The 252417-nt window shown below is 32.7% G+C and overlaps 2 protein-coding genes, 1 long non-coding RNA gene and 1 pseudogene across 10 annotated transcripts; 2 read left to right on the top strand and 2 right to left on the bottom strand.

The window, feature by feature from the left end:
• Positions 1-13479: 13479 nt before the first annotated feature.
• LOC146993373 (E3 SUMO-protein ligase ZBED1-like) lies at positions 13480-14988 on the bottom strand. Its single transcript, XM_085808242.1, has 2 exons — positions 14108-14988; positions 13480-14026 (listed from the first exon to the last, which is right to left on the bottom strand). The coding sequence occupies exons 1-2, from the start codon at positions 14986-14988 to the stop codon at positions 13480-13482; spliced, it is 1428 nt and encodes a 475-aa protein (XP_085664368.1).
• Positions 14989-53010: 38022 nt separating this feature from the next.
• On the top strand, positions 53011-59954 carry LOC146993372 (uncharacterized). Of its 2 annotated transcripts, XR_015038326.1 has the most exons (3): positions 53011-53190; positions 55427-55480; positions 59732-59954. It is a non-coding gene; the product is annotated as an uncharacterized LOC146993372 (long non-coding RNA). The 2 variants fall into 2 exon arrangements; XR_015038325.1 differs by lacking the exon at positions 55427-55480 and having other exon boundaries at positions 53022-53190.
• A 6151-nt stretch (positions 59955-66105) lies between these two features.
• On the top strand, positions 66106-228029 carry LOC118204066 (regulator of G protein signaling loco-like). 7 transcript variants are annotated; one of them, XR_015038324.1, is made up of 19 exons: positions 66106-66495; positions 94148-94291; positions 103801-105309; positions 113979-114727; positions 119785-119883; positions 126293-126493; positions 139566-139652; positions 146370-146516; positions 160164-160365; positions 165514-165734; positions 168270-168473; positions 176613-176810; positions 182107-182206; positions 189627-189805; positions 197925-198108; positions 199887-199946; positions 200060-200241; positions 200340-200413; positions 226397-226448. XR_015038324.1 is itself a non-coding variant. In XM_085807049.1 (17 exons), exons 3-16 carry the CDS (start codon positions 103839-103841, stop codon positions 200387-200389), a joined length of 4092 nt encoding a protein of 1363 aa, XP_085663175.1. In that variant the 5' UTR covers positions 66106-66495; positions 94148-94291; positions 103801-103838; the 3' UTR covers positions 200390-200413; positions 226397-226532. The 7 variants fall into 7 exon arrangements, 6 of the variants coding, with proteins under 6 accessions (XP_085663175.1, XP_085663177.1, XP_085663176.1 ...); XM_085807049.1 differs by lacking the exons at positions 199887-199946; positions 200060-200241 and having other exon boundaries at positions 226397-226532; XM_085807051.1 differs by lacking the exons at positions 199887-199946; positions 200060-200241; positions 200340-200413 and adding an exon at positions 207569-207600 and having other exon boundaries at positions 226397-226513.
• LOC118186210 (SCAN domain-containing protein 3-like) lies at positions 73245-74226 on the bottom strand (annotated as a pseudogene).
• Positions 228030-252417: the final 24388 nt, after the last annotated feature.

The raw sequence follows: 252417 nt of genomic DNA, 5'->3' as shown, positions 1-252417 counted from the left end.
TATTTTAAAATACGGGGCGCCCCTAAAAGTTATATCGGATAATGGTCCTCAATTTGTAAGTAATATATTTGAAGACATGTGCAAAAAATTGGGCATACGTCATTTAAAAATGGTCCCGTATCGGCCGCAATCAAATATAGCGGAACGGGTCAACAGAAATATAGTGAAAATTATCCGAAGTTATGTTAAAAATTTTCATAAAAGCTGGGATAACTATGTCAATGAATTTGCTTTCGCCCTTAGGACCGCAAAACATGATACAACGGGAAAAACTCCTGCTGAGTTATTTCTAGGCAGAAAGATTATAACACCGTTAGATAAATTATTTTATGTGCAACAAAGAGCCCCAGAATTTAAAATGGGTGATATAGAAAAACTAATTAAGGAGGCAAAGAAGAATACTGAAGTAGCACAGAGAAATCAAAAATTGTATTATGACTTGAAACGACGGGGAGTAACTTATAAAGTAGGGGATGAAGTACTAAAAATTAAGCATTCACTTTCTTCAGCACCAGAAGATAAAACTGCCAAATTTTTTCCACGATTTGAAGGACCATATGTTATAGAAAAAATAACTCACGCTGTTGTAGTGTTAAAGGCCAGAAATGGTGAAATCTGTTCCGCAAATATTGATCAAATTAAGCCCTACTTCGATCGTAATAAAATGCAAATCTTTTCAGATCTTTTGCAGGATCCGGCACGGCAGACACCGCAGGTACAAGTTCCAGAGGTGGGAAAACGACAAGTACAAGGGCAAGCCAATGAGAGACAGAAGCAAGTGAAAAGAAAATTGCCCCGCGGAAAAATTGAAGGTAAAAAGAAAAAGAAGCCGTTCCACCGTCCAGAAAACAGAGTTCACGAACACCCCCAGAATGAAGAAGGGAGAAGGACGACGTATGTGAAGAGGACCAGGAGAAATGACGGCAACTATAACCCGGCTTTAAAACGGAGGATCGACTCATCCGACAGAACTCTCCGCAGCAAAAGTCGCCGAACTGCGGAAGGGCCATCAGCGGCGGAGGAAAAAGTACAAGAAAAATTTGAACGGCCAACAACGAGGTCCAAGCAGGATCACGACAGAAGTTTCCCGGTTCCACCAAGACCAGCTGCCTTCAAACGGCCAAGACCACAAGCAGAGGACAAAAGGAAGGTGTTCAAGGGTGGCCGTACTGGTGAAAAACGGAAGCTTCCAGAGGAAAGCACTGAAGGGCGAGCCCATACAAGAAGGAGGATCAACCAAGCTACTATCTGCTATACCTTTAAAGACTGGGCCCAGAAAAGGATGTCCGAATATTACAAAGATAAGTAAAATTTTATGTTACTTTGCAAACTTAAGTTAATCTTTCATTCTTACTGCAAGTGGCAGATTTCAAGAAGTTTTACCTCATGCGAGGTCTACCTTTATCGCCAAAAGGGCGAGAAATGAGTTATAACCGATTTTCTTATTATGTTTTTCAATTACTCGCGCGTAAAACTAAAGTTGATGTATAATAGCGTTGTGTAAAAACTTAAATATTGTAAAAAGTTATTGTATAAATTTTATTTAAAACATTCTAGCAAGAAAGAAGTTTTAGTCTGAAAGACTTTTTGAAATATAGTATTTCAATGTAGAAAGAATTGGCACTTGCTTTGAAAAGAATAGAAGTTAACAATGTACTACTAATGTATGTTTTCAAATGTGTAAAATTAACGGCATGTTGACATGTTCTTATATACATGTGAACTGTTATTTTAAATGTTAAGAAATACCGTGATATGGTAAAAGTGAAAGTAATGTTAAAAATTTGTTATTCGTGTGACTGTAAAGATTAAAATCATGACGAATATGTGGTAAAGGTTGAATGATGTAGTTAGGCTCTCTGACGCTACACTTTAGAGTTAGCCACTTTTAGAATAGTACCTCAGGGTTTAGAGTTGAAAGTAGGGTGTGTTAAGAGGTCTCGTTATGTTGAATTTTAACACGTTAGTGTTTTGATTGTAGGAGGAAGTGTGGCACACGTAGACAGAAACACATTCGTGTTTGGTGTTCTTTTACAACACATGTCAGAGAGCACGGGGAGAGATAATTAAAATAGTCATGAATGAAATAAGAATGTTAAGAGAAGTATATTCTATATGTTATTTGCAATGTCATTCTGTAACATTTCATTAAACTAGTTTTCCTTCCAGATCTCTGGAAGGAACCAGAATTGAATAAAGCTCCTGTTTAGATGCAGTACAGATGAAAAAAAAAGATTGTTGTAGATCCTGGGAGCTGCTATTGTAACAAATTTCTTTCTTTTAAATTTTCTAGTTTCTAACGAAGTTATGATTGTAAAAGGTTGGCCTCGCGTTAGATTTTAGAGCTAAAAGTTTTCAACAAGGTCGTTTTAGACCTCAGTTTCAAACTAATTAACTCTGGCGGGAAGTATGTAAGGATCTTAAGTTTTACTAACGTTTATTTTATTTTAAATCTTTACTATCACTTCTTATTTTCTACTTCCGGCCAGAATTATAAGCGTTAAGGATTTTATGCAAAGTTTGTCCGGCGAACGCCAAGTATTTAAGTGTGGCCTTTTTGCCAAGCGAAAGAGAGAGGAAGCAGTGAGTTCGAAGCAGGCCGCTTACCTTAGAAGTTACGCAGTTGCTATTTGCCTTCCAGGCCAGAGGTTTTAATCCTCTTGATAAATTAAACGTATTGTAGTGTTCACAGTCTCTGTGCTACATACGCTTCCTGTTATTATAAGGCCAATCTTCCACGTGTGTTATTCTAAAGTTAAATTAGAGTTTAGTTTTATTTTTTATATCTTTTACGTTAGACCCCGAGTGGAGGGTCATTGTATTCCGAAGTACGGAAGTCATTGTATACAAAGAAAAATAAAGGGTTTTGTATACCCTTCGTCTGTATCCTGTCTACTTACTACAATTAGTGAACATAGCTTTAGTAAGCTCTCTGTTCCTAGTCAGGTCATTGTATGTTTCCGAAGAAGGTTAGAAGAAACACTGAACCTGATAAACCTACTGCTTAAACCATTATACTATTTTATTATTCATATTGTATATTACTATTGTAAAGCTGTCATTTTTTATGCTCTATATTGCAAACAACGTAATTTAATGTATTGATAAAAATAAAAAATAAATTAATTATTAACTTGTCAACAGTTATTTCGAAATAATGTTCAACTTGTTATTTCGTAAATGGAAATGAAAATATTGCTTTTTCCATTTTCACTTTGGATATTCTAAATTGCTCTAATGTGTACAGCATTGAATTATGTCCATTTTAAGGTAAATTTGCAGAAGATAATTTCTTATGAGTTTCCAAACATCTTTTCAAAAATGGGCTTTCTTATTTCCAAAGTGAATTGTGTGTCAATACAAATCATTTGAACCAATTATGGCATGACATCTAATTATCACTTTGGTATTCATGCTTGTTTCAGTATTTTATGGTGGCAATTATTTTGTTATTTATTTTTTAAGTGTTTTAATGCATTATTGAAAATATTTGTTACATATACATTTACAAAACTTTGAATTTTTAACAGAGATATAAAAGTGAAGCAGCTTATGTTTCCACTTCTCAACTTTGTTTATATAAGGGAATAATAATAATTATTGATTAAGATAAAAAATTGATACTTCTTAATTTATAAGCAGTGTAAAGACAGGAAATCTGAGATCATTAATTTCTGAGACATAAATAGCTTTCCAAGATGCAAATAAAACAGCAATGATCGTAAATATTAATGCTCCTAAAATATATCTGCTTTTCCTAACTGATTTTTGCTTTTTGATCCAAAACTTGTTTCATACAACTTTATTTTAACTAATTATGAAGAAACTTTATACTTGTTTCCTAAACAAGTATTTATGTGTTTGTTAAGTGAAAACAGGTTGATGTGTACATGGTTAAAGTGAAGGGAATGTGCAATGCCAAGTTTGTGCAATTCTCTGATTTTTTTTTGAAGTGAAAATAGGTCATTGTGTACATGGATACCAAGTTAAAATTAAAAAAAAAATGCCTTTGCTTCGTTAAAACAAAATGGCGTCGAAAAACAAACTCGCAGGGTTGGTCGCCAAAAAATCGCCGAGTTACCTTGAAGTAAAGATTCACTAAGGTCATTTTCAATAATAAAAATATATTCAAGAAACACTATGACACAAGATTGGGTGTTAATAAATCTATCACTATTGAGCGTTGAAGCTGAAATGGATGTTCAAGTATTGATAAATAATTTTGCAGAAATGAAGGTTAGACACAAATTTTAGTAAAGGATTTTTGTCTTTATGATGAATTTTGACCGCCAGCGTTATAATTACACTTATTGAGACGGGGAGGAATTAGAGATGAAGAGCAAGCAGTACAGGATGAGGAAAATTAAAAGGAAACAGAAAAAAAACTTTAGCATTCATATTTTTTTATAAAAATAATGTATTCAAGTAGTTGAGTGTACCGAAAGTTTTTTTAAAAGGACAGAAAAAAACTTTACTATACATATTTTCTACAAAAATTATATATTCAAATAGTTTTATTTATGAAGTTTAACAAATGTATCATTTACATTATAAAAATTCTTATTTATTACTTGTATATTATTTCATAAATCATGTTCGTAAACTGAGTGAATCACAGAGTACTATATATTAATGTAATATCTTTTCTGTACATTTATCAATTATTTTGTTTGTCAGTTTATAATATAACTAATTATTAATAAGTTTGCTAAATTAAAGTCTTAAATAATTAAAATCATCTGGCGTCAAATACCGAGACCAAAGCAAATTTGCATTTCAACAGCTGGTTAAGGGAAAATATTTTCCTTTTTATTCTTTCTTCATGTACCTTTTAACTGGTTCCCTAAGAAGGTGCTTTTATTTTTTAACAATTAATCCAGATGTGATAAAAATCATCATGAAAACATTGGCTTCAGGAATCCTTGATGTTATTTTATTTTTAAGCACGTTAAATTTATTGGGAGAGGCGGCCCAGGAAATGTTTTTGCATAGGGGCCCAAGAGTTCTATTTATGCCACTGTCTGGAACATCTAATCAAGAAGTTGCTGAAAAGTGTAGTAATGCTTCATAATTATTTTATGCTAATTCCTCATTTGTTTTTTTAAAAAATTAAAGGTGTTATGGCTACAATTTTGTGTGGTGATATAAAGAGTTAAGTAAGTTGGTTTTCAAGTCAGGTTATTATCATCTAGCAATAAATCCAAAAATAATATTTATTTGTATTAAAATCAACAGTTTTTCTGACTGTATGTATACATTAATATTTTATTTAAAAAAAGACTGTAGTTTGGTGTAAAAGAATTTTCAGTACATTTTGTTAGTTTCATTTGTATTATTACTAGTAATAATAAAATTTTTAGTATTTTCTACTCGTTGCCTGTTTCTTGAAATTATTTAATAAAATTACTCATATATAAAAATATTGGTTCTATAAATTTTTTGCTGTAAAATAAATTATATACATATGTAGTTGTTACATCATTATTATAAAAAATCATCTGGTGCAAAGTAAGAATATTTGAATATTTAGAAATTTATTTTATTCTTATTTTACCTTCTTTTTAAATTATATTATTTTCTTATTTTACCTTCTTTTTAAATTATATTATTTTTATAAATTTTTTATATTACTGGATTTTTTTCAACCAAAACGACGTAATTTGCAATTTAAATGTTTTACTTTAAATAAACTATAATAGCGGTGCTAAAACGATCAAGTTGCAATTGCAGTTCTGTTTACGAGTGACGGGGGGGGAGGAAAAGACGTGGGAAGGGTTTCAACTCACAGCGCAACCGCTGCACTGAATTAGCGCTGCAGTCAACCTATCTGGCGGCAGCTAGTAGTGCTGTAGAAGTAACGAGAAATTGTGTAGCCGTATGTATTCGTTACTCGGTGAACCAGTACTCGTTACTATCGTATCGTTACTCGTTACTTTCGGTAAAATCGGTATCCGTATCCTGAGCCTATTTTATCGGTCTACGGCCCTAGAAAGGGCCTTGAAACGTCGCATCGCATTGAATCACGTGAGCTTTCCTACCCCGCGGGAACTGGGTAGTGCTGCGATAGGGAGTTTTGCGTCACATTTTTGAGTAGAAATAATTCACTTTATTTTGGCTATTATTTTTTGGTGCACTGGATATGATTCATTATTAAATTTTCTAACGCTGTCAGGGCTTAGTTTTTAAAGTCAGAAGCGCCTACGGAAGGCCGTCAGGAAAATAGGAAAAAATAAAGAAAGAAAGGAAATAAATATGACAATAATAACATTAATTAGTAATTAAAATAATAAATTAAAAAACTTCATAATTAAAATAATAAAAAATAGTGATTAAAATAATGAATAATTAAAGTAACATAATAATTAGCAACTGAAATATAAAATACTTATAAGTAAAATTTAATAAAAATGTAAAGACAAATAAAAATTTAAATAATTCTTAAACTTATGAAGAATAGTTAAATAATAAAGTAAAATACCAGACCTTGTCTTATTGGCTTAGTACCGTTTCGTCCTTTCTCATTTCATCCAGAGCTCGAAAAAGTGTCATTTCGTTCGCTGCCTTCCCCCACCAATTCCTTCTTTCTCGTTTTATCCGCTGTTTGAAAAATAAGTGTTTACTTTACGATAAGACGAACGTCTGTTTACTTCAATTAAAATGGTTTAGAAGAGATGACTGTTTCTACTTCGACTTAGCTTTTGATTTCTGATACTATTTAATATTTTATGCAGACAAATTATGCTGAGCAGAATAATGAATTTCCGACGTGTTCAAAAGGTGTGTATCTGAATATAATAGGCCCACCAGCGGCCGAGCCGTAAAGACGCTAACACTGGTAGTTCGGTTCGAGGTTCGAATCCCTCGAATGGGCTGGCTGCATGGGCGTTTTCGTGGTTTTCCCCATGTGTGACGTGTATACGAGCCAGTTTCCCTTAGATTCCTCCACGAAGGCATCCCTCCCTTTAGGCAGATAGCCCTCGTGTGTTTAGCCATAATTGAATAATGCAATCCAATCCAATCTGAATATAATAACATTTTTGTTATATAGTATCCATATTTTTAATTTCACACATTTCTAAAGCAACAGAACCACGGTATCACTATTTTGGCACACACACCAAAAACATGTTTAATTAAGATTAAAGTTACATTCTTTATTAAAAGTAATGGGTCCTCTTTAAATGCAACCATTCATGCTTTTAGAGCATCTTACATGTGGTGGTCTTAAAAATGTGATGTTCACTACCAATGTTTGTTTATGTTCTCAAAAATACAGATTCCTTAGAAAGTGACCTCTTAGAGATGTCGTTTAAATAGATGATTTGCAATAATTATTTTTTAATAGATAATGGAATTAATGTAATTTAAAAAAAATGAGCGATTTATGGCTCTAATTTTTCTTTCGCAATTAGCTGTTATGCGAGTTTAATTCTTTTTTTATACTTTTTATTATACATAACTGAAATATTTACTTTGAGACAGGCACACACACACGTAATAATAGTAAATCCTATATATACAATAAACAAACACAAAAAATATTCTCTATTAAATTTTTATTTCAGCACAGCAGATTTAAATTATTTGGAAATTAATATGATATCTCTTTTTGAAAAAATCTCTACATATAATAAAAGAAAGTGTCTGTGTGTGTGTCTTTCGTTCGCGCTGCGCATAAGCTAATAGACCCACGGCTACGAAATTTGGCACATAGTAGGTGCATCTAGTTAAGAGCCAGTGCACCTCGAAGCAGTTTTTTCGAAATTAGAATTAGAATTTATTTTATTTTATGTTTTGTGACGAAATCGCGTCATTTTGAGACATAATGGGCTATAGGAAAGCGAGATTTTACTCTACACACTCCATTTTCACATCGTCATGAAACGTAGGCACTTAGCTATTTTACGAACTTAAAATAAATTCGTCTTTCAATAAATCGATTCAGTACGAATTTATTTAACAAAGGGAGCTTAACACCATTTCAACCGGATTTTTTATAAAAAGGTTTTTTTTTTTTTTTTTTTTTTTTTTTTTTTTTTTTTTTTTCTTTAAATGTACAGTTTATTTTTCTTTGATTTTTGGAAACATTAAACTTTCATCCTTGCAACTGCTTTTGCAAAAGAATTTTGGAAAAATAATAATATATTGTATTTTTAAAAAAATTTTTAAATGAAGCTTCCGAGTACACTTCTCAGATCTTTAAAAATGTGATTTTGGCAACAATTTTCCTGTCTTATTGTTGTTGATAGATTTTTGATGAAATCGCATCATTTTAAATTGTTTCATTTTTTTTAGAAATATGGGTTTGGCAACAATTTTTCATCGTATTTTTTATGGTATTTCATCGTTTTTAAGAGATTGGCATATTTCATTGTCATTCATATATATATATATATATAATACATTTTTATTTTGCCCTGCAGAGTAAAATTCCGCTCGGATTTTTTTTTTTTTTTGTTTGTTTTTGTTTTTTTCATGTTATTTTTTGTTTATTTCATTGTTTGTAAGATATTGAAACGTTCCGCATGATTTTTTCCCTTCAACGAAAAGTTGAATAATTTTTTATTAGGATAATTAATATTTTTATTAAGGGATATAGCTTATTTCATTGTAATTTTTTTCTCTTGAAAATATAAGATAAAATATCATTAATTATACTTTGATTTTCAGAATTTTTTGTTTTTTGTATTCTTTTATGTTATATATTGCTCATTTCACAGTTTTTAAGATATTGAAAAGTTTTGAGTGATTTTTTTAGGAAATAAAGTTCTTAACCTCCTTTATACCATTTGAGTTCTTAAGATTTTGCAAAGGGAAGTTGGTTAATTTATTTATTAGGATAATTAATATTTGTATTAAAGGATATTGTTTATTTCTTTGTAATTTTGTTATACGTAGTAACTTTTTTTTATGAAGTTGTTCTGCAGAGTAAAATTCTACGCAGTTTTTAAATTTAACATTTGGTGTTCCCTTCAGCCATTTTTCCGGTACATTTAAAAGCCAGACGAAGGCTGGCAGCGAAGCTCCTAGTTAAAAATGAAAATTATTTTCTTCGAAATCTTTTCTCAACTTATATCCTTTCATACGTTGTTATAATAATAATTCATGTGCACACAATAAAGTTCGTTCGAATACAAAAAATTGTTTTTGATTACATTTTTATTTCGGCACAACAGATGTAAACGGTTAAAAAACGCAGTTCCTTTTTCAGAATATTTTTTTCAGCATAAATCATCTACTTTTTTCTTGTATGTGTGAGGGCCAATAAGGGCCCGAGCGATAAAGTCGCTGAACACTGGTAGTTTTGTGCGGGGCTCGAATCTCGGTGGACGGACTGGATGCATGAACGTTTTCGTAGTTTTTTCCATGTGTAACGTGTATGCGAGCCAGTTTCCCTTAGAAAGTCCCTCCACGAAGGCACCCCTCCTCTTAAGACAGCTCTAGTGTGCTCCTCTTAAGACAGCTCTAGTGTAACAAACCAAACCAACTAGTATGTGTGTGCGCGCAGAACGCACATATGATGACTTTTTTTCAAGTGTTTTTAAGTTTAACAACAGTTTACACTGAGCAGCGAATTACTAAAAATTTTCTTAAATGAATAAAACTGTGCTTATTGCATTATGAAATAGTACTGATTGACAAATTTTGAGCTTTCTGTTATCCCTAAAAAAAGGTAACACAAATATTTTCTTACCTTTTAAACATTTCTTTTTTTCTTGATTCCTACTTCATTTGTATATTTGCAAATGTGTGTATCGATGTTTGGTACATAGTTGACATTTGCTATGTAATGTTCCCTATGTCAAGAAATGTGCCTCTCAAGAACGACTTTTTGAAAGGGGGGTTGAATTGGGGGAAAGTCCCCCGTCCGTGAGTAGGGGTATTGATGAGGGGGTGTTGAAAAGCAGTGGACGAAATGGGAAATAAATTGTCAGTAGGGCTGTCTAAAGAGGGGATGAGGGATAGCAGCGAATAAACCGGTACGATTTTAATCACAGGAGGAAACCGGGAAATCTTCGTCTTAATTGGGGATGTGGATGAAATTACAATTTCGCAAGAACTAAAGCTCAGCCGAGCATTTGCTAAATTTAGGCTCTGAATGAGCAAATAATATAATGACTCAAAGGATGATAGAAACAAAGACCATGATTTTTACGGCATACCAATGAAGAAAGGAAAACAATCAAAGCTCCACTAATGAGAATATAGAGAATGCTGGAAATAGTACTAGTGTGTGGATGGAAATTTGGTTACGTAGTCCTTTCGTCCAATTCTCCCCCATTGTCCTAATCTCAGCCCATGTGCTAGATGGAGAGAGAGAGATGGAGGATTTTTTTTTAACTCTATCTAAGTCTTCATTACTTCTGTTTTCTTATCTTTAACTTACTCTGATATCTACAGTTAGTAAACTATTTTTTTAAATGAGTTTCATTATTGTTAAAATACCTTGTTTAGATTCTTGTATATTTTATTATTATCTTTTAATTTTAAATCAGTTATTGCTTAATTTACATATTTTGATGATTTATTTACATATGTAAGCGATTTTAGGTCATAAGCGTTGATAAGAAACACAACAATTCTTACAATAAATAAGAATAGTAACATCCTTTTCATATATAAAATTTCCACATACATATAAAACAAAGTTTACTTTTATGCAATAACGAGGCATTATTTGTTTTTCATTCCCATATTCTCTCTATTCAATGTCAAACGCGATTACTGCAGAGTAATATTTCGAGAATGGTTATTATAGATACTTTTTGAGCTGGGGGAGAATTGAACTATTTGATTAGTGCAATGTAACATTTCCTGAATACCGAAAATTAGTCACTCACTGGGGAAAAAAATTACTAGACGAATATTATTTTGATTAAAGCCCTAAATAATAAGTTAGTATGCTAAAAATTTCTTTTCGTCTGCCTACATTTAAAGCAGAAATAGCTTAAAATTCCTTGCATCGAAAAAATTTGCATATTTTCATGCAAAGTAACTTAAGTAAAAGACTCGCAACTCGAGATTTTCCATATGCATAACGGGAAGATTATTCTCTTTCCGGTAAACAGCATTCTACGAATACAAATCTTCTGCTAGGCTGATAGTTTTCATGTATCCTGCAATTAATCAAAATTCAATCTTCCTCAAAGGTAGACACTCCAGTCAAAACTATTTTGCGCTAGTTCCCAATCAGATCCGCATTCGTCTTCTCAATTTATTTACTGTTATATCTTTATTCTTGAAATAAACGTAAGAAAACTTTGTCTGTTCAGGTAGTCATATCTAGAACGAGGTCGATCGTGAGCTACTAGTACATCATCACAACACTCTTAATAGCTCACATATAAATATTTTTTTTAAGGTAATATAAAAAATAATATAATAATGAATACATGATTATATACTAAATTCAAATCATAACTCGAAAGTCGTGAGATAAACACAGCAGTTATATGACTTAAATGAATACAGAGTCGGCATTGCGCGACTCTCTACTCTACCAGCGTTCTTCTGTCCACTTGATATCTTTGCTTTGGTCTATACAGCCGAAGATTAATTTATTTGCGGCAGTAGTTAGAATTTTGGGCTAGCTTGTTAGCTAATTAATTTAGAATTATTTGTTATTTACTTAAGTTCTGATTTTGCGTTATTAGCACATTGTGTGCGGATGAACTTGTGAGGCCAAGTAGGCGAGCTTTGTTAAATTCTTCTTGTAAGTGAAAGGTTGATTTATGGCTTGGCAAGATATACCTGCATGCAATGAGTTAAACTACAAGTGCTCTACAGTATTATCCATTCAACTGCTGATGAACACTAATTATGAAAAATGGTAACAATTTGTCGGAGTCTGAAAGCTGTTTGTCTGTTTTATAGAACGATTTCCACTTTACTTTGCAGCAATATCTTTGGATAAAGTTACGATTACATGATGTATCATCATTGGTATTTTTTCATTTCAAAACTGATTTGGCAGTTGCATTTTCTTTCCTTTAGAAGAATTATTCATAGTAGTAGAATAACTATATAAATATGATTCTTTATAATTGCTTTTTTTCAAGCAGATTTAATAAACTATCATCATTCAATTCATTATACTATCTACTTTATCACAAATAGGTGCGTATTTGAGAATAACTATGCACTTAGTTACATAATTAACATTAATTTACTGCTTTACAATGGTTACACTAATGTTATGTTTTCAGAATATCTAATGTGTTAAATGGTCTAAAGTCTATTTTGCTTGGTTTAAGGTTGCTTTCTAAGAACCATTATAAAATTTAATTAATTTGTTAATAAATTGAGTGTGAAATATTAAATTAATACAAAACTACTTATTTGTACATAAGAAACAAATACTTGAAATATTCTTACTTCAGGTTGTATTTTGTGATTATACATATGACACCGTGTGCAAAATATAATATCTCTGCTGAAAATTTCTAAGAACAAACATAGAATACTATTATGAAAGTTGGTAAAGATAACATATGAAACCTTTATTCTCCTAAAAAGTACAGCAACAAATTTTTTAATAGAATGCTATATTATTTTACACACTGTAAATTTAGAAATAATTATATATAATGTTTAAAATATATAAAGAACATACATGACAGGCAATGTATTCATAGATTGGTTGTTATATAAAATAGTTAATGTGCATGTTACCTTGCTTATTTTAAATTTTATAAAATTATTTTAAAAAATCTTTCGCGGAGCCGGATTGATAGTCCTGAAAAAACATGCAATGAACATTTTTGTTTTGTTTTATTTTTTGAGATACAACACCGTAAACAACGTACACTAATTTATTTACAAATGCATTCCTTTCTTTTGATCTCCAGAATTTTATTACCCATTTCACATGAGTATTCTACAGATTTTTTATTCACTTCGGTATCTTTTCTGAGAATAAAATCTAGAAAATTATTACAGAAAATTATACATTATTAAGTCATTTATTTCTAAATAAAAATGATAATATCAACTCAGATACATAAAGAGGCATTTGAGTGAGAGACGAATAAAACCAACCCCTTAACTTGTTGATATAAAAAACTGCTCACCAAGAGTAGTCTCCGGCAGTGTCTTATTCTGACTGGGTCAGTTTCTTCAATTACCGGTTGGTTTTAGCAAACTTTGTACATATAAATATTATATATTATACATATTTTACACATTTCTGTATTTTGAACTATTCTTGTTTTGTTATTCTTATTCAGATCCCTTTTTATGTTGGCCTATTGATAAATCAATGATTATGATTATAATATGATATGTAAAGCATTATGTTTGTTCAGGTCGATCATAACAATTCCTAACATTGTTTTAAATGACATTCGATTCGACAACATTAGGAAAATTATATATGGACATTAAAAATTAAAAAAACTATGAAACATTTTATGCACATTTTAAAAAACTTACAAAAATAATTAAATTAAGCATTACAGAAAGAACAATTTCATATTATTTTTAGCGAAGTAATCTTTTGTTCATGTTTAAAAATAAAACTTTTTCCATTCGTTTTGGTTGAATGGAACAACGTTTTTCACTTTGTATTTGCCCCGATTTCGAAAACGTTCTTTCGGATGGTCCCGAGGTAGCCATGATCGATAAATATTTCTCTGCTAAAATTGAAAGTTCGGGGTAGAGTAATGCCCGCGCCTGCCACCATTTTAATGGGCACTCATTCCTAGAAAGAATGCGTTCCTCAAAATATTGCCTCATAGTGACGATGCTGGATACAGTTGAGTTTGAGACGGAGTTTGATGTCACTCTTGCATCAAAGTCTTTCCATATTGAGTCCTCGTTAGTGTCAGTGAATATTGCTGGCGTGACTTTATTTGATTGCACTGTCTGCTGTTTGTCAACATTAAAATATTTTTCAAGTTCAGTTTTCAGCAGAGTTTTAGCACACTCATAATTTGATTCATCAGCTAGTCTGAATGCCAACTTCTTAAACCGCGGGTCTAATAGTGCTGCTTTAGATAATATTGGGTTTCTATAACAATTTTTGAACCTGTATTTGAATTCTGTTATTATTTTATTAGATAGATTTTTTCCAATTTCTGTATTAATATTTAAATTTAAATTTTCAAACATGCTAATTACACTTTCAGTCGCAGCTAAGACCATTGAAACAGTAACCTTATTTTCAGACGACATTTCTTCGGTTAGCTGCTTAAATGGTCTTAAAATTTTAATTACATCTGGAAGAGCCTGCCAGTCACTTTCTGACAGATTTGCAACTGGATTGTGTAGGAGTCCAAGGGCCGCTTCTAGAGGCTCCTGAAGGATACACATTCTTTCTAGCATATCCAGGGTGCTGTTCCATCTGGTCACTATGTCCATTTTTAATTTAAGAGGCTTTTCGCCAGGCCTCAGCTGCTTTTGCACTTCAGCAAATTTTTTCGTTGCCAACGGACTTCTGTGAAAATGCTCCACGATGGTTTTTATTTTTTTTATGAGGCAATCTAGTTCAGCGCCTTGATGTCCCGCACGCACAATTAAATTAAGCGTATGCGCGACACAAGGCAAATGTTCAAAATTGGCCAACCGTATGGCTGCTTTCATATTTGCTGCATTGTCTGTTACGCAGACAAATATTTTATTTTGTAAATTCCAATGGGACAGCAAGTTACATAATTCCTTCTTTATATATTCGGCTGTATGTCGCTCATGACATTCAAAACAGCCCAATAGTGCATACTTCAGCTCCCAATTTAATATATAATGGGCAGTAACGGCCTGATGTGAAGTCGCTGCTCGCGAAGTCCAAGCATCGGTCGTAATTGATACAAAGTTTGCACTCTGCAATTCTTCTTTTAATCTGCTTTGGACTTCAAGGTACTGAGCGTCCAGGAAGGTATTACTAAATGTGTACCTTGAAGGTAATTTGTAACCAGGTTCTAAATAATTAATTAGCTCTTTAAAACCAGTATCTTCAACGACAGAAAAAGGCTGTAGGTCTTTGACTATCATATTAAAAATTAAGTCATTTATTTTTTTTTTCCCGTACTACACTTACGGGGCGTTTAAGGAAAGTACTCAGCGTCGTTTGTTTTAAATTTGTTTGAGATATCAGTTCTATTGAATGATTAATATGTTCAGTACTTGCTGCTGATGTTGATGACACAGGAACTTCTTGAATTATTGTATCCGACATGGAGCATAGAATGACGTTTTCGTAAGTTGACCTGCGTTTTTTTATGAGGTGTTTTTTTAAATTTGTTGTTGAGCCACCTTTTACTGAATATAGCGAGTGGCAAATATCACATTTTGCCTTCTCATCGGTAGCCTGTGTAAAAAAATCTCCATAGCCGACTTCTCTTCCTATCCATTATAGATTGCACTGTAACATAAAATAATAAAAGCTCGTTAAAAATGTTAGTGAAAATAAGTATCAAATATAAATAATAAATGCAGTCTATATACGTTGAAATCAGTAAAATCTCATTCAGTCAGTCTTAAAATAAATTACTTATATTTGCATAATGAAACTCAGAATCGTAAGAAGTGAACGTGCGCCAAGCTATATATTGGCTAGAGACTGAAGGTCGTAAGATCGATCCTCAATTTGACTACTTGTATAGGCCTTACACCTACCTTGTACTTGAGCCAACGGTCTCCATCACTCAATATTTTCTCTTTCAGATACTGTATTAAATTATGTTCCTATTATTATTGCTAAAATAGGTAAGCCTGATGATATTTAGGCCTGATAACGAATCTATGTAAGTTATTTTTTTAACACTTCGATTTGAAATGTCTGTGAAGATTATTAATTTAATCTTCGTTATACTTAAGCAAAATTTTTTTGAATAGTATTATTATTTATATTTTTAATTACGATTGTATATACTTTCTAACATCCCTTCAGGAAGCTATTAAAATTTTATTCAAAAATAGTCTATCTGATAATTACTGTTTAACTTAAATTAAAATCTTAAAATCTAGAATATTTCCTTACGTTGATACCGATATTTAATGACAACAGTATTATACTTAAGGAAATACATCTTATTGGCTGGTACTGCGTGAGTCAGTAATGAAAATATGAATAAGCATCTAATTTCTTCCATGTAATCTTTAAAGTAATTTTTAAGAGCAATAATATTACTAAACTAATCTTAATTTTCATTTTACACAATAGTTTTGGTTCTAGACACAACACAATAAAAACTTTAACATATAACGTAACAAATTACTTTTATATGCCATCAGAAATTCATAAACCCTAATTTTTATTGATTACACACGATATTGATCCTTAAGCGTTTGTTTATATTTTACTTTCCTTTCAGCCATCATAAACTTCTCATTAGTTCAAAAACCGCTCTATTTTCCTTGACCATAAAATTTTTGTTACCTTGAGAAAACATATAATGACGTTTTCATTAACTAAGCACAGTTCAGGACAATAAACAAAGGCCCCATTCAGATTCCACTCACTGATAAGGAGAGTTCCCCCCCCCCCGCAGTGCAAAACCCATCTAGGTAAGAAAGGAAGGAACTCTGCACTACAAGTGAAGCACTGCTCCGAGGCTTCTTTCTCCAGATCGGGGGGGGGGTTATGGAAATTTCCTGTTATGTTTTTACCACCAATCCTCGAATTCCATATCACAGATTATGTTCTTACTGCATTAATATAAATATTAACGAGACATAGTGCACAATAAAAATTAAGCTTTATTTAGGAACATCGCGCATACCCCCCGACAGCCTGCCTGTTTCGCTCTGCTCGCTACTCATAAGAAACTTCTCCTCTAGGGTTGCCACACTTATCGGAGGGCGCAAGGCGCGCTCCTTATCGCCATCACCACAGAGTTTCCTCCCAGTTCCTTTAATGGCTATTCAAAGGAACGACATAGGTTATGAAATTATCTCAGAGTATCCGAACTGTCGGGTATTTTTACATGATTACAAAATTAGAATATAAAATTAGAAAAGATCAAAATGAAATTCAATATATAACAAGGTACTGACACATATAATAAACATGAAATAACAAGAAATATGTTAAGATATGAATTTAAAAAAAATGTTTTAAATTGTTATGTAAGAAGCAAGTTTCTTAGGGAAGTGAGCATGTCTTCCCGATCTGGTGACAGTTTGTGTCTTAGAGAGTTCGTTTGCAGATTTATTCTGCTGAACTGTCTTTAAGTCTTTATTTGTTTTCAGTTCAGGCAAATTAGAGTCCGAAAGCAAATAGGCTGGTTTCACACGGTCTATAGACACAGTAGATTTCAGACCGTTAATATCAATTGTGAAAGTTTTGTCCGTTCTAGAAAGAACTTTATGCGGACCTGTATATGGTTGGCACAGAGGTGGCTTTACTCGATCGACACGTAAGTATACATGCGTACACGACTTTAAGGTAGCACTTACGTAACATTTTTCTTGGCAATGTGCAGATGTTGCTATTGGATTCAATTGTTGCATTCTATGCCTAAGATTCGTGATAAATTGTGTGTCATACGGAGATATCTTAGATGACGTTATCATATCACTAGGCAGCTTGAGAGTTGTGCCGTACACCAGTTCAGCACAAGATGACTGTAGATCCTCCTTTACGGCTGTCCGAATACCAAGCATAACAACTGGTAGTGTTTCAGTCCAGTTATTGGTCTCGTGAGCCTTGAGAGAAGATTTTAAATGTCGATGAAATCGTTCAACAATGCCGTTGGACATTGGATGATAGGCTGTTGTTGTGATTCTGTTCGTACCCAAAATGCGCGTGAATTCTGCAAAAAGTGCGGATCTCATTTGAGAACCTTGGTCTGTTGTTATGATCGATGGGCAGCCAAAACGAGATATCCAACAGCTGAAGATGGCTCTGCAAATGGTTTCCGTTTTCATATCCGGGATGGGAATGGCTTCAGGCCATCTGGAGAATCTATCTATTAGAGTCAAAAGGTACACGTTGCCTTCTGATGGAGGTAACGGTCCGACGATATCCATATGGATTTCTGAAAAACGTGCATCAGGAAGAGAGAATGTGCCCAGTGGTGCTTTAGTATGCCTAGTAATTTTCGATTTTTGGCAAGATTCACAGGATTTCACCCAATTTTTGATATGACGTTTCATATCGGGCCATACATAACGAGAACAAATAAGCTTCGTAGTAGCTGCAATTCCTGGATGTGACAGATTATGTAGATGATTAAAGATGAGTCTGCGAAAGGAATTCGGAACAAATGGACGAGGAATGTCTGTTGATATGTCACAAAGAATATTACCATCAGAATATTGGCACGGTTTAAATTCCAGTTTCAAAGATGATGTGTTGTTTTTGAGAAGGTCTTGTACCTCCGGATCATGCCGTTGAGCTTCCGAAAATTTTTTAAAATCCAAAAATGGAGATTTTGTTATGGAATCAATTTCGATTCTTGAAAGAGCGTCAGCAACGACGTTTTTTGAACCTTGCACATGCCTAATATCAGTAGAGTACTGAGAAATAAAATCTAAATGGCGCAATTGTCGAGGTGAACATTTATGAGGGTTCTGTTTAAAAGCGTATATTAACGGTTTTTGATCCGTATAAATTATAAAATTTCTGCCCTCTAACATGTGTCGGAATTTCTTAATTGCAGAATAAATAGAAAATAATTCCCTATCGTACGCGGACCATTTCTGTTGACTTTTACTGAGTTTCATAGAGAAAAATGCTATAGGTTCCCATGTTTGTTGAGACAACTGCATAAGTGTGCCGCCGATTGCGACGTCTGAGGCATCTACCCAGATGCTTAGCTGGGCTCCGGGAATAGGGTGTCTCAAAAGGGTAGCCTGAGCAATGGCATTTTTGGCAGCAATAAAGGCTTGTTCAGCATTCTCGTTCCAATTTAATTGTGGGGATGAATCCTGAACACGAGAACGAGATTTCTTTTTATTAATATAGCCTTCTAACAATTTTATTAAAGGAGAAAGAATATGTGCTGCTTTAGGTATGAAACATCTATAAAAGTTAAACATGCCTAAAAATCGGCGAAGCTGAGTGAGAGTGGTAGGTTGAGGAAAATCTAAAATACATTTGACTTTGTCAGGAAGAGGTTCAATTCCGTTTTCACTAAGGTGAAAACCTAAGAAATCAATAGATGTTTGACCAAAGGTGCATTTTGAAACATTTATGCAAAGTCCATATTCCTGAAGTTTGGAAAATAAAGCTTTCAAATGCCTGCAATGTTCCTCAGAATCTTTAGAGGCTATGAGCAAGTCATCGACAAAAGCGTAAACGCCTTCTAAATCCCGCGTGACTTCATCTATAAAACGTTGAAAAGTCGCAGATGCATTGCATAAGCCGAATTGCATACGGATACTTTCGAATAAACCGAATGGTGTGCATATGGCGGGTTTGTGGATGTCGGCTGGGTTAATTGGTATTTGATGGTATGCCTTAATCAGGTCGACATGACTAAAAATTTTAGTACCGTGCAATGCAGCAGTAAAATCGGCTAAACATGGAATAGGGTATTTGTCTTTTATTGTTTGAGCGTTCAATGCTCGATAATCTCCTACAGGTCTCCATTCCAGACTTCCCTTTTTTGGAACCATGTGAAGTGGGGATGCATAATTGCTGCTCGAAGGTCTCAAATGCCCCAATTGCATCATTGTTTGAAATTCTTGTTTTGCTATTTTTAAGCGATCTGGAGCTAACCGACGAGGTTTTGCAACCACAGGTGGACCTTTAGTTATGATATAATGAACGGTGTTGTGTTTAACAGGTTGGTTAGGATCTGGTAATCTAGTAACTGAAGGAAATTCTTTTAAAATTTTGTGATATGGTGTATCACTAAATACAGTTTTTACTGAATAAATGCTTGCATTTTTCAAGCAACCGACGGTTTTAAAATGCGTTTTTAAATCTTTGAGACATTTGTTTCTGAGATCAGGCACCAATTCAAAGAAATGGAGAAAATCTGCTCCAAGAATGGGTGTACTAACATTTGCTATAAGAAAAGTCCATGTAAACTGTCGTCTTAATTTGAAATCCAAAGAAAGTGTTTTTTGACCATAAACATGAATAGTAGAAGAATTAGCAGCGAAAAGTGTTTGTTGGGACGAATTCCGTTTTTGAGAATTATTTGCTGGAAGTAAGGACACGTCAGAGCCGGTATCGACCAAGAATGAAAGGTTTGTTCTACGGTCACGAACGAACAGGCGACGTGAAACTTGAGGCAAAGAATAAGTCGCCTCTATTCTTTGCTGGTTTCGTTTCCCTGCCATGAACAAGGTTTTGTACATTTGTCATCTCTACACTTTTTCCCAAAACGTCTATGATACCAGCAAACAGAATAATCTCTCCTTTTGGAATTGCTTCTTTCCTTATTGCGATCTCCGCGATTTGGCGAGCGACCACGAGAAAGAGAAATGCGATCAATACGTTTGTTTAATTTTTCTATTTGTTTAAATAATTTATCCTCAAGAGACTGATCGACTGTGCGAGAAACGGCACAAGTCCCTGGGGTTGGATTTACTTCTAAAATTCTGTCGGCAATTTCTGCAGCTTTATCTACAGTTAAATTGGAAACCGCTGCCAAAATAGACTGAACAGTCGAAGGCAAACGTTGAAGGAATAATTCTAACATTAAGTTATCAGGAACATTTAAAGATGACGTTTCATATTTCTAAGCAAATCGGAAGGTTTTCGAGAGCCTAATTCCTCTCCAGATAATAATTGGCGAATTTCTTGCTGAGAAGATTCTCCCGAACGATTTATTAACTCAGTTTTAAGCTTTGCATATGGATCAATAGGGTCTGGTTTCATAAGTAAATCCCGTACTATTGATGCAATATCTGGAGGAAGATGAGAAACTACATAATTATATTTAGTAATGGATTCTGTGATAGGTTTGGGGGTGGCAAGAGCAAAAGTACTTTCACACATAATAAACCATAAAGATAGGTCTGATCGGTTATAAACCGGAATTTGGACGGCATAAACATCAGACATTGTGCAAGGTTTTTAAGCCAAAATAAAAGCAAAAATTTAACTAAAGAAAATTAAATTAAATGATAAGTAGAAAACAGAATTATAAAATGATCTATAATTAGTACTCATCTGTGATTCGGAGGATGAAAACCGATGTAATCCATTACTTCTGGTTTGGAGATCTTGAGTGATGGCTTGTAGTCAAAACCGAAAGTGCTTGAGAACTGTTCATACGATTTAACACAGTCCGGGTTACCATTATGGAAATTTCCTGTTATGTTTTTACCACCAATCCTCGAATTCCATATCACAGATTATGTTCTTACTGCATTAATATAAATATTAATGAGACATAGTGCACAATAAAAATTAAGCTTTATTTAGGAACATCGCGCATACTCCCCGACAGCCTGCCTGTTTCGCTCTGCTCGCTACTCATAAGAAACTTCTCCTCTAGGGTTGCCACACTTATCGGAGGGCGCAAGGCGCGCTCCTTATCGCCATCACCACAGGGTGTTTACATTCAGAAGCTTCCTTGACAGCGCTTTGATAGTATTTCGACACACGACAGTTCCATACAAATCAAAAAACGGAACACTTTCGCATAAAATAAACATTCATTGTGTGATGGATAATAGCAATTTGTACAGTTTAATGACATTTAAGCAAAAATCACATCTTGGTTATTTTTCGATAACTAACAACAGCGATTTTGATTATAAATTTGTTTTATAAAATTGTAAGCTATTGAAGTACAAAAATATAGATTTTAGCAAAAATGTTCTTAAAGAATGTGTGTGTGCGATTATGGCAAAGCCTCGAGGGCTATCTGCCTAAGGGAAGGGATGCCTTCGTGGAGGACTTTCTAAGGGAAACTGGCTCGTATACACGTTACGCATGGGGAAAACCACGAAAACACCCATGCAGCCAGCCCATTCGCGGGATTCGAGCCTCGGACCGAACTACCACTGTTCAGCGACTTTTCCGCTCGTCCGCTGGTGGGCCTGCTTAAAGAATGAAAAATACCTTACGTTACCTTTAAAACTGTATACGCCTTCTGATACCCTTGATAGAGTATTCGCTGCTTTTATTTTACGCTCCAAACGCCAAATTTTTTTAAATAAAATAAACTTTTTTGTTATTCACATATCATTATAACGTGTACTTTTTAAAAATTTTTAGAGAACAGGCTTTATAGTTGCTCATTTTGAACTCATCATTTTATTTTTATATAATTGAAAAATAATCACTTTGGGTTTCGAAGAAAATCTGATCTTTGAGTGGGTATTAAAAATAACGCATGTAATTTTCATTCAAATTATATCTATACATATTTCTTATGTAAAAATTTCGGGTTTATGCTAAATTATTGTCAATTACTTTACTCGAAAAATATAGTGAATGCACAGAAGATTTATACATGCCGGAAATGAAAAATATGAAATATGTATGGGTATTTATGCAAATGCTTGCAAAATGCATGTATCTGCCTTTAACAAAATACGTAAATATTTATCAAATTATTAATAAATGTGTTTGAAATTAAGGATTTTTTCATTCACAAACTCCTGTGAAAGTTACTGTGAAAAAATCTAATTATTCAATGCATCTAAATTTATAATAACCTTAACATTGAAATGTACAAATAAATTGAAATCCTGTTGACAAATCCGTTTATAAAACTATTTAAGCAAGAATTTTTCGTACAGGAAAGCAATCTGTTAAAAGGTATTGTAAAGTAAATTCTATGAGATGCGTACTTAAGAAAGTAGTAAAAAAAAGAGTTTTAAGAATATGTATTGTTGAAATTAAAGGTAGAAAAAAAATCTGATAAATATAATTAAAAGAAATATTCCTTTACATGTTAAAATAACTCTTACATGTTTTAAATAATATATAAAAAAAACTAAAGAGTTGGTTGCTTTATGAGTTCCGCTTTAAAGGTATCAAAGGCATGTTGAACATCTTCTAACCATTTAAATTTTTCCTTTTTTTAAGTCAGTTTCGTCAGAAGTCTCTTTAAGCAAAATTTAGAATAAATTTACGATAACACCCAATTAATTTCAAAAATCTTCTAACTTCCTTTTTGTTTGAAGGGAGCTTATATTTTTGAACCACTCTTAGATTCCTATCGTCCGGTTGTATAATTCCTTTGGACAATTTATATCCCATATACTTCACAGTGAGCTATAAGAATTTGCATTTGTTGGTTTGAGGCTATGCATATTTAACCAGTCAAAGAAAAGTTTTCAGTTTTTCTAAATAATCCTCAATGCTTTTGAACCATTTACAATATTATTGTCAATATAAATTCTTATTTGTAATGGGAACAAGCCGGACAGTGTCCATTAACCGCTGAAAGGATAGGAACTCGAAGCGTTTTTAAGACCGAACACCACTCGAGACCATTCTTAATGTCCTGTGGCAGCGAAAACCTATATTTGAAGATGCCCGACGGGTGCATCTTCATCTGAAAGAAACCTAAAGTCGAGGATAATTCAAACAGCCCCCCAATCCTTTCATTAACCATAATGTGTTCGGAAGGGAGAAACTATCTGCCACCGTCTTTTCGTTAGCTTCCTGAAATCTGTGACTAATTTGTGGGTATTTTCGGGCACTATAAGCAGAAGTGCTTTCCCTAATGATGTCTGAGATCTGTCTATTTAATTTATCCCTCAGGTGACATGGCACTTTGACGCGCTGAAACGTTGTCGCGTAACTTAATGTTGTGGGTAAATGTGATAGATCAAAATCACTTCTCCAACTTTCAAAATCTTCTCCTACTTATTTGGATTTATTTTAATTATGGGAAAGCTTTTGAGGGCAGTCTGCCTAGGGGATGCCTTCGTGGAGGCCTTTTTAAGGTAAAATGGCTTGTATACACGTTACACATAAGGAAAACCACGAAAACGCTCATGCAGCCAGCCCATTCGCCTGAAATCGAACCCAGATCGGAAATACCAGTGTTCAGCGATTTTACCGCTCGGCCGCTGGTGGGCGTAATGAGAAGGACTTGTGATTTTGGAGAAGCAACAGCCTCTTGAGATGGGGGAACAGTCCTTGTGTAAAAACTGACAATAACAACTCCAGACGGTGTGCTTCTGAAATTGGATCTTTTTGTCTATCCAAGATTACAGTGTTATACGATAAAGCTTCGACGCGAGCTGCATTTTGTCAAACTGATTCCCGAAGCTTCTGAAAGGCTTAGATCAAGGCTCTGTAAAGCGAATGCAAATTTTGAGTGGTAGAAAATCTATGTTTAAGAGATTCTAACACAAATTTTAAATCCGTTTTTCTTCGTAATCTGGGATTATTGCGAATGAAACTCACGACTTCTCCTGTTAATGTTATTCTTTGGCCATCAAAGTTTCTGAGTCAGATTACCCGATATGCGAATCTATAAGGTTAACTCTATCTATAAAATTTTAAAAATAACAATCTGAGTCGGAGCCTGAAAACTGTGGACTCTAATGGATCAAAGCCGAAAACACGACTGAAACGATCCTCGCTTGTTACCCCGAGTACATCTTTTTGTCTAACTCTTCCCATTTCTTAAGTTTCTGAACCCACATAGCACCAATACATATTTCTAAATATAATTTGTACTTAACTTTCTAGCAATGTTTTTGAGAACAACTCAGTACCAAACAACTAAAGCAAAAATCATTAAACAATAGCTAAAACACATATACATAAGTTATAAACCACTAATGCAATGGATTGAATAAGTAAATTCCTAGTTTTCAATAACATATTTAAACAGTCAACGCTCTCTCCAATTATGATGAGACTCTAATGTTTATCGCTTATTTTGGCGGCGCTCTTCGCACTACTTCATCACTACAAATGCTCAACCTAAATTAATACAAGCGAACAGCCATAAAGTTAGGTACTTGTTTCTAATGAGATGATTCGATTCGATATTTAAATAGGTCAGTTCTAAAGTTCAATCCAATATGCACTCGTAATAAAAATAAGTACTTGCAAACAATACACAAGTTATAGCAATAGTCATAACAATGAATGAACACGTTTTAACAATGGATGAACTGAATAATTAGGTAACGAACTTTCATTAAATTAAGTAAATAAATAACTAATTTTCAGTCGAATATTCATACACAACACAATAATCTTCATAAAATTATTTGTAATTAATTAAACTAACCATAAATTAATTTTATCTGTCCACTCAGATTTACATTTAACTTGCAAATCATATTCAGTCTGGTAATTAGGAACTAATATTATGGTGAATTTTTGGGGTGAAAAATATCAGTCACAAAATTGTGAAACATATTAAATCACTTTTTCCGAATGAATAATTAAATAATCAATTACAACTGGAAATAATTAACAAAAGGTTCTTTCACATCTACAATTTACAGTTCCTTACGGGAACATTGAAAGTTAGCATAACCGCAACATTACAACACTTTGATAAATAATATACAATTAACAATACGTTATTGTGTTGTAGTGGACAGAAAACATATTCCTAAATAGCCACATATCCTAGTTATAAATTATTCATTTTTATGTATAGAGTCCTAAATAACATATTAACACCTTAAGATCACAATAAATATAGGAATAGAAACATTTCCTTAATCTCGGATTTAACTCTTTAATACATATTAAAATATCAATAATAGTTTATATATAGATCACTAAAAGTAAGAGGAAAAATTGTACATACCTTTTCAGACTTTGTTCCCACACAATCAATAAAATCAAATTTCTCAGCTCTGAAAGGTCACTAAGAGTCAGGCTATGGATGAATTTTTATATTAAGTCCTATATAATCATCGACTCATACAGTCAGTCTTTAATTGTAAGGCTGGTTCACCGCGGTCAGGAACTTTTATCGCTCAGTCGATTTTCAGCTGGAACTCTCCTTCACAATCTTTTTCTCTCCGTCTTGACTTAAAAGTCTATAAACAAGTACAATCCATCTTAAAGTCTATAAAACATGACATGATAAAACAGGAGCCTCTATGAATCAGTCTAATCTAAGTCATCTCTCCTTAAGTCATTTATTGAATATCTGCAAACCATCTGTAATCATTCGGACAGGAAACTTTACCAGTCCAAAACTCATTTCGTAAAGCAAAAAGGAAGAGAAGCCCATTTCACCATCTTTAAAAACTATATTTCTTGCGATTTTTTCAATTTTCTAACTCAAGGCCCAAGCAAAAGGACAGGCATCATTTTTCCAAAATCTTCCTATTTTCCTCACTTTTCAAGATAAAGCGACATTTCATTTTCAAGTCTCCAAACCAAATACAGGAAGAAAAAAAAAAAAAAAAAAAAAAAGAAAGAAAAACTCAGACTAAAAACTCTTTTCGACGAAATTTTTCCCTATTTAACTCCCGACCTAATTATTAATTAAAAGTCATCTTCTGACACACCACGCCTCACTTGAATTTAATTGGCGAATTCCAGTTTATCACAATCTACTGTAGGCCAAACATAACCACGCAGAAATTAAAATTAGGCGTCGTGCAAATCTTCACAGTGTCCTAAAAGCGAGGGGCTAAAATTTTCCTCTTTTCGTTTGCCGTGGGAAATTCTCAGTGATTCCCGTTCTGACAAAATGTCTCTTTGAAAATAATAGGTTTGTCTATTCTTCTGTTTGCTGTTAGAGTAATGTAATATGGAGACAGAGTAAGATCCGATTAAACAATAACTGACGCCAACGTTAGATCAAGTTTTTTTTTTTTTTTTTTTTTTTTTTTTTAACAAGGCCGCCGTATCCGTTTACCTCCTCTTACGACGAGAGGCTATTTGACAATTTTACACATAAGAAGCTTTTTTCAAAGTACTCCTGCCCCCAAGAACAACCCTATGGTCAACTTCTCATTAACGGAGGAGCAAAGTTACTCTCTGTTGAAATACTCAGAAGAGAAAAGGGATATTTTTCTTTTATTCGCAATCTAATTGTTTAATTCTTACTGGCGCTCCCGCTCAGAAAAAAACCCTTGAAGCCAAATTCGCAACATATCAGGGTAGGTGAGGATAATTAGGATCATAGTACTCTAGTGATACGTACTGTTTGTTGTCTGTGAGATTTTTACTTTCTTTTCATTCATTAGATGGTAATACTAATCAATAATAGGTTTGTCTATTCTTCTGTTTGCTCTTAGAGCAATGTAATATCGAGACAGAGCAAGGTTCTATCGTCCAAGGTCCGATTAAACAATAACTGAAGACAGTGCTAAATCTTTTTTTTTTTTTTTTTCTTTCTTTAACAAAGCCGTCGTATCCGTTTACCTCCTCTTAGGACGAAAGGCTTTCCGACAATTTCATACATAGAAAGCTTTTTTTCAAAGCGCTCCTACCCCTGAGGAAGAACCCCGTGGTTCATTTCTCATTAAGGAAAGAGAAAACTTACTCTCTATAACATACTCAGAAGAGAAAAAGGATCTTTTATTCCCAATTTAATGGTTTAATTTTTACTGGCGTCTCCAGCTCAAGCCCTTCCTTTGTCGGCCTTTCTTGTGGAGGAATCCACAACACTGAGGATAAACCTTGAAGCCAAAAGCGTGATATAACAGATCTTTTCCTCTTCTGAATTTAACAGGGTGGGTGAGGATAATTGAGATCATAGTATTCTATTATGATATATACTTTCTGAAACTTTCTTTCTATTCATTAGATAATAATACTAATAAATAATATTTTTTCATGTTGATTTTGCATTATCCACATGTTTTATTTTCATTCTCAAATACCCTTGCTCACTTGACATTTTTATTTCGATGTTTAGAAACATTTCATAGTTTATTTCATAGTTCTAGACTTTTATTTTATGTTTTAAAAACTTTATTGGAATTATATTAAATTGGGACAGCAAACATTATTGAATTTTGAGGAGGAAACTGATAAGTGATGATAGTTTCTTATGAAAGAGACTAAAGTGATGATTCTAATGTGATTCATATCTTGCAAGTTTGGGGGAAAATATTAGCCCAAAAATGCTGTTAGTCTCGAAACATTAATTTTGCATTGTTTCACTTTTCATTCGAAAACCCCCAAGATATTATTCTGTCATATCTAATCTGTTACTAACTAACAAAGATCTGATGTAAACACCACACACGGCATCCTTGTAGAGCCTTTTAAATTGCACACATTTTTTGCTGCACTTCATTTAAACGTTTTTCATTGAATTAATCTAATATAATAACTGATCTCACAAGGCAAGTTAAAAATGACATCAAAAGCTCCAAATCTTGAAATTAAATAACATGGTCAATTTTTGCCGCACGGAAGTCAAATTTTTTGCATATTTGTTTCTTCATAACGGGTATCAAACTGTCTCAAAAATAAGTATAGGAATGAAAAGATCGCATTAAAAGTTAGATTTCGTTATTTTCCTAAAATATATTTATTTTAATTTCACATTACTAAATATACATATTTCCGTCATTTAAAATATTTCTGCATTTATTTTTTCTGCACTTCATTTGAACTTGTTTCCTCAAATTATTCTAACTTAATTAACCGATTCCTGAACGCAAGTTGTGAATGACATCAAAAATTGTAAACTTTAAAATTAAATATCCCGGTCGATTATTGTTGTACGGGAGTCAAATTTCTTGTATTTTTACTTTCTTATAAAGTAAAAAGGAAGTACTGTGATTGCGAAAAATTTTGGGTATCATATTTCAGCGGAAATCTCCACTTTGACCACTCCCGAATTCATTTAAATGATTTTTTTTTTTTTTGGTGTGTGTGTGTGTGTGTGTGTGACATGTGTACGTACGAACGTAATAAAGATTCTTTCTTCCAAAATGGTTGTTAGATGAATTGAAAAAGAATTTTTTTCATGACGTCTGTACGTACGTATTCATGTATGCATAACTTAGAAACTATTAGTCGTAGAACGTTGAAATTTTGTATATAGGATTATTATAACATCTAGACGTGCACCTCCTTTTTTTATTGCAATCAATAATACCAAACGTACACACACACACACAGAGTCGTAGCTAGGGTTTTCAGCGCCCAGGGACAACTGAAGATTTCGCGCCCCCTTCTGCTTGCAAGGATGGAAAACATTTAATTCTAAAATGTCGTAACATCAGTTTGGCGCCCCTTTGATTCTGCACCCGGGGACAGATGCCCCCTTGCCCCTCTTTAGCTACGCCCCTGCACACACACACACACACACACACACACACATATATAATGAAAGTAGAAAGATAACATGAACTATATATATATTCTCCCCTCCCTGACCTGGCTGTTATTTTCGCAATCGTTGGTCGTAGTCATACATTCCCAATTACAGAAGTGCTTTAACTCATGAAAATATTCATGATTTGCAATGTCAAATTAAAATAAAATAAATTCTGAGCAGATAACGAAATCTATCTTTTAATGCTGTCTCCCTATTCATATACTTATATTTGGGAAAATTTTATACTCGTTATGACAAAAAAAAAAAAAGAAAAAGAAAAAAAAAAAATGTTTGACTTCCATACGACAAAAATTGATCGGCATATTTTATTTAAAAATTTGCAGTTTTTGATGTAATTTTCAGCTTGCCTTGAGCGTCTGGTGAATTAATTAGAATAACTCGAGGAAGCAAGTTTAAATACGGTGCAACAAAAATGCAGAAGTATGTTAAATGACAAAAATATTCATATTTTGTCAATGTCAAATTTTAAAAAGAATTAATTTTGGACAAATTATGAAATCTAAATTTTAATGTTGTCTTCTGGTTCCTATATTTATATCTGCCAAAGTTTATACTCATTATGAAAAAATAAAAATACAAGAAGTTTGAGTTCCGTAGGACAAAGATTGGCCGAGAAATTTAATTTCAAAATTTGCAATCTTTGATGCCATTTGTAACTTGCCTTCGGGTATCGCTTAATTAAGTTAGAATAATTCGAGGAAATAAGTTTAAATGAAGTGCAGCAAAAATAAGCATAATTTAAATAGTCGTAGAAGGAAGTCGTGGTATCCATATCAAATATTCACTTTTCATAATGACCATAAAACTTTCCCAAATACAATACAGAAACTGGGAGACTGCATTAAAGATTAGATTTTGTTATTTGTCCGTTATTCGTTGTTTTGGTCGCTGCTTCCCCCCATTTCTTTCATCAGAACCGCTAATGACGAAAATGTGAATTTTCCCCGATTTACCCCCTTTCCAAAAACTCTTTGTTGAGACAAGGAATGCTATATGATAAATGTCAAATTGCTTTTTACACTTAACAATATGATCGATAAACACATTTGCACATGTATAGGTTAAGTACGAATTAATAAAGAACGTAAAAGAAATTTAGAAATTTAGAAAAGGTAGGAAAATTTTTATGTTACTTTATTAGAGATAATAGTGAAGCACTAAATATTTCAATCGGTGTTATTTCATAATAGGTTGTAGGAAAAAATGTCACCCGGAAAAAAGGGAAACGGAAAGAATATCCCCGGAAAATAAGGAACGGAAAAAATGTCCCCCTTCGTTTGCAATGGGAAATATAAGGCATGTTTAGAAAGATCGCCAAGCTGGGTGATAAAAGTTTTATCTCAACAACCGTAACTTCGGATGACCGGAAACATGTGCGAGTAGAAGCAAGATGTGTTGGCTGCTTATTTCTCCCATGGAGCCTACCTCCATAGTTTCTTCTCTAAGGTTAAAAATAGAGAGTTGTTTAGAGAAGGAAGCTTTCGCGATGGACGCCAGGGGGGAAAGGCGGGTTGTCCAGCGTCGGTCATTGTCAGGTCTTTAGTAATTACTTTCCTCGCACTGCATGTAGTTGTAGCCTTAAGCTGCGGTTTAGTGAAACATTTATTGACGCACAACAGAAAACTAATTCATCCTGAGCTTTGGTATAAGAAACAGTTGTAGATGCAATTTCAAGTTACGGTTTGCGATAAGAATAGGACTAAATTTTTTACCTAATTAATTTTCGCATAATTTTTTTTTTTTTTTTTTTTTTTTTTCTCATTTGATTTTAATTAAAAGTAACGCATCTGCACAGAAAACATTTGTTTAAATTTGCACTTAAGTTTGAAAACAAGAATACCACAGTTATTAAAATTAAGAGGTTTATTTCAAAATTATTAGTCTCTGAGGGACTAATGTTTTCATTTTGCGTCGAATCACTCTGAATGTCCGTTTCACTTTTCAAACTGTTGCCACCAAATATTGTGATAAAGCAACCGTACCTACAGCCATCGAGTTTCGAATGACGTAATCCTACTGCGAATATGGGCAACTGGAAGCCCAAATTTGAAATTTGGAATTCGTTTTATTATCGATTTTATATTTTGTAACGAATTTTTGATTAACAAACTCAAGAATTTCAAAGCGAGCCATGGCAATGTTGTACAGAAAAAACATTTTTATCTCCAGCGCGTGAGACTGTGAATCGGAAATTCTAAAAATGTGCTCAATTTAAAATTATTTTGCGATACTGCTCTTGAACTGAATTTTATGGTTTAAGTGCGAAGAATATGATATTTAATAAATAAAGGTAACACACAAAATGTTAAAAAAAGGCCCCTTTGGACGTAATTTAAAATCTGAAACCTTTCAGATTTTTTATTTTACTAAAATTTTAAAATCTAATTAAAATGGATCCCATAACCACGCGATCTGGATTTAAACATTTAATATGCAATGAACCCTCTTATAGCGACCTCTTCCAAAATAATTTCTCAGAGTAGAAATTAACACTTGTACCGAGCATTATCTCTTTAAGATGACCACTTCCACCAAAGACCAAAATAATTAGAAACGTAGATGATCGTATTAGAGAGGATTTAATGCATTTTACAATGCACCAATGCGTAACCTACTCAGAGCCGGACCATCTAGTAGCCCATAAACGATTGGCGACCATCTCCTTAAGACGATCACTTCCAAAAGTGACCGGCATTTCTATAGGTATAAACAAACACTTGCACTGAATATCATCTTTCTAGGGTGGTGATCTTCACAGATATCAAAAATCAACTAGAAACATGGATGGATTAGGATTATTCAATTATGGCAAAGCGCACGAGGGCTATCTACCTAAAGGGAGGGATGCCTTCGTGGAGAACTTTCTAAGGGAAACTGGCTCGTATACATATTACACATGGGGAAAACCACGAAAGTGCCCATGCAGCCAGCCCGTTCGCGGGATTGGAATCTCGGACCGAACTACCAGTGCTCAGCGTCTTTACCGCTCGGCCGCTGATAGGCTGAAATCTGATGGATGGCTGATGGATATCTTAGAAAGGATTTTTACTTATAGTAGTTATATAAATTACAATTACGTGTAGAGCTTATGGAAACTTAAAAGCGGCCGAGAGGTTAAGTTGCTGAATACCCTGGTTGTTATATCTGGGTACGATTCCTAGCAAAGCAGCTTTTCGTGGTTTTTCCCCTATATAACGTGGTTACGAGCTAGTTTTCCTTAGGAAGCCCTCCACGAAGGCAACCATTCTCTTAGGCAGATACCTTTCGTGCGCTTTGTTATAGTCAAGTAAACCAAACCAAATTAAAGAAGCTTATTTATTCTACTCTCCAAATTGAGATCCAAATAAGTCATACGTGGGAGCTTTTCGTATTCATAACGTAAAACGTATCAAAATGGGGAAATTAAATAAATTTAATTATTTAACTTGGTTATCTAGAATTCCAGTTTTTAATTTATCTCTTGTTTCCAAAAATCTGTGCATGAATAAATGTGTAATAAAGCATAGACAGATAACTTTGAAATTCAGAGAATAACTTAAATGACCTTTGACCACTAGCAGCCGAGAGGTAAAAATAGTTGAATATTGGTAGTTCGACTGCCACGCCACGATAATTTCCTGGTAAGCAGCACATCCGCCATGGCGTTCAAACCATGGCGGATGTGCTGCTTACCAGGAAATTTTCGTGTTTTTCTCCATGTGTAACATAAATACGAGGCAGTTTCTATCAGACGTATGAAATAATTTTTGTCAACTACTCGCTATAAACAGTCCTCCATGAAGGCATCCATATTCCCTTCGGCAGATAATCTTATGGTACTTTGCCATAACCTAAATAATCTGAATTGATGATTATGCTAATTTTTTCTCATACTGAATCCTGTGATGCTTTAATTAATGTTTTATTTATCATAAACTGTGTTAACTGCTTTAAATTAACCAAATCAGGATTTTTTTCTGTTAGATTTCCTTTTTGAAATTTTTCACATCATTTTAGAAGCCTAAATATGTCAGATCGTTTTAGTAAGACGTATTATTTGTAACTGTTTTACATATAAGTACAGAGAATCTCATGACGGCGAACTCTAAAAGTGTTTCCTACAACATAAATAAACAGGCTTTTATACATTTGCCTCTCTAATGCAACCATCTACTATATAAGTGGCCTAAAAATCGCTTGAAGCCGCCGTTAGTGGTCGCATTAGAAAAGTCTCATTATATTTGCATTTTTGTGGCATTTAATAATTTCAGTTACATGTCTGCCTTATAAACTATAATATTGATTTTTCAAGGTCGTGTAACAACTTTCAATATAAATTAGAATAGTAATAATCTTTTACATTCCATTCGGATTATTGTATTCGTATGAAAGCCTTGAATCAATTGTTGATCATTATTTTGTACGTATGCTATTGCAAAAATTTAAAAATTCTTAATTATGATATTTTCCAATATTCGGGCTTTAAATGCCCAAGTTATTTAATTTTATGCCAAGATTTAAACATTGTGCATTTACAACGAGAAGATCTTAATTATGAAACTTTTTAACATCTGGAGCTGGTTAAAACTGGTTGAAATGTGTTGCAGTCGCAGTTCGTATGCAAAACCATTCTCGCACTGATTTGTTTTATGCTTAATTTATAGCAATTTTATTAAGTAACCAAATTTTAGATTTATATCATTTTTTTTTAAATTGTGAAAATAAACAAAAAGAAAGGAGAAAATTTTTCTTTCTTACATTATCAGTATTTTCAGTTCATCTTTTATGATAATTAGTGTATTTTTCAATTTTCCTCAACTGTCAAATCTTGTTGTATTTCTAAATATCTTTAGATTATTTACAGTCCCTGCAATTTTAGAGGTTTTATGTTAAACTCTAAAATAGTTATTAGAATAATTATTAGAAGCATTTGATGTAATTAATGACGTACGTCGCCCATAGATTCGCAAATTTTGAATTTTCAATATTGTTGCATGCACTTGAGCAGAAAATTCGTCTTTTCTAGCAAATTGCAAATTTTAAAATTCAAAAAATTCAACTCCATCAATCCAGTTTTCAGACTCAATTAAAGGCACTGAAGTTATTTAACATTTAAGAACTCTCGGTGATTTAGAATTCCCCGGAATTGGTACTCAAGAAATGATTTCAAAAATGCTCTTCTACATCTATTAATAATTGTTCTATCCCTTGAATAGCTAGTATCTACTGCATTTTCTCCTCATTTCTTCTTTGGTGGTTATTTGAATCATAGCAAAGCACGGGAACTGTCTGTCTAAGAGAAGGGATGCCTTCGTGGAGGACTTAACGAAGTATGAGAATGGGAAACTTGATTGTATTTACCTTACACAGGAAGAAATAACTAAATTATCTTGCAACCAGCTTGTTTGCTGGGATTTGAGCCCCTGTCGAACTGTCAGTGTTAAGCGACCGCCAGAGTCGTAGCTAGGGTTTTCAGCGCCCAGGGACAACTGAAGATTAATTCTACAATGTCGTAATATCAGTTTGGCGCCCCTTGGATTCTGCGCCCGGGGACAGATGGCCCCTTTGCCCCGTTCTAGCTACGGCCCTGGCGACCGCTGGAGCGCTGATGAGCTGCATTATGTATTCTGCTTAAGAATATAGAACACAAATGACTGTCAATTTTATTACATCATCAGTGTTTGGTAACTTTCCCTATGAAAATAAAATTGTTAGAAATATGAGTGAAAAGACATGTAAATATTTTGAATTTGGATTCAATTTAATCCCCTTCATGTAACATATAATGCAGTTTACGTAATAGCATTTAAAATTTTTGAATATATTAACAAAAAAGGATACGGCAATGCTGTTACGGTATTCGACAAAATATGTCTCGTTTAAGTATATATATATATACGTATATATTCTTTGCAGAAGGAAGAAAATTATAGCCAATGCAGAAAATTTCTAAATTCAATTTCGCCAGATAAATTTTACATAAAATGAAAAAACAATTTTCAGTACATATAAATAATTAATTGAATGAATGTAAATTTTTACTGCGGAATACATAAACTTATTTTCAGCTCAATGTAAAACTGTTCCCACGCAAAACTTATATTATAAGAAAAAGTTAAATGTCTGTTATGTCGAATATTTCTTCACTTAGATTGCAGAGACATTCGATATTTTATGGAAGCAGGAGACTTGAAAAATGAGCAACCCCTCTCCGGGAATCGAACCGCGGATCTCTGGAATACGCCCCCAGCGTGCAGACCACTACACCACGAAAGCACGTCAAGAAGGCTCAAGTCTAAAATTTATGCATATTTAGTATTAATTCTATATTTTGCATATTAACATTTTAAAAATACCTGACTAAATTACTCCTGGACGGTTGTGTATAAACCTATGGTTTGTTTGATCAAGTGCGACTCATTTGTAAAGTATTGAATGGTGTACTCGCTTGCAAAACCTTGTGAATTTTGTTTTTCTTGAAAAATCGGCAATACTAAGTATGATTGCTAAATATTACATTCTTTTTAAGGGAACATTATAGTATAATAATAAGAATATTTTCTCCTGGGATATACTTTTATCAATGATATGTTACTGTAGCGCAGTTTTGCTAAATTCCTATAAATCAGTTCTAATTATTCTAAGCTGATTTACTAAGACTTGGAATGATGCTCAAGGCCGGCGCTAGACGTTTTGCCGCACGGTGCCTGCTTTACAACTTCAAAATTCTGCCGCCCAGCTCTTTCCAAAGTTCTAAAAATTTTGCGTTCTCTCAATTCTGCCGGCCGGTGCGGCCGCACCGATTGCATATGCTCTGGCACCGGCCCTGATGATACTAGGAATGACTAGGAAACGATATTTCAGATAATACTTATTATCTGAATTGTCATTTCCTCATAAACATGATGCTTATTAAAAATTACAGATGTTTTAATTAATAACAACCTTAAAAACTGGTTGTTAGTAGCTTTAATTTTGACTCCATACACTTCAACAATTAAAAAATCCAAAAGATAGGAAGTTTCCTTGTCAGCTCTTTTTGAGGCCTTTTCTAATACTGCTAAAATTCTGCATGATATTTGTTTTAGAACTGCTAACAAACTGCTAACAAAATTTTAAATACAAAAGTTATACTGCAATTTTAAGTCTGAAAAGTAATTAATTCAGACTTGAAAGCTCTTGAAACATAGAACTTGAGCTCAAAACAATAAGAATAGAATTTTGCATTCATTTTTTTAATTATACGATTATTGCTTCATTGATAACAATGTTATAAATAGTTCATTTAGAATTACACTACAATTGCTGCATTAGAATCCATATTTCTTACTAATTATTTAAACATGAAAAATGAGAACTATAATATTTATATGTACTTTTTAATCTCCAAAGTCATAATAAAGTTTTCTCATAAATAGGAAATTGACTGTTTTCAACAGTTTTCACCTCTTCGTCAAGATGCATTTCTTTTACGGTCCTAATTAAAAATTACAGAACAGCAGAACATAATCTTCTATCTCATGAAATTTGCTAAAACAAATTCTTTCGCATTAATTTTGAATTTTATTTAACTCTAATTTATTCAATATTTCGAGTTCTGGATAATCAAATTAGCGGTATCATTCTAAAGCTGCAAAATGTAATTAAGAAGCTCAGCTTCGTTTTTAATGATTCATTTTACCACGCCACTGGGGGGAAAAAAAAAAAAAATCTGAGTTTTCAGATTTTCAATTACGTCCAAAGGGCGTTTTTTTAACATTTTGTGTATTACCTTTATTTATTAAATATCATGTTCTTTGCACTTAAACCATAAAATTCAATTCAATAGCAATGCCGCAGCATATCTTTAGAATTTTCCATACACACTTCCGCGCGCTGGAGACAAAAAGGTTTTTCCCAGCCGTAGAGTGTTGCCATTGCTCCCTTTTAAATCGCTGAGTTTGTTACTCAAATATTCGTTAAAGTTTTGCAAAATATAAAATCGATAATAAATCAAATTTCAAATTTGGTCTTCCACATGCCCATATTCGTAGGAGGATTACGTCATTCAAAATTCGATGGCTCTATGTACCGTTGTTTTATCACAATGCGAGAAATATACATACATTTATGCAGATTTTTCATTATTTAAAGGAAAATCTGAAAGCTTTCATATTTCATATTGCGCCCTTAAGGATTTTTTTTAGCGTTTTGTGTGGTACCTTTATTTATTAAATAAAATGTTCTTCGCGCTTTACCATAAAATTCAATTCCACAGCAATATCACAAAATATTTAAAAAGCGCAAAATTTAAGAATTTCCAATACACAGTTTCGGGCGCTGGAGATACATTTCTTTTTTCGTACAGTGTTCCTGTTGCACGCTTTTAAATCGATGAGTTTGTTAATTAAAAAATTCGTTAATGTGTTGCAAAATTGGGAATAGCTAATAAAACAAATTCCAAGTTCGGAATTTCAAGTGCTCATGTTTGGTTGGAGTACTGCGTTATTCAAAATTGGATGGCTCTAGGTACTGTTGTTTTTTGAAAATGCGGAAACATTCATGCATTCATGCAGAATCTTCATTATTTAGTTTCTTTAAATATAATGCATGGCAATAATATTTTGTAGCAACAGTTTGAAAAGTGAATCGACGCAGAAAGTGAAACCACGCAAAATGTCGTTTTGAGACTAATAGCCCTTGGGCTTAAAAATAAATAAATAAATAAATAAATAAATGTTAGATTAGCAAGTTAAAAGTCAGAAATAACAACATTTAACCGATAAGAAAATCAGAACTCTTTACTATCTCGCTCGAAAAATGCAATTTTGAATAAAATAATAATTTTGCTTCTTTATTAAATTATTCTTATAACAGGGCTTGCATGAATGGATTATATTCTACTATAAGAAATTTTTTCATACCAATAAATTGCCACAGTTAGAGACAGAAAGTACAGTAAACCCTTTCTAAGATAACCACAGGTTCATAAGATTTTGGGCTTTTGTGAATTAGAGAAATAGCTCTCAGCACCGATGTCCAAGTTCTCAGAAATACTGATCATCATAGGAAGAAAATCACCAGAAGAAAGTTCACTATTCACATTCGGAAGTGCATTATTCTATAAATGAAAGTACATTAAGCCGATTCGATTGCGTGTATGGCCGTATCTATTTATATATAGGAAAAATTTTAATATAAAATAAATATAGTGTAAAATATATGTTACCGTTAAAGCGTATAATTAAGTTATTTCCTCGAATAAGTAAGTATTTGGCGGGGGGGGGAACTAGCCAAGCCGGTTTAGCTAATTATTTTAAAATAACTATATTAATTAGTATAGAATATAATATTCTATAAACTAACTAATGATAAATGCCGCTCAGACGGTGTAGTGGTTAGTGGAGCCAACTTCGATACCTAACGGCTTGGGTTCGAATCCAGGGGAATGCATAGTTCTAATGGTCCGTCCCTTCATAGGAGGCAAAGGTGGCCCACCTATTAGGTGACTGCATAATAAAGTGACAACTGCTTCTGGCCAAGTCGAAGTCGGCTGAGGGACCATCATTCATATTAAAAAAAAAAAAAACTTAATAACAAAAAAAAAAAAAAAAAAAAAAATCTCAAAGGTTTCAGGTTTTAAACTACGCCCAAAGAGGGCGTTTTTTTTTTAACGTTTTGTGTGCTACCTTTATTTATTAAATATCATATTCTTTGCACTTAAACCATAAAATTCATTTAAATAGCAATGTCGCAAAAGAATTTTTAAAAAGCATATCTTTAGAAGAATTTCCGATACACAGTTCCGCGCGCTGGAGATAATTTTTTTTTCGTATAGTGTTGCCATTCCTCGCTTTTAAATCGTTGAGTCTGTTAATCAAAAATTCGATAAAGTTTTACAAAATATGAAATAGATAATAAAACAAATTTCAAATTTGGGCTTCCAGATGCCCATATTCGCAGGAGGATTACGTCATTCAAAATTCGATGGCTCTGTGTACCGTTGTTTTATCACAATGCGAGAAATATGCATATATTTATGCACATTTTTCATTATTTAATTTCTTCGAATATAATGCAGGACTCTAACATTTGGTGGCAACAGTTTGAAAAGTGATTCGCCGTTTATAGTGATTCAACGCAAAATCGCAAAACGAAAAGAATGGTCCTCCAGAATCAAAGTCTCTTACACCTAATGATAAACCGTTAAAGTGGGGGGGAAAAATGACACTATAAAATATCTGTCGTTTTATAAATTAACTGATGATAAACCGTTAGTGTTTAGAAAATTATATTTCATATTACGGATAGATTAAATAATAACGGAATGCATAATGTAATATTATTGCTAGATTCGTTAAACCGTAATAAAAAATAACGAACTATACTACGCCAATAGTTCTGTTTAGCAGCTTTCGTGTGCCGTCTTTACTGACAATTCGTCATTTATCAACACTTTAATGTGAACAAGCTGTTAGCTTCCAGTTAGGGATGGATGAAATTTAGTTTAAAGACCGGCAATCATTATTTAACAGAGGAGAAACATTTGCTCCCCGTGAATTCTTTCCTTCCGGGTGAGGTGGGTCGGTTTCTTTAAGGAAACGGGTGAAGCAAACCACGGGGGAGAACATACGATTTTCCCGCAGGCAAGTTGGAAAAACCTGCTATCGAAATGACCTTGCTCAGCTGCAGCCAGCTCAACGTCTTACCCTTAAAACCTCCCTCAAGAGAGCCCGCTATAACCCTGCCCGTTTGGCAGGTTTCCCCATCTCCAATCGGCGACATTATTTGGCGAGATTTTAGAGTTCCTTTTTTTCCGTTCCTTATTTTCCGAGTGACATTTTTTCCGTTCCTTATTTTCCAGGGACATTCTTTCCGTTTCCCTTTTTTCCGGGTGACATTTTTTCCGCACACCTCATAATATTATGAGTATAGCTTCATTCATTTAAGAAATGGCCCACCAGCGTTCGAGCGGTAAAATCGCTGAACACTGGCATTTCCGACCTGAGTTCGATCTCAGGCGAAAGGGCTGGCTTCATGGGCGTTTTCGTGGTTTTTTCCACGTACCTGCTTACAAGCCACCTTACCACGAACCATACGAGCCGGCTTTCCTTAGAAAGTTCTCTACGAAGGCATTTTTCCTTTTAGGCATATAGTGCCAGTGTGTTTTGTCATAATCAACTAAACCAAATCATTTAAGAAATATATCAGTTGATCACTGCTCAGTGTACATTTGCTGTTTGCTTACAAAACACTTTGTAAAGACATTTCCATTATTTTGCTAATAATTCTGGAAGGCTCATAAAATCCGAAATTATTTTACACTAGCTAACAGAGAACTTAAGACTTACGTCTGCTTAATGCAACAAAAATTTGCTTAACTTGCTTTCATGTCTCTGGGAAACTTAAGTACGTATATGCAGAAATAAATATTAAAATCTATCACGCATATTTGTAAGGATGTAAAGCATACTGTTTTGGTTCACGATAATGATAAATATGCATCATGTTACGACAGTTTTAAAAGATTACAAATAACTATACATATGCTAGACTTCTAACAAAATTTCTGTTACAATATGAATACGCATTTATTATTATATGAGCCGATAAATTCAGTATTCGTTATTTTTAGATTCTAGGTATACGACAATTTTTTTTTTTTTTTTTTAAATTTTCGTCTTGTTTTTAAAATTAATTCACTTCCTTTTCTTCAATTTATTATAAAGGAATAGGGGTTTAAAGTTTGATTTATATATAATATAATATAAATTCATCATTCATTAATAATATTATGTATAACAGAAAAATTATTATTAATGTTTCAAAATTTAATTTTTTAAATGATTTGTCTTACATTTGTTGTTTATTTGTTGAATGCGTAACTAAATATTTCAATTGTACACAATAAAGATTATACAGAAAACAATTCAGCTAGCATAACAGCTAATTGCGAAAGAAAAATTAGAGTCTTATTGCTCTTAATTCTTAGTACAAGCAGCCATTTTTAAATTGACGTTAAAATAAATTAATTCTATTATCTATTAGAAAATAATTATACTCTATCATTTATTGACGACTTCTAAGAGGTCGCTTTCTGAAAGAGACCCGTATTTCTTGAGAACGTAAACATACTTTGATAATTGAACATCGCTTTTTTAAGATGGCAGAGCAAATGCACAGAGCTCCCAAATCATTCTAAAAGCATAGACGGTCACGTTTAAAAAGGCTGACTACTTCTAATAAAGCATGTATATTAATGTTCATTATACATTTGTCACAATTTTACTTTCTTTCAAAACAGCGATACTATGGTTCAATTGCTTTAGAAATATGTGAAACTAATAAAATGGGCCCTATCTTTTAAAAATCTAATTATATTCAGATACACACCTTTTGAACATGTTTGAAATCCATTATTCTAATCAGAATACTTTGTCTGCAGAAAATATTGAATCAATATTAGAAATCAAAAGCTAAGATTAAAGTAGTAAGAATCATATCGTCTAACCCATTTTAATTGAAATAAACAGGTGCTTGCTTTACCGTAAAGTGAACACATGTTTTTCAAACAGCGAATGAAACGAAAAAAGAGCCCAGCAGCGCTCGAGCGGTAAAGCCGCTGAACACTAATAGTTCGGTCCAGGGTTCAATTTCCGGTTAACGGCTGGCTGCACGGGCGTTTTCGTGGTTTTCCGCATGTGTAATTTGCATATGAGCCAGTTCCTTTAAAAAGTCCTCCACGAAGGCATCCCTCTCCGTAGGCAATAGCCCTAGTATGCTTTGCCGTAACCAAATAAACCCAAACCGAAAACAAAAGGGAATTGGTGGTGGAAGGCAGCGACGAAACATCGTTTTAGAAGAATGGGCTACATAACCAAATTTTTATCCATGCTGTGGTAAACAGTACATTATATGCTGATCAAAAGCCTAAATTTAGCTAATGCTCGGCTTAGTTCTTAAATTGCAATTTCAGCTACAGCCCCCAAACAAGACGATGTCTTATTTGGGGATATATTATTAATATAATATAATGGACATAATATAATATAATGATATTATTATTATATTATGTCTTATTTTATTTCATTACTTAGTTATTCATCATTAATTTAAAAATTAATTAAATTTTCTTTGTCTTTAAATTTTTATTTGTCTTTAAATTTTTATTGAATTATAATAATAATAATTTAATATTCTAGTTGCTAATTATTTTATTATTGTAATAGTTATTTTATTTATTTATTTATTCATCTTTACTGATGGCCTTCCATAGAGCTCCAACACTTCTAATTTTAAAAAATAAGTCCTGACTGCAACCAACGATTGCGGTTTTTATTTTCGCCTTACTTGGCTTTTATTTTATTATATATATATATATATATGTACTTTACATTTAATTATAGCCCACCAGCGGCCGAGCGGTAAAGTCGCTGAACACTGGTAGTTCGGTCCGAGGTTCGAATCCCGCGAACGGGCTGGCTGCATGGGTGTTTTCGTGGTTTTCCCATGTGTAACGTGTATACGAGCCAGTTTCCCTCAGAAAGTCCTCCACGAAGGCATCCCTCCCTTCAGGCAGATAGCCCTAGTGTGCTTTGCCATAATTAAAATACACCACACATTTAATTATAAGGACATATATATATGTACTTTACATTTAATTATAATTTATTTAATATATACATATACATATTTACGTTTGGTAGTATTACCGATTGCAATAAAAAGGAATGTGCACATTTAGATGTTATAACGGTCCCATATACAAAATTTCAACGTTCTACAACTAATCGTTTTTGAGTTATGCAAAATGCATACATAGGTACTTACACATCACGAAAAAATCCCTTTCAGGTATCAACTTAGAGTAAATGGGATTACATTTAACAATCCGTTTTTGGAGGGAAAAAAAAAGAGTCCTTCATTGTGTTTGTACGTACAGACGTCGCCCAAAAAAATAATTCACATGGATTCCGTAATAGTCAAAAATGGATATTTCCGTTGAAATATGATACCCAAAAGTTTCCTGGATTACAATACTTACTTCCTTTTTATTTCGTACAAGGAAGTAAAGAACCTATATTAACCTACATATTCTTATATAAACAATACCTCAGTACAGTATATAAATATTTCAAATCAATAAAATCTCACCATGGTACGCCCAAGGAAAAAAAAAAATCAATAATCATCTAAATTTTCAAATTACAAACATAATATGCACTATAAATCTTAATGTAAAAAGAAATACAAAATAACGCTTCACGCTATCAAAATTGCTCATCTTTTTAAATATCAACTAAATAATATTTCAACTAAAACACATAATGTAAACAAGAGTTTTCCCGATGCCCAAAAGAATTCAAAATTATCAATGAAAAATACGAGCGCATTGTGACGCAACTGTATCATTCGTATTCGAACAGCAACCGCATCATTCGTATTCGCACGATAACTGCATCATTCGTACTCGAATAAACCGCATCGTACGACAGATGCGAGTAACGAAATGGATTTGTGAGTACCGAATCGGTACTTCGAGTCGACCGATGTACCCGTTACTCAGTAACGAATACATGCGGTTTGCTCCAGCTCTAGCAGCTAGTATTAGGGGAGTGACGAACTAGCGTCTACGGAGAGAAGGCAACTTTTGGGATCGTGATCTGATCCTCCCGTGCGCATCTCAATTTGCGCATATGCTGCCGTGCACTTCGTGAAATTTTGTTTATTTACGTGAAGTACTTTGTGGTTTTGAAATTTTGCGTCATGTGTTGAGAATGGATGAAATTGTATTACATCTGTATTTGATCTACGGTGAAATACAGTTCAATTAATAAATCGGTGTTTGTTAAAAAACACCAACTTATCACATAGCTGATGCAACAGAATGTGCTCATATGTGTCGTAAATAAGCTTTTTAATACACTTTAACGCATAAGCTTAGTATAAGCAATAAAGAAATTTCAGGAACAAATAATAGACACTCTCTATCATGGTCCTGTGATTACCTGCTAAGAAATAAACTAGCATAACGTATATTTCCTCATTATTTGCACATGTTTTAGCAATAATTTACAGAAGATAGGCATGCTTAATTAACAACAATCATAGGTAATATTTCATTATTATTTAATGTATATAATTAGTTTAATGTTTAATGTATAAAAAGAAATAAACTTTTTTAATGAAAAGTGCACTACTTAATAACTTTCATTAGCAAAAATTTTAAAAAATTAATTTATGCTTGGAGATAAAAAAATAAAATTTTATATTAAAAAAATTTTTTTAAAATTAATTTATGCTTGGAGATAAAAAAATAAAATTTTATATTAAAAAAATTTTTTTTTAAATTAATTTATGCTTGGAGATAAAAAAATAAAATTTTATATTAAAAAAAAATTTTTTTAAAATTAATTTATGCTTGGAGATAAAAAAATAAAATTTTATATTAAAAAAAATTTTTTTAAATTAATTTATGCTTGGAGATAAAAAAATAAAATTTTATATTAAAAAAATTTTTTTTTAAATTAATTTATGCTTGGAGATAAAAAAATAAAATTTTATATTAAAAAAAAATTTTTTTTTAATTAATTTATGCTTGGAGATAAAAAAATAAAATTTTTGCTAATGAAAGTTATTAAGTAGTGCACTTTTCATTAAAAAAGTTTATTTCTTTTTATACATTAAACATTAAATTAATTATATACATTAAATAATAATGAAATATTACCTATGATTGTTGTTAATTAAGCATGCCTATCTTCTGTAAATTATTGCTAAAACATGTGCAAATAATGAGGAAATATATGTTATGCTAGTTTATTTCTTAGCAGGTAATCACAGGACCATGATAGAGAGTGTCTATTATTTGTTCCTGAAGTTTCTTTATTGCTTATACTAAGCTTATGCGTTAAAGTGTATTAAAAAGCTTATTTACGACACATATGAGCACATTCTGTTGCATCAGCTATGTGATAAGTTGGTGTTACAACTGGCATTTCAACTATGAATTAAATTATTGACATTTCATCATCTGTACAAGAGCAATGAAGTGCACTGTTTTTCCATATATCCTGACTGTACTGTATTTTAATTATATCATTAAGTCGTGCATGTGAGACAAATGCATTAAATTGTTATTACAATAGCGTGAAAACAAGAAAATTAAAGTCAATTTCTTTGAAAAAACTGTTACTTTTTGGAAAAAATAAATACTTTAGACATTCATATTCATCATGTTATTCTCAATATATTTACAATGTCAAGCTAATAATACCTAAGTATTATTTGTGATAATTTATCATTTTAAAAGAGGTATATTATATGTCAAGGACAAGGTTGACAAAGAAAGTATAAGAATTCTTTCTGTAACTAAACATGATTCACTACTCAGTACTAAAATAAAGAGGTTTATCAATCCATGAATAACGTGTTTTTATGTACATCATCTTACTGGATGGTTGCTGCCAATGAAGCGACTGTCTGTGTAACAGCTGGAGAACAAGGTGCTCAGAAATATCATTGAAGCTCTGTGTTTTGTCTTAAAAAACATACATCAACCTGGATTTTAAAATGAAATTAATAGACATGAAGCTTAAATAGAGGTATCTAATTTTAAAATAACTGTAAGAGCCATAGCTGCAGTTTACTTAACAATTCAGATATTTGTGATTTTATCATTGAGGAGCCTTTCAATGGCTAAGGATTATGTAACATAACAGTATAGTAGTAGACTACAGTTAGTAAATTTGCAACATTTTTATTGCTAGTTCATAGTTGAGATATTAGTAAAGACTATTTCAGGTTGAATGTTAGCTATAACATTCTACCTGAACTGCCTACAGTACTTCGATCTTGCATGTATTTTCACTTACTGTCTCCAGAGGCAGTATTTTTTGTTTTTACATCCAGAGCTCTTTGATAGTGTTTTTTCCACACATGACAGTTCAACACAAATTGAAAACGGGGGACACTTCTACATAAAAGAAACATTCAATTGTTGGATGGATAATAGTACTTTGTACAGTTTGGTGGCATTTATGTAAAAATTATGTGTTGGTTATTTTTCAATAACTTGCAACAGTGATTTTGATTATAAATTTGTTTTAGGAAATTCTAAGCTACTGGATAACAAAAATATAGATTTTAGCAAAATGTTCATGTTATGCGTAAAGAATGAAAAATACCTTAAGATACATTTAAAATGTCAAAATTTCGGAAAAATATAACACTCTTTAAACCTCAGTTTCCTTACATCTAAATAGTATTAAGTGTGAAAATTTGTATAATTTATATATTTTTAATTACTTGTATAATGTATGCATTTGTGAATTCAGATCAATTAGTTGTTTTAACTGTTTTAAAAAATGAAGCAATATTATGCAGAGTAAGGAAATCAAGATTGTGATCCGATGACAATGAGATTAATGTTTAAATGTGAAATGGAAAGTTGTTATTTATTATATTATCAGAGAATTATTAAACTGGGCATAATCGCCAAGGAAGGTATTGAATGCTACGTGAAAATATGTTTACTAAAAAATTTGAATTTCATAATAAATGTATCCAAACACATGTTTTGAGTCAAAAGTTTGAAACTTGATGGCTGAGTGTAAATATAAAATTATGGATGTTTAAATACTTTGTAATTAGGCACATAGGTCAGGTTAATCTTTTTAAATAAGGTAAGGAATGCAAGAGCTATATGCCTAAAGGCAAATATGCCTTCATGGAGGAATTTCAAGGCAAAACTGAAGTTTGAGTGCATATTAAAAAATAATACATCTAATTTTCATTCAATTTATACATATTTCATATGTAAAAAATTCTGATATATGCTACATTACTGTTAATTACTTTACTTGAAAAATATAGTAAATACACAGAAATTTAAGATTTGCACATTTCGAAAAATATTAAATATATGAGTATACATTATCCTTGTAAAAAGCATAAAATACATAAATATTTATTAAATTATTATAAATATATTTGGAAATGAAGGATTTATTCTTTCATAAACTCCTGTTAATGTTATTGTGAAGAAATCTAGTTATTAAATATATCTAAATTTATAATGATTATAAATATTATTTAAATATATAATAACCTTAACATTTAATTGTAAACATAAATTAAAATTTTTGAGCAGGAATTTTTTATTTGCTATTTCAGCAAGAATTATTCATACTGGAAAGCAATCTGTTAAAAAGTGCTGTAAAGCACAGTCTACAAGATGTGTACTTAATTTTATCTATCAAATGCCTGGCTATTGACCATTAAAGTGCAGAGCACATGTCCAGATGAGCAGTGTCCATGACTTGTCCAGAAACACACAAAGTACATAAAAGTGAGGTAGACAGATGTGTACTTAAGGAATTAGTAAAAAATAATTTTTAGAATATGCATTGTTGAAATTAAGGATATAAAAAAATATAATACAGTTAAAAGTCTTTAATCCGGACTCGTCGGGACTTCAGTGATTCCGGATTAGGGGTTTTTCCAGGTTATAGATCATAAATTTAAATCTGGTAAGATGGCATGCAGAAATTATACAATTAAAAATATGAAACCATAATTTCTGTGTTGACACATGCGCAGAAAGTTTGTAGCTTTGAGGTCTGGATTATAAATCATTCTGGATTATGGACGTCCATATTAAAGACTTTTGACTGTAAGTATCAAAAGTATTCTTTCCTTACATTTTGTAATAAATCAGTTACAAGTTTTAAACAATATTAAAAATAAACTTTTTTAATCCATTTCAAAAATACTCATAGAAAGTTAAGTACATGGAAATCAGTAGCCATATTTAACGTATTTTACTATGGAAATAACAGCTGCTCTAATTTGAAATTAATCGAACTGAGCATTAATTATAAAGTAACTCTGATTTTTAAAGGATGCCTCAGAAGCTAAAAAATCATTCTGCATTTGAGAAGGTATTTCAGGAAGAAGCTCTGTAAATAGGAAAGAAATAATGCATAATTTTGATTTTAGTATTATAATAAACTTTGATCTTAATTTTTGTAATCATTAACCAAATAAAATCAAATTAACTTAAAATTTCTTTGTAATGTAATTAACAAGAACTTGTGAAAATATTTCATTCAAATTAAAATTTTCTGGGAAAGTATAGCATTTAATTCCACTCAGAATAAAACATTGTTTTAAAATATTTTCTTTTTACATACTTATGACTTTGAAGTATTATGGAAAAAGAAAATATATATATTTATATGTATATTTACGATGTAATTACAAAATGTTTACCGCCAATTATGTTAAAACCTATTGATCTTAATGGATAGTCACTGAATAGTTTGGTTTCCACGAGAGGTGCACTACTGCTTCAGGGCAGTACACGAGGAAAACCAGTTAAGACCTCTCCTCTTATTTCTACCTCCATTATTTAAATTGAGGATTTTGGATCTTTAGAGAGTGTTTCTGGCATCTGTGTTGGATGGTCAGATTCTTCCAGCTCTAGTATAATTAAAAGTATCAGCTTTGTGTTCTCATGCCACCGATACTTTAATCTGATGTGCCAGTAAATTAGTGGCTAGCTTAATAATTAACTATGTAGTCTTAGACTACTGATCAACATTTTTCATTTATTTGATTGTTCGCATTTATTTGCATCGCCACTAGCCGTGGTTATGCTCTAAGTTCAGGCCATGCTCTGTTTTGTTAAAAGTTCAGTTTAAATAAAAAGGTTGTTTTAAAATCTTTCATAAAGCTTTGTCATAATATCTCAAGTGATAATTATATTAGGGTTATAAGACTAAAATTCCATTATTAGACCAAGAATAACCTTATAACTTAATGGAAGTTTAAGATATTCATAATGACTAAATGTGTAAGTTTTTTAAAAAGTTAATAGAGACAGAGCTTAAATTGCACCGGAGCCTGGCTCCGGTACTTCTTAGTTTTTGGAATAAATCATAAATATAGCCAGAGGCCTAAATAAAAAGGCTCCGGCACTTCTTTTATGCAACTGAACAAAAATTTGACCTCAAAAATTTTATTTTTTGCAGTAAAACTGTATTACAAATCGCTTAGTAAATTTTAATTTATCTCTTTACATTTTACTTAATTTTAATTACTTTAATAATTTAGTTTTTGAATAATAATTTATTTAATTAAATAACAATCATTAATTTAAAATAATTGATAATTATTAATATTAATTAAATAATAATGAATTAATTTGGTATTAATTAACTATTGAATTTTTAAATGATTGTAACAGTCATTTAATTTATTTATTTACTTTTCTTCCCCTTTGCTGACAGTTTAGCATAGGGTTCTGGCACTTCTAAGTTTAGAAATTAAGTCCTGAATAAGGATATTTATTAATTATAGGAACTTGATAAGTAACCTTCACCAGCAATTTAATAGCCAGTTGATTGTGTTGTTGCCAAAGTAATTTTGTCATGATTTGAACATGGTTATCTTCCACTGTCGGGGCCATTCCTAGCGCGGTGCAGCTGTAAAATTATGCAACAGCTGAACACTCGCGATACCACGACTAAATATTTTTAATTCATTGTACTTGTCACATGTAAATACTTTTTATACAATTTGTCACATATAAGTACTTAGTGAGTATGAAATAAAAATTCAACTAATCATTAAGAATTTTTTTTAAAAATTTGGGCACTGTATTCTTAGGAAAGTACACAGGCAGCCAATGGCCTAGGGATGGCCCTGTCCACTGGTGTAAATCTGTGGTGTTAGTTCAGCTGACAAGTATTTCATATTTCTGGTGTATAACTCTCAAGCTACGTTCTGCAGTAGAATTGCTTAAAAGTAAGAATGAAACAGGGATAACACATATGTCATTCATTTGCTGCACAAAGTATAACTCAAGATATTTGAAGTTAAAGCTCAGTTATATTCACTGCATTGCAACATGTCGAGAGAAAGGCAATTTTTATCCTTACCGTCCTACACCAGGGATGGCCAACACACGGCTTTTACTTTTTATGCAGCAACTACTGAAAAGTATATCATTTTTAATAAAATTCCCAGCAAGTCTGTAAATTACTTCCAGAGAACAGGCTCTAAACAATAATGATATTGCTAATATGAGCTCTAATCAATCATGCATACTGCTTTATTTCAAGCCTTTCACATTAACTATTACAGACTTTGATTTAATATTGAAGCAAATAGACATAGAAGATATGCAAATTCTAGTGATCTGTTTGCTCTAATGCGTACCAATGATGGTGATATGTTACTTAGGGTTATCATGTTTTAGGTTTGAAAATGCTAGACTGTAGGAATCTGCAGGAAACGGGAAAATGAACACTTGCCCCCTCCTCCAGAATTGAGTAAAAAAAATATTTTTGCATCAATATAATATTGTATATTTCATAATCTGCTATAAAATCTTCAAAATGTGTGCGTGTGATTATGGCAAAGCCTCGAGGGCTATCTGCCTAAGAGGAGGGATGCCTTTGTGGAGGACTTTCTATGGAAAACTGGCTCCTATACACGTTACACATGGGAAAAACCACGAAAACGCCCATGCAGCCAGTCCGTTCACGGGATTCGAACTTCAGACCAAACTACTAGTGTTCAGCGACTTTATCGCTCGCTTGGCCGCTGGTGGGCCCAAAAATCTTCAAATTAAGTAGTTAAATAACAATGTGTTGATTTGATTGTTGGAACTGGAATATGGCAAAGATCATGTGGGGGAAGAAATACCTTCATGGAAGACTTTTTAATCAAAACTAGTTTGTTGGTTTGGTTTATTTTATTATGGCAAAGCACTTGATGGCCATCTGCCTAAGGGGAGGGATGCCTTTGTGGAGGACATTCTAAGGGAAACTGACTCGTATACACATTACACATGGGGAAAAACATTGAAATGCCCATGCAGACAGCCCGTTTGAGGGACTTGAACCTTGGACCAAACTACCAGCGTTCAGTGACTTTACCGTTCGGCCGCTGGTGAGCCAAAACTAGCTTGTATTCATATTCATAAATACTTTGGGTGTTAACTGACATACTTTATCTTTCAGATGTGCAAAGAAAACAGACAAAACTTCCTGCTCAGTTCTGTTTGTAATAATAAATGCACAGGGAAAGCCGTGAAGCAAAGCATCAAGTAAAAGCAGTGTGATTAATTCAATTCTGTAACCGTTCAACCTATGTGTACCATTTATACATATATAGTCTGATCCCAACTTCTGAAGAAAGTGCCTCTGGGAGTCATTCATTTTCATTAATGTGAAATCATCATTTTAAAATTCAGGATAACTTTCTAAAATTCTATTTTAAGGCTTATAAAATAAAATAGAGTTGTTATCCTCACTAGTAATTTCATTAACCCCAGGCATTTCATTAACATTTATACAATCATTTTTATGCCTTACAGCATTTGATTGTGTATTATAAGAATTTTCGGTACACTTCTGTTACTGGGACCAGATTCAGAAATGTATACATTCATATGTACACATATATATGCATACATGAACACATCCATCCAGCCATACATGCATACATTTCTGATTCTGGTTCTGATAATGGAAGAGTGCCGAATTTTCAATATTCCATAAATCATTCTTTGTCAAAAGATGCAGTATCATATACAGAATCTTGAATTTTATCTAAAATTTCATCAAAAGATACTTTTCCAGCAATTTAAGTTACATAAATTAACATTAGAATGGTATAACTGCCGTTCTAATTTTGTAAGAGACAGATGCCCTATACCCTTTCTATGACTTACAATGGGTTTTTCTATATAAGCAGTACATTTTCCATTATTAAACTGGCTTACTGGGCAATAAGCATTAATTTTGTTACTCCCTTGTATTTCTAAATGTCCCATGCCTTGCACTTTAGATATAAAATAATGTCCTGAATGATGGCATACAAAATAACTATCTTTTACATGTAATGGGTCATGTTTCTTTTTAAATTTAAAAAATTTAGATTATGTTTCCATTTCAAAATTATCCTTTCAAAACATGAAATCATTAAATACAGAGAAATCTCTCTCTTCTTTTTCAATGACTATTTCATGTTCCATTTGCAAATGTAATGAAAAGTTTTCCTTTGGAAAACCTTCATTACATAATGTGCATTTATATAATTTTTTAATGATGAACACTCAAGGGCAGTAAATGCACTATCTGATTGTGAAAATAATAAATTTTTATTATTGTTGAACTGACGACTATATAAACTGCATTTAAATTGGAAAACTTTATTTTTACTTGCTTTGAGTAATGTTGTTTTTTGTGATATATGCAATTTCATGCAGTGACATTTTAGATTGCTGTTACTTGAGAAACATTTTTCTGGAATCAGGGCAGCTAAAACTTTTTTGACGTTATACTGGATTTTGAAGCAAAAGTATATGAAATCGAATTACCATTGACAACTTTATAAAATGCATGATCTGAATTGGAATTAAATATTTCAGCAGTAGAAATATGCTTTTTATTGGAATGTATGTTCTTCAAATGATGCTATAAATTGCTGGCATTTGAAAAACACTTTTTGCAAATAGAACAGTTGTAAGATTTTGAAATTACAGTTTTCTGAAAGATGTTACCAATCGTAATCAAAGCGGAAATGTGAATTTCAGATCTATTGTCTTGAATGATCATTGATATCCCCACCCAGCTCATTTAAATTGGTGCTATATATTCTAATATTCTGAAGCAGAATCCTCACAATATTCCTAAGTATTTGGCCGTGAGAAGGGTCTTTTATTGAGAGATTCTTCAGTTCATTATAAATATGTGAAAGCAAAATTCACATACTAACGAAGCATAAAACGCACGAAGTCAAATGCAAAATGTAAATAGACACATTTTTGACGTATCTGTTAACGTCACATGATGCGCAAACTGAGATGCGCGTAAGACGGGAGGATCAGATTCATGATCCCAAAAGTTGCTTTCTCTCCGTAGACGCTTGTGAGTGACGACGCTTCTTTTGAAACAGCTTTGGTGTGGTGTAACGAAATGTTCCAGTGAAAACGAAGGAAATATACAGACATGTAATGTAATGTGTACAACTTTATTTACTTTATCCTATGGATTCCCTCCGAAGTAATCTAGAGCAACAGGTGTGTGTAAAATATATTTTACTTTTCAGACAAAAATACTTGCTTTTTTAAATATAAACCACAATTTTTTTCCCATTTTCAAATTACAGCATTTGGTTTTTATTCTTCTAATAGTAAGTTTACTTTAAAATTCAAATTTGTGTTATATTTTTATTGTTCAATGCAGATGCACGATTCTTCAGTGACAGTAGGCATGTTTACCATGTGAAAATTAACTAGTTCTTGAATTATATAGTAATTAATAAGCCCATCTATGTACAAGCAGATAAGCCTGCTGAACACCGGTATCCCAGTCTCTCTTTAAATCCAGGTGAAAAAACTAGCTGCATGAGTGTTTTCTTCATTTTTTTCAATGTATAACATGAATACTAAGTTTTCCTTAGTCTTCCATGCAGGCATCCCTTCCCTTAGACATTTATTATGTGATGAAACAGTTAAGAGAAATTTTTAGATTAATATTGTACATCGTTGGGAAAATATAAAAATGAAATTAAAGGTATTTCAATGTAATACAATAAATAAAAAATTATATGAAACCCTGAATTGTAGTAAGTGCTAATTCTAATGTGATATTAATGTAATATACACATCCAGAGTAAAGGTTCATTTATAAATTATGCTTTGTGTTCTGCTCATTATATTGTGCATTTACAGTACACTTTCTGCTTCTTAAGTGAAAGTTTGGACCCATTCTCGTTTGATATCAGTTATGTTCAGATTTATTTCATAAAATTTCAAAAAAAATTTTTTTGGCTATTAAAAGCTACAAGTGCAGAAAAAGCTTAATTTCTTTACTGTAACTGTGTCATGCTTCTTTGCTGATAATGAAAGTCGTCTTTCATTGCATATATTAATTATATCTTTTACCATACTGGTTGCCATCTTTCATTGTGCATTCTTCAATATTTTTTGGTACTTACCTATTAACACAAACACCTGGATCAGTTTGGTGGCCTTTATAAATGAAAAGAGAAAAATACTTATCAGGAGAAGTATGTTGTTTTTGCAGCTTGCTTTTAGCATAACCAAACTATCAATATTTATCTAAGTTGGCAAAATGTTATCAACATATCAAAGGAAAAAACATTTAACAAATTTTAAAATACTAATTTGAATTATTAAATAAAAATTATATAATAGTTTAAAAAAATACATTTTCCACAAATTTTTTAGCACTTCCGCCAAGTGATCTGTTTTCACTTAAAAAAAAAAAATCAGAGAATTACATAAACTTGATACTGCATGCCTTGTCTATGTACCAAATTCATCTCAAGTTGTTTCCATTAGAAATTTTTGTACTAAAATATTCTATTCCTGCAGAACTTTTAACACAGCTTCATCTTTTGATGGTAAGCTCCACAAGCAGTATTTTAAATCTGATATTAATCTGAAACAACTATTCGTATCTAAAATCCATTGGAACTTGAAATACAACATAAGGAACACATATGAAAATGATGACATTGCTTGAATGAAAAATTGTCATGAGCATGTTACCTGAAAAATTTTGATACATGATCGTTGCCAGAGTTTGGCACATTTTTGAAAATTTGGTAACTTTTATTAAGTGGTTTCAATAATATGTATTATTATTGTAATTGTATACTTTTCCCCTTTCCCTAGAGTGCAGCACAATACCACAAGTTTTCCAGCCAAATGCGGTATATATTTCAAGTTTCTATACATTTATATAAATTTTAAGAGAGTAAAATATTGACAAAAACTGCATTAAGTTTTCAACTCTTGTTTTGTTTTTCATTAAAAATTTGCTACCATTATGTATAATTCATTTTTTTTAATGTAAATGTTTTTAAGTATTTGTAGGATAAAGGCAAATTACACTTATTCATTCTTTCTTTGATATAATACATGTAGCTCTTTACCAGAAATCAATGTTTATCAAATTATTGTGCATAAATTAAAAGTATGCATGTTTCTCTTAAGTCAGTTATGTTTCAGGAACTATCTTTAATGAATTGTATAGAAAATTGTGGACGAGGTGTTAGGTGTACAGGAACGTGGTATATTATAAACATGTATAGTATCTCATAGTATATAAACTCATAACTTTTATTATGCAGTATGCTTTGTATATTATTTCTGAAAGCATGTATATTTCAATCAAGATTGTTGAGTAAATTTTCTTACTTTATGCTATCTCCGAAAGCATGTATATTTCAGTCAAGATTGTTGAGTAAGTTGTGCTTATTTTATGCTTTTTTCTTTTTTACATTAGAAAATTCCACACCTTTATCACGAGGAAATCTGCAATGGCATTTAGGAATGACAAGTTTGTATCTATTACGTAAAATCTAATGTTTTCTGGATTCTTCTTTTCCTTTTCCTCCCAACAGAAAAACTTTAATGGTACAAATCAGCGGTTTTCAACCTTTTGACTATAGTGTACCATCTAAGCAAAAACTGAAAAACATTAATACCACCACTAATTTTACAATGATTATTTTTCAATTCCTCAATAGAAATATTAAAAACATATATATATATATATGTCATAATAAAAGCAAAGGAAATGAGATGGAGCAATGTCGATGCGTAGTTATCCTATATTGAAGAGGAAGTAATCTGATTGCGTCGTATGCTAGTAATGCTAACTTGATAATATCTAAAGAACTTGGCAGTTGAGGCAGTTTTAATTCCATTTTTATTTCCAATTGATATTTGTGGCCACAATCACTTGGCACTAGTCGTGTCTTTCCACAGAAGATTTACATTTTTGATATTGTTGGGATAGAAAGCAAGCCAGCGAAATCACATCTTAGCACAGTAGCGAGCAAAAGCTGAAGTGCGTCGTTATGAAAGATGGAAGCACGCGAAGAGAAAAGTTTTGGTTTACAAGGTCAGTTTCAGTTCTTAATTATTACGTCATCAGAGTTGCGCGGGCCATAGAGTGATCTAGAAATGACGCAATGCAGAGAAGTTATTACGATTTTAGAATAAAGAGGAAGAATTAATGTTTTTAGTTATTCTGATTCATATAATTTTATCTTACATATTCCCCCCTTCAAAAAGAAAAAGGTGTAACGACAGAGAAGCCTTTTGAAAGAGAAAGAGTTAAAGCACTAGCAAATGTAAAAAAAAAAAAAAAAAAAAACATAAATCATAAAATTTTTGTCCTGTAAAGTATAATTTATAAATATCAATTTTTTAAATAAATTTTTAATTTTTAAAGTCCTATTGAATTTTTCAGCATTTCAGTCCAAAAGTCTTTTTGTTTGAGAATTCACATAATCATATTTCTTCAGGGAAGGTTCTTGTTATTACAGAATCTCACAAAATAAACTTTTAAATAATCATTACTTATAATTTAATGTAATGCACATAAATATTTATGATACTTATTTCTATACTGATAAATTATAATTTAACATGATAAATAATAGGATTAAGATTTTCAGAATTTATGGTTTCACCGTTATCATCTTTCATTTAAAATTCCTGATTTTACCAAACTGGAAGCCTCACAATACTTCTAAACAAACATATCCATCAATAGGGCTGTCCTCTTGAGCTAACCAGTGTGTTCTCTGCACTGGTGGCCCAGGGTGCCTAGGCAGTTACTTGAAAAGGCCTCCGTTCCTTGCATTAAGGTAACTGGCCTTTGAGAACTGCACTAATACATTCCATAATAAAAAAATATAATAATAATATAAAAAAATTAAACACTCATAAAATGAGGGCCTCCAACATTATCTTGCATGAAGAGGGTAAAAGGAACAACTGTACAGAGGTAATAACAGGCCTCTGAAGGAACCAATACTCCCTCGACATACACTATACTTAACATACAATCACCCATAAATTTAACCTGCATTTATCATAATTTCATATTACGTATCTGTAATAATTTTACTTATTTTTAACATCTTTATTTTTAGAATAATTATAAAATTCGTATTCAAAATTCTCAACAAAATTTCAAAACATAAAAACTTATTTTAATATCCTTCCCTATGAATAATTTAAATAGTTTAAAATTCCGTTACTTAATTTGCTCACACATAATTATGAAAAATTAGAAAAATTAATGAACAAGAATTTCAGATTTTCTCAAAACAAATTGCAGAAATTTTAACCAAAGTGAAATGAAAACTATAGAATCCGCAGCACATTAAATAATTTAGTTCCTGAGCTAGATTCACACGAATAGAATAATTTTTGAGCTGCTGAAAAAGCAGAAGTGCAAATAATTTTCTGTCGCACATACTTGCAAACACTTAACTCGGATCGACCTTGAACCCGCTGTAATGCTTAATTCCTATACGGTAATTCACTGATGATTTCTTTTTCACTAGGCATTCGAACTTCTCAATTTATCGAGAGATTACTTTCAATCTGTAAACACTACGCATGATTATTTTTTTTGAAGCACTTGCAAAACACGACAGCAGAAGAATGATCTGTTATTTTTTAAACACTGAAAAAACAAATTTGATGATTCACTTCTTTCACATTATCTTGGATTTATCACAAAACGATGATTTGAAGAGCTGAATTAAATTTTTCATTGAGGTTTCAGGCTGAAGGAAACTATCCTTACCGGCTTAATTGTCATAATAAAAACACAAGGAAAAGACGGAACACTGTAGATGCGTGATTAGACCCATATTGAAGAAGAATTTTGATTGCGTAGTATTTAAAGAACTTGGCAGTCGAAGCAGTTTTAATTCCATTTTTATTTCCAATTGATATTTGTGGCCACAATCACTTGGCACTCTAGTCGTGCCTTTCCACAGAAGATTTACATTTTTGATATTGTTGGGATAGCAAGCAAGCCAGCGAAATTACATCTTAGCACAGCAGAGAGGAAAAGCTGAAGTGCGTAGTTATGAAAGATGGAAGCACGCGAAGAGAAAAGTTTTGGTTTGCAATTTGGTGATTAGTCGAGAGGGATCTGCATTATGGGTTAAGTAAGATCGCATGATTAATTTGAATGACTCAATGCAGATAAGTTATTACGATTTTAGAATAGAGAGGAAGAATTAATGTTTATAGTTATATTATAATTCTGATTCATACATTTTTATCTTACATATTTCCCCCCTTCAAAAAGAAAAAGGTGTAGCGACAGAGAAGCCTTTTTAAAGAAAGAGTTAAAGCACAAGCAAATTAAAAAAAAAATATAAATAAATAATAAAATTTTGATCCTGTAAAGTATTCTTTATAAATATCAATTTTTTAAAAAAAATACATTCTTAATTTTATGAGTCCTATTGAATTTTTCAGCATTTCAGTCCAAAAGTCTTTTTGTTTGAGAATTCACATAATCTTATTTCTTCAGGGAAGGTTCTTGTTATTTCAGAATCTCACAAAATAAACTTTTAAATAATCATTACTTATAATTTAATGTAATGCACATAAATATTTATGATACTTATTTCTATACTGATAAATTATAATTTAACATGATAAATAATAGGATTAAGATTTTCAGAATTTATGGTTTCACCGTTATCATCTTTCATTTACAATTCCTGATTTTACCAAACTGGAAGCCTCGCAATACTTCTAAACAAACATCAGCGGTTTTCAACCTTTTGACTATAGTGTACCATCTAAGCAAAAACTGAAAAACATTAATACCACCACTAATTTTACAATGATTATTTTTCAATTCCTCAATAGAAATATTAAAAACATATATATATATATATATATATATATGTTTTTAATATATAATATGTTTTTAATATTTATTAATTATATATATATGTTTTTAATATATGTACACATAAAAAACTATTAGATTAAAAACTGATGATTACTTAATTATCAAAATTAAATTTAATTAAATTAATTATTCACTTGATTATCAAAATTTCAGTTATAATACTTTAATATTTAATTTCTTTATGTCTGCTCTTATTTCATTTAATGGTAAATTAGGATCCACTTTTTATTTTGGTGAGTATTTATATTTCAAATTTAACATGGAAAAAATCATTTTTCACACAAACAGGTTGTGCGAAAAGACAATACAAATTTGATAGCTTTATTTGAAATGCCTTTAAATTCTTTTTTTCGGTTCAGCCAAAAGTTAACAAGTGTGTCATTTTCCAAACCTTCGAGTCAATTTCGATCAAAGGAAATTTCTATTAATTATTCTTTTCTTTATGTGATTTTTGAATTTAATAGTTCAAAATACTTTTTTTCTTTGCGTACCACTGGCTGAGAACCGCTGGTATAAATTAATTATAACAGATGTAAATTAATATTTCTCATACAAAAGAGTTATTTCAATTCTTTATCGCGAACATTATATACAGAGTATGTCTTTTATTAACAACAAAGTTTTAAGAATTTAAAATAATAATCATTAAATCCTCTTGATCTATAAACAGTCTTAAAAATTATAAAGGGAAAAAAATTGATATAATAAATAAGTTAAAGAACTCAATATTATGAATTGTTCCTTTTTAGAGAAGTTTCATTGTTTAATTAATTATAAAAAGTGTTTTACATTATGAAATATAAAAATTAAGAATATTTGAATTTGAATGAATATTTTAAAATTTTCCCTCAGATAGAAGCTCAACTATTCGAAGCAGGAGACCGAAGAGGAAAAAGGAAGAGAGATGATATTACAGCTGCAGAAAAGGAAATAATTGAAACGCAGAAGAATATATTAATGTACTGTGTGAAATATGTGACTTGTATAAGCAATCAGTTGCAAATCAGACTGCTTTCATAGAAAATCAAAATATAATTATTAATTTATTAAAAAAATAAATCATGCATTTCAAATATTACAGTGTTTTCATTGTTGTATATATTTCTGCAGTGTGGGATTCATATTTTAATTGTAAAATTTACTACTTTCTTAATTTTATAAAATTTTGTGATTATAAAAATTATTTAAAAGAAATTCACAGATCCATTATATGACATAAACATTATAATAATTCTAATACCACTATCATAAGTCTCGTGAAAATATTTATGCATTTTACATAGCAATTAGTACCTTTTTCCTGGAGGAAATGGGAATAAGACCTGTAAGAATCTTTAGTCAATGTATTACAAATTTTAATTTTCAGATATAACACGAAATGAATTAAATTGTTTTTCAATTATGTTAATAAGTTATATGAATGAGATGTGGTATTAAAAATTTCATTTCTTTTTATCACTGAAGAAATAACATTCGCATCCTACAGCTCCATAATGATGGCAGATAAAATTGGCATTCTAATTTCGAAGTTCTAAAAATACAGAGATGACAACTATTAAAGTATGGCTAATGTCTAGTTTACAATAACAATGTTGAGTCGCCTACTACAAAATTAAGTGAATCAAACTGTATTTATTTTCCCCCTTCTCTTTTTTTGGCTGAAAAACAATTTATTATACACTCATGATTTTACTTAAATGTATTTCTTTTAATGGCAAACCCACCGAGGTAAGTATGCAGTAAGTTATTATAGTGAATGCGTAATGATGATATAAATCTAAATTCAGCAATCTTTCCCTTACTTTAATGTTTTAAAATCTAGAATTAAAGGAAAAATGTATGTTCTTTAAATAATACAAGAGGATATGGAGGCATAAATCATAGGCTGTTTATTCTTTACATATTATGCTAATCAGGAATTGGAGCAAAACCCTGCTTAATCGAAGAATACGCTCACAGGAATGGTGGAGGAAAGTTGAACTGTCCAATATTTGTTTTGCCCACCCCCAAGAAGACATAAACAGTATAGAGTGAAATAATTGTTTTTAGGAAATACATTTAAATATCTTTGACAGAATATGTCAGTTTTAATTTGTACTATAATAAATAAGCATGAAGTTCTTATGCTATTAAATGTGTATTGTCACATGGAAATTTTCTATCTTATCCCACGGAAGGGGACGAAAGGGAAACATTTGACTTTTTGGAAGAAACTGAATTTCGATGCAGTAAATCTTATAAGTTTAAGATAAATTAAGTGCAATGCTAATTTATAGTGACTTACTATTGTAAATCATGACTGGCATACCAACACTAAAATATATATATATATATCGAGCCTATTAAGTTATTTCTGGTAGTCAAGAGTTTTTAAACATAAATGATGGAAACAAGAAATTCAGAGGGAAGAACAATAATGATAAAGGTTGTCAGTATGCATTTGAAACCAGGACAAATAAAATTATTTAGGATTATTATTATCAATTAAAATCAGAGTTGTGAATTTAGTTACAGGTTCAAATATAAACCATGGCTTGTGGGTCCCCAAGAATATATTATGAAAGTAATTTTTTCATAACATATTCTTTATTATCCATGAAGGGGGTTTCACCTTTGCCAGAGGTTCATTGTTGCCCACTTTGGGTTTTTATCATCGAGTTTTAAAATTTAAAGATAATTCATTGTGCAATTCAATTTCAACATGCACTGACTGAAAACTTTCTGAAGGTACCAACTCATCATCTTCAAACACATCAATCTCAGGATTTTCAACACAATACCTTAAGCATATATTATGTAAAATGGCCACCAGATATGACCATTTTACATATTTTGCTTTGTGAATACAATAGTGTTCCACCAGTATCGTACAGTACCCTAAATCTTGATTTGATCTCTATAGCTGCACAAACTTTTCTGTGCTTCTCATTATAGAGATATTCCCGTGATAAAATGGGAATATAATCCACTATCTCCCAAAGATATGCACGATGCGACAAAATACTATCTAGATTTTGTTTGAGTCCACTCCATATAAATGCATCATGAGTATTGCCTGACCATTGTCCTATAGCATAGAGAACCTTCAGACCAGCATCCCATACCTAGAAAAACATAAATCCTAAGTCAAAAGAAAGTTTCATCTGAAATTTTAATACACAGATTTTTTAACATTAAATATAGTTGATATATTAATAAATCAGTCTTTTTAAGGAGTTTACTTTCCATTTTTAACAAAAATATGTCACTGTTTTTTCATTATTCAAAAATATGCAATAAAACGTTAAAACACACACACACACACACACACAAAAAAAATCATTACAGCTACCCTTTTTTCATTAAATTGTAGTAATTATAGTAAATAGGTGATTCTAAAATTTATTTAATATTTTGTATTATTTAATATCTATACTTCACTATAATTATAGTATAGATAGCTTTTTGTTATTATTATTTGAATAATAATGAAACATTCTTGCAATAATTTCAAATGACTATAATATTATACTTATTATCATATATTTCTTACCTTTTCACCATTAATGGAAAATTTATTTTTCCAGTTAATGAAGACAAAACAAAAATTAATATCACCACACTCACAACATCTGCGGTTTCATTTGTATGTAACCCAAAATAATTCTTGGTAAGCTAGGTAGAATCACATTTGTGATTGCACTCCAGTTCTTTTACAGCTGGTCGAGAGAATTAACATCTACTGTATGTGGAAATAGCGAACAAAACAGTAAGAAATTGGAACAATTACCTGTGGACAACTTGTATTCATAGCATTCTAAAATGAGCTTTTGGTAAAATTTGACCGCAAATAAAACAGTTGTAATGAACGAATGTTTTTTCACAAAGTGGGTCCAATACTTTCACAGCAGGGTTTTTTCATGTATTCTGCAGAGAGACTGATGTATGGTTTGTTGTAACTGCTGTATACAAATGTCTGGCTCAGAATTCCACAGCAGCAATTGGCACAACTTTCATGGTTGATGGTATATATGGAGGTACCAAAAATTAGTATTATCACAGTAACTGCAAGATGGCTTATATTTCTAAAACTCAGTTAACACATTTCATGCAGAAAGAAAATATTATCCAGTTTCATACTTAAATCAAGGTCACTGAAATGTAAAAGCAATCTGCTTAAGAAAACAGATGCCTCTGTAGAGGACTTTCTATGGAAAACTGGCTTCCATTCCCATTATACATGGGCAAAACCAATGTTGTGTAATATAATAATCTATTAGTACAGTAAATACATTTAATTTCTTTGCATTTATTTATGTCATGCTGCTTTTCGTGTAATTTAGTATGATAACCTTATAAGTTTATTTAATTATGATCATGGTCTATGGAAGTAAGGTAAGTCACCTTTTGAGAGAATATCAAGTTATTAATATTTATGTGAAAGTCTGCAATAACTTTTCATATCATAAGAGATTTACGAATGTGCATATAACTTACATGTGTAGTTATTATGCAAGATCTATAGAAAGTATCCATAATTACCATGACATAAATCACACTGTACAAACAGGCAAGACATTATACATTAGGAGAAAATTAACTAATATTTTGGGGGATGAAATACTATTTTACACATGGGAACTGTTTAAACAGCTGAGAAAAATTCGTGCTTTTTCCCCTACAGTTACAGAATATATATATATTGTTTCATAAGAATAAACAGCAAAGTTAAATTTAAATAATTCTCATGCGCCATTGCTGCAAAGAATGAAATTTCAATTTAACAGATATTCTCTATTCATATAAGTTAATTTAAATTATGAAATTTTAATTGCATACATATCAAAGATTAATTATTGCTGCAAACTAATTTACTATATCACTGAAATTCTGAGAGCATATGTAAATTAAATGCACGTATCTAAAACCATGAAAAAATATATAATATTCCAAAAAACTAATCCCAAATATATACATATATATATATCTCAAAGACAGGCATATGCATAATTTCTGTTAGAAAAACAATTTCTCCGAGATTACGTTTTAGAGTAATTAAAACATAAAATTAATGGTGATATTATTACTGCATTCCAAAATTCGCAGTAATTAACGATTTCGATCATTGCTACGAAAAAAAAAAAAAAAAAAAAAAACGGGATGAAAAAGAAAGAATCCTGATACAATAACATTAAAAATTTGTGTGTTTACGTATAAAAATATATAATATTCTCAAATAGGTCATTTAAGCATAGTCTTTGATTCGGAAACATTTCCAGAAGTATTTCAGTTTTCATAATCTAAAGTAAAAACTAACCTGCTTTTGCAGAGAATATCCATTGGCAGTTGCCTTCAGAAAAGGTTTCAATTAATTGAAGCAAACCGATTTAATCTGAATCAACTGATGAATTCACGCTCCGACATTTCAAAAGCATTACGACTGTCTCTTAAATGCCAAGGAATTCGATCAGCATTTCTCCGATTTCTTTAACGTCTGAGCAAAATCACTTCAGCCATCTTGTTTACAGTCGCTGTTAAGAGTTTGCGGCAGGTCAGGAGTAGCCGCAAAATTCCTCTATGGTAGTGACGTATTTTCAGTAGGCGTGTCCGAAAAGCGTTGCACTTGAACGGTTTTGCAATGCAAGTGCGATTGCCATGACAAGCTTTGCACTTGAATTCGCCCCTAAATCCAATGTAGTTATAAGTTCCCCTTGACATAATTCAAACGAAACAGATAATGGTATCTTTTCAGCATGACGTCATAAACGGCAACCAAAAAGAACAGGGGTGGTGGCTGGGGCCAGGCGCTTGTGTCAAAAATTCGAAAAGTGGGGTAGGGTTTGGAAATACGCATCCCGTACATAAATCTGAACCAAAAGTTCATCTCTGCCGAAGCGTTCTTTAAGTTGTGCGATCACCTTTGAATAGTTTTCTTTAGTTGGCGGAAAACTGGTTACGAGTCTTGACGCTTTAGAATCTGCTACCACACATTGTAGAAGATATTGAAATTTATCTTCATCGACAATGGAGAGGTCATTGTGAATTTTTTCAAACTGGGACCAAAAAGCAAGAAAGTCTTTCGGTTCTCCACTAAATTTTCGCAATTCAAGTTTCGGAAGCTTGAATTTCCTTTTTTGCTCGGTTGTTGTTCCTTCCGTAACCGAATTTGCCTTCTTTGCATTTTCTAACAGCGAACAGATCAAGCAGAACTTGTCACGGTATTCTTCTGCTTTCAAAAAATCTTCAGAATATTCATCTTGAAGAGCATCATCACTTAGCAACAAATTCGAAACTTCTTCTTGAGTTGTTTCCAAACGTGAGAATTTGTCTTGAATCTGCCGAAACAACGTACTGACTTCGTCACTTATTAAACTTTTATTTTGGATCTTCTGAGCTATATCGTTGCAGCATACCGTAAAAGCTGTTCTCAGCGACTTTCGTTTTGCTTTCAAAACTTTTATATCCATATTTCATCAAAAATATAAAGTAGCGGACGCCAAATTTACTATGTTGCAACTCACAGGGCTACAACGTGCAGGTTACAAATTAAATAATCACAGCAGGGATTATTAATATAAAGATTTAATACGGATATCTCACACAAGCTGAAAACGTTACATTACTTTAACTAGTGCATACATATAACCGAGTGAAAAGGGAATTTCCCCGCTTAGTTCTCAGTTAAAGAAAAAATAAGAATAATAAAAAATAGTCCAATCAGATGCGGCGCTCCTTCTGTTGACCTTCGCCGAGCCGTTATGTAATCGTCTGTCTGCAGCGGCCGTCTCCAACAGTCGCCGTGTCATCAGCATACATTGCTAGTGTAGTGTTTGGGGTGGTGGGTACGTCATTCGCATAACTATTGCAAAGGGTAGGCCCTAGTTGAGACCCCTGAGGGTGGCCAGCTGAAATTAGACGGTTAGTGGAGTAAGTGTTAGAAAGGTGAACGACAAACCAAAGAGCTCTAAGTGAAAGGTCACTCTTTACCTACATGTTGCCACGTTTCCTTATTTCGATGCTTTCTTTAACCTTGCTTTCGTAAATAGCTGAAACCTGAAGTTATAGGTTCTCTCTTTTAGCTGAATGTTTTCAAATAAATATTTTTATTTATATCCGTATTTGAATGGGATTGGAAAATGTACCGATATGGATTGCTTTAAGAAAATATTCAGGAGCATCTCAAGAAACTAAATAAGCTTGGTTCTGTTCAAAGTAGTTTAGGATATTCCTAGGCTTATTTGGAAGAAATAAAAAATAGTAGAACTCAATTGTTCGGAGGTTTCGAGTATAATTTTAAAATCAAAGATAGAAGGGTTTCTGTTTTTGTGCAAAAGAGATTAACTCGATGTCACGTGACCATAAACGGTCATCTAATTTCTATCAGCCAGTGGGTATGAAGATTCTAAATACCTGGCATTCTTTGGAGGATGGTTGGTTGTATGAAATTTGGAGAAGTTGGCGAGAGGTGCATTGTTTATTTTCTTTTTCACCTTGATAATCGAATATTGATGCCATCTGCAAATTCTTCATGATGTTCTGTCAACGAAATTTCAAAATGTTAGAACTGTCATGTAATTTGGGATTGAGATAATACGTCAGTTTCTCTGTTAACTAATGGTGCATTTTTTTGTACGAAAGTAAGTTTGAAAGTTTTGTGTGTTTAAGTAACATTACGAAGTTTCATAAATCGTGAAAGTATGCAATGCCAGAAAGATATGCATTTGGATTTTGTAGCATGCTAATATGAATTATTCCAGTATGTTCATTTAAATTAACATTTCTAGAGCAATCTATTAGCGAATCGAGAGGCAGTTTATTACATACGTTATTGAATTTAATGACTGTTTTTCTTAGCTGGAAAACATTAATTATGCTAGAAATAATTAGCAGTATTTTTCGAATTTGTATGATTTACAGTCTAATGCTGTTCAAGTAAAATTTTAGCCATCTCATACGTTGAATAAATTACTGTTAAATAATTGGTTGCTGATAATGTTTTATAAGGTAAATTTGATGGGAACGTTAAGGAAAAAAAATGTATTGTTAAAAGCTTTTATCGTTTGTTATAACTAATGATTGTATACTCTATTTACTCGCAAAAATTTTCCCTTTTGCCTTTTTTCCTCCCAATTTTTTCTAGCATATGATTTATCAACTCAATTTATAAGTGTGGGTTCTTGTGTAGAATTGGGTGCCCTTTCTATTGGCAACATTTTTTTTTTTTTTAATTTTGGGGATGAAACTTCACTTCTGGTTACCTCAATAGTTTTACGTTTGTTTTAGCTTCCTGATTTTATTTAAATGAAAATAGATTGATGTGTACATGGACATATTTAAAGCAGTGCGCAATGCCTAGTTTGTGCAATTCTAGGATGTTTTTTTAAGTAAAAACAGATCGATGTGTACATGGACACAGATTTTGTGCAATTCTTTGACTTCTTATTTTGGTTTAGTGTAGCGTACATCTTGAAATTGTGCCTTCCTGGTGTCGATCTTGACGTCAAAAAGGAATCGCCAATAAACAAGGGGCACCCGTGAAATGTGAAACAGTGCACAGATAAGAAATTATTTTGTGTAGGTAAAAAGACATTACTGAAATTGGTAAGTCCTTTGAAATATATAGAATAATAATGTGTTTTTATGTGCCGTGTTTATGATTTAAGCCATCTCTTAAAAGAAAGTATCTGCCATGTGTTTTTCTCCTCCCAGTTTTCAAGTTATAAAAGTAGTAAAAAAAGGGAAAATTATGTGAGTAAATATGCTGTTATATGTAAATGTGTATATGTACATATGTACACTGCACAAAACAGCGGTATTATGATTTTGGATATAAACTGTGGGTGAGGAAATGTTTCGGTGGCTGATATATGTTGTATAAATGTTGTAAGATTGAGAAAAGAAAACAAACAAGGAATAGTAAAATTGCATTGATGATATTTGTCAATAAACAAAAGATGGACAAATTGGGCGGAACAGCTTGAGTATAGGACCTCATTGGCGATTTTTTGGCTTGGCGACCAGAAATGTCGCCAAACCATGGAAAAGCCGTTAAAATTTAAAACACCAGTTAGAAAGCACGTTTTAACCAGAAAAAAAATTTAGAATATTTGTTTAAACAGTAAATTTGAAGGTACATAAGTAAGTAGGGACATATTTTAAGCAGTAATATTGAAAATACAAGCCTTGTAAAAGCAGTTAAAATTGAAAATAGATGTTAGAATGCGCATTTTAACAAGAAAAATTTTAAATACAAATTTAGAATGTATATTTAAACAATGAAACTGAAAATAAATAAATAATTAGAGGCATATTTTTAGCAGTCATACTGAAAATACAAATTACAGGCTGTAAAATCGAAAATAGGAGCTCAGAATACATGTTTAAATTAAAAATATGAAAATAGGAGTTAATGCATGTTTAAATTAAAAGTGAAGAAAAGTTTGAAAATGCACAAGTACATGGAGGGATATTTTCAGCAGCAATATTAAAAATACAAATTTTAAGTTATAAAACTGAAAACAGGCGTCCAGAATACATGTTTAAATTAAATATAAAAGAAATGCTGGAAATTTAGTAAAGTTTACAAAATTATGGTAAATTTACAATGAAATCCTGTACTCTGTCCAATTTATCTCCCTTACAATTTCTAGAAATTTGTTGAATACATCAATATTTTGCTCCTTCGAAGAAAATGACACTTTCCAGTTTAAAACACGCGGGAATGCGACAGGGTTGCCGACATGGTGTATTCTAGAATTTACTGGGGTACCAGAGAAACAACCATCCAAAAAGTGCGCCAAGCCAAAAATCGCCAATGGGGTCCTATACTCAAGCTGTACCAATTGGGCATGTGATGCAAACAAAAAATGCGATATCTCATATACAAATAAGTTTCAGTAAGAAGTATGGTTTCTCCTGATCAAAAGCAAAGTTGCACACTTACAAGGCATGGAATCAATGAAGTTATCAGTGAGGGACTCGCTGATAATTTTCAGGTATTTTCTCCCACTCCTGTAGAAGAAAGCTTTCAGACTGCTGAATTGTTTCTGAGGGTGATAAGCGACTAGCAACCCTTTTTCCTAGAATGTCTGGGGAACTTGCTGGCCAATCCATTTAAAGAATTCCTGGTAAAAGTATATTTTAGGGTACCTCTTGGCAAAACTTGGTGATTTTTGGCACTACATGGATACCAAGTTTATGCAATTCGACTTGTTATTTTGGCCTGCGTAGCGATGATTTTTGGTGCAAGAATTGCTGCTTCACAAGCCAAAATAACAAGTCAAAGAATTGCACAAACTCTGTATCCATGTACACATCGACATATTTTCAGGGGACAGTGAACGTTCAAATACTTTTTTTTAAATTATTGTCACAGAATTATGAAATTTTGCATGCATGTATATTTTACTATAATTATATCAAATATCTTTGAAAAAAAAATTTTGGATCATTGCAATTTAATTTTTTTCAAATTTCTTTTGAATTTTTAAAAATTTTAGAAAATGCTCCATGCGACTTAATTTTTTTCTGTTTCTTGTTATATTTGCTTTATTTTTATTAAAAGTGCATTGCAAACACAACTTAGTATCAATTAGTGAATTGCATAAAATGTTAGTTTTTAATTAATATTTCTTTCACATTACCTGAATTTTTGATAAAATTTCCCGCTTTAATACATTTTAATTGGACTTTTATCCCCTTAATGAATTCGCATTCAAAAATGGATACTGATTTTTGTTACATGTATAAATGGGAATCTAAATTACAAATTATAGTCATTTTGAACAGAAAATAAAGCACATGGAGCATTTTGAAGATGTAATAATCGCGAAAATTTCATTATGAGAAAAGTACATTTTAAAAATATTTTTACACTTACCTATAATATTTCCTTCTTAACATGTCCTAATATATGATTTTATTTAATATAAAATATTTTAACATTATTTTACGTATGCATAAATAATGTTTTTACTAATAAAATCGTAGAATGGTAAGAAATGCTTAATATTATGTTAGAAATTTTCTCGAACACTTTCAGTAAATTCATCCAAAGACTTTTTTTTTTTAAACTAAGAATCACTTTAAAAACGTCCGGCACCATATGTTTCTCCTTCCTCATTTACATTTTCATTATGTTTACCTTTCTTAAATAGTTTTTCTGGTAATTCTTCTTTTCTTGTATCCAGTCGAACCCCTCTTTTTGCTTTGATGTATACGACATTTATCTTGCCTCTGCCCAATAGATATTGAACATGAATTTATATCTTTATGTTCCATACCTAAAGTATTTAAACGCTCAAAATTAAAGTCACTAATTGCTGTGATAAGAGCTATTTCGAGTCTGTTTTAAATACAAATGTTTCTTTCGGGCAGTTCTTCCAAATGTCGCTATGTGAACTCTCGTTAGTGTTTTGTATTTTTTCAGATATGGATCATGCTAAAAGCTGATTACTGGCTAGTCATTGATACAATGGCAATATTTTGGATAAAACATTTACTGTTGATTTGTTTTTCATCATTGAATGAGATTTAGGTTTTATATTTTTAGCAATGCTAAACTTTCAAAAAAAAAAAAAAAATTATATGACATCTTTTGGGTATTTATAATGTCTGGGTAACTCATCCGTGAAACAAACTTGCATAAATTGTAGTCTTCATACCCTTACACATTTATATCTTACTAACAGTAAAAATATTGTTGCGGAAATTAAAATAATGTTTCTCAAATGTTTACCTTTTTATTGACATTTATGTCACAAAAAAGGTAAATAAGCATATTTAAATGCTTATAACTTCTTTAAAAATAATTTTACATAAAAGCGGTTTTGGCTAATCTTTGGAATATGATAACAGGTAGTTTGGCGACATTTTGGTAAGGCGATAAAGGTTACTAGCTAGGACTTTAGCAGCGTACATGGATAAAGTCAAGAGTGTGTGCAATGCCATTTTTGTGCAATTCTGGGATGTTTTTTTAAGTGAAAATAGGTCGACGTGTACTTGGATGATACCGTGTATGTGCAGTTCTTAAAAACGTGGCAAGCAGTAAGCGATTCTGCACTTTCTCCCAATTTCGCACCTCATCTTCGTCATGATTAAGCACTTTTATTCCATAAAAGTTCTAGCATAAGCATAATTCGGCTAGCAGATTGTTGGAAAAAAATTTTGAGTAAAAAAAAAAAAAAAAAAAAAAAATGCCTTTACTTCGTGAAAACAAAATGGCGGCCAAAAAAAAAAAAAAAAAAAAACTAGCAGGTTGCTGTAGCAGGGTTGGTCGCCAAATTTTCGCCAAAAAATCGCCAAGTTACCACAATCCAAAGATTAACCGCGGTTTTTTGTGGACGATAGAGTTAAAAACGGAAGAATATTATCATATGAAATTTTTATTTCCCAATTTTTGGTCGATTTTTGCTAAAATCATCATCTATGTACACATCAACCTATCCCCGAATTGTGCAAAAATGGCTTTGTACACTCCCCGACTTTATCCATGTACACATTGACCTATTTTCACTTAAAAAAACATCAGAGAATTGCACAAACTATTCTTTACACACTTTCTTGAGTTTGACCATGTACACATCAATATATTTTCACTTAAAAAGTCAAAAGAGCAGCCAATTCTACAGTAGAGGCAAACAAAAAATACATAATCTCAGTAAACTACATTTTAAACTAAACAATAAAATATCACATTAAGGAAAAATCTGTTGTGTATTTTAGTCCTACACAAAGCAAATATCCCCTTACCTTATTGAGAAATTCGTTCATCTTCAGTCTGTGGCACACAAAATTCCTTAACAGCATCCAAAAACTTCCTAAAATTATCTGAACTACAATCCGTATATTGGCGTCGCCATAGAAATTCGCAAAAATAAACTACATAAAAAATATACTCTGTAGTTTCAGACAATGGCTGCTAAGTAAACCTTCATTTACACACCAGTCAATTAATGCACTTTTCCCTTTTCGTTCCAAATCGTACAGAAACTTCAAATTAATCCTACTACATTCAGCCATTGTACCATCTAAACCCGGGATCCCCAAACTATTTTGGACAAGTGATCCCTTTTCCAAAATGAACTGTTACCTCAGACCCCCATGGCCAAATTACCTACTTTTAAGATCAACCCCCTTATTCATAATGGTCCGCTAACTTAAAACAGCTGCTACAGAGTGTTATTTTTCATTCTGACTTAGGTCAATAGAAGAAGACAGAGTGAGAATTAGCAATGCTTTAAGTTAGCAGACTATTATGAATAAGGGGTCCTATCTTTAGTTTTTTCCTATTGATACAAAATACCTAGGTGCTAAGGTTCCAATTGGAAAACTTTGCACTTGGTTAAGTGAGTAAAGTTGACTTCATTTTCTCATCAAAATTTAACAAAATAAAAAGACATACAATTCAGTAAATATCAAGTTTAATTTATAATGGTAATAATTACAAATTAAGTACTTAAAGAATCTTAAGTAGATAGGAAATTATATTTAAAAAAGTATTAATTCGCAAAGAGAAAATAAAACATTCAGTGTGATGGATGAACCTGGTGACTATCTACCAATCTAGCTACATCCGGTTCAATATTGGTGAGTTGCAGCCTTAAATCTCCACTTTGGCTGATTTTCAAACGGTTTCTTTGTTTCGTCAAAATGTTTGTTATTACACTGAAGCTTTTTTCAACTAGGTATGATGATGGAAAAGCGATAAGGTATTTTTCAGCAATGTTCCACAATGTAGGATACTGTGTTTCAATTTTGCGTTGCAACCAGAACTTCTGATAGCCGTGGTTGAACTTCTGCTTAAGCTCTTCGTCTGTGCTGATGGTAATCAACTCTTGCATTATTACATTGGCTTCTTCTATGGCTGTGGTATTCTGCTTAAGCTCTTCATCTGTGCTGATGGTAATCAACTCTTCTTGCATTATTACATTGGCTTCTTCTATGGCTGTGGTATTGAACGGATTTATTATCCATTGAGGAATTTGTAAATTTAAAAGATCCTCAAACCTCTCCGTAAAATCCTTGTGTAGTGCGTCCAAGTGAGTGACATATAATAAAATGTCATCATCTTGAAGCATTTCTGGTAATTTTGACAAATGCGGAAACTGCGAATATTCTTTTTTGCCTAAATTTTGTTTATAAAGGATTAGTTTACCACGAAGGCTGATATTATTGATTTTGTTTTAATCAAGTTAAGATCGTCACTCTGCAGTTGCAAATTAACTTTGTTGAACATTCCAAAGATATCAGTCAAGTAATAAATATCTGTTTTACAATTGTTCAGATTTTCTTTCAAATGCGGATCTTTTTCTTGTAAAAACTCCAACACAGATTCAAAAATGGCTGAAAATCTTTCTAAGCAAGAGAGTCTTGATAGCCAGCGAACTTCAGTGTGCAGAAGTAATCGAGTAAAGACTTCGTCGTTTTCCTCACATAGCTGAGCAAATAACCGAGAGTTCAAAGAATTGCTTCAAATCTTGTTGATAGCATTTATTACATATTGTAAAGACTTATGCAATCTAGGACTCAGCTTTTTTGCTACTAAATGCTGCCTGTGAATCACGCAGTGAATGACTAGTACATCAGGCAGTTGTCGCTTTAAGTGAGTTATAAAACCACGGTGACGACCAACCATAGACGGTGCACCATCAGTCGCAACAGAAACAATGTTCTTCCATGGAATAGCTTTGTCAGTAAAAAAATGTTCCACGGCCTGAAAAATCGATTCTTTTCTGGTATCAGTCTCTAAATATGTAGCAAAAAGCAGTTCTTGGCACATATTTTCATCTTTGATAAATCGAACATATCCTAACAACAGAGCTTCATTGCCGGGTAATGTAGACTTGTCCAACTGGAGAGAGAATCTGTTGGTCTGTAAGAACTTGCATAAAATGTTTTCCACATCGCGTCCCATCTCGTCTATGCGTCTCTGAACGGTGTTATTGTTCAAAGGTATTCTCTTTAAAATATCATGTACGGGTTTGTGCAATACATTGTTAAGGACCTCTGCAATGGCTGGTAAGATAAGCTGCTCTCCAATTGTGTGGGGTTTGCCCGACTTCGCTATTAGTAAAGATATATTATAGGACGCTCGTAAACCATCATCGTCTTTAATAGATGATGACGCAAACATCGATCTTATGGGTGGCCTTTGTCTAGTTTTTCTTTAAGTGCTTGAAAAAATGACAAGGGCTTACATGTACTCTTGATAAGTGGTCATCCATTTTTGAAGGCTTCATGGCATCGTTACTGAATACTTTTTCACATATGAGACACATCGGCAAGTGTTGATTTGATGGAGATGCAATAAATCCGAACTTCAAGTAGTCCAAACTGTATTGTCTGCATTTTGTTTCCGTGTCCGACATCATAAAACTCTCAGTAATCAGTCACTTTACTTCACTTAATTAGCTATGTAATAACTTTGTAATCTCTTGAAATAAATCAGTACTTATATGAGTTATTATCGTTCAAGCTCCAACGAATTTCAAAACGCAAATGAACTTTCAACCTAAGTGCAAGCTCGTTATATAGTAAAATATCAGAAGCATGTTTGGACTTGATCATGAATTCGTTCGTGTTAAATCGCGTAAATGTCAAATAGAGAGCAAGTCAAAACACGCTTGAAAGACGTACACTCGAACTCATTATCTTGCACAAACTTGTCCACACAGATTTGCCGAGTTCTTCATCTTGTACGAGCTTGAGACTTTACATTACTACAACAATGCAGTTTCCTACAAAAATATTAATTATTCTTAGTACACGTAACACAACATAAACAATACAGTACCTACCTATCTTGAAAGTTTTAAATAGGAACTTGTGTTAATTTAATAGGGGTCGATTTTTAGACCTCGTCGACCCCCAAAATCAGTTTTTGTTTATGTCGACTCCTAGGAAACCGGTCGATATCGACCACTTTGGGAATCCCAGATCTAAACAATGAAACAAGCAATGTACTTCCTAAGCAACACACACCACTAAAGCCCTTGCAAAACATCTCACGATTCAAAATTTCCCAGAATTATGCAAACAATTACATCATAATAGGGTTTCCATAATATTCAACTCTTCAGGTTTCATAAATGATACAACAACCTGGCGATAACCAAAACAACAACTTGGAAATAAATGAAACAACAACTTCGTGATAATACAAGGGGTACCTTAAAGTCAACTCTAACTGAATTCCTTTGTTCTAAAGGAAATTGTTTACTAGCTGAGCACGATGTGGCCTGGTGTTATCATCCATGAGAATAAATTCATTCTTGATTATTGCAGTATAAAGGACCACTGTAGGTCTGAGGATCTCATTCTGATATCACTGAGCTATTAATGCTCCATTCTTGATATTATGCAGGTTGGTGCAGCCGTTGATAAGCATATCTCCGCCAAATCAGACACTTCCATGCACAAATGCAGGAGTATTCTGTATACCCGGTTCTCTCCAGATGAGAATCTGTGTTATTGTCACGTTGTACATTAAAGTGGGACTTGTCCGTGAAGAGCATGTTGTACCATTTATCTTGTCTCCATCTGCGATGCTTCTGTGCCTACCTTCTGTGGGCAGTATGGTAGTCCTGCGTCAATAAAACACAAACCATTGGTATGCAAGCATACTAATGCACATGGTGGAGTGAATTTAGAACAGTTTGAATCCAAACTCTGATACCAGTAGCCCTCTGAAGTTACTGTTGCAAGAAAGTAATATAGTGTGGTTTCTTCTGGCTGTTAGTGATAAATACTGATGCTCATTTTGTGTTGTTATAGTTGTTTGTTCAAATCTTCGGCAAATATTTCTGTTTCTATAAACTTATTCCATAGTTTGGAAATGACACTTGAAGAAGCTTTGCTTCCACTACGGTGGACTGTGTTTGAGTTGCATCTAAATGACCAATGGCCCTCCAGGCTACTAAGTTACCTTGCTGAGACATTGTATTCACTGTTACAAAGCATTTATCTCATGTTAATTGTTTTTAATCTCCTCATACAGAAGGAATACTACTGGTTGCTTTTTACTCCTTATCTAAAATGCATAGTTTTTAATGTCATAGACAAAATTTGCATATTCCCTGCTTTGTAAACATAATAAATTTCCTTTTTAACCTCTTCTGTTTAAGTACCAAGTGTTAAACTTGGCGGCGGAGAAGTTATGTTATTGGGATCTATGGTACATTCCGGTCTTGGTAATATAGAGTTTGTAGATGGTATAATGGATCAGTATAAATACCTTGACATCTTGAAGCGAAATTTGGCATTGTCAGCACAGAAACTTAATATACAAAATTGTTTTAAATTCTACCAGGACAATGATCCAAAGCATACTGCAGATAGTGTCAGACTCTGCCTGTGCATCACCCCAATCACCTGATCATAATTTTGTTGAACATATTTGGCAGGAATTAAAATCGGAAATTCGAAAACAGAGCATTTCTTCGTGGCAGCAACTGAAAGCAGCGATTCAAGAGAAGTGGCATAATTATAAGTCCAGAAATAACACACACACACACACACAAAAAAAAAAAAAAAAAAAAAAAAAAAAAAAAAAAAAAAAAAAACTTGTGGAGTGAATGCCCAAAAGATTAAATGAAGTGAAAAAGTATAAAGGTTATCCTGCAAAATATTAAGAGGCAAAAGCAATGTATGTTTTTGTCATTTTTGGCTGTTACTAAAAGTGTTCAATTATTTTTGTGAGAGTATTTTTTCTTATTAAACAAATAATACTGATTTTTGAATTTAATTTTCAATCTTTTCAAAAAGGTATTTACTATAAAAAATGTTTAATTTATATTTATATAATTAACATAAAAGACTTTCTTTTTGTTTTTGTTTATTTTAGCTTTTATGTTTATTAAAGAATACAAAAAAATCAAAGTTCCCAATTATTTTTGTGAGCCACTATATGTGCTTAACCAAATAACATTGCTATGTCTTTTTCTTTTTTTTTTTTAATCACACATGTATATATTTATATAACCTTATTACATGTATTTTTTTCCAATTTAAATATATGTAAGATAAAAAATATGAAAGCAAACTTCTAAATTTAATTCACTATAGCCTCTTTTATTTTTTATTTCATTTGGAAACTTCATCGTTCTGTCCTAAAAAGAGCGCTTAAGTCTAAACTGCATCATTCAAATTAATCATGCAATCTTACGTAACCCTTAATGTAGATGCCTCTAGACCAATCACCAAATTGCAAACCAAAACTTTTCTCTTCGCATGCTTCCATCTTTCATAACTACGCACTTCAGCTTTGCTCTCTCTACTGTGCTAAGATGTAATTTCGCTGGCTTGTTTTCTATCTCAACAATATAAAAAATGTAAATCTTCTGTGGCCAAGCGATTGTGCCACAAATATCAATTGCAAATAAAAATGAAATTAAAACTGCCTCAACTGCCAAGGTCTTTAGATATTACCAAGTTAACATTATTAGCATACTACGCAATCAAAATTCTTCTTCAATATGGATCTAAGCACGCATAGACACTGCTACGGATTTTCCTTGTGCTTTTATTGTTTCATATATGTGATGAATCAGACAGAGACCTGGTAATTTTGATGGCGTAGAACATAAGATTGTTGAATTGGTAATGAACAGCAAACTTGGCAGTTTAGGTGGATTAGATGTTCATTTTTATTTCACTTGACATTTGTAACCACAATTTACTTGGCACTCTAATCGTGTTGATTGAAGAACATTTACATTTTTTATACTGTTGCGATAGCAACAAAGCGTATATCCACTTACCTTATTTAGAAATTTCTTCGTCTTCAGTCTGTGGCACACAAAATTCCTTAACAGCATCCCAAAAACTTTCTAAAGTTATCTGAACTCGAATTCATATATCGACTTCGTCACATAAATTCACAAAAATAAGAGTAAAAAATATCCTCCGCAGTTCATACAGTCTGGAAAATGGCTACTAAGTAAACCATCATTTACATACCAGTCAATGCTCTTTTCCCCTTTCGTTCCAAATCTTACAGAAACTTCAAATTAATCTTACTACATTCAACTGTCTAAACAACAAAACAAGCAGTGTACTTCCTAACTAACACACACCACAAGCCCTTTCAAAACATCCCATAATTCAAAATTTACTGCAATCATGCAACCAATTGCATCATAATAGAATTTCCATAATATTCAACTACTCAGGTTACCATAAATGAAACAACTTGGTGATACATGAAACAACAGCTTCGTGATAATACAAAGGGTACCCCTTCAGTCTACTCTAACCTTTTTATTTAACTCATCCCATTTACAATGGTCATTATCTTGATGGTGCCTCTTCCAATTGCTGGTAATGGCTTTCCATTTGTTACTGTGATGCTATGGAGAAGCTTAAATTTTTCGTCTGTAAAGTAGTGACTGTTATTGACGACATGCTTTGAGGCCCCATTATTAATAAACCAATCATCAGAATTTATTTCTGCAGAAAATATTGCCTCATCTACAGCTAGAAGTGTCATATTTCCAGCAACACTGTTCTTAACCTCTTTTGTTTGGCCCTGTTTGTGGACTAGGTTTTCGTGGTTTACCATCAGCTATCAATTTTTTGCATGTTCTGACCCAATGTCCTCTCTGGGGGCAATAATTACATTTGCCATTCTTTTTCGTGTTAATAGATGATTTCCATTTAAATTCCAAATTTGCTATTGATGCTTTCTGATCTAAAGTTTCTGAAAAATGTGGATCTTTCCTTAATTCTCTTTCATGGGTGCACAATTGTGTGGTTAATTTGTCTAAAGTTCTCTTTTCATCACTAAGAAGTAACCAACTCAATTTGAAAGTATGATAACTGGGAGGAAGAGTATCCAATATTTTACAAATCAACAGCATTTCTGGCAATCTGTTTTCTTCCTTATTTTCAAGTCCACTGTTCAGTTCATTCCAGAGATTTTTCAGTTTTGATAAATGAGCTGCCATATCATCATATGACCAACTGAATTTGAAGAACTGTAAACATATGTTATAAAGTTGATTATCGGACGAATCTTCGAATACTTTGTGAAGTTCCAACCAAATGTCTCTTGCGCTGTCAAATCTCATTACCTTTTGTGAAGTATCTTCAGTCATGGAGTTCGTACGAACCATCATAGCGCAATTATTGGCTTTATTAAAAACCTTCACGTCATCTCTGAATCTCTTTTGAATCTCTTTGGCAGCCGCATGATCAGACTTCACTGGCTTCTTCAATTTTCCTTCCAAGGCTTCTAAAGTGTTTTCGTGATAATTTGATACGAACTTAATTTGATATTTCCAAATAGGCCAATGTTTTTGTATGACAATCATAATATGACTTCTGCTTAGTTCTTTCTTGGTTGATATTTTTCTTTTATGTTTTTCACAACTTGAGGTTTTAATAATTCTTCGTATGCAGGAAGAATCATTCTTGTTCTTCTATGCATTAGTTGTTGAGCTGATGATCCTAACATCTCATGAGTTGGAGTGTTCCTGAGAGCTAACAATGCTAAATAAGGATCAGCCTGATCTGCTTGAGCTTTTTTTAACAATTTCTTCGCCGTTTGTATTGAACGCTGTGCAGGGATGTAGCTAGAGTTTCCAGTGCCCGGGGGACAACTGAAGAATCTGTGCCTTTTTCTGTGTGTCAAGAATGGAAAACATTTTATTAAAAAATTACGTAGCATCAATTTGGCACCCCTTGGATGCTGCACTGGGGGACAGATTTCCCCCCTTTCCCCACTCTAGCTACGCCACTGACGCTGTGATAATCCTGCGTGACTGCGGATGATATGGACTGCTCATTATATATTTAAATTGGTATTTCTTGGCAAATGCCACAAATTGTTTACTTGCAAATTGAGGTCCATTATCAGATATCACTATCAATGGTATGCTGTGTCCTGAAAAACGAGATTTCATATAACTGATCACTGTCTGACTTCGAGTATGTGGTAATTGGGAGATTTCAGAAAAGTTGGAATATTAGTCTACAGTTAATAAGTATACACTTTTGTTAATCTCAAATAAATCTGTTCCAACTTCATACCAAAGTAAATTGGGAACTTCATGTGGTATCATAGACTTTCTTATGTTTTTGTTCTGGTATTCATTACATATCAAATTTTATATCTGCTTGTTTCAATAAGTGGCAAAAATAAAACATCTCTAGCTCTTTTCTTACATTTTTCTATCGCAAAGTGACCCTCATGAATTAAATTTAACATCTCCTTTTGCATAGATAAAGGGAAAATTGTCCTACCTCCTTTGAAAAATAAATCATTTTCCACTGTCAACTCATCTATATAGTCCCAAAATACTTTGACTTAAGGTTCCAGCTCATGTTTTCTTTCTGGGCAACCTCTCAGAATATATTTCTTTAAGCGCTGTAGCATAGCATCATTTTCTTCAGTTCATAAATTTTGTTGTCAGATGTTGGAATCGGCGTACAGACCTTCTGTACCATCATCATTATCTTCTTCTCTTGTGTTCAGATATGCTCTACTTAAAGTTAAAACTACTTAAAGCTCTATTAATAAATTTCCCCCTTTTTGTATCATACATATAGAGTATATTTTTGTAAATTTAACAGCATTCTCTACAATCGCTGTGGTGCTTTAAAAAGAGGTTTCTTAGTTATGCTTTCTAATGGTCAGTGATCAGTTTCAACTGTATTACGTTTGCCATATATATTGATAAAATTTAGAACATCCAAAAGTAATAGCTAAAAGCTCTTTTTCTTTCTGAGCATAATTTTTCTGACTTTTTGTTAGAGCTGTGGAAGCATAAGCAATTGGTAGACTTTCCTGTAGTAAAACAGCACCTAATCTTTCATAACTTGCATCTATATAAAGAGTTACATCCTTATTAACATAGTAGAATTTTAATACAGGTGCTTTTACAACCAGTTCTTTTAAGTGTTTCGAAAGCTTTTTGATGTTTTTCAGTCGAGTGCCAGAGAATGCTTTTCTCAAGTAACTGTCTTATTGATGCCCTAATGGTAGTTAGGAATAAGTTTGGATAAGTAATTTGTCATTTCTAAAAATCTTTGTAGCGAAGGTACATCTGTAGGTTCTGGCATTTTAAACCCATTTTCATTTAATTCATGCCCTATATAATTCACACGATTAACTTTTATTATACATTTAGCCTTATTGAACTTCAGATTATTTTCTCGTGCTCTCTGGAGTACTTTTTTAGGTTGTAGGTCATGTTCCTTTTCATTTGAGTCCTATATTAAGATATCATCTATTATGCATTCAATGCTTTCTGGACCTTTTATTATTTGGTTCTTTGGCAAATTTCTGGAGCTGAACATATGCCAAATGGTAATCTTTTAAATTTGTATCTGCCAAAGGGTGTGTTGAATGTACACAAATTACTACTTCCTTCGTCAAGCTGGATTTGCCAAAAAGCACTATTAGCATCTAAAACAGAAAATATTTTTGCGTTTGGTATTCTAATGACAACTTCGTCAATGGTTAACAGAGGATAATGTTCTCGCTTTATAGCTTTATTTAAATCTCTAGGATCTAAACATCTTATTTTGTTAAGTTTGACAAGTGACCATTGTATTTACCCATTCAGTTGGTTCTCTTACTTGCTCAATAACATTTAAATTTTCCATTCTTTGTAATTCTTTCTTCACTTTATCTCGTATAGCCATGGGTATTTTTCTTGCAGGATGAATTGCTGGTGTTGCATCTTGTTTTAACTAGATTTTATATTCTCCATTCAAACAGCCTAATCCTTCAAATGCATCTTTGTATTCCTCCAGTATGTCTTCAGTATAAACAGACATTACTTTTTGAATCAAACTTGGTTACAGGTATGATTTTAATCCTAATACAGAAGGTACTTCTTTGTCAGTCAGTAGCTTGGAATTCTGCAACATAATTATATTTTTCCATATTGGCAGTTAAGTACTACTTTTCCTATAGTATCCATTTTATTTCCAGAGAATGTAACATTTAAGTTCAGACTTCTGTATTGGAACATTTGGCAATTTCACTTTGCTTTTAGAAATAGCATTGCACATTGCTTCAGTATTCTAGCTGCAAATGTAGTTTATTTTTATTTACATTAACGTCAACAGTCCATTTCTCTTATTTGTTATCTGATATAAGGATTAGTGTCCCTACATGAAATTCTAACTTTCTCAGAGTCATGATTTATTAATTTAATTTGTTTCTTTTTTTTTGTTTACATTGACTGCTTCAATTTTTAATTTTATAGCTTTCCACTGATTCGCGAAATGATTTGCCTTTTTAGACTTATGACAGATATTTCCATATGCTGGACACTTTTGATACTCATGAGATATTCCATATTTAGAACAAACTATTGTCTCTTATTTCTCGGTATTTATCTCTTTGTATGTATTTTTATTATGTTTATTTAGTTTCTTTTTCACAAAGCACAGCTTCCTCATCTTTTACGATTTTCATTTGATGTGCATTTATTTCTGCAGATTTGCATGTATCAAGAGCTTTTTCTAATGGTAATTCTGTTTCATGTAACAATTTTGCTCTCGCTACATCATCTTTAATACCACAAACAATTTTATACTTTAGTAGACTGTTTGTTAATTGTGCAAACTTGCATGTTGTAGCTTTATTTCAAAGGTCAGTTACATACTCATCTACGGTTTCTGATGCGGTTTCATTTCTAGTAAAGAATAAATGTCTTTTGTATGTAATATTTTTCTTAGGTATACAATATTCCATAAATTTTGTCTTAATTTAATTTCTTTATCTGCTTCTGTAAGAAAGGTATTATATATTTCAAGACCGCGAATTCCTATTACATGAAGAAAAGTATTAACTCTTGTCTACTTTATTATGCAATCCACTGGCTACTTCATATGTTTTGAATGATTGCAGCCATCTTTGCCAGTGTGAAGCAAGATTTCCATCAAATTTCATTGGGTATGGTGGTTTTAAACTTTCCATTTTTAAAAGAAAACTCTCCTGACACCATATACAATAATGAGGGAGCACTTTTAACTTTTTAAACTATTTATTTCTAATCATAGAATATTATGTATTGCAGAGAATTGCAATACCAGCATAATTCTATTTTTATATGTATCCAAAAGTATTGCCAGTCACAAGTTACTAAATATTAAATGTTGTCATTTACAAATTACTAAATATTAAATGTTACTTAGTTTAGATCGGCGGTCGTCAACCCTTGTAACTTCACGAATCACTACATATATAATTATATATTTGGCAGATTATTAATATAAATTTAAAAATGGTAAATACATTTATGCAATGATAATCAGCAAACTTCACATATTTCGTTCACATTGAAAAATTACATGAAAAAATACAAAAATCTTGCCTTGTTGTACAGAAAGCTTCACATTTCCATATCACTGAGAAGGAACCTCACAAAAAGCAAGAACAAACCGGCAAATGCAAAGCAATATCAATAAACTGACAGTGTTATACCGCCAATTTTTAGACAGTGTTATACAGTAGAATTTCAGAAATCCGCAAAGCTTGGGACCAAAGGTTGTGCGAATTTTAGGATTTTGCGGATTTCAGAACAGAAAAGATAAATCATAATATTCAGACTAAAAGTGCAAAATAAATAAGACATATTGGATACATTTAATTAAATTATTATACACTATTACAATAATTTATTATGTGCATTAATTATTACATATATAAATCTATTATATTATATGTATTAGTATTCATTTACATTAGTGCTTACAGGGATATTTAAAAGCATTAGGGATGTATTCAATAGACATAAAAATAAGGGATATTAATAAAGTATAAAAATTTCATTTTTTCCTACATGTTTCAAACATTTTTCTGATGGAAGTTTGTTTTAAAACTTTAAGGTGCTCCAGAGTAAGAGAGTCATAATCTCTTGCTCTGTGAGACAGCTTTGTTGTTCTAAAAATTTTAGGTATTTTTCACCAAGTTCCAGACCCTCATTAAAAGATATTTTCTCACTTCTATCAAATTCACTATCTGTGTCGCTGTCAGAATTGTCTTCTTGCTCTGGCGAGTTCAAAACAGAGCCAATGATTTCATCATCAGTCATCTGATATGCCAGCGTTGGCTTATATGAACACATCATCCATTCAACAATATCTTCTTGCAAAGCCTCCTCATTTATTTTTTCTTTTGAAAATAAAAGCAATTCTCTTGCTTTAATCCTTGCTGTACTGACCCTAAAACCAGAAAAATCACTGTCATCACTCTCAGTTTCAATAAACAGAGAAGATGGCCATACATTATGCCAGGCATTTACTAATGTCATTTGGGAAACAGAATTCCATGATTCAGCTAATAAATAAATGCAGTCTTTGATGGTGAATTTTTTTTTTTATAATCACAAAATGGAATAGAAGGGTCACCTGAAGAATTTTTTTCAGAAACTCTGATTTATAGTGGCATTTAATACTGTGTATTATGCCCTGGTCCATTGGTTGGATGAATGATGTAGTATTTGGGGACAAAAAAAGTGCCATGACATTATCATGTGTTAAAATACTTGCATCTGGATGTGCAGAGCAGTTGTCTAACATTAGTAAAATCTTGCAATTTGATGGTAACCCCACACTGTTACAATGCCTTCTAGCCTCTTTAATGAAATGCTCCATGAGCCATTCAGTCATAAGTTGTTTTGTGAACCAGGAATTTTTATTACTCCTGTAAATCACAGGTAAGGATTTTACTCCTTTCAGAGCTCTGGGATTGGTGCTCTTACCCACTACCACTGGTTTACATTTGTAAGTTCCAGCTGCATTGCTGCATACTAAAATGGTAACTCTTTTTTTATCATCTTTCAGCATTGACGATGCACTTTCTTAGCTTGTCATAAATGTCTTTCTTGGCAAACAGCAAACATCGCCAAAAAAGTCCAGTCTTGTCCATATTAAAAACCTGTTCTGGGCTAAGATTTTCTTCTGCCATTAACACAGAAAACTCATCAATAAACTCCTCTGCAGCATCTTTATCTGCTGAAAGTTTTTCCCCACATGCTTTCAGATAATGTATACTGTGTCTCTGTTTAAATCTGTTCAGCCAACCGCTGCTGAAATTGCATGGCTCCTCTATTTTTAAATCAGCATGAATCTGCTTCGCCTTTTCTCTCAGGAACTGTCCTGAAATCGGTACTCCATCACTCTGCTGCTGCCGGAACCACTCGTACAAGACAGCATCGAGGTTTGCCGATTTTGCCTCATGCAAAGATTTCTGGTTACGGATTCCAGTGTTAGAATGACTGTTGCTGTAAAATTTCAACAGTTTTTTTTTCCCCCATATATCATACACAGTCCGTGTCGCTATTCCATATGATTCTGCTATAAAGCGAGGAGTAGCACCTGCCTCCATCTTTTGCAGAATGTCCACTTTTTGCATTACCATCAATGCAATGTGTTTACGTTTTTCAACGTTGCAAACAGTAAAATCACGAGTGCGTTTCTTATCTGTCATTGTATTAACAAGCTCTGAAATTTAAAATATTCTAAATTGATCCACAAAATATCTGGATAAAAAAAAAAAAAAAAAAAAAAAAGGCAGCATTAAACTAATCTCGTGAAATAAAGTTTAGAAAGTACAACAACATGAATCGTGAACTTGAAAGAAGAGTTGAGTGAATCGTCTGTTTCTTTACCTCGATGCAGATTGCAGGGAAAAAAACACTTTTATTTTATCATAATGTCAATAATTTGCTATTTTCGTTATGACTCATTATTATTTGGTAATTATGATGTCATTATTCGGTAAGTATTTTTTTCGATATTTCGTACTCCATGTTGTGGTTTCCGGAACCTATAAACTCAATGTTTATATTTTGAGAGGCAACGCGGATTTCAGGAGTAGGCGGATTTTCGGGATTTGACTGTACCGCCAATTTTTAATAATCGTAAACATAATAATCATCGCTTACTCAGCAATGGTGTCATCGATGAACAGTTAGACAAAACAAAAACAGAAACTTCCAGTGAAGCAATTATAATCAAGAATGCTGATGGTTCTCTTAAAAATCCATCAAGAAGCCTATTGACATGGAGAAAAACTTTGTTATTAACAACCACGATAACATATGTTTGTAATTCAAAAGAAAAGAGAATTCCAGTTTGCACTATTATTGATAATAGCAACATATCCATGGATGCCAACTCTTGCTTTCAAATATCACTAGATACACCTGCAAAAATAGCTAAAATAGAAAAAAGTATAATCCATATTCCACAATAAGGGTTGTTACTCATCGTTTTTTGAACTGAATCTTCATAAAAATATAAATAATGTCCCAATTTTTCTGTGGACCATTAAAACGTTTTCAGGTAATACCACTTGGCGACCGCTGGTTTAGATGACTTAGTTAGGTACTTAGCTTAAATGATTTTGAAATTTTAAGTAATTGTTTTTTTATTTATTTTTATATTTGGAGCTTAATTCCTATATTTATTAATGCAAGTACAGTCAAAAATCGTTAATTCGGTAAAATTAATGCCGCGGCGCGCAATGAATTGGAAGTTGATCTGTCAGCACTATCCTTATCTTCAGGGCAGATGTTTTTATTTTATTTGGCTTATAATTCCTTATTAAATGTAGTATCTCATCTCAATGTACTCCATCTTTGATATGATTTAAATCAAATGCCTCGTCATTATAATTTGCTTCCGATAGCGAAGAAAGTGACAGAGGTTATTGAAAACGAAAAAATTTCAATTGACAAATTAGTCGGTATTCTTGACACAGCAATTATAGGACTTGAACAGCGGAACTTTGTAACTGAACAAGAAATTATGTCTGTTTAAAGAATTAAAGAGAATGTATTATCACATAAAAAACGAAGCAACTTAAACAACTTATATTGAAAGAAATGTTTAATAAATTAAACAAATAAATATTAAGCTTTTTTTTTTTGTAAATTTTGATACCCTTTAGATCATAATTGTTCTTTATTTCATAAATTACGGTTTCATATTTTTAATTTTATGATTTCTGCATGCCATCTTACCAGATTTAAACTGATAATCTATAATCCGGAAAAATCGAAAATCCGGAATTGCCGAAGTCCTGACGAGTCCGTATTAACGACTTTTGACTGTATACATTTTTCTGTACTCCTGTTATTAAAACTGAAGGATAGAAAAAGGAAATTACTACTGTTTATAAGGGCTGAAATATGTTCATTTTACTATGCTTCGCCATATAATGTATAAAATCTAACTCAGGTTATAATGTAAAACATTTAATCTGGAATTACTAAGAAAGGATATCAGTTTCTTCTATTGAAGCGGTTTCTGAACTGTAAAGCTATCTATGTTTACTTCTTCAGTTTGATTCAGAGATTAAGATGAAATTTGACTACTGCACTTTAATTATTCTGTGAATTGTATCAGTTAAAAATAAAATTTTTAATGTAATAGATGATATAGAAATTTTTAAACCTTTATTTTTAATCAGGTATATCTATTTCAGTGTTTAACATTATTTACCATAGGTGAAAATTATTGCTGAACACCATAAGTGCTGAAACAAATGAACATAATTAAACAACCTAGGCAAAGTACCACCACTCCCATATACCGCAGTGCTTTGGAAGGGAAAGCCAGACTTTTGTTTATGTCTATAAAAGCCTATTCCCTTTCCTTTCAGTAAAATAAGAGAAAAGGTAAAATAATAAAAAAATTAGTAAAATGAATAGGTCATTCAGAAAATTAAGAAATGAAAAAAGAAATAACAAGTGCAGCTGGTGTGGAATATAATCTACTACTGGTACATGAATGCTCTGCATAGGAGGATACATAAATTGCTCTGCGTAGAAGGATACATAAATGTCCCTCATATTCTAAAGGCTATTGTTGTCATGTATGTTTGACATCTGTCTCCTTAAGTGAGTTCTCATTTGCCATTTACACACATTATTTTCCATATAGCATTTTGTCTCTATATGTGTCTTTATGTATATGTTGCAGTGCAGAAATTGAAGTACAAGTATAAAAAAATATATCAATAACAGTGAGAGGGATTGTAGATAATTTGGTTTGGAAGTAACATTGATGACATGTAGTAACACTGATAGCAGTCCTAAAAAATAGCGGGTGGTGGAAACCTCAGTAGTACAGGTACAAGAATAAAACAAAGCAAGAAGTACTGATAAAAAGTCTTAGATTATATAAGATAGTATTGCTTCTTGGGAATTCTTTTTTGAGAAGTGAACAATGAATATAAAAAGCAAAATTTTTAATATCTTATTCTAGAGAAACCCAGAATTGAGAAATCATTATATTCTCAAAAGATTCTTCTTTTAAATTTTTGAAAATTCATTTTATATCTTATTTTAGATGCAATTATGGCAATGATAAGGAGAAAGTGTGGTACTTTTGGATTATGTACACCCTCCACCATAAAGTTGATAATTCATTGGTGAGTAATTTTTTGCCAAGTTGATGTACAAAAGGCAGCAGTCATTTTCAAAATGGTGGTGCATTAAGAATTCCAAGAGTAGTCTAAAAATTCCAAGCGTAGTCAATCAATAAAATTAAAAAAAGTAAGAAACATCAGTAATAAAATTCTTTTTTTCAAGAAATCCTTCTTTTTTTAATGCTGCTGTTTTGCATGTGAATACAGCGATCTGCCTTTATTTAAAAAGCCACCAGAGAATTATACAAACTTGGCTCCGGACAACTTTCGCATCGTGCATCGGTCAAAACAGACATGTTCAACTTATATACCTAGATGCCACATAACTGTATTGGCGACATACTGCTTTTCCTCATGAATTCATTTTATGACTTTGTGATAGGAATGTGGATAATTAGGAAGTACCAGAAGTGTGGCAAACTTGTTATTAGATAATTTATATAATTTGGATTTATGTATTATCACGATCACCTTGGTAGATGTGCAGAATTTTTAGAATGTGCCAAAGTCTGACAGCCCTGCACATAACAATTTTTTAGGCAACCATGCTGATGACAAATCTTCAGTCAAGCAACATCACCATGTGCATTTGTGTTCTTTTTATTGTATTCCAAGTTCCAACATTTTTATTGACAAATCGTGATTTTTTTTTTTTTTGCCTTAAACACAATTTTAAAATATGTACTTTTGAAATTTGTTAGCAGTTGAAGAAACTATGGTAAAGCTCTTGCAGAAATGCAGAATTTTAGATGCTTACTCAATACCACAATTACTTTGTAGGTTTTTTTTTTTTTTTTTTTTTTTTTTTTTTAAGCAGATGAAAAGGTGAAAGTTGCTTATTGAGTGCAAGTTGATTGTTTTCACGAATTTATTTTATAAAATTTCCTATCCATATTTGTTGTAAATTGACAAACATTGTCAACATATGAAAAAGGAACATACTTTATTAATTTAAAATACCAAATTTTAATTATTAAATAAATATTACATGATACATTAAAAAACAAAACACATTTTTATGCAAATCTTTATGAATTTTTTGGTTCTATTTTTCTTCCCAAATACACAGCAATCTGTTTATACTTAAAAAAATCATCAAAGAATTGCAGAGATATGGCATCATGCAAACTCTGCTAACATCAACATCAAAATTTGTCTTGCGCTGTACTGCACAGGGAAATACAACAATTTTAATTATAATTCTCCTCAAAATATCTAATTAAATACAAAATTCGTGACATTACCCTATACGGAAGATAAGACAGTAAATAACACTCAGCCACATTCAAAATCAGTAAAGTCAATTAACACATGAAGAAGTGCTAGCTCAAGTCATAAAGAAAGCATTTAGATGTCATTTAAAATTAGTGCTTCATCTGAAACCAAAAATGAAACAAAGTTCAGCAGTAAACTGAAAATAAAGACTCTCTAAATCTGGGAAAATTATGAAGCAAAATTAGCATCCAAAATATCAAGACCCCAAAATCGGTCAAAACTACTTTGAGAGCATGTTATCTGATGACTTGGACTCTGAGAATAGGGAAATAGAAGAACTGGAATTACCCCAACATCTCTTTCCTCATCCAACTATGCAGCAGCATCAGTGGTGCAAGCATTCATCATGGCTATCTTAATTATTGTGGAACTGCCACAGTTTCTGCCATAATCTCTCAAACATGATAATATCAGTAACTTAATTGATGTCAACTATTTTGCTTGCTTAGCGGCGCAAGAATTGTTCTCAGAGTCTGATCAGAAAATTATGCTTTGGAGGCATTTGTTGGAAAGAAATGCGGATAGTGCTAATGGTTGTGTAAGCCTGCTAACTGCTCACAAGTATCCTTCAGATATCTTACAGCTGACAACTTGCCTGCAGGCAGTTGCTTTTCAGGTGAATATAAGCATGCTGATCAGTTTATTCATTGTACTTGTTTTCAGATGAAAAGCATCAAACAAAGCAAATTAAATGGTCTTGTGAAACATCTGCCTTCACTGTACATATTTTTTTATGATTTTCATGCACATAATCCTCTGTGGGGCAGGAGAGATACTAAAACCCTTATCACATACGATATTTGTTTGGAACAAAACGTTTCCCGGAACAAAACGTTTGGTGGAACAGTTCTGAGAAACGCTCTTTGGCGAAATAGGGTTACCATTTTCACTTGGTAAACAGGCTGAAAGCCAAACAAGAATCAGTTATCGCTCAGATTGGCGAAAGTGACGTTTCCTTTCAAGTGACGTTTGCTTCTTCATGTTGTTGTGTATCGCTCACACTCTTTTTGTTTTAAACTTATTGTTAGTAATGGAAGATAATAGAAAAGTGATTGCTGTCAAGTTAATCACTTTGATATCCACTCTGGCACTTCAAGTAACGAATAAACACACTTCTGGTTATAGCAATCAGTTACATCAGTAAAAGCCAAATTCTGTATACACTAAGAATAGTTTAAAACGTGTGCTGGATAAATCTATTTATCAGACATTACTTATGTGTATTTTCTGTTGTCTGTATTCCAATGAAAATTTGATGGCTCACTGGAAAATTTGTGACTTGGTGAAAGCATTTTCTTGACTAACCTTATGGCTCATAATTACTGTTCTCTCCATTCAAACAAATAAACAGACACACACACACACACACACAAAAAAAAAAGGAGACCTTCTATGACAAAAATCTATATGGCTGATATTTACATCATCGCAGCCAGCAGATACTATTCAGCAAAATAAAGATCAAATAAAGCATATGAATACATGAGCAATGAAACGTGCGAGTTGTTTACTGTCCCATAGAACACTCGGCAATATACCTAAAACACATTAATTATACCAACTCTAGAAATTAGGTGGTGCACATCATGAGTTTGTTTTATGTGATTACGGCAAAGAAGCCTCAAGGGATCCCTTTGTAGAAGATTTTTTAAAACTGGCTCATGTATTAGTTACAACTGGGGAAAACCAAGAAACGCCCATGTAGCCAGCCTGTTCGTAGCATTCTGAGACAGAACTACCAGTGTTCAATGACGCTTCGGCCACTAGTAGGCCTGTGCACTTAATTGGAAAGTACAATTCATTATGTAAACACACATGAAGGTGGTAATCAGTTGTGGAATTTTGAAGTAATCAAATGTTATAAATGCACAGCTGTTACATTTCTTATTATTTATTAGTCATGTTTATATTACGTAGATCATACATATGATACAATTATGAATTAACCCAATAACAAAATGTGTACACTTTTTAGTACTCAAATGCTCATCAGTTATTTTTCAACTGATTATTACATATCCATAATAATTTGCAAAGAACTGATGACTACAGTTGCTGCCAGTTACATGATCCTTATATGAATTAAAAATAACTTCAAATAAACTTTTGGCAATGTTCATTTTTGTATTTATACATACATATATATACACATCTAATAAGTCGTATATTTACATACAGATAGAGAAATGCAGTGGTTTAGAAGCTGTTAATATATATTTATTAGTATTAATGTAATGAATAAGATTTGTTTTTCATCATGCATAATAATAAATCCATAAGTTTCCAATGTTTCAGTATGTAGCATTTACAGTAAAAGTATAGTTTCTAATGTATTTATAATCCAAAAAGTATTTCATTAATAACATGAAAATAATAGACAAATTTAATGAGTATTCTCATTATTACATAAGCTATGCTTTTCTTTTTTATGCTATTTAAAATGTGTCACTGATTTTGCAATTAACAATTTAAAAGATAAGTAATTAGGAGAAAAGCTGTGCATATACAAAAGGATTTAAAAAAATTATTCAACTTAAATTTAAGAAATAAAATTCTATTGTATAAAAGTGATAATACACGATCAGCATGAAATATGACAAATTTGGCAAACTTTTGGCGACGAACAATTTGTAAACAAATCTGAACTGCAAGAACGTCGTAAAATACTGTCAACTCTGAAATTTCCACGATTATATATTTAATGAATATATTAACATTTTAAAAATGACTTGGGCAGTTATATTACAACAAAAGAGCAATAATTAAATCGTCCTCTATTTCCACCATCCATGACTTCACAGTGAGAGCCATCGCCATATTGAAAGTTACCCGTGATCCTTCAGAAGCAGAACTTTTGTCTGATTGGTTGAACGTTCGAGGAACATGTCTTCAGCCGGAACATTTTCGGAAATGTTTTAAAATGTTGCTCGAAGCCAGGACATGTTCCTTCTAGCTAGACGAAACATTTCTCGGAAGCCTCCCGCTTAAAGCAGTGCTACTAGAATTTCGTTTCTTGGAATTGTCCCGCATAGCCGCGCGTTCCTAGAAGTGATAGCCTCTTAACACATGTGGAAAAGCAAATAGAACGCCTAGAAGATCATTGTCATCATCATTTAGATCATCATTATTGTTAGCATAATGTTTTTGCTTTTTGGTCATGCAGATTTGATCTGTTGCTGATTAACCGATGAGGCGTCAGGGTATTGTTACAAAATGTCCAGGCACTGTAAGATGGCTTCCTCGCAAAGCAGTTTTAGGATTACCATAAAATGGCAAAATAAGGCAAAGTTACCACATTTGGCGAGAAATTGCCCATTTGGCGACAAAATTGGCGATATGCCATGGACGGATGGAGAACATTTTTTAACGAATTCTTTCTGGTTTAGCCCAGAATGTTCTCGAACACCAGCCGAAAGCTATATAAACCCTGCTGGTCCACAGTCAGTTAGAGTGCCTCGTCGAGAGGGCGAGTGTAGGTGCCTCGGCTAGCGAGCTGATTGTCAGTATCGAGTTGTCGTGTCTAGCGAGTCAATCCCTGTGGAGTCGATCGAGTTGACAGCCGGGCAGCGAGTGCCGAGTGGGTCATTGAGTTCATCGAAGGAGTCTCTTAGTGTATAGCAGTTAGTGCATCATCGAGAGAGCGTGTTGAGCTCCGGGAACAACTGAACCGAAGAGTCGGTGGTGGTGTATTTAATTATGGCAAAGCACACTAGGGCTATCTGCCTAAGGGAAGGGATGCCTTCGTGGAGGACTTTCTAAGGGAAACTGGCTCGTATACACGTTACACATGGGGAAAACCACAAAAACGCCCATTCAGCCAGCCCTTTCGCAGGATTCAAACCTCGGACCGAAGTACCAGTGTTTAGCGACTTTACTGCTCGGCCGCTGGTGGGCCCTGAAGAGTCGGGAGCAGTGCTCTGTGTGTCGTCGAGTGCATCGCGAGTTGTAGTGTGGAGTTAAGCCAACGTTGGAAGTTATGCCACATAACATTCTGAACTTGTCCTGAGGAATAATCTCTGAAATAAACTTACTATACTATGAAATAGACTTACTAGATTTGCTATTATCGTAAAATAAGTGAAGCAGGAAATTTTTCAAAAATGGCAGCAGCAATGGGATCACAAAGAAATGACGGGTTGCTGTGTGTGAAGCTGGAAAGTACCTTTATATCAAGTACTTTTTTATCATGGCATATACCTTTTATAGCTCCCCATATACCGTATTTGTATGCTTAGTGCATCATGACCAAGAAGATTTGTGCCATAAAATACCTGCACCACCAAGCCTTCTCAACAACATGTTCTGTTTTCCACATGCGAATATTTTATCCAGCTACTTGTGCAAGCTTTGAATTTAAAGCCCCTATCAATCACCTTTTAGCAGACTTAATTAATAGAAGGCACCTTATAATTGTCTTTTTAAATTTTCCTGTCAGTGGATTATTCTAGTGGCATTCTCAAGCTATGAAAGTATTTACATATCCAACTCAGTTTGTTCTTGTTATAAATAAGACGCTTCTGTAGCATGGTCTTATTGTGTTCAGGCAGTTTGTAAACAACTTTTGTACAATATCTTTGTAATTTTAAATTATTACATAAATTTCATATTACATTATTTTCTTTCAGAAAGACTAGGGAGTACTCGCTATTAAAAAAGTCCGAGATGAGGATCTGGGAAATAGTGAAAAGTTTTGTATCAGCTAAGATGTTTACTGTGGCCCAGATTTTCAGTGTGAAAATGTAATGTGTCAGCACCTGCATCGAACAGAGGTAAATTTTATTCATGTTATGTGTACTGAAAGTTTAAAAATTCTATATTTCTTAAATATTGTTTGTAATGTATGGATGTTGTTAGATTTCAGTTTGTATGTTTTACTGTTGTATATCAGCATAATTTCTTATTTGTATTTTAATTCATAAAATTTAAACTATAGTTGCCAACATAGACTTTATTTTTAAGCTGTTTTAAAATTTGTATATGTAAGTAATGACATATGAGAAATCTTATGAATGAAATTAAAATTGAACACTAAATTTTTCTTAAAATAAATTAGAAGTGTTGAGTTCAGAAATAAATGAGTTTATTGTTGGACAAGTTTCATTGGAAGGGAGATAAAATAACAGAAAAAATATTGCAGTTTACCCAAAAGGGCAAGGGTTTCAAATTACATTATGGAAAAAAGTACAACCCTATTGCAAGAATATAAAATGTGATATGGATCTGCATTAAAAATTACGTACAGATTTTATGTGCACAGTTGTTGTTTCAGTTATTTCTTCTGTATATTGTACATGGCCAGATTTTGGCTCAGCCAAATGGGTCCAGATTTAAGGTAGTAAATTTGTAAAACTTTTTTTTTGAAGAATTTTTCTAAATTTTAAATATTTTAGTGATATGGAAATGATGAAAGAAACAAAATAAATAATGCAAGATGCCAATTTAAAGCAGTGTAGCTATATGCAAACATCAGAGAAACTTCACCATTAGCAAAACAGCTTTATGTAAGGTGCATTTACATTGATTCATCAGGGGAAATTAGGGGCGACTAGGTCTTTGTAGTTGCTATCTAGTTAATTATTTTACAGCTAGAAATATTTCAGGAGAGAAAATGTCTACAAGTCATCTGTATAGATGAATTTCTTTTTTGCAGAGTTCTGCAGTGCTGTATGTGATACTGACAACTGATCACTGATAGTTCTGTGCAGTGCTGTACTGCACCTACTTCTACTATCTATCCATGATTCGCAAGTGTTTCCCAGTCATTGCCAAATTAAAAACCTGCCAGTGATAAGTTATTAAAGTGTTTCTTTTTTTAAAACTTTATTTTGTGAATTAATAGTATTTTTTAAAGTTTGTTATTTAGAATCTTAAATGGAGCTAAGTATTCTACGCCAATGAAAGAAAATAAAAAGGGAAAAAGTGAGTTTTGTAATCCATTTTTCAAAAATGAAACTGTCAAAAGTCGTTAATTCGGACACCCATAATCCGGAATGATCTATAATCCGGACCTCAAAGCTACAAACTTTCTGCGCGTGCGTCGCGTTGACGCATGCGCGTAAAACCTTTACGGCTACAAATTTTAGTGTGCGCGTGAGCAAAATACGTTTACAAATGCGCGTTTAATGTATAACAGATGGTATAAGCTAAGCTCTAATTATCTATTTCAGTTAATGTTGCAGATTGCGTTGTTCCTTAATCTTCGAATTGGATCCGGCTTATTATTTTTTGCAGACTGTTAGAGCAATTTTATAAAAGTAAGCTTGAACTTTCGATTATGTCAAATAGAATTTCCGATTTATATTTACTAATATGTACGGATCTACAAAGCAAAAGTATGTTTTGGAGTCCATTAAACAAAAAGTGGAATTGCTGCAAAAAATGGATAAAGGCATATCCTTTGTTTATCTAAACTTTGTTTATCTTTAACGCCGCGCACAATGTTGTTGAATGCAATGAAGTTGATCTGTCAGCACTATCCTTATCTTCAGGGCGGATGTTTTTATTTTATTTGGCTTATAATTGCTTACTAAATGTAGTATTTAATTTCGATATACTCCGTCTTTGATATAATTTAAATCAAATGCCTCGTCATTATAATTTGCTTCCGATAGCGAAGAAAGTGACAGAGGTTATTGAAAACGAAAGAATTTTGATTGACAAATTAGTCGGTATTCTCGACACAGCAATTATAGGGCTTGAACAGCAGAACTTTGTAACTGAACAAGAAATTACGTATGTTTATAGAATTAAAGAGAATGTATTATCACATAAAAAACAAAGCAACTTAAACAACTTACATTGAAAGAAATGTTTAATAAAGTAAACAAATAAATATTAAGCTTTTTTTTTTTTTTTGTAAATTTTGATACACTTTAGATCATAATTGTTCTTTATTTCGTAAATTACGGTTTCATATTTTTAATTTTATAATTTCTTCATGCCATTTATCAGATTTAAACTGATGATCTATAATCCGGAAAAATCGATAATCCGGAATTGCCGAAGTCCCAACGAGTCCGGATTAACGACTTTTGACTGTACTTGCACTGGAGGAATCTCAGGTTGTGCCATGGAAGGAAATTTAGTAGCTGTAAAATATATATATGAACGTTACATGAATGACAGCAGAAGATTTGATAAAAGTGAAAAATCTTATTCAGATGCTTGGCTGCCCAGGGCCCCCACCAGTGGCCAAATATTGTTACTGAACATGGGTAGTTCAGAGTGGGGTTCGAATCTGTATTAATTCATAGTGCTTAAAGAATTTATGAATTTAATATTAGTGAACTAATTATTAATGCATTTAATATATTATCATTTAAACACAATTTTCTATGGAATGCGCTAAATTTCTTATAAAGCTAGTTAAAAGGATTGTACAGCTAAAAGGCCAGTGATCTTCTTTCCCAGGTTCCTACACGCTTGGGTCATAGGTTGGCAGATAGCTGCGTCTCCCACTTTCCTGAATTTCTAAACTGTACACTTGTTTTGCTTGTTGAAGGCAAGAAAGTTTCGGTTTTGTCTGAACTGTGCAAAACGTTTTGATTTGTTTATCAAATAGAGAGGGGAGCATATTTTTGAAAGGGAAGTGAATCAAAATTCTTGATATGACACTTTGAGGGATATTCAAATCTTGGGCAATTTCCATTTGTGTTTGACCTCCCTCGATTCTACAAATGAATTATTCACCATGTTTGACCTTCTCTTAAATGATTTCTTTCAGCCATAACTATTGAACACTGATCACGCTTAGAAACCACATTCACTTAAAAGACTCTACAAACTGGAATTCCGATATGCATCCATTGTCAATCACTGAATTTGCATATTTCCAGGGCTAACATATGCACGAAAGTACAATTTTGTGTTCAATTGTATTTAATTAACATAAATATTACAGCATTGGGCATTGTTTGCAATATTTAACTTAATTAGCATATTTTTCTCATTATCCTTTAAATTTAATGACCATTGTAGCAATGTATTACAAAATATAGTTGGATTTGTGTATTTTTGGTATTTATGTCAAATTAGCTGTTCATTTTTCAACGTTATATGCTTCAGTTTTTTTTTGTTATATTCTTTTCATTTTTAGTAATTTAAATTCATTATTGAAAACACATCCTCTTTTTTTGAACAAAACTGAAATCAGCATTTGCTTGAATTCTAAATTGATTCATTAAAAAATAACACTTAGAAAAGAAGCAGCTATAATAAAATAGCTAATTTCTTGCAATAAGCACAAGTAAATAAGCAAAAAAGTAATCAAAGGAAACTATCTGTCAGGCTCCGTGTTCTCTTCGAACTCTTTTCTTTTGGTCGGCTTAGGTTAAAAAAAAAAAAAAAAAGTTTATGCTAAAATTAAGTTGCCTGGTGTATATATATGTATATATATTTTCACCTAAATGTAAACTTTTTTAAAGGCGGGCAAGGTACTAAAATCTAAGTATAAGGTGACATTGGATTAGATTTTTAATTCTACGTTATGCCTTTATTTGGTGATAGGAAAGCACACAATGTGACTGTATGTTTGTTCTTTCAAGATTATACATGTGAAATTAACAAACCATATGCTAATGGGATGTTAAAAAGAAAAATTTGATTTTTGAGATTTTAAAAGAATATGGGAGTCAAGGAAAATAAATTTGATAAAATATTAGAAGAAATCTATCTCACATTAAATGAAAAGGCTGACTAATCAAGTAGCACTTTTGATGTTTCATAGATGTTTTGATAAATATTCAATCTCGAAAAAACCAGTCTGAAGTTATATGCCATGGGATTGTAAAGAAAGGTTGCAAAATTATAGTCTAAGACAAACAAAACAAAACAAACAAGCAAACAAACAAACAAACAAAAAAAAAAAAAAAAAAAAAAAAAAAAACTAATTGTGTGTCTAAAATAAATATAGGCTAGTTAAAATTTTGAACCTTTTTATATATATATATATATATATATATATATTGGGAGAAAGCTTTATAAAGAAAGTCTAGTGATTAAAAAAAATTGGAGAAACTGGCTCTCATTTATGTTACTGGTGGGAGAAATCCATGAAAATTCCTATACATCAGTTCATTTCAGTGAGTGCATCCAAGTGCATGTGTTAACCAGTTTACCAGTTTTATTGCTTGACTGCTGGTAGGCATGCATCTCTGAAACTTGTAATTCATTTCAGTTTGCTAATTAAAGCTTTTTCAACTGTACCTCGTCTGTATCCTCGTAATTGGTCTTGTGGTTAGTGCTGCTGGCTACTGTTTCATTAGGCTTGAGTTCGAGTCCTAGAGAAGATATGGATGTTTGAAAGTGTATAATATCAGTGCAGCATGGGGATACTCAAAATGCTGATATTGCTCAAATTGAGTTGAAATTGTTTTCAAGTGGTTAATGATAAGGGAAGAGGCGTGAAAGATCCCGGACTGCCTCCTGGTATGTTCTTATTCAAAACAGAGTGCAGCAAGACTACATCTACACAATTATTGGTGAAATTTCTTTTGTCCTGTCCCACTTATATCTCATCTGTGCTGTATGCTCAGTCCATAGTTACCAGTTTTATTGCTTAGCTGCTGGTGGGCAAGCATCTCTGAAACTTGTAATTCATTTCAGTTTGCTAATTAAAGCTGTTTTAAAGTAGATGACTGCTTTCATCTTTTTGTTTTTTCAACTATACCTTGTCTGTATCCTCATAATTGGTCTCGTGGTTAGTGCTGCTGGCTGCTGTGTCATTAGGCTTGAGTTTGAATCCTGGAGAAGATATGGATGTTTGTAAGCGTATAATGTCAGTACAGCATGGGGATACTCAAAATGCTGATATTGCTCAAATTGAGCTGAAATTGTTATCAAGTTGTTAATGATAAGGGAAGAGGGGTGGAAGACCCTGGACTGCTTTTAAAAAGCTTTATTTATCATTTAAAGTAGAAATGAAACATATATGAAACATCTTTCAGAATCTATAGTCTAGCCTAATTTTCCATAGGTTTAAATTTCCATCAGCTTTTGTCATTCTTTCATTTTAAGTTATTGTTTGTGCATTTTAAACCTAAAATAAGTATCTTTCACTTTTTATTTATTTGTGTGTTTTAGAATTTTGGCACGTGAGTTAGTCAGCCTGGCAACAAATTCTTAATTTTCTTAATTGCATTTTTAAAATTTAAAAAGTTGCCATTTGGTAGTGTAATTGTAACTTTTTTTTTTTTTTAAATTTTGGCTTTAAGGCTTTATGGGCTTTAAAGTTGCTTGTAAAAGCTGTATATGAATAAATTACTGAATTAATATGTACAAAAAATAGTGCATACTGTATACAAGCTAACAAACCTGCATGATGTGATACTGCATCTATGAGTTAGCTTGTCTAATTTCTAATTGTTTAACATTTTTATTCAGTTCTGTGAATCTGTACATACTCATGATCATGTTTCCAAAGTGAATTAAAATTTGATTCTCAAACATGCGTTGCACCCTTTCTGATGTGATCATCTAATTAATTTTAACTTTCCTTTTTGGCTGAAAAATGCCACTCCGTGTATATTAGACATTGTGAGAATTTTAGTTTAAAACTAATTAAAAAAAATTGTCATTTCTGAACTCTGTATAAAATTGGTTTTTTGATTTAGTTCTTAGAATTAAAAGACTATATGTATAAATTTTTCTAGATATTACTTCAATACAAAGATATTATTACAGTATGATACTTTGATACTATTACCTCATTTGTTATTGCATATACATTGTTCACCAGATATTAAAGTTATATTCAAATCTGATATAGACAAGTTTTTGCAACTATATCTTGTTTGATTTGGTTTATTTGACTCTGGCAAAGTGTACAAGAGATATCTGCCTAAGAGGAGGAATATCTTCATGAAAGACCTTTGTAATAGCTTATCTCCACATTACACAAGGTGAAAACCAGGGAAACATTTATGCAGCAAGCCTGTTTCCTGGGATTCCAGCCCTGATCAAATTAACAATGTTAGTAATTTTACTGCTTAGCCACTTGTGGGCCCTCAGTATCTTGTTCGCAACCCGAAGTCTACCTATGTGTTAGTGTTTCAAATGGCTATATATACAAAATATGAGAAAAAATATGGAATGTGTTATTATTATTATTATTATTAAACAAATGCTGGGCACTTGCTCATAATGGCATTGGCCATTACTAAGGCCAGAAGCGGTGCCCATTTTTATTGTGGAGGCACTTAATAGGTGGCCACCGTTACCTCCTATGAAGGGACAGACAATTTTACATCATTGCATACTCCAGGATTCGAGCTTGAGCCCTTTGGTAGCGCAGTCGGGCTTCCCTAACCACTATACCGTCTGCGCAGCATTATTTTTTATGTAAAATTACATTTTTTCATTTTTTAGCAGTCTTAAAGATAGTTGAATCCATTTCATTGAGCATACCTGCCAACTTTTACGAATTTTTTGTAATTTTTATGAAAATGCGTTTGTTTTTACGATTTTACGATCGTAATCCATTTTTTACCTTTATCAAGTGTTTTTAGTGATTTTTGTTGAAATTTTAGAATTTTTTGCAAATTGCATCGTGTTTTACCGCCAACTACCGACTACTTCGAATCCAGTAACCTGCGGTTTCTCCCAACTCGCCGCTTAACCAGCCAATCCAATGCGCTGAACTTGTTTCTCCCACTCTTTTCTTTGTGGGCGCCAGATTATTTTTTTCGTGTTCGCTTCAGCAGCAAGGGAATTACTCAGCTCGGACTCAGTGAGCATAGATTGTCGCATTCTGTTTTTTTTGTTTGTTTTGTTTTGTTTGCACGTGCTACGAATTTTCTTAATACGTCGCTGTTACGAAATGAGTTAAAAAAAACCGTATTCTCAATATTTCCGGCCTGCCTACAAAGCCGAATTTCCAACAATTAAAGAATCCTTCAAAGGAAATAACTATGCATTTTGCAACGTGTGCGTGTGTGACTTCATAATAAGTCACGGTGGAAGAATCGATATTGTGAAGCATGTTAAGTGCATGAAGTTAATGCTTCGGCTTCGACAACGTCAAAGAAAGTGGATGATTTGTTTTCAAATTTGGCTACGAATTCGGATGCCGATGTCATTTTGGCAGAGTGTTTGTTTACTGCATTCCTCATTGAACATATTAGAAGACTCCTCAAAGGTCAACTTTGTTAAAGAAGTTGAAGGGAAGAAGAAACAGTCTTCTATTAGCCGGGAGGAAAGGATTTTCTATCTTCTTTCTTCGGATTTGAACAAAGCATATTGTAGTTTTGTGTTAAGTACCATTAAGATTTTTGAAAGTGTAAATACGCTTCTACAATCAGCTTCGCCAAAATCTCCCCTGCTTATCCAAATTCTTAATGATCTTTTGAAAGAACTTTATAGTAAGTTTGTAAAACCGTCCGTTGTGAAAAACAGTGTGTTGATTCGTGTTGCCTATAAGAGTTTAGCAAATCAAAAGGATGACAGTGATCTTATAATTTGAAATCAAACCAGGAAACTTGTAAATTCTTTGAAAGATCATGAGAAAAAAGAATTTTTTCAATGTGTTAGAAAGTACTTTTCCTCAGCCTGTGATTACATTGTAAGGAAGTTTCCTTTGCAAAATGAAGTTCTTTTAAATGCTGAAGTGGCAAATTTGAAACAAATTGAAAATTCATCTTTTGTAAAGATTCGTTTTTTTTTTATTGATAAATTTCCATTTTTGTTAACAATTAAAGAAAATAAATGCCATAATGATGCTTTAGGTGTACTACAGAACCAATTTTCTGCTGCACAGTTTGAAGACTTTGCCAGTTCTGGAGAAGATAGACTTGATGTCCTCGTTGGTACCTTAAAAAGAATAAAAAGAGCTGATGGAACACCAAAATATGATACACTAGCAAGAGTTTTATGTGCTATTGTCGTAATTCCACACAGTAATGCTGAGTGCGAGAGAGTCTTCAGTGTTGTGAAGAAAAACAAAACTATATTTCGTTCTTCAATTTCACCAAAAACTCTAGAATACATTTTAATTGCTAAATATTATGAGGAAACTAATTGTTATGACAGGAAATTTTTTAAAGAATTTTTGGCTAAAGCCAAAAAATGCACTCTAAATTCATTGCAATAATTTTTTGTGTAGCATTAAGTTCTTGTTTTATGTTTCCTAATAAATTTTTTAGTTACTACTTAATTGAGATTTACTAATGTAAGCACAATTTTCTTTTTTCTATTTGTATAAATTGTTATTTTTTTAATATCAAAGCATGATATTAATTCTTCATGTTCTTCTGAATTTTAATCTTTAGAGGTTGGCAGGTATGCATTGAGACAATTTTTTAATGGTTTTCTGCCGTTATTTATAATATAGTGAAAAGTGTTAATTTCTATCAGTTGTTACAAAGCTTCCAGCATAGGAAAACCAGTCATAGCTATCAGGTTAACATGTTTTAGATACTGAAGAAAATCATGATGTAGACAGCTAATTGGTTGATTAATGCAGAACCGGGAGCTTTTACCAAGTGAGAGTAAAAAAATATATACTTTTCTGTCGATGGTTAATGTGGTGAAAAGTTCTTCAGATTTATTGGTTGAAAAAATAGTTCTTTATGTTGTAAGCCCTTTCAATAGAATCAGCTGAGTATTGTTTTAACAGTATGTTTGCACAGTTTTAAAATAACTAGTAGTAATTCTTAACATGAAATACTTTATTGCTTGGAAAAATATTTTTTTGTAAATATGAGGTTTCTGTACAGTACCAAATCCGTAATCCAGACTCATCGTGACTTTGGCGATTCCGGATTAAGAGTTTTTCCGGATTATAGGTCATCAATTTAAATCTGGTAAGATGGCATGCAGAAATTGTGCAATTAAAAATATGAAACCGTAATTTATGAAATAAAGAGCAATTATGATCTAAAGGGTATCAAAATTTACCAAAAAAAAAAAAAAAAAAAAAAAAAAAAAGCTTAATATTTATTTGTTTACTTTATTAAACATTTCTTTCAAGTAAGTTGTTTAAGTTGCTTCGTTTTTTGTGCTAAATGTGCATGCGTAAACATTAAACACGTATGCGTAGCATTAAACGTGCATGCGTTAAACATACAAAAAAAAAAAGCTTGTGGCTTTGAGGTCCAGATTATAGATTATTCCGGATAATAGACGTCCGGATTACAGACTTTGTACTGTATTATTTAACATTTTTGAGTTTTTATGATTATGGTTCTTTTGCTTTTAAAGTTCAATTAAGTAGTTTTTTAGATACTGAATTTTTATTGAGACTGTTTTTCTTTTTGCTAAATTATTTTTTATTTGACTTTTGTAGGCCATCTTAAGTGCAGCATTTAAGTGCTGTTGTTGAAAATGCATCAGCATAGACGGCGGAAAAAGAGACCAAGTTATGGTGTAAGAACTGTGGAAATATCCAGAGGAAAAAATGGGTTTGGATTCACTATTTCTGGTCAAGCTCCTTGTATTCTCAGTTGCATTATAACAGGTAGTCCTGCAGAAAAAGCTGGCCTTCGACCTGGGGATTTTTTAATTGCTGTTAATGGACAGAATGTATCAAAGGCACCTCATGATGATGTTGTTAGACTTATAGGCAATTCAAATGGAGTTTTAAAGCTTCAGATTGCTGAAAACTATTATTCAGATTCTTCTGAGGAAGAATTTATATCTATTGTGAAACTGCGGCCAAAGTATCCTAATAAAGTTCGTAATAGGCAACATCAGAGCAGTGTTTCTCGGGCTGAAAAAGTTGTTCAAGACTTGCAGACTGGTGCTTTGTTTGTTGACCATATTCATGGTAGTAGTGTTGTTGAAATTTCTCAAAAACAGCGTAATTCTAAAGGCCAGTCTGTGGGTTTAGCTGCATCCAGCCGATCAAATAAACTGTTATTAGATTTGATTTTACAGCAGAGGATTCAAGATGCTAGTAACAGACATTCTTTGCAGAATATTCCTCTTCAGCAGACTACATGTGTCCCTTCAGTTTCTTCATCTGAGAAAATAAAGCAAGTGTGCCCTAAAAAGAAAGAAAACAAAGTAATAAAATCTCGTAGTCATCCTGAGCACTTAAATACTTCTGCTTCTGCTGATGAAGTATTTCATTCAATATTTACAGAACAAGATTTGAATAATATATTATACCCTGCTCTGTTTTCATCCCAGAATAATGAAGAACAGAAAGGTAATGAAGAACAAGCTGTTTTAAAAGCTGTTGTTGGTTATCTAGGGACAATAGAAATGCCAAAAGAACCACAGCTTCCTAATTCAAGGCTACAAACAATTCGTAACTGTATTCGTCGACTGCGTGTTGAAAAAAAGGTCCATACTCTTGTATTAATGTCAGTGTTTCCTGAAAGTATTATTCTTATCAATCCTCAAGGTGTCACTTTAGCTGAATTTTCTGCTGATAAAATAACTTTCAGTGGAGTTTATAGTGATGATAAGAAATTTTTTGGTCTTGTTACAAATCATGGTATTAGTAGTGATGAACTTAGTGAGGGAAGTCAAGAAGACCCTGGCTCTGTCAGCAGTTCTTGCCATGTATTTATGGTTGATCCTAAGTTAACACCCCATCATCAACACATGAAAAGAGCCAAAGCTTTTCACATAACTTGTACATCTGATCCTGTTACTAATAAATGTAAAGAGTTCCCTGAGTCTGCTGATAGTATTCTACAAGCTGTTGTTGGTCTATATAGAAGTAAATTGGGTTTCAATAATGAATTTGTGCATGGCTTAGAATTTCATGTGAATATGTCCCCTCAGCCTAGCAATACTAGCAGCAATAGTAGCAACAGTGATAGTGGAATTGGATTTCGTGATGAAGGTAAGTGTATTAGAATTTATTGTTAAAAAACTGTGGCATTATAATCTCATTAAAGTTTTTACACATAGAGAAATAATCTGTATTTTTCATTATAATGTTACAACACATTGATTGATTATTCTTCTGTGTCTCCATTACTTATTCGTATCATTTGACATTTTAAGTAATGCCTTTTTATAAATATCTTAAATGTGAATAAACATTGATATTCAGTTACAAGGAAACAGATTTTAAAGGGAAAATATATTGCTTGGAAGTTTGTGTCAGTAAACATTGTTTGAAGGAACATGTATAGTGATATGATACATGTCTTTATTCCTCAATATTATGTACCTGTTGTTGTCTGTCATATAGGCTGAAGATCCCATCTTCGAGTTCGAGTGTAAAAAAACTATTGAAGGAGATTTCTGATTTTTTAAAAAAACTTTCAGTCATTTGGTGAAATTTTGTAAAGATTTCCAAAGTTTATAGTCTGAGATAACTATGTATGAAGAATATGTCTGAAGTTTACAGAACTGGTTTGCTTAGACCATCGGTCCAGGTGAACTTGTTCAGGTGCTCGTGCTACAGGAGTGGAAAATTCTTATTTTCTTTCAAAATATTTTCTGCTTTTAATTTGGCAAATAAAATTCCCAATATTTAGAGCTCAAATCTGTTTGCTATTCCTTTTCATTTGATTGAACTTAATAAAAAAGTGTCCTGTAAATGTTGCGACAAACTTCTGGGGCAGGTAGGGCACACCATAAGGATTAAAAATTGCATAGGAACCCATGGTCGGAAATGTCAGGGGTTAGTGGTAGCAGAGGTAGAAGATGGGAAAGGAAACAACAGAGTGATTAATTTGAAACATTTATTGGACATGAATACAAATGGTGTACCACAGCTTGAATGTTATAACAGATGCTCGAAGTTTGCACATCAGATGCCACCTAACACCAACAGACCATTGATTGTCAGACATGTTCAAACACCGAGATTTTCTTTGATTGTAGCAGCTGCGCAGGTGAGTCTTACCACGGGATCCATTTCAGACAGAACAGGATCGTGACACATGACACTTTGACGGCTTCCCTAAAAAAGAAATCAGAGCTCTATAAATCCGGTGATTGTGGGGGGCCGGTTCACGCCCAATCCATCGATGCTGGAATGATCTGTTCAAATGGCTACAAACATTCAGTCCAAAATGAGCAGGCACCCCATCATGTTGGAACCACATGTTGCGCCTAACATATGGTGGAACATCGTTCAGATAATTCAAGAAATTCAACCTGGAAGGTAAAAGGTACGGCTCGACTACGCAGTCGCTGACCAAACCCGCCCACATATTACCCGTATTGTTGTGGGGTTTTTGTTGACCCCACAAATGTTAATTGTGGTGATTGAATATGCCATCCCTATTGAATATGGCCTCATCCGTGAACAAGACATAAGATGAGAAATTAACATTGCAGCGTTTTCTTGCAGAAACCACTGTGCGTAACACACACGTTCGGATTATTCATTGGAGAGCACTAATTGAACCCTTTGGAGACGAAAGGCATGGAAGGACTCCGAGTTCAAGACACATTGGACCAGTGTGTACGACAAGCGTGTCTTGAATGTGAATAATACAAGACATTCTTAATTTAGAGGCAATGGCAGGTATGCTGGTTCTTTGATTATTCTCCACCATTTCCAACACACTTTCTTCCCTAACGACCGAGCGATCGATCATGGCCTGCCCTCACTTGTCCTGCCACTTCTTAACGACCCATAGTCATACAGATTTTGATGCAGGCGTGCAAATGAACTGTGGTGTGGTTGATGTCTGCCGGGGAAGCATTCCCTATAAATGCATGCAGCAGCTCATCCATTACCCTCAGCTATTCCATACATTAAGTTCATGTCTGTAAGCTTTCCGTTCGTATAGTGTTCCATGCTCTTCCTATGGTGCCTACCGCTTGTATGAGGCAATCCTCGCTTTCCACTAGCACTCTCCTGTGCAACAACCTCTGGCGGTGTACATTGACGTTTCTGAGCATGGGTTCCTATGCAATTCTTAATCGTTATGATATGTCCTACTTTCCCCAGAAGTTTGTCGCAACATTTATGAGACACTCTGTATATACAAATGAATTTGCTATAAGTATAGTGTAATAAACACCTGTAAATTAAAATTTTGACTTATTTTAATACTGACAACTTTCATGAAGAGAAATTCCTAAAAAATTTAGCAGTACAGTTTTATTAGTAATTTAAGCATAATTAAATTCTTTTAAAAATTTGTTCATATTGTTAAATATGTTAATAGTAAAATTAATGTCAGCTGTTGTTCTGTAAGTATTGAGGGTATCTTCTGATATTTCATAATTCTAAATGCGGAAGAAAAGATGCAGAGTTATTTTTTACGTCTTTACTATGAAGTGATAAGCACAGCAAAGTGATTAAATGAAAATAAATTGTTTGAACCTACAATTATTTTTCAAGCTGAATATTCTCCATACTTTTTTTTTTTTTTAGGAATGGTAGATTCCTTCTTATTCTGGCGGCTTCATTTATAAATGGCCTCCCTATTAACCAGCTATGTTTTTGTCAACATTTTTTCCCCCATATATCAAATTTATACTGCCATTTATGGGAGACATGCAGTATATTATACTGAGAGACAGTTTATTGCTTCATGTTGAAAGTAAGTTTAAATAAAAAAAAGCACTCACACCCTCCCAATGGAAAAGTCTTAGAAACTTTAGGATATTCTCAGATTGTAAAAATTAAATATTAAGAAATGAAAATACAAAAATGTAAAAATTTTGGGAGAGGGGGAACTGCAATCTTTGCATTTAAATTTTAGTTTAAGGCATGAACTAGCTTAAGCTAACTAGTTATGATAGGGCTGTTAGTTTAAGAATTTATCCCTAGAAATTTAAGATACAGGGAAAATTCTGTATTTAAAACAATCAGTTCAAAATACATGTGCAGTGTGATAAGAGCATTATTCTGTCATAAGTTGTTGCTACCCGGAAGCTTAAATAAAACCCACCACGTTTAATGAAGAAATGATACTTACGTATTATCCCATTGACTGTGAAAATGTTGCCAAGCAGCCTGATATAGTGCAGATGAATATACATATATAGATATCTCTCTCTATATATTATACATATATTGTATGATCTTAAATTCATTTAGTGCGAAAACAAGTTACTACTACTTGCGCAATTGCTGCAAAGTAAGTTAATAATAATTTATTTCCTAAACAATATTGATAAATTGATTATATTATCTCCTAAGTTTAATTAAAGTAGGATTATTTTAAAAGAGTGAATCCATACTAGTAAGTTATATTTTGAAAGATGTTTTGAAGTTACTTGAAAGTAAAATGTTAATAATGTTTTAACGGGGACTGGAATAAAATCATTATGAAGAACAAAATTTCAATTGTAAAAGGAAAAATTAAATTAAATGCATGTAATCATTATCATTGATCGGAAATTAGTTGACTTTTCAAGGGGAACAAACCAACTTCCATTCAACGAACAATAATTAATAAATAAATACGTAAATACGAAGGTGTTTCGTCTTTACTCGAGTAATAAGGTTAAGCCAAACTGGCAGTTCTAGTCAGGCCATATCTTTCCACGAATAGAAGGGATTATGAACCAATGCTGGAACCCAATCAAATTTGTTTTATTTTTTAAAAAAAGGAATCTGTTATTGCTATTTTTAATATGTATTTTCTCACATTTAAGGAATATTATTATTTTCGTTTTATTTTTAAAATAAAACAAATATCTGCATTATTTCTTCATTTAAATTCGATAAAAATCTGTTTTCAATGATAATTTGTAAGAAACACAATTGTTCATGCTGCCATCTAGTGACTAAAATGAAATTTAAAAGATGTCGGACTTAAAACTTTAAAATAAGTTTTGTTCTCATTTTAATCTTTTTGATATTTTTTTTTTTTTTTTTTTAGGATGTGCTTAAAATGATACTGTGGAACTACTCTGATATGCGCCCTCAAGTCGCCAAATTTCTCGCCAAACATTTTTGGCGAGAAACTCCTTGCTGCCATATTGTTATCTAAATTTTTTGTCTACATTTCGAATTTTAAGCCTAAAATGTCTCCAAAAACACAGTTTTCGCGAATGCAAAAACCACGTTTTGAACACGCAATTTAAGCTGAAAATCCAAAACAAAAACAAAAAATTTAGATAGCAAAACCGTGAAGTTTCTAACCAAAATTATTTGACAAGAGTCCATGTACACAGCGATATGTTTTAACTTAAAAAACATCTACGAATGGCACAATCTAGGCAACGAACGAATCTACGAACTACGCACACCTCGCTTTAATAAATTAACATAACAACAATAAATTTCAAAGAATACCATGTACACAGCATCCTGTTTAAACTTAAAACAACATCTACGAATTGCACAATTTAGGCAACAAACGAATATACGAACTACACACAACTCACTTTAATAAATTTCAAAGAATACCATGTACACAGCATCCTGTTTCAACTTTAAAAAAACATCTACAAATTGCACAATTTAGGCAACAAACGAATCTATGAACTACGCACACCTCACTTTAATAAATTAACATAAAAACAATAAATTTCAAAGAATACCATGTATACAGCGTTCTGTTTCAACTTTAAAAAACATTTACGAATTGTACAATTTAGACGGTACGCACTAATCAACAAAATAACTAAAATAAATATCAAACAATTCAAAAAAACAACAATAATCACAGAAATTTATTCTAAAAAAACAATGAACATAACATTCTACAAAATAAGAACAAGAATAAAATAAAAAGCACTTACCATTAATGCTTTTTCAAACAGCAGAAATGCCAATTTCATCCCGCCTTTAACATGCTGCCACGTAATCACTATCATATTTATATGACAGCCAGACACACTATCCAGAAAATTCATACTATGGTTCACAAATAAATAAAATAACAAATAATCACAAATCCCTACTTCTATCACGCACAGTCACTAAAAATAATCTCCCATACCCTCTTTCCACACCTCCAAATACCCATTGCCCCTCAACAGGATGGCCACGGTGATATTTCCTTTTGCCGAACTTCAGTTCAACAACTTTCACCATTATATCTTAACCTCCTAGCTTCTCAGACACAAAGCATGACGCGAACCAACAAACTCCAGCGAAAGATTTTTCAACGTCAACAGGGTTGCCAAGCAACATGTAATCGCGCCAAAAACCAGCGCAGAACACATATCGCCACATTTGGTGAAATTAGGGCGTATATCAGAGTTGTACCGATACTGTTATAATTCAGTATTCTTAAGAATATCTTAAAATTCCATTTAAAAAAAGTTTCAAATTAGACTGTGTTTTATAAATATTTTAATCTTTTTTTTATTTTTGTTTTTATTTTTATTCAGAAATAACATAAAATTTAATATCGTAAATTTGTGAATTTTGAGGATGTCTTAAAATGTTGTAAAAAGGGTGATATGTTTATCAGTAAGCAGCATATGTCATACACTATGGGAAACAATCACTGCTTTTATCAACACCTGTTTATAAAAAATGTCCCTGTCTCATAGTGCATGGCATGCTGCTGATCTAGCTGATGAAGTGTTTGGGTACTGAATACATATTGAAATAATTTCATGTGCATTGAGAATACCTTATTGTGATGCATTTATGAAAAGTATTTTTTGAAAGTGTTGAACCAGTTTACTATTAACTGAACATTTAATCCTCCAAGTGGTGCAGTATTTTAGATCCATCATAAATACTGGTATTTAAACAGCATTTATTAATTTAGTTTGTATAATTACAGTCAAAAGTTTTTAATCTGGACGTCCATAAACCGGAATGATCTATAATCTGGACCTCAAAGCTACAAATTTTCTGCGCATGCATCAACGCATAATGCATTAACGCATACGTATAATACCTTTACGCATGCGCGTTTAATGTATAACGGACAGTATAAGCTAAGCTAAAATGATCTAATTATTTCAGTTAATATTGCAGATTGTGTTGTTCCTTAATCTTCTAATTGGATCCGGCTTAATATTTTTTGCAGACTGCTAGAGCAGTTTTATAAAAGTAAGCTTGAACTTTCGATTTTGTCAAAAAAAATTTCCGATTCTGGAGCTACCAAAACATCTACAAAGTGAAAGCATGTTTCGATGTCCATCAAACAAAAAGTGGAATTGCTGCAAAAAATGGATAAAGGCATATCCTTGGATTCTCTAATCATTCCGAAATATGTTTATCAATTTCATGCTGCTCTGCGGGGGGACAGGGGGACGATGCGGCGCGCTATGAACTGGAAGTTGAGCTATCAGCACTATCCTTATCTTCAGGGCAGTTGTTTTTATTTTATTCGGCTTATAATTCCTTATTAAATGTAGTATTACATCTCGATGTACTCCGTCTTTGATATGATTTAAATCAAATTCCTCGTCATTATAAATATCACAAATACATATCAAATAGTTTTCTGCTTAAAATTTTCTAATTTCGACTATGCATAATGTATGCTTTACGCATGCGCGTGTTGAAAGAAATGTTTAATAAAGTAAGCAAATAAATATAAAACTTTTTTTTTTTGTAAATTTTGATACCCTTTATATCATAATTGCTCTTTATTTCATAAATTACAGTTTCATATTTTTACTTTTATTATTTCTGCATGCCATCTTACCAGATTTAAGCTGATGATATATAATCCGGAAAAATCGATAATCCGGAATCGCCGAAGTCCCGACGAGTCCGGATTAAAGACTTTTGACTGTACTTATTTTAGTCTGTATTTTCATAAACTTACATTCATTAAGATTATATCTACATTATTAAAGTAAGAAAGCCAAATATCTTAAATTATAAGCTATTATATGCCAAGTAGCAAAACTTCTGATAACCAGATAAACCCTGTCAAGCTCAGATGGTTAAATACTTAGTAAATTCATGAAACTTATACAGTCAGAAGTCGTTAATCCGGACTCGTTGGGACTTCGGCGATTCCGTATTATCGATTTTTCCGGATTATAGATCATCAGTTTAAATCTGGTAAGATGGCATGCAGAAATTATAAAATTAAAAATATGAAACCGTAATTTATGAAATAAAGAACAATTATGATCAAAGGGTCATAATATTATAAGGGTATCAAAGGATTATAAGGGTATCAAAATTTACAAAAAAAAAAAAAAAAAAAAAAAAAAAAAAAAAAAAAGCTTAATATTTATTTGTTTACTTTATTAAGCATTTCTTTCAATGTAAGTTGTTTAAGTTGCTTCGTTTTTTATGTGATAATACATTCTCTTTAATTCTTTAAACAGACATAATTTCTTGTTCAGTTACAAAGTTCCGCTGTTCAAGTCCTATAATTGCTGTGTCGAGAATACCGACTAATTTGTCAATTGAAATTTTTTCGTTTTTAATAACCTCTGTTACTTTCTTCGCTATCGGAAGCGAATTATAATGACGAGGAATTTGATTTAAATCATATCAAAGATGGAGTACATCGAGATGAAATACTACATTTAATAAGGAATTATAAGCCAAATAAAATAAAAACATCTGCCCTGAAGATAAGGATAGTGCTGACAGATCAACTTCCAATTCATTGTGCGGCGCCGCGGCGTTAAAGATAAACAAAGTTTAGATAAAAAAACGTTAAAGTTTAGATAAACAAAGGATATGCCTTTATCCATTTTTTGTAGCAATTCCACTTTTTGTTTAATGAACTTCTCAACATACTTTCGCTTTATAGATCATTTATATATTAATAAATATATATCAGAAATTCTATTTGACATAATCGAAAGTTCAAGCTTACTTTTATAAAATTGCTCTAACAGTCTGCAAAAAATAATAAGCCGGATCCAATTCGAAGATTAAGGAACAACGCAATCTGCAACATTAACTGAAAGAGAGAATTAAATAATTTTAGCTTAGCTTATACCGTCCATTATACATTAAACGTGCACTTGTAAATGTATTTTGCGCACACGCACGAGCATATTCTCAGCCGTAAGGGCCTTACGTGCACGCATCAAAGCGACGCATGCACAGAAAGTTTGAAGCTTTGAGGTCCGGATTATAGATCTGAATTAACGACTTTTGACTGTAGTATTTATGCTGTTTTAAATTTTTAAGATGATTGACTATTTTGTGTTATTTTTCTGCATAGTATAGCCATTCATTAATCATACAGCTAATTTGCATGCACTTTTTTGTATAAAATTTTTCTACATTAATTTCCTTCTTTAGAAATTATTACCCTATATACCAGAATGCTAATGCAAGTAGTAGCGGAAGTATTTGAAACTGATTATAACCTCAAAAGTGAAATGTGGTGCATCACTTCAGTCAACAGCTGTAAACAGATGCTCTCTATTGAATGATCTAAGTCAGCAGTTCTCAACCTTTTGACTAACGTGTACCATCTAAACAAAAATTGAAAACCTTTAGTACCACCAGCACTCCTGTACAAAGCTCAGATCTTATAAATTTAAGAGTATTAGAGAAAAACTTAACCACGATGTTGGGGTTTTAATTTTTGAATTTAATAGTTAAAAATGCTTTGCTTCTTTGCGTACCACCAGGTGAAAACCCCTGATCTAAGTTATGTTTCAAACTACTTTTTAGTTAATAATTTGTTTCTTTTTATTGTTCAGGTAATGCAAGTGACCGTGTATTTGTTGTTGATGTGGATAATTATCATCAGTATAGTACAAACAGTTTAGATCGCCAAGCCTTCACAACTCCTGGATTTGGTTTACTTGAGTCTCCTCTTCGTTCATTTTCACTTTCTCAGGACAGTCCAATGCTAGCTTCAAAAGTAGGGAATCATTCTCAATCAAATGAGCTGAAAGCTCCAAATAATCAAACTTCATGTCAGTTTGACCGCTTAACTGTAAGAGCAATGCCTGATCCAGTTGGATTTGAGAGGAACTGTAATAGTTATAATACTGAACATATCGAACAATCTAATTCTTCTAACACAAGAAATAGTTTACATAATCTTATGCAGACAAAACAAGATGTCTCAGGATGTGTTAAAGGGGGCCAAAATACTAATTTATTAACATCATCTACTGGAGAGAATCTGCTAAATGGAACTATAATTACCGATAACCAAAAGAATGCATCATCAGTTGAAGTTCAGATTAATAAGTTGAGTCCTAAAGTGTATGGCCTCAACTTTCCTTTGAAATCGGTAGATGAAATGGGTTTTTGCAATACATCAGCTGATTCTGTTGGCTGGGAATGCGCATCTTGTAGTACAGAGGAATTGCAGTCACAGTCTAGGCATTTGATGCTACCAGAAAATCAAGATATAACTGAGCAAGAAGAAGACGGAAGTCAAGATGTTCATCCTTCCACGCAAGATGATGATTCTGAGAGAGAATCAGAAATATTTGGTGTAAGTTTTTAACAGTTTTAATTTGATGTTTTGATTGTATAATCATATTAAGAGGTGTATGAATTGTGTTTTTTTGCTGGCAAATGTGGGATATAATACTTTTAACTATGTTTTTAAGGTTAGCTGAACTGTGCTTAACAGATTCATCGTGGCAGTGGTGTGCCTTTGTCCTACTCCTTGTGCTAAGAATGTTAAACTCAGTTAACACTTATTTATTTTGCTTTAGAAAATAATAATCAATTGTAATCAAGAATAATCCCTATAATAATTTAAAACTTATTCATATATATGGACATAAAATACAAAACAATAAAATAAAAGAATAAAAATGGTAAATCTTGCAGAAATTAAGAATTTTTCCAAGCTACAATATTTTTTAAAGAAGTCCCTCTAAATGCTGGCTTTGATGCGCATATTTTGCACAGATATTGCGTTTTTTTGTGAAATTTGGTAGCAGTTACACTTGGCACACTTCTGTGTTAGCATAGCTTCAATTGCTGTTGCAGGCATTGTCTCAGGAACTGGTGTATCCTTGTATTCAGTAGAATTTAATAGCAAACATAATATTTTTTTTTTTAAAACCAGATCTGAGATTATTTTTTGCTAGCCTTTTTATAAAAATATAGGAGTGAAAAACTGCCGCATCTAAATATTGGAGAACGACTTTTCTGTACCATCATAGTGTTTTTTAAACGGCAAGTAATAGGAAAGCAATTGATGAAGTCTATCGATGCCACATGTGTTTGTTGTTATTTAGAACAGTAATCTCCAAACATTTTTGATATCCCTAAGACGAAAATAATAATAAGTCGTATCCCATGTAATATATAATATAGTAATATAACATAATGCACTTTAAAGCTGCTGCATTTATGATGTTGATCTTCCCAGGCAGTAGTGAAACCAGACGCAGTGACCAGTGGGAGAAACTTGCACTCAATCTGATACATGACCATAGACTCATAATTAATCATGAGCCTTCTTCTTTGGCATACCCTCAAATATCACTCTCTGTACCCTCTGGCATATGCTTACTGTACTTTGGAGACCAGTGATCTGGAACATTATTTGGTTTGGCGATTTAACCTCCTTTTTCTTTTTCTTTTCTTTTCTTTCTTTCTTTCTTTCTTTTTTTTTTAACCTGAGGTCCAGCATGCTGTTTGTAAGCATAAAGAGATTTTGTTATCTTTTCATTTAATCACAGCGGTGTGATGCTTTCTGTGCATGACTGTTTCATCTCAATTTAGATTTGCATTTGCAACTTCTTTGATGAGGTATTTTCTGTTTGATTGCAGTATTCCGTGTAATGTCGTTTTGATTTTTGAGCAGCTTATTTGCCAGAGGAATACTTGTGTGGTAATTTCATAAAGCAGATATCCTTTGTTTAGAAGCTTGTACATCTGAACTACAAATTCAGATGCATTTCATACCACAGCACACAAGTGCATTCCATACATAACTGCTCTGCTCAAAAAACGTAAATTGTTATATCATACTTGGGCTATTTCCTTGCTGCAGATCTATCATTTCTTCTATGGAAGTTCCTTACCTGGTGTGTAAAATTTTTAAAAGCTATCCATTAGAGCATTGCAAATATTTTGTAACTTTTGCAGCCCATTCCTGTTAGCTTCTACGTTATTGCTACAGTGCGAGAAGAGTTCAAATTGGTACTTTGCCATCGTGTCGTAAAATCAGTGTTGCTAACATTGAATTACTTCATCAATAGTCTTCAAGAAAAGATTTCTTGATAACACCCCATTGCAAAAATAAGTCCAAAAATTTCTGCATTTTTACAGCATCAGTTAGTTTAATAATGTATGTGAGTTTTTGGTTTGGCTGTTAATCCATGTATACATTGCTTCGTATGTCTTTTATTTTCTGATAAAATGGTTTTCTTAATTTCTTTAGTGACAGGTAAATGAAAAGTACTGTTGGTTACGAGGAGGCCAATAGGTCTGTACATTCAGGATGCATTATGCCGCAGCTGTTGTGAAAAATAGTATCTAGTCAGCATGCAATTCATTGCAATTTTGCATCATTTGTAATATAAGTTTTAAGCTACTAGACAGTCATCAGTTTCATTACTTTTTAAAATATTTTCTTTTATTCTATCAACATCAATAAAAAGTTAAGCTCAACATCAATAAGCTTAAAGCTGCTTTTCCTATCTGAGGCAATATCTTCAAGCTATTCATCTGATAAAATAAGTTGTTTTATTCCCTCATCAACTGAAAGTAGCTTTTGTTTAATCTTTTTTTTTTTCTTTTTGTTAAAGTAACATATAATACAGTACAAAGTCCGTAATCCTGACTCGTCGGTACTTCGGCGATTCCAGATTATAGATCATCAATTTAAGTCTGGTAAGCTGGCATGCAGAAATTACACAATTAAAAATATGAAACCGTAATTTATGAAATAAGGAGCAATTGTGATCTAAAGGGTATCAAAATTTACAAAAAAAAAAAAAAAAAAAAAAAGTGTAATAGTTATTTGTTTACTTTATTAAACTTTTATTAAGCAATGTAACTTTCTTCACTATCGGAAGCACACATGGGTAAAATCTTTACTGGCTTTACACGCAAGCGTAGTGGACGCGCACACCAAACACACATGCATAAATGCTTTATGCGCATGCGTAAGTTTGTGGCTTTAAGGTCCAGATTATAGATCATTCCGGATAATGGACATCCGAATTACGGACTTTGTACTGCATGTATAATGAATGTACAGTGTGTTTATAATTAAAGAACAAAACTGTTCATCTGATAAAATCATCATCATCATGTTCATCTGATAATTAAAGAACCCTATTTCAATGCTTCCTACAAGCAAAACTAATGATCAGAAAATTATGAAATTTTGTGGTGGATGAAAGGATGACAATGTCTTTTAGTGAAAAAAAAGTTACAAATAGTATCACCAAAAGTCGTTTTACTTGGAAAACCTGTAGTAAAAATGTAAATCTTTATCGACATCATGCAGCAGCTGTTATGAAACCTAGAAACATTCGCAGAGACTTTGGTTTTGATGTGGTTGTTGCTTACAATGATGGTGAGTTTACAAGATCACACTTTGTTAGTAAAATTGTTTTCCCAAAACAGTAATTCCGCAGTGGCTGCTCTACAGAAATTTCAGACTTTGAAGAGGATTGATTCTAAAAGGTACAGTGAATGCTAAAAACGTTCAGAAAATGATAACGAAATTTGAAAGAACAGGATCATTTTTTCTTCCTGGAAGAGGAACCAAACCTGTTTCTGCAAAAACAGTACTGGAGATTGCACTTCAGGTTGTAGAGGACACAGCTTCAAACTTTTAGGCTAGCACCAGTATCTGGCATATAGCACAGGTGCTGGATAGACCACATTTAACTGTCAATAAAATCTTTTGGAATATCCTCCAATATTAACCTTACAAACTTTCACTAGTGTAGCAGTTGCTTCCACATGGTTTTGACGCTTGACTCTCGTTCTCACTTAAACACAGCGTCCCCCAACCCAAAAAAACACATTTTTATGTCCAACGCGTGAGACTGAGTATCGGAAATTCTTAAGAATTATGCTCTTTTATATATTTTGTGATATTGCTGTTAAATTGAATTTTATGGTTTAAGTGCAAAGAACATTATATTTAATAAATAAAGGTATCGCACAAAATGCTAAAAAAATGTCCCTTTGGCCATAATATAAAATCTGCAAGCTTTCAGATGTATTTATTTATTTAATTTTTTTTGCTGAAAGATATTCTCATCCTTCATTAAGTGTGCCACAAAATTTCACTATTTTCTGGAAACTGGTTTCGCTTGTAGGCAGCTAAGAAATGGGGTTCTTCAATTATAGACACCTTATACAAGAAATGTAACCCCAAAGCTAATTGCACAACTACAGAAATTTCACTGAAGATCCTAATATTGTGCTGTTGGTGCCATCTCGTAGAAATTTTGTGAAAATATAACATGGCTTGTGTAGGGTACTCGTTATCTCATCTCTAAGGCTCAGCAAATATTCTTGGAAGACGAGGTATCTTGTATGTAGTGATGAAAGTGTTAACCCCTTAATTCACCTGTAAAAATTAAGTAAGTGATCTATTTTCTGACAATTGTTTTAATCTGTATTTTAACTCAACATCTTTCTTTAACTCAAAACTGAAGCAGATACATTTTGTTGTATTTATATCTGAAAAATGTATTTACTTGGGTGTATAAAAATAATTTAGTTCAGTGCACCTGAGTTAACATGGTTGAATGCATCAAGAAGTTAAAACAGCTATAAGGTAGCAATACTTCCACATTTAATACACTGAAGTTCCTGACATTTGAAGTCTTGACTTTTGATTAGGTAACTTGCTACAAGCATAATATTTGTCTGCAGTGCAGAATATGTGCTTTCCTTGTAGAGTAGATAGCTGTTCTTTATATATCTTGGAAACAGAGTTGTTTGTAAACCTAATTTTAATCTAAGGAGGATTTTTGCCTAATTTTACTATTGATATTGCAACCAAGTAAGGAAATTCAGTGTTTCTGTTTTATTTAGGTTATTATGTTTATTATTCTGTTTTATTTTTGTTTTATTCAGTGTTTAATTTTTTAAGGTTAATAACTGACAGTTTTCCAGTTTCATGTAAGCTATTTTGAAATTGTACCAAAAATATGATGTTTCAAAATAAATTTGATAATCCATCTGTTCGACTAAATTCTGTCCAAACAGCTTTATATGCTAGAGTTTAATATTTGCCTATTATAAAAACTATTCTTCACAAATGCAACTTAGATGGCAAACAAAACTAAATATCCTTAAATGGTTTGTTTAAAAATCCAATGAAATTTTATTCATTAAAGACTTCAAAATGTCTTAGCTGTAATGAAATAGCTGAGTACCAATTAAAGACAATTTATTTCATCAAGAATTGATGTAAAGTGGCAGTGTAACTTTGTAATAAAGTAGTAATATAAATTATTTCATCAATTTTGTAAAAATAAATTGCATATTTAAATAATTTTTAATCATTGTTACTTATTGTGCCTTTTGGAAACTGTGTTTCAAAAATTGATTTCCATGTAGATGGAACATGGGCTAGAAGTTACTAGAAAGTGGGCCAGGACATCATCATTACGTAGACACCTTGGACGTAAGAGAAGTTTGCATAGGAGTACTCATGAGGTAACTTTGCATATTAGTGGTGTTATAGTGTTTCTATAAATTTTGATATTTGACATCCAAAGATATTTTTATTCATTATCTGAAATGAAAGATGTATACAGAAAGATAAAATACAGTATTCTAATCTGTTATAGTTGCATTTTGTAAAAGTAGTTAAGAGGAAAAGAAAGTTAATTGAAATTAAAAATCTTTTCCATTTTTAATGTAACTGTAATCTTCCTGCTCATGTGGTTAGTAATTGTTGTGAGTTAGTAGAAACATGGGTGGTATCTTCAGAATGGTAGTTTTAGCTTTAGGAAATATAGATCATGGATAATTTGATATGTAAAAATGTATGTCTGAAGTCAATGAATTGAGGGGAAAAATTCTTTTGATTGTAAATTTAGAGCATTGGTTCTCAACAGTGTTGTACCTCTCACATACAGCGAGGATAAGTCTGGCAACAGCTGCAGGAAGAAAAGTTGGCAGTGCTGGAATAGCAACAGCGGATGATATTCTATAGATTTTAGTTTTGATTTTGAGTCGATGTTTTTTGCGTCTTTTGCGATACTATTGCGTTACAAAATTTGAGTTTTGGGTGAGTGAAATGGAATCCACTGCCCCGCTGCGGATATTAGTAAAATATATTTAGAAAATTAGCTGCGTTGAAGAGGATGAAACCCTTGTGTTTGAATTTATGGTATTTTACCTTCTAAAGTTGCGTCGAGTTCAGAAATTATGCCAGGCTTATTCACGCTGGTGCAGATAAGTTCAAAATTTTGTTTATTGTGTTTATAGTGTATGATTTGCAAATATATGAATAGAAATCTATTAAATTAACATTTAAAATTCTGGGATGGTGTTTTAAAATTTTAGATGTAGAGTATTCACATTGCTATGTCGGAGCCAATGGCAGTCAGGTGTAAAGTAAAATTGTTTTTGCTCCGCGACACAACAAAAATGGCGAGCCAGCCAGGATTGCGATCCTGATTCGAATGTGTTGGGATTATTATATTAATATAGTTGAGAAAGTATTGTGTTTACTATATTATATTATTGTAGAAGTAAATATTAATTTAAGTGTTATTTGGAAACGTAATGCGTTTTATCGTCTGCAATGTTGAATTTCGTATTTGTATTCGAATTAGTTTCAATTTTCAATTGAAATGCTATGCGCTAAATCGTCTGCAGTGTAAACGTAGAAAAAGTTATTAAATCTTCTACTGTGATATTCGAAATAATTTTATTTTGCTGTATTATGAATGTTATGACATATTGTTATTCACTTTTATTATATTGAGTTATATTTCTGGAATTGCTGAGTAAAGACGAATTTTGAGGATTTGTCGGATTGGTGATAACATTACAGATTTTGAGTTTCAAGTGGGTCTGCATTTAAAGATAAAATGGATGTTGATATGTTGAAGAAAAAGCATACAACGGCACGCAATGCCTTTACTAGGACGGCTAAGATTCTAAAAACCGAACTTTGTAAAGATGTTCAAGCGGATAGAGATGTATTGAAAGACAAAATTTTGAAGTTGCAGATGATAATTGCTGAGTTGAGATCTTGCGATTCAGAAATACTAGATTCAATGATTAAGGGAAAAGCCGCTGAAGATGATCTGGAAACAGAGGTCATAGGCTGCGAAGAATATTCAGATGAGTTTATCACACTTAATCATCGGGTGAAAGAGAATATAGATAATGCGGTTGACCGTAGTGTCAATACGAGTTCTAACACGGATAGTGGTATAAGTGCTTCGAATGGAAAACGGTACAAGTTGCCGAAAATTCAAATTAAAAAATTTGATGGACAATTATTAAGTTACCTTACATTTTGGGGTCAATTTAAAAAGATCCATGAGGATAAGGAGCTTAATGACATTGACAAATTCCATTATTTAGCTCAATCAATGTTACCCGGAACTTGGGCTAGTGAGTTGATAGATAGTTATCCTTTAACGGCTGAAAATTATCCGAAAGCCATTTCTGCGTTTGAGGAGCGTTTTGGAAACAAGGAAATTTTAACTGAGATATATGTGAGGGAATTGTTAAAATTAATTATCCAAAATGTACGCTCACAAGGGAAAGATCGGTTGCCGCTAGTGTCACTGTTTGACAAAATCGAATCCCATCTCAGATCTCTAGAGTCTTTAGGCTTAGCCCTGGATACTAATGTTTCCTGGTTATATCCCATGGTCGAGTCTTGTCTGTCTGCTGAGATGCTTCGAGTATGGCAGAGAAGCGTTTTGTTCAGTAAAGAAGGATCACATCTCACAAATCTCCTGGAATTTTTGCGTAAAGAGGTCGAAGGAGAGCAGAGAGTTAAACTAGCGAGGTCTGGATTTGAAATTTCTTCTACTTCGCGCAATGAACATTCTAAAGATGTAAAAGTTAAGACCCAAAAAACCAATCGCTAGCGCAGCAAGTCTAGTGGCTGTCAAAGAACAAAAATGTGTTTTTTGCGGAAAATCTCACGAAAGCAAAGAATGTTTTACAGCTCGATCGATGAGCTTAAAGGAAAGATTAGACAAATTAAGAGAATTAAAATGCTGCCTCCGCTGTCTTAAACCTGGGCATTTTGCGAAGATGTGCCCACAGTTTATTCAATGCTATTTGTGTAGGCGATCTCACCCTATAATTTTATGCCCTGAGGTATCAGAAAACAATGCTGACAATAAGGAAAAACGAAATGAGTCAGTAATGGTACAAAGTACAATGTCTTCTCCCTTATGTATGAATGAAGTTACTCTTATGACGTTAATGGTTGAAATAGTTGTAGGCACTGTAAAGAAGGTGGTCAGGTGCCTCTTGGATTGTGGATCCCAACGATCTTACATTTTACAATCCACAGCTGAAGCTTTAAATCTGAAAAGCACTTCCTCTGAAACTTTAACTCACACGTTATTTGGCGGAACAAGGACTGAGTCAAAAATTCACAAGAGATATTCTATAGGTCTAAGCCCGGTTAGGAAAAACAAAGTGTGCCAATTTAGTTTTCTGGATCAAAATACCATTTGTGGAGGCATACCACGCATACCTAAAGGACCGTTATTGAAGGAATTAAAAAGACACAGAATTTGGATTTCAGATGTCGGTGAGGGTCACCCGGAAATAGAAATCCTCATAGGGAGTGATATTTATGGGCAAATACTTACTGGTGAAGTAATTCAGCTTGAGGGTGGTTTGACAGCCATAAATACTAAACTGGGATGGACGTTGTGTGGGGAATCGAAAGGAACGATTATTCAAAGTTTTAAGGGTACCCCATCTATGTTAGTAACTAATCTTCTTATTCAAGACATGGAACCTTCCTTTATGTGGAAGTTAGAAACTATCGGCATTGCAGATGATGCGCAAAGCATTTCCAGGGTCGCAGAAGATCAAGCAGCGAAAGAGCAGTTTCTTAGGGGCCTTCGCAGAACTGGAGATGGTAGATATTGCGTGAGTTTACCTTGGGCTCTAAAATTCCCTCCTGATATTCCCTCTAACTGGCATATTGCAGAAAAGAGGCTCTTAGCTACTATAGTGAATAATAGAAGTGATATAATGTGCAGGATATTTTATTGTTATATATTAATATTGATAATGTTTTACTGTACCAAATTTATCAGTTTTCACTGAAATATATGTTACAATGACATCTTGCTCCATGTTGCATTTGCTGTTTTCACTTATCTGTATTATATCCTGGAACAAATTAGCTGCAAATGTGGGGGTATTACTTTATAGTTTTATTGCAAGTTTAATACTTTGTATTTACATGACTATAGTGGTTTCTAGATTCACTCTTTCATGGCTGATCCTTGATAACTTTTATCTTCTTTTTGTGAGATCAAATGCTGTTTCTGTTTGCAGTAAATTGCAGTATCTTATTTAATTGTGACATCCTTGTTATAATTGTATTTCATCTTTCTTCTACTCTGCAATAGCTGAAAATGCTTCTAACATTGATCTAAAAAATAAAATTTAATGATTGAGAAAAATAAAATTTCACATTTAGAAGAAATTATGTTTCTATAGTTTTCAGACATGCAGTTCATTTAATACACTCGCAGAATTCTCAATGTAATATGCCAAAAAATTAGTTTAAAAATCAGTAGTTTCCTAAAATAAGCTGCAGTTTAAAATCTTCTCATTTTCAGAAAATAATGGTTATTGAAGTTTATAAATAAATTGTGGTTTTGTGTACCATTACTTCCATGTCTTGCATATTGTAAAACTTAGACTGTATGTAATAGTCATTTGAACAAAATATCTAAATAAAATGTGAAAAAAAAATGTGGTTTTTTTTTAAACAGATTTTAAGCTAATGGCACAGCGTTTTCTAACCTTAGGTAAAGAATTTCATTGCAGTTTTCTTTTTCTTTTGTGTGCACGCTAAGAAACTGGTTTTAGATTATATTTTAATGATTTTTTTAAATAATTACCTCCCACCAACCCAGGTAATTTTTCTAGTCCAAAAATTCGATTGAGAGTTTTGAGTGAATAAGCACAAATTAGGATCCCTACAACATGCTTTACTATTTTTAGAATGAGCTATCTTTGTGTGTAATGGTTTCTTTTTGTCTACAATAACTCTTATAGAAACTGACAAAAATTTCCATAGAAATTTCCATTTTCGGTATTTAAGCTTTCTTCATATAGAGAGTTGATTAGGTGTTGGGTAAAGTTAAAGAATTGGGCGTGATATTTTGCTTGAACTCATAAAAACCTGTTTTACTCTAGGTTTGCTATTGAGGTGCATACTAGCATTCTTACAGCAAGGGTTCCCAGCAGTTGGATAATCTTCCCTAAGGGAGAATTTCATGGTCTCTGTAAATTGTTCAAAGCAAGACTTGTAGACATACACTGTAACAAAAATCAACAAAAAACAGCCAAGGCCTAGTTGAAATAACATGAAAACAAAGGGCTGAAAAAGTTTAATTTAGGCATTATGTGGGTGCAGTAAAATCATTAAAAAATTTTGTAGTTTATTGCATATCATAATGATTTGTATATTAATAAGTATATAATTATGTGTAATAAAATTTAAGTATTTATAAATGTTTGTATAATATATCTCTTGTATATATATCTTTCGTAGTTTATTGCATATCATAATGATTTGTATATTAATAAGTATATAATTATGTGTAATAAAATTTAAGTATTTATAAATGTTTGTGTAATATATCTCTCTGGTATACTATTTTTCAATTTTAACTTTTATTTGAAATAACCACTCAAGGAAAAACTTTGGGGGGGGGATGACATTCTGACATTATGTGAAAAGAAAGAAATGGAGTTGTAAAGATTGAGAACCGCTATTCTATCTGCAGGAAGAGACTGTATTTCAGCTTGTGTTACAGTCTGAACGCGTGAAACTGTATTTTATAAAATGGGCAGTTAAACTGTATTTTTTTAGCATGGTGAAGAAAAAAGTAATAACTGGATGTCTTCAGTGCAGTGTTGTATCATTGATAGCTTGTATATGTAGAAGATAAATAAATTAACAGGGAGAAGTAAGAGGATACTGTTGGAATGTTTTTAAAGTAATTTTTGTGCATTTTGCTTACTGAAATATTTTGCAGATGTTACATTTTTGAATTATTCTAAATGTAGAACTTTAGTGTTAGGCTTAAAAGAAACTGAAACTGATATTCAGTTTGTGAAAATAGTTTTGACCTTCTATCCCAGATGCAACAAAAAAGAAAGTCTCATATTCAAGTATCACCATAATTAACAAGTATTTTTCCATGATTAGCTTAAAAAATTCTTGTGGTTACTTGTTTCAGTGAAAGGACTCTTTGTAGGTTTTTTAAACAAAGCCTGTATTTCGTCGTAAATAATCAATATGCAAATGCTAGTCCAAATAGGCATCTAAAGTACCTTTGACACCAAGCATGAGGAGTATGAAATGGCTGATATAATTTACTTTAAAAGTAACTAAATAATTATTTCAAAGTTGCATGTTATTAACTTCCTTCCTGCCATGATAACAGTAGGACTTGTCAATTGTGCAGTTTCTAAAATTTGTTAAACCTGTAATTTTCTTCAGAATGTTGTATTCTTGGTTAAACATGGTTGCATGCACTCTCCCTTCTTCTCCTTATATATAATAAAATACAAAGCCAATCTTTTTCCTTCTATGACTTTTTCCTACAAGCAAATTGTATACGAGCCAGTTTCCCTTAGAAAGTCCTCCACGAAGGCATCCCTCCTCTTAGGCAGATAGCCCTCGAGGCTTTGCCATAATCACACACACACCTACAAGCAAATTAGTCACCTTATCTTTTATCTGAATATAATTACCAGAAGTTCTTATAATTTATCTATAATAGCAGTTAAACTTGTTATTATTTAATAATAATTCAAACAGATAAGTTTGAATAACTGAAGATTTCCATGTTGCTTGATTTATTAATGTAGCTGTTTTATTTTATAGGCAGGTACCGTGTCAGATGGAGAATTAGCCAGTGGCAAGGTTTCAACATCAAGTAGCCTGTTGGCATTGGATCGCTTGAGTGATACTTCTCATCGCAGTAGTTGTGCTTCAGAGCGACCTATTGACGTTGGTAGAGTGGGCAGTTGGGCTGCTGGATTTAATGTTCTTCTAGAAGATCCAGCTGGATTACATACATTCAGTGTAAATATTAACAATCATTACAGTAGAAATTGGAAGTTTATAAGATTTTTTTGTGATTTTTTTATAATTAACGTATACTTTTGCTGCTCCTGAATTAATTATTTTGTAGGAAAGCAATTTTCATTAAATATTTTTGCGCGTTGTATCACTAGTCTGTCTTGTGTGTGTGTGTGTGTGTGTGTGTATATATATATATATATATATATGTGTGTGTGTATATATATATATATGTAACTAGTGCCAGATATCTATGTATGCGTGCATATATACTGTTTTTATGTAGAGGGGGGTAAAAAATGTTAACCATGATACGTTTATTGCAAAATGTTGCCTTAAAAAAGGGGGGAATAAAACAAAATTTCAAAAAAATGTCATGTACTTTTTGATTTTTTTTTACACCTCCCGCAAAGTCAGCAACCACTCGCAACTTAATGCAAAAGATAACAGCCATTTTCAAAAATGTTTCTGGCATAAGAATTATATAAAACGGCAACTATCAGCAAAATTAAAAATGCAAGAAACATTCATAATGACACACTTAAAAAAAAATTTTTTTTTTGCATTGTTCTTCCCATACGCACAGCTTAAGAAAGATTAGAGTATTTCAGAAACTCATCTTTGTGCACTCCTCAGCACTACACACACTGTTATTCTCTTCATGTAGGCAGCAATTTATTTTTGCTATAAAAAAATTGGAGAATTGCACAAATTTGGCATTGCACATGCTGTTATTTTCCCATGTATGAAGTTACCTGTTTTACTTGAAAACACAGTGAATGGCATAAATTTGTCATCTGTTCACAAATTTTATCCATAAATTTAATCTTTTATGAAGCATAAATTCATTGAACGTGAATTTTTTCATTTTCTGCTGTCGTCGAAATGCCATATTTTTGAAGAAATTTAGTGCTATATTTTCTCCAGCCAGCAGACTTTACAGACAAAAAATAAACTAACAGTTAAACATAAAAGCAAACACTCATGAGGGTTGTCAACACAAGGAAAACAAACATTAATGACCAGCATTTGTTTGTTTGCAGGCAGATGCACACCTGGGTTGCCACATAAATTCACTTTGGCAGTGTCATAGCATGGCGACATAGCATGTTGTCTCATAAATACTTTTTAAAGGCGTGCAGATAATCGGAAAGTACCAAAATTTTTTTAAGGAAATAAAATTAGGTGTAATTGAAAGTAATAAATAAGTAAATAATAAGTAATAATAATAAGTAATAATAAATAAGTAAATATTTATAGTTTGTAAGTAGTTATGAATCCATTATAACTGTACAGTGTTTGATTTTCTTTTAATGCATTACCTGTGCATAATATATTCATTAACTTATAAATAAAAACATATGACAAATGTCACAGGTGCACACAGATGACTCAAATTGGGTCTAAACTATGCTAGTTAACCTTTGTGCCTGTCATACAAGTTTTAATCCTATCTTCTACTGCAATCCCAGAATACAGAATGAACTTAGTCGTAAAATAAAGTAAAACAATTGCAATTTATTGCAGACTTCAGGCTGAAATACAGAATAAGCTTAAAACAGATTTACTTCTGCTTGTCGCAGGAATAACAGCCAACACTGAACACTTATTACTTAGAATTCATAAATTAATTCATAGCCTAGCACTCAGCTTTGTAAATTTTATGAAATCATTATCTAATATGCAACTGCAAAAGGGAGACTTATGAGCTTAGAGAATATCCACATGCATTGTGTAAAGCCACAGGGAATAGTTTTAAGGTTACTCCTGTTGCTTTCTTATTCTCTGAAACATGATTTTTACTCTATGTAAAACTCCTCTTGTTTACATATTCTTGTGGAAGCAGACAAAACTAAGACTATAGACAGAATTTAACTATAGTGAAACATGTTAATTAAAATAAACCTTGCGAATCTTTCCAAATAGAGGTTGTGAATCAAAAAGGTGATATATTTAGCAGATGGTTTAACCTATATGACATTAAATATGGTCATTTTTATATTTTATGATGTTAAAAATAACTATGTTGTTAATTTCATCATGTATTGAGTGATATTGTATGTAATATAATTTTTTATTAGCTTTTTTCCAGAGTTATTACACATTTCTCATTTGCTTATAGTTCTGGTCAAATTTGTGAAAAATGCAAGTGTGATACTACAAAAATAGCATAAAATATTGCATGGATTAAATTATATAAAGAATTTTTTTGCTATGTTTTACAAATTGCATTTTTCACCCACTTCTTTTTTAAACTTTTTCTTTTTAAACATTTTACTACATAAACAATAAAAGTGTTGGACCAGTAATGGAAACCAGTAATTCCATGACCAGTAATGGAAACGTTTTACTGTGTGAGGAGTTTTTATATTAAAGGGAGAGAATGGGTGTTTGAATTTTTAAACAGCATTGTGTTATGGAACACACTATTCTGTTAGCTTTGGTTTTATTAGTTCAATTTATTAAGCTGAAGTTTTTCAAAAATAAGGACATCTTTTGGTCAGAGCATAGAAAAACATTATTTATTAACTTAAAATATGATTTCTGCAATCAGAAAGCATCAGTTGAATGAGGTGTCATGAAAAGGCGTCTTTTTAGGGTGTTTATAATCCAGGAAAAATCATAAGTTTTTCTAACTTAATGTATACATGAAAAAAAGTTTCATGTAATTTCAAGCAAAATTAAATTTATTGCAGGAAAAAAAAAGCTGCTTATGCTGTGCAGAACAGCATGTATGTAATGAATTCAGTAGATTGGTCAGTGTAAATAGGTCTTAGCATTAAATTAAATTTGACCAACTTATACTAGAAAGGTATGTGATTTGAATCTTGGAAAACTACTGATGTTTTAGCTGACAAGATTGCTTTTTTTTATATACTGCAGAATGCAGGGTGTCCAGAAAAGGAGTCCTTGATTTCAAAATAAGAATCTTGAAAACAAAAATTGATTGAGAAATATAACAAGTGGTACATATATTGTGAAAGGTGCAAGATTGTTATACAGAGGTTTCAAAATAATACTTACAGAAGGTGCCAACAGATGGCACTGTATGCTGTACAGCTTGTATCTGTTGGCTTAAGTTTTTCTTTTTTCCTCATGCAAATTTGATTAGAAGCCAGTCGGTGGTAAACTGATGTGGTTGCTGATGATTGACCATTGACTGATTGAAGTCAGGAGGATGTTTATACAGCAGAGTTAGTGAATTGTGTGGTGTGTTCATTTTTTTATATTGCTTTGATTTTATGTAAAGGCTGCTGTTGCAGTCTAGTTATTTGTAATTCTAACAAAGTATGTTTTCCAATAGATTAAAAATTCTTCCATGCTAATAGGTTATGGGCTGAGCAACTCAGTGTTAAAAGAATGCAAGTGGCCATTATTTATAAAAAGCGTAGCCAAAAGGCAGACGTATTTTAGAAGTCGATTCAAGCTGTTATACATGTAATAGAGGCTAGCACTACTACGAAGAGGGGTCTGAACTGTTAAACCATGGTAACTGGAATCCATGGAAAGTTGACATAAAGATACTGTTGCTGGATAAAAATTGTTGGAACTTGATTGAAGATAAAGAAGAATAGGAAAAAGGCTTGCAAAGCAGGCTTTAACATTGAGAGAAAATATAGCCTTTGCTGCATTATACTACAGAATTAAAATTAAGTGCGAGCCTGTGATACAAGAAAGTTAAAGTGGTAAAGAAGCATGGGAGGTTCTACAGAAGCAATTTGAATAAAAAACAAGAGCAAGAGTAGTCCAACTGGATGAATTTTTCAACATTATGTTTTAGTTCTCGTTTCATCAATAGATGGAGCCAGTAGCTGAATTCCTGTCCAGCTGTTTTTATCTTAATCACTATATCTTATCTCGTTCATTTGCGCTTTGGCAGCTGAGGATGATGGTTCGGTAAAACCATCCAACTGAGTAGTGCGAGAGTAGTCCAACTGGATGAATTTTTCAACATTATGTTTTAGTTCTCGTTTCATCAATAGATGGAGCCAGTAGCTTAATTCCTGTCCAGCTGTTTTTATCTTAATTAATCACTATATCTTATCTCGTTCATTTGCGCTTTGGCAGCTGAGAATGATGGTTTGGTAAAACCATCAGAACTAGTCCTGTGAAAATTTGCAAATATAATGCTGATTTTTATTGTTTGACTTTTAAATTAATACTTGTTCGGCAGCACAGGAATTAATAGGAATGAAAAATGTCTTAAAAGATAAAGCTTTAAAGTTTAGTTTGTTTTACGGTAACAAATCTGTTTCTGATTTTTCTTGATCACCGGTGCAAGGCAGTTGAACTAAGCACATTGATGCCTGATATCACTTTATTAGAAGATTTGTGAGTGATGGAGTGTTTAACCTCAAATACATCTCCAGCAAAAATTATGTTTAACTGTTTACAGTATTCAAAAAAGAATATTGTGTGCAGGTAACAGAATTGAAATGTATTTTTTTTTTAAATTGTTCTATTGTTGGCTAATGTTTTTTTTTTTTTTCTTAAGCAAATTTGATCAAAAGCCAGTCAGGTTTAAACTAATGTGGTTGCTGCTGATTGGCCAATGATGTGATATCATCAGATTGGCTAGTGACTTGTATCAGGGGGGGGAAAGCGTGTTTATATTGCAGTCTTAGTGAACTCTGCGGCTCACTCGTTTTTTTTCCTTGTTTTGGGTTTAAGTCTGCTGTTACCTTGTTGTTTTTATTCTGAGTTTAAAAGTTAATTTTGTTTCGTATATGTTCTTGTATTTCTGAATAACATGAATCAGATCTGGTGAATGTGGAGGCCAACCTATGCCTGCACCAGTGAATTTGGAATAATCCAACACAATGATTATTCTTGAAGCATTCATCAAGAAAGCAAAACATCTGTTTAGTGCAGTGTGGTCGGTCTCCATCTTCCATAAACCATTTGATGCTAGCTGTGTGGCGACAGATTGTTCCAATATTTTGATATAATGCTCTGTAGTGATTGTTTCTCGCAACAATAAAAAGCCTATAATGCCTCTGCTACTTAACACAATCCAAATAATAATTGGGAAAATGCAGTGATTTCACTTCACACATATGGGGATTTTTGGAATTTCAGATTCATCAGTTTTGCTCAATTACGAATCCATTCAAGTGAAAGTGTGCTTCATCTGTGAACCAGATACAGCCAAAATCAAAACTGTCAGTATCATTCATTGTATGAATCTGGTTCTCAAAGTCTGCTCTTTGTCACTTAGCTCATATAGGTGATTTGGATTTTGAATGGAAACATGTCTAGGCTGTTTCTCAGTATTTTCTGCATGCTGGGATTCTTCAAACCACTCTCTGCTGCTATTCTTTAGCTTAATTTCCTTAGATTTTGCTGAATAATTCCTGAAACAGTGCCAACATTTCATGAGTAACTGCAGTTTGCCTGTTATTCTCTTGTATTACAGTAACAGGAACATGTTCAATGGAACACGACTTTCGTGCATTAACCTTTCATGTTAACAATGGTGGAACTGATTGCTCTCATGCCTTTTGGAGTGCTATTTACACACACTATGTGTTATGTTTATAGCACCATCTGTTGGCAGTTCTTGTAACTATTATTTGGACACTTCTATATAACATTCTTACAGCTGTCTCAATAAATGTACTGCTTACTGAATTCCTGTATCAATCCCCCGTGAGATTTTAAATTTTGAAATCAGGGACACATTTGCTTGACACCCTGTGTATCAGAGATCTTATTATGAATCATTATTTTAAGTATTAAGTAAAGAAATAGTGCAGAAATGCTTTTCATCATGAGAGTGGAACATATTCCTTAAAGAAAAATGCTTCTGAAAACGTATTTTGTAGGCACATATCTGGTTGTAATGAAAGTTTTCGGCCCAAAAATGCTCTTAATAAAGTTTGGAAAAAAAAAATCAGGAAAGCTGTAGCTGTAGTGTGGGTAGTAATCACAACCCAAATCTATGATTTTTTGTCAAGGTTTTGGGAGTTTTCCAGATCCTTCAGCCTGGAAACTTGGTGGCTGTGAGCCTCAAAACATGTCAACCTCATTTTGGACGTCCTGTGCAGAATGGAAGATAGCTTCAGCTAGATGTAGCTGCAGGTGTGAAAAATGGTAGAAGTCTGAAGGCATGATGTTGGGGCTATATGGTGGGTGTGGCTAAAGATCCCATTTGAGTCCATACAGAGTCCAGCTGGTGAATGCAGACACATGTGGTGTTGCATTATCTTGATGGAACATTACCTTTTTGCGCCGTAACTTAGTTTGACGTTTTTCCTTGATAGCAACGTCAACATTGACTTACACTACTGTCGAGGATTTTATCCTTTACCAAATACTCTTTTGTGGATAATACCACAGCAGTCCCACCAGATAAAAAGCACGATCTTTTTGTTAGTCAGATAGCGCTTTGCGATGCTGCCGACAGCTCATCAGTTGCAGACCAACCCACATTTTCGGCATGCAGTCCAAAATTTTGTCCTTCATCGATATTCGATCAGATTAGTACAGGCCCAAACACATCTGTCCTTATCTTCTTGAGTCAGCTCATGTGGCACCCAGCGATAGAATATCAAGTTATGCATAGCACGACTAATGGACGGGGCACTAAGGTATAAGCTCTTGAGTGGTTGCATACTGATCTTCTATGAGTTCTCGCAGGTGGCCTTCATCAACATCAGCCTCTCAGGGGGCTCACTTTTGTGAGTACGGGTGTGGCAATCCCGAGGTACCCTAGCCCTTCAGGGGATCATCTTGATGAGACGGGTGTCACGATCCTGGAGCCCCAGTGATCTATCCTCTTTTCCATCTCCTCTCCTCTTAACTGGAACTTTTCTCCTTCCCTTCTCCCTTGTGGTTTCTCTCTACGGAGTTTGGGGCTCGTCACGAGAAACTGGAACAACCCTTGCGTCCAATTTTCAAATGGCGAGAAAACTGCCCACGTGTTTGCCGTGCGTGGAGACCCATGTTGCTGGAAAGGAGGGTCCTGGTAGTTGAGGGGCGAGGTACTGTCCCCAACACACTGCTTTGGCTTCTGCTTCAGCTAAACGGGAGGCACCTTAGTCGCCCTCACGGGTGTCAATCGGCTGGTCACTAGTCTTTGTGTCAGTGGCTTGGGGTCAAGCTCTCAGGAGTACCTGCTTTCGGGAAAGCCGACTGTGGGGCTTCAGTTTGCGTATAGGTCCGGCTAGCCCTAACACAGGAATCTGTGTTCCCTTGTTGGGCTTCGTGGTGGGCGGGGCCGTCGGACCCGAATCTTTTCTTTCTTAAATATGGCTTCTATGTTTCTCCTCAAATCAAATGAAAACGACCAAAGTATTGAAATAATTGATAAATCTCTTACTAAGAAAATACGTACCGATGCAAATGCCAAAGTAATCACTGATAATCCATGCTTCCTTGTAGTCTCGAGTCCCTCTGGTGAACTGCAAAAGATGTCCCCTTTCGTTGTAAGCAAATATATCCGTTCTTGCATAGGTGAACCAAAGAACATAAAGCGTCTCTGTTCTGGAGACCTGCTTATAGATACTGTCTCACCAACCCAATCAATCTGCTTCCCTTTTGTCACAAACCAAACTTGGAAATGTAGCTATAACTGTGTCAGCGCATAAAACTCTGAATTATTGTAGAGGTGTTATGTCGGAAATCGACCTTCTGTGTGTTTCAGAAGAAGAGTTCGTTTCCGAGTTAGCTGACCAAAAAGTCTGTGGTGCTAGGGGGATCAAGATGTGTAAGGAAGGTCAGTTGACTGACACTAAACACGTGATCCTGACCTTCAACTCGCCTGATCTGCCGAAAAATATTAAGGCTGGATATCTAAACTGCCCCGTAAGGCCTTATATTCCAAACCCCATGCGATGCTTCCAGTGCCAGCGTTTTGGCCATTCCAAGATGTCCTGTCGTGGGACCCTGATGTGCGCTCGATGCTCGTCGGTTGGCCACGATAGCGAAAATTGCACCGCTGCAGCACTGTGTATAAATTGCAAGGGCAACCATCCAGCATTCTCTCGTTTCTGTCCGAAATGGAAATTAGAAAAGGAAGTGCAGACCATAAAAGTTTCCAGGAACATTTCGTATGGCGAAGCCAGAAGACAAGTTCAAAGCACACAGCCTATATCAAACAAATCATATGCCAATGCCGTGAAATCAACCCGCACAATAGCCACCCAAACTTCCATAAGTACACAGACTCCACCAAATAAAAACCAGCAGCCTGCAAGCAAGAACAAAGAAAATCCAACACATATCATAAAAAATAAAGAAATGGCAATCCCGAGCAAACCCAAAACTGTGCCTCCAAAAATAGAAACCAAAAATAGAAGTCCCAGCAAGAGTTCTGCAAATGAAATTATTCCTGAATCTGCAGATTCAGACAGTATGGAAGTGGAAGACGGTCTAGAAGTTCCCGATCATCTGCTTCCGCGCAAAACTAAAAAGGAACACAGGAACAACAAACATCAATCATAATGGCCACCCTCGTCTTATGGAACTGTCGCGGTTTCCACCGAAATTTGCTTGACATCAAAGCCATAATCAATGCTTATCATCCTGTATGCTTCTCAATACAGGAAACAAATCTAAAACCAGAACAACAGGCAAAACTTCGGAGGTTTTCTTTCGTCAGGAAAGATAACATTGCAGGTGAGCGTGCCAGTGGAGGTGTAGGTCTCCTTACCTCACTGGATTATCCCTCAAACGTGCTTTCTTTGACGACATCCCTCCAAGTTGTCACTACTCAAACAGATTTTGATATTGTTGTTACAGTCGTTTCTCTGTATTTGCCTCCAAATGAGCATATTGATCAGCAAGATTTAAATGGTCTTTTAGAGCAGCTGCCTGAGCCTTTCATCATAATAGGAGATTTTAACGGCCATAGTCCGCTCTGGGGTAGTAAAGATACAAATTGCCGAGGAAGACAAATTGAGCAGATGATCGAAGATCATAGCCTTTGTCTCCTGAATAATGGGCAGGATACTTACTTCCATGAGCCTACAAAGACATTCCATGCTCTCGACCTTGCCATCTGTTCACCATCTCTGTTGCCTTATTGCACTTTTAATGTGGGAAAAGATCTTTACAACAGTGATCATTATCCCATTTTTGTGTCTCTTGCACGAAGAGGAGCAAATCCCATGACGAGACTCCCTCGGTTTATACTGGACAGGGCAGACTGGGAACTCTTCTCTTCCATTGCAGAGCTCACAGATCAAATGGTAGAAGATGGGCATATCGATGACGCTGTTGAAGCTGTTACTAATACTATTATCCAGGCAGCTATGCTCTCCATTCCTAGAACATCAGGAAAACTACTAAAATATTCAAAACCATGGTGGAATCGCTACTGTCATGAAGCACTGAAAAAACAGAAAAAAGCATGGGGCATTTTTCGTAGATATCCGACTTTGCGAAACCTCATAGCCTTTAAAAGAGCCAAAGCAAATGCACGAAAAGTAAGAAGGCAGAGCCAGAGGGATTCCTGGATTTCATATGTGTCCACAATAACATCCTCTACACCTAGTAAGCAGGTTTGGGAAAGAGTTCGAAAAGCATGCGGAATGTATAAAGACCACTCACTTTCCTTTCTGGAAAAAGATGGCCGAGTGATTAGCTCCATAGAAGAAATTGCAAATACTATTGGTGCGACATTTGCTGCTGTTTCTTCAAGCAGAAACTATTCACCTGCATTTCTCTCTATCATGCAACACTCTGAAATAAATCCCATCGCATTCAACTCTTCCAAATCTGAGCCGTACAATAGAGACTTTACTATGGTTGAATTAAGGAGAGCTTTGTTGCAGACACATAGGTCTTGTCCGGGTCTGGATGGCGTGTATTATGAAATGCTTAAGCATCTGTCCTGTAAGTCACTCAGTGCCCTTCTCACACTTTACAATAGAGTGTGGAAGGAGCGTACATTTCCCAGTGCATGGAGGAGAGCTGTAGTAATTCCTATTGGGAAGCCAGGGAAAGACCCGAGGAATCCCTCGAACTATCGGCCAATTGCCCTTACTAGTTGTTTTGCAAACTGTTTGAAAAGATGGTAAACAGCCGCCTAGTCTACTTCTTGGAAAAGAATAATATTATATCGCCTTATCAAAGTGGTTTTCGAAAGGGGAGAACAACCGTAGATAACATGCTCCTCCTAGAGACTTCCATTCGGAAAGCATTTGTAAGAAGAAGCCACCTTGTCTCGGTATTCTTCGACATTGAGAAAGCTTATGATAAGGCATGGAGATACGGTATACTTCGGGATCTTCACGAGAGTGGCTTGCGCGGCAACCTACCAATTTTCATTCAGAATTTCTTGAACAGTAGAACTTTTCAAGTAAAGGATTGGCTCTGTTTTTTCGGATGTTTTTCAACAGGAAGAGGGTGTGCCTCAAGGCTGTGTGCTAAGTGTAACGCTGTTCATTTTAAAAAATAAACTCTGTACTGAAAGAACTTCCTCCCACCATCTTGGGATCTCTGTATGTTGATGATCTGCAGATTAGCTGTCGAGGGGTAGACATGAGATATGTAGAGAGGCAAATGCAGATGGCTCTGAATAAGATTCAAGAATGGTCCGACAAACAGGGATTTGCTTTTTCAAAACAGAAAACTGTGTGCGTGCACTTTTGTAGGAAGCGTGGTCTCCATCCTGAACCTGAGTTATATCTGAATGGTACAATTATTCCAGTTACGCCGGAAGTAAAATTTTTAGGAGTGACGTTCGACCGAAAATTGACTTTCCTTCCTCATGTTTTAAACCTGAGAAGGAAGTGTCTAAAAACACTAAATATTTTAAAAGTGTTGGTGAACACCTCCTGGGGTGCAGAGCGTTGCTCCATGCTTCGCATTTACAGAGCGCTTATCCGCTCTAGACTGGACTATGGCACAATTGTTTATGGATCCGCTCGGTCATCTGTTTTGTTAAAACTGGATCCTGTTCACCATCAAGGTCTGCGGATTTGTTCAGGAGCTTTCAGGACTTCTGTGCAGAGCCTATGTGTTGACTCTAACGAACCATCACTTTATCTGAGGCGTGAGCAATTGTCCCTTTTGCAATATTTTAATATTCTATCTCAACCTGAACATCCCAATAAGCTGTGCTTACGTGATAATGAGTGTAACACATTATTTGAAACACGTCCATCCTGTGTTCCTACTTTCCCTTTAAGAGTTCGGCCTGTCATTGAGGAACTCTCCCTCTCTGATATGCACCCCCAAGCAGTACAGAATTTTGAAATTCCACCTTGGGAAAATTCACGGATCCAGCTTCTTGATATTTTCAAACATCACGTAAAGGCGAGCACTAACGAGATCGTTTACAGACAACTTTTCGCTGAGCACAGGCACAGATATTGCAGTTATTATCCGATATACACAGATGGATCAAAGTCAAATGATCATGTCGAGATGGTTTTTGTATTTGAAGATTACATTGAGAGCAGATGCCTGCACCATGCTTTCTCAGTCCTAACATCTGAACTAACTGCAATATATTATGGTCTTTTTTACATCTCAAAGCTCTGCCACAAAAAGTTCATAGTTTATACAGACTCGTATAGTGCTCTTAAATCCTTGGAAGCTTTTCCCAACACTCAGAACCCTGTGGTAGTGGATGTTCTCAAAATTCATAGAAATTTAACGATTCGAGGATATGAGGTCCTGTACTGCTGGGTTCCTGGACATGCTGGAATAAAGGGAAATGAGCTTGCAGACATCGCAGCCAAACATGCTGTTGAACCGTCTACTCGCCTTATCCCTTTTAGAGACATCTGCTGTGTCATCAAGGGAAAGATACAAAAAAAAAAAAAAAAAAAAAAAAAAAAAAAAAAAAAAAAAATGGCAGCAAATTTGGGATGTTCAGCATCACAACAAGTTGAGAAACGTCAAGCCTAGAATTGAGCATTGGGATTCTGCTGGAAACCGTAAAGAGGACGTTCTTTTGACTCGGCTCAGAATTGGTCACACTAGAGTCGCACATAACTATCTTCTCAAAGCTGAAAATGAGCCTGTTTGTTTTAATTGTAATGTTTGTTTATCTGTTCGTCATATTTTAATTGAGTGTCCATGTTTTAATAGTCTTCGCCAGAAATATTTTAATAGCTGTGACTTACCTCTCGACCGTTTAATCGGAAGAGAGGTCAATTGTAATTTATTTTATTATTTAAAAGAGATTGGCTTTTATCACCTAATGTAATTTGTTTTGAAAATTGTGTCTTGAATGTGTGGTTTTAACTTGTTTTTATATGACTTCATCCTCTGGATTTGATACATTTGTCTACTTGTTTTTATTTATTGTATTTTAATTTCATCAATTGTAGTCACCCCATCTCGCGTTTGGCGCACTATAATCAACTTTGGTTTTGCGCCATAATCTCTCACTCACTCACTCACTCACTCATCAACATCAGTAAGCTGGCCAGAGCACTCTGCTTCTTGAATATCATAGTCCTTGTTTTTGAATTTTCAGTACCAAACCTTCACAGTGTCATATGATACCTTATTTTCTTAAAGCTATACGCATGATTTGATGACATTCTGTAGCTGACTTTTTGCAGTGGAACTGGAAGTAAATTATAGTTCTGATCTGGTATCGTCATTGACACTTGTATTTGATGATAACGAAATTTTTTTTACAAATTTTGCAACACAGTGTTCTAAAATATCTCTTTCTTTCAAATGCCAAAAATTGTTTGACGAAATATGATTAAGCACACTAACGTGAACTCTTTCGAGTGGACGATATTTGCAGTGGTGGGAAACTTTTGTTAAAACTTGATATTTTGTGTTTATATACCTATTTAAACTGTAAACAAATTGGAATGCATCTAATTATGTTCAGTTTTTTTCATCATTATTGGAAAGGGCTTTGCTTTTAACAGTACTGACTCATGTGAACAGAGGTATTTCTTGTAAGTATCTGTTCTATGCTGAAAAGGTAAAAAATTGCAAAGCATGCTTAGGCTCAGAACTGTAGCATAAGACTGCTTAAGAAGTTACTTAATATGCATTTCCCCTAAAACAGAAAATTTATACTGAATTATGATTTTTTGTGTAACTGTGTATATTATATAAATAAATATTTAAACAAAATGATTTCTCTAATTTGCAGGAGTTTCTGAAAAAAGAATTCAGCCAAGAAAATATAACTTTTTGGATAGCATGTGAGCGTTACCGACAGTTAAAGGATCAAGCATTGGTAAATGTTTAAAAAAATTTAATTGAAGTTCTGAAATATAGTATTACATTTGTACGGGTTCATGGATTTGGAGCGATTGATGACAATTTTTTATGAAGAATCAAAAGACAATTTGTTTAGCCAGTGTTATTCGGGACAATTCCAAAATCATGTTTACAGTCGAAAAAAAAAAAAAAAAAAAACTGCAACAAAGACAGTGAAACAATCGGCAACACAGCCTTCAGGCTATAACAGTGAAGACAGCTTTATGGCAAAACATTAAAGTACAACTTCCGACTCGATCGATCATTCTCGGAGCTCAACACACTCAAGATAAAACTTGATGGCATACTCTCACAATGCACTGAAGATACACTCAACGATGCACTGACGGGACACTATTCCGCATACAAGCAGGGTTTATATAGTTTTTGGCCTGCCTTTGAGAACATTCTGGGCCCAAATGGTAAGAATTTGTTCTGGAATGTTCCCCACCCGTCTGTGGCATATCGCGAATTTTGTCGCCAAATGGACGATTTTGCGCCAAATCTGGCAACCCTAAACCCGCTTTCCAGGGAAGCTGTCTTACTGCTGTTGGGCTTTTTGTAACACTGCCCCCTCCCAAGGACTGCACGTCCCAGGCAATACAATCCTTGGTCAGAAGCCAAATTCGATACAAACAAAACATAATAAAGCAGACAAATAACTAAAGAAACAACTATTTACACTAAGTTACAAGTGATATACACAACCACACAACAATTTTAAATTATACAAATTAAAGTTCAGAATGAATTTCATTCTCGAGCCTTTCATTAAGTACCTGGGTTAAATACTTTTTCACTGCAGTTCTCAGATGTATTTCTGTTTTGCATATTACACTTTGAAGATTCAGTCCTTTCAGATTTTTCATCCACAGAAAGCTCTGAAACAGTTTGTTCACCACTCTGTAGTTTATTCGCATCATGTGTACAGTTCTCCTCGGTATTTTTAGCAGTTGGTATATGCTTATTTTCCTCTGTCTCCTGCGAACCAATTCCAAATTTTGTGTTAAAGTTTTAAATGGAACATGGTAAAAAACTATGTTACATATTTTATTTAAGTGTGTGCAGGATTCTGATATCTAGTGGCTGATTGGCAGATGTAGTTTTATGGAAAGGGTAAACCAGGATGTTACCATTTACTAACACAGGGCTCATACGGTCCTTAAGAGTCCTTAAATGTCCTTAGATTTTTTGGAATCGATTTTTGGTTCTTAAAAGTCCTTAATTTTGGCCAAAATCAGCAGAAGGTCTTTAATTTCAACCATCTGAAATTTCTGTCTGTTTTTACAACTGCCATTTTGAGTGTGAATTAGCATTTTAAGGAAAGTTTTTGGCGATTCACTGATTCACATTAAAATAAAACATTTTTATTTTTCGCTGTCATATTATAAAGCTTCATTTTGGCAATTTATTATACAATATTTTGAATCTGAAAAATAAACAAGGTATAATGCTATAAAGCACAATTTACAAAACAGCTCTTAGCAAAAGCAAAATTAGTAATTAATTAAAAAATGTCTTCTTGTTAATTTTTTGAGAGTAAGAGTTTTTCCCATGTAATTGTCTCAGAATATTCAAAATTCTCAGAATGTGCATCAGTTTTCTCCATAAAATAAATTTTACACTTTTTCTCTCCTTTTTTTTTCCCCCAAAATATTTCTGGCTTTTTGCTGTTACAGAATTGGTTGGGATAAGTTTTCTTTAGGATTTTAGACATTGCAGCTTGGAAAGTTTAGAAGGATTTGAAGGCAAGATTTATAGACACATGATTCTAGCAGATTCGAGAAATATGTGACAAAATGGAAAATGTCTCCATGGTATCAACATGTAATGGATGTATTTTACAGAAAGTTTGTGATGAATTTCTTACTTTTTGGAGAACGTCTGGAAGAATAATGAAAACATAATATTTGAATGTTTTACTTCTGATATTAGAATCTTTTTCTTAACGTGTTTATCTTCCCTTTATTTTCTCTACTGTCACTAGACACAAGCATGGAAAATATCAAAAATGCTTCTAAACTTATCACATGGCCAAGCATTATAGAAAGAGATTTTTTTATTAATAAAGAAATTGAAAACTTACAATTTAAAAGATTCATTTAATATGCCTTAATGCATCATATACAGAGCTGGCACTAGGCATTTTCCCACCTGATGCAATCTCTGTGGATTCTAAATTCTGCCTAGTGCCTTTCTAAATTCTGCTTCCAATGCCTGCTCTAAATTCTAAAAGTTTTGCCATTTCTAGATTTCGTTGTTCAGTGTGTCACTAAATTTTAAAAATTCTGCCACACCAGCTCTGTAACCGGCCTTTACCATATATATTTCATATTTCTTCTAAATGTTCATATTACTAAAGAAATAAAATTAGCCACTTTTTCTATACATTCTAAATGCGTTTAGTGTTTTTTTTAGGATAACAGAAATCCTTAATTAAATCCAAAAATTTTAAAATGGAAAGGAAATTTGTTGAAGAAAGAAACTGAATACATAAAGAAAATTATTCTTCAAAGATATGTGCAGTTATCATTATTAAAATTACCCAATTGTTTATGATTTCAACCTGTACTATAATTTCCCATTTCTGTTTCCTCATATGATTGATTAGCCTGAGCCAGATTAAATTAAAATTAAATTGTATAATCTGTGACCTCTAGTCCACACTTTTAGTTTGAATTTGACTGTTCTGTTTAATTACGTCACCGTGAGCTGTAATTGATTTTGTTAGCATCAAAACATGTCTTTATGTTTTAAGTTCTTTTTAAATAAAAGAGGCTTATTTAAACCTTTGTCTGATATTGTAGTTATTTTTAGCCATAGCGATAATTTGCTTCACGTCTGTCAGGGGTTTTGGACTATTTAACTTTTACCAGATCAAGTAAACCCTAATAGGTACATTGTGAAGAGATCGACAAGTTAGGAGATAAAGCATGCAGAAACTAGTGAGAGCATTAGTTTGCATAATCAGACAAATATAAAGATGCTTAAAGAAAAGGAAATCGATATAAACTAACCAAAATATTTGGGAAGGCTTCGGATTAAAATGACACATATTTTATTGAGTGTTGTTGTTACAAAATATAAATGTTTTGTAGCTTTTTAATGTGTAATTATACTAATATCGTTTAAGAATCAATATCATAAATCACATGTATTTTAAACTGGGAAATTTTATTAGATTTGGATTTTAATAGGGCTTTTTTAACAATTATTGTTAAAAAATAAAATTTAACAGTGGTCAGGTAATTCCATAATGACTAATGTTATCTAACTACCTAATTTAATTATTTATAACTAACTGCTTCCCCTTAAAAATTATTTCTACATATTAAAGCAAGTTATTGCCTTTCATTAATACTCATACTTTCATTAATAATGTGGTCACAAGATAAAACACAAAAATGTAAAAATTCAAGTAAAACTTATTCTTTGCATTTAGTGAGACTTAAAATAATACAAAACAACTTATCACCTCTGGTGCTTTAATGGCTTATTGGAGCCTTAAAGTATATTAACTGGGTTACAACCCCTGGAACTCTACACGAAGCCATGTCACTAACTGCATCAAACAGAGCCTGACTAACTTTCAGCACTTGCCAATCGTGCCTACATCAGGCATTTCGTGTTTGTTCTTATCAACAAGTCAGTGACAACATTCAGTTTTTTTGTTATGAATCATGCTGATTATGATCTTACTTCTCATTGTAATCTATGCCATTTGACAAAATCTACCTGCTATTTACTAAACCTCTAGACTGACCAAGTATGTGACAAAATGAGACATAAAAAAAATCAACATAAAGCTAACTGTTAGTAAAATATAAATGTCACTTATCTTCTTCAAATATGTCCAACCATTATAAGTGTAAAATATTTAATGCTACTTGTAAATTGCATAAAGTTTATTTTATTCTCAAACTTTAATTAATTTCAATCTTTCAATGTTAATTCATGTTTAATAATAATGTGTCATACTTAGGGATCTATTTTATTTTTAGGATGATATTACAAAAGTGAAATTCAGGCATAGATAATATTTTTAATTGAATTTATTGAGTTCCCATTTGCTCATAGGTCCTTAATTTTTTTCATTAATGGTCCTTAAAAATCTTCCGTGTGCAGAAATGTGTATGAACCCTGTAAAACATTAATTTTGATAAGATTATTAATAAAAAATTGAACAAAATAATGAGCTGATTCAAATCAAAGAGTTAAGGAAAAGCAAATTTGCTGAACTAAGTTCTTCAGAATCTAATTCTTTCCCTTCTCCACTATTACATCAACAGAAAGAAACCAGAAGAGCAACATCTCACTGCAAATAAATTCGTCTTGGAGCATCATTCATTGTTTAGGTCAGATGAAAAATATCATGTCTCACAACCACTCAAGGGGAAAAGTATGGGCAGTTAATGTCAGTACATTGTCACTCAATGTATTGATGGCTATTGTATGATTCCCTTGCCAGCAGGTATTTGGAAGTGACAAGAGAAATCTCGGGAGGAAAATTGCTGTTATGGCACACCTGCTTTTCTTGAATGTTATATGCTCCATTCCTAGACTTTAAAATTGGAAAAAAAAAAAAAAATATTGCTGGTAGTCTGAAGGTCTGGATATTAGGTCATTCCATAAATTGGAAATTTGATTTTGGAGTATATAAAGCAATGTTAAGGTAAAATAAGAAAATGTTTGAAGTCATATCTGTTTGAAACCTAGTAATGTAATTACATTTGTTTTTGCATTGCATGTAGTTTTATGACTTTGTTATAATGGAATCTCACTGAGTTTACTGTGAGAACTGCCCAAATATTTTTCTTATTTAATGGGCCCTGTTCAGACCTGTATTGTATTTTGGTACGTACGCATTAATGAAACCACCTTAGTAAAAGTCACCAAATTTTCATAATGTGCCAAACTCTGGCAAAACTCTTTTTTGCCTTAAACGTAGTTTTAAAATATGATCTTGTAGAATTTGCTAGTAATGGAGGAAATTGCAGTAAAATTTCTGCAGGAATGCAAAATTTTCTTGAAAAGTTTCTAAAGGGAACAATGAGGAAATGCGTTTTTTAGATAGCCACTGTTGCCAATATTTACACTAAGCCAAGTCTCCACCATTCTCTGTTGTGTTTTTAAATAAAAACAGGTCACTGTGTATTTCAGAATAGTAAAAAAAAAAAAAAAATAAAAAATAAAAAGAATGTGTTTTATTTTTTAATGTATCAAGTAATCCTTATTTAGTAAGTAAAATTCATATTATAAATTTCTAAAGTGTGTTTTCATATGTTGGCAATATTTGCCGACTTACAATAAATGTCAGTAGTTTTAGAATCTTTTAAAAAAGAAATGAACCAAAAAGCACCAGCTTGCATCCAATAAGTAATTTCTAGTTTCATCAGTAAAAAACTGCCAAATTGAGCCAAGGTGGTTCCGTTAATACGCGAGTACCATATTTTGTTCTTAAAGCTGCCCATGGCTTATACAAATGCCATATAGATATTTGAAAATCAAAATTTAATTCTTGATATTAATCTGATTTTGCTGCAAACTGTAAACATTTTTGTTTTTACTGAACATAGCATACCAGCTGCGAAGCAGTAAAGTTGCTAAATAGTGGCAATTCGGTCTGGGGTTTGAATTCCTGTGAACAGGCAGGCTGCATGGACATTTTAGTGGTTTTCTCCATGTGTAATGTGTATACGAATCAAGTTTCTCTTAGAAAGTCCTCTACGAAGGCATTCCAGCACTGATGAAGTTAGCCCTCATGTTTTGCAATAATCAAATAAATCAAACCTTTACTAAGCATACTCAGCTGGTTTATTTTTCATATATTAACATAAATATGACTGTAAATATGACTTCATGTTTACAGTAACTCATGCATTTAGTTTATATATGTTAATGCGGTTGTCAGCAATCTTTTTTTGGATGAAAAGCAACCAAAATTTGTGTATTAAGAAGTCGTTTTTGGGTCAGTGGTATTTTCACTTTAAAACAGTCTTTTCTGGTGAATAACAAGATAAATTTTATTGTGATTTATTGAAATTTTATTTATTTGTGAATAACAAGATATATTTTATTGAAAAAGTAGTTACAAGAGGCTTTAAAAAGTTATAATTCTAATTATTATTAACCAAACATAACTGCATCAGTGTCATTTCTCTTTTCAGTATCAATGGGCAATGCTGAACTTGTGATGTAAATTTAGTCGAGTCTTGCTTATAGTTAGTCATCTTAAGACAAATATAAACATCTGAATTTTCAGTAGTTAAGCTGCTTCTGTTCTTCCTTAAAATCATTTTTATGTGTGAAAGTATTTGCTCACATTTATAGATTGAACCAAGCATGGACATGGCAAAGCCAGTTTTTTTGAATTATAGGTTTACGGATAGGTGTTGCCAAATTTATTGATTTTTTCCTTCAAATTTATGTTACAGTTTTTCAAAATGCTTTTTCATTACTACAATTTTGTAATCAAACAAAAATGTTGCTTATTTTCAGTTTATTTTTTTATGTATTCTTCAAGTGCTTTCATAGTAATGCTTTATATTTTCTCTATATTGCATACTTTATTTTCGGCGTGGGTCATAACTTGCCAAGGTCTGAGTTAGTGACTGTATTTAGTATAAATCTATTTACTGTTATTTGATTAAAGTAGTGTAATAAGTGCTATATTTTAAAACATCATCCCTTCCAGATGGCTCAGATGGCTAAAGAGATATATACCAAGCATCTATGCATAGGAGCTTATGAGCCAGTAAATGTTGATAGCCATGCCCGGCAAGTTGCACAAGAAGGTTTGGATTCACCGACTCCTGAACTTTTTCTTCCAGCTCAAAAACAGGTATTGAGATTGCTAATTATTGTAAAAATTTTTATTTTCAAGTATCTACAGTGTTTCTAGGGAATTTTTTTTTTAACTTTGTGTGGTTCAGATAGTTTAGTAATGGTTCCCAGACAAAAGCCCACTGGACGAAAGCACACGTGACAAAAACCGACTGTAATAATTGCCCACGCGACAAATACCCACGTCGATGAAAGCACACATTGATAAAAAGCCCATGCTGATAAAAGTGCACATTGATAAAAGCCCATATAATCAAAAGGGACTTATGGTTTTTATTACTATAAAATGTATTTATAATTTTAATTATAGTAAATAGAGTATTTGGATCTGAATTTTAATATCTCAGAAATATGTCTGTTTGTATGTTTTATTACTACTTTATTTGTTTAATTTATTAGGTTGAAAGCAAACTTTCTGCTCTCTGATTAAGTGATTACCTATGACGTTTAGATGAGAAATCTGAAAATGCATTTTATTATTTATTTACTTATTTAACTTTGGTATGTGTATGTGAAAATGAAAAATATCATTGCAAAGCTCTTCATATGCTATTTTTAAGGTAACATGGCTGAGATTAAATGTAATTATGTTTCATGATTAAAACTATTAACTTTTTTATTTAAAAACACATGAATTTTGTTTTCTTCCTTTTTAGTTGTTCCTTTAATTCCTTTAATTTCTATTAATTCCTTTTTAGTTTAGTAATATTAAAACAGTTTTATGTAATTAAGCACAAGGAAAATTGGCTAAGAGATATTTTATGCTTTACTTTAGACTGAGCTTATCAAAGTTTAAACATATCTCTGATTGAAAGCTTTTTTGAATGTAACAATTATAATTTGGCAATTTTCTAGAGATATTTTCTTTTAGCTTTCTGAATAAATTAAAACTGTGAGCTGACCCTGTCAGAAAATGAATTCCAAGTGTAAATTCTTAATCTTTCAACTACAGGAGTTTGGAATAATGTTTTTAATTTTGATTTTATTTATTTTTTTGGCGGGGATGAAGCACTTTTTAGAAGTCAATATAACTACAAGTTTAATTAAAATAACCTCAAATTATAGTAATAAATATGTAGTATTTTATTAGAGTTTATGAAGATTACAAAGAACTAGGCGTATAATAAAGCATATAATAAAATTATGTACATAAATATATATTTATAGAGTCATCAGGTTCAAAGTTCATCAAAAGTTAAGTATACATATTAGTATATAAATTCATCATTCATTAATAGTATTATGTATAGTAATAGAAAATTAGTATTAATGTTTCAAATTGTAATTTTTTAATAATTTGTCTTGCATTTTGCTGTGTATTTGTTAAAGACATATGGATATCAGTTATGTGAAACGAAAAGTATACAGACAGCAGCTAATCTTATGTAACAGCTTTCGAACAGTGAATGAAATGGGAAAGGGAGAATAAGTGTGGACGAAATAACACTATTTCGAACTGGACATGAAAAGAGAAAGGATGGAATGGCACTAAGCCAAGGGAAGGCATGCCTTCATGGAGGACTTTTTAAAGGAACTCGCTCATATACATGCTACACAAGGGGATGATCGCAAGATCACCCATGCAGTCAGCCTTTCCACCAGGATTTTAATCCTGGACAGAACTACAAGTGTTCAGGGTTTTTACTGCTTGGCTGCTAGTGAGCCTTGAGCCTACATGAAAAGCTTAAGAATTGGATGACTGACACTTTTTTAATGTACAGCTTTTATTTCATTTTTATTAACTTTTATTCATTTAACTAATTATTTATTTCTTTCGATATTTATACTTTTTTCTCAGATTTATTTTCAAAAGAACAATGTCTAGAAAATATCGCGAAGCGAAAATAAATCATCAAATCTTAGATGAGATGTGTTCTACTACTCATAAAATTTTTTTTTCACCTTTAGAATGTGTAATGTTATTATCATACTGCTTATCTCATTTGTACTTATCTCAATCAATGCTCAAATTTTTTTTCCATGTTGAAATCAATAGAATTAAAAAAAAAAAAAAAAAAAAAAAATTTTTTTTTATAAAACTTACCTTAGTAGAACGTAGAATTTTATTTAATTTTATGTTTGAATCTTAACTTCAAGAATACAGCTAGGAAACAAGTTGTAAGGTCTAATCGGTCACAGGAGCATTCAAAGTGTCAACGGCCTTCTGTAAGATTGCTGGTAACTTCTCACTGGTCAACAGGGCCCACCCAGCGACCGAGCAGTAAAGTAACAAAATACTGGTCCCGCCCAGCGGCCGAGCGGTAAAGTAACGAAACACTGGTAGTTCGGTTCATGCTGGTTGCATGGGCGTTTTTGTGGTTTTCCCCGTGTGCAACTTGTATACGAGCCAGTTCTCTTAAAAAGTCTTCCACGAAGGCATCCCTGAGCTCAGGCTTTGCCGTAATCACATAAACCAAGCCAACAAGATGTTCAGTAACAATAGAATAAGGATAAAGGTTGAAACCTTTTATTCAACAAGACTATTTACAAGAGCACACCTTATGCTTAACATATAGACCACTGCTTGTTGTGTTGTGTATAAATGAAGGGGCCACCTAATATTTACCCAAAGTAAGTTGCATTAATCCTGACTAGAAAACCAACATTCAACCAAACCAACTACACTGACTAGAAAACCAACAACCTTCTGGCGTCCTCGAGTCATGATGAAATTGTGACTCTAGCCAACAATCTTTGCAAGTTCAACCACTGCCGGGCGTTAAATCAGATCAAGTAAAATGCATTACATTACATGATATACATAGCGATACAAAGTTGTACAGGTGGATGTTTTATGGCATGCTTTATGGCGTTATTTATTATAATGTGTACAGGCATCATGTTTCAGGACATTACATATTGCAGTAGATACAGGCATGATGTTCCCGCGTTACAAATCATTTTTGCAAACATGATTTGTTTACTTCAGTTTATACTATCAAAATTAAGTTAGAACTGTAAAAGTGTTTACAAAACTTACTTCATTCTGCATATTTATGCTTACTGCTTATATTTAAGGATTGATACTTTAACTACTCAGTATTGATGAAAGAGTTGCTAAAGTATCAGTACAACCATACAACAAAACTTAAATTGTTGTATTGATATTTTAACAACTCAATCGATAAAATATTGAGTTGCTAAAGTATAGGAGCAACTAATAAACTTATCATTTCAAGGTAATAAATTAAATAGTGTAGTAATTCAAGATCAGCCTAACAGGCTTGCTCAGACAATTAACTTATTGGCGCACTTAATGCAACAGCCGCAAATGGTTAGCAGAAGTCGGTGTAGCCAATACTCGCATTCCCTTTCAATCTCAAAAGCTTTGCCTGAAATACTCTTAACTCATTTGCACCCTAAACACGTTTTCTCACTAACTTATTTATATTCTGGTGAGGAAGCGGAACGTATAATTGACAGTAAGGGTTGAAATAATACATAAAAGGATAGTATTTTTTCCCCCTCCTTCCAGCATGCCTTCATGGTGTAACGGTTAGCACACTTGGCGCGTATTCGAGAGGTCCAAGTTTGAGTCTCGGAGAGGGCGTAGCTTATTTTCATGTCTTCTGTATTAAAAAAAAACCTAATGACTCTACAGTAAGAACTAAAAATCTGTAAAGCATAAAATTCTATATTTAATTCAAGTTGGCTCACTCTAGATCAATGGTTCTCAACAGTTTTCCCCTCATGTACCCTTTTCACCATAGCTAGATGATCATTCAGTCTCTCCTTCCCCAAACTTGAAAAGTGCATATGCAGTTATTTAAATGTAGATTTTTTAGTGCATTTTATAAATTAAACAAGTAAAAGTATAAAAATGTTGATAAATACCATAATTTGAACAAAAGTGGTTTTTATATTCATAAAGTAAATACTTAATAGGTAAACAAAAGGTTGACTGGATGACTACCTGAAACTAACCCCTTAGGGGTATTCCTCCTGATTCCTCCTGAAACCCCTTAGGGGTATTCCTCCTGATTGAGGACCCATAGGCTAGACGACTGAATTAGTTTTTAATTGTGACTGAATGTACAACTAATTTAATTTGTCATACATCTTTTATACTAACGTTTGTTATATAAAACTTCGGATTACATGCATGTTTTTTGAAAAAAAAAGTTAAGACACAAATTTAAAAAAAAATGTTTAAAATTTGATGGTGAATTCAAAAACATTTATTTGGTAGCCAGACCTAATAAACCTAAGAGATCAAATCTCAATTATACTTTGCTTGTTCTTACTAACTTCTGTTTAATGAATTATTCGTTCAGAAAACAAGATATTAGAAACTTCTGAACTCATTCAATAAGGGGGAAAATTATACAAAACATAGCTCCATAATCGTGCATTTTTTCTACCGGATCGCCAACACATGAGGTTTATAAAAAATATCTCCTACGAGTTATGTGGCCATTATTTCTGTGTTCTCAGAATACGAAATTCATAAAGGGAAAACAATGCATTTCGAGGTGATGAAAATAATGACCTTAATTTGATATTTTTTCTAAATAATAAATTTGTACAATATGTGTTTCTTTTTCTTAATCTAGGCGAAATAACATTTAACATGGAATAACATTATAAAACCCACAAAAGTGTGAGAGTGAAATTCAGTCTCAGAATTCCAGTGACATTCAGTTTTTACATGCTCTTTAAATTTGCTTCACTGAAAGTTTTTGTATGTAAATATTTATGGTAAAGTAAAATGAACTGATGTTTTTGAGCGTTTACAGTTAAACAAGTAACATATTCTTTTTTAATGTCCAAGATTACTTTTCTTAAAAAGCTGGACTCATGGTTCGTACATCCTCGTGTTCTAGAGTTCAGATTATTTCGTTATTTAAATTATTCGAATAGTTAAATCTTTTTTCAACCAAACGAAAGTTAAAATGAAAAATATTACTTTTATGTAGACTTTAATATACGTAATAATTAAATTTTTTAGAAATAGTTTAATAGTTTTACTCTTAAACAATGGTTTTGCTTCGGTATAACAGACATGTTTAATTAGTTCATCAAAAAGTTGTTAGAGTCACTATCGAATCAGGAACTAGCATCTTTCTCCACTCTGCACACATTCTAATGTACAGCACACATTTTCAGGAAATGCAAAATATTACGAATTTTAATTATTATGATTAAAAATGAAATTTTAAGTGGGAATAAAATTGATTTATGTAAAATCGAAGTTATGCAAATTAAACTAAATTATTTGAAACCAAGCTTTTAATTGAATATTAAAACAGTATTTGTGATAGCCCACATGAATGTTTTCTTAATAGAATATGGTACTTTTATCCTTTTTCTTGAAATTAAAGTTCAGCTTTAATTTTCCATATTAAATTTATTATATATGAAATTTTCTGAATTTTTAAATTATTCATAAATTATTCTCTGTATATGATGAAAATTTGCATACAATTTATAATCCTTATTAATTTTGTAGAATTAAAAGAAGGAAAGTGTGGCCGGTATTGCCTTTCACCTCCCTTTGTCGGACTTATACGAGGCCACTTCCCTTTGTCGCGTAAATATAACAAAGTTACACATACATGTATATGTTTTTAATTGCATTATTTTGACTGAATCTCTGTTCTACATACGTACAGGGTTTTAATTAAGCCAGTCTGTAAATGAAATGTGTTCCGCTACTTAAATTTATTGTTCACTTATTTGTTATTAACTTATTTTTTATTTTATCTTCATTCATGAATTTGCTTTGTGCAGCTGAGAAAAAGGAAAAAATATTAACTTTAATGTAGCATATATATTGGCATGGGTTTTTGTCAGTGTGGGCTTTTATCAATGTGGGCTTTCATCGGTGCAGGTGTTTGTCACATGGGCAGTTGTCACAGTGAGGTCTTTTTTGTGGACTTTTGTTGCATGCGCTTTCGTCCAGTGGGCTTTTGTCTGGTCACCTTTAGTAATAGTGTAAATATATCAAATTTTTATGACATGTAGAACATTATTCATGTTATGAAGAGTTAATATAGGCTGTAGTGATTGAAATATAAATATATAAAAAGAGTAACACCAAAACAAAAAATTAATTAAAATTGTTTTTTGCAGTAGGTAGATTATTTTATGTTCAATAAACCCATGAAATTGAGCTTTTTTCACCTTTGGAAAGATTTGACTTCTGCAGTACTATAATTAATTGAATTCTGCAATACTATGTAAAATGATTTTCATCTCTGAGACAGTATAGGACATCACCATAAGGTCATGCCCCAATGAAGAACATCATTTCAATCTCCCTTTCACCGGGAGAAATTTGTGATGGGAAGTTAAAATTCAGATTCAGCTAACCCAAAAAACATAAGCCTATTTTCAGAACTACCATCAATTTTTTCTGGTAAGATCCCTATAAGGTATCTCTTACGTGGACTGTATCTTATTACACCAAAAAGTAACACCATTTTTATAATTATCAAAAAATAGTTTTATCAGTAAACTACTACTACAAATTCTGGAAGAGATTTGGAAAAGTGTTTCAAACAAAATGCATTGCAAATTCTATTGAAAGTTTTATACCAACCTTCAATAAGTTAAATAAAAAAATTGAATGGATACACAGGACATACATGAGAAATGACTTATGGAGATCACATGGTTTAAATTTAATATTGTATTAAACAAAATATTTAATAAATATAACACTACAGTCATAAATTGTATCATGCTATAACTGTAATGGTATACCGTTATATGGAAGTGGTACTTGAAAATGAAAATTAACTTTTATAAAGTTATTATATCTATGCTTTGGGTAATTTATAAGAACATCCCTCTTGCTGTGATCCAAATGCCTCAGAACTTCGCTCCCCACCCATGCAAACGTTTGACTTTCAGACGTTTGACCTTTTCTAATTTTTTGTAAATATAGAATGTAATATAGTATTTTGTTCAGGAAGGAAAAGCGTTAAATGTTTTTATGTCTGATACACTTCAAAGCGCATTTTCTATTTTCAGGCCACAAGGGTGTCTTTTTGATTTTCCCATAAATAAGGTTGTAATATATGATTTTGTTCAGGAAGAATATCGTTTTATTAAAAGTAAAGTCCTGACACACCTTGAAGCCTTTTTTTTTACTGCTATCTGGCCACTGCACCTTGTAGAAGTCCCTTAAAAAAAAAAAAAAAAAAAAAAAAAAAAGTTAATAAAAACTGTAAGCTCGCAGAGTAGAGAAGAAAAACAAGCTCGGTAGCCAGTAATGGTGAATAATAGTGTGCCTCACATGAGTGGCAGTATAATTTATATACCAATCTTAAAAATTGTTAAGTAATATACTCTTAACTTTCAGTTTTGATTGAAATGCAGGAAATATACATATGCAATGATGTAGTGGAATTGACTTGTTAATTCCAGCTGCTCATATGCAAGTAGAATGACAGAGCTGTATAGGAGGATTAGACAATACATTTGACAACACAACAGAATAAAAAACTGTAGCAGATGTGGAATTGATTCATATGTAGTTTTATTCTCATGATTAAAACAGATTCACATAATGAACATCATGAGTACTTTATGCACCTGCACAATTTCGAAAGCTTACATTGGTTTTTTAGACATAGAAAAACCATGCATAACTAGCAGAAGCAAGCAAAGCAGGTAAGAAGGGAAAAGAGACTGTTAGTGGCAATATTTATTGGACAAATTTTCTGAAATCTGATTGGCTGAGAACTGTACTCGGTGCAGAAGAGGGGGGATGTACCCAAATTAAAAGAGGCTATTGCTAATTTAAAGTGTTATTTATAGTTGCATAGTTTTTATCTTACATATTCCACTTCCCTTCAAGGAGTAAAAGGTTTGACAATAGAAAAGTCTTTTTAGAAAACTCTTAAAGAGCAGTAGCATTGGAAGAAAAATGTTGTCCTGTGTATATATATATATATATATATAAAAGAATTTCTTCAAGGACGTAGCCTTTAGGTTTCAAGATGCTCCATCATTTGGTTCATGAACTTTCTGTTATCTGAATATATAAAGCAACACATAAACATGTTAAGTTGGAAGTGTTATTAACAAAATATTATGTAACATATAAATTGAATGTAGAGTCCAATTTGAATGTCTGTAAAATACAAGTTTTTAAAGTTATTAAACCGTTTTCGTCAAATAATATAAAAATTGTTCTTAATTTAGAGTAATGTTCAGAGTTCTTGAAATTCATAATAAATTTGAGTATCACATAATAAATTTAACAGTTCTTGTCCTTTTTGAAAATCTTTTGTAAAAGCTAAGTGTTGTAATCAAGATAAAATTAGAATATTTCTGTTATGTATTTATGAAATTCCATTAAAATTAATACTTATTTACTCATTATAAAGATTTCCTTATTGTAGAATAAGATACTATTTAATGTACAGAAACGAACAAAATACAATATAATAATAAAGTAAACTTTGATGAAAAATGTCCGGGTTCTGTATAAGCGATTCAGCATAACTTTCTGCTGATTGCTGTGGGATGCTTAAATACAATTGCATGTAAAAACCTCTTCTCATTATGCAATATTTGCATTATGCAATATATGAACTGCAAAAATAATTCTGCTTTGCATTTTCACTATATGTATTCATTGACATTTAGAATTGTATTAACTCATTGACATTTAGAATTGTATTAAACATAAAGTTTTGATTTATTGTATATTTGAGTTTGGGCCAACAAATTTAGTAAACAGAATTTTTACATAACCCTGCAATAATAAAAAAATTTAAATGTGTGTATAGCGTGTTTTTATGTAGTAGCATCTGGTGGAAATACTATTACACAATTAGTTCATGGCCATAGCTGGCTGTTCTAAAAATAATAAACTAAAAAAAAAACTAAAAATAATAAATTTGATATTAGGAATATTCCTAGGAGGATAACAGGCATGTGTGCTGCTTGTATCCTCCCTAAGGAAAGGATGCAAGGAGTAATATATATGTAGTTTTCAACTCTCAGTTCAAATTATAGCAAAATCATAGTGTCATCTTTTTAAAATCTAGTATTTTATCCAGATTGCAAAATGTAGGTTAGAGTTTTTTTCTTTCGTCATCTCGGGGCTTTGGGAATTATATATAACAAATTTTGACTGGAAAAACTCTGGGGAGAAGGAAAGGATAACATAAAAAAGGAGCCAGATTGAGAGAAAATAAAATTTGGAAGTAGTCTGCCATAGTGAAGTTTAGAATCTTCATAATGATATTTGTTTAGAAAAGGCTTTTCAAAACTTTTCGCATAGTATAAAATTTTTGAAAACCATTACTGATTTTAAATAGTTACGAAATCAAAAAATTTTTGTAACGTAACTAATTTTCATTATAGCTTTCACTTTAACATCATTTGAAAAGTAGTAGTATCAAAATAATGTTTTTTAATTGTATAATTACATTTCTAATAACCTTGTTGTACTCAAAACTGGGATACCCTGCAGCTTTTTCCCAAAAGAAACATATCTATCTTTTAGGCAAATCCACATTAACAAATTGATGTGTTAATTCACCTGTGGTTGAAGGGTTGGTAGGCAGTTACTTATAAAGGCCTCCGTTCCTTGTTAACAGGCAGCTGGCCTTTTTTGAACTGTGCTAAAACATTCCATTATATTAAAAAAATTGAAATTCATTAAATATATAAAACGTAAATAAAAATAATGATTATATATGGAAAAATTAGTATTTTTTTCATAAAGTGGAAGCCTTCAAAGTATATTCACTTCATTCTAAAAATAATTAGAAATTCGCAGACTTCAAATTTTTGAACTATAATTTCATTCTTAAAATAATTAAAAAATTCAGAATATTAATTCAAAGGTATTTAAACAATAATGCAAAAATATATCAATCATGTTAATAACCTTCTCTAAATAAAATCTTAATTACTTAATTTGTTAAACTAAATTAGCAAACTCCGAATTTCTAATACCATAAAACTTCTGATATTTTCATAAAATAGTGCAACTTTTTGTAAAGTTCATTGTAGCAAGAAAAATATTACATACATAATTCAAAATTATAAGAATTAATGAATTTATGGAATGAAATAGAAATGAAAAAAAATGAAGAAACAAAAAGAATAGAAATGGGGAAAAAATCATTAATATCAAAATAATGAAATCAAGTGTACTCATAAAGTTTATAAATGCAAAACCATTTAAAGAAAATACTGAAATATAGTTTTAATTTCATCAACAATGATTTTTTATGTTTTTCCAAAGAGGAAAATCAAAATTTAAACAAAAATACTTGATATGAACTTTAATGTCCATAGCGTATTTCCCAATTCTGTATCGCTGAAGTAATTGTAATTTCACCCACTGATGTTGAAGGGAAATATAGAGATGTATTCCTCTGTTAACCATAAACCAAAATGGGAAATATAAAGTGGATGAACATCACTTTGAGCAGGCAAGTGAAATCACTTTCGTGTAAACCCCAATGACCTTGAAATCAACGTTAATTCTTTATCTCTTGAAACATTAAATCACTGATTATTTAGGGAACACTTCTTTTCATTTCTAAAAATTGAAGTGGAGGGTGAAATAACTTGAAACTGACTTCGCTATGAACTGCAAAAATAATTCTGCTTTGCATTTTCACTATATGTTAGAACATTTGGACTTGCAGAAAAAGGGCACATTTATTTGAATTTTGTAGATACGTTATTAAAATCCAATTGGGGTCAAGACAGTATCCTGTTGACTAAATTATGATTCAGTGTAGATGACTTGTTTATTCCCAGCTGTGTACATAAAAATGACAGAGCCACATAGGTATCTTGAGGACTAACAGATATATGTGATGACATGAAAACACAGGAAAACATTAGCAAATGTGGTATGAATTCGTATGTAGCTTTGTTTTTGTAATAAAACAGATTGATTTCAATATTATGGGTGTTCTATTCACCCGCATGATTTTGAAAGCTTACATCTTTTTTAGACGAGGAAAACCATATGTAAACTAGCAGAAGGAAGGCAAATCAGGGAAGAAGGGAAAACAGACTGTTAAATTAGTAGCAATGATGTTTATAGCAAGAATTTTCTTTAATCTGATTGGTTGAGAACTATATGCAGTGCAGAAGCTTAAGATGACATAATGCAGAATTAATTTCGGGTAGGGTGCAGTTTTGAAAAGTTATTGCTATTTTTTAGATTTGAGAATTAAAAAGATATTGCTAATTTAAAGTGTAATTTATCATTATGTAATTTTGTCTTACATATATAAAGTTTAGCCCGTGTATGTTGTATATGTATTGATTCTGAACTTTTTCCCTACAGTACAATTTATGAATCTTGAAACATATCTGTGAACAAACTGTAAAAATCAGTTCTCTTAGTTTTAATCACATTCTATTTTTATAGCTGTATTAAATGTAATGAAACATATAATGTAAACAATAACACAGGGGTTGAATCTAGAATAAAAAGTAGCAGATCATATTCTTGAATAAATTAACCTGAGTTTATATGAAAAATAGTTTGCTTCCTTGACCTACAAGATAGCATTATAAAAGTACTGTAGCTATTAGCGTACTACTTTCATATACTGTAGCTTTGTTGATAGGAAAAATACTTCTACAAATTGCAACAACAGATATTTTGGTTATTGAAGTTTTATCCACTGATAATATCTGTATCAGGAATATGCATTTCACTGAAACTAGAGTGTAAAAAAGGGCTAACATGTGTTTTCCATGGAAATATCTGTAGTTAGTCCTGAAATAGACTTTTTTTTTAGAGTGTTATTTTATAGCACAGCATAAAAGCATAAAAAAATTAAAAAAATTACAGGTTTCTTTGAAAATAGAAAAGGTGTGTTTTTATACCAGAAACCAAGGTTATATGCAAAATTTCTACCTTACAGTTAAAGCAAGAGCTATATGTTTGACTTATGCCACTCTCTACCATATTCACTTAAGTCCTTACCTTGCTTTTATTTTCACAGCCATTAATTATAAATTTTTTAAATTAATTATTTTAATTAATTTTCATTTTGTTTTTGGCGAAATCTAACTTCATTCCTCTGGTCTGTGTAGGATTTAGAAAAATTTTGTACTCCTCATAAAATATAAAACACAAAACATTTGACTATGTTTGGTATGGAAACAAATGCCAAAAGAATTTTCATGTTTTTTGTTAAATATGTTATTCTAAAGTAAAATAGAAATGACTTCATGAGAAACTTCATGAGAAAAAATATGTTCTCATGAAGTTTTTTACATTAAAATCATAATCTGGTAAAAATCCTAAAAACTTATTAAACTACAAATATTTTTCAGTTGTATTCGTTTTAATAATATTACGAGTTGGCTGCATGCCTATACTGAAGCCTTCCAGTATTTTGAAATTCTACCAGTAAGATCTCCAAATGAGAAAAATTTTATTGATCATTATTTTTCACAATTATCTCTGTAGAAATTTTAATCACTTATTCTCTGTACATCAGAAACCATACTCTAAGCTGATATTTTTTTTTTTTAGATACATTCACATACAAACATTTTGCTCTTCAATCTTTGTATGCCACGTATATATGATCCCCTACTTTAATGCCAAATACCTTAATTTGTCATATGTGAATCAAACATTTTTGTGTTTTATATTTTATACTGTGTACAAAATTTTCTAATATATAAGTATAGTGACTGGAAGAATGTATAAAAAGTTGCATTTCTTAATTTTTGCAAAATTCATTTCTTTAAGGTAAAAATTGCAATATGTAAAACTTTTTAATCATTTAAAACATTTTTGTAGTTAGAAATGTATGTCTGTGACCTGTGGTTGAGAAAATAGAGGCTGAGTAAGGACTTCTGTGGACACTATGTATAATTACATAAGAATGCCATCCTCTAGCCAAGTGGATTGGACTGTTAGAATTTTATTAGTATCAGGTTATTTCTGGGGAAGAAACAAACTGACTACGTATTGGAAATCCACTATCTCTCAGAAATGAGCTGCTTTCAGAAAGTCCTCTTCAAAGGTGGTTTTCCTAATAAAAGTAGCCTTGTAAGTGTTTTGCCATAATCTGTGTAGGTAAAAATTCTTTTAGTTAAAACATAATACAAATCTGTAGAGGGTTAGAGCTCTTAACACTTGATCAGTGGAAATAATTCATATGATAAAATTCTTCTTTTGTTGTATATTTGTTTTAAATTTATAAATCACTACACCTGTTATCCAAATTTTTCTACTAGTTGTAAACAAAGAACCCTAGTTCAAAAATTTTTTTGGTTAAATGTTCTCCTATTTTATAAAAATTGAAAGGTAAGTTGATAATGTATATTTTGATCGAGAAAATTTTGTTGAGCGATGTTCAGCGATAGTGTCATACAATTATTTGATAGGGATGGATAGTATAAGCATTAGATGCTGATGAAATTGATAATTTGAGTTTGAGAAGATGATAAATACAGCATAATTATACATACTCAAATAAAAAATACAGCAAAACTAGCTTTTTATTTCTCCATTGCTTATTCCTTTTCAAAATGATTTGTGTATTTTGGAGAAAATATACATAGATATATGCAAAATGTGTTTCCATTGCATTATTGTTATAGTTAATTCTAAAGTAATATTTTCTGTGTAAATCTGAGTTACGAGAATTATTCAGAAAATAAAGTACCTCTTTAATTTCTTTGAATTTTTCAGATATTTAATTTAATGAAATTTGATTGCTACCAGAGGTTTCTTAAATCTACGATGTTCAAAGAATGCATGCTGCGAGAAATGCAAGGGCAACCATTGCTATATCCAGGACAAGTTCTTGAATCTGGTAATTCTTGTGAGAGTGATAAACAGAAAGTTTCTGTGGAATTAAAAAAAAGGAAATCTTTGATTCCCTGGCATAAATGTAAGTTGCATATCTTGAATGTGTTTGTATTGAGTTAAATATCTGCTTACCTTTCCATGCACCAAGCCTTTTGGGATCCACATCTAAAACAATGCATTTATACTATTAGTTGATTTATTTATTTATTATTTTTTTCATGTGCTTCGGATCATTTGAAGGATTTCTAGATTAGATTGTCAAAGGAACTAAGAAAACAAAGTGGTATTTTTATGCAATGGGTTAAAGGATGTATTAAGTGATTTATGAAGTCATATTTTTTAACAAGAATTTTTACAAGCTGTTAAATATTGTAAGTACTCTTCCCACACAGATTCTACTTACCTTCATATACTTTCTGCTGTGTCTCTTGTTCTTTTAACTTAGTGTAATGTAAGACTTCATGCTGATGTAAGGTAAGGTTCGTTCACACTAATGGTGCATGAATAGGTATACGTTACCTGAGATCCTACTCATTTCATGTATATTTCCATAAGCAACTGGCGGTCTAGCTTGAAGATATTCATTGGAATCAATGGGGCTTTTGAAGATCATGCTCGTAACGTGTGCCCAGAAGGGAAAATCCATGCACGTCATAGTGACCAGGGGGGGGCAAGAAGTATGTTTATCTTGTTTGATCCATTTGGTACTGCAGCATCTGGATAATTTTTGAAATTTCTGTTGAAGTTAGTTGGCACTGCATAATGTTGGAATTACGTTCATGTGCGTATAGGTGAAGGAACGTCAAAAGTTCTGACAAGATATTTTATAGAAAGATGCTTTATGCATAGCAATTCAAGTGACTAGGCAGCAACTCTACTTTGTAGTTGTGTACTGTACCAGCCAAACATTGCATGCCATGGGGATTATCATGAGCCTAAAGGTGGGAATGATTGGTATTAAACATAACTCATTTTACAAACATACCATTATTATTGAATAAAGATGCATGAAGGAAGTTCTGAATTTGTTGCAGCTAGGTGTAGGTACCAGCAGGCAAAATTAACACATAGATGATAACTGTTCAGTTTCAGTGGCTATACTCATTGTAAATTATGTGGATATCTTTCTTTCTCATTTAATTCCAAATGGTTAGTTGGTAGCAGAATTAATCTCAAACGTATTTATTGTGTACATCTGAAATGTTTTTTCTGTGTGTTTCCCTGCACACATCACAGGTACAAGCACAAAATGTCCACTCTCGTGCAGTTTCCAGTTAATGTGCACCAGCATGTAGTTGGCAGTTTGGCAGCTGTTTACTTTTTACTCATTTTCAGTATATACTTTGAGTAGCTGCTCCAGCTGCAGCCCCTCAGATAAAATGCATGTTGCCATACTCCACTTTCATTTAATAAAGGATATTGCTTGAAATCTGCATTTTTATGCTACCAGATTATTTTAGTCTTCGGATTTCTAGTTGCCACCATCTCAATGCACCATGCTCAGTGCACCTGCTTATTTTGACATTCTGTACTTGGGTTTATACTTATGTTAAATAGTTTAGATATCGTCCATATGTAAGATAAGCATAAAACTTTCATTATAAGTAACATCAAAAGACTGCACTGTCTTTTATAGGGCAATAATTTGAGTACTTTCTTGACTTATAAGTCTGTTAAGATATAACACGCCGAACAAGTATTAATTTAGAAGTCAAACAACAAAAATCAGCATTATGTTTTCAAATTTTCACAGGTCTAGTTTCACTGGTTTTACTGAACCATCATCCTCAGCTGCAAAATTGCTAATAAACGAGATAGGATATAGTGATTAGATAAGATAAAAAAGGGGAAAAAAATAAACGGGAAAAAGGGAGAAAGAAGGAAACCAGAAGCTTTCGGTTGCCCAACATTGTTGGTCTGAAAATCACACTTTCAATTTTTCTGCAGTCAAAATTATTCAAAAAACATCTTCCATTGGTGAATTAGATTTTCTAGAGGCACTTCACATTCAACAAAATCTTTCTGTTCTAGTTAACGACCCTAATTCCAGTCCATCTTTGCCTTCACCCTTTAAGGAAATTATGTTTTAGTTCGCGTTTCATCAACAGATGGCACCAGTCGCTTAACTCCTGTCCACAGTCTTTCTTAACTTATCACTATATCATATCTCGGTCATTTGTGCTTTTGCAGCTGAGGATGATAGTTCTGCAAAACCATCGAAACTAGTCCTGTGAAAATTTGAAAACATAATGCTGATTGTGATTGTTTGACTTCTAATTTATAAGTCTGTCTAAAGAAAATAATTCCCGTAGCACAACAGATCCTGAGAGAAAGTTTGTGCTCCATTATTAAAACTTTCCTTTTTGTTAGCCTTTTTTTTTTTTTTTTTTAAATCCTATGGGAATTAAGTAGTTATTTTAAACTTACAAGCCTTCCTTTTTTGAGGTTATAGAATAAACTATTTTCTTCTTCAAATCTGTTTAAAGTTCAGGTAGGTGTAGTTTGCAGTTTTGTTGAATTGAGGAAGCACTGAAATTACTAGGAAATGAAGCAGCGTGCATAAAACTGCAAATGCTTTTGTTCCTTAAGAAGTGCATAATGTTAGTAAAAATTAAATGCTAAATTAATATATGTAAGAAATTGACAATATCTTTATTTTTTAATGCAGTTCTGTTTTGGGAGTTTTACGAAATTTTACGATTATGCAAAATTTTCTCAGAGATTGTTATTGAAGATTAAAAGCTCCACAATCGATGATTTTAAAATTATTTATAGAATATTAGCAACTAATTGCTTACTCTTATGTATTTATTGATGTGCAAATTCATGTATATATATATATATATATATACAGTACAAAGTCTGTAATTCGGACGTCCATTATCCGGAATGATTTATTATCCGGACCTCAAAGCCACAAACTTTTTTTTGTATGCTTTACGCATGCGTGTAATACGTTTATGCATGCAAGTTTAATGTTAAGCATGTGGGTTTAATGTTTATGCATGCTTGTTTAGCACAAAAAACGAAGCAACTTAAACAACTTACATTTAAAGAAATGTTTAATAAAGTAAACAAATAAATATTAAGCTTTTTTTTTGTAAATTTTGATACCCTTTAGATCATAATTGCTCTTTATTTCATAAATTTCATATTTTTAATTGTATAATTTCTGCATCCCATCTTACTAGATTAAAATTGATGATCTATAATCCGGAAAAACCCTTAATCCAGAATCGCGGAAGTCCCGACGAGTCCGGATTACGGACTTTGTACTGTATATAGATATTTTTTTGAAAGAACCTGAATCTAAGGTTTGAAGACCTTTGCTGTTAGATAATTGAAGAGGGATCCAGTTGTTGCCATCCAAAAGCTACAAGTAGAGCTTCCATGTTTCGTATTGTGAAGAAACAAAATTTTGGCAAACAGTAATATTTCTGGATTGAATAGCGAAGTTTCCTCAAAGTCTGATAAAATGCTGGGATGCTTATTGTTGCCTTTTGCAGCATCAAGTTCTATTCTAAAATGCAGTTTCTGTAACCTCACAAGTTAAGATCACATGGCCACTCCAGCAGCTGCTGCTTGGATTCAGGAGTTATGAGAGATTCTCCATGTATCATCCTCTAGGGTGATGTGTACCAACAGCTCAGAAGATATTACCAAATAAATGGTTGTTTTTAAAAAATATCCTATGTATTTGAAATTGTGAGGTAATATAATTATTTAAGAGGCAGCAAATCTCATGATGTTAATGCTTAAAAGTGATAAAACTGGTTATACCAAACTTGCATATTTCCAAAATTTCATAAAAAGTTAGTTTTTAAGTACATTATTTTTGAAATATTGTGACCATTAGTGGAACAACAACTCATCTAAATAACTGGATTATTTTTATTTCTGTAAGCCAAGTAAGAGCTCTTAGTTTAAATTGTTGTATTTCATTAAAAAAGTATTATACAATAAGTACTTGCATATTATCCCCTCGACTATAAAACTGTTAGCAAGCAGTATGATTTAGTGCCAGTTATGAATAAGTGTGACATCATAGCTCACTTACATCTGCCTTTTCATTTGAGGTTCATCCCGATTAATTCTCGATATGCCACATAGAATCGAATTTGTGACTACACTTTGGTTCATTTACAGGTGCTTGAACTTCCATTCATTTACTGCCAGTTGAGAGAATTAACATCTGTTGATTGAGCAAAAGAGCAGCTGGGTATGGCCTCCAAAATAGGAATCACCTTCAGGAAGTTTATGCTGTTAATACTATAAATATAGTTTTCAGTAAAACTGAAGAACCTAACAAAGCATTAGAAATCAATGATGACTTTTTGCAAAGTGGGAAACAGAAAGTGGGTTGAGTTCTTTAGCAGTGGTGTGCAGTGGTGGATTGTGCAAGGAATGTTATTGTAAGAGTTGCAATATGAAGTGCAGCTCAGAATTCTGCAGTAATGATTTCTGCAACTTTGGTAGGATCTTGGCCAAGTTTAATGGCTTAATTGTGATAATACATAAGTAAAAAAAAAATTTTTTTCACTTTGGAAAATCAATGTATGACATGCTCATTTACTGAAAAACACTAGGCAATGAAATTGTTTTTTTTCCCTTAACATACAGCATATTTCATTTGAGCTAAAGGTTGAAATTCATTTCCATTTCTGTGGGTTCTGAAATCAATGAGAAGTCTTATTACCTGTATTATAAAAAGCAAAGTGTGTAATCTATTTCTGTTCAATTTAATTTAGAAAAGACTTTTTTTCAATAGCTGTATATGCAGAGTACAATTCCTTTCCTTTTGGTGTTCATAGGCTACATATTTGCTAAACATGTGCCAATAGATATTAATCTAAATTTACTTTAATAGCTCTTAAAAATATTCAGAGCACTTTATTTTACCTTTTATGTTATATAAATGAATAGAAATATATGTAATTGGATTAAGACAGATAAATTAACTATAAAATTAATTCTATTTGGTTTAGAAAGAACATGCAGTTGAGATAAGTTTGCATATCTGGGATTTATGTATGCTGTTACTTGTTGCAGTGTGCAAAAATTTAAATTCTTAACTCAGAAGTGCCTTCCTAATTTTATTAAAAAAAAAAATTTTTTTTTTCCCCTTTGCGCTAAAAATGTTTTGAATTGAAACCATTCAGCAAATATTTCATGTTTTTCGCTTTTCAAACTTCTAATGCATTTATTGTTGAATTTATATCTTTTTTTTTAGTAAGTAAAACAAAGTCTAATGAATCAAAGAATGGAGGAGGTAGACTTTGGGATAGACACTGTGAAATTCGAAAATCTTTGAAGAAAAAGAAAAAAGAGAAAGAATCTCAGAAATTGGATGATACTAGTTCTACTCAATCAGATATGACAGACAGTAGATCATCATTAACTAGTAGTGAAACTGGTGTTGGAATGCTTTATAAAAATGTATCATCAAGAGAAGTAAGATTCTTTTTCATTTCTTCCTCTTAAAATACAGTACAAAGTCCGTATTCCGGACTCGTTGGGACTTCGGCGATTCCGAATTAAGGATTTTTCTGGATTATAGATCATCAATTTAAATCTGGCAAGATGGCATGCAGAAATTATGCAATTAAAAATATGAAACCGTAATTTATGAAAAAAAAAGAGCAATTATGATCTAAATTGTATTAAAATTTACCAAAAAAAAGCTTAATATTTATTTGTTTACTTTATTAAAGATCATTTTTTGTGCTAAACGCGCATGCGTAAACATTAAACGCGCATGCCTAAACGTATTATACGCATGCTTAAAGCATACAAAAAAAAAAGTTTGTGGCTTTGAGGTCCAGATTATACATCATTCCGGATAATGGATGTCAGGACTACAGACTTTGTACTGTACATCATTCTGTATGTGATATGTTTGTTTCAGAATTATAAAAGGGCAGAAGTGTTCTTTTTTGATTTTGCCTGAATATATGTTTTCTGTTTAATTTGAAGATTGATTTTTTCTTTGAATTACTACCTCAGTTGCACCCTAGTGACATGAATTACTGATTCATAATTTTAATTTGTATTTTTCATATTTCCAGTGATGGAATGTGCCATTTTTAAGATGATTGGTGGATTGATTATTTTTCAAAAATAAGTGCTGTTTTTTAATAGCTTTAATTTGGGGTTATTAAATTGGTTAAATAATGCTGAAAATTGTTTTATGTTTACATGTTTAGTAAACAAAACGGATTTTCCTGTGATGAAAAAGATGCTACTTTTGTATACCAGTGAAATGTAGCATTAATGTAAATAAAGTGATTGCATGATATAAAGAGTTTTTTTTTAAAGTTATGATTAATATCAGAAATTATATTTGTACAATGTAGCAGTAGCATTTTTCTACAAAATGTATTTGTTTTGTTACATAAAAAGATAGTGATAATTTCAGTTTCAAATAGGTTAGGTTAGGTTAGGTTATTAACTACGGCAAAGCTTCGAGGGCTATCTGCCTAAAGGGAGGGGTGCCTTCGTGGAGGACTTCCTAAGGGAAACTGGCTTGTATACACGTTACACATGGGAAAAACCACGAAAACACCCATGCAGCCAGCCCGTTCGCGGGATTCGAACCTCGGACCGAACTACCAGTGTTCAGCGATTTTACCGCTCGGCCGCTGGTGGGCCTCAGTTTCAAATAGAAATTGGTTTTATGCCATTGAGAAAGATTTTTTAAAATAAAGCGAAAGAATTATGGAAGGAGAATGGCAGAACTTGTTTTTCAGCAACGATATCATTCAGTTGGGTTGCTTTGCAGATTTTTCTGCTAGTAGTCTGAATGCAATTTCTTCCAATGGTATTGAGCTATTTTTGAGCTACAAAATGGCATAAAACCTGCTATAGTGCAACATTATATAGTAATAGATAATTATTTGTGAAATTTATGTAGCTATTAGTACTTGCATACTTTTCTGTCAACCATTTTTGACTAATGAAAACTAGTGTCGAATTGTAAATTAGTGATAGTAGTGGATAAGAGTGATTGCATGATAACTCGTTATTGAAATCTGCTTGGTTTATGTTTGATGAATCCTTCTTAAAATTCGGTTTTTGTGAAAAAAGGGATTTTAGTTAGCTGCTATTTCTGTTTTACTTTTGCATTTGGGGGGGGGTGAATAAAAAAGCTATTAAAAAGTTTGAGACCTGTCTTCTACAGGACAGCATGTTGTAAAGTATTGTTAAAAAATTATCCTGTTGTTAATTATCCTGTTGTTAAAAAGTGTACTGTATTTGTTGCTAAGAGATTTTTTAGTGTCAAGTATAATTTAAAATCCTTTTCATTAGACTTTTTAAATGTAATTCTTCTGACAGATACATGAGACTCAAGTTAACTAGAACTTTTAAAATTGGAAAAAAAAAAAATGCAGTTGTACATTGTTGTTAATTTTAATAACTAGTTATTTATACAAGAACATTTCTATAAGAATGATCTAAGTCTGAGAATCTTGAAATTTATCTAATTTGAAATGCAGCATTGCTGTTGCGTAAATGTCAAGCTCATTTCAAAATGGTGTCCTTTTGTCCTACAGATGTCCAATTTTATTGCGAGAGAGATTTTAGTTGCATAATTTTTTTAGTTTTCTGTAATGTAGAGAGTAAATTTAAAATATTTTCACTTTGAAAAGCATCTATGAAAGGCATCTTTCATATGTTAACCCATGTCTGAAATTTTATTATAGATAGTTATACTCACCAAAGCAATTCTTTTGATTTCTATAGCTATTGCGAATTTGTACTGTTTCTATATAGTTAATAATTTTAGGAAAGTTCATTATGGTTTAGCATTTTTTTCTTGAAAATTTTGCATTTCATGCAGGTAATTTGGACCTGCTAAATTATTTTGAAGTTACTGAGATTGAAATATTGTGTGTAGTTGGGTATGTATATATAAATAACAGCATTGTATTATATCACATGTTGTGTTTTTCTTGTAAAGTATGCTGCTTAAATTTGCTTTACTTACAGTCACTAAATTCTGCTGAATTAACTTTGTTTCCGAGTCATTGTGGCTCAGATGGTTATTATTGTCGAGTAATACTGCCAGATCTTTCTACAACTGTTGTGAAAACTCAGAAAGGGGAGACAGTTGGAGAAATGTTGTTAAAACTTCTTGAAAGACGGAGTTTGACATATAATGCTGTAGAAGCCTATGTTGTTGGATCACACCAGGTTTGTATATATCAGATTTATATACAGTTCTGTAAGAAAACAAATAATGATCAGAGAAATGTTTCAAGCAGTAGATAAAATGCCCCACCAGTGTGTGATTTGTGAAATATTTTTTATACTTTAAAATAATTAATACATGGAGAAGTTTTATGTAGTGTTTAAAAATCTGCATTTTTATTTTCATAAACATAGCTTTGCTGTAGATAGATTTATGGTTTGCTGTTTAACTGCTGATATTGTATAATATTTTTGAGTAAAGCACATCAAGAAATTTTTTCATGTAAATGAAATACAATTTTTGAATGCAAGAGATTAGATTTATCTTTTTATTTTTGATGTATAATATCTACAGAAAATAAATTTTTTTTTGAAGATGTAACTTTTTAATTTAGAGGAGAATGGAAACTTGATTAGTCTTGTTTTAGTAGCAAATAATTGATTTTGAATCTCTCTCTCTCTCTCTTTTTTTTTCTTGGTAATGCACAGCCTGATTGGAAATAATCATCATGTTAAAAATAATTGTATTTTGGTATTATGTAGCAAATTATTGATATTCATTTAACGCATATTAAACTGTTTACTTGCTCTAAGATTTAAAAAAAATTAAATAGGTTCAGAGGCTCTCTTCTGCATTTATTTGATGTTTACTGGCTGTTGAAGGTATTATAAATTCATTTGCTTATTTATAATAAATTTAATAAAAAATTTTAATAAAAGGAGAGCATCATTACCAGTAATAACTCTTATGTTTATGATTTACTTCATTTTAAATCGACATAATGGCATGCTTTTTAAGCGACAAATTTTTGTTCTTCATCAATAGAATTGCATATTCTGTAATAATTGAAAGTGTAAAAAAATATTAAGTTATACTCTCTCTTATGTTTATGATTTATTTCATTTTAAATCGACATAATGGCATGCTTTTTAAGCGACAAATTTTTGTTCTTCATCAATAGAATTGCATATTCTGTAATAATTGAAAGTGTAAAAAAATATTAAGTTATACTCTTTTTATGGAGAAATAATTTTTCTCTTTTCTGCAATTTTTTTCAGAATTCTTAAATCTTATTTGTTTTTAAGAAATGTATCTCAGTTTTATGCTTAAACCTTCTGTGCCTTTTAAGAAAAGTCATTGATATAATTGGTTCCTTCAGATTTAAAACAAATAATAATAAAGTGTAAATTTACAGTTTATTTGTTAACACGTGAGTTGCAAATACAAATATATTTAGAATATTCAGTATAGAATTTCAGGTCACTAAATGCCATAAGTTTGATGTAAAGCTTCATGTTGTAGAAGTTGTGTGGAACAACTGAATTCTGTATTTAAAAATTGTTTGTCATGTTGTAATATAGTAAGAACAGTTGATGCATGCCTCATTTGTTCATTATTTTCATTGTAAAGACATTAGTAATCTAAATTGCATATCTAAAAAAATTTTTTTCTTTAGGATATTAAATATTAACTCAGTTCAAATATATTAAAAATATGCATAGAGTTTGGTTCAAACATGTTACTTGTTGTTATTTCAGGTGCGTTTATGCAGTTAAAATGCTATGCCTGATTGTAGGGAATTAAAGCTTTTTATAACTGTCAAGCTGAAAAGGTTATAGGTTTGATTGATTTCCAGTGAGGGCAGAGTTGATTTTGCTATGTTTTCTCCCGCTGAGATCTCATTATCCTGCAGTAGCACTCAAACTAAACAATATTGATTCAGTGTACCATATGTTGTCACTTGCCCCAAATGGACATCAAGGGAGGGAGAATGTTATGAGTTAAAGGCATTCCTCCTTTGTGTCCTTCTAGTACAACATCAAGACATTCAGCTAGTAGTTTGGGTAATATCAGTTTGGTTACACTTCAGTATTTAGTTTTCTCCTGCTTTCTAAAACTTAATCACTCAACAAAATTAATATATCAGTTGGAAGGAATGCAGAAATTTTGTTTGTGTTAACCTTGATTGAAGAAAGTATATAATGCTGAAGAAATGGTCATACTTTACAAAATATGAATTTTTATCCAGGTAATATTGCAAATTGCTTGTTATAAACTGGTATATTATGCATTTTCAGTTTTTTAAAGTAGGCAAAATTATAAAGTTATTGAGAAAGATTAAATAGCAAAGGTGAAAGAACTGGGGCTTCATGAATATCTACAGAATGAACACAGGGTTCGTAGCGGTCCTTACAAGTGCTTATAAGTCCTTATATTTGAAAATAAAATATAAAGCCCTTATTTTTTTTGTTTTTACTTCTTTTTTTTTAATCCTTTGTTTTTAATGAACGCGCATTTTTTTCCCCGTACCTAAGACGAAACTAAATAAACAACTTTTCTTCCTTATATGCAACGTCAGATGGTGAATCATACTCCCGGAAATTGCTTTTCCCCCCTTCCTCTGCATTAACGTAACCTATGGTGCACGCAAGAGTACAGACAGGTGCACGTTGTTCTATTGGTCAAAGAATTGCGAAAACGGTAGAAAATTCCGTTACATTCGGTATTCTTTTCGTCCCACCCAAATACTACACACGTTTGAATTTCTATCAAGATTTTAATAATTTGCAAACTCGTTCCGCGTGGTCAGTTCATATTCGTGTTTATTATGATTGTTATGCTTATATTATTAGCATATGTATGAATATTTATAATAATATAGTTGCAGTAATTGCTGAAGTACAAAACTACCAAAAATGGGTGTGTTTTTACACAGATTAGCTTTCTAAGGAATAATATTCGGAATGGCTTAAATAAAAGGAAAGTAATCAAATAGTCAAAATAATTTCATTTTCTTTGCCAATACATTATACAGTACGGAGGTTGGGAGTTTCTCTGCAAAATCTCTAATATTGAAGCAGCGGACTTTTTTTTTTGTCACTGTCCAAGCTGGATTGAATAGGACTAAAAGTTTTTGCGGTCTACCCAACCCAAGCGAAGATAGATTCTATTCCGGAAATTTAATGCAGTGTGTTTAAAATTAGAATGAGAAACACCCCAGATTAGTAAGTCTCTTTCTTTTCCTTTATTTAGTTCTTTATTCTACGAATACCGGCAGGTGTTGAATCCGATTGCGTAATATCACATATGGAAGAATTATGCCGCACGTATTGCGCAATAACATTTGCGGTATTTTGCATTGATAATTAATTTTGATGTTCAGTCTGAGATTTGTTTATGAACAGTTAAAAGAGTTTTACTGTGCTTTCTAAGCAGAATATTTCTCAGTTCCGTTGGCTTTTATATGATGCACATATCGAAATGTCAAAATCATTTATTTAGCCTAAATTTAAATCTAAAGAACGGCTACAATCTCCTCTTTTTCCAGTTACTATCCGGAATATTAGGGAATTTTCGAGTATGCGGGTTAGTTAAGCTTTTACTGTTAAAGGATGACTGAATGAAGCAATTTCCCCGTCTTCTGATTTCAGAAATGTGCTTATTTTTTACTTAAATTACTTTGCTTAAAATATATGTTAAGGGAAAACTGTTATGCAATGAAAATTTAGAAAATGTTCAGAATTTTGATTTAAGTTAAATTATTTAAATATTAATATGAGGGGAAAAATAAATTGTATTTATTATTAGGTGCCAAACGAATACAGTTAATATGGCTTATTATTATTTATTTTCTACATTTTCAACTGAAATATGATCATTAAATTTTGTAATATAGTTTAGTTCTGCATAGTTTTTTTTTCTCTCATTGTAAACTAATTCTGTAAATTGAACTGTCATTTAAAATTTTTTTTAAAAAAAGTTAATTGTTTTCCATTGTTGAGGTAATGCTCATTCTCGTAATAAATATTGCATTGCTCATATTTTAAATTGCAAGTCTAATTTTTCTTTTAAGGTTATGCAGTTGTGTATAATGTAATTAGACAGGTGCTTATTTTTTCCTTAAAATGTGCTTGAAAAGTGCTTATTTTTTTAAACTAACATGTGGCTATGAACCCTGGAACAGCTCTAATAGTATAAAAAGCCCTCTATGGGTATGCAGCACACTGTAATTAATGTGAATTATAAGCAGCTTCATTAGCATAGAAAGGGAATTCTGGCAAAAGCACTTGGCAATAATTCAGTGTAGCTTCTTAAAAGTAATTCTCAGTGAATGCATTGTATTTACACTTCAAAGCCAATAGCTTGATCCATTAATTGTAATTTGAGTCATGTCTGTATGTATAAGATAATGACAAAATGATCTCTAGAAAATGCTAAATCTTACTTTCCTTTACACAATTAATTTATATCTTGTCAGTGGTAGAACTTTCAACAGACCACCAAATTATAAAATATCATCTTTTTCCTGGGGAGGGGGTCTATTATGGATATTTACTAACAGAAAATGGCATACATATTAAATTTTCATCCTACGACATAACAAGTCTAAATATATACAGTACAAAGTCAGTAATCTGGACTCGTCGGGACTTCGACGATTCCAGATTAGGGGTTTTTCCGGAGTATAGATCATCAATTTAAATTTGGTAAGATGGCATGCAGAAATTATACAATTAAAAATATGAAACCGTAATTAATGAAATAAAGAGCAATTATGATCTAAAGGGTATCAAAGTTTACAAAAAAAAAAAAAAAGCTTTATTTATTTATTTACTTTATTAAACATTTCTTTCAATGTAAGTTGTTTAAGTTGCTTCGTTTTTTGTGGAACAAAGTTCCACTGTTCAAGTCCTGTAATTGCTGTGTCGAGAATGCCGACTAACTTGTCAATCAAAATTTTTTCGTTTTCAATTCTGTCACTTTCTTCACTTCTTCAGCACGTATGGGTAAACGCTTTACGTGCATGCATAAGTTTGTGGCTTTGAGATCTGGATTATAGATCATTCCGGATAATGGACGTCTGGATTACAGACTTTGTACTGTATAAATATCATTACAACATTATCTGCTGTTATACACATAATAGAAATATTTTAGAAACGTATGTAAGGCAATTAATTAACTACATGAAAATATTAACTCTGTTTATGCATTTTATAGTTAATAGATGTCTCGATTTAAAGCTTGTTTTTTTTCTTGATCATGCTTAGCATTGTGTTCTACTATTTATTAGCAAAATCCTTAATTTGTCGTTACTGTGAGGCTGCAAATTGTTACTCAGATCATGCACCTGAAAGATTCGTTGTTCAGTTTCAGTATCTAATTTTTAAATTAACATCTGGTTGAATCTGCTATAGTATATTAAGTCATATTATCATGCTAATGATTCTCAATATTTTCTCTCTTAAGTATGGTTCCTCTGTTTCAGTCCTTGTGTGCATGTTGCATACATTGGTTTATTGAGTTTTTGTTGCTTGAACACAATGTAGTGGGGTTTCATGTCACTTATCATTTCTTAAGTGTTAATTCTTATCCTCCTGTTCAAGGGAGAAACTTTTTTTCTTGTGTGCACCAGAAATATCAAACTTTGCAAAATAATTTTCCCCCTCATGGCAGCTGTTATTTTTTAAAATTGTTTGCAGAATTGATTGAATTTTTCATATTCAGACAGAAACATCATTATTCTGGTGTATTTACAACACTGACAAAATCCTTTTGAATTTTCAGGCATTACATTACAGCAGTGAAATCAAATATTGTGCGATGATTTTTTATCTTGTTAGATTTGAGTGAATGGCAAAATTAGATCAGTTGGTGTTACAAGATCTTCTAATTTTTCATTTGTCATTTCATGATCGCCATTCTCAACTAATTCTTTAATTTCAGTTCCATATCTGAAAATCTTTCCCTGGCTGTTCCATTTGCAATTTGTACAATAGGCTTGCCTTCATTTTTAGTTAATGGAAATAGTTTAATTAAAAACTTCTGGTAAGCATTGAAGCCAGCAAGCATTTATCAACTTCAAAGCTCAGGTTCTGCTGTTGCAAGTAATGTTTGACTTACTGAATGAAAGAATTTTCAAACCAGTTATTAAAGAGGAGTATCACAGCATGACTGAAACTCTGCAGCATGCTATACATTATTAAAATTGTCATGTTGGATAAAATTAAAAGGAGTCAATTAAGTTCACGCTTACATGCAAAATCATTCTTGGCAAGAGTTTACTGTGTTGGTAAAGATTTTAGAAATATTTTAGTGAACAATTGGACAGCTTACTAATATTCATTTCATTTGTTGAACTATTGTCTTCCTTCTAGCAGTTCCACTTCTCCAATACCTGTTCATATGCATACTTCAGGTTCTGATCTGATACTCGGGGAGTCAATGGATTGCTGATCACATTGACCTTTCATTTCGTAGCAGAGAAGTCTATTAATGTAGCAGTTCACAAGAATTAAGCATGATGTTATGAAACGTAAATTAATTTTTTAATAAATTAAAAAAATAACATTTTTGCTTTTCTTATGAAATTATTTGGGGAAAGCTATATATATATATATATATGTATGCATGCATGCATGTATGTATTTCATATTAATACCCTGGATTATTTGATATTGTGTGGGATTTTTTACTCCATAGTAGTTTTCAGGATTTTTGAAATGGGGGTGCCATCATCCCTGACTGTTTTGGGTCAGTTTGGTTTCAGCCCAGGGGCAGTGTTGAGCATGTTTGCATTAAGAGCTATTTGTCGTTTATTCTTGTTCACTGTGTTAGTTTTCAAGTCATTATGTCACCCATGTTTTTGACACTGAATTAGTACAATTATTTTCATTGATTTGTTTTGTTAATCTGATAACAATTTTCTTTTCATTTCTAATTGAACCAGGGCTTATTTACTGCCTAGAGCAGTGTTTTCTTTTTTCTTTTCTTTTTTTTTATTTGGTTAGTAAAATAATAGCTTTTTTCATGCTGTTACTTTTGTTAATTGCCTGTCTGCATATAAAATAGTAGACTTGTGATAATAGTTTAGTTTTGCAACATTCATAATGAAGCAAAACGTACAACTTTTCCATGTTAAAAGGAGCATTTATAAGGTAACACTTTGAGCTCTTCAATGTCGTTTATGATGTTCTTCTCATTTTGAATTTGGTGCAGATCATTCTGATAAGTTAATGCAGTTTCAAAATAATTACAATTTATTCATTTTGAAATTTCAAAAATAGGGAAGCAATATGGAAAAGAGGAGGAAAAAAGGAAAAAAAAATGGATTATGAAATAGTAGAGATTAACTAAAAAAAATCTGGTAAAAATGAAAAGGCAGTAGTAAAATATCATAAGAAACAAGTTTTGTACTGGAATGTGTTTGGGGAAATGGTATTTTAAGCTGTTACAGGATGCTGCTGAGTAGTAGATAAAAGCATTTTTCTGTCATAAATCGTCATTTCTCATCTAGATATCAAATGGTATGCATCACTATATAAATGTGGAAGTTGCTGATATACAACTTATGTGTAGTTGTAGACAGAAATGGAGAAGCTACATAAAGGAGGTATTCAGCAATCATTCTCTTTACCTGTTTTGAGTAGCTGCTTTATTTAGCTGCACCATTGATAAAATGCAAGTCAGCAAGCTCCACTTTTGTATAGCTATATGTACTGCTTGAAATTTGCACTGGAAATGATGTGTGTCAGCAGAACACTTTAATGTACTTTACACTGTGTCAGCCCTGCTGAAGAGTGGTTAGAACACACTAACCAGTCTTCAGCAGGGCTCTGCTCTGCCTCAGTATGCCATTTTTAGCATACACATTTCATTACAAAATCTGCTTATTTGGGCCCCCTTTGCCTGCCTTTTATATTTTGGCCAGATGTTTCTGAATGATGCATTATATGTGTCTGATCAGGAGATGGCATAAGTCCATTTGCTGCACTGAGTTTTTTACAAAATAGCTTTTTAGAAATGTTTTGAAATTTTTTAACTAGATAAATAGTCTGAATTAAAATATTTTAACTGATGAGACTATCCACATGCACGTACAGCCTCCTGTATAAAGGTATTATATATCAAGGTAACATAACTTTCAGGTTTGGAAAATCATCCTTGAGTATGTGATTAAGAGAACTGAGTAAACCAGGCATTATGTAAAATATTCAACATTATTTCAACCCTAACTTTTATGAAAGTAATGAATTGTATAACTTTTAGAGGGTAAAAACTGCTTAAAAGATAGTTCTAAAAGGTAAATTTTTTTAAAAATTTCCCTGCTTCATCTGATGGCTTTCTCATTATTATTGTAGCCTTTAGATCATGGCACAGATGTGACAACATTAAGCTGCAAAGAAATACGAGTAGAACAAGTAATTTTATTTTGCATTGATTTACCAAATAAAAAAACAATTGGAGTGAAAGCAAAGAATAATAAAGTATGTGGAGACATTTTGAAACCAGTTCTTCACAAGTATGGATATAAAATGGATCATGTCACAATGACTGTGGTAAGTAGCTTGTAATATTAAATTATTTTTTAGTGAAAATCAGGCCTTTTAAGTCCTCTTGAGTGGCAAGCCATTCTGAGTCAGTTCATGGAAAACTATATTTCAGTAGCATTTATTGACTAAATTTCTATAATTCCTTACTTTATTCTTTGTCGTCATAACCCTTTATTTATTAGGATGCTCACTGAAGAAAGCAAGAAAGCAAAATGATAAATTAAATTATGAGGTATAAACCAAGTGGCAAAAATTCCTTTTCCATGTATAAATAAATACATCAGAAGTGTTGATGTTTTATTATTTTCCATTTCTTTGGTTTCTTTTTCAAGAAACTTCTATAGTAATTTAAATTTATGACCTCAGCTTTCATTTTTTATGTGTCTGGTTTTTCTTTTGAGAAGTTTCTGTAATCTCTATTTTTAAATAATGAATAATCTGTAGGCATGTATGTATCAGGGTTTGTAGCGGTCCTTACAAGTCCTTATATTTGAAAATAAAATATAAAGGCCCTTATAGGTGCTTACTTTTTCCTTAAAGCCCTTATTCTTTTGTTTTTAGTGCTTATTTTTTGCTTTTAGTGCTTTTTTAAAATCCTTTTTTTAATGAACGCGCATTTTTTTCCCGTACCAAAGCCGAAACTAAATAAACAACTTTTCTTCCTTATATGCAACGTCAGAAGGTGAATCATACTCCTGGAAATTGCTTTTCCCCCCTCTTCTCTGCATTACCGTAACCTATGGTGCGTGCAAGAGTACAGACAGGTGCACGTCGTTCTATTGGTGAAAGAATTGCGAAAATGGTAGAAAATTCCGGTACATTCGGTATTCTCCTCCCACCCCAATACTACACATGTTTGAATTTCTATCAAGATTTTAATAATTTGCATTCTCGTTCCGCGTGGTCAGTTCATATTTGTGTTTATTATGATTGTTATGCTTATGATATGAGTATATGCATGAATATTTATAATAATATAGTTGCAGTATAGATAAACTTCCAAAAATTGGTGTGTTTTTACACAGATTAGCTTTCTAAGGAATAATATTCGGAATGGCTTAAATAAAAGGAAAGTAATCGAATAGTCAAAATAATTTCATTTTCTTTGCCAATACATTATACAGTACGGAGGTTGGGAGTTTCTCTGCAAAATCTCTAATATTGAAGCAGCGGACTTTTTTTTTTGTCACTGTCCAAGCTGGATTGAATAGGACTAAAAGTTTTTGCGGTCTACCCAACCCAAGCGAAGATAGATTCTATTCCGGAAATTTAATGCAGTGTGTTTAAAATTAGAATGAGAAACACCCCAGATTAGTAAGTCTCTTTCTTTTTCTTTATTTAGTTCTTTATTCTCCGAATACCGGCAGCTGTTGATTCCGATTGCGTAATACCACATGTGGAAGAATTACGCCTCAAGTATTGCAGAATAACATTTGCGGTATTTTGCATTGATAATTAATTTTGATGTTCAGTCTGAGATTTGTTTATGAACACTTAAAAGAGTTTTACTGTGCTTTCTAAGCAGAATATTTCTCAGTTCCGTTGGTTTTTATATGATGCACATATCGAAATGTCAAAATCATTTATTTAGCCTAAATTTAAATCTAAAGAATGGCTGCAATCTCCTCTTTTTCCAGTTACTATCCGGAATATTAGGGAATTTCCGAGTATGCGGGTTAGTTAAGCTTTTACTGTTAAAGGATGACTGAATGAAGCAGTTTCCCCGTCTTCTGATTTCAGAAATGTGCCTATTTTTTACTTAAATTACTTTGCTTGGGATATATGTTAAGGGAAAACTGTTATGCAATGAAAATTTAGAAAATGTTCAGAATTTTGATTTAAGTTAAATTATTTAAATATTAATATGAGTGGAAAAATAAATTGTATTTATTATTAGGTGCCAAACAAATACAATTAATATGGCTTATTATTATTTATTTTTTATATTTTGAACTGAAATTTCATCATTAAATCTTGTAATATAGTTTCGTTCCGCATAGTTTTTTTCTCCTCTCATTGTAAACTAATTCTGTAAATTGAACTGTCATTTAAATTTAAAAAAAAAGTTAATTGTTTTCCATGGTTGAGGTAATGCTCATTTTCTTAATAAATATTGCATTGCTCATATTTTAAATTACAAGTTTAATTTTTCTTTTAAGGTTATGCAGTTGTGTATAATGTAATTAGACAGGTGCTTATTTTTTCCTTAAAATGTGCTTGAAAAGTGCTTATAGATGCATATTTTTTTAACTAAAATTTGGCTACGAACCCTGTGTATGCATGTTCTTCACATAGTGGTAAGCGGTAGCAGCTAGAGCCACCAGATTTTTTGAAGATTATAGACCTTTACCCAAAAGAATACTCCTCAAATCTGGAAGTGCGAATTTTCGCTTACCAACCAGCGATTCAAAAACAGTGTTTTACCACTTGGCAAAGCATAAGATATTTATGTTTTAATTTTAACCAGAAAACTCGGTGATTTTAATAAAGTTGCTGCCACTCAAAACGTGTAAGCTATTCGTATTTCAACTTTAGTCAACAAACTTAGCAATTTAAAACAAATATGTTGCCATTGCCAGCAATAAAATATTTTTATCTTTAAGGCACTATTTTAGAAAGACTAAGGTGTATTTCTTTCAATTTAAATCTGTTATTGAGTAACAATCTGTGATTTACAAGCAATAAACTCATTTCTTCAACTCTGCTGTAATTAATTATTAACTGGACTTAAGAATTTATATTAACTGGACTCATTAAAGTCATTATATGTTTTTCCTTTTCAATTGCTGCCAGTTCTTGTTGTTTTACAAGGAGACTTTCAGTTTTTCATTATGTTTTGTGCTAGATCCCCGAGTTTTCTGTTGTTTATATCTAGCCTTTACTACTGAAAGTGTTTTTCAGTTATAAATTAAATTTATTGAATTAATGAAACTTGAATTATGAAAATCTTTCCTCCACCCCTATTGATTTTCAGCATTATTTTTCTTATTATGTCTTATATGATACACCTTTGACATATACTTAGTCTGTTTAGGCATTTATATAACTTATGGAGATTCAACTAATGCTTAATCAGTTAATTTTGTTTAATATCAATATGTGGTACATTGCCAAGTTTATTTTCACAGTGTGTAAGCTAATTATTAATTTTAATTTTGATGTACTTAATATGATGAAATAAAATCTTTCCTGCTCAGAATTTTCTTAATTTAAAAGTGAAAGAAAATTACAAAATGAAATTAACCAGTGAACATTAAATTTTAAGTATCTAATTAAGTATTAATATATTTTATATCAGAATGATATAAATATTTGAATAACCTAAATTATGCATTATAACATAGGTTTTGAAAGTTTTTTAAGTTACGCCTCCCTATAACCCAAAATGAAACTTCTTGCCCCTTCCCTAACAATGGTATTATGCTATACCAATAAGGGTAGTAAGAACAAAAAGACAAAATTTATAAAGTTTTTATTGTGGAAATATGCTGTTTCACACACATATGGGGGGGGGGAGGGATAAATCAATAAGACACATGTGCTTGCATATTATTGAAAAGGTATTCAGTTCTTGGTTGAAAAGAAGAAAGTTCGCAATGTAAATCACTAGCAATACTAAGTTTGCTTCTATACTTTGCTTTTATTGCTACAGATGCTGAAAATGTTCTTCGCATGGTAAGTACAGTTGTAGTGCTTGCTCTGCTATGCTGGGATAAACTTTCAGATATTTTACCCAAATTAATGGCTAATTCATTTTCTCAAAGTCATTTGGCTGCAGAATCATTTTAAATTTCCAAAGTTTGCTCTTGTAGTGTTTTTGGCACATCTATGTCAACATAAAGAGGATACATTGCCATTCTATAAATATTTTTATCACATGAGTTATGAAAGTAACATTTGAATTCATCAGTGAGGTGCTGCAAATAATTTGATTTTTACTCTTAATATCAGTATTCTTAAAAACCTCCTTAAAGTGCCCTTCTTCCAGGATTCTAAACAATTTGGCGAAGCAGGAATAATTGTAGGCTAAAGTTTTGTGTTTCTAGAGTTACAACTTATCAGTATACATTATGATGGCATCCCAATGATAAATTATGTTCTAATCTACACCTTGTAATTTCAAGTTCAGTGAATCGAAAATATCTGATTCACTGATCTTACTGAACTTGAAATTACAAGACAATATAAAGCTTTTGAACACATAGACTTCAGTTTGATTTTGAATCTCCAAAAACTGAATAATTTTGTCTTGAAATTCAAATAATCTTGATATCATACATATAATCAAATATGTATATAAACAGATAAATATGTCCATATTAGAATTGCCATAATTCACTTTCTAAATCTGCAAAAATATCACTGCTGTCATCAGTGTGAGAAAAAGACTAATTTATTATTTGTATATACTCTTCTGTTAAGTGCTTTTTTGTTTTGGCAATGTTTTGTTTGGTAAGAATACTTCATTCAACCATACAAAATATCCATCTTAATGCTAGAGTAAAGAATCAAATAGCAATAAAATGAAACCTCTAAAAAGGTAGAATATCTAACCTGTTATATCTGCGGGAGGAAAAAGAAAAAAATATCCCAAATCATAGATAATGCATTTGTCTATATTAGCTGATGCAGTTAAAGAGTCAATACTCCACTCAATACCCAAAAATCTTGCTCTCATTCCAAAATAAAACACCAAAAATAAAAAACATTGCATAGGAATGAAGGTCAACATGTGTCACTGTAAATTTCACCATACCAGACAGGCTACATCTAGTTGCCCCTCCCCCCAAAATCCTAGTTAAATCGAAAAAGTGATATCTGGGAGCCCAGCTTTAAACGTCGATATATGACACACCCGATCGTGAGATAGTGTTTGCTGGTGATGCACATGTGACTAACCCATCTCAAATGGGATAATAGAAAATTGAGTAAGGCCATTGATTGTTTTTCTTTTTGCAATCCATTCCTTGAAAAGAAGTTACATATGCCAACTGAAGCATTAAGATTGAGCAAAATTCAGTCTTAATTTGGCATTAATTTTATTTTATTATTTTTTAAATTTTGAGTGACAGTCCAGTTTCCTGACAATCGGTGAGGCCTTTTTAAAAATCATTGCTATCTAAGAGTGGATTTTGACTATAGTAAAATCCAAATACTTTAATGCTAGCTTCATTTTTTAAAAATTTTATTGCGCTATAGAATGTTTCGAGTGAAATGTTTCTTAGTAATGGAAATTATGTTTTATATGGTGGTAATGATTATCATGATTAAATATTCTTAACAATGGATTTCATGTTTTCAGGCATCTTTGCAGAAACCGGTTGTCAAGAGTGCTCCAATTACTAGCATTGATAATCAGAGGATACTCATAGAAGTGAAGGATTCTTTTTCTTCTGCTTCAGGTAATAATGTGAAATTAACTTAAAATAAATTATGATAGATCTTATTTACAATTAGTGTAGAAAAATTATTTTGTCTTTCCTCATGCATTTTTAACTAAAGTGCACATAGTGAATGGAAGAGAAACGTAACTCATTTAAAACTAATGTACGTATATTGTTATATATTTTTTCACAGGTGTTTCAAAACCAAAGTTAATTGTATAGAATAGCTAATAGAAGTAAGAGAAATGCAAATGTTAGAAGACTTGAGTTTTATAATTCTTCCTTCCTTTTTTTGTATTTATTTCTTGAAGATTTGTGACCAGGATCATATCCTGTTGAAATACATGCAGCAGCTCATTAAAATTATGCTAATCTAAGATTGAATTTTTCTGTAAATTATGTGCATGTTATATTTATTGCAGCAGTATTTTAGTATCTTTTTGTTGCGTGGAGGTAGACTTTTTCTAAATGTAAGAAATATCTCTTTTTAACTATTTCAGTAAGCAAGCAATTTAAATAGAATGAAACACTTGAAAAATCTTTTTACTGAGAATACCTACTTTGAAAATGCAAACACTTTTAAAAGATGAGAACACGTTTGATTTAAAGCAAGCCTGTAGGAAACAATCTCAATTAAGATATATTTAAATTAGCTTTTCTCTCTATTTCAATGTTTGTACATGAATTCACCTAAATAAATTGAATAGCGAGTATGCTGATACCACTGTTTTTTGTTTCCTGACCAAGTGCAAATTACTCATTCTATTAAATGTTAATACATACCTGGAAAAGTGTTAGAAAAGGTCAGTATTTTTTATTTGAAAAATCTGAACATGAGACTATATCATAATTACACACCTTCTACCATAATCACACTAAACCATAACTGTACATTATTCTGACCATCAAAATTGCTTGATTTGCAGATATTTAGCAGAAGCTAATGAAAATTTGCATCTGCGTGGACAGCTTCCATCTACTTAATTGTGTGCAAAAGTTCGGATTTTGGGAAGAGTGATAGTTTATAGTTAAGATCAAAATTTGGTAATCAATGATTTAAAAATGTTGCTATAAAGTAGACAAGTTGTATTAACATCATTTGGAAAATTTGAGAAGACTGCATTATTGAATATCGACATGGGAAATTCTAGTGTGTATAGGTCATATTTAGAGTAGTAATTTTGTCACTGAAAAAAGGTAAATGTCATGGGTGATTGTTCAGAAGATTGGGAAATTTTGTAGATGAGGACTTGCACTAACATTTTTACAGCTGAAAAAGAACTTGCTTTCGAAAATATCAGATTGCAATCTTACAGCTGTGTAGGTTTTGCTAGTAAATAAATGAAAATAGTCCCTGCTATTGCAGACACCTATCCTAGATCCTGGGTATGCTACAAGAAATGGGACCCGTTTTTATTGTGTGGGGATCCATTAATAGCAGAAGTTAACCTGTTAATTTTTATTTCTGGTAGGTGACTGATGTAAGCCATTAAGATAAATTAAAATTAGCTGGAAAATATTGAAAACTGTATTTTGAGTTGCCAAGTTCAGCTCAAGTTTTCTCACACACAACACATGCTGCATTGTCTCTTCGCATATTGCCCATGCTAGTCAAATTTATTTTTCCTGGTTATCCATTTTACTTAGACTGTTACTTAATAAATGTAGGTTACCTAGCTGGCAAAGCAACAGTTGATTAACAAGGTAGTTGAAACTTGGTCGAATGTTCCTCAAGATATACTCAGTTTGTGCACCTTAAAGGTACTTTGAAGCACTAATAAAAAAAAATTGCTGGTGTCTTTGCATACCAAATAACCATCAACAATTAACTTTGGATGACCCTTTGTTGAAAGTACATATTTGTATATCTTGAGGCGTTTTTCAAAAGTAATACAGTACAAAGTCCGAAATCTCGACTCGTTGGGACTTCGGCGATTCTGGATTTGGAATTTCCGGATGTTAGATCATCAGTTTAAGTCTAGAAAGATGGCATGTAGAAATTATAAAATAAAAAATATGAAATTGTGATTTATGAAATAATGAAGTATTTATGATCTAAAGGGTATCAAAAATGTACAAAAAAAAAAGCTTAATATTTATTTGTTTACCTTATTAATTATTTCTTTCAATGTAAGTTGCTTCGTTTTTTGTGCTAATACTTTCTCTTTAATTCTGTAGAGGGACATTATCTCTTGTTTAGTTACATTATTGAAGTCCTGTAACTGATGTTTCGAAAATTCCGACTAACCTGTGAACAGAAATTTTCCCATTTTCAGTCACTTCTCTGTCACTTTAACTATCGGTACCATTAATTGGAAAATTTCACCTTTGTTTTGTGATATCCAAAGACCTTTAAAATTAGTGGCTATCATCATCAAATTTAGCTATCCTTCACTATAAATATTTAGCTAAGCATCATGAGCTTGGCGACTAATGACAAGTTGTTCGATTAAATTTTATCTTGCTTCTATCGCGCACTGAGACAATTAAGCCTGAATTGTTTTATTTTAGTTATTTATTATACTTATGTCTATTTCTTGCACATGCTTAAGGCTTATCAGAGTAGTGAATAAATAAATTCCCACATATACTTAAGCCTTATTGAGGGTCGGTGCTAGATATCTTACTGCCTGATGCAGTCTCTGTGGGTCATAAATTATGCGACTCGGTGTGGCCATATGAGCCCTGGCACTGGTTCTGGGTTTATGTGAATAACAAATCAGTGATTCTTAATTCAAATAGCCATAAATGTAATCTTTGGGTCTCTGAGTATCATCAACAAAATCTACTTTTAGCATATGGAAGGAAATTTTTAGTAAATTTTTCCTCGTCAACGTATTTTTGATTCATTTAAGGTAAATCTGTAATCATGGCCAAGCGTAATGTCAACATAAAAGGTTACCATACTCCTTTACCGTATTATTCATTTACTAACATAAAAAAAAAAATTAGGCATCCCTACATGAGTCATTACTCAAGTTGTCATGTTTTGATAAACATGCAGTGATGAAAGGAAAGTATAATAAATAATGACTTGCCAGATTGGCGTCAGATGAACGGTGTATTTATGTCAAATGTTTTCATTTGAGATGTGTGCCAAAGCAGATATGCTGCAATGGAGCCAAATTACTGATTGTACAAATTTATGCTAAAATGATTGTTTCTTCAATAACGAGGTATTTTATTTGCAGATCACAGATCATGATTCGTGTAAAAGGCATGCGGCCTATTGAGCCCTTTACCAGTCTATATTTCTTAAGTTCTGAATGTAATTTATTTAGTGTCGAAGGGAAATTAAGAATTGCTACTCTCCAGATGTTTTATTATACGCGGAGGGGGAAATTAAATGCACATGCGTAAAGGCTACGAGAAAAAACAGTGGTTTTGAGGTCCGGATTTTAGATCATTCCGAACAATGGATGTTCGGATTTTGGACTTTATACTGTATATACGCTAACTCCTAATGCATTCATGTAATAAATACATATGTGGACAAAAATGAAACTGAAGGGATAGTAAAAGACTATATGAATGAGGTGCAGTATAGTGTCCTACATTTTTCTTTAGTAGTTAGCCAATAAAGTGAAGCATTATTTTCAACGTTCTTTGTTCAGGTTCTTTATACTGTGTGGACATTGTGGGAGATAAGATTAACCCCCATCTAATAAGTGACCAAGACAATAACAGCAAATCTTTGGGGGATTCCAGCTTGTTGAAACAGAAATCAAGAAATTCTTCAACAGTGACAGTCTTGGGGGGGGAGCATTAGTATATTTGAGAAACATTCAAGGGAAGGAAAGCAATGATAACAGGAGCAAATATATGAAAAATTGGGGGGGGGGGAAGGGTTCTTCAGAGTTGTAAAGTTTGAATAAAGTTTGAAAAAATTCAAATAACTGTAGGAACTAATTTAGGGACATTTTAATGAAGTACGCTAATCTCTGTCGTCTAGTGGTGAATGAATAAAAAAAAGTAAACTTTTGGGCGTATGTACCCTTTGGCAACTGTGTGTTGTTAGGCAAACTACTTGATGCATTTAAATATAATATCTTGACGTGCAAGGTACAGTATATATCTTATGTTACAATATATCATTTACTGTAAATTAGTAACCTTACTTGTAACCTCAGTTTATTTATTTTCGGTATATAACACATTTCAAGCTGGATTGTTTTCTGTATAGCTTTCATTTTCTCTGCACCATTGAAAAAATATAAGCTGAAGTTTCAGTGACATTTACCACTTAACAGTCTTGCCTGTGCTTCATACGAGCAGTGCCTTTTGTGCATGTGATTTGCCTGTTAATGGTGCAGATGTCACATTTTCAAAATTCATAATTCTGATTATCATGTATAAATTATTCTAGTTTGCTTTTCAGTTCCATAGATGTCATTACTGATCTGTAGAACAAACTTTCTCTTTTTTTTTTTTTTTCCTTGTTCTGCTTTGATTCTTCATGAAATGCACTTTTTTGTTTGGGTATTGTATATTACAGTTAATGAAAGTTCCATTTTGTTGAGGTTTGAAGAAAATTATAATATTTTTATTAACTTATTATGAAAATTAATAGCTAAGCTTTCAAGTTTTATTTTATATAGTTTACATTCTTAAATTTTTGTCTGAACTGAAGATTGATAATTTTGACAGTAGCAGCAGTCAGTGACTGTGGAAAGAAACAAAGTATTATTGGCAGGACTGTAATATATTGCCAGAACTGTGTATTGTATCGTTTTAAAATATTTCACACTGAGTGGAAATGTTAACTTGTATCTAGATATTTCAAGGTGTGTATTAATATTTCGAGGTGTGTATTACTGTAAAACCAACATTAAAGGGGGAATGATAAATTTAAAAAAAAAATCTATGTATGGATACTTAATTTTGGGCCAGTAAATTCTTTTTTACATATATTTTATCTATAAATGCAGTTTTCTTACAATTTCAGCCATAAAAATGTAGACATTTTAAAAATGTCTACTGGGTTTTAAAAATTTTTTGGATCCACCAAGTGGTTAAACTTCTCTATTGCCTGTGTAATGCGAATAACTATCAATTATTAAATATTGTTCCAGTTTTGTATCTTTGCATTCTAAATTATTGTGAGTGATTTACTGTAAGCTGGAGAAAGAGTTTGCCGTCTGGCAGATAGTTTCTAACTTAGGTTGCTGTGACTCAAATATCAAGTGGGACTTGTAGTTTGTTTAACATCTAACATACTAGTTTTGTTGTGAGCTTTATTATCTATTTTCTAAGTAAACATTTGTAAAAGTTTTTGCTGGTTAATAAAAGTGTTCTAAACTTTCTGAGTGTCCTATTGTAATGTTGGAATAAATAAAATGATTCAAATGCTGAGTGATTTCTGTATGAGATGGAGTGCAGTTACTAAAAAGCATTAAAGGAATTTCTTTTTTGATGAAATATTTCATGTAAATTTTTATCCAGTGTTGAGAAGTACTTTATCATCCATGCTTTTTATCTACTTTTATCATCTAATATTTTAACATTTCCCATGAACCATTATATTCAGATTTTCCTGCAGAAAGTAACAAGTGGTTTAAATATTGTCAGTTGACCCCCCTAGAAGAAACACCTTGTATGCATTTTTCTACTGCTATAAAGGCATTGTATTTATAAAAATAAAGTACTATATATTTCTTAGGGTTAGAAGTGGGACCTAGCTGAAGTATCTAGAGAAAGTTATTAGTATTATTTACCTAGCAGAATATGCCTAGTCCATTAGTAGGAAGGTTTTGGTATACTACCTAAAAATGCATTTAATCAACATAGTCTGCTAGTTTTAGGGTAAAAGGTATCACTTTTGCATATCTATCACAATGCTGTGATAGAACCAAAGGATGACATTATTGGAGGGCAGTACCATTCACCTAGACTCGCTTCTAGTTGAGAGACATTTCCAAGAATTGCTAGGAAACTTCTGAATTGGATACCAATATTAAGAAATTTTATTAGTTAATATTAGGTTCAAAGAAAAGTAATATATTTCTTAATTAGTTAACCTATATCATTCTTGTAATCAAATTACTTATAAATCATTTTTAATTTGTATACAACCCAATACTAAACTTCAGTGGTAAAACATTAGCTGTAAATGCTTGCTTTGTGTGGAGAAATCTATAGTAATTCCATTTTTCCACAGTTGATGTAGTTGTTATCTTTCTAGTATTATTTTTCATTTCACATTTTCTTTTCTTCATTACATGTCTTCTTGAAAAACATAGATATCTCATAATATACTGAGTTTAAACCTTTTGTGGTGATAATGTTTGAACTGATTGATCTGGATGTATAACCCTTGATGCAAACTCATTTACTCTGAAATATATGGTATTTCTTAGCCTTTTCTTGGATAACTCACTTTCTAATTGTTGTACCTCTCATCATACAGCGAGGATAAGTCTGGCAACAGCTGCAGGAAGAAAAACTTGGCAGTGCTGGAATGGCAACAGCGGATGATATTCTATGGATTTTAATATTTTTTTTTTTTTGAGTCAATGTTTCTTTTGCGATACTATTGCGTTAAAACATTTGAGTTTTGGGTGAATGAAATGAATCCGCTGTCCCGCTGTGGGTATTAGTAAAATATATTTAGAAAATTAGCTGTGTTGGAAAGGATGAAACCTTGCGTTTGAATATGCGGTAATTTTCCACCTAAAGTTGCGTCGAGTTCAGAATATTATGCCAGGCTTATTCACGCTGGTGCAGATAAGTTCAAATTTTGTTATTGTGTTTATAGTGTATAACATGCAAATATATGAATAGAATTCTATTAAATAAACATTTAAAATTCTGGAATGGTGTTTTAAAATTTTAGATGTAGAGTATTCACATTGCTATGTCGGAGCCAGTGGCAGTCAGGTGTAAAGTAAAATTGTTTTTGCTCCACGACATAACACTAATGGAAAACAGATTTATACCAAAGCAAGGATATTGTCTTTTTTCTTTTGTAACAAATTTTCTTGATGGATTTAATGTGCTGGAAGTCTAAAACTTTGTTTTAAACAAATGTTACCGCAGACATGTGAGTAATGTCGGAATGTAGATGCTTCTACAATACCATTGCATTAAACTACTTTGTAAATATATATTTTCAGCTTTAGTCTTACTATTGATAATTAAAGCTTAAGGGTCCCTTATAGATCATTAGTGTGACTGGCAGTTATATGAAAGAAAAAGTTTATCCTCTCAGAGCTGCACCAGATGATGTTTCAAGCTGTCTGCCATGAAGAGACTGTAAAAGCTACGATGAAACTTTGGTTCATGAATCCTTGTGAAAGGAATTTCTGTAAATTTTCTGTGAATGATTCAATTTTTTTTTCAAAATTAAAATATATTTGACCTCAAAATAATTTTTTTTTTCACTGTATCAAGATACAAGATGTTGAGTCAGTTTTGTTTTAATATAAACTTTTTTTCATAGGTATGTCTGAGTATTTAAATGACAAAGATAAGCTACCTGAAAATGATATGAAATCAACACATTCCTTCCCAGATCTTGAGGAGCTTACTAATCAGATATTTGATGACCTTCTGAAGACAAGGCCAGAATTTCAGTTTGATGGCTTAGGAGTAATTGATATTGAAAGGAAATGCGATGCGGTGAGTAAAGAAAATTTGGCTTTTAGGTAATAAGCATGATTCTTTCTTGGATGATGTGTGGCGAATTTACTATGTGATTTAGTAGCAAATTGTATTCTATTTTGTACATTGTTATAATGTATGTACACTGGGAAAAAAAGAAAAAAAAAGGAGCACAGTTTTATATGTGCAGTTCTACTGGACTGATTGAGGAAATTCAGCTTGTGTTTTTCATGTCTGGAAAGTGCAAATTAGGATATATATTAGATTTATATATAGCATTGTTCTGACATAGGTATTTTGACCTAAAATCAGACTTTTCCTGAAATACCAATTTTTTTTCATATTTCAGTTCTACAATTCAAATTATGCCAAAGTACCAAGTTCTGTAAAAATCACACGAGTAGTTTTTAAAAAAATTAGCTATCAAAATTTTATTTCCTCCTTGTTAATTGAATTTGGTTTACATTTATTAATCTCTCTCTTTTTTTTATTAAACTTATTTGAGTCTTCCTTTCACATTTAAAAATGTAGGTTCATTCCAAATTAAATTTGCTCATTTTTTATATATATTTTTTAAAATTTGTATTTTTAAGTGGTTTTTATAAATTTTTTAAAAAAATGTTGAATTATAACCTAATTAAAACACAATAACGTGCCGAATAAATACTAATTCAGAAGTCAAACAACAAAAATCAGCATTATATTTTCAAAATTTTTCACAGGACTAGTTTCAGTGGTTTTACCGAACCACCATCCTCAGCTGCAAAACCGCAAATGAACAAGATAGGAAATAATGATTAGATAAGATAAGAAAGCCTGGACAAGAATGAGCAAGTGGCACCATCTGTTGGTGAAACCAGAACTAAAACATAATTTCTTTAAAGGCCGAAGGCAGAGATGGATTGGAATTAGGATCGTTAACTAGAACAGAAAGATTTTTTTGAATTTGAAATGCCTCTAGAAAATCCAGTTCTCCAATGAAAGATGTTTTTTGAATAATTTTGGCAGCAGAAAAATTGAAAGTGCGATTTTCGGACCAACAATGTTGAGCAACAGAAGACTTCTGTGTTTCCTTTTTTCTAACATATGGAACATGAGGCATTACCATAGTAAGGATAGATGGGACAAAAATTATTTGGGGATCATGATAACGTTTGGAATTTTTTTATGAGTGGTTAGGTAACCAGTTTATCATCTGAATGAATACTTATGTATACTTTATTGGTATATATGCGTTTTAAAACTTTTAGAAGATTTTTTTAGAGTTTCTGAAGTATGTCTGTTTCTATAGTGTTAAAAATAACCTTTTTTTCTGATTCTTTTAAATATTTTAGTCCTGGTTTTTCTATTGATTCCCATATTTATTATAAATGCTGTGCAGCAGTTTTTAGCTACATTTGTAAATATAGGCATCTCGTCCTGATAAGAAAGTTCCAACTGATTTTTCTTTTGATATAACAACCTATTGATCGGAAAAATTTGTGGAATAGAAAACTTCTGGAAAGCATGAATACGGTAAATTTGAGCCTTTTTGTGAGAAAAAAGTAATTTTTTTTCTTCTAAGGCTAGCAAATTTAAGTATGCTTATTTGCTTTTCCACAGCATGAAAATACATCCTCTTGTTTTCTATTTGTTATAGAGGAAGTCTCATAGATAATGCTGCATTAAACCTTTGCTTGTGCTGTATAAAACAAATGCAGAGGCTTGGCTTAGTTATGTTATCCTCCAAGAATAAGTACAAATTTAGGATTAAAAAATGATCTGAAAAATACTTGGAAAAATTCATAATCTGTAAAAATGCCTACAGATCTGCATTTGGATTTACAACCTCATCAAAATGGATTATCTTGTGGGTTAGGGAGTAATGCAGAGCTTCGTGAGGTACTCTGAATAACTCCCTAACCCACAAGATGAATAACCTCCAAGATCCCTAACCCCCCCCCCAAGATGAATGATGAATAAAAATCGAATCAGATTAGGAATTAAAATGCTTGGATATTTAAATATGTTAATTGCTTTTCTTTTATTCAGAGATGTTTGGAATACAATTTTTATGTACACAGTATAGAAGTATGTATAATTAGATTAAATCATTAAGGGATTTAATAGAACCTGGTTAATTGGCTCAATATCTCTTTTTAGACAAAATAAGTTGGGACCACAAGACTCAGTATTAATTTCAATCCTGTTTAACATCATGATCAATAATATGGTTTGCTGAATAATCAATACAGGTAATGCAGTGGAGGCTCTTCTGTTTGCAGATGATCTCATACTATGATTCACTGACAGAATATATAAAAAAAAAAAAATTCAGGACTCCATTAATGAGACACTTGGCAGGCTTTTACGGTCACTGGTAAACGAAATGATCATAAATATTAATAAGACCAATTACCACATTTTTACCTTGGGTACACAATTTAAAGTTGTTACACTTTTATCTGGACTTCACCAATCAAATAAAATTGAATATCACCATCTTAAAGACCTATATCAGATCTGTTATTGAATATAGAGCTTAGCTATTGATTACTGCATCTGGGACCACTGAGAAAAAGTTAAAAATCGTTTAAAATAGTTCTAGAGTAATCACAAGTGATACTCATGCTACTGCAGTTGAAACCATGCAACTACAGTGTTCGAGATTTGCAAGAACTACCCGTTCTCCTTTCTCCTAATAAACTTAAAATAAAATAACTTTATTCTAAAGTGTCATATTTATTTTCAAAATCCGTAAAACTACAACAAACTACAACAAAAATCAGATGGTTGCCACTCTTACAGTGACAAACTATGAAAAGAAAAATAACAACTGAGGCTGGGTTCTAACATACAGAGCAGAGATCTGCTTTAAACTACACTGGTATCCAAAATTAAGTTTACAAACACAAAAACATGTGATATCTTGAAACATTACAATGAAATTAAGACAGCCAGTATTAATGTTAAAAAAGGGGGGAGGAAGAAGAAGGAAAGAAAAGGGGATAAATGTTTTGAAATAGAGAAATGAAGCTAATAATGCCAGAAACATGACAGCTTATTTTTCAGAATGGTCCAGCTTATAAGGAGCGTGGCTCTCCCATATAACTTTGCATGCCGCAGAATGAGCCCTTATACTGTAAATGATGTTATCAATCACAGCTTGTGGTAGCAAATCCTATTCTTTTAAAAGTGAGGATTTTAACACATGGAGGGTCCTTGGAGGGCATTGATGCCAAGTAGTGATTAAGTATAAGTTATTACTTCGTGTATAAGACTTAGGTTCAGCACTGCTGTCTCAATCATATTGCAAATGCAATCTTTCTGCAGAAAATCATCTAGCATTTAAGCTTTATGTGGCCTTGCATTGTTGTCCACAAAAATAATGTCCTCTGATAGCTGTCTAGAAAAACGTCATGTAAAGTTAAGAAATTTTTCCCTATAAACCTGTGTCGTCATACTGCTGCACTGGAGACATGCAATAGTGTGTAGTTGTTCAGCATGGTGCCTCTTCTCGCAAAAATTGCACTTCCACTAAAGTGATAGATTTCTCTTATGTTTGAGGAATACTAATGAACCTTAAGTTCTCTCCATTTGAAGATTCATTAAGAACAACTCTGCGCACTGAACTTCAATTCATCATTGAAAAAAGCATGTCTGCAGTCTTTGCTTTGTCTAAGAATTATATGCCTAGTTTTACAAAAGATAGGCTCTTTATTATGATTTCTTGAGGGAACTTACACTTCAGGTTGTTGGGTTTAAAGGACCTCCTCTCCTAGGCATATATGTATACAGTTTGCCTGACAGTTGTTGCTCCAGAAGGAGCAACTAGATTCTGAGAGTACTTTTGTCCTTATGATGTCATGCATTTAATGTCACGTACTGATCTTCTGCAGAGGTTATGGCTTTAACATGGCCTTGGCCAGGTCTCCCATTGGGATATCCATACTTTGAAATTGGTGCCACAATCAGGATATCGCAATTCAAGACATTAATAATCATCAAATATTTTGCATTTGAGAGTAGACAACCCCCCAGTTCTATCTCATTTCAGCATTTGAATGATTTCAAGAACTAATTTTGACTAAAGTTAGACAGCTGTGATTTTTCTCTCAGTGAGTAATTCTGCAGCTTAATTTCCAAATTTTGAAATTGCTCACTTTTACCTGTTCGTGTTTTGAATCTTTTAACAATTAACAACCACATGATGCTTAGGTTAGATTGACATTGATAGCAGAGCTCTTGCAATGTCAGTGAATATTAGCCATGAACTGATGCATAACAATTCAGGTTCTTGGAAGTGAAAGAAGAAAGATATGTGAGAATAAAGAGGGAGGAACGCCTTTTTTCAAGTTTGCTGCAGACCACATCCTAGGTGCAGACGAAACTAACATGTAAAGTGAGGAATTGACTAGACATGGGTGAAGAATTGCTAGTAAAATCAAACTGTGGGACAAATTGCATTCAGGAATAAATGAATACGTAACTGTGTATTAGTAATCAGTGCTAGTAAGGAGGAAATATTGCAAAATGAATACTAAAATGTGTATTTTCATTAATTTCATTAAGCTGCAACATAGGCTACCTTGGATGCAGTAATAGTAGTAAGTCACTGTAACTGAAAAAGAAATTCTATTACTGAAAAGAAATACTGTAACTATGTATAGGAGGATATTGCTAAAAAATATTAGTTGCAGGAAGCATCAGAATAGGAATAAAACAGAGATTTTGGGATGATATTTTGAGAGAGACTTTATCCTATGCATATCATTGTACATTACAATAATTCTAAGTGTCAGGTACTTAACAAGTTATGAGTACAGTCAAAAGTCGTTAATTCGGACACCCATAATCCGGAACGATCTATAATCCGGACCTCAAAGCTACAAACTTTCTGCGCATGCGTCACGTTAAAGCATGCGCATAAGACCTTTACGGCTGTGAAGATGCGTGTGCGCATGCGCATAATACGTTTAGGCTTGCGCGTTTAATGTATAACAGACGGTATAAGCTAAGTTAAAATATCTAATTCAGTTAATGTTGCAGATTGCGTTGTTCCTTAATCTTCGAATTGGATCCGGCTTATTATTTTTTGCAGACTGTTAGAGCAATTTTATAAAAGTAAGCTTGAACTTTCGATTATGTCAAATAGAATTTCCGATATATATTTACTAATATGTAAAGGATCTACAAAGCGAAAGTATGTTTTGAAGTCCGTTAAACAAAAAGTGGAATTGCTGTAAAAAATAGATAAAGGCATATCCTTTGTTTCTTAACATTCCGAAATCTGTTTATCAATTTCACTCTGCTCTGCGGCGGAGAGGGGAGGACGCCGTGTCGCGCAATGAATTGGAAGTTGATCTGTCAGCACTATCCTTATCTTCAGGGCAGATGTTTTTATTTTATTTGGCTTGTAATTCCTTACTAAATGTAGTATTTCATCTCGATGTACTCCGTCTTTGATATGATTTAAATCAAGTTCCTCGTCATTATAATTCGCTTCCGATAGTGAAGAAAGTGACACAGAGGTTATTGAAAACGAAAAAATTTCGATTGACAAATTAGTCGGTATTCTCGACACAGCAATTATAGGACTTGAATAGCGGAACTTTGTAACTAAACAAGAAATTATGTCTGTTTAATAGAATTAAAGAGAAAGTATTATCACGTGAAATGAAGCAACTTAAACAACTTACATTGAAAGAAATGTTTAATAAAATAAACAAATAAATATTAAGCTTTTTCTTTTTGTAAATTAACTTTAAGGATCGATTTTCCAATTAATGAATTAGCTTCTGAGGGGGAAAAGCATGTTTTTATATGAAAAAAAACTTTGGAACAAATATGATTTCAATTACATTTTCACTTCAATTAATTTTTCTTTTCAGTATTTTGCAAAACCGATCCTTGTTTCTATAAAGTATATAATTTTAAATAAGCGGTAAAAATATTAAATAATTAGGTACATATGTATATAAGTTTTAGAACTTTAAGTAAAAGGATTTATGGAAAAAATCCGAACCGAGAAAATGCAGTTTAAAGAATGTAAACTGTCTAAATGGTCATTAAATCATTTCAAATTTCTTAAAAATTTTATTCCTGAATTTCAATATATATATATATATATATATATAAATTAAAATCTAGTGCTATTAAATGGTTAATATAAACATAAATTACAAGCTTTTATTTAAAATCTTTGTAAAACACGTCCAAAACAACTTTATTACGTGAATTAATTATTATATATTTTCTAAAACATTTGAAGTCAATACTAAAACATTTATAATAACATTTTATTTAAAACAGCAGAATGTGTAACTTATTTTCTTTTAACCATTTGGTCTTGTATATGAATTACATTTTAAATCAATTTAGGGGCATTTTAATTAATTAAAGAGTTACACTCCAATGGTGTTCTATAGCAGTAGTAAACATTGTCAAAAAAGATGTAAGCAAACGTTAGAAATCTATCAATCTGATTGGGATTTGTGACATCATTGCATGCAATGGCTTATGGGTTAAGAGGGATGGAAAACAATGTGCATCTGAACCAGTCCTGAAAGCAAAACTGCTTTATAGCCCCATTTCTCCCTGATAAAAACGGTGGCTGTGCAAAAGAGCCTTGCATGTGAACGTAGCTGAAGTGACATATGTGAAAAGAATATGCAACTGTAATAATGAGCTACATGATCTCTGTTGATGACATAATGCCTCTGAACTCTACAGACATATTGTGTTTGTATTTTCATGACAGTAAATACTATGGGTGCGTCACTTTATACATCTTTTTTTGGGGGTTGCAAATGATTGTGAACTGTTATTTTGCAGATTTTTTCACTTGATCAGCCATGAAAGTTTTGTTTTGATTGTTGTTGGTGGAAGTCTGAGAGCTTTCTTTGTAACACATTTTTTAGATGTGTTAAGAATGTGCTCAAAATACAAAACTTGGATAATGTTTGATTGATTTTAATATTCTATATTAGGTTGTTATAGACTCCACTGCATAAGGGCAGCATTTCCATTACCCTTGCAAATATTTGACAAATTTCTTAGATTTCCCCATCTGAAATCTCTTAAGTCTGCATACAGAGAATTGGTATTAGTATGTGCTTAATGGCACAAATTTATTAATGAGAAAAGGAAAATATTGAGTTCTTGTTCTTTCCAAGGGAGCATTAAGCTGATGATTTGATTGATATATGAAAAGTTTTACAATTTAAAATGCATAGTATTTAAAAGGTATTGATGCAAAACATTATAATTTATGTAAATTTTAGTATGAGTAAGGTTAGACATGTTCCAGAGAAACACATTTCTCTGTCGAAAGATTTCTGGCCCTTTTTGTGTTGAATGCTAGTATGTGAATTTTAAAGATTAGAGTGGTGATTTTTTTCATGAATGGCTGAAAGACAGATTTAATTCCCCTCTTTTTTGAAAAATGGGTAGTTTCTTTGATTCCATTTGAAAGGTTCTGGTTGAGTATTTGCATTCCGATGAGAATATTTGTATTTTAACATTTGCATCCAGTATCCGTGTTTGCTGTGCTGTACCAGTGCACGCTCACTATAGTGTGAGTATAAAGACTAACTTTTCTCCAAGAGACTCGCAGTTGTACTTCACTGTTTCTGGTTGACATTTGACAGTGGTTTATCATCATTTATTTAATTTTATATTTTACTTTTAATTTTAAATAAAGCCAAGTGTTGTCTTCAGCTTTCCTTTTAATCACCTTCTGACAAGTTTAGAGTATTGTGGCATTAAACAGTCACCACAGGTTGTTCTATATATTATTTCAAGAACAATTTTCATTCAGAGTAATATCAAATAGACTGAAATGATGCATTCCCCCTTGGTTGAAATGGATGTTAGTTTGTGATCGTGGAATTCAAGTCTGAGCTTTTTTCTCCAGCATTTTAAAAATTTAATGTCAGTCAGAATAATCTTCTAAATAATTGAAGTTTTAAATGCTGTTTTATTCATTTGCATTTTGTTATTCTATTACACTTCTTTTAAACTTTAATATTGTGTTTTCCCTTATCTGATAAGAAAAATTGGGATTCTTTTAATAAATCCTTTTTTGAAATTTTTAAAATGATTTTTTCTTAAAATCTTGCCTTTAACTATGATTTTAAATATTTCATTTTCATTTTAGAAGAAGAATCCTGTTTCAAAATCGTCATATTTTTATCATCATGCACGTTCTCAGATAGATATCGATAGAGCTGCACTAAAGTGTAAACTACAACCTATTGCTAGATCAGAAGGAATGAAGTCACTAGTTGAAAATAAGGCTCTGTTACCTCATAATCCATCACGAGTCATAAATGTTTATCCAGGTGAGCTACTCAGAATGAAGACTGTAATTTAATTTTCATTTATTTAATGTAGAATTCTGATTGTATATTTTATAGTTTTAATTCAACTTGATTTTACTTGTGAAAAGCTGTCTTTATATAAGTGCTTAGTGCTGTCTAAAAAACTGGACATGTAATCGACATTGTAGCTTCTTAAGATTTATTACATTACAGCTTTTACAGAATTTAAAAAAAATTGTGGAATTCATTTTGCAGCTGCAAGCTTAGTAAGTCAGAAAGTTTTTTCAAGGAGAAAAATACATTCTGCATCATAATAATCAGCAGTGACTTTTCATATTAGCACTAATCTCGTGGAATTGGATTTAAAACTGTAATTGTTTGCTTTATAATGGGCCAATCAGAGGCGATGTAATGCAAGTAAGAGTTCCACTGAAGCACTCGCAGGCTGATTTCAGTGGATGATATGATGAGAATATAGTGAAGGTAACTAACTGTAAGACTTTGTAGTAGCTGGGAATTAATATTTTAAGTTTGATGAGGAGCTCTTTCTGTAGAACATAATGTATTAGCTGGGCACTAGATTTTGGGTTTGACCTTGGAGCTCATACTGAATTTTAATCTCCAAAACTCTCTAGTGCTCCTGAGCAGGCTCCTGTGCAGTGTAGTGATTTGTCTATATCACTGTAGATTTCTCTCTGGATTTCAGATTGAGATTTGTGCTGACAGATTGAAGGTGTCTTTCAGATGTAACTAAATTTCACAGGAAAATTCAGTTGGCTGACTTCATAGCAGTGAGATTGTTAAAACCTCAAATTATACAGGAAACTGCAGTAGCATTCCAGAGTGTCAAGTTCTGCAATTGTTTTGACTGAAAAGTCTCAGTGCTGACAAATGAGCTTCAGCTACCAATGTTAAGGTTTTTAAAATCACTTCTCATCATTTCTGAGAGTGTCCCATCATATCCAGTGGGAGGGGGCTGAACAGTCTCTCTTCCTTTGCAGATATATTAGAAAATGTATGGGAAGCAGAACCACCTTTTATCCTTATGATATTTTCCTTCCAGTTAGGGAAGTATTTCAGAATTACATTTGAACAGAAACAGATCTAATGTACATTGATTGATTTTTACACTAATTTTGGACTACATTAATTTTTATTTTGGTATAAGTTTATGTGCTCCAAGATTGCCTGGATATAATAAATATTAGCCCCCCCCCACTTGAACAAGTACGTGTGGCCATGAGCTTGAGAAAGAGGTTTTAAACAATTTTTTGTGATCTGTTCAGAAGGAGAGGTTTCATTTATCATGTTCTCTTGTACCCAGCTGGTGTTGAATAGAGTCCCTTACTTTTTCCAGATATGTAGGAAAATGTATGGAATGTAGATACTTCCATGACGAATGGAAGTGAGAGACAAGTGAATGAAAGTGAGAGACATTCATTTGAACTTGCTGAATTTTGCAGTAATAGGTATTTTGACTCGCTTGTGTTTAAATGATACCGAACAATTGCTGTTGTAATAAATAAAATGAACTATCTAAAGTTTTCATATTATGGCTTTTATCCTGTCAGAACAGATTTTCCATCATGCCATTATTTAAGTGTAGCAATATGTAGCTTTTTTTTTTGTTAATTCTATCAAGTTTTTTTTAAATTTTTTTTAAAATTTTTTCTTATTGTATTATAAAACCCATAAAAGTAGAACTTTCCTTGATAGTAAGCCATTATGCACTCTGTTGTACCATATTTCCCCTCTTTTTACTAATTTTATTCTCAAGGAAAATTTTGTGAATAATTTAGTTCCCAAAGGATGCAGATACGGGAAAACAAAAATGAAAAGTTGTCATGAATAAACTACAGGTAACTGTCACAATATTATTTATTTTATAAAATCTACATTCCAATAAGCATACATTGTAATATTAACATTACAATATCTAATAACATATCTTCTCTACTCTGCTACTTCTTAGGTCTCAAATTATCCGTAAACAATGAGAGAAGGTGATTATACAGCTGACTCAGCAAAGTCATAAGCTGAATGTCAGTTTGTGTTTGCTTCACTGTAATTGGTTGGCTCTTGTGTTAGGCTGGCATAAAGTTCAACAGTTAGAAAGGAAAGGTTTTGTGTGACCTTTGCAAGTAGTTTGTGAGGGTAACAATCATTACAAATCTATTTTAAAATTTAGGGATACTCATTCTCTGAATGCACTGGGGAAAAGAAAATTACACAAATATTTTTTAAATTTTCAGAACCTGGTGTCAAAATGCTAGGAAGAAAAATATGTGAAGATATGCAGTAATTATTGACCACAATCTGTTTTAAGGTAATTGCTTTCTCTGTCAAACTGAATTACAGTAGGATTTCAGTTTATGTAATATAACTAAATGTATAGAATTTATTGAATATTTCAAAACCCAATTTTTTTATGAAAATAAAAGTATATAGCAGTTAATTCAAGATTAAAAACTGAACTTATCATTTTCAATATTCTTAATTGATGTATAAAAATTAGGTTGTGGTGATATAAACATTCATAATAGAATTGTTTTGAGTGTAGTGACATTACTAAAACAAGAATATGGCATTAATAAAAGTAAACGATCAACATGTACTCTGAAATTAGAACTGTAGTGTCGATTTATAAGTACTTATGCTTGTCAGGTTTTGGAAGTTTAGCAAGATTCTAATTATGGTTCAGCAAAAGTATTGCATTAATGTGAGTGATAAATTTTACCATAAACCTGCAGTTCTGAAACTATGATTTATGCATCATTTGGAGTAATGAGCACCCATCAAGAAATATATATGAGGAATTCCCATTAGACAATTATTTCAAACTTGCTTTCCTTTAAATTGGGGGGGGGGGGAGGAAGATAGTTTGCCAGACTGGTGTATCTGTTCATCTTTCTGTTATTCTTTGTTTTATTTATTTGTAAAATTATTAGTGTATCTGCTTTATGCTCATGAGAATTCTCTCTAGAAACAGAATGGTAAATATTCTCTGTAACTGTCATAGGGCATATGGTCTACTTAGTGCCTGCATTTTCTGGTAGGTGGATTTTTCAATTATTGGAATTGAAAGTTTTTTGATTTTAAAGTATTCCATGTTTTGATACTTATTGTTCCAAGTTCCATACTTACTACACAGAGTCAAATCAACAGCTGATTATGTGAATAACTGTTTCATGAGGGGCGTCATTGTTATAGATCCACAAAATATTGAAACAAATGGGTAAAGTATTCTCTTGTTGGCTGTTACAATAAAGGGTGCTTATGTCAGCTCTGCACTAGCCATAGAAATGTCTTCGTATGCTTCTCTCACCAAGCTTAAGGCAGCCCACTGGCAGTCGAGATAAAGTCACTGAATATGGTAATTTTATTTGAACTTAAGTCTTTCAGTGAACTGCATGGGAGTTTTTGATTATCCTATTGTGTGATATGCACATGAACTGGTTTTCCAGAGAAAGACCTCCACAAAGACAGCTCTTCCCTTAGGCATATAGTCAAGTGCTTTGTCATAATTTAAATGATCCAATTTAGTGCTTCATGAGTTTGAATGAGAAATGGGGGTGAAATATACAAAGTGATTATCTAAAGGAAAAAACACTTTGAATGTCACATGGTAGGATCAAGTGAATGAAAATATTGTTGGTAATGATTTTGTTTGTTCTAATAAAATTTTCCTGATGGACTGTGATCTATTTTAATCCGATGAACCATAATTTATCCAAAGTAAGCTTTTTATAGTTTCTCAGATTCAGAAACATTTATTGATGTAAAACTCCAGTTGCAAAAAATGCTGAACAGTCTGGAGTAGTCATACTGAATGGATGAACAAAGTGGTTATGCACATTCAGTTATTGAGAGTAGAGATACAGTGCTGTTTGAGCAAAACTGATGCCACCAGTAAGTTCTGGTAAAAATTGTCTGATGTAAAATGTCATATTTTAAGGTTGGACATCTGCTGATTTTGTATGAGCATAATATATTTTTTCATGTGAAAATGTAGAGTTTTGAACTGAATGAGTGTCATTTGCTGATAGCTTTTGATTTACTATTTTCATTTGAAGAAATCTACAACTGAAGCACATCGGTTGTTTGTAGAAGCATATGGTGAGGCTGTTCAAATGAGAGAAGCTGTGAGTATTTTCAGAAGTTTAAGAAATGTGAATTTGAAGACAATGTAGCAGAAGGATGAAAGTTTATGAAGATAGGGAATTGGAAGCCTTATTGTATGAAGATCCATGCCAAAGGCAAGTAGAATTTGCACTTACCTTAGGGGTGACTCAACAAGCAATTTCACATCATTTAATATCATCGGGAATGATTCAAAAGCAAGGAAATTAGGCTTTATGTGAAATGAAGCTGAAACGTTGAATGCTGATTTTTTACATGTGAAATGCTGCTTGTCAGGCATAATTGAAAAGTTTTTTTGCATTGTATAGTCATTGATGATGAAACATGGATCTACTATGATGACCCAAAGAAGAAGAAATAATGGGAACCACCTGGCCTGGTCACTGTTGACAGCTAAGCTGTATATTCATGGGAAACAAAAATCGTGTATGTGTTAGGATGAACTTGTATTATCAGTATTACAAGTTGCTCAAGCAAAACGAAACCTTTGGTGGTGCTCTACCAAACACAACTGATGAGACTGAGCCGAACACTGAAAGAAAAATGCACCCACTTCTACTGCGGGCATGATAACGCTTATCCACGTGTTATGGTGTCAGTCAAAACGTACTCAGAAACACTTAAGATGAGAAGTTTCCCCCCTCTCACTGTAATTACCAGGCATTGCTTCTTCTGATTATTACTTGTTTCAACTGATAATGCATTGAGTGTCTGAGCAACCCTTTGAATCATATGAAGATACCAAAAATTAGGTTGATTTGTGGATAGCCTCGAAAGATGAAGCGTTCTCCTGACATGATACCTGTATGCTGACAGAAAGATGGAGAAAAGTAGTGGCTAGCAATGGATTACACTTTGAATAAAACTTGGCATACTGTTCTTTCACAATAAATGACCAATTTTTGATTAAAAGTGCCTGAGACTTGTAATGTCTGTACTCCCAATATGAAGCAAAGTTTATTTCAAAATCAGAATAGCTAGAGAAATGAAAGTACAAAATTCACATATTTATTGGAAGGGATATATTTAGTACATCACTGTGCATAGAATTTCTTTTATCATTACCCATGACTTTACTAAAATTATTTCATTTACTTCAATAAATGTACCTGGCTCAAGCATTTTAAAATTTTAAATTATTTTAAGATTAGAATGAAAATATTCTTTTATGAGAAGATAATGAGTGGCATATATTTCAGTAGGAAAAAATATATAACAAATGTTTTTGCTGAAGCTATAGCAGTAGTAATTTCTGGGATATATCCTCCTAGCTATTGTTTCAAGCTTAGAGTACAGTGTTGAAAAATAAGTTTTGTGCTTTCAGTGTTGACAATGCAGAAGTAATCATGTCTATATCATTATGGAAGTACTTGTTTCTTTTCTTTGACCAAAAAAGTCCTTTCTTTTAATAGATAGCCCTTCTGTGCTTTACCTTAGTCATTAGTGCTTTACCTTTTATTGAAACTTAACAAATAAATACAATCAAAACATGCAAGCTTCAAATTCTGTATTTTGCATGAACATTGTTGTGCTTTTAGATCCCAGATTCACTGGAACATTGAGGTTGCATATGAAGATACACACATACAGTTGCTCAGTTGCCCCAACATTAATAAGAGCTACCACTAAACACTTGATTAAATTTATTTCCATTATTAAATTAAAAAAGTTAATTTTAAATTATTTTGCTTCCTTCCATAATTTGTTTTTCCTTAGTCAGAAAAAATAGTTACTTCTTACTTTAATGTATTTTATTAGTTTACTAAGTAATTCTTAACTTCACTTTATCTAACGGTTTAGTAAAAGTTAGTTACAAAATCTAAATTATCTTCAGGGTTCGTATGGTCCTTAAGAGTCCTTAAGTTTTTTGGAATCGATTTTTGGTCCTTAAAGCTGCGTTCAGACGTGGGCGTAAAGCGTATAGAGGCATAGTCATAAGGGCATAAAATACGGGACATCCGTTCACACCTGCGAGATGGGGGTCTAAGCTGTGGCCAATGAGAGAAGCTAAATTTGTGCATGCGCGGATGTGTCTACACATTTTGCACGCTGTTTTCTAGCTCAATTGATTCGCGCTCGCTCTGCTCGTTTTCATTATTTTGTGTCATGGCTTTTACAGCTCAACACAGAGTTTTACTGGTTCAACAGAATGCTCTTTTATCTGCCCTTCTTATAAGCCAAGAGGCAACGGAAGAAGGTAAAAAAAGAAAAATAACGAAATGGTGTTGAGATATTTTTTTGAAGGACCAATACTTGGTTGGCACATATCTTTCTGTGCAAAGCAGTATGGAATATTTCTGCATTGTACTGTAGTACTCTCTATACTATAAACATGCACATGCATATTTATATACTATATAAAAAATTCTTCAATTTTTATATATAAGGAGGAGAAATACGATATTCTAAATATGCCTAATTAAAAAAAAATCGTGAGGATAACTAACAGATAGCCTGTATATAATATTTTTCCATTTTGCAGGTGTGAAAGCAGTTAAGCTAAAAACAGTACTTACCATACATTATTATTATTATTTTTTAATTTTCAATCAGAAGGAACATGTTTCTGTGACAGTGAAACATGTGTGCTTAGCACTCCTTATTCACTGTCCCTGTCGATCACTATAGTAGTTTGCTGCACTACCAGTATCAATTATCACTAGTACTAGTATCCCACAATAGGTCACAATGATCAGCAACCACTGCTAGTACAATACTAGGAAACGTTCACCCAACAATGTATTTTATGCTCAATCATTAAATACATTTTGCTGTCTTGCCAGCTGTTTGTATACATCTATTTTTAATAATTTGCATGTATAAGCCACACCCCTTAATTTAATTTCAACATAGGCTGTCATTTCTATTTACGACCAAATCTCAAAAGTAATTTCACAATGACAAATTTTAGGTACCCAAGTCTTCAAATACATCAAAATTATAAACATTTATACCTTATCCAGGAATTTCTACCAGAGAAATAGCATGAATTTAATGATCAACACACCATTCAAATGATAGTAATAAAGAGTGGTTAATAATAACAAATACTGTTCATTAAATTATAGTCCATGTTATGAATTATGTGTGCTATTTAGTTTCATTAAAAGTAAATTCCTTTCATGGAGAATGTAATTAAAAAACAGAACAGGACTTCAACAGGAGACAAAACTGTCTAGACTGTTGACTGTTGTTTTAAGGATATTTCACTACTTTTTTTCTTTCTTGGAATTCATAAGAACATTTTCTCAAAAGATTAATCTTTTATTACTTATACAAAGCTTAAACCATTGAATTGACTATTGTGACTATTCTTAAATAAGTGAAAATATATTTTTTTAAAAGTAATATTTTTACTGTTAAAAAAAACAGCAGATTCTTGATATTGATTTGATGTTTTAGTAAAATTAATTCATGAAGTTTGTTTGGAAAGAAAATCAGCATTTGAAGCAAATAGCAATACAATACTTCCAGCTTTTTTAATAAATTTATTCTTAAATACAAAAATAATTAAACAAGAAAAAAATTATTATTTTTTTTTAAATATATAGATAGAAAGAAAGTAATAATAATTTACGCAGAAAAAATAAAATTTTTGCAAGTATGCATTTTTTAAAGAATTTTCATAATAAAATGAAAAATATTGGATAGGATCAATCATCAACAGGATCATACACAGCGTGCATAATCCTGAGCTTAACTTTCGCTTTAGGAGTTTCATCCATATTTTTCAATATAAATTGAAAAACTCATTAAAAAATGCATTAAAACCTCATTAAAAATGCATGTCATCATAGCAGATCAACTCTTTATTTCGTTCGGATACGATTACAACTCATTATTTTGTTCGGATATGATGTGTTCCATATTAAAAAAAATGTCGCCTTCGATGTGACAGCGAAATCGTCTAAAGAAAGCCGTTTCATTTTAGCTTTGCTCTGATTGGTTCGTGCTTATCCCAAACTCGGCGTAAAGTTGAAAACTTGGAACCCTATGCCACGAGCCCTAAACCAGATTCAGTAGCAGTGACTGGTTGCCTTGGCAACGGAGCTCGGCTTTAACCACTTATGCCCTTTACGCCCTCATCTGAACGGGGCCTAAAAGTCCTTAATTTTGGCCAAAATCGGTAGAAGGTCCTTAATTTTAATCATCAGAAATGTCTGTCTGTTTTTACAACTGCCATTTTGAGTGTGAATCATCATTTTGGAGGAATATATTTGGCGATTCACCGACATATATGGCTATCTTTTGAATGGGTTCATGGGTTATAAATTGTTCCTATTTCTAATATAAATGGTGGGGTACTGGAGTTTCTATGCAAGAAGTGAAACATATAAGCATTTCGGAATTCATTTTTTCTAAGAAGACAAACTGTTTAAGAATGCTTCTGAATTTGGCGACTTATCATCATTTTGGCTATTTTAAGATCAGTTTGTATAAAAAGTTTTTTCGACAATTGTTTTTAAAACATTGTAACGTTGATAAACTTCACTAAAATAATAGTAATATATTGAAATTATACTTAAAAATAACATTAAAATAAAATATTTTTATTTTTCTCTGTCATATTTTAAAGTTTTATTTTGGCAACTTGTAATACAGTATTTTGAGTCTGAAAAATAAACAAGGTATAATGTATAGAAAATGTATGTATAAAGCACAATTTACAAAACAGTTCTTAGCAAAAGCAAAATTAGCTATATAGTTGAATAAAAAATGTTTTTGTTAAAACTTTTTCATAGTAGGAGTTTTTCCAGTGTAATCATATCAGAATATTCAGAATATGCATCAGTTTTCTCTATAAAATTATTTTTACACTTTTTCTCTCCTTTTTTTTCCCCAAAAATATTTCTGGCTTTTTGCTGTTACAGAATTCGTTGGGATAATTTTTCTTTAGAATTTTAGACATTGGAGCTTCGAAAGTTTAAAAAAATTTGAAGGCAATATTCAGGGTTGTTCTAATCAGCAGGTCTCTCTCTAGACAAGCAGTGACAACATTCAGTCTTTTGTTATGAATCATGCTGATTATGATCTTACTTCTCATTTTAATCTATGAAACTTGATATAAAATCTACCTGCTATTTACTAAACCTCTAGACTGACCAAGTATGTGACAAAATGAGACATTAAAAAAAAAAAAAAAAAAAAAAAAAAAAAAAAATCAAAGCTAACTGTTAGTAAAATATAAATGTCACTTATCTTCTTCAAATATGTCCAACTATTATAAGTGTAAAATATTTAATGCTACTTGTAAATTGCATAAAGTTTATTTTATTCTCAAACTTTAATTAATTTCAAACTTTCAATGTTAATTTATGTTTAATAATAATTTTATTTTTAGAATGGTATTACAAAACTGAAATTGAGGCATAGGTAATATTTTTAATTGCATTTATTCAGTTCTCATTTGGTTCTCACCTTAATTTTTTTCATTAATGGTCCTTAAAAGTCCTTAATTTACGTGTGCAGAAATGTGTACGAACCCTGATCTTCCTTTTGCATTTTCTGTTTAAAAATAGCATGCTTCAGTATGGTACTTATTCTGTTAAAATTTCCATTCAAATCAGTTTAATTTCTATTCCATTAATATTTAAATTTGCTATGTTAGTTTATGGAGCCCGAAAAAGTTCTTAAATATAAAAGTTCTTTAACACGTTCTACTACTGCTGCTATCTACTGAGCTTCTTTAGTTGATAAAGCGACTACTGATTGTTTCCTTGTACTCCAACCCACAGAGTTTCTTTCATATAGGATGCATAGACTCCAACCTTCAGCAAACCTTGTCAGTAGTCAACGCGTGAATGACATTTTTACAACTTTGAAAATGTGCGCGTAGCGTATGTTGTAATTAACCATTCATTAATTTTAAATTAATAATTAATTGTAATCAATTTTATTACATTTAAAATCCATATACATATAAAACTGAATAATTAAAAATATACCTTGTAAATTATATGCACATTTAATTAGAAATTTTCTTTTAACTCCTCAAGCATTCACTAATAAAAAGTACTTCAAATCACTACTAATCATAGAAAAAATCAGAAGCTATAAATCATATCTTTATTCTGGATATGATTTCTACAGGGAAATAAAATTTAAATAACCAAGAATGATACATATAAGTATTAAACAAAATACGCATAATTTATGAATGCAAAGATTTATATGTAGCATGCTTAGCAAGCTTGATTTTGAGAATGTTTTTTTATAACACAGTTCTTCATTTGCCTGCATATTTATTTTTTCAATCAAAACTGCTTCAAGAGTTTTAAGACCTAAATTTGGTCGAAATTCCGTCTGATTTTTTTTAACAATAGAAAAAATTCTTTCGCAAGCTGCATTTGAATGAGGTATTATTAAGACAGCAAGCATTACAGAAGGCAATACTTTGTATTTAATACACCCATTCATATTTTTTAATTTGGCAATTTCTCCCCATGCTATATCAATACGCAAATGTACAATTTCTTTCAAATCATCTACTTGATACATGGAAAATTCAATTTCTACTTGATTAAGACATTTTTCATCAATAATGGATGGAAAAGTATTCATCAAGTAAAGAACAGATGAAAATGAGACTTCAGTTCTCAAGTTGATGTCAGCAACTTCAGCATGTTTTAGAAATGGATCACTCAGTGGAAATTTATCAATTATATATGAACATGCAGTTACAAAAAAAGCTCGCACAGAATTGAAAAATGATTTCACTTCACTTTCATTCAACTTGGCATTTTAAAAATATAGTCTTGTTTCCGCACCAATCACTAAATTTTCATTTTCTTTTTGTTTACTATACTTCTGAAATGGAATAGACGTTAGAGTAACATCTTCATTTTCTTTAGAAATTACTGATGGTTTTACGAATCTAACAAATAAATTCATTAAAAGTTCAAAAAGTTCTCTTCTCAATTTATGTATATAAGGAGCTTGTTGTTGCAAATTAATATTTACTGTTATAAACAAAGGCAAAGTATTTTTCAAAAATAACAAGTACAATTTGGTGGTCGGTGACTGTAAAATTTTTTTAATGTTTTGCAATCTCTTTCCTTCATTCTCACTGTTATCTGGTTTATCTCCAAAAAAATTTATCACAGCATCCCACTGTTCCAAAATCCTTGTTATAGATTCTAAAAGAGACAACCATCTCGTACTGCAATATTTCAAAATTTTATGAGATTTTGCATTCTGTCCCAAAATTTGTTGAGCAACTTTGAAGCTATGCTTCCGTTTCGAACTTTTCTCCAAGTAAAAATATATATCTATTATCAACATTTCAATTTCTGAGCCAATTAATTTTTCAGTAGCTTTTTTTGCAGCTATATGCAAGAGGTGGCACGGACAACCTTGGGTGATTATACTTGGTTGATGCATTTTGATAAATGATGCTACACCTTTAAACTTTCCAATCATATTACTAGCATTATATGAAGAAAATGATAAGCAATTTTTCCATTCTAAACCTTTGTTTTTAAAGTTTTCATTTATACAATTAAAAATACCTTCGCCTGTATTATTCGTGCATTCTAAAATAGAAATCAATGAAGTAATTATCACTCCCTTTTCTTTACTGTAGTATGTTATAACCAACGGGTACAGTTTGTTATCATTGTTATCATTACTTCCATCAGTACTTAGAGAAAATGATGTACTGCACACTGATTTTATAATATCAGCAACAGTATTTTCTGCAAGCGTTTTCACAATAGCAGCAGTTTTGGTATGACCGCAGCTAAATTTTTTTGCTATGGCAGAATCCGGAAACATTGCTTTGAAAATGATCCGAAACAGAAAGCGGTAGATTATGTTCAATTAAAAAACAAACAAAATAGCATTCGGCTTTTATAGGATCTGTTTCATCATCTTTTATTAAGAAATTTGTTATTTCTTTAGATTTTACGGTGCCAAGTTCTATATGCTTTTGAGAAAGCACATGCCGTTTACAGTCATCTTTTCCGCCATGAGCAACTGAGAAGTCTTTGTTGCATACACTGCAGTGTGCGTGATTCACAGAAATTTTGGACGCTTTAATGCATGGAAATTCTGAAGAATATGAATCTTTAAACTTCTGCTTTGATAATTTTGGCTTCTTCGTTCAAGGCAGCATTATGATTAAAAATCTTTCACCTGATTCACAGTTCACAAGACATACGCTAAGCTCTCGCCGTAAACTACACAATGCAGCCGAATGCAGCCTAAACACGCATCAGCGAGGAACCTGGGAGACAGACAATTGGGTGGAACTATTGATAAGTCGTTAACGGTTGGAGTTACTGATCTACGATTGGCTAATTCTTCAAAACTAGGAACGCACTCAACACGTGATATATGATAACACGAGTATTCAGCCAATCATCGGATGAATTAGTTGGTTCCGTTTTGCGTACTGGTTCTCCTGCTCTTGTTTCTGTAAAATCCGTAGTTTTTTCCATACTTTTCGTAGCTCGTAGTTTTTCATGAATTTCCGTAGAAACTACGGAGAATCCATAGTAGTTGGAGTCTATGAGGATGACATATCCATTAGTGTGGATTTTTGACATGTCTGCTTTCAAGACTAGTAGCAAATCTCAGTTCAGGACAAGTTTTATTATATATAACAGATTACCAATTGCTTCTTTAAAGGAAATCAGATTTTCGTACCACACTATATACTTTTGATTGTATGCCTGTTTGGGTATCAGGTTCTTGATATATAGTCATTTCATATTTTCCAAAAACATTTAGTAAATATCTTTGGTTTAGCCCTATTCATTTTCATTCATCTAAAATCATTTAGGAGTCATTTATTATTTTAAATGCATATCTATGACATTTGATTTTAATGAAACCTTTTACTTCATAGAAATTTTATGAAGCAATCACTGCAACTAAAAGAGCTTTTGTTAGTCCATAAAGATACTTCTGTAAATTTAATATTTTATTTCCATAATTTTATTATTTTCTGCTTCACTTTGATATGAAACTTTCTAAGTTCTATTACTAATTAAAGCTTCTTTCTTCTTCAAAATAGCTTCTAAACATCTTTACCTTTTCCTATTATTGCTTTCCTGATATGACATTATAAAGTGTCTAAACTTTGATAGTGATTTTCTAACAGGTCACTTTTCATTTCCAGCTTCATTCTTATTTTCACCTTTTAGACCATCATCTTTTATACTGAAAATGCTTTTATCTGGATTATTTTCTAAAGTTTCATTTTGATTTCCTTTCCACTGAAGTATTTTTATGAATTTTTTAAAACATAACATCTGTGGGTACATTTTTCCTCTTACCTTTCTCTCTCATAATCGATATGCATGTGTTTGTATTTATCAAATTTATACTTCTTATTTTATCGATCAAATTTACTTACTTGAGCATATGCAATATTTCCAAAGATTTTTATATTTAAATTAGGCTTTTGTTTATTCCATTTTTGTTTATTCTAGTAGTGTTTGATTTATTTCTGCCTTTTGAATTATAGTGAAAAGGAGCAGTATATTCCAGAGTAATTCCTTTGTTTTTACACTTTAAAAATTTTATAATAGTTGTTTTCATTTCTTGTGCTAAATGATGCTAAGATTTGTTTGCTGTTTCTATGTGAGCAAAAAAATGTAAATAATATAAGTAATAAAAAATATTTCCCCTTCGTACTATGCACGTATTTAACCATACAACTGTTGGGAAGACTCAGATAACCGGCACTTGGCGCAATTTTTTCCGCCATCTTGAATCGGCGAAAATTGCCAAATCCTCGGAAGGATTTTTTTGACGCCAAGAGGGAAATGACGTGAAAAGACGCTTTGCAAAATTTCTCTCTTGATCCCGATATAGTGGAGAAACCCATGCTAGGCGAAAATCGCCTGAGGCTAAATACAGTGACGCACTTGTGTTAAAAAAGGTAAACAATGCACATAGAACTAATTTAGTTATTGATGTGGTTAAGTTAATGTACATACTTTTTTCACCTTAGTATTTTAGATTATGATATATATAACTCCAACATTATTACCATTTATACTTCTCTTTTTAATTCTGACCATTAATTTCTACAATTATCCACAATAATAGTTAAATATGTTTAAAAATATGGTCTTCATATAAATGCAGTAAAGATCATGCAAATGGAATATTTATCATGCAAGTAACGTTAAAAATTTGAAAGATCAAATATACATGAATTTACTATTTAAAAAAAAATAATACTTTCATTTCACACATTACATTTTATGTTGATGAACTAAACCGATCGTTATAGATTTATTTTTGCTCTTTATATTAAAATAACCTTATGTCAGCATTTATATAGAATAAATAATTTATGTAAAAACATTCACATTATATTACAAATAAAATAAATTAGATAAATCAGTTAAATATTAAATTAAATGTATTATTTTTAAATTAAAAATTATGTTACATTTAAGCTAACAGTATATCAAACTAAAACACTGGTAACATACAGGAATAAAGGTTTAGTAGTAGACAGAAGAAAATGCAGAAATAAATATTAATAACTTCTTAAATTGAAGAAATTACAAATATTCCTAAGTTACAAAAATAAAAATTTTAATATAAATAAAAAATAGTAATTCAAATATGCAAATATCAATAGATTGAAATAGATAAAAATTTAATTGAAAAAATGCTTGCTTTTGCAGCTGATTCCTTTTGAAGTGTTACACACAGAGCATCGAACCAAAATAATCTAGGTTCAAAGTTCATGGGGTTTTGCGCCTACGTCATTTCGCGAAAAATCAATTCCCAGTTAATAATCAATATTTCGTAGAAAAATTTGTTTGATCAAAATTGCTAACATAAACACTAAAAATGTATATAAATGTATTATATATTTTTATTTGTTAACATAATTTCGCATTAATAAGTAACAGATATTTTTCGATAATAAAAGTTTTTGCAAAAATTAAATTTGATAGATGGCTGTGCAATAACACCCATATACCATATACTTAAATATTAAGTAAATAATTTTAAAAATGTGCCCATGCGAACGATAAGTGAGAAAAAGACCATATGTTATCTACTTTGTTGTACTAATTATAAGGGTAATTAATTTGTAAGTTCATTAAGTTATTTAGAAAATAATTTACAAGGTAATTAAACGACAACTAGAAGCGCAGTATAAATATTATTTAAATAATTATGAATTAATTTCGTAATACTTAGTTATTTAATTTTTAAATCATTAATAATTTTATTTTCTGAAATGTTTTTAGTCTAGTGAAAATAGCGTATGGTTTATGGCAACTTGAAGCCCATCTCCGGTAATTAAATAATTATGATTCTAATAGTATTTAGACATCTAATAGATTTTAATAGTCTAATAAATAATAATATTTTGTTCTAATAAAATAATTAAATAGTGAATGATCATACGGAACAACAAACAGCATATGAGCGTACGCGCCACGTCTACTGACAATGTTACATGACCAGCACGACGATTCATCTGCAAAGTCACATGACAGCCAAAGCAAAGTATTTACATATAGAAAGAAAATATCCCTTCGCTTCTCCCTTTCTTCCTAGCGTAGTGAAGATCTAAACTAGCAACCTAAACTATCCTCCCACTTTGTGGCGCGTGTCGCCCAAGTTGGCGAACGCGATTTCAGGAAGTTCGCCAGGTGCCGGTTATCTGAGTATCCCCCAACTGTTATATCTGAGTGTATGCAATATTTTTAAAATTTAGTGGTACAGTACAAAGTCTGAGATCCGGACATCCAGTATCTGGAATGATCTAAAATCTGGATCTCTGAGCAATCACCAACTTTTTTTATTTATTTATGTATCTATTTTGTGTGTAAGTGCTTTACGCATATGCATTTGACGGCCCCCCCAGCACACGTGCAGAGTCCGATTCTTAATTTCACTTCAGTACTAAATACCTCGTTATTGAAGAATCAGTCATTTTAGCATAAATTTGTTTGATCAGTAATTTGGCTCCGTAGCTGCACTCCGATGCTTGCTATACATCTCAAACCGAAAGGTTCTACTTAGATACATCACACACTACTAATATTTTATATCCCTGAAAACAGACAACCTGGCGAATCATTATTTATTATATTTTGCTTTCATCACTGCTTGTTTATTAATACATGGCAACTTGAGTAATGACTCATGTAGTGATGCCTAAACAATTTTTTTATATTAACAATTGAATAACAAAGAGTATGGTAACCTTTTATGTTGACATTACTCTTGGAAATGATTGCAGATAATGTACTAAAAATTGTTGACAGGAAAAATGTAACAAGCATTTCTTTCCATATGCTAAAAATAAATTTTGTTAATGATACTCATAGCCCAAAAGATTACATTTAGTGCTATTTGAAATAAGAATAACTCATTTGTTATTCACATAAACCCAGAACCAGCGCCAGAGCTCATATGGCCGTACCGAGTGGCAAAATTTAAGGAAATGCAGCTTGGTAGCATGAATTTAGAACGTGCAGAGACTGAGACTGCATAAGGCGCTAAGATTTCTGGAGCCGACCCTCAATAAGTCATGTATCATGGAATTTATTTATTCAGTACTTAGATAAGCCTTAAGCATGTGTAAGGAATAGGCGTAAATACAGGGTGTTTATAAAGTCCCGGACCCATTTTGATGTTTAATAACTCATAAAATAATAAAGATAGATTAAAATTAATAACATAAATGGTTAGATGGACTCGGAAAAGTTTCATAACCTTTGTCAATGAACTTCCATGTGTGCCCCCTTTGTCGCACGGAGAATATCAAGTCAATATTCAATTTCACGCCAGGTACCGGCAAGCTTGTTGGCATCCACAGAGGCTATTGCGGTTGTAATTCTGGCTTTTAGGTCATCAATGTTCCCCTTTGTGATACTCTTCTCCTGCCAAATCTAGAGGACGACCTTGCAAACTGGATAAAGGAGCAACGAGGAAAGGGAATGGCAATTTCGACTGTAAAAATTCGCTTACAAGCAAAATTTATAGCAAAGTGAATGAACATATATGATTTCAAAGGAGGTGTAGCAGATTTATGAAAAGAAAAAATATTTCTGTGCGTACTAGAACAACAGTCGGGCAACAATTACCAATAGACTGGCAGGATAAAAAGTCATCTTTTCTAAAATATGTGACAGCTATTATTGACAAAAAAAAACTTCTTCAGTTGCAGATAATAAATATGGATGAAACGCCATTAGCTTTCGACTCTCCTGCAAACAGAACTGTTGATGAAACTGGTGCAAAAACTGTATCTGTGTTTATGACGGGGCATGAAAGAATGTCATTTACATGTGTGTTAGCTTGTGCCGCAAATGGTGAGAAGCTAAAGCCAATGATAATTTTTAAACGAAAGACTATTCCGAAGGGAGATTTTCCCAATGACGTAATTATTTGTGCAAACGAGAACGGCTAGATGTGCGAAACAATCGTGCATGAGTGGCTACAAAAAGTTTGGCAGTGTCGTATGGGATTTTTTTTTCCAACCAAAGGGGTTATTGATAATGGATTTCATGCGTGCTCATTTCTTTGAGTCAGTGAAAACCAGATATCAAAAATTGTCTACGACCGAAGCAATAATTTCTGGTGGTTTGACAAAAATCTTACAACCATTAGATTTGTCAGGTAATAAATCCTTCAAAGCTGAAGTCCGAAAGTGGTGGGAGTGTTGGATGAGTGAAGGATTGCATATGTAAACCAAAAGTGGTAAAATGCGTAGAGCATCTTATGAAGAAATTGCAAAGTGGGCAAGAAGTGCGTGGAAATCGGTAGAAACATCGTCAATAATAGCAGGGTTCAAAGAAGCTGAAATTATATCCTTAGATAAAGAGACTGTAAACCAAGAGAATGAATGTGACGATCTGGAAGACTTAGATCTGGATTTACTAAATCTTTTTAGTTCAGATAGTGAAGAATCAGATTTTGATGGCTTTATATGATGTATAGTTTGCTGTAATTCATAAGTAAAATTTAAAATTTCCTTTTGTCATCCAAATTTAATATTTCGTTGTTGCAACATTTTTTATAATATAGTCTGAGTATTACAAATATGGACTTCTTTAGTGGGTAAATATAAGTATATACATGAAGGTAAATATATTTTCCACATTTCTTACCTTTAATTTGTTTTTGAGTTATGGTTTCATTTCATGCATTTTTCTTAACTGGTATGTCATATATCAGGACTTAGGTTGAGTTTTTGCATCTATACGGCCCACGACAATGTCACGCGCAATTTAATCTATTGCAGCGTTTCTGTGTAATTTTAATTCTTTTCCCACCATTTTTCTCGAGTGCGCCGTTTACGCTGATGCGGCCTTTCTTCTGGAAATTACGGTAATTGAATTTATTCAGTTCCTATTTGCTCATAGGTCCTTAATTTTTTCATTAATGGTCCTTAAAAGTCCATAAAAGTACTTAATTTTCGTGTGCAGAAATGTGTACGAACCCTGTTATAAATGAATATAAAATTATCAGATGCTAACTGTACCAGTCCAAGTTTTTCTAATTTAGTTTTTATTTTCATATACCAATTTCTACCCGATTGAGGCAACCCATAAATACTTTTCTTCAATTTACATACTTTTCCTTCTCCAATCAGTTTTTCATAACCAGGTGGAGGAGTCATATACACATCCTCGTTTAAGTCACTGTACAAGTATGCTGTTTTTACATCATAAAATTTAACAGTCAGGTTTAATTTAGCTGAAAGTGCAAGCAATAATCTAAAACATTCAGTGTTAACTACTGGTGAATATAATTTTTTATAATCCTTATTTTTTATTTGATTAAACCCAGCCGCTACTAATCGCGCTTTATGTTTTACATCCCCAGAGTCTCCTTCCTTCAAAGTATACACCCATTTAATTTTTACTAATTTTGTTTTTTCAGGCCTCTCTACTATTTCCCACATTTCATGTTTATGTAATGAATCTAATTCATTTTCCATTGTGGATTTCCAGTCATACCAATTAGCACTTTATTTTGCTTCTGAAAAATCATTCGGAACATTACTGATTATACTTGATGCTAGTTGTTTTGATTTGAGCCTCTCGGATCGTTTTAATGGTATTTCATTTCCATATTTATTACTTTTTTCATAGCTATCAGATGTTTGGCCTTTATTCCACCTGTCATCAACCCCGATACAACTGCTCATGTTGGCGATTTCGAAGTTCAGTGAGTCACCGTGTTCGCTTGCTTGAGTATTTTTCGTAACAACCAATTTGAGGTGTGGTTTTTGATCTACTTCATTTCCCTTTTCTTTTAATTCTTCAATATCCCAAGTTATTTTCCCCCATACAATTACTACCTTTTAAATATTTGTTAAATTTAACTGATTGTTCTTCAATTATTTTATTACTTACTATATCATAAATACGATATCCTTTTCTTTCTCTAGCATGTTCTAACATTATCCCTCTTTTCCCTGGTATGTCAAATTTGTTTCGCATTACTTTCGGAATGTGAAAGTATGCCACACATCCAAACTTTTTTGGATAGTTTAATTTGGGTTTTTTACCAGTCCAAATTTCTAAAGGAATTTTTTCCTTTCCAGGGTGTTAAATTTGATACTTGAGTAGTACTAAAATTAATTGCATCTGCCCAGAATTTTACCGGAAGCTCACTCTCATGTAGTAATATCCTACCTCTTTCCAAAAGCACTCTGTTTGCCCATTCAGCTTTCCCATTACTCTCACTGTTATATGGAATTTTTTTTTTTCATGTAAAATACCTGAATTAGCAAGATAATTATCTAATTGTTGATTTACAAATTCTAAACCATTGTCTGTTCTCAAACGTTTAATTCTTTTACCAGTTAAATTTTCATACTTAGCTTTAAATTTATAAAATGTGTCAAATACTTCACTTTTAAGAAAATAAGTAAAATACATTCCAGAAAAATCATCCACTAAGATCATAAAATATTTAGACCCACCAATTGATTCAGTTTGAACAGGGCCACATAGATCCAAATTAATTAATTCTAAAATTTCTGAACTCTGAGTAATGCCAATATTTGGATGACTTTTTCTAGTTATTTTACTTATGTCACAATTTTCACACTTAAAATCACTTACATCATTAATATCAATGTATTCTTTCATTTAAGCATATATTTTGGATTTAAATGGCACAATCTACTATGCCAAAGTTCATAATTATTACCAGTACAATCATTAGCAATGCAAGATTCAGAATTATAATATGGTTCTAAATTAACTTCAAGCCTACCTTAAATATTCTTAAATGCTTTAAAAAGTAATTCATTACACACTAAAAACTAATACAGAATTATTCCTCGATTCAATTTTACATCCTTTATCCATTAAGGCAGTGAGTGACAATAAGTTATTTCTTAAATCAGGAATATAACTAACATTACTAATAGTTAAATTAATAAAATTATAATTCTTTTTAGTTATAGTTTTTGCTCTAACAGTACCAATACCTTCTGAAAATATTTTTAAATGTTTACCTGCCTGGTAAATCTCCTTCACCTTTGGTGTAATATTCTGAAACCAAAAGAAGTCCTTTGCTATGTGTCCAGTTGCACCACTATCCAGCAACCAAATTTTATCACATTCATCATTTTTTCCACCCGTAAGTTGAAGAGCAAAATCACTTTCTCTTTCATCAGAACGAGATGAAACGATCACACTTGTAGGTTGTGACTTCGTTCTTTCCTTGTTACCTTTGGATAACTCACTTTTTGGATTCTTGTTTCTATAGCAGTCCTTCGCGTTGTGACCAGGTCGTCGGCAAGTGTAACAAATTCTTGGCTTATAGTTTTCATTCCTTCTTGATATGAACACCTCTGCGTTGGTTCCATCAGGTCGTTTTCTGTGCATTGAATTGTGAACAGACTCTTCCTCACGGAGTATTCTGAGTACTTCATCAATTGTTTTTTCATGCTGAGTTTTTACAATTTCCCTAATTTGAGAGAATTTTCCACGAAGTCCACGGACTGTGTAAAACATCAGTTCCCGAGAAGATACATCTAGTCGTGGGATTGGCACTTAGTTTCTATTCCTCTCGCTCTTGCGATATAATCATTAGCCGACTCATGCAACTTCATTTCTAAATTTTTTAACTCATTACCAGCATCTAATTTTTGATCTTCGGCTTGTCCCGTAAATGTTGACTTTATTTTTTCCCAAAGAATTTTTGCATTCTCTTCTGTGGAGAACTGAAGTGCCTTTTAATCCGATAGTGAAAGTTTTATATATGCTACAGCATCAGCGTTTTTCTCATTCCACAATCTTTCATCTTTCTCGTCTAAGTTTTCTGCTTTTACTGTCGAAATTACCAAGTCAAGTCTTTTCAGTGATAAGGCAGCTTTAATTTTCAGTGACCAAATAAAATAGTTCTCTTCAGTTAATTTGGGAACTTTCCACTTCTCCATTTTTGGCTTCCACTAAGACAGTTTCGGTTTCGACTTGGTATGTTATATCCAATTCTTCTTGACAAAACCACGGAGCTACTGCCATTTGTTGTTCAGAGGCCAATATTTAGAGTAGCAAAGCCATCGTAGGACAACACACTTTATTTACATGAATAATGAATAAAAAGATCACACAGGAAATCATACTGACCATCACACAGCAAATAACATCTCACCATCTCCATACGCTCGAATGACGGATGTGTCGGGAGAAGAGACAGCTGCGGCATCATAATTAATACACATGCACATAAGAAAAAAAGGTTCGCTCGCCTCTACCCAACAGGAACAATGTCTTGAACATTTTGCGAATCGAAAATAAATGATTAAGTCTTAGATGAGATACGTTCTACGAATCAAAAACATTTTCTCACGTTTAGAATGTAATATATGTAAGTTGTTATGCTTATCTCAACAAATGCTCAAATTTTTTTTCTTTGTTGAAATTAATAGATATTTTTATTAAACTAACTCCAATAAAACGTAGAATTTTATTTAATTTTTGTGTTTGAATGTTAGCTTCAAGAGTGGAGCTAACAAACAAGTTACAAGGTCTAATCATTCACGGAAGCATACAAATTGTCAGTGACCTTCTGTAAGATCGCTGGTGACTTCTCACTAGTCAACTGAGCCAGTTCTCTTAGAAAGTCTTCCACGAAGGCATCCCCCCCTCAGCCTGCAGTACTCCATACACCAACCAAACTAAACTCACTAATCAATATGATGTTCAGTAACAATAAGGGTAAATTTTGAAACCTTTTATTCAAGAGAACTATTTACAGGAGTACACCTCGTGTTTAAAATATAGATCACTGCTTATGGTGTTATGTTACGTAGAAATGAAGAGACCACCTAATATTTACCCAAAGTAAGTAGACATTAGCTCTACGCTTTGACTAGAAAACCAACAACCTTCCGGCTTTCTCGAGTCATGATGAAATTGTGACTCCAGCCAAAATTGCAAGTTCTGCCACCGGGCATTAAATTAGATCAAGTAAAATGCATTATATTACATGGTATACATAGCGATACATAGTTGTACAGGTGGATGTTTTATGGTGCTATTTATTGTAATGGGTACAGGCATCATGTTCCAGGACATTACATACTCCAGTAAATTGAGACGTGATGAAGATGATAAATGCGTGATGTAGATCAGTGTTTCACAACCAACGGTTCACAAGAAATATTTGCCGGTCCTTGAAATATCCAGCTGTCTGCCTAAAAATCGTGCTAATGGGTCCGCGAGAACAATCCAATTGAAAGACACTGATGTATATGATGTTCTTTTAGGGTGTGTTTGCAGACATGATCTGCTTACATCAGTGTTTACTATCAAAATTATGTTAGCACTATAAAATTATTTACAAAGCATACTTCATTCTGCATATTTATGCTTACTGCTTGCATTTAAATATTGTTGTATAGGACATTGTTATAATTAAATTATTAAATATTGTATAGGTGCTAATACTTTAGCTGTTCAGTATTGACGAATGAGTTGCTAAAGTATCAGTGCAACCATACAACAATACTTAAATTGTTGTATTGATATTTTAACAACTCAATTGACAAAATATTGAGTTGCTAAAGTATCAACACAACTAATAAACTTAACATTGCAAGGTAATAAATTAAATAGACGAATTCAAGATTAGCCTAACAGGTTTTCTCAGACAATTAACTTACTGGCACAGTTAATGCAATGCCCACAAATGGCTAAACCCGGACAGCAGAAGTCGACGTGGCCAATTCTTGCATTCCCTTTCGATCTCAAAAGCTTCACCTTAAATACCCTTAACTCATTTGCATCTTAAACATGTTTACTTACATTCTGGTGAGGATACGGAAAGTAGAATTAACAGTACAGGCTGAAATAATACATAACAGGATAGTGTTTTCTTCCTTCTTCCAGCATGCCTTTATGGGGTAACAGTTTGCTCACTCGATGCGTATTCGAGGGGTTTAGGTTAGAGTCCTGGCAAGCACAATGCTCATTTTTCACGTCTCCAGCATGGCGCCTGAACTAAAAAAAAGGTGGTAGATGATGATTCTTCCCCACCGGGATTTGACGACTGGGTCTCTTAATCTTCAGTTGTCTTTAAAAGGGTGAGTATATAAGGTATTTTCTTCCTCCTTCCAGCATGCCTTCGTGGTGTAACGGTTAGTACAATCAGTGCGTATCAGACTAGACCAGTGATTCTCAACAGTTTTTCCCTTATGTGCCCTTTTCACCATTGCTAAACGATCATTCAATCCATCCTTCCCCAAACTTGAAAAGTACATATGCGTTTTTTTTAATATGGATTATTTTTAATGCATTTTATAAATTAAACAAGTATAAAAAATGTTGATAAATACCAAAAATTTGAACAAAAGTGTTTTTTTATATTCATAAACTAAAATCTAAATACTTAACAGGTAAAGAAAAGGTTGACTAGATTACTGTCTGAAACTTTGAAATTCCCCTTAGGGGTATTCCTCCTGACTGAGGACCGATAGTCTAGACAGAATTAGTTTTTGATAGTTGACTGAATGTATAGATAATTTAATTTGTCGCACTCTTCTATATTCATTTTTGTTATATAAAACTTCGGATTACCTGCATGTTTTTTGAAAATAAAAGTTAAGACACAAATTAAAAAAAAATTATGTTTAAAATTTGATGCTGAATTCCTGACTTCCTGAAAAATTTTACGAACAATAATTATTATGATTAAAAATGAAATTTCAAGTGGGAATGAAATAAATTTATCTAAAATCCAAGTTGTCAAAATTTAACTAGATTATTTGAAACCGTGCTTTTAGTTCACAATGAAAACAGTATTTGTGATAGCACACACAAATGTTTACTTAATCATAGTAGAATACGGTACTTTTATCTTTCTCCTTGAAATGATGAAAATTTACGTGCATTTTATACTCTTTATAATTTTGTAGAATTAAAAGTTATCAGTGTGGCCAGTATTCCCTTTCACCTATGTCAGACTTATACGAGGGCACTTCCATTTGTCGCATAAATATAATAACAAAGTTACACATACGTGTATATGTTTATAATTACATTATTTTGATTGACTCTCTTAATTCAGCAAGAGCCCAAAATTAAATGTGTTCCTCTACTTAAATTTATTGTTCAATTATTTGTTATTAATTTATTTTTTTTATTTTATCTTTATTCATTAATCTACTTTGTGCAGCTGAAGAAAAAAGGGGAAAAAATATTCATTTTAATGTAGCATATATATCAGTGTGGGTTTTTGTTAGTGTGGGCTTTTATCAACGTGGGCTTATACCTATATGGGCTTATACCTATATGGGCTTTTATCAATGTGTGATTTTATCTGTGTGGGCTTTTATCAATATGCGCTTTCATCAGTGTGGGTATTAGTCGCGTGAGCAATTATCCTAGTGGGGTCTTTTTTGTGGGCTTTTGACACGTGCATTTTCATCCAGTGGGCTTTTGTCTGGTCACCCCAAATATGTGTAGTGAACGATGGCTGGATTTTTTGGTGATAGCATGAATCTGAAGGTTTTTGTATTTCGCAAATTTTCTAATTAATGGATTTTGTAACGAAATGTGGGGAAGTGGTAATATATGAAGATGATATAAAAGAAATTTTCATTGTGATGACAATGCTTCTCAATCATTAATCAATTACTGGATGGCAAAATTTGTAGTATGGTTCTAGATCCAGAAAATACCACTACTGGTGAAGAAAGTGGCAGAGAGGTTATTGAAAGCAAAAGAAATTTGATTGACAAGTTAAAATTCTAGACACGGCAGTTACAGGATTTCAACAATGGAACTTTGTAACTGAACAAAAAATTTTGGTTTAATCCTAGTATATGGTACACACGGGATTTAGCGACATTATTATGAGCTTTAAACGCAACATTTATGATGAGTAGTAAATGGGTCATTTTGGTGTGGGCAAGTTTTCAAAATCACGCCAAGGCAGTACCATATGCTAGCACAAAAATGAAGCAACTTAAACAATGTGAAAGAAATGCTTAATAAAGTAAACAAATAAATATGAAGTTTTTGTTTTTCTAAATTTTGATACCCTTGATCATAAATGCTTCATTATTTCATAAATCACAATTTCATATTTTTAATTTTATTATTTCTACGTGTCATCTTACTAGATTTAAAATGATGATCCAATACCTGGAAAAATTCGGAATTGCGGAAGTCCTGACGAGTCCAGATCTCCGTCTTTGTACTGTAGTAATGAATATATAGGTCAAATATAATTATTATATTAATTTAGAATTCCTACCAAAAAATAAGCATTATATTTGCAGATTTTTATGCTGATTTTTGTTGCTTGAATTCTAAATTAATACTTGTTCGGCATGTTATTTTATCTTAATATTTATTGTACTTTACATATTTTAGTTTGAATGATACCATCATTCAAAACTTATTAATTAAAATGTTCTAATACTTAATGCACTTTAAAGATGTTCTTTTATGCATTAAAGCATTTGTTTATCAGTTTGAAATGTCTGTTAGAAATGAAAAAGTGAAGTCATACATTTGCTGACCATACTAAAAATCTTTAAAGCTGCTCTGGGCTTTGAAGATTTGAAACTCACCATTTTTCTACTGCTGTTGTCTGTATTAGGTGACTTCTTTCATTTTATAATTGAGCAATTCTTTTGAAGTTCTATTAAAAATATAGTATCTCATTTTTTTTATAAAATTTTACATTTCTAAACACTTCAGAACAGTTTTTAAAATAGTTTTGTCACATTTGAGATATTCTTATTTAAAAATATATTTTTTTAGTAGATTGAAAACAGCATTAGTAATTTATCATGTAGTCATAAAATATTTTTTTAAAATGTCATTAAAGGAAATTCTATCTTGGGGATAAAATAGAGTAATCAAAACCGAAGAATAATCACACGAAAGGCTACAACGTTAAAAAAAGTTAGAGAACACTGCCATTGACCTAAGTAAGCATTATTCTGGAATGAGCTCAAATTGAACACTTTCTTTGAAGTTTCATCTAATGCAAAGTGTAAATTTTGTGCAAACAGACAGCAGATGTTATAAATAGGTGTTTCTTAAGAGTCTTGATTCGTTTTCAGAAAGTCAAGCCAGAACTGTAACTCCACTGCTAAATAAGAGTTGAAATAACTTTGGTTGTCAAAAGTAATAATGAGAATATATATATGTAATGAAACTGTTGTTGCATGAGAAGACATGAAAGATTTGATTATGAATGCAGCACAAACTTGCATTAAAATTTTCGTTGAAACAGGAATTTTCCCACGATTCACTTTGAACACAGAATAACAAACCCATGTAGATTTCTTCATGATTAAAACTGGCCGAAGAATGTAATGACAGAACACTTTTAGGCGCACTGAAATAAAAACACAGAGACGTAGATGCGTGGAAATACTAGTTGCGTAGATACTTGAAGCTTAGAGCGTCTATCCATGTTGAAGAATAAGCAATTGAGCTGGATTAAATTCCTTTTATTTATTTTATTAAAATTGGATTAAATTCATTTGTGGCTACAATTCACTTGGCACTCTACTTGTGCCTATTAAAGAACATTTTCAATTTTGATATTATTGCCATAGAAGCGAAAGTAGCAGCACGCACATTATTGCAGAAAGACGTCTAGCCAAGAGGAGAGCACAAGCAAAAGTGATGCATCTGTTCATAGAAAGAAGGGAGAGGAGTCAGTTTTTAGTTTTGGTTTACAATTTGATGATTGGTCAAGAGGCATCTGTATTAAGGGTTACATAAGATCGCATGATTAATTTGAATGATGCAGTTTGGACGTACTGCGCTATTTTTAGGACAGATAGATGAAGTTCCCAAATGAAATAGAAAATAAAAGAGGTTATAGTGAATTAAATTTAGAAGTTCGCTTTTACATTTTGTATCTTACATATATATTTGTAAAAAGTCACCAAAGTACAGTATGTTTCAAAAATAATATACGTATTTCGAATGCATATATTTATTAAACTGTATGACAGACGAATATGACACTTTACACACATATGTACGAATCTCTCAAGTTCAGATTACAGATGTTACAGATATTCAATATGTCCTCTGTCAGCGACATGAACAATATTACATCGATACTCAAATTCCTCCCACACTCGGGCAAGCATGTCTGTCGTCACTCATGTTATGACAGTACGGATCTGGTTCTTCATCTTTTTCAAGTTTTGTGGGTGTGGTGGTACATAAACATTGTCTTTAATCAAACCCCACAGGAAGAAGTCACAGAGTGTCAAACTCGAGAACACAAAATGATTTCTGCTGCAGAGTAGCCATTTTAAACATGTGACGGTTACCACGCAAAACAGAAAACAACTCTCATGTAGCGGCTATTAATATAAACTAGACTATGAATTCGCTTCTCCAATAGCCGAGGCACAGTGATCGATAGTTTGGACAAAATAACACTTTGTAGTACGTATATTCTTTTTGAAACATGGTGTATTTCTTGCTTTCTTTTTTTGTTTGTCTATTGTATGATGTTTGGTGGTTTCTTTCTAATTTCAGTTTTTACCTGTGTATTTAAATTATAATTTATTTTGAGATGATACTCCATTTCAGTACTTTTGAGTTTAACTTGTAGATAAAAGTTTTATAAAATGTTCATTTGAAAAGCATTTTTATATTTATGTTTCATGTATTTCACAATATTCCTTTTTTTTTTTTTTTATTTATTTTTATTTATTTATTTTTTTTTTTCGAAATAGGAGATTCTTCATGTTTACAGTGTGTGAAAAATCAAACATCCGAGTCAAAGTTTGAGATGGGGACAAAGGATAGCTCTCATGGTAAAGAAAATTGCCCTGTTCCCACTAAAATTGAAATGAAGTCTTCTTTGCCATTTAATAGCACTGATGCTGATTTTGGCTTATCTACAGCTCTTCAAAGTCTAGATCATAATTTGTCGCCAGAATTAGTATATTCTCCTAACCAGCTGGCTGAGAAATATTTCCCAAGAGCTTGTTATTCTACCAATGAATTTGAAGAAACACATTCTGAAAAATTCCTTCAAAATCTTGGTATTGTTCCATCTGTGGTCGGAAATTTGAAATCAAGATCTGGTGCTTGGCCTGTTTCCAAACCCACAGTTTCTGCCTTATCACATCCTCCTCCAAGGCTTCCGCCTCGTGTTAGGCCCACTGAACATAAAGATGCAGTATTATTGTCGGCGAATTCATCTCCTACATCAAATCTAGATTCAACCCTTACAGCTAATGATAGTTTTGAATTAGATTTGGACATAGATGTGACATTAAGGGCTCATTCGGATGAATCTCTATCTCCTTCGAGAATTGGCTATTTGTTGGAAGCATCAAACCAGGGTGAAGATCTCCCCCTAGAAAGAGATGTTTCTAAAGAGGCTTCATTTTCACAACTACCTCTACGAAGACTGTCATGTGAACCTCCTCCTGTTCCTCCTAAAGCCCTTGCCAGAGGTCCTCCTCCTCGACCACCAAGCCGACAACTTGTTCATATTAACCCAGCTTTTTGTCTCACATCAGATGAAGAAGCATCAGAAGATGGTGAAAGTGTGGAAAATAGTGCAAATATTGATCTCAGCTCATTTCAGCCCAAAACTGATTATCTGGATCTTGGTAAAGACTATGGAGAGTTCAATATCAGCTTTGTTTAATAAATGATTGTTTTTAGCAAGAGAATAAATTTCTCTACTTCAGTCCTTAGACTTAAAATTGTTTATGGAGCAACTGCCAGCACAGTTAATCTTTGTACAGCTGCTTAAAATGATTAGAAAGTATATTTATGGAAATATTGTATTTTATTGGATTTTTGTGACTTGTAACTATTTTTGTAATATATCAGTATATTTATTTTGTTAATCTAGATTTAAAAGATTATATATTTTATAAATAAAAAGCAGTAAACAGTACTTTAGAGGAAGAATGAAATTTTTTACATTGTTGTATTTTTATTACATCATCTAAATTTTCATCTTAAGTCCTTAGTATATATTTATGGATTGTCAATCTCAGAATATGAAAAGCCAATTTGGATACATTTTTGATATTGCTTTTAGGAAATAATTTTGAATTTCACATTAATTCCTTTTAGTCATAAATTATACATTTCAGGTTTTCTTCGAATGTAATGTGAGTTTTTAAGAATAAAATATTGCTCATTGAATTACTTATACTTGCTCATAGATGCTACATTTTCTTTTTTGTTTTGGTGATGTTCCTAGTGCCACATGTGCCTAACACCTGTGCAAAGTGCTGCTATATTTGAAGATGCAGAATGCAGTTGAAAATGTGGTATGTTAATTACTCGCCTAAAATTCATTCTCTTGAAACTGTGATTAAATAAATGTACACTTTTTTTGTATTTGTTGGTGTGTCCTTATTACTTACGTGTTGTAACAAAACAAATGCTACTGTTTATTTTTTAAGTTGCATGAACTGAAATTTAAAACAGGATTATAAGATTTTGATACTAGTATATATTTACTCTAATATTATGTATATTGAGTAAATTTTACAAAAATAATAATTTATGTAAGATCACTCTTGCACTTGAACAGCATCAAATTAATTCTCATTTTAGTCCAAATGCAAGGTGCATTTTAAGAGGTGTTTATAAGTAATAGAAAGAGTTTGCATATATGACTGCATGTGTGAAGATTGCTATGATTTTTTTTTCAAAAGCATTTTACAGGAAAGGAACATCTTATGTTTAGGCAAACATTATAAATGGTATCTATCTATATAAACCTAAATCAAGAATTGTCCAGTCATTTTATGGTTCAAGGAATGTATTTTACTTATTGTTTTGATAATGGATTTTTGTACTTTATGAATTCTTTTACTGTTTAACAACTGGGAGTGCGAAGAAGCAGTTATAGTTCCGAGCAGTGATTGGTTTGTAGTGCCATGCTTAGTATGAGTGAACTATTCAGTATGTATTATTTAATGAGTATTCAGACATCTGCCCCAGAATGTATCTGTTTGATGAGAAAAGTATTTCTTGTAAAATTTTTCTTGTAAAATTTGGCAGGAATGTTAGTGTGAATCTTCCTTTGCGTAGCTGATTAACCTGTCTTTCTCATCGCTCTGTTATATTTCACTCAGGAAATTTTGTTTTCATTATCCAAATTGACGTTTTCATGACGAAGTCGACATAGGAGGATATTTCATTCCGATTACAACTTTCACCTTTGTGTCTTGCGTAATATTTTTTAAGCGAACCAGCATACATTGACATTACTGTGACGTATGTTAAATCTTGCAAGGAAAGGTACTTACTTGTTAACACCACTGCAACAGATGTTGCGCTGATGCTCCAATAAAGAGCAATTCTGTTGTTCGTATGCAGTTATCTTTTGGATCCTTTTTGCCTTATTGTTTGCTGATTTTTGACGCCATTTTTTAGTGCTACGAAAATGCGTCTTTGGGATTTGCCAAACACAGACGAAGATGCAATTTTATTTTTTTAGGAGCGAGATATTATATATATATATATATATATATAAAGAAAAAAAAAGAAAAGAAATAGAAAATGTTCTAATTCGCATGATATGAAACTTTATTTTGATAAACGTACGTTTTGGAAATGTAATTTAAGACAGTATGATCAGCAAGTGGGACTTAGAAAAGACAACTGGTTTGAAGGAAGCAAATTCCATTTTGTTCAGCTTTGAGATTCATATACTGCTGGTGTGAGAAGTTGACGTCGATTAAATTTTGTGAAAAGCAACTTGATTTATCGGATAAAACTGTTATAGATTGGAACAATTACATGCGTGAATTATGTGTCTTGGATATGGAGAATAAACCAAACAAGATGGTAGGTGGACCAGATTGCAGTGAGGAAATTGATGAAAGTTTGTTTACTAAGAGTAAAAATAATTGTGATTGAGGCTTGCCCGAACAGTGGGTGTTTGGTGGTATATGTAGAAAAACAAAAGATTAGTTTGTTGTCACTGTTCCTAATAGAACTGGCTCTACCCTTCTTAATAGAATTATTGAAACCATTGCCAGAGTTGCCAACTCTCCCGATTTTCGACCGCTCTCCCGCCAACCCGATTTACAATATATTTCTCCCGACTTTTTCTTATTCTTAATATTTTTCACGATTTTTATGGAACTTGGCTTAATACTTCGTTATATGAACAAAAAAAAAAAAAAGTGATTTTGGACGTCTGAAAGCAACTGAATTTTCTCTAGATTATATCTAAAATGAAACCTTGCGAATCAGATGAGAATTTCTGCTTTGCGATTGACAGCATACGTATCCAGAAACTTCGTTCTCCAGTTGTCCAATGGGCATCGAGCTCCACTGCGTGTCATCTGGCATATATTAGCCAATGAGCACAAAACAAGCTCAAGGCCGTTGGCCGTTCTTTGGATGTTCTTTCGCTATTTCGTTCATCTTGTCCTGAGTTGTGTGAGTACACATGCCTTTAGGAAATAGTTTTAGAAATTATCGTCTTTTGATATGTCTGCGAGAAAGGTGAAATACTCGTGCACGTTTCAAAAATCGTACACAGTTGACTTTCCTTCCATTATTTCTTCAAGGAAATGTAATAAATTTGCGAGGTGTACCATCTGTCGTTGCGATTTTTCGATTTCGCTTGGTGGAAGGGCAGATGTTCTCAAACGTGCGTGCACAAAAACACAAGGACAACATGAGTTGTTTTGAAAAAACGAAAAATTAAATTTTTCTTCGGAAAGAAAAGAGCAAAAAGTGATTAATGCAGAATGTCTGTTCTCTGCCTTTTTACTGGAGCACAATCTGCCACTGAATGCATCGGATCACGCTGTAGCTTTATTTAGAAAAATGTTTCCCGATAGTGAAATCGCTAAGAAATACTCAAGTGCAAGGACCAAAACAGGTGCAATTGTTAAAGAAATGGGTTTGAAAAATAAATCTTCAGTTATTGATTGCATTAAAACAGCTCCATTCTGTCTCTCTACGGATGGAAGCAATAATACCAATTCAAAACTGTATCCAATTGTTGTTTCTTTTTTTAATCCAGAGTCTTCAGAAATTGAGTGCAGTTTACTTTCTGTCCCCACTTAAGAAGGACATTCGACAGGCTTTAATATAGCACAGCTAATTATTAAAACTGTAAAATAAAATGCAGTCCCTCTGGATAATTGCTTAGCGCTTGGTGCCGATAATGCACCAGTAATGGTAGGCTTGAAGACTGGTGTTGCAGGCATCTTAAGAAAGGCAAATTCAGATTTGCAGATTATGAGGTGCACCTGTCAGCTCTTAAATTTAGCAGCTGAAAAAGGGGCAGCTTCTTTACCATTAAATGTGGATGAACACATTGTTGATATTTATTATTATCTTGAAAGGAGTTCTAAAAGAAAGGAAAAATTGAAACAATTCCAACAGCTGCATAATACTGAAATGAGAAAAATTTTGATTTTTTGTAATTTCTGCATCATTCAGCAATTCAACTGGCAGTTCTCAAAATAATACTGCAAAATATAAGCGTAAAGCTGATACAAATTTCTCTGAAAATAAAAATAAAAAAAAAAAAAAAAAATTGCTCAACACACGAAACATTTTCCGATTACTGTAAGTTTATCTTGTGAAGAACGAATATTTATGTTTTTTTCTTCGGACCTTAACAAAGCTTTTTGCTTTTTTTTTTTACAATTCATTTTGCCATCATTCGATGTTCTGAACACAATTCTACAAAGCAGAATTCCATTAATTCATGTTTTGCAATCAATGATTTATGATCTGTTTAAAGACATTTTATCAAAGTTTGTAAAACCAGTCTGTGTTTTGTCTTGTAATTCTATATATGATGTGATTTATGGTGAAACAGAAAATCAGAAGGAAGATGAAGATTTGGTAATAGGAGCTGCAACTACAAAAGTAGTGGAAGAACTTTCAGAAGAAGACAAAAATAAGTTTTATCTTCATGTTAGAAATTACTTCTGTCAAGTATGTGATTACACACTACATAAATTTCCAGTCAATGATGAATTGATTTTGCATGCTAAAGTTGCTGATGTTTCTGCTCTAGCAAATGCATCTTTTTTTGATATAAGGTACTTTTTGAACAGATTTCCTGTGTTACTTCGTTTAGTCATGAAAGATGATGATATTGATGTTGCTACTGATATACTGCAGTCGCAATTTTGCAGTTTACAATTAGAAAACTTGGATGAAGTTATAAAATCAGCTAGGATTGACACCCAGTGGAGGTTAATTGGAAAATTGAAAGGTGCTGATGGAATTTTAAAATATAGTGAACTCTCTAGAATTATGTTGGCCATCTTGACAGTTCCCCATAGTAATGCAGAGTGTGAGAGGATTTTCAGTGTTGTTGCAAAAACGAGGACTAAATTAAGATCTAATATTAGTGATGACATATTAGAAAAACTTTTATTAGCGAAAGCAGGCCTACGTGGCAATTGCTATGAACAAAATTATGAAGTTTCTTTCTTAACGAGAGCAAAATCTGCCACTGTCCATAACATTTGTATGAAAACTGATTAAAGTGCTTTTTTTTTTTTTTTTTTTTAAACGATGAAAGTAATAAAAATGTTTTTTATGTCTAAGGTATTTTTGTTTTGCTTGCATTTAAGACGTAGTAACTATTTAAAGGTAATTCATTATTAAAAACTATATTTTTATCATTTAAAAAATCTTTTTAACATTGTGAAAAATCTCCTGATTTCTTAAAAAAATCTCCTGATTTTTGAGTGTCATAGGTTGGCAAGTATGCATTGCAGATTGTTGCACAATTTATTCTGACAGTTGGAAAGGTTACCAAAGAAATAGAATAGAAAAAAAAAAAAAAAGGATTCCTACATGCTAAAGTTAATCATAAATACAATTTTATTGATTCTGACACAGGAGTTCATGCACAAACAGTTGAGAGAATGTGGGACAGCGCTAAGTGGAGGAACAAGAGACATAGGGGGACAGCGACACATCATTTAGAATCCTATTTAGCAGAGTTCATATGGCGACAGCATCAGGTCAAAGAAAATAGGAACTGTTTTGAATCTATGTTAAACTCTATATCGGCCCATTTTCCACCGAAATCCGATTGACTACTTTGATTTTAAATAAAGTGCTTTAATTTATGATTTGTCGCAAAAATTTTAGGTGTAGATTTAAAAACCGCCAAGTCTGCAGCTGCAGTGACATTAATACGTAAGTACCCAGGGAAATATTACGGTATTGCACAATTTTTAATTAGCACAGGAAAAAAACTAAAGGTAAGTCGAATCGTGAATCTGAATTTTAATTTCGAAAAACTTCTGCATTTTCGAATATCAGAGCTGCCGAATTCTTCAAACAAAAATAAGAATCTTACTATTAAAAGTTTTTAAATAAAATAGTTTAAAATCTGCGTTTAATGAGAAATATAAGAATACATTTTTAAAATTACATATATGTTTATTAAAATGATATGATTGAAATTTAGTAAATGAAATGCATAATTTGAATCTTGAGGTTCATTTTCTAAATGTAATTTGAATAACAGCTCAAATTTCAAAATTCTACAACCGTTGTTAATAATTCAACAGGTAGATAATTTTCTTGTCAAAAACCTTCTGTATGATATTCTTAATTTGTAGAAACATCCAGGAACTATTTGTAGGAGGTTATGTACGTACAGAATTAGTAAGATGATTCGACAGTTGGTTTCGAGAAAGTGCGCGAGCAATGATTACTTGAGTGAGCACTTTGACAAGGTTTCTTCGGATGCCATACTAAGATATGTGGCACTCAGGCCCATCACGGTGTAAATTTAGTGATTCATGTGCCACCGAAATTTCGCCAATCGCATTCATTTCTTAGTGAGTCAAAAACTGATTTTTCTATAAGTTTTGAGTTAAAACTTTTGGTGATTTTTTAGCTGAGAGTTCGAAAAATTCGAATAAAAAGAAGGCAATAAGATTCGAGTTTTGGAAATTTAAAATCTCTTTTTTAGATTCATGGGATCTAAGAATTTGAATGGTAAATCCTTATAAGTGAAATTTATCTGATAATTCAATTAGTATCAATTATTTTGGGCTCAGTTTTGATCTTATTACTCCTGTTTTTGTATTAATTATATACGAAAAACTAAATTATTATTTTTATATAGAATCCTGAAAAAAATTGACAGATTGTTTTAAAACAATATTCTATTTTCAAAGAACGTATATATTAGTTAGTTTCTCTTAGAAAGTTTTTCATGAAGACATCCTTTCCCTCCGGCAGATAGCCCTCGTATACTTTGCCGAATTCAAAAACGTTTTCTTGAGTAGCGTTGTGCCGTTTCACATATTTTACTCTTTGCAGAAGAGTTCATATGAATTAAAAATAAAGAAAAATCACTGGATCTATTTTAAAATTATTGCTCCATTCTTCACTCAAAGGAAAAGCTTTTTATGCTGTACTCACGAATACGCTTCAATTTTCCTTCGATTTCCTTTAGGTTTTAGTAAGCTTCTGTTAAAACCATTTAACAGTTATAAACGTGTGAATAAAGGAAGGAAAATGCTTGGTTTTCTGTCTAGAAAAAGAATATTCGATTGCATCGTACTTTTGTTTCAAATTTGTATATTTGTGTACCTGACTATACTGCAAGCGAAATAAAAGTCCTTGTTTATATTTAATGTTCAACCGCATTAATAACCTCCCCCCCCACACGCACACATACCCCCCCCCAAAAGCGCGAAATTTTCATCGATTTAATTACCGCGTTTCCTTTCGTTAAAATTTGCTTCATTATTTTCAGAACAAATGCGAATCTTAGAAAGTTCAGTTGCCATTCTCTAAGTTTCTTAAACCCTAATATGAGGCTTTTATTGTCTTGAAGTTTGGCCATCCCTATCATATTGGCTAATATAATGAACAGCCAGATGCCAATTTAAATGCTTGTTAAAATTCAAATTCTTTTGCAGTTTAGGATTATGTCACTTATAGCTATGGGCCTGCTAAGAATGAAGGTTTAAACTTCTTCATTAAAAAAAAAAAAAAAAAAATCTGTCACTACAAAAAATTAAGCGATAAGTTACAAACATCGCATGATTTTTGTAAAAAAGACCTCCAAATTTTCGTAAATTACTTTATAAATTAAAAAAAATCTTCATTTTAAATATTATTTTCCGATCTATTTAATGGGTGTAAAAATTGAAATTATGCGATGATTAGTTTCACCATTCGGCCAGTAGAATAAATGAGATAAATTCAGTATTAAGTAAAAAAAAACTGTTTTCTAGGGCGAATTCAGAATAAACAAGGAGATTCAAGGGCGGGAATAAATTTCCAGCTAAGAAGAAAGACAATCACCAAAATAAACCGCAAAATTCTAAACAGAGGGCTGTAAAGCAAGTTAAACTAGATCGGGGGTGCTGAAAAGAGGATACAACCACCCTACTCGGATAAAAATCCTTCGAATGTACAATTAAACACGGTAAAAAAAAAAAAAAAATCTGTAAGGTTTCAGATTTTAAATCACGTCCAAAGGGGTGTTTTTTTAGCGTTTTATGTGTTACCTTTATTTATTAAATATCGTGTTCTACGTACTCAAACTATAAAATTCAGTTCATCAGCAATATAGCAAATTAATTTTAAAATGAGCTTATCTTTAGAATTAGTTTCCCGTGCTGGAGATAAAATGTTTTCTTTTTTTTCGTACAGTGTTGCCATTGCTCGCTTTGAAATCGTTTAGTTTTATAATCAAAAATTGTATTGGCTGGGCTTCCGCCCCTGCACTTGATAGTACAGAGCGAGAGTGTTGTTGTAAGAGGTCAGACTAAAACAAGACGTTACTATTTGGAGTAAGACTTATGTATCCTCGGACTACGAGAATCACATTGCCCACTCTTCTTGCCACCCTGCAGACTTCGGTATAGAAGCAAACTGTAATCCTCCAAGTGCATTTCAATCCTTAGCCGTATATACTGATGGCGAACTCGGGACTGGCAGTGCCTAGTGTGCAGTGGAGGGTGACCACATAATCCATTCCTGGGCTAAGAAACTTCATCCCAGTAACTCGGTGTTTCAGGCAGAACTTACAGCCCTAAAGGCAGCTCTGGACTTTACTACTAACAATAGCAGGTATAAAGTAATTTACACAGACTCGATGTCAAGCTTGCAGGCCATCCAGGGCGGCCGCAGTAGACATCCCATTGTCAGAGACATACAAAAATTATTAATTTTGATTCCTGCAAGTCTGAGGTCCCAGCTACAATGGGTTTCAGCCCATACGGGGATTAAAGGAAATGAAGTAGCGGATATGATTGCTAAAGGCGCAGCCAATGAACCCCACGTGAGTAGCATTGGTGTGCCCCTTCCGCACTCATATCTGAAAACTACTCTCAAATGTGAACTAATGAAGCAGTTGTAAAATTACTGGGAGACAAGCACCAGAGGCAGAAGACTGTATGATTTCCAACCACAATTTAAATAGCAGCTCTTCGCACCTCACACAGTATCGGATGGGGCATGGCCTATATATGTCCTATGTTCACAAATTTTGCCTAAGAGACAGTGACCAATGTATTTGGGACAGTACTGGTGACCGAGATCACTATCTGTTTGACTGCTCGCACACAGGGAATTCACATTTAAAAAGACCAACTGCAATCAATATGCCGGCATGGTTGAAGAACACAATTAAGAATAAATATGCGCTCAGCCGCATTAGTGACTGCACTACCATTGCTAAAAACATTTCTGACAGCCTGGAGTGACTTGGACACCGTGCCGTCAGTAGCCCCTCCGTACATATATTAATTTACTTATGCCTTGTGTTTTTTTTTGTTTTTGTTTTTGCTGTTTTTTAATTATATTTAATATTATGATTAATCCAGAACTCATTTAATGTATTCCACAATTTGTAATGTATTTGATCATCTTTACATCTATACCTGATTATTATAGCACATCCTTAATATAGCTGTATGCCTAACATGTACCATAATAGTGAAAAGTGTTCCGCTTAGTCTCAGCAGTCTTCACCATGCACCTTCTTTCCATGTTCTGGTCCACCAAAGCCTCTGTTGATTTCAATGATCCTCGTTTCAAGAGGATTTCAATGATCCTCCTTTCGTGGCCAATCCCCGAAGGTCGCAGTACTAAGCACTTTATTATATTTATTCATGTATTTATTTTTAATTCCATCGACGGGATCCAACAGGCTGAAAAGCACCTAACCCAGTGGGTCAGCTGTTCCGTCAATGGTGAAAAGAAAGAAAGCTGAAGTGTTACAAAATCTAAAATCGATAATAAGACAAATTCAAATTAGGGCTTCCACATGCCCATACTCTATGGAAAATTACGTTATTCAAATTTTGATGGCTTTAGGTACCGTTGTTTTATCACAATGCGAGAAACGCACGTACATTTATGCAGATTCTTCATTATTTACTTTCTTTAAATATAAGACAGGAAGATAATATATGGTGGTAACGATTTGATACAACCTTTTAAAGTTTTCGACGCAAAATGCCAAAACGAAATTAATAGCCCTTCAGAGCAAATTGCCCCTTTGGACTAATAATAAAATTTTGGCTTAACCTATTGTACAGATCCTACTGAATAATGTGCCAACAGAGGCCTTGGTGGACACTGGGGGGGGGAGGGAATCTAATTTAATTCCGGAAAATTTGTTTTGAAAAACTTTTAACCACTTGCGCTACGACTAAACTTCACGGTTGCGGTGCCGTGCGCTACAATATAACAAGCGGTAAAGTGTCTCATTTACGCCGCTCTACGTCTGCGAGTGCAATCCTGAGCTGTAACTCGAGAAATAAACAATCTCGTTGTTAGGCGACGTGCGCACCACGTTATTTTCATTTTTGCGATAAATACCTATCGACATGGTGTTCACGTCGTTCGCGGTTTGAGACAAAAGCATCTCGACGTGCGTGGCACGTCTTTTTAGCGCAAATGGTTAAGAATTACAGATTGTTTACAGAAGTTCAGGACACGAAGTTTATTGCAGCGCAGGGCAAACATTGTACATGTATAGGTAAACCGACGTTCAGTGTGCAAATAAAGAATGAGGTTGAAAAATCAATATTTTTTGTTATGCGTAATTTACAGGCTCCGGTGATTTTAGGCACAGACTTTCTGAAGACAACGGGGGCCGACATTAACTTCCAGGAAGACACAGTAGAGTTGCACATGCAACCAAGAGATATGGAAGCTGTGGAACTTCTAGTCTTGAATTTAGTACATGTGCAGTCCGAAGACAGAAAAATGGAAGAACTGGTAGGAAATTTTTCTGATTTATTTTCTGAAACACCTGGTTTGACCCAGATAGTGCAGCACGAAATCGAATTAAAAAGTGATGAGCCCATGAAAACCAGACTATACCGATATGATCGCGGTAAATATTATAGAAGATCGTATTCAACATATGCTCAAAGATAAAATAATAACCCCTGTCAGCAGTTCGTATGCTAGCCCGGTCGTACTTTGCAGGAAAAAGAACGACCTGCCTCCCTCAAATTTTAAATCGTGGAGATTGGCTATCGATTATAGGAAATTAAATAGTTTAACTAACAATCCCATTTATCCACTTCCTATTATTGACGAAATCATACGTAATATAAAATCAACTAAATATATGAGCACGATAGACCTCACCTCAGGGTGTTTTCAGATAGGAGTGAAACCCGAGAAAGTGCCTAAAACAGCATTCATCACGAAATCAGGCACTTAATGCCTTTCGGCTTGTAATGGAGCCCCGGCGACTTTGCAACGAATTATGGACACTATATTAAGACCTGTCATCGGTAAATCCACGTGTATTTATCTCGATGATATTATAGTGACGAGTGAAAATATTCAGGAACACATAAAAGATATAAACAAAGTTTTTACATTATTAAGAGACGCAGACGTACAGAGAAAAAACTCGCATCATTCTTAGGCATGTGTTTTTACTATAGAACTTTCATAAACGACTTTGCACTGATAGCAGAACCGCTATTGCAGTTGAAGCGAAAGAAGAGGACAGCTGAGGCTAACATTGCATTTGAGAAACTGGAAACTGCGCTAATTCAAGCGCCGGTTTTAAAATTCCCGGAGGGGAACGAAAATCTTGAAATGTCGGCAGATGTATCGCATTATGCTGCAAGCGTTGTTTTGATGCAGAATCATGAGCCCATGGCCTATTTTTCCCAAATTCTTAATCAAACACAGCGAAACTACACGGCCACGTAGAGAGAAATATTGGCCGTACTTTTAGCGGTGCAGATATTTAGAGTCTATTTTTGGTAAGGCACCGATAATCGTGTATTCAGATCACGTTGCGGTGGGGCGATTATACTCGGGAAAAAATTTATCACCCCGATTGATCAGATGGGCATTAAATTTCAAGAATTCAATTTAATAATCAAATACACGCTTGGAAAGAACATCGTAGCCGATACTTTGTCCCAAATGAAACTACACGAAGAAAGAAAAGAAATAAAATGTTCTATGCTAACTTAAAAAATATTAGGTTCCCCTGAAACTATTATTTCTGAATTACAAACTCGTCCAGAGTATAGGCATGTTTATGCATACTTGCAAGGCTGGGAAAATTTTGAACATCCGGATATGGTGGCCATCAGGAATAGAGGAGAAAATTATGAAATAATCGACAAATTGTTATTTTACACTAAAACAACTAACGAGAATAGTGAACTAAGACCGGTCATTCCAGCCAGTTTGCGGCTTCTCATATTGCAAAAATTACATGATGTACCTACAGCTTGTCATCTTGACATTCGAAAAACGGTGTAAAGAGTGCGCGAGGCGGTTTCTTTTCTGCAACTTCAAAGAGTGGTAACGGAATATGTCAGGTCCTGCCATACGTGCCAATTAGTTCACGATATAAATTACAGCCCGGCCCGGTATCGAAATAGTATTATGGCTGTTGTTGATGGATGCCATTTTTGATTGCACGTTGAATGTTAACAAAATCTGACTCGGTAATATTAACATTTATATTTAATTCTAGGATGATATATATTTTAACATATATTCACTTATACACAATCACATTGCATGTAGCTACAAGATGAGTATTTTTACAGTTCGCAAGTCCGCATGAGTAAAAATCAAGAAAGTCATATTACAGCCACGATAACATCACGGAGGGAAAGAGAGGTGAGTGCGTGCTTCACCGACGGCAGCCAGGAACCGAGTAACCAGTTCGAATTTTCCTCCAGAGAGGAAGAGGGAGAAAGCTGGTAGCGCCCTCTCTCGGGGCAGCGGACAAAAAATAATAATAAAGAGTTCTCCACAGTATTCCCCTCCGAGTACCAAAGGTACGATGAAAAAATCAGCTCACAAATATCTGGTGTTGAAGCGCACACGTCTTCCCGATCGTGTGACGACTGGTGGAGCACTGGGAGGAAGCGTAAGGTCGGTCGAAGGAGGAGTATCCGGAGTAGCAGTTGGATCCGGGGAGTCAGGAGGATCGCTGGTCACAGGAACCTGAGTGTTTGTAGCTTCGAAGAAAGCAGGCTTCAGACGATCTATGCTCAGAATGGTTTCCTTGTCGCGCACGAGAACGGTGAAATGCTTATTGTTACGTGCAAAGACCTTGAAGGGTCCATCGTATGGAGGAGTGAGTGGTGGTTTGACCGCGTCGTTTTGCACAAACACGTGAGTGCAAGTGCTCAGTGCGTGGTGCACGAAAGGGGCAGATTTGTTGTGGCACGAAGTAGGAGTCGGAGACAGCTTCTTCATCGCCTCTCGGAAAGTCTGGACAAAGGATGCTGGATCGACTGGAGCAGAGGATGGCTGAAAGAACTCAGATGGTAATCGAAGGGGTGTGCCGTAGACAAGTTCAGCGGATGTACCTGCGAGGTCTTGATTGAAAGAAGAACGCAAACCAAGAAGCACAAGAGGAAGTGAAGTAGTCCAACGGGTGTCATTACGGCATTTCAGGGCTGCTTTCAGGTCGCTATGTAAGCGTTCCACTAAGCCGTTGGCGGAAGGATGGTATGGTGAAGTGCGAATTCGGCGTATTCCAAGCATAGATGTCAGAGAAGCGAAAAGGTGTGACTGGAATTGTCGACCTTGATCAGTAGTCACAACTGATGGTACACCAAATCGTGCAATCCAACCGGTGATGAATTGTCGAGCCACAGAGTTAGAAGAGATGTCCTGAATGGGAAAAGCTTCAGGCCAACGAATAAATCTGTCAATGCAGGTGAGTAGATATCGATAACCGTCGGATGGTGGCAGAGGACCGACGATGTCTATATGGACATCGTCGAATCGTTCGGATGGCATCGCAATTTTTTCCAAAGGGCTATGTGTGTGCCGGGTAACTTTTGAACGTTGGCACATGATGCAGGAAAGAGTCCAGTTGGCAATGTCCTTTAGTATGGATGGCCAAACGAATCTTTCTTGTATGAGCTTTTTGGAAGCCCGGATACCTGGGTGCGATAGGTTGTGAAAACAGTCAAAAACCTTTTTTCCTAAACTCAAGTGGTACGTAAGGTCGCAGTCTGTTGTTGGAGGTATCGCACAATAGTTGGAGGTCCCGAGTAAGTTGTAATGACTGGAATTTCAGCGAGCAGTTTGGGTCTTCACTCAGACGTTTTAACTCCTCATCAGTGGCTTGCGAGTGAGCAATGAGCGTGAAATCCAGTGGTGCATTGGCATCGATGCCCTGAATACGTGAGAGAGTATCCGCGACGACATTGCTGGAACCTGATATATGCTGAATATCAGTGCTGAATTGAGATATATAATTTAAATGCCGAATTTGTCTCGGGGAAGCAGAATTTGATTTTGATGTGAATGCATAAGTTAGAGGTCGGTGATCAGTAAATATAGTGAAGTGTTGACCTTCAAGATTATGTCTGAAATACTTAATAGCTGCATAAATAGCTAATAATTCTCTGTCATACGTGCTGTATTTTTATTCTGTAGGGGACAGCTTACGTGAGAAAAATCCTAGCGGCTGGTAGTTATTAGAATGTCGAACGTTTAAGACAGCTCCGATGGAAATGTCAGACGCGTCGACCATAACACTCAGCTTTTGGTTAGGAGCGTGATAGGAGAGAGTTGCAGCATTACTAAGGTCGTGTTTACATTTTTCAAATGCCTGATTAAGTTCGTCGTTCCAAGGAACAGGGCGTTTATCATTTTGTACGTGAGTCTTTTAAGAGTTCATTCAGTGAAGCTTGGGTCTCGGCTGCCTTTGGTAAGAAGCGGCGATAAAAGTTTATCATGGCTAAAAAACGTCTGAGCTCGACAATAGTGGTAGGTTTTGGGAAGTCGGCAATTGCTTTTGTTTTTTCAGGCAGGGGTTTTACACCTGAGGCAGTAATGAGGCAACCTAAAAATGAAACAGATGGTTTTCCGAGTACACATTTGTTAGGGTTTAATGTCAAACCATGTTTATTCAAATGATCAAACACTTGACGAAGATGACGGATGTGCTCTTCTTCGCTAGTCGATGCAATAAGGATGTCGTCAAAATAAGGGATGCAAAAATCCAATCCAAATAAAACTTCATGTATAAAACGTTGGAAAGTTTGGCCTGAATTTCGTAAACCAAACGGCATAGCCAAAAATTCAAAAAGACCAAAAGGGGTTGTGACGGCAGTTTTCGGAATGTCTGCAGGGTTAACACGAATTTGATGATAGGCACGTGCTAAATCAAGTGTTGAGAATATGTTCTTTCCTGAAAACATTTGAGTGAAATCCTGAATATGGGGTACGGGATAGCGATCCGGAATTGTAACGGCATTTAAGCGACGATAATCCCCGCACGGTCGCCAGTCGCCATTAGCCTTACGAACCATGTGCAGGGGGCTTGCCCAAGGACTTTTTGAAGGCTGAATGATGCCTTTGGATAGGAGAAAATCAAACAAACTCTTGACATGCAGCTTGAAGTAATTCTGGAGATAATCTTCTAGGTTTGGAGAAAATAGGAGGTCCTTTAGTTTCAATGTGATGGAAATTCGTTGACATTGGTGGCCTCTCAAATGTTTGCGAAGGATTCGTCAAGCTAGGGTAATCGGCAAGAATTTTGTCAAATTTTGAGTTACCCATCAAAATATGAATGCTAGTACTGAGCGGGTTCACATTAGGAAGTCTACCGCAAGAATATAGTTTTGTTTGTCCATCAATTAAACGGTTGTTTTTAACGTCTATGAGTAAGTTGAACTTTGTGAGAAAGTCAACACCTATGATGGGTTGATTGACGTCTGGCAGGATAAAAGGCCAAGTAAATGAGCGACGTAAGTTTAAATTGATGGTCAAAAGTTTGGTGCCATACGTTGCAATTTTAGTGCCGTTAGCGGCAAAGAGTTCCAATGCAGCTGGTATTTTGGCATGCTGACTGTAACTCTTGGGAATGACAGATAAATCGGCTCCGGTGTCAATTAAAAAAGTCAGCTTTGAGGATGAATCGGCCAAAAGAATTCGATTGATGTGGCGGTCGCAACGTTGGCCGGCAAGCGATCGCCGATCTAGTTTTCCGACTGCCGGAAATTGCACGGAGAAACACATTTTCGTGCCTTGGAACCAAAATTAGTATGGTAGAAACAGATGTTGTTGCACGGTTCTTTATACTGTCGATAGCGTCCACTAGATCTATTACGCCTACTGTTGCGTTGGGAATAGTCTCTTCGTTCACAGGAACGCTCACGGCTGTTTTTGAGGGCTAGCGAAAGTTCATTTACCTGCTTTGTCAGCTCTGCAACTTGCTGTTCAGTGGGAGAGGTAGATGGCGTAGCAGCACTATTTATGTGCGGGAGAGTTGTGAGATCTGTAATTTTATCAGCTACAACTGCTAGTTTTGGAAGATCATCACTTAAGGCAGCAAGAATACTTTGTGTATTTTGCGGGAGACGAGATATCCATAGGGATTTCAATAAAGAGTTGTTGTTGGTGGATGCCATTTTTGATTGCACGTTGAATAATTTATTATGTTATTTAATTCTAGGATGATATATATTTTAACATATATTCACTTATACACAATCACATTGCATGTAGCTACAAGATGAGTATTTTTACAGTTCGCAAGTCCGCATGAGTAAAAATCAAGAAAGTCATATTACAGCCACGATAACATCACGGAGGGAAAGAGAGGTGAGTGCATGCTTCACCGACGGCAGCCAGAAACCGAGTAACCAGTTCGAATTTTCCTCCAGAGAGGAAGAGGGAGAAAGCTGGTAGCGCCCTCTCTCGGGGCAGCGGACAAATAATAATAATAAGGAGTTCTCCACAGTATAAAAGCTACTTTTCCAAATGAAATAATAAGGATAGATCTATTAGGACAGTATCCGAAAAGTGAAAATAGTAAAAATAGATATCTACTAGTTATTGTCGATCATTTCTCGAAGTGGGTAGAATTAGTCCCCCTTAAAAGAGCCTCAGCGAAAATTGTGTCCAATGCATTTCTAAATGAATACATTCTAAGATATGGTACACCACTTAGGGTTATATCAGATAACAGCCCCCAATTTATTAGCCAAATTAGAAGAATTTTGTGCAGGGCTTGGCATCTGCCACCTAAAGATGGTCCCTTACACACCGCAGTCAAATATTGCCGAGCGCGTAAATAGGAACATTGTAAAAATCATTCACAGCTATGTAAAAACTTCTCACTGATGCTGGGATGACCGCGTCAATGCGTTGGCTTTTGCACTGAGAACGGCCAAGCACGATACTACGAGAAAAACTCCTTGTGAATTATTTTTGGGATGAAAAATAATTAACACCTTAGACAAACTGTTCTTTGTCCAAAAAGGGAGCTAGAGGTTAAAATAAATGACGAGATGATTTAAACAAATAATAGACGAGACAATAAGAAATTATAGCCAGAGCAAAACAGAAGCTTTACTACCTTAGGGAAAGAAAGAATGTATTCTCAAGGTAGGAGATAAAGTTCTGAAAGTGAAAAATGCCATGTCTTGCACCCCTCAAGAGAAAATATCTAAGTTTTATCTTCGTTTTAAAGGCCCATTTATAATCGAACGTATCAGTGGCACAGTGGTGTACGTAAAAGGAGAACGAGCAGGCAATATCACTGTCAGTGTTGTTACGTGTATCCGTCGAGTTAGTAGACTGTGAGTTAGTTTTGCAACACAAACTTTAATGAACAGAATTATTTACAATTACAGAAATTACAGTTATGCTGTTTCGTACCGAGAACAGCAGTATCGTTGCTTAATGACTGCGTAGGTCGAGAGTGAAACTCTCTTCCTCGTTGCCTAGACGATCTCCTCTCGTGCTTGCGCAGCGTTGCCACAAAAGTTCAAAGAAAGAAATATTTCAAACTCGTAACAAGTGTGGATAAAGTCAAAAAGTACTATGAGCGTAATGATATACCTATTTTTAAAGATATTTTACAAGAAACGCCAAACAAAGGTTGGGGGGCCTCAAGTCTAAAATGGTATTGCCAGGAACAAAAAGAAAATAATCCAGAGTGGTGGAGCCGGATGGAAAGAAACGTCGACATGATGAGCCAAGAAGCAATACCAAACGAAAACTGGAGCCAGCGGTAAGAGAGGAAGAAGTCGGCGAGGAAGGAAGGCAAAACACAGAAGATCTAACAACCGGGAGAATGGGGAAAGAACGGCACTTAGCGTCAGAGATCAAGAATCCAGCCGCCAATGTTAAGGACAAGATGCCAACGGAAATTCCACAGCGGAAACGTCTCGAAGAGGAATATCGCAATTACAAGAAACTACTGAGAAACCAAGGAGCTCGGACGACTGACCAAGCAAGAGTTCTCCGGACAGACCGAAGAACTTCTTCGGCCACAGCCCACAAGCGTGCAGCACATGCAGAGGTGGATCAACGCCAAAAGAAGGTGGCTTGAGGAAGAGTAGTGAAAGGGAAGCAGCCGGCAACAAGGAATGGAAACCACAGGCCACCATAATTAGAGTCCAACAGATGAGGGGAGCATTCATAAAGAAAAGGATACAGACTTAGCCGACCAAAAGATAAGTTTAAAATTATTCTCTTTTAGTATTAGTCTAAATTTAAAGTACGAAGCTGCTTGAAAAGATTTCTCTTTAGTTCTTGCCCCGGGAGAGAAAAGTTTTATTTTAATTAAGCAAGAAGATTTCTACTTTTTTTTGTATTAAGCAGAAAGCTTACAGTTTTTTTTTTTTTTTTTTTTTTTTCATTAAGCAAGAAACTTACAATTTCGGGTTAAGAAGCTTTATGCATTTACAGCAAGTAATTTTGGTTGAACTTGAACGAAATATTAACTTTAGTCGTAGAGACTAATTTAGAAAATGTTTGCATGTTTGAAACTTGATGAAACAACTTCGATACTCGCTGTCATGCTTGTCGGGATGGCAGAGATGTGACATAATACATTATTGGAAATTTAATCCTTTATTATATAGAAGCACGACTTTTATGTACAAATATTTACATGAGGTTGATATTATATGATTTAAGAAACTAACTTAGATGAAACACAGTTGTTTAATACCTTACAAATTAATCAGCCACGCTGGCTAAAATCGAAACTCGAACTCAGGCGTAAACGCCCTACCACACTTTCTGCAGAGAAGTCTCGTCTGTCTCACTTGCTGGATTCTTACCGCGAGGCAGGCAGCTGATTGGCTAACCGCAGCCAGATACATGACACCTCCCCGGTAAGATTGTGCTGCGCCAAAGCGAAGCAGAATCTGAAAATTGAACCAGGAAATGAGTTCACAAACTTAAACACTGTATACTCTACAAACCAATGCTTAATAATTAATACACTTATTAATATTTAAATCCTCTCACATTGAAATAAACAATTAAGCACTTAAATGACATATATAAACAGGGAAGATGTAAGGTTTTCCTTATTTTGCATAAAAAAATTATTTTAAGTTTAATACTTTTCCTGAACCTCTCATTTTACCTTCAATTTCCTCGCCAGTATGCAAATTTAAAATGAAGTGAAGTGAGTATTTAAACGAGTGAATCTTGTAGTTTATTCAGTCAGTCTTTACGCTAGTTAGCACACGTTACGAGTCTGTCCTTGCTGATACGACTTTTGGCCATTTAATTATAACTCCGGGTAGGTTTTGAGTCAAACTTGTTAGCCTTAAACTTCAATTGTTAATCCAGAATTTCTTTTTATGTTTTGAATTTATTGTGTAACGATTCTTAAATTCCGCCGCAAGTTGTAGGTGTTATTGTAAGCACGAAGTACGTGCCTTTTCTGCTCAGAATTTGATGAATAATTTAAAGGGTTAAATTTACCCTTCTTCTGTGCTGGTATTTCTTTACGCCTGTACAAGAAGTCGCCAGATTCCTTAGTAGGATCTAGCAGAGTTTATGCTACCAAAGAGAGTACGATTCTACAAACTATAAAAGTAATCTATATCTTTATCAGTCCAACAGCTACAAGATGAAGTAGGAACGAAGTACGTGTCTTTTCTGTTCAGAGTTTGACGGAGGCCCACCAGCGGCCGAGCGGTAAAGTCGCTGAACACTGGTAGTTCGGTCCAAGTTTCGAATCACGCGAACGGGCTGGCTGCATGGGCGTTTTCGTGGGTTTCCCCATGTGTAACGTGTATACGAGTCAGTTTCCCTTAGAAAGTCCTCCACGAAGGCATCCCACCTCTTAGGCAGATAGTCCTTGAGGCTTTGCCATAATCACACACACACGCTCAGAGATTGACGAATAATAAAGGATTGTTTTTACCTTTCTTCTTTGCTAATCCCCTATGCGAGAAGTCATCAGGTTCTTTAGCAGGATCTAGCAGAGTTTATGTGAACAAAGAGAGGAAAATCATGCAAAGTATGAAAGTAATCCGTGTCTTTATCAGTCCAACCTCTACAAAATGAAGTAAGCAGTGCAAAAAAATTGCAAAATTATAGCATCAAATTGTGAAAACATATAGGCCGGTTTAAAAATAATAGCATATATCATAAATAAGGCTTAAAATTCTAATAATAATTTACAATTTGATTGAACCGAGTACAAAAATATGTTAAACAGAAGTAATTAAGTATATGAAAAAATAAATGAAAATTTGATCTAAAAAATATAAAATAAAAGAAAGAGGAGTTACTTCTTAAAATTTGTAACACAAGAGCAACAAAATTTTTGAAATGACAAAATAAATTCGTCTATGTAAGTAGTAAAACCTTAAGTATGTTAAGTAATGTATTTAGATAAACTACAAATTTGAACTGATTAAACTTCATAAAAGTACTTGAAGAAACTTCTATTGTAATATAAAAATAAAATAGTAAAAATTAATAATTTGGAAAAGGAAATCGAATTCCTTGGATTAGGAATTTTAAAGAACGCGCTAATTTGGGTTCAAGTGAAGAAGTAATTTGCTTCAATTCAATGAATGGAGTAAGTTGAAGTGTAAAAACCAAAATAACTAAATTATTTTTAAAATTGGGATGTGTAGTAAAAGAAAATTGAAAAAGTAGAAGAATTAAAAACTTTTTTTGTGACTAATAAATAAATAAAAAAAAATTGTGAGGTCTGTGTCTAGTAAACTGGAAGCAACGTTTTGTGCAAATTTAGAGAATAGAATATGTTAGAAGTGAATATGTGTTGAATTTTAAACACATTCTTTTATTTTATTTTGCATTATTACTACCATTCGTTGCTGCTATCAACGCACAGCTGGATTAGATTTTGAACTGCTTTTTACTTTGCATTTATTTATTCATAATTCTCTAACTGTGCTCACGATTTTGCTCATCGTTTATTAGAACATTTTTTTTAAATAAAGTCTTTCACTTTAAAAAAAATTTTTTTTTTCACTACGCAATTTAGTTTTTAAAAATAACTTAATTATTTTGGTATTTAACACTACAATTTATTCTATTCGCGAACTGAAGCGAATTAATCCTTCAACTTGAACTCAAATTAGAAGTTTTGAGGATTTCAATCCCAGATAATTGAATATTTCTTCTTTTTTAAAATATTAAATTTTACTACTACATTTTTATGCTACAAGAGAATTTTTCTAATAATTTTTATTAAGTTCAATCAGTTTAAAATACGTAGTTTATCTAAATTCATTGCCTAACATATTTTAAGCTTTGCTACTATAAGACGAATACATTTTTTTCATTTCAAAACTCTTGTGTTGCGTAATTTGAGAAGTAACTTCTCTATTTTTTATTTTCTATTTCATATTTTTCAGATCAAATTTTCATTTATTTTATTTATTTTTTCATATGTTAGATTACTTCAATTTACATGTTTTTGTACTCGGTGTACTCAAATTACTAGTTATTATATTTTTAACATTTAATGCTTGTTTATGATTTACGTTATTATTTTTAACCCGCCTATATGTTTTCAAAATTTGCATATATTTTAATTTTTCAAATATTGGAATAAAAAATTTGCATATGGTTTTATTTTCCAGTACTGGATTATTGTTTGTGCAAGTTTTGTTTTTGGACTCAATCTACTGAAATTTTGTTTTTTAATTTGTCTATTATTTCTGGAATTTTTTTGAATTTGTCTGTATTTTTGATGCTGTAATTTTGCATTTTTTGCACTGCCTGCGTCTCGTCTTGTAGAGGTTGGACTGATAAAGACACAGATTACTCTTATAATTTTTATAAGATTATTTTTAAATTTTAAACTTGTTAAATTTTAAAATTGTGTCTTTGTCGGTTCCTAAACCGACTGTTTTATTTATTTACTTCTTTCATCGCACCAAATCTTTGATAACGATGCATCGAAAGATGAAAATTTCATGTTTTCTTTTTGATTTGGCATATTTTGCCCCTTCCTCCCATTTCTTGCAGTTGGCCACTATGCTATAGTTTTTTTTTTTTTTTTTGCTTTTTACATGTGATTTATTCCGTATTGAACCGTATGATGAATGGTAATTTTATTTTTTTATTTTATTTTGCATTATTACCCCCACTTGTTGCAGCTATCAGCGTGCAACTGTATTAGGCTTTGAACTGCATTTTACTTTGTATTTATATACATGTGCGCACACGCATATTTACAAATAAGAAATCAGTCTCCTTTAAAAAATGTGATGTGGGTGGTGCGTTATACACGTACTACGTCGCTTTTCGAAAGTCTAAAAATATCTCTATAGCTAACTCATCCGTATAACTTAGTCCAATCTTCCCATCATTACTTAAGGAAAAATTATGCTTAGTATCTCACTCTGAGCGCCCAATTTTATTCCGCCCATGTAGAAATTAGGGGATTCAGATCAATAGAAGTAATTTATAGGAAAACTCCTCTTAATGCGAATTCGATATACATAATAATTAGTTAACACGATTGAATGAAATTATACTATTTTTCGCTTTCTGTCAGTGATTACATAGTTAACTCTTTTTTTTTTTTTTTTAATTTTTTTTTTCACGTTATGTGAAATTTTTTTTGCCAACTTTGCAGGAATAATTTATTTTTAAACACTAAATTATTACTGAAATACGGGACAAAGATAGCTGTTGCACTGATGAAACACTGTGGTAGCTTTGACATTCCTAATCGATATTTTACACTAAAATGTTGGAACACTGCTGATTTTGATCGAGAGGTTAGCTTTAGGATTTAGTTTACTTAATTTAGCTGTTAATAAGATTTACTAAACGTGTCTGATTTTGTTAAATAGTACATTGCCTCTTCTTTTGACAGTAATTTTAACAAAAATGAGGATGTAGCAGAGTGTCATTTTAAGAAATTCAGTGTTTAGTTTGGAGTAAGAAATTTCCGATGTAGAATTTTTCATCTAGTGTCAAATTAAATTTTTTTTTATAAATTTAACCAATTGATTTTTATTAACTTATTATTTATTACTATTATTTTATTTTCTCATTTAGAACGCACTGTAAGTTTTTAACTTCTGTTATTTTCCATTTTCATTTTGAATGTACTGTGTGTTTTAAGTTCTTATTTTAAGTCTCTAGTGCGTTTTTTCGCAACTGAATTACGGAGAAATTATAATATTCTTATCTGTTCAACATTCACCATTAGTACATGGTGAATGTCGACATCTACCGGTGTAAGTCAGAAATACACCATGCGACTATGTGAATGTTGACATTCACCGGTGAAAGTCGACATTCTCCAGATTTCGGTGTTTCAACGCAACATATATATTTCAAGTTTTAAATTAATTGAAAAAGAAATGTAAAGCTAACTAGTAATGAGACGTAAGACCTATTTGGTCTAAAAATTTTTTTGCGCATAATGCTGCAAAAAGATACGAAATAATAGTAGGTAGAAACATTGCAGCGATCTTGCTAAAAGTTACTAGGAGCTGTAGCTCCACGAAATAGTTCAACGCTGTATTACTAAAATATGAACTAAGAAAAATTTAAAAAAATATTATCTGGAAAAACTGGAAAAATCTGTAAACATGCGAAAAAAACCGTTAAAATTAATATTGGAAGACATGCTAATGCACGAAAAAATATCTGACCGTTGTGATATGTGACAATATGATAAGTTAATACACATAAAAAATAGATTGACGAAAAAAAATACATGAAAAGTTAATACACATAAAAAATAGATTGACAGGAAAAATATATCAAAACATAAAATGCAAAAATTATAATGAAAACACAAATTGCAAAAATACAAAAATACAATAATTACAAAGTGGAAAATGGTAAATTAACCCACTCGTACCCTCTGCCAGGCTTTTCAAGGGAAAAATGACTGAGTGTCGAACTAGGCTAAATACCATTACGCGTTTCGCCGAAACAGACCATTGAAGCTCTTGTTAGATGCGAAAAATTTTTTTATAAAAAACATGAATAGTCCCGAATAAATCTTTTTTGGAGTTTCACTGCTCTGTTCCTTTTCCCCGACTTAACACATTAGGGTGTTAAGAATGTAGTTGCAACTCCGAGCAATGTAAAATTAAAATCAAAATAAAATAAATAGCGGTTTGCTATTAGTCAAAAAATTACAACAACGTACGGGCTGGTCCTACACAGCTTAAAGAAGATAGAACTTTTATAAAGAGAATGGTGCTGTAATCAAATTAATATGCAATTAAATTTGCAAGAAAACAAATCTGGGTCTTATTAGGACCCCTCCCTCCCGAAAAAAAAAAAACACAGAGAAAAGAAACGAAAAAACTGACCTGGGAGGTGCCGTCCTTTGCATCGTGAAAAAATTTTGAAAAGGGTGCAAATCCCCTCCGTGTCCTACCAACCTTTCTTCTCGTCGTGTGACGTAGGTGGGAGAAACAATTAAAACTGCATAGGCCAATGGGCTGAGATTGTAGTTTTGGCGGGAACTCCTGTTCCCCCTTTTTTTTATAGAGGGTGTGACAGACGTGAAAAGACACGGAAAGAACTCAAAATGGCGTCAGTCAAATTGTTAGAAGAACAAAACTGCTACAAATAAGTGAAAATGGCTAATTCAGCTAAAATTACTTATTTTTGGCCACAAAAGAAAGAGTAAATTGGAAAAAAATCATTTCTTAATAAAAGTCGTCATTCTTCAAGCTAGAGGGAGGTCAAGCTACTATGAAAAATGAAAAGGCTCGATTTGTTAATAATAGTAGAATTTGTCCATCTAAGTAATTTAAAACTATTAACAATAGTATTAAAGTATAGTGCCAAAATCTTTGGAGGAAAGATAATGTATTTACGAGAATAATCTGTACATTTATACAATTTTTACATTAGGTTATCTGAATCAGCCATCCACTTTATACCGTCCCATTGGGAAAAATGGGAAATTTCATTATCCAAAAAAATTCCATAAAATTTCATTATCCAAAACAAATTTTCTAAATATTGGTAAGGCTAATGCCAGATTTTTTAAGGTATTTTTAATTATTTTATGAGGAATTTGGTTATT

This window comes from Stegodyphus dumicola, chromosome X1 (assembly GCF_044657685.1).
Source record: "Stegodyphus dumicola isolate Sdum_Otavi_A_Nest chromosome X1, ASM4465768v1".
NCBI lineage: Eukaryota > Metazoa > Arthropoda > Arachnida > Araneae > Eresidae > Stegodyphus > Stegodyphus dumicola.
Note: the sequence above shows the minus strand (reverse complement) of the source record. Positions and strands in the feature narration are given on the sequence as shown.

Excerpts from the sequence above, each read along its gene's own strand:
- LOC146993373 (XM_085808242.1), bottom strand. The coding sequence starts at position 14,988 with ATGATAGTCAAAGACCTACAGCCTTTTTCTGTCGTTGAAGATACTGGT. Across the intron at positions 14,027-14,107 it reads ACTGAAAGTGTAATTAGCAT|GTTCAAAAATTGTTATAGAA; the intron begins GTTTGAAAATTT and ends ATTCAAATACAG.
- LOC118204066 (XM_085807046.1), top strand. The coding sequence starts at position 103,839 with ATGCATCAGCATAGACGGCGGAAAAAGAGACCAAGTTATGGTGTAAGA. Across the intron at positions 119,884-126,292 it reads TGCATAGGAGTACTCATGAG|GCAGGTACCGTGTCAGATGG; the intron begins GTAACTTTGCAT and ends TTTATTTTATAG. Across the intron at positions 176,811-182,106 it reads ATCATGTCACAATGACTGTG|GCATCTTTGCAGAAACCGGT; the intron begins GTAAGTAGCTTG and ends TCATGTTTTCAG.